The following is a 274498-nucleotide window of genomic DNA, read 5'->3' on the forward strand; positions in this document are numbered from 1 at the left end:
CTTGGGGACCCAGATGTGCCAACACGTGTGGGCACATTCCACTTGCTGCTGTGCATGCAGATGTGAGGACCCTTCTCTCTCCCAATATCCCAGATGTGCATACCCAGATGCATGTCCCCCCAGTCCTCTCCCATCTCCTCCCCACCTCCTCTTTTTCCCCGAGTCCCTTCCAGGTTCCCCACACTCCTGACTTCCCCTTTCCCCCCACTTTTCCCCTATCCCAAGTGCCACCGTAACAAAGTCCCGTAACGACCCCTCCCCACCAGCCCCCCATAATGAACCCCCCTAAGGAATTCCCGAATTCCCCCAAACCCCCCTGCCCTCCCCGGGAGCTCACCGAAGGAGACTCATCGCTTTCCACATCAGCCCCAGCACAATAATTAAGCGGCCAGTTGCTACTTAACTGATTCACCGGCACCGTGCGCTGATCCCTTCGTGTTTCCCAACATCCCCCTCCCCCAAATTCAAGGCCGCTGGTGGTCCCGGCACCCCCAGAGCGTCCCGACCCCTACCAGCACACCGCGGCGTTGGGGTGTGTTACAGTCCCCGTGGGGTGCGGGGTGATGCTGCCTTTCAGGGTTTACTGAGGGGGGATTTCCGCCTGGGGGAATGACAGCAGCCCCATACGGTGTCGCGTAATTTGAGGGGAAGCCAGGGAGCTTCTGCGTCTCTTCCTTCTCCTCCCTCCAGCTCTCGGACCCCCCTTTTCCTCTGCGCCCTCAAAAAGTCATCCCAGTTCCACTCCACCACCAAGCCCCCATCCCATACGGGACACCCCCCGCCTTGGTCCCCATCCCGTTTCTTAGGGACGGGGAGGGAACACGGGGACGCCCCCCCTACCCCGCCCCAGCACCGCCCCGGCCCGTCCCCCACCCGGGGGGCGGTGCCGCAGGCTGAGCCGAGCCGAGCCGAGCCGAGCTGAGCCGGGCTGAGTCGGGCTGCGCTGAGCCGCGCTGGATTGAGCCGAGTCGAGCCGGGCTGAGCCGGACTGGGCTGAACCGGGACGGACTGGGCTGAACTGAGCCGAGTCCAGCCGAGCAGAACCGAAGTGAGCTGAGCCGGACCGGGCTGAGCCGGATCGGGCTGAGTCTGTCCAGGCTGAGCTTGACTGGGCTGAACTGAGCCGAGCCCAGCCGAGCCGAACTGACCTGACCCGGATCGAGCTGAGCCGGATCGGGCTGAGTCTGTCCAGGCTGAGCTTGACTGGGCTGAACTGAGCCGAGCCCAGCCGAGCCGAACTGACCTGAGCCGGATCGGGCTGAGTCTTTGCCGTGCCGGGTAGTGTCGTGCAGAGCCGAGCCGATCTCAGCCGAGCCGAGCCGAGCCGGGGCAGGATGCTGCGGTACCTGCTGAAGACGCTGCTGCAGATGAACCTGTTCGCCGACTCGCTGGGAGCCGAAGGCTCTAACTCCTCCTCGCTCCTGCTCGGCATCAACCGTTCCATCGCCGCGCTCCACCTGCCCGAGCTCGTCCCCGGTAACGGTACGTGGTCCCCGGGCTTCCTGTCCCCCTGCCCCGGAGCTCCTGCTCCTGGTCCAGCCGGGATGCCGGATGCAGCCCGCACACCCCAGCCCCAGCTGGGATGCCACCAGCACCGCCGCTGGATTCCCAGCCTGTTCCCTTGTCCCCAAACCGGGACCTGCCCCGTGTCCCAACTCCGGAACTGTCCCCACACCAGCTCCGTGTCCCCGTTCTGGGACCAGCTCCCTGTCTGTCCCCAGACCAACTCCCGGGGGTGATGTGGTGTCCTTAGATCGTCTCCATGACCCCGAACCGAGACCAGCCCACTGTCTCCAAGTCAGGACTGTCCCGGTGTTCCCAAACCGGTCCTGTGTTCCCAAATCCTGAACTGCAAGCAGCTAGCTCCCTGTTTCCAAACTGTCCCGTGTTCCTACATCAACTGCCGAATCATGAGCTGGGACAGACACAGCATCCTCAAATTGTCCCCTTGTGCCCAGACCAGACCCCAGATCCCAAACCAGGAGCAACCCAGTGTCCTCAAACAACCTTCATGTCCCCACATCCGTCCCCAGTGTCCAAACCAGGACCAGCCCCGTGTCCCAAAACTGTCCCTGTGTTCCCAAACTCCCAGACACAACCAGGAGAGACTCCATGTCTCCAAACCAGTCCTGTGTCCCCAAGCCAATCCCCAGACTGCAAACTGGAACCGGCTCCTTGCTCCCAAACTATCTCTACATTCCTAAACCATCCCAGTGTCTCCAACCAGCCCTAATCCTCCCCATGTCCCCAAACCAGCCCCACGACCCCTAGCTGGGACAGAATGGGGGTGAAGGAGGGGTCAGGGAGAGGGTGTCTGCCTGAATTTTGACTTCATTTTGAGCTTCTCCCCTTTTTTAAAGTCTGTCCCCCTCCAGCTGGCCCTGGGTGGCTGGCGGGGGGTGGGGTGGGGGTGTTCCCAGACCTCACGGGACCCCCTGCCCCTGCACAGCCAGCCGGGCACAGGAAGGGGCCTGCCCTGACCCCCTGCTTGTCCCAATTAGTCACCGGGCCCAGCTGCGGCCCCCTCAGTCCCTGCTGTGCCCCCCGGGGGTACCCAGTACCCTGCAGCATTGCTGCCGTCCCCATGGCAACCCCATGGGCACCCCAAATTGCAGCCCCCTGATGCCTGCATCCCGCCCCGGGCTGTGGGGGAACAGGGGAAAGGCGTGTGCGAGTGGGAGACACGCGTGTGGTGTGCATGCACCTGTGTTCAGCGTGCACGTGTGTGCATGCGTACATTTACGGGGATGTGTGCATGTGTGCATGCATGTGCAGTGTGCATGTGTGCATGCATGTGTGCATTTATGGGGATGTGTGCATGCATGTGCAGTGTGCATGTGTGCATGTGTGCATGTGTGCATGTGTGCGTGCATTTATGGGGATGCGTGCATGTGTGCATGCATGTGCAGTGTGCATGTGTGCATGCATGCGTGCATTTATATGGATGTGTGCATGCATGTGCAGTGTGCATGTGTGCATGCATGCGTGCATTTATGGGGCTGTGTGCATGTGTGCATTTGTGTGCAGTGCGCATGTGTGCATGCATGCGTGCATTTATGGGCAGTGTGCATGTGTGCATTTGTGTGCAGTGCGCATGTGTGCATGCATGCGTGCATTTATGGGGCGGTGTGCATGTGTGCATTTGTGTGCAGTGTGCATGTGTGCAGGCATGTGTGCATTTATGGGGATGTGTGCATGCATGTGCAGTGTGCATGTGTGCATGCATGAGTGCATTTATGGGGCGGTGTGCATGTGTGCATTTGTGTGCAGTGCGCATGTGTGCATGAATGCGTGCATTTATGGGCAGTGTGCATGTGTGCATGAATGCGTGCATTTATGGGCAGTGTGCATGTGTGTATTTGTGTGCAGTGTGCATGTGTGCATGCATGCATGCATTTATGGGCAGTGTGCATGTGTGCATGCATGTGCAGTGCGCATGTGTGCATGCATGCGTGCATTTATGGGCAGTGTGCATGTGTGCATTTGTGTGCAGTGCGCATGTGTGCATGCATGCGTGCATTTGTGGGGCTGTGTACATGTGTGCATGCATGCATTTATGGGCAGTGTGCATGTGTGCATGCATGAGTGCATTTATGGGGCAGTGTGCATGTGTGCATTTGTGTGCAGTGTGCACGCATGCATTTATGGGCAGTGTGCATGTGTGCGTTTGTGTGCAGTGCGCATGTGTGCATGCATGCGTGCATTTATGGGGCTGTGTGCATGTGTGCATGCATGTGTGCATTTATGGGGCTGTGTGCATGTGTGCATTTGTGTGCAGTGCGCATGTGCGCATGCATGTGCACGCCCATACGTTGTGCAGGTGTTTGCGTGTCTGTACAGCGTGCACGTGTGTGCATGCGTGTGCGTGCGGCAATGTGGGTAAGCGTGGGGCTCAGGCCCCACCTGAGCATGTGTGGATGTGCATGGATGTGCACGGATGTGCATGGATGTGCCTGTCCCTGTGCGTGTGCATCTGTGTGTGCAGCCTGCGTGTGCATGCGCACCCCTGTGTGAATGTGTGCGCATGCACGTGTGAACACGTGTGTGTGTCTAAGGACACCCCCCCGAACACATGCATGTGTGCAGGTGTGTGTGTGTGCATGCATGCCCTGCATGAACGCACACATACGAATGCATCTGTGCGTGTCAGGGCGTGCACCCCCCCTGCCCGAATGCACACACGTGCGTGTGTGTGTGTAAGTGCAGGCACACGCGTGCGGCTGCATGTGTGCGCACACACTCTCCTGCATGACTGCCCACACGTGTACACGCACCTACATGTGCAATGCATGTGTGCACACAGCCCCCTGCACTTGTAATGCACATGTGCGTGCATGCATGCGCATTGTGCAGGTGTGTGCCCGTGCCACTGGGGACTGAGCTACCAAGCCACCCCAGGCAGTGCTGGGGACACATGCAGTTCAGCCCTGCCGGCCCCAGCATTAATGAGCATTAATGAGCATTAATTATGCCACCATTGATGACCAGCCGTTAATTCCCGTGCCCTAGCAGGGTGTTTTTGGTGTTTTTTTTTCCTGGAACAGACCCACAAACCCAATATGGGGCTTTTTTAAAGCTTCAAATTAAGCATTTTCTGCAGCCCAGAATGAGCAGATCTGCTACAGAGAGCACTTGCAGCTCATGGAAAAATCCCTGTTTGGGGAGAATTTACCCCAACCCCATTTCAGCAGGGATGCTCAGGTAGACACTGGGTGGAAAGGGCTGGGAACTAAGCTGCTGACACCCTCCCAATCCGATCTTAAGCTGTGCCGAGGGAAATTTAGGCTGGATGTTAGGAGAAAGTTTTTTACTGAAAGAGCGATAAAGTACTGGAATGATCTGCCCGGAGAGGTGGTGGAGTCACAATCCCTGGATGTGTTTAAACAAAGACTGGATGTGGCACTCAGTGCCGTGGTTTAGTTGAGGTGGTGTTAGGCTGGGTTGGACTCAATGATCTTAAAAGTCTATTCCAACCTTGTGATTTTGGGATTCTGGGATCCTGCTCCATCCCCACGGTGCCCACCCCGGGATATACCGTGATGGCACCTGGCCACACTTCATCTCTCACCTCGTACCTTCCAAGCAAAGCAGGGTTTGGAGCCAGGAAAGCACCACACGAGCCAAGGATGCTCAGCCTCTCACACCGCCCCCATCCCTACCCCTCCCGATTTTCCTGCAGGGTCCAACAGCCAGCTGGAGGACACGGCTCCCCGCATCGTGGAGCACCCCACGGACGTCCTGGTCTCCAAGGGGGAACCGGCCACGCTGAGCTGCAAGGCCGAGGGCCGCCCGCCCCCGGTGGTGGAGTGGTACAAGGACGGGGAGCGGGTGGAGACGGACCGGGAGGATCCCCGCTCCCACCGCACCCTCCTCCCGGGAGGATCCCTCTTCTTCCTCCGGATCCTGCACGGGAGGCGGGGAAAGCCCGACGAGGGGGTTTATGTCTGCGTGGCCAGGAATTACCTGGGGGAGGCCACCAGCAGGAATGCTTCCCTGGAGGTGGCCGGTGAGGATTTGAAGGAGGGGAAATTTGGGGTTCTGGTGTCATCCCTGAGCCCAGCCTGGTGTCATCCCTGAGCCTGCCTGTGGGACGAGGGGCTCTCACATTCCCAGGCCTCTGCTGGCAAGGGAAGAGGGGAAAAGAAATGAAAATAGGGGGGGAATAATTAGAAATAAATAAAGGAGAAGAAATTGAAAAGAAATGAAAAATGAAATTCAAAGTAGTGAGAAATGTTGGAAATAAGCGAAACCAACTGAAAGCAAATGAAAAAAAAAAAAGAAAACAAGAGAAAATAAATGGAAATAAAAGCAAGGGGCTAGGTGAAAATGAATGTTAAGTAACAGAAAAGAAATTAAAACACGGGAAAAGAGAAATTAAATAAATAAAGTGAAGGGAAGTGAAAATAAATTTTAAAAGTGCCAGTTAATGAAGAGAAATATTGAAAAAATCTGAAAATAATTGGAAATAAATGAAAATAAATGAAAATTACTGAAGAGGGGTGAAAACAAATGAAAACACGGTAAAAGAAATTAAAAGAGGTGAATACAATCGTAAATACATGGAAATAAATGGGAACAAATGGAAACATCTGAAAATCGAGTCAAATCCATGAAGCTAAATTAAAATCTGTTGAAGCCGATTCAGGCGATGCCCCTGGTGCTGTCCCCAGCCCGGGGGCGCAGAGCTGAGGCCGCTGTGTCCCCGCAGTGCTGCGGGACGATTTCCGACAGCCCCCAGGGGACGTGGTGGTGGCAGCGGGAGAACCGGCCGTGCTGGAGTGCGTCCCGCCCCGCGGCCACCCCGAGCCCAGCGTCTCTTGGAAGAAAAACGGAGTCCGGGTCAGCGACAAGGACGAGCGCCTGACGGTGAGGGGGAGGTCCAGAAGTAGGCTGAAGGTGATGCAGGGGAGATGGGGAGTGTTGTAGGGATGCAGGATGCGATGGGGATGTAGGGTGTGACGTGGATGTGGGTGCAGTGAGGGTCTGGAATGCGATGGGGACGTGGGATGCAGCAGAGAGCTGTGCGGCGTGATGGATATGGGATGAGATGGGGACGTAGGATGGGATGCATCAGAGATTTGGGATGTAATGGAAACATGGGACGTGATGACAGTGTGGGTGCAATGGGAATGTGAGATGCAGCGAGGATACAGGCTGTGATGGGGACGCAGAATGGAGTCAGGGTGAGAGATGCAGTGAGGATTTGGGACGCGGTGGGGATATGAGATGCAACGGGGGGCAGGATGCAGTGGGGATGCGGGATGTGATGAGGATGCAGGATACAGTGTGGATGTGGAATGTGATGGGGATGTGGGATGAGCTCTACTTCCTGCAGATCCGTGGTGGGAAGCTGATGGTGGCCAGCACTCACAAGAGCGATGCTGGCGTCTATGTCTGCGTGGCCACCAACGTGGTGGGGGAGAGAGACAGCGAGCCGGCCGAGCTGGTCGTCTTTGGTGAGTGGGGATCTCATTTTTGGGGTGTCAGGGAGGTGGGTGCTATCCTGGTGGGACTGACAGCCACCCCACAGAGCGCCCAGCATTTGGCAAGAGGCCCCACAACCAGGTGGTGCTGGTGGAGGGGACGGCGGAGTTTGCCTGTGAGGCGGTGGGGGATCCGCAGCCGGCGGCGCGCTGGCGCAAGGAGGAGGGTGAAATGCCACTGGGAAGGTGAGTAGGGGACGAGCAGGGTGGCTCAGGGACACCAAGGCCAGCCAGGGTTCTGTGGTGCAGCTGGGCGGCATCAGCGTGTGCCAGCCTGGTGTGCTTGGAGCACCTGGCATCCTCGTGGCATCAAGTAACTGCATCCCATAACCCTGGCGCACCCTTCATCCTCAGCACACCCTGCACCCCTATCGCATTCCTTATTCTCATTGTGCCACATCTCCATCGCATCCCACATCCCCCTTTGCATCTCAAATCCTCATTGCATCCCGCGTCTTCTTTGCATCCCACATTCTTAAATCCCAACTACATCCCATATCCTCACCTCAACCCACATCCCCATCACATTCCACATCTCCACCACATTCCACATCCCAGATTTCCACTGTACCCACCATACCCCACATTCCCATCACGTCCTGCACCCTCACTACATCCCAGCCCCACGGCACCTTACGCCCTGCTGGTGCCCCAGCGCGCTGCCGGTGCCACAGCCTGGCGGGGTTCCCCCAGGTGGGAGGTGCTGCCAGACAACACCCTGCGGATCAGCCGGCTGCAGGTGGAGGATGAGGGCACCTACACCTGCGTGGCTGATAACAGCGTGGGCAGGTCAGAGGCATCGGGCACCCTGACTGTGCACGGTAAGGGGGGCCCTAGGGAGCACCCTTGGGTGCTGGTGGAGTGCCCGGACAAGCCCTTGTCTCTCCCCACACCGCTGCAGTGCCCCCCCAGCTTGTCACTGGGCCTCATGACCAAGCTGTCACCCCTGGCCAGAGCGTGACTTTCCAGTGCCAGAGCAAGGGAAACCCACCACCCGCTGTCTTTTGGCAGAAGGAGGGGAGCCAGGTCTGTCTCCTTCCCTCATCTTTCACCCCCCACACCCCATCACAGCCCCATCCTCATCCCAATCCCATCACCATTTCCATTCAATTTTATCCCAATTATCACTAGAATCTCCATCCCAATTCCCACCCCATCCCCATCTCATCTCCATCCCAATCTCATCCCATCTCAGTCTCACACCAGTACCAATCCTCATCCCTACGTGTCCTCATCACCATTCCATCACAGTTTCTATTACATCCCTGTCCCCATTCCCATTCCCATTCCCATCCCACCCCAATCCCCAATTCATTCCCATTCCCACCCCAACCCTGTCTTCATCTCATCCCCTGCTTCTCATCCTCCTCCTCCCTCATCCCCTCACTAATCCCACTCCCTCGCAGACCCTGCTGTTCCCGGGCCAGTCCCCAGTCCCTTCCAGCCGAGTTTGGGTGAGCCCCAGCGGTGCTTTGACCATCGTCAGCGTCCAGCCCAGTGATGCCGGTCACTACCTGTGCCAGGCTATCAGCGTGGCCGGCAGTGTCCTGGCCAGGGCAGGCCTGGAGGTGACAGGGGGTAAGTCCAGTGCCAGTGGAGAACTGGCACATTCAGTGTATGAGTGACACCCACCCCACGACCCAGCAATTCCCAATTTTCTCCCTGTAGCACCCACTGAACCCCACCCATCTCTGATCACCCTGCTTCCCACTAACCGGACCGTGCTGCCAGTGGGGGCCACAGTGCGGCTGCCCTGTGGAGCAGGGGCCCCTGACCCCACAGGCAGCGCGGGGTGGCTGAAGGATGGCAGTGCCCTGGTAGGTGTCCAGCCCCGTGCCAGCCTGCTGGAGAACGGCACCCTGCAGATCACCGGCCTCCGGGTGAGCCGGCCCCGGCAGGGGCACCCGTGGGGGTACTGCAGGGCAGTGGCTGTGAGGGGTGGAGCAAAGGGAGATGGATGTTCATGGTGGTGGGTACAAGCACTGCTGGGGCTCAGGGTGATGGGTACAAAGCGTGGTGGGTGCTCAGGGTGGTGGGTACAAAGTGTGGTGGGTGCTCAGGGTGATGGGTACAAAGCGTGGTGGGTGCTCAGGGTGGTGGGTACAAAGTGTGGTGGGTGCTCAGGGTGATGGGTACAAAGCGTGGTGGGTGCTCAGGGTGGTGGGTACAAAGCATGGTGGGTGCTCAGGGTGATGGGTACAAAGCGTGGTGGGTGCTCAGGGTGGTGGGTACAAAGCATGGTGGGTGCTCAGGGTGATGGGTACAAAGCGTGGTGGGTGCTCAGGGTGATGGGTACAAAGCATGGTGGGTGCTCAGGGTGATGGGTACAAAGCGTGGTGGGTGCTCAGGGTGATGGGTACAAAGCATGGTGGGTGCTCAGGGTGATGGGTACAAAGCGTGGTGGGTGCTCAGGGTGGTGGGTACAAAGCATGGTGGGTGCTCAGGGTGATGGGTACAAAGCGTGATGGGTGCTCAGGGCAGTGGGTACAAAGCGTGGTGGGTGCTCAGGGTGATGGGTACAAAGCGTGGTGGGTGCTCAGGGTGGTGGGTACAAAGCGTGGTGGGTGCTCAGGGCGGTGGGTACAAAGCCTGGTGGGTGCTCAGGGCGGTGGGTGCCGAGGTGATGGGTGCTCAGGGTGATGGGGCAGGAGCTGTTCCCCCTGCAGATGAGAGACTCCGGGCTCTATGAGTGCGTGGCCACCAGCTCAGCGGGCGAGACACGCTGGGGCATCTCCTTGGAGGTACAAGGTGGGTCATGGAAATGTCTCTGCAGCGGGGACACCGTGGCGCTGGGAACAAAACCACCCCAGACCTCCATGCATCTCCCTGCAGGTGATGAATCTGACCTCTCCCTGCCTTCCTCTGCACCCGGTCTCCTCCCTGGGCCACCCTCTACCCCTGTGGTCACCAACGTTACCAAGAGCAGCGTCACCCTGAGCTGGAAAGGGAACGAGGACACTGGTGCCAGCGATGTCACCTCTTACATAGTGGAGGCTTTCAGGTATCACACAAGCCTCTTCTCTGGCTGCAGGGATGATGCGGTGGCCCGATACCACCCTGTCACGAGTCACCCCTGTCCCCCGGCAGCCAGGTGGCGGGTGGCCCGTGGCAGACAGTGGCAGCCGATGTGGAGGGTGAGATCCACACAGTGACCGGCCTTGTCCCTGACACTGTCTACCTGTTCTTGGTGCGGGCGGTCAATGCCTACGGGCTCAGTGACCCCAGCGGCATCTCGGAGCCTGTGCGCACCCGAGGTGAGATCCAGCACTGGCATCACGGGAGGTGTCCACAAACCCCCCACCCTTGGGTCCATCTCCACTTGGTGACACCAGTGGAGGTGCCCGTGCACCCACAATTTTTTAAGTCTATCCTTGCCCAGTGGTGCTGATGGAGTTTCCCATGGAGCTGCCATGGGTATGAGCTGTCACCATGGCTCCTCCACTTGGTGCCACCAGTGGAGATATGCATAGACCCTCCACCCTCTCATGCTTCCAGCAGACACCAACCCCACGCAGCAAGAGCTGGATCCTGAGCAGGTGCAGCAAGAGCTGGCGCAAGTGGCTGTGCACCTGAAGGAACCTGTGGTGCTGCCACTGGGCGCCGTCCACCTCTCCTGGACCGTGAGTGCTGAGCCTCCCTACTGGTACAGGGCTCCCAGCGTCGATCGTCCCCCCATCCCACCCTTCCCTCGGGTCCTCAGGTGGAGCACCAGGCACCCTTCCTTCAGGGCTACCGGGTGCTGTACCGGCAGCGCGGCGGGCGCTGGGAGGAGGCACAGATGGTGTGGGCGCCAGGGGAGCGGGGGGCTCTGCTCACCGAGCTGCGCCGGGGCCAGGACTACGAGGTCAAGGTCCGACCCTATTTTCATCACCTCCATGGTCCCGACAGCGCTGTGCGAGCTCTGCGTACCCCTGAAGCGGGTGAGTGTAGGGATGGAGGGGATACTGTGGGTCCCTGGGGACAACCTGGAGGTGATAGCCCATGTGTGCCTCCACCGGCAGCCCCCAGCGCTCCGCCACGAGCTGTCAGTGTGGCTGGGAACGGTACCAGTGTCCGCATCTCGTGGCAGCCACCACCTCTGGCAGAGCAGAATGGTGTCATCCGTGATTACCGGGTAAGCGTGGTCAGCAGCAGGGATGTGGCAGGTCCACTCTGTCCCCTCGTGACACCGTGTCACGGCGTCCCTATGGATGTTCTCCGTCTTCTCCTCCTTGTCCCCACCAGATTTGGTGCTTGGGCAATGAGAGCCGCTTCCACATCAACCAGAGCGTGGAGGGGACGGTGCTGGCCACAGTGTTGCAGGGATTAGTGCCCGGGGTCCCTTACCGTGCTGAAGTTGCTGCTGCCACCAGTGCTGGCGTGGGTGCCCGCAGTGCCCCTGTCCCCATCCACATCGGTGAGTCTCTCATTGTCACCGCTTGCACCCGTGGGTGGGGCAGGATGGGGTCACCCGCTGCAGTGCTGGGGATGGCTCCTTGGCACCCCGCCCGTGTGTCCCTCTTTCCCGTGTCTCTTGCAGCCCCCCTGGTGGAGCGAGACGCGGGGCCGGCAGGCGGGAGCAGCTTGGCCGAGCACTTAGCAGAGGTAGCCAGGCAGCCAGCCTTCATTGCCGGCGTTGGTGGTGCTTGCTGGGTCATTCTCGCTGCCTTTGCTGCTTGGCTCTACAGCCGCCGCCGGAGGAAGAAGGAGCTCAGCCACTTCACCGGTACAGGGGGTGCTGCCCCTGGGACCCCTCACCCTTCACCCCTCACCCCTCAGCCACCCACCGTCCCTCTCTTTACAGCATCCTTTGCCTACACACCCACCGGTAAGCCCCTAAGTGCTGCGGGGTCCCAGTACGGCCTCTCGCTGCCCTCACCCCCATCTCTTTCCACAGTCGCCTTCCCAGCCCCAGTGCGCAGCAACCCCAGGTAACGCCCCCGGCATTCCCTGCTCTCCTGGGAGCTCCAGGGCTGACCACCAGCATTCCTTCAGCCCATCCCCTTGCAGGGCAGCTGCCGGCGGTGGTTACCCGTGGCTGGTGGATGCGTGGCGTGGTGGCAGCACAGCCAGCGCTGCCGGTTGCTTGGGGTCCGCGGAGAGATACTACAACGGTGAGGGGTCAGCATGGGGCTGGGTGGCTCTGATTGAGGGGGTCGTGGGCAGCCCTGACGATGCTGGTCACCCCCTGCAGATGCCGGCATCACCCGTTACATCGCCCAGACGGAACAGTTTGGAGCAGGGGCTGGCGAGGGGCCGGTTTACAGCACCATCGAGGTTGACAGCGAGGAGCTCTGCACGTTCCCCCGGCCCTTCTCACAGTATGGGACCTCCTACCCTGGGGGCGGTTCCCAGCCAATGGATGCTGCAGCCTCCCAGGTGCCCCGTGGCCGGGCTGAGCACGGTAGGGTGGTCGGATGGGTGGGGGCACACGTGGGTGCTCGTGGTGCGGTGCCCTCCCCACAGCCCCCCCCAGCATCCCTCCTTGGCACAGGGGCCAAAGCAAAGCTGGGGCAAGCAGTGAAACCGCCGGTGGTGAGCTGGACAGAGCTGCTGCCCCCACCACCCTCAGCCAGTGAGCTCAGCCAGTGTACCCAGGAGGAGGAGAAGGAGGAGGAAGAGGAGGATGAAGAGGAAGAGGCAGCTGGAGGGTGAGTGTGGGGGCTTGTGGACTTGGCATGCTGCCCCCAGCACCTACCCTGTGGTCTCCACCCTGCAGGTTGGGGATGGAGGTGTGGTACCCTGGTGAGGACATGCCCTGTGCCACTGCTGCATCCTCCCCCACCACCTCCTCCGGCTGCCGTTCCACCGCCACGCTGACGCCATCCCCTCGCACCACGGAGGACATCCCTCGCCTCCGCGACTTCGATAGCTCCCTCCTGCCCCGGTAGGAGATGGGCCTTGCTTGGTGTGGCCGTGCCATTGGGGTCTGGATGTCCCACTGGGGCCCAGATGTCCCATCGAGGTCCAGATGTCCCACCATGGCCTGGGTGTTCCATCGCGATTCAGCCGTGTTGTCACTACCCAGCCCTGCCATGCCATCATGGTCCAACTGTGTCATTAGGGTCCAGGTGTCTCATTGGGGTTCGGATGTTCTCTTGGGGTTAAGATGCCTCACCGTGGTCCAGAGGTTCCATCACAACCCAGCCATTTTGTCACCATTTGGCTCTGCGGTGCTCTCACGGTCCAGATGTGTCATCCGTGCTGTCACGGTCCAGCCATGCCACTGAGGTCCAGATGTGTCATCTGAGGTCCAGGTGTCCCATTGAGGGCTGGAGGTCGTGCCCAGTCATGTTTTCATGATCCAGTTCCACTGTTTCACCATAGTCTGGCCTTGGCACTGGACTCTGGATCAGGCTCTCGATGTGGCACCGTGTCCCGTCACAATCCAGCCATGCTCTCATGATTTGGTCCTGCTGTGCCACCACGGTCTGGCCATAGCACTGGGATCTGGATGCCCCAATGGAGTCTGGATGTCCTACCATGGTCCAGGCCTCTCTTTGTGATCCATCCACGGTGTCACCATCCACCCCTGCTCTCCAGCTGTGCTCTGGCCACGCTGCCATGATACATCCATGACACTGTGGGCTGACTGGGGCACTGCAATACAGCTGCACCATCATGAGACAGGTGGGCCACCATCACCCAGCTGTGCTGTCGTGACCCTGCTCTGCCACGCTCCAGCTGTGCCATCACAATGCTGGCAATGTCACTGCACTCCAGCTGTGCAGCTGCAATCAGGCGCCATGGTTGCAATCCAGCTGTGCTATGATCCAGCTGGACAGCTGCAATCAAGCTGCGTGCTTGCAAGTCAGTTGTGCTATGACCTTGCTGTGTCATGATTCGCAGCTGTGCAGCTGCAACCTGCCATTGCGCTTGCAGCCCAGCTGCGTGGTGATCCAGCTGTGTGGCTGTAATCCAGCTGCGCTCCAGCTGTGCCGTTGCAGGCCATGCTATCCCAACCTTGCCAGGCTGTGTTCCTCCACCCTATCTGTGCCACTGTGCTCATCCAGCTCCCCTCTGCCACCCCAGCTGTGTGGCTGAGATCCAGCTGTGTGGCTGTGATCCAGCTGTGGCAGCCCACCTACACCAGTGCCATCCAGCTGTGACAATACCACGTGGCTTCTTCCGGCTCTGGCACAGCTCTGGAGGGCTCTGGGGGCCGCTGAGCCCCCATCCCACTCCCCCCACCCCGGCTTCACTCCACCCCCTCTTTGCCAGGAGACCCCCCCATGGCGTCAGCACCCCCCCGCAGGCACCCAGTCCCTCGGTGACTCCGGATGCCGGCGAGGGCCACCCGCCCCGAGCCCGCTGCCCCCCAGGCACAGGTGAGCCCCTGTGGTCCGTTTGGGTGGGTGGGGGCCTCACTGGCTACCGGGGGTGGGGCTGACGCTGCCATCCCCACCTCCGCAGGGAAAACCCGCGGGGTGACCTCCAAAAGTCGCCTGAAGCCCAAATGCAGCCGCTACCGCCGGGAAAAGCAGATGGGAGGTGAGCGGGAGGGAAAAAGTAGGGAGCTCAAGGAGGCTCAGGGGAGCTCAGCCCTCTCCCTCTCTGCCGCAGACCTGCCGCCGCCGCCGCTGCCGCCGCCAGGCGAGAGCCCCGGCCCCTGTGCGGAGCGGGAGCCGAGCGGGGCTGAGCGCAGGGTCACCCACCGCCCGCCCCGCGGTAAGCCAGAGCCACCCGCGGCGCGACAAAAGGGCTGGGCGGCGTCACTGCCGAGCCCCGACATTGTCCCCTCCCCTGCAGATGAGCTCATCCCCTACAGCAAACCCTCCTGCCTGCCCCGCGGGCAGGTGTCCGGCGGCTGCTCCACCGCGGGCAGCGCCTCGTCCCGCGGCTCCACCGGCTCCCGCGGCCACGGCTCGGGGCGCAGCCGGACGCCGGGGGACCGCGGCGAAGGGAGCGGCCGCTGCCGCCGCACAGGGGCCACGTTCACCTGCCCGCCGCAGGAGAAGCGATAAAAGGGAGGGCGAGTCGGTGACGGAGTCGGGGACGCGGGGATGGGAACGCAGGGGACACGGAGGGATGTTCTTTAATTTCTGAGCGGCTCCATGCAAATAGGGTTGCACGGAGGTGGCGGACAGTGGGCGTCGGCGTGAGGGGGGACGGGGGTTCTTGGGGTGGGGCAAGGAATTCACAAGAAATGACGACCCTCAGGAGGGACAAGGAAGATGGCCGGGGAAGGACGTGAACCCTGGGGGCAGAAGTAGTTGGGACAGATGGGCAGAAGAGGGGTGAGGGAAGGGATGAGGAGGGTGCTTAAGCTGGGCAAGGATCCTGAAGACGAGGACAGTTGGGAGGAACAAGGATGCTGGGAAAGGACGAGGACGTCTGGGAGGGATGAGGTGATTGAAAGGGAAGGGGACAGCTGGCGGGGGACAAGGTTACATGGGGGGGAGCAGGATACAGCAGGTGGATGAGGGTGCTAGTGAGGGACAAGGAAAGCTGAGGGCAAGGATGCCTGGAGGGAAAGAGGGCATGGAGGAAGGACAAGGATTTCCAGGGCATTGAGGATCGCTGGGGGGAAGGGGACACTTGGGAAAAACAAGATTGCTTGGGAGGGACAAGGACAGTAGTAAGGGACAAGGAGGATGGTTGCGGGGGGATGAGGACAGTGGGGAAGGAAAAGGACACTTGGCATGGAGGGCAAAACAACTGATGAAGGATGAGGACACCCAGGAGGGCTGAGAAGCCTGGGAACGAGGATGATTACGAGGAACAAGGACATTTAGAGGGAGCCCAAGCCACAAGGCCACTCAGGTGGCTTGGGAAGGATGAGAACACTTGGGAGGGACAAGGATGGACAAGGTGGGACAAGGATTGAGGAAGGGCACGAACTATCAGAAAGCACAAGGACAGTGGGAAGGAATGGGAATAGTCAGCAGGAATGGGGATGGTTGGGGGTCAACAGCCCTAGGGAAAGACAGGGACACAGGGTGGACAACAGTGCTTGGGCTGGAGAAGGGTAGTTAGGTGGGATGAGGATGCTGGGGAAGGAGAAGGACTCTGAGGAAGGACAAGGACATTAGAGTGATGCAGACACTTGCAGATGCTGGGGAGGAATGAGGAATTTGGGAAGGGGTGGGGATGCTGAGGAGGGATGGGGACGCTGTGGAAGAAGGAGGACACAAGAATGCTGAATAAGGAGGGACACCCCACCACCTTGGTGTCCCCCACCCTTGTGGGTGGCTTTTCCTACTAAAAAGCCCCTGTTTGGGGAACTGCCTAATAAAGCTGGATTTTAGCTCAGCCAAGGGGACTCTGGCCTTGCTGTGTCCTGCGCCCTGGGGACTGCCACGCTCCTGTCCTCAGCTCACCACCTTCCCTGGCCCAGGGGCTGCCAGTCCCTGACCCCTGGCCACCTGGAAAGAAAAGGAAACATTTTCCAACACCCTGCAACACCTCACCACCCCCATTGCCCACCACCCTGGCATTGGCTCGCTACGCACCGTTGTGTGAGCTGCTGTTCGTGGCTGCCTCTGTCCTGGTTCTCTGTGGGACCTCCAGCACTGACCACCAGTCCCAGGTGGTAGTGTGGGCTCTGGGTGGGAAGACCTGCTCCAAGGGCGATGGTGGTGGTGAGGGACCTGCAGGGAAGAAGGCAAGAGATGGTGGCATCACCGTGGCGTCACGATGGAGCCATGTTCCTTGAGGAGGTGACAGTGCTCAGGGTCGGAGAGGGGGTCCAGGGACCCTTCACTCACCCCCGTAGGCCCCGCTGGTGTCTTCAAGGCTGTAGCAGAGGCCATCGACAGCCACGGCCAGTGCCCTGGCGAAGCTGGCATCCAGGAGGAAGGAGCCGTCACAGGAGCTCACCAAGCTGCAGCGGGTGCTGGCAAAGTTGTCCTCCGAGACAGACCCCCAGCCGTTCAACAGCGACCCTCCTGGCGAACCCCTCGTTGTGGTACCCTCTTCCTCCTCCTCCTCTTCTTCCTCCTCCTCCTCTCCTAGCTCAGAGGCTGGTGGCCCATAGATGTAGCCGTAGGTGTGCAGTGGTGAGAAGGACCGTGGTGTGGTTGGTGCTGGGGCTCTGTGGGAACACAGTGGGGGTACTGCTGGCACCAGGGGATGCTGCAGTCATGGGAGTGTCCCAGGGGGACGGGGAATACCTGCAGCAGGTAGTGTCCTGCTCCATCTCCAGCACCTCAGCCACCTGCTCTTGTGTGAGGACCCCGTCACTGAATGCTGGCGAGAGGCGCCCGGTGGCCAGGGACGTGTCCTTGGGGTACCTGGTGGCCAGGAATATGTCCCTTGGGTGCCTGCTCTCCAGTGACGTGTTCCTGGTGTGGCTGGTGGCTGGGGACATGTCCTTGGCATACCTGGTGCTCAAGAACCTGTCCTTCTGGTGACCAGTGAGTGCAGACACCTCTTCGGGATGCCTGGTGGCTGGAGATGTGTCCCTGGGGTGTCTGGTGGCTGGAGATGTGTCCTTGGGATGCCTCAAGGCTGGGGACATGTTTTCAGGGTACCTGCTGCATAGAGACATGTCCCTTGTGTGCATGGTCACCAGTGATGGCTCCCTGGGCTTCCTGGTGGACTGAGACGTGTCCTTAGAGTACCTGGTGTCCAAGAAGTTGTCCCTGTGGTGCTCGGACACCGGTGACATCTCCTCAGGGTGCCTGGTGAGTGGGGATGTGTCCCTGGGGTGCCCAGCGGCTGGCAGTGTGTCATTGGGATGCCTCAAGGCTGGTGACGTGTTTTCAGGGTACCTGTGGCACAGAGACACGTCCCCTGCTTGCACGGTCACCAGTGATGGCTCCCCTGGGGTACTTGTTGGCTGGGGACGTGTCCTTGGCATACCTGGAGGCCAGGAACTTGTCCCTGCAGTGCCTAGTGGCTGGGGACATCTCCTCGAGGAGCCTCGTGTCTGAGGACATCTCCTTGGGGAGCCTCATGCCTGGGGATGCGTCCTTTGGGCGCCTGCTGGCTGGGGACATGTCCTTGGGGTGTCTGGTGGACAGCGAGATGTCCCTCTGGCACTCAGCCGCTGGTAATGGGTCTCTGGGGCACCTGGTGACCAGGGAGGTGCCCTCAGGGTGCCTGGTGGCCAGCACTGAGTCCCTCTGGTGCTTGGTTGCCGGTGACAGATCCTTGCGGTGCCTGGTGACTGGTGACATGTCCCTGGGGGTCCTAGTGACTGAGGGCACATCCTTAGGATGCCTGCTGTCCAGGAATATGTCCTTGGGGTGCTCAGTGACCAAGGACAGATCCCTAGGGCTCCTGGTGGCTGGCGACACACCCCTGGGGCTCTCAGTGATCGGGGATGTGTCCCTGGGGATCCCAGTGACTGGGGACATGTCCTTGGGCTGCCTGGTGACCAGAGACGTGTCCCTGGGGCACACGGAGGCTGGGGACCTGCAGGTGCAAGGGACACGTCGGGTTTTGCAGCGAAGGGTTGGGTTGCAGGGCACCCATCTGGATGGGGACAGCCAGACTCACCGTGTCACCGGTGGGTGCCAGGCATGGGGTGGCCTCGGGGGTGTCACCGGTGACCAGGTTACACCAGAGGCCAGTGAAGCGCTGCCCCGACGCGGCTTTGGAGAGCTGAAGGCCGGTAGCCGCGGGTCCCTGCTGTCCATCCCGGCAGCGGCGGTGTCACCCTCGTGTCCCCTTTGCTGAGGCTGCCTGGCTGCCAGCCCAAAATCTGCCCCCCACTCCCCTCCACTTCCAGTGGCAGGGCTGTGGCTGGGGCCAGCTACGAGCACCGGGGTGCTGTGCACTTGATGCAGCTCTGCGAGGGGAATGAGGGACGCAGAGCCATGGGCCACTACCCTGGGGTCCCCCAAGTCCCCCCTGTGTGCCCACACACTCACCTCTCTTGCGAACACGCTCCCAGGGCGCTGGGTTTGGGGTGCTGGGTGAGGAATGCACCCCGGGGTGCCCCCCACCGCAGCACCCCACGTCCCCAAGGGGCGGTGGGTGTCCCCCACGGAAGCTGCTGTGGAAGGGGGGTGTGGGGGGGCCGAGGCTCGGCGGCTCCAAGGATAGGGCTGGAAGGGTAAGAGAGGTTAGGGCACCCATGGGGCCATGTGTCCCTGTCCCCTCTGTCCTCGGGTCTGTGTGTCCTCAAGCCCTTGCTGCCAGCAGACAGACAGTGGGGGACACCAAGGTGAGGGTCCTATAGCACTCATGGGGTCTCAGGTGTAGGGTGGGGGTCTTGGGTACACTCTGCTGGTCCCATGGCACCCTGTGAGGGTCTTTGGCCTGGGCTGGGGGTCCTGTTAAAGCAGGTCAGGGTGCCGTGGAACATGGTGGGGATCCAATGGCATCACATGGGATGGATGGGGGGGTCCCATAGTACTGGTGGGGGTTCCATGGCAGAGAGTGGGGGCTCTATGGCACTAGGTGGGGGTCCCAACCCTAGTGTTCACAGGAGGGGTGTGGGTCCCGTGGCAGTGGGTGGGGATTTCAGTCCCCATGGGGCTCACTGGACGGGTGGGGGTCCTTGCCGTCACTGCCCAGGAGCCGGCTGCTGAGGCTGCTGCTGCTGCTGAGGTTTCGGGGGGCACAGCTGGGCTTCCAGGGACCACCAAGCCATGGCGAGTCACCAGCCACCAGCCTGAAGGGCAAGAGGTGCTGTCAGTGCACCAATCCCCACCACAGCAGGGATCTGCCGTGTCCCCCACCCATGGCCCCTCACCTGTGGCGAGCTGCAGCCTCCTGGCTGGCACGGCGCTGGCAGAGGAGGAGGAGGAGGGCGAGTAAGGCCAACCAGAGCATGGAACCAGCGGCTGCGATGACAGCAGGCTGCCGCAGTGCCTGGACCACCCTGCTGCTCCTCTCTGTCAGCCCTACAAGGGTCCCATCAGTGTCACTTCATGTCACCACCTTGACCCCCACCCGCACCCCACCTTGCTCTCCATCTCCTACCCAGGACTCCACACGTGGCATTGCTGGGAACCCCCAGCCCTGCGCTGTTGAAAGCTGCCACCTGGACACAGAATTCGACCCCAGGGTGTGGGAGGAGGGTTTCCAGGCGGCGTGTGGCTCCGTCCACTGTCCTGTTGGTGGGACGCTGCCAGCCCTCACCCATTGACCAGACCTGGCAGGCACCAAGAGAATGTGTCCCCTTAGATGATTTGCCTTGATGGCCCCCCTGTGGTGGGGGACACCCCGGACCCCTTCAGCTGAACATCCCTTGATAGCCAGCCTCCCATTGATGGATCCCCCATGGATAGATTCACTTGGATGGGTCCCCTTAGATGAATCTCCTTGAGGGACTCCCCTTGGAAGGGCCCCTTTGGATGGGCTTGCTTGCATGCCCCTAGGATGGACCTCCTTGGGTGAATAATTCTTGGATGGACCCCCCCATTGATGGAGCCCCCTTTGGATGGACCCCCTTGGCTGAATCCCCCTAAGCTGAATCCCCTTGGATGCCACTAGACAGATGCCCTGGGATGTTGGATGAACCCCCACGCTGAGATACCTCCTGGACAGACTCCTCTGATGGTTCCCCCCATAGATAGACCCCCACCCTTGACAGGCTCCATTTTTGGATGGATCCCCTTGGATTGACCCTCCTAAGCCAGAAGACCCCAGCCCCGCCCCTTGTCCCATTGCCCCGAACCTGGTATCCCCGGATGACGCCGTTGTGAGCTTCAGGAGGAGGTGGCTCCCAGCTCACGACCACGGTGCCGTTCCCGGTCTCAGCCTGACTGATGGTGACACGCTGGGGTGCTGCGCTAGGCACTGCCGGGACAGGGATGCTGAGACCCCTTGGGACCCCAACCAACCTCCCTGTCCTCCACCCAGACATCCTGAGGGACACATACCTTCCTCAGGTATCCAGAGATGTCTGCTGTTGCTGTCAGAGCCCTGGGCCCCTCCAGTGTAGGGCCGGACCTTGAACTCATACTTGTAGCCCCTGCGGAGCGCAGGGATGACGGCGCTGAGCTCCCCGCCTGCATCGTGTTGGAACCAGGAGGTGGTGACGGGCAGCACGCTGCGGTACAGCACCACGTAGCCCACAGGCACTGGCACCGGCATCAACATCTGAGGAGCATGGGAAGGATTGCAAGTCAAGGCGGGACATGGGGATGTGTCCCATCCCCGCCTCCCCTGGGGGCAGCTGAGCATCACACCAACCTGCCAGCGGAGCTGGACAGCAGCGGTGGGCAGTGCAGTGCCGTTGTCCAGGTGCAGCCGCACGGCCAGCAGGTCCCGTGGTGCAGTGTCCTGATGCCGGTCTGTGAGGCAGAAGAAGGCGAATGGCAGCACCAGGCAGGACCAAGGTCGCCTGGCACCTGCCCAGACACCCACCTCAGACACCTGCACATGGAGATCCTGATGTCTAGCTGGATGCACCCTTTTGGACAGACACTCTTTGATGGGTCTGTCTCGCCCCCTTTGATAGGTTGCCCCTGGGGACATGGGATCCCATGATACACCCCTGTGGATATGGACCTTAGATGGACCCTCTGGATGGATATTTCTTGCTCTATCCCCCTTTAATGTATTTCCACTTTGCATAGATCCCCTTAAATGGATCCTTCTGGAGGAACCAGGTTGGCTGGATCCCCTTTAGGTGGGCAATCTTGGATGAATCCGCTTGGATGGACTCCCACCTGGATGCATTTCCTTAGATGGATCCCCTCACATGGACCTTCTTGGATGGAATCCTTGGATGGATGTGTTCAGATGCACCTACCTTTGGAAGTGCCCCCTCTGATGGATCCCCTCAAATGACTCAGCTGGATGGACTTTATCTGATGGACGATGGATGGCCTTGGATGGACCCTGATGGACAGACTGCCCTTGGATGCCCCCCTTGGATGCACCCCTTTAGATGGACCCTGTCAGATGAATCCCCTTGCATGAACCCCAAGATGGCCCTGGGTGCCTGTGATGGTGGAGGCCACGGAGGTCCCACCACTGACCCTCCACACGGAGGAAGGTGGTGGCAGCGGCGCTGCCCAGCTGGCTCTGTGCTGTACACACGTACGCGCCGGCATCGGCGGACGTCACGGCGTAGAGGCGCAGAGTGTGCTCCCGGTCCACCTCGTGCCTGCGGGTCACCAGTTCTCCGTCAGCCTCGTCCCCACGCCGGGGATGGGACACACCTCCCCGCTGCCACCACCTACCTGCCCCAGGGCAGGTCCCCATGCTCCTTGTGCCACTGCACCTGTGGTGCTGGGTCACCTCGGGCGCTGCAGCCCAGCTCCACGGTGCTGCCGGCCACCGCCACGGCGTCGCTTGGGTGCCGCACAATGCTCGGCTTCTCTGCAGGGGGACATCAGGGACGTAGCACCACGGCTGGGTGTGATGCGCCCACCAGCTGCGGGAGACCCTTGGCTTACCCAGCACGGAGACGCGGGCACCCCGGCTCTCCCTCTTGCCTGCCGCGTTGGCCGCCACACAGATGTAGAGACCCGAGTCGCTCCTTTGCGCCGATGCCACCTGCAACTTCCCCCTGGTGACCGCGTACCTGCCACCTCCCAAGTCCAGGGTCACCCCGTCCTTCTTCCAGGTAATGTAGGGTTCGGGGTACCCCAAAGGGGGGACGCAATCCAGCTCCAGCACTTGCCCCGCTGTGGTCACCAAATCACCCGGCTGCAGGCGGAAATTGTCCCGCAGCACTGCGGTGGGGAGGGCACGTTGTGGGTGGGGGGAACAGGATTTTCTGGTGTCTCCCCACCTGCATCACCCACCCACCAGGTGTCCTTACCAGCTGGGGTTTGGGGTGCCGTGGCCACGCTGGGGAGGCGGCAGCCTGTGGGGTGACAAGGAGGCGGGGGAATGCCCCGAGTGGGCATGGTCTCAGATCCGGGGTGGGGCAGGGGACAGAGCTCAGCTGATTTTGGCCCCCATGGGCTGCACTCACCTCCGCGGTGCAGGGCAGCCAGGCAGAGCCCCAGGCCCAGCGCTGTCTCCCAGCCGCCCGCCATGCCGGCCCTGGCCAGCCTTCCCGTTTCCTCCCGAAATCCCGGTTCCTCCCTGCCAGCACCGGGGCTGGATCCGGCTCCGGATGGGGGGGTACAATAGGCGGATGCGGGGGCCGGGAAATGCCGAAATGGGGGGGAAGGTGACGCTCAACACAAACAGCTCAGCCATCCTGTGGCAGTGGGAGCGCCCGGCCACGGGTGGCATCGGCAGCACCCGGAGACAGCAGAGTGGGGGACACCAGCGGTTAATGAATTTAATTAGTCAGAATAAATTCCCCTTCTTCGCCACGTTCAGAGGAGGACAAATTAAGAAGAAGTGGGCTCTCAGCTGAGGACACTGTCAGTAGGTACCAGAGGGAGCAATCCGAGTTCTCCCTAGCAATTCAAGTGCCAGTTTGAGCACCAGCCAGGAGCAGCAGGTTTGTGTGGTCTTACCTGTCAGCCACTTCTCATGAGTCCCCCCACCCTGAGGAACCCCTGTCACCCAAGACACCCAAGGGTGCCACCACCAGACGGGTAGTACGTTTAGTTTATTGGTTAGTAGTGCACCCCGAGCACTCCAGGGTGCCCCGGCACCCACCCCAGGTGCCCCAGGGCCCGGCTCGCTTGGCCGGCCGCTCTCTGCTTTTCATCCTAAACCTATTTCCCACGAAGTCTTGGGGAGAGACAGCGTTGCGTGCCCCCAAACCGGGGGATTTTCACAGAAAATCCTACCGTGGCAAAGGGGCAATGCTTGGGCCAGGGCTTCCAGCCCACGTTTAGGGGACGTTGCAGCCGGGGAGCCGGGGGGCAGGAGGGAGCCCCCTGTTTAGGCCACCTGATGCGTGTTGCGCCCTTGGGCGAGCTCGTGTGCCAGTGCATGTCCTGCTCCACGCACGGGGGGCGTGCCACGGCACGCGGGCACCGCGCTCTCACACACACGTGCGCACGCGGGGTCGCTGGGCGTGCAGTGTGCGCGCTCCCCGTGTGCATGCGCGCGCCCCAAGCACGCTCAGCCGCTTTGTGCTCGCTCTCTCCACGTGCACCACACGCTCCCTGTGCAAGCACAGCGCACGCGCCCTTTGCACGCTCACTGCAGGCTCCGCGCGTGCCCTGTGCCAGCGCTGCAGGTTCACTCTGAGGCACTCTGAGCACACCCAGCTGCTCGCTTCGTGCACGCTCTTTCCACACACACCGTGCACGCCCTGTGTGTGATTCGCGCAAGCACTGCACGCACCCTCTTTGCTCACGCTCTCTGCACGCTCGCCACAGGCTGCGTGCGTGTCCCACACAAACGCAGCGTGCGTGTTCGCTCCGCATGCTCCATGCACACACTGCACAGGTGCTCTCTGCGTGGACTGTCCCCGCACGCTCCGCGCACACTCGGAACACACCCCCAAGTGCTGCCAAGCTCACAAAGGCCACGCAGGTTCAGTGGGCACTCTGCACGCTCCACACACGGTCTTAGCTGCACGCCGCGTGTGTGTTCTCTCCGTGGGCTCCACACGTTCTCTTGCACGCCCTGTGCATCCTCTTTGCGCACTGTGCGCACCCTTGCTGCACGCCCTCGCGCCTGCCCCCGTGCCCCCCATGTGCACAGTCCAAGCGCCCTCCTGCGCGCCCCACGCACGCTTTCTCTGTGCAGCGCTCCAACGCTCTCTCCGCATGCTCCATGCACACCCTCTGACACCCTCCGTGCAACGATTGCATGTTCCCTCTGCACACGCGTGTGCTTCCTGCGCGCTCCCTGCACGCTCGTCCCGGCGAGAAAGCCATTAAAGCGATGCCCCAGGAAGATGAGGGACGGAAGAGGGGAGCTCTGGGTGGGATCAATAGGAAATTAGTGACTTTACGCCGAGCAGAATGACACCCAGCGGTGGGAGCAGGGCCGTGCCGGTGTCCCCGCTCGCTCGGTGGCGGAAGAGTGGCCGTGCTGGTGTCCCTGCTCTCTTGCACGCCGCCACCAAAGCGCGCACAGTCCCCCCCCGCTCAGGCACTGATCTCCACGGCGTTGGCCTCCTCCTGCTCCCGAATGACGTGCACGCCGGCAGTCCGCAGCAGCCGCGGAGCGCCGCGGGAGCGCGCCGGGGAGCCCGGTGGTGACCTGTGGGTCCGCGTCGAGGCGGGGGAGCGAGCTGGCGAGCGATGGTAACGGCGAGTGGAACGCCCCACTGGGCCCGGCGAGCGCCCGGCTGCCGGTACCGGCGAGCTGGTGTAGCCTGGTTCGACTGTGCCGCGGGGCTCGGGCAGCGAATCCTCCTCCGCCTCCGGAGAGTCCTGCCAAAAGCCGAGAGCAGAAGAACGTGGGACGTGTGCGAGACGCTGTGCTGGGACGCTGCCAGCGTGCTACCGGTGCTGCTGGCGCCGCTGGCGCCGCTGGCTCTCACCTTATCTTTAAGGATGTACAAAGCCACTGGGTTCTTGCGCTCGTGCTCGCCGCTCCGTGGGATGCCTTCGGCTGTGGGGAGGCAAGGTGCTGCTCACCGTGCCCAGGAGCACTGGTGTTGTCCCAACCCGCCGCCGCCAGGCTGAGCCTGGCACTCACCCTCGTGCTTCAGGCGCTCCTCGTCCTGCTCTGCGTAGTCAGAGGTTGGTTGTGTCTCCGCTTGTCGCTTCTCCCTGGAAAGGGAGAGGGGATGGGGCAGCACTGGCGTCGTGCATGGGGCAATGGGGGAACGGCCTGTGGCAGGGAAGGGTCAGGTACTGCAGGGAGGGAGAGATGGATGGGATGGGATGGGATGGGATGGGATGGGATGGGATGGGATGGGATGGGATGGGATGGGATGGGATGGGATGGGATGGGATGGGATGGGATGGGATGGGATGGGATGGGATGGGATGATTTGTTAGAATAGAATAGAATGGAATAGAATGGGATAGACTGGAATAGACTAGGATAGAATAGAATAGAATAGACTAGAATAGAATAGAATAGAATAGAACAGAATAGAATAGAACGGAATAGAATAGAATAGAATAGAATAGAATAGAATAGAATAGAATAGAATAGAATAGATGGATTGGGATGGGATGGGATGGGATGGGATGGGATGGGATGATTTGTTAGAATAGAATAGAATGGAATAGAATGGGATAGACTGGAATAGACTAGGATAGAATAGAATAGAATAGACTAGACTAGAATAGAATAGAATAGAATAGAATAGAATAGAATAGAATAGAATAGAATAGAATAGAATAGAATAGAATAGAACGGAATAGAATAGAATAGAATAGAATAGAATAGAATAGAATAGAATAGAATAGAATAGATGGATTGGGATGGGATGGGATGGGATGGGATGGGATGGGATGGGATGGGATGATGTGTTAGAATAGAATGGAATGGAATGGAATGGAATGGAATGGAATGGAATGGAATGGAACGGAACGGAATAGAATAGAATAGAATAGAATAGAATAGAATAGAATAGAATAGAATAGAATAGAATAGAATAGATGGATTGGGATGTGATGGGAATGGCATGGCATGGCATGGCATAGGGTGGGATGTGTCAAGATGAGATGAGATAGGATGGTATGGGACAGAACAAGATAGGATGGGAAGAGATGAAATGGGACAAAATGTGATGGGACAAGACAGGATGGGACAAGATGGGACAACCCCCTTTGTCTCCCATGTTGTCCCCACACGTACTTCTTGGAGGGTTTCCAGCAGGCACAAACTGTCACCAGGGTGACAAGAAGGAAGATGCCGCCCGTGGACAGGATGATGTAGAGAGAGCTCCGACCTGCAGGAGAGGAATGAGCGGGGACAACCCCCCAGGAATTTTAGCTGAAAGCATCTGCAAGGGATGGCCAAACCTGGGAGTGAAGGAGGGAAGAAGGGGTGGCTTACGGTAAACAGTGAGCTTCACAGGGATACTGCGGCCATGGCTGATGGGGTTCTCCACCAGGCAACTGTAGACGTCATCGTCAGCCATGAGAACACGGGTGATGGTGAGGATCTTCTGGTCAGGGGAGAGGAGCAGGCGGGAGTCGTTGCTCAGTGGCCGCCCATCCTTCAGCCAGGTGTAGGTGGGCTTGGTGCCATTCTCATGGGAGCAGTTGAGGGTGAAGAACTCACTGAGCTCCAGCACCGTTGAGGAGGCCACCAGCACTTGTGGCTTTGAGATGGGAACTGTGGGCAAGCAGAGGAACCACAGTGACGCCATGTCTCAGGGGACAGGAAGAGAGACATCAAAGCCACCCCAATTTGGCTACATAAGGTGGTTAAAACCCCCAAAACCACCTCCCACTCCCAGAAAGCCCTCCCAATAAGCGGTCAGGGAAGACATCCCATGGATGACCCAGTCTCCACTGGATGTCCTCCTTGCCCTTACTGTCCACGGTGAGGTTGATGGTCTTCTCGCCGGTGAAAGTGTCGTCGGTGATGGACACCTCCACCTCGTAAGCGCCTTCGTCAGCCAGCTGCAAGGGGCTGATGAGCAGCGAGCCGTTCTCCAGCACCCGGATGCGGTCGCGGTAGTCGGGCCGGAGGTTGCCGATGATCTCGGTGCCGATGGACTGGACGACGGTGACGGGTTTGTCCCGCTTCAGCTGCCACTTGACCACCGGCTTGTCAGCGCTGGCGCTGGCGTAGCGCACCGACAGCAGCGCCGCTTTGCCCGCCGTGCCACGGACCAGCGGCGTGGGGCTGGTGATGTTCACCCCTGCCAGCAGACCTTGGGGTGTGGGGAGAGACAGCGGGGTGCCGGGCATGGAGAAAACACGGAAACCCCAAGCTGGAGCTGTGCTGGGCACCCCCAAGGTGCCCCAGCTTGGTTCCATAACCTTTGCAAAGATGCACGCATGACCCCAAAAGTGCATGACCCACCTTCCTGCGCTCAGATCAATGCAGCACGTGGTAAAGATCAAGGAATCACCCCCAAAATTGCTTTGGGCGTGGGAGGTGGGTCAATGCAACCCCCTATGAAGATGCATTATCACCCCCCCGAAGCTGCATTGGGGGTGGGAGTGTGCTCCTGCAGCCAGGTCAGTGTAACCAGCCCTGTGCAAAAATGCCTGCATCACCCCAAAAATGCAAGGAGGAGGTGTGGACAGCATACCTCCTCCTCTTGCTGGGTTCTGCAAAAGTGCATGTGGCAGCCCCAAAATGTGCAGGGGTTGGGCAGGAGCCCTCCTGCACCTGGGTCAACGCAACCCTTTGCAGAAATGCATCAATCACCCCCCAAAAATGCAGGGGGAGTGCTCCTGCAGGCAGGTCGATGCAATCCTTTGCAAAAATGCACACATCACTCGTAAAAATGCAGGGGGTGGGAGGCAACCCTTGGCAATGCTGTGTCATTGCTCTGCAAAAGCTGCCTGGGGAGTGAGAGATGCCAGCGCTCAGATCAGTGCAACGCTTTGCAAAGATGCCTTAATTCCCCCAAAAATGGTGTGGGGAAAGGATTTTGTATCCCACCTCCATCTCCATCAGATGCTCCTGTCCAGACAAAGCCCCCTCAGATGCAAAACTGCATCACGAGAGTCTGTGCACGTGCATCGCTCCTCATCGCTGGTTTTAAGCCAAAAAAGGCAGGGGAAAATGTAAAAACACGATTTTCTGGGGGAGGGGACTCCCTAAAACATTCTCCCTCCCCAAAATACCTTAACATCCCCCTCTGGACATCCCAGAGGTCCCATCTATGAGCCCCTCATACGGATACCGTCATCGACAGCAAACAAACCCCATATTGAAGAGGAGGGGAGAGTGGGAAAACCAGCTGGGCAGAGCGAAAGCAGGAGCAAGAAAGGCCTTAAACAAGCCCGAAAAGTCATGGGACTTATTGGTATGCAGCATCCGTCCGTCCGTCCTCCCCGGCAGCGCGGCGCTCGGCCCCACAAACATGCCCCGACTCGCCAAATTTAGGGGAACCCTCGCTCCACAGGGAAGGCCAAGGCATGGGATGGGGATGTGGCCTTCGATGCATCCTTGCCCCCTCCCCGTGCGCTGCCGAATCGCTGCTCTTTAACTGTTTCTTCCCTTTCTTTAACCCTATTCCTAATTTTTTTTCCCCCCCCCCCCACTCTGGATAAAAAAAATTGGGGAGTTCATTAATAAATCAGGAAACGTTCCGTTTTCCTACAGCGTCCTTGGATGGAGATCTCCCAGCCCTTTTCAACGGCTTTTGTCGAAAAAAAGCCCACCAAAAATCCTCATTTTCACGCTGTTTCGTGGCACAAATCCCTGTTTGTTTTTTCTTTAAAAAGCCCTGCAGTATTTTTTGGGGTGTCCTTTCCGTAGCCCTGGCTGGTTTGGGGGTCTAAATCAAAGCCAGTTGGTTTTGTTTTTCATCCATCCTCCTCATCTGAAGGGAAATGGGGCCTCCCCAGGGCTGCTTTTGGGTGAAAACTTTGGTAAAATGGAACAAAATTGTTGAAGGTGATTTTCTGTGTTGTCAGACCGGGGATGGGGCAGTTTGGGGCTCATCGAATTCCAAAATGTGAGAATTTAGAGAATAAATGATGGAGAAAACCAGGGTTGCAGTGGGATGAGGCAAGCCTAGAAATGGGGTGAAAAATGGCTTTTTAAGGAAAGCTGAAGACTGGTTAAGAGAAAATACTTGGAGATGCTAAAAAATTAGGAAAAAATGGGGTTCATGGAAGAAAAAAAACTGGGGAGAAGCTCAGGATGGGGGCGGTGCCAAATCCTCCCCCACATCAGGAGCTGCTTGGCTCCAGAAAAGTGTTTCCCCCAGTTTTCGTTTCCAATTTTCCCCCCTTTTTCCCAGCTCCCAAGCAGAGCAGCGCCAACAACCCTCCCTCCAACCCCCCCATAGGGTATCACCACCCTCATCACCCCCACCCCGGCCCTCATCCTCCATCTGGATACCCCCAAGACCCATGGAAAAAAACCGGGAAAACCGTGGAAAAATGGGAAAACTCCCTACCTGCGTGCAGCGCCAGAAGCCAGGTCACCGGCAGCAAGCAGGGGGGAGCGGGGTGGCCCCGCGGGGCAGCCGGCGCTCCCCACATTTCGGGCAGGCTCGCCCCCCGAATTGCTCCGCTTCCCCACTCTGGGCACGTCCCTCGGAGCTCCCGGCTTGGCGCTTCGCCCGGCTAATTTATTTTTTTCCCTTTTTTTTTTTTTTTTTTTTTTTTTTTTTTTTTTGTTCTTTCCTTTCTCAATGGAGCCCTGTGTCCTGGTGGCTTTCGCCTCCTCGGCGGCCTCGAGCTGACATTTGTTTGAGGAGAAATCACTCAGATTTGCAATTTTTCCCCGGTTACAGACCCCCAGCTCCATGTTTTCCCAGTCCCCGGGACACGCTTGGGGTGGGGCGCGTCACCCCATCGAGCCCAACCAAGGTTTGCCATCCCCTTCGAGGACAATCCAATGGGATTTTAGGCTCTAAAACCCCATTAAACTAAGCTGGGGTTTTTTTTAGACGGGAGATTTTGCAAAGCTGAACCCCCCACCCCAAAGGAGCTCCCCCCGCATTTTTATTTTATTTATTTTTTTTTTTTTTTCTTTTTCTCTCCTCTTCCCAGGCTCTAAATCGAAGCCCGGTGGCATCCAGGCTTCATTCCAACTTCGTGCCAATTAGCGCTAGTTCCCCGGGCATCGCTGAATAGGGCAGCGGGATGTGAGGCAGGATGCCCGGAGCCATTTCCCACCCCCCTCCCGAGACCTGCCAAGCTCATCATCCCAGTGAACCACCACCCACCCCCCGGGAGGGTTCCTGGCCCCCAAAAGGGGTCCATGCCTCCAAGCACCCTGTCCCAGAGGGACGGAGATGCTTTTGGGGAGACGCGTTATGGGGCGATGGTCCAGGGGAAGTGTTTGGGGGACTTATGGGGAGGACGCTATAGGAAGATGCTACTGGGAGGGGTGTGGGGGACGCTAGAGAAAGAGGCTTTGAGGGAGTTTTGGGGCGACATTAAGAGGGGCAGACTCGTGAGGCAGATGCTTTGGGGTCACGCTACGGGGAGGTGCTTCGGGAGGATGCTGTGTGGAGATGTTGTACGGGGATGCTCGGGATACAGGGATGCTGTGGGGGGGTCCCTGTAAGGATAGTTGGGAGCGACTAGCACGGGGATGCTCTGTGCGGGGTGTTCCTGGGATGCTCAGGGGGCAGTGTCGGGGATACTCTGAGGCGGACACGGCTCCCCCAACCCCGTTCTGCCGGAGGCGGGATTCGAACCGTGGACCTCAGAACCTTGAGGCGCGGGAGCTGGGGGCGGCCTGGAGTTGGCTATGGCGGAGGGGGCGGGGCTTGAGCGAGGCGGGGCAAGGGTGGGAGAGACCAGGACTTTGGGGCGTGGCCGGGGCGTGGCCGGGGCGCTGGGGTCGTGGCCGGGGGGTGGCCGGGACTCCGTGGGCGTGACCAGGGCGTGGCCGGGACTCCGTGGGCGTGGCCGGGGCGCGGCCGTGCGGCGGAAGTGGCGCCAGGATTCAAAGCGCCCATGGCGGCGGAAGGGGCGGTTGGTGCGGCCTGAGGGGGCTCCGCGGGGCCCGGGGCTTGGCGAGGGCGGGGAGTGAAGGTGCAGAGGCCTATAGAGGAGGCTGTGGGGAGGGGGGATACGGGAGGATGGGCCCGAGGCCGTGGAGCAGTGCCCAGGGGTGGATGAGAAGATGGAGGGTACGCGGGCACACGGGAGTCCCCAGGGGATGAGGTGCTTGGCGAGGGGCTGGTTGGGATCGGGGAGCTGTGGAGTGGGAGGTGCAGGGAGATCGGAGCACGAAGGGTTGAGGGCCCTCGGGGGAAGGGGACAGCTGAAGGTGGGGTTGGATAAGGGGGGCAGTGAGGAGAGAGGGTGCAGTGATGGGGATGGAGGAGGCATTCCTCCGGTCAGAGCGGGGCTGCGCGGGGCCGGAGAACTGGGAGGGCACTGCGGAGCCCCTTGGCTGAGGGCAGGAGCTGGGGCAGGGTGCGGGTCGGGGTGCCCGGGGAGACACCCTCACCTCCGCTCCGCCTCCCCAGGCCGGGCCCGCGGCGGTGCCGGGATGATGGTGCTCCCCTCGAAGGAGCAGCGCCGGGGGGCCGGGCAGCCCCCGGGGAGGCTCCAGGCGAGACCCCTGCGGTGCAGCTGGCGAGTCCTGGCCGAGAGGAACCAGAGCGTGGTCCCCGTGGGCGTCTGGGTGGAGAGTGCGCCAGGCCAGCAGAGCCCGGCCTTTGTGAGTGCACCGAGGGCACCATCTGCCGGGGCATCTCCAAACCTTCAATGTGCCAGTGAAACCCACAGGGGAGGGTCAGAGCCAAAAGTGATCGTTTTCACAGCCTGAGGGCAGCCAGGAGCATGGCTCCTAAAAATAATGATTTGGTTTAATGTGATTTAGCAGGGTCAGGAGCCGCTGTGATCTAGGTAGTCTGAGTTGAGCCCCCTCCAATAAACTGTGTTTTTGAGGAGAAATGCATCCATTTTAAACATAGATCAGGTTGGGAACCCAGCCAGCACTGCTTCTCGCTTTCCCACTCATCCCTAAAGGATGTCAGGGAGTCGAGATTTTATTCTGTGTTGCTTATTAAAAAAAAATTAAGCTGAGTGTTTCAGGGTCTGGAGCCAATCTCCACTGTCCCCCTTTAGAAACACTTAAGGAAATCTTCATGGATGCTAATCTCAGGGATTTCTGTTTTGAGGGTTATTCTGAGAGGACTCAAAGTTCATTAAATGTTGGATGATGAGTTCAGTCCCCTGTAATTAATGTCTGAACATTATAGAAGCTCCTGCCCTTCTGAGATGATTTATTTCTATATTGTAATTTAAATCCTGAAAGGTTGAGATAATTTATGGAAATCAATCATCTCCACATTTCACAGGACTTCCATCTTGGCACCATGAAACTTCTGGGGGAGCTGAACTTTTCCTGGCAGCTTCAGGGGGCCTGGATGCTCCTGGGGCCCCCATGTGAGGCTTCCAGAGGCGAATGAAGCTGCCCAGGGTTATCTCAGCTTATTTAATACACTTTTAATTAATCCATAGTAATGCCTCCTGCAGAGCTGCTGCTGAGGTGGGCAGTGGGTGAGCTGGCACTGTGCTGTTCCCTGGTGCACTGTCTTGGTTTCATCCCTAACAGTGTGGATTTCTCCCCAGTTCGGAGCTTTGTTGGGCTGTGCTGACCCTGCTGTTCCAAGCTCACCCCTCTCTTCCGTCCATCCCTTCAGTCTCTGGTTTCTCTTGCTGTGTTGGCAGCCAGGAGAGCAGTGCTGGTTTAATTTGAGCCATGGTGGGGTTGCAGAGTTGCTTGGCAGAATTGCAAGGAGAATAAAATGGGATTTTTGGGTTTTTCAGGTCATTGCTCTTAATCTTTCTCTTGAGATGGCAGAAGACATTCCTGAGCAGTGCTGTGCTCTGTGAACTGCTTCCCTGATGTGCTTCCAGCCTTGCAGAACATTAACAGCACGAGGGGCTGGCCTGTTCCTTTTGGATCCAGGCTTTGGATATTTGAGCATCCTTTCATGGGAGCTGCTCCGTGGGTCTCCTTTCCCTTCCCTGCGTGTTGCAGAGAAGCAAAGGCAGAAGTGTGCATGCTCTGTATCTCAATCCAGCCCATAATAACCCACTAAATATCGTCCAAGCCGTTATTCCACATATTTTGGAACAAAACATGAAGTTTGCTCTGGGTGCTGCTTGTCTGCCGGGTCCCTGGGGATGGGGGAGACGGGAATACAGGGATACAGGCTGCTCTGATGCTGCAGTGTAGCAAAACCCCGGTGAAAAATCTGCTTCCACCTCTCCCAGGCTTCGGCATCGCGGGTGGAGGAGGAGCTGAAGGAGCAGCAGAGGAAGAAGGCAGCCAGCCTGAGGAGATTCCAGGCCGAGGTGAGGCAGAGGGTGAACCGGCAGGTCAGGCTGCGCCGGAGGCAGGAGCTGCAGAAGGCCTACGAAACAGTAAGCGAGGCTCTGTCCGGAGAAACTCCTCCAAACCCAACGTAAAGTGGGAAAAATCCAAACGCTGGAGCATAAGCCAGCACCTGAAGTCAAGGTGTTAATGAGAAAAATGTGAGGTTCCAGACCCCTGTGGTGGCAAACAGTGTCCAGGCAGGCTGGGTCAGCACAACACTTTGGCTGCTGCTGGAGGTGCTTTGAAGCCTCCCCAGGGAAGGGTTACTGGCTCCCTCAGGCAACAGCAGAACAGAGTTCTGAAGCTCTCTCTGGAATTGTCTGGAGTTAAAAAAAAAAACAGGCAGGAGTTGGGAATGATGTGGATGTGTCCTGGCTGCATTTGAAGCAAAGCAGTTTTTCTGTCTCTTTTCTGATCCCTTTTCCAGGGCAGCCAAGTAGTTTTCGAACAACACTTTCCCTCTGTCTCCACATTCCCTTTTCCCCCATGGGCTTGTTTTGGATTATCCTGTGAGTGTATTTAATTCTTTCTATTCTCAAACAAGCGCTGCGGAGACTTGCCAGGATCTGACTGTGGCAGAAAAGAGAATGCACTGACATGTCACCAGCTTTGGCCACCGTTGGCGTGTTTGGGCTGTTTCCATGGCTGACTAGGGATGTCCTCATGTAGCTCTGCCAGCTCCAAGCGGGAAGCCCGCAAATGCCCTCAGCCCCAAAGAGCCTGATGGTTCTTTGTATTCCCTCAGCGTGGAGAGCCAAAACCTCCCTCCCAAGAAATTTCACCCAAGGGTGGTGGAATGTCACCACGGTTGACGTCTTGCCGGGTCACGGAGATCCCACTGGCTCTTTCCTGGCAGGCGGAGAGGGAGAGCTGCGTTGCTGTGCCGTACTCGAGCCGCTGGAAGAACACGTGCCTGTTCCAGAGTCTCCCTGCTCCCATCATCTGTGGGCCCGCTGCTGGCTCCAGCCCAGCCCAGCCAGAAGAGGAGCATGGGGAGCCATTCCAGCAATGAGCCGCCGAGGTGAGCCCTGCCCCTCCTGCGCTTCCACCGCCGCTTCGGCGTTTTGGATCCTCGCTGTCTGAAGTGGGGAACGGGCCACGTTTTCTTTTTTCCTGCTCCAGCACATCCCCTAATATTTGGGTTTGGATATTGAATGAAACGCTGCGCTCCTGAGAGCGTCCCAGGTGCTGTGGCCGAGCCGCCTGGCTGCTGCAGGCGCAGCGTTTTCCCAGCCGTGTCCTGGCGCAGAGGTGGCACTAGGTGGTGCCAGCTCATTGCAGCATGTCTCGTGTGGAGCAAAATCTGGGAAAACCGACCTTCGGGATTGTTTAAACTTTTTTTTTTTTTTTTTTTTTTTTTTGGCCTTAATAGCGATGTTTATGGTGCATTTGGTGGTTTAGAAAGCTTGTGTGCTCGCCCAGGAGCTGGAGTTACTCCAGTTGAAGCACCAGGGGATGCATTCCAGTTGAGGTACCTTGGGGTGGAAAATCACTTCTGGCTGGATACCAAGCAAGAAAATTTGGGATCTGGCATTTCAACAGCATGTTTGGGGAGCAGATGAGTTGCCTGGATCAGGATTTCCCAAGTACCTTGGGGCAGCTCTGAAAGACCTTTGGCTGATTGTGTGTTGGGTCGTGCTGCCTTGATGGAGCTCCTTGGCTGGAGCAGACGGACTGGGAGATGTCCTGAACTTGTCCTGTGTTTTCTTTGGCTCTTCTCTGGGCGCAGCTCAGCAGGGCTGTGCAGCAGGTGCGGCGCAGGCTGGCGTCCTGCAGGACCGTGTTCCCCGGCGCCTGGAGGCAGGAGGTGAGCAGAGGGCTGTCTGGGCTGAGGGCAGAGAAATCACCTCGAAAAGTGCTGAAGGCTTGGCTCTAATTAGCAAATCTCAAAGCATAATTCAGGAAGTTTCTCCGGGGCGAGAATGAAATAAACTGTGCTTTCCTGACATGCCTCGTGGGTAACCCATTTCAGAGAAGGCAGCAGGATAAAGTGTGTGAAAACATCTCTGAGATGAACTCAAGAATGCAAAAAAGACTTTTAAAGGTTGAGATTGTGATCTGGGTGTCTGGGAGGAATGTGATGACTGGCCCTCCCTTCAGGTGCCTTCATTTCTTCAAACCTCAACAACTCTTTCCATTGCATCAATCTCTTGTTTTGTGTGGGTGGCAAAGATCTGGAGGGTTTTTCCTTACCCGGGGCTGGCTTCTGCTAGAGAATGATTGGCATGCAGCTGCTTTCCTCAAAGCAGTGCATGGAAGGTCAGTCCCACCTTTTGTTCTGCTGCATTTCATCCTGCTTTTGCTCCTTCAGTTCTCAAGAACACTTTGGTGTTGTAGCTATTTTCCTGGTGTCTATGCCAACACTTTTCTAAAACGGATGCACTTTGGAGAGCACCAGGAGCAACCCAGCCTGGTTCTTTGTGTTATTGGCTTTGGAGCCAGTTTCCTGCCCATCCTGTAAATCTTCATTCCCTTCTCTTCCTCAGGTTCACCAAAGGTGAAGTAGAGCTTTGCTGATTATCTAGAAACTACCATTTATAGAAGGGCTGGTCTGGCTCTTCCTCTTCTTTGTACTCCTGGGTTTCTGATGAAGTCGTTCAGCTCTGCAGATAGGACTCAGAGAAACACAGTGTGGTCTCAAAAACCTTGTTACCTTTCAGCAAACATCCTTGCGTGAGCCATTAGTGCATTGAGTGCGATGAGTTGATCCATGACCTCAGATAATAAAGCCACTGCCCAGATGAGCCAGAGAGTTACAGGAGATCCATAGGAGTCCTGGGCAAGTCATCCACAGCAGGGAGAAGCACTGGGAGGGGTTTGGGGCCATCCTCCCATCCCAGTCTCACTGCAGCTGCAGTTAATCTACATAAGGAAGTTTAACAGGTTCCCTGATTTATTCTGGGAGGAATATATTGATTTATTGCATTGCTCTGTTTTATTACTCCATGATATACGAGGAGAGAAAAGCTCCCGTATTAATCTGAATGTCTCCCTGTGTGAAGGTTTGGCATGTTCCCAACCTGGCAGGACAGCAGCGTGTTCCTTCTTCAGGTGCAAAAGGCTGCTACAGACATAACCATGGACTTAACCCCCTTGGTAGTGCTGCCTCTGCTTTTTTGCTCCCTGGATTTCCTTGTGCTTTGTATTCCAGCCCATTTCTTAGGTTTGAACCCAAAGGTTTTACACCCAGTACTTCTACAATGCAAGTGGGGTCAGTAGCTTAATCAAGATGCTTCTTTCTTCCTTCATCCAGGCTGATAATGAAATCAAGGAGCGGACCCCACCTAGTTCTTACCCTATTTCTGTGCAGTGAGCTCCTGAGACCAAATCTGGGCCATGTTTTTAATCAGTTTTGCGCGTCCCACATCAGACTTCCATCTAACAGGTTTTGCTTTACCCCAGTGTTGAATTAGGCCACTGCAAAAGCTCAGCTGAACCCCAGAGTCTTCTGCTGCTCTTTGCCTGAGGCCTTTTCCTTCTGTTGTAGGAGACATTCAGCTTAGCCTGACCTGACTCGCTCTTGACAAATTTATGCTGGTTGCTGCTTATCTTGTTTTCTCCTGGCTTACAGGCAGTTTGCAAGGTGATTTCCTCTTGTCTTTTCAAAAGTCACAGTTAAACTCTTGAGGCTAAAGTCTTCTATTTGGTGTTTCCCTTTTCTCTCCTTTAAATAAAGAAAGGCTCTCCTTGTGCCCTTTACTGATAATCTAGACCTCTTTAGATTTCAGGGAGCTTTTTGCACCTTAGCTGCTGCTCCTGGCAGCAGCCCGGGGCAGGTCCATCCTCCTTAAAGACTTCAGCTTTAGTAATAACCCGACTTTTCCTTCCCAATAATAGATCTTCCCAGCATTTCTCTCCCTGCTGCTGCTAACTCAAAGCAAGTCTTCAGCGGAAATGTTTTATTTTTTTCCTTCAGTCCAGTTTCCTGCATTTTTCTTCTCCTTTTTTCCTTTCTCTCTATAAAGTGCTGCATTCCCTGTGATCAATAATCCATGTTCCAAAAATGGTTGCTCTTTCCCCCCAGAATTTCTTCTCAGGTTAAAAGCATCCAAAGAGTTAATTGCCTGCTTTCCCGAGCAGACACTGGGATGGTAATTGCCTGGAAATGACCTGTCCAGTGTTTCAGCTCATTCTGTTAGAGTCTTTGCCTTCAGGCTTTGGTGGACGTCTGTAACTCCCCAGCATGGCAGCACCCAAATTCTTCTCCCCAGTGTCTCATTTCACCAAGTTGGTGGTGTTTTTCCACTTTCATGTCTTTCTACCTTCAGTGCTCCAGAGCAGCTTCCCAAAGCAATAACCCTTCCCCTCTCTTCCCTTATCCTTACCAAAGCAGCTCTTCTGTCGTGTTTCTGTCATAATGGGGTTAATGGAGTAATTCCTGTGCCTGTCAAATCATTCCATGTTCAGACTGACCCCAGGCTATTCTCTGTCCTTCCCAAACAGTGGCAGTCGCATCAAGGGATTCTTGGCATCACCTGTTCTCCTGTTGATCCATCCTTTCCCTCTGTCAGCAGTCCTGCACTTCCTTTCCCACTGCGCTGAAGGAAAAAAAGAAAGCAAGGGAAAAAAAAAAAAATATCCTGGCTTCGAGCTTGGTTCTGGCATTTTGATTCTGTAGTTTGTAGGAAACAATCTGTTGCCTCTCAAAATATTGTGGATTGCCTCTGGGGAGCCTGCCCACTTCCCATCTGAAGGAGTGTACTCCGTACTTGGGTGTCTCTGCGATCCCAGCTCCTTGCCACTGTGAAATAGAGCCTGGAGAGGTTTTTGCCTTGCTTCCCTTCACCCCACACGTCTGTCCCACTGCTTCTGCAGTTGGGGAGGGCACAGCCACGGTCACCCTGCTGCTTTGCTGTCTCCCAGCTCTGGTGGCCCACGGTGCTGCCAGATCACATCCAAGTGACAGCACACACAGCCTCCTGCGTGTTAAAGCTGCTCCAAGGGGGTTCCGTTTTCCCTTGGCACCAAAGCAGCCAGATCTCAATTCCATGTTTACACCCATGTCCTCCCTTCTCCAGAATCCAGCCCCTTGCTTGGCAGCTGCAGTGCCCGTGGAGGAGAGCGAGGAGCTGCTGCTGGCAGGACACCACGATCTGCCTGCTGAGCTGCTGGAGCGGGGCGCAGCCGCAAATGGCGCTGGGCAGGATGACGACTTCTACATCAAAATTGAATTTAGAAAAGTAAGACTCGTGCAAAGTTGGTCTTAAGAGGTTCGGATCATTAGATTTCTGTTAGTGTCTGGAAGAGGCTGCTCTTGGAGTAGAGCAGTTCTTCCCTCAGGCCTGCTTTACTCTTGAGCCTGCTGTCCTCAGAGCGGGCTCGGGAGCGGTGCTGGAGCTCAGTGAGGTCGGCACTGCCGTTCCCTGCTTTCAGGTGCACTTGTGGCCTTGGATTCCTGCCTGCTTGTGATGCCACTTGGCAGCTGCCCAGGCACAAGCTGAAACCGAGGGCGTGCAGTTACATCATACCCAGAGCCATGCTCGAAGACCCCAGGGTGGAAGAGATCAAATCAGTCAGAAACCTCCTTAAAAAGGAAAAAAAAAAAAACCCACCAAACCAAAAAGTATCAGGCGAAGGAGGTGGCTGTGGCAATCCTGGTGCCTGTGGGTGGCAGGCCCTGCCCTAGGAGGGGTTGAGGAGGGCTTGATGTACTTATCCTTCCTCTTTTGTTTTCAGGCAGCTTTTTTTTTTTTTTTTTTTTGAGCACCTTGGAGGTGGAAATGGTTCATCCTGTTTACCTGGGGGTGGTTGGCAAAGGATTTATGGCTGTGGCAGTGTGTGCCCAACCTCGGCTGGGGATTAGTCCATCTTGGAGCAGAAATACTGGCTGGGCAGATAAGGACACAGCGGAAATTTATGCTGAGGTTTACTCTGAGGTTTTGGGAGATGTTTGCTGTGGAATTCCCCTTACATTTAGTTTTTTTTCCTCACACTTCAAAAAGTTCAGAATGGAAGTTTGGGATGGGGAGATGTGCATCCATATTTAAACTAAACCAGAACCCTCCTCCAAGGGTATCTTCAGAGGTGTTCAGACTCCTCTGTTGAGATTGGAGTTCATGGCCAGCCTGTACCTGAGATAAAGCCCATTTCCAGGGTGAATCATCCCACTGAGGTCTGGAGGGATCACACAGAGGCCCAGCCTCCAGTGACGAGCATTTTGCTGGGGGAAGATGAGGAAGAGCTGTGGTGATGCTGATGCTGCTCCCTTCCCTTGTCTCTCAGGTCTGTGATGGGTCAGTGGAGGACTCGAGCCTGCCTGGGCCTCCTGGGAGGCCACACAGTGAATACCAACCTCCCCCCAAACTCTGGGCTGGTGTTGACCAAGAGGAAACCAGGAAGCAGGTCTGTCCAGGGGAGCCAAGCCCTTGTGGTTTTGTTTCAAAAGGATTGGGTGTTGGGAATGCTGCTGGCTCAAAGAAGAAGCCTCAGAGGAGCTTTGATATATGAAACCACTGTTGGGTTTAGTTTATCAGCTTCCATGGTGTCCCAGGTTCTTGGGCAAAGCTACCGGGTTATTTTTTAAAATCTGTTGTGACTAAGTGCAACTCCTTTTACTCCTTCTGCATCTGGGGTCTCAATAACCCCAGAAATTTGAAGGGGAAACAGGCTCCTTTCATTCTGCCTGGCAAAACCAAGGGGTGCTGGCTGTAGTTGCAGGGAGCCCAAGAAGCTGCCAAAAATCCCAAAAAAAACAAAAAAAAAAAAAAAAAAAAAAGAGAGAACAAAGCCAACTTTATCTTGTTTAAATGCAAGGCTGGAATATAAAGGTTTCTCTGATTTTGGGAATGGTCTCAAGCCCAGCCTGCAGGCCAAGTGGATGATTTCACAGTGAGGGCTTACAGCCTGTGTCCTAATCTGGGTGATACAGAGGGATGATGTTTGTCTTGGATGCCTAAAGCCAATGACTTTTATTTTCCTGCTTCCTCCTGCCATGAAGAGGAACATTTCTCTCTCCTTCTGTCACCTTTCTTGCAGCTCACAGCGTAAAACTCTGAACAATTTCCATATTTTTTTATTTCTTCAAGTGTTTTCCAACCAACTGATCCCAAACATGGTTGTGGTTTCTCCCAGTGTGACAACAGCTGGGGCTTCTCAGGTTGCTCCTTCTAACCCTGCTGTTCCCTTTCCCCTTGCTTTTAATCTCCTTGGCTCTGATCCATCCAAGATAACTGGTTTTGCAGCACTCTGCCTGGGTTTTTTCCATCCGGTTTTCTTCACTGGCAGCCTGGTGATCTCTTCTCCTCCTCCTTTATCTCCAGCTGTGCTGGGCTCTCTCCACTGAGTGAGGTGGACAAATTCAGCCCAAAGGTTTTGGCATTCAGGAAGAAAAACCTATGCATTAAAATTTGGGAGTTGTGGAGCTCAAACTATCTCTGTACTCCACAGTAGGAGGGCTTTTGATGTGAGCTTTAGCCAGGAGATTTCCCTGCCCTTGCTGCATCCGTGGGGTCAGCCAAAGCCCAGACACTAAACCCCCAGTATCCATATGGGAGTTCTTCCCAGTAGGGCCCCTGGCTTTGTCTCAGCAGTGGTTCTGCCACCTCTGTGGTTCTCCTGCATGTAGAGAATCCAGCTTGGTGTCATACATTCATCTTCTGGTGGAGCTACAGGGTTGCAGGGCGTGCAGGGGAGCACCAGTGTCCAGGTGGATCCAAATTCAAGTGGTCTGAAGCTGGAATTGGCTCTTTTCCCCTCAGCAGAGTGAGAGTTTAGGAATTTGCCAGGTGGCAAAGCAGATTCAGTGGAGGGACTCCGGTACAAAGCTCTCAATGCTTGGTTTTTCCTACCTCGGTGCCATCTCTCCAACTTCCCAATCCTGGAGCACGTGCACTCAGAGATGTTTTGGGGGAACAGCGAGGTTCCACCCTCCAGAAATTAAGCTGAGCACTGATATCACTCGATATTTATCCCAGACATCCTTCCCAAATGTGCTTTTCCTCTTCCCCGAAGCGGCAGAGAGAGTTCCTGCGGTGCCGGCGCCTGTTCATGGCCATGGAGCGGGAGCGGGTGAGGGAGCAGCAGCGGCAGCGAGAGAGGCAGCAGAGAGTTGCCCAGTGAGTCCGTGCACGTGGTGGGGTCACCTCCTCCATCAGGGTCCTTCAGAAGGTTGGAAAAGTCTTGTGGGCTTGTCTGGTGTAAACCAGGCACTGATGAGGGGGTGGGATTCACACAGCCAACACCCCAGCAAGGACCCTTGGGCCATGATGAGCCCTTTAGCACTTCTCTATCTAGTTTTGAACTCCCCGTGCAGCTTGTTTAGGAGTTGGGAGACAAATCATGGGGCTGGGAGAGGTGCAGCTTCCCAAACCATGACTGTGGGAACCTCTGGGAACCGAAACACCTTCTGTGTTTAGAAACTTTGGGGTGAGGTCACGTCCTTGTCCTAAGCTGTGACTATCCTTGGCATTTTTAGTATTGGACCCTTCGCCCTCACAGCCATAAAAACTTATACAGTGTAATAAAATGATTTCCAGGCTTTTGTTCCAGAGTTGAACACTTGGTACCTGTGTAAAAGTATCAGCTGTACTGGAGTTTTCTCACCTTCTCCCATGAATGGGTTCACAGAGGAGAATCTCTGCAAATTCAGAGCAAAAATAGGAAAGATCCTCTAATTTTTGGTTGTTTATTTTCCCTGGCTTGCCTTTGAATGAACTGAGCTAAAGCTGACCATCCTGGCTCTTCTGTGATCCAGCTTTGGGGGAGTGGGAGGCACCACAGGGCTTTTCATGAGTATTTTTTGGGAAAAGCTACCAGTCTAAAGCAGTACTCCTTGAGCCACATCCTGACACTCCAATGGCACTTGAGAACTTGGGAGGGCTTGTGTGAATCCTGTCTGGTGAATCACCTCTCCTGTGAATGCTGGCAAGGCCCCAGGGGTTTTCTAGTTAGTGTGATATCTTTTTATTATTAGTTTTTTCCTTGGAGTGTGTGTAGAGAGGAGCAGGGTTTGTAATTATGGGGTGTGAAGCCCCGAGCTGGCCTTTGCCTCAGTTTCTGGAGCAGATTTATGGTGCTGTACTTAAAGTTCTACAATTCATTTAAAAAAACGTTTCTGAGTTTATAACTCAACCAGAGAAGTTCAACTTCAGCACTTTCCTTCTGTATGTAAAGATTTGGCCCCCTACATGAAGTGAGGTCCGAAATGCCTTGTCCTGGCTTCTTCCCAGCCTTGGTTTTGGTTTTAATGCCCCCTGGTACACATTGTTGCATTTGGGAATAAGATGTCAGGTATTTTGGTGCAAAGTCTTTGTGCTTTGCAATCGCTGCTTGTCAGGGGCATGTGTGTTGTGTTTGGTGGGAATTACACAACCCAGGTCCCACAGAGGGCTGGAGGGCCGTGTAGGTGCAAGGGAGACTGAGGAAATAGTGGAAAACTTGATTAAAAGTACATCTTAAAGCCTGTTTTGGAGTAAAGAATGGGATCCTTGGAATGTGTCTGTTGTACCCAGCCCTGTCCTGGAAGGTGCTTACAGAAGGATCCGAGCTGCCTCATAATCAGAAGCAGTGGGAACCAAAGGTGTTGGTCCTTTTTGGGGGGGTGTTAAAGATCCCAGCCTACATGCTTTGCTTAAGAACAGAAGTGAAGCTTTGGGGAGCTGTGGGTGGCAGGAGCACGTGTGGATGTGATGCAGGAAGGAACTGGAAGAGGAAGTCCATGATGGTGGGAAAACAGGCAGGCAGAGTTTGAGGGCAGGAGAGCATTCACAGGCTGGTGTTGCCATACGGGGGGAAGAATGGAGGCTCGGGATGCTTCTTTGACCATTCTCTGCTTAAAGCCAATATATTTGTTTATACTTATTTATATTTAATGCCGTGATTAGTGCAGAATTAACTTTTGCCTGGTTTAAAAACCCAGATTCCTGTGCCCTGACCTCACAGCCCAGGAATGGAGGTTGGGATGGGGAAGCTCCTTCTCTGGTCATGTGTATTCCTGCAGGATCAAGAGGAGGAAGGAGAATCAGCGCTGCGCAGAGGAGCAGAGGATGCGAGACATGGCTGAGCAGCGAGAGCCCTCCCTGGGAGAGGGAGCCTGGGAAGCTCTGGCCCAGCTCCAGCTGGAGGAGAGGAGAGTGAGGGACAGACAGCAGCGGGATAAGGAGCACGTGAGGTACAGCCAGCCTGCACTCCTCGTGCAGAGCCAGGTGTCAGTGGCAGAGGTGAATGTTTGATCCCTTGCAGGTATGTTGAAGCTCTGAGAGCCCAGATGAGAGAGAAAGTCAAATTCTCTAACATCGACTTGCCCCCGCTGTGTTCCTGTGGGTCTGATTTCTGGGATTCCCACCCGGATACCTGTGCCAATAACTGCGTCTTCTACAAAAACCACAAAGGTAGGAGCTTCTGCTTTCAGAGAGGAGACGTCTGGGCCTGATTATACAGGGGAAAATTAACACAGCATAGGTGTTTCCATGCTCCTGGGCTGCTGTGCAGAGATGCTCCTCAAACATGCTCTGGAGAGGGCAAGGCTGGGGCTTTGCTGCTTGACCCAACCTCTGTCCCTTAGGGAGTGTAGTGATAAGGCACCAGCCCCTAAAATGTGTTAAATAACACAGCTGGGACACAGCCACGTGTGGCTATGGACACAACCATGGGGAAAATGCTGCAAAGCATCTCATTAGGGACACAGAGCCCTCTGCCTTAAATGCTGAATCCTCTGCTGGGAGGATGCACAAAGGTGTGGTAAGGACCTTCCTTAGGTGGTGGAGTGCTCTGACCTTGAGCACAGCTAGGAAAAAATACCTGGCTGGGCAACTGGGAGTCATCTGGGAGGAAAACCAGGGAAATTTGGGTTCATAAAATAATCTTTGGCTTGTGTGCTGCTTTCTGTTCGGGAGCGTGCAGAGCGTGTAAACAAGCGTGTGGAAAACTACAGGCCTGTCGATTTACCTTAAACCCCGATCACTGTCTCTCTGCTCTGGTGAAAGGCTAAAGCCAAGCCCAGTTTCGGGCCATAAGTGCAATTCCCGTGCCCTGACAGCGTTTCTGTGTCCCCATCCCTCTCAGCCTACAGCCAGGCGCTGCACTCGGTGATCTCCTCCCATGCCCACGCGGCCACGGGGCCTCTCCAGCGCTCGGCTGCTCTCGGCGCTCGTGCAGGGAAGCGTCTGTGACCGAGGCAGCTCCGTGTCCCAGCCACTGGTGTGAGCAGGGAGTGGGGCTGTGCCGTGTCCTGCCTGCCCCTCCACGCCAGCTGCCAGGACGGTGTCACCTTTGCCCCCCTGGTTTGCGCGCTCCGGTCTGCGCTGTGCCTCTCCCAGGTGGCAGTTGGTCGAGGTGAAGGAGGCAATTGCTCTCTGGGGTTGGTTTATGGCAGGCACTTGCATTCCAGCATTTGGCCGTGGAATAAACTGTTTTCAAGGATTGTTTGTCTCATTTGAAGTGTGGAAGGAGGAGAAATGAGGTGCCAGGGGTCAGTATCTCTTAGGCGAGGATTTCCAACTTTTCCCTGCTCCCTTCTCTCCCTTTTCCTAGGGCTTCTGCCAGCCCCTGCCACTTAGATCATCATCCAGAGCCAAGTATTAATTGTTCCCTCCTCCTTTTCTGTGTGAGGGCCTCTCTTCCAATAACACCTACACAGCTTTGTACCTGACCCATGCTCCCACAGCCTCTACTTTGCTCCTGAAAGTAAGGATCACTTTTGTAGTAAAAAAATCTGCCGGCCTTTGCAGGAGTGACTGGAGCAAGATGGGTTTTCCAAGAACAGCCTGTGATGAGATAACGTGGTCCTGGGCAGAGGTTACTCCATTAATATTTACTGTCATTAATATTTACTCCTTGCCGGCCGCCCTCTCCAATATTAACCATGGCAGGAAGGATGGGTGGCCGAGCGTGCTGGATCATTTCTTTCCCCTGTTTCCATCCCATTGGGCGCAAAGCAAACCCGCCCCTGGTCCAGAGGTAGCACAGAGGCACAGAGCCAGGGGCTGCTCCTCGGTTCTCCCTGGAGAATCATTCACCGAGGGATCCGTGGTGGCTGATGCTGTTGATTAACAGCCGCCTGCGTCAGGGGAAGGTGCTGCAGCCCTGATTCAGGGTGTTGGAGTGGGTTCGGAAAGGGCAGGATCTGCCACGTGAGGGGGCAAGGAAGCAAAGGGCTAAAGCTGCGAATGGGTTTTTTTTGTAACTGATTTCAGCCCTAGGGCAGCCGAGGACAAGCAGTTCCTTGGCAAGTCCCCAAGGAAATTGCTCAGGCCCTGGGGACCGCTGTTCCAACCTCTCTGGAGTGATCCCCAAATTGGCTGTGGGCTGAATCGGGGCTTAGTCAAAGGAATAAATAAAGCTGTTGCTGCTCCTCAACCTCAGTCTGCCCCTAGCAGGAAAAATGGGATACTTTGAAAGGGGGTGGGGGGAGAGGAGGATTTCCAAAATCCAAAATTTGGCAATAACCCCAAAGCGCGTCTGGGGTAGCTCGGTCACCATCAGGGCAGTGAAGCCTGTTTCGGGGGTTGCGGGGAATGGGAGTGGAAAAGTTAAATCCGTTTTTTTTTTTTTTTTTTTTCTGCTGGCAAATACAGCATCTGGGGAAGCTCACAGAGCCCCGAGGGGATACGAAAAGGACTGATCGGTCTCTTCGGGGCTCTGCCGCCTCCCACTGCCCAGCGCGGCTGCTCCCTCGCTCCAGCCGGATTCGAAGTGGATTTTCGCTTCAGACGGAGCCAGGACGGCCCGGTTCACCCCCGCGGCCGAGGAAGCGGGGCTGTGCCCGGGCAGGGCCGGGGCGGGACCGGGGCCGGCGGGGCGGGAGCGGCGGCCCCGGGGGCGGTGAAAAGGAGCCGGGGGTGCCCGAGCGCCGCCGCCGCCCGCCATGAGGGCAGCGCTCGCCCCCGGGGTTCGCCTGCTCCGCGCCCTCCCCCGGGAAAGCCGGTGAGCGGGATCGGGCGGCGGGATGGGGGGAACGGCACCGGCATCGGGACCGGCTCTGGGCATAGGGACCGGGAGCGGAACCGGACGTAGGGAGCGGGATCGGGAATGGACATAGGGACCGGCATCCGGACTGGATCTGGACATAGGGAGCGGGATCGGGAATGGAGCTGGACATGGGCACCGGGATCGGGACTGGTCACAGGGACCGGCACCGGGATCGGAACTGGCCACAGGGACTGTCACCGGGATCGGGACTGGAATTGGACATAGGGACCGGCACCGGGATCGAGACTGGATCAGGGATAGGGACTGACATCGGTCAGGGAGGGTGTCGGCACCGGGATAGGGACGGTCTCTGGAACGGGGCTCACTCTTTCGTGGACCAGCGCTGGAATGGAGACTGGTCCCGGACTTAGGAGCCGACGCCGGGACGGGGACCAGAACCGGCGCAGGGATGAGCCCTGGGTTAGGGAGGAGGGGGTATCATTCCACTGGGGACTGGCAACCGCTGGAAGTGGCCCCGGGAGAGAGACTGGCTCTGGGCACAGGGACTGACCCTGGGATGGAGACTGGCCCCGGCACCAACACTGGGACCAGCGCCGGGCTGGAGACCGCTTGACTTTATCTGGGGCCTGGCGCTGGGACAGGGACAAGAGCTGGGGACATGGATGAGGGGTCACTCCCCCAGGGCCCAGCATCGCCCTCAGGCCGCTGGGGCGATGGGAGATGGGATCAGCCCACACCGGCTGCAGCCCAGGGCTTTGGACCGGGCCTGGGGAGGGGGAAACCTCGAGATGGGCAGCAGCACCCGCCAGGCTCCAGATGTCTCAGGCCCTCACACTCAAAATTCAGTGGGATGGATGTGGCCAACACAGAGACCTCTCCTGCTGCCTTCTCTTTTAACGAGGTGATGGGACGGCTGCCCGTTTAATTTCAATTAATATCTGGGTTTTTTGGAAGCCCATTGCCAGACACACCCCCTGCTTTTCCATCTGCTGGAATTTTCCCTGCCAGAACACATAGGGTAAAAGGAAAGAGCCTGACACCCAAGCGTCTGGCCCAGGGGGGCGCTGCATATGAAGTTTATCTTTACCTTCCCTACTGTGGCCTCTCTTGGATCAGCCCTGCAGTCACTAGCAGTGATTTGAGGTGGTTCATTCATATTTTGGGGTGGGGAGCAGCGGTCTCTCAGCCACAGTGCAGCCTTGGAGCCGGCACCTCAGCAAAGGAAGTTGCCCTGGATTTGCAGGGCACCCGTCATTGCTGCAGCTCCAGGGAGAAGTGAAACTGCGAAGAGGAGCAGGATGGGCCAAAACCACAAAAAAAAAAAAAAGGGTTGTTGTTTTTTTTCTAAACTTGGAGAGCAACCCTGTGACATGTCTGTGTGCTGCAGCTGCCCCTGACCACTTACATCCTCTGTCTGCCATAAACCCCTCCCTGAGGGCAGGATAGCCCATTCAGAGATACTCATCTTGCTCTGAGAGTGCTAGGTCCTGCTTGGGATTCTCCAGGCTCAATCTGTCACCTTTGATGCGTGCAGCATCCCCATTTCCTGAGCCCAGACTCCCCCGTTTCCCTGCATTTAATCCAAGCAAAGAGGATGAAATGGCTTTTTGGTGGAGGAAGGGGAGCTGGTATTGCCTAGGACATCCTGCCCCCTGCATTTTTTTTTCCAGCTTATCTTTGATTAACCCTGGGACTGATGATGAATCAGCACAGTTTCCACTCGTGACACCAGGAAGGCACTTGCTCACCCCGTTTCGGTGGGATGCAACTGCTTGAGGAGGTGGAAACACTGCTTGATGCTCCCCACAAAACTCAGCTGATCTTTTTAAGCCACATCCTGAGCTTTTTGGGGTGGTCTCCTCACTTCCTGACCAGCTCAGCTGAGCTGGTTCAGGTCACCAATCCAGTAGCTGAGTCCCATTTTGGGTGCTGAGGCGACCCATCTCAGCCCCACAAACCCTGACCTCTCTGCTTCCTTCCTCCCACAGCTATCGGGGCCTGACTCTGGTACTGACCTTCCTCTCCTACACCAGCTACCACCTCTCCCGAAAACCCATCAGCATCGTCAAGGTGAGCTCCAGCCTCACCACTGCTCTGGGGATGGAACCTGGAGAGGGGAGGGGGGTGCTGACAGCGCCTCGATTTCACCCCCTCTCTCTCTCCCTGCAGAGCCAGCTGCACCCCAACTGCTCGGCCTTGGGGCCAAACCCCCACAATGACTCCAACAGCACCACATGGTGCTGCTGGGCCCCCTTTGGTAAGGCTGAGCCCCCCCAGGCACCCCAAACCCCACACTCGTGGCAGCCGAGCTGGGATCCCCCTGTTCCCTAAAAGCAGGTGGTGGCCAGGGTTTGGCAGGGGGCCGGCTGCTCCTTAGGCACCGGAGGTAATTAAGTGATAAACTTCTGTCCCATGCCCCTGGGCCGAAGGGCAGCTGTGGGTGGTGAAATCCAGGACAGGACCAGGTCCCAGTGCCGGTGGCACCCAGCCATGTCCCCAGAGGCCACCATGGAGACCAGGCTTTTGGGAATGGGGGACGAGACTGAGCCGGCCGCCACAGGCAGGGGACACAAGATGGGGACCAGGCTGAGGTGGCACTGATATTTGTTTTCCAGATGGGGACAACTACAAGGAACTTTTTGGGGCGCTGGATAATGCCTTCCTGGTGGCCTACGCCATCGGGATGTTTATCAGGTACCCAGGGCCTTTCCCTCCTCTCACCAGTTTGCACCAGTCTGGCGGAAGCTGGTTTCCATTGGGATGGGGTTGTGCTAACAGGGAAGCAGCCAGGGATCCGCTCAGGATTCGGGTGCTGGCTCGGTGTGATGATGCCCAGTTGCTGGCATCACCAGCAGTGTCGTGCTCTTCCCTCTCTCTGCAGCGGCATTTTTGGGGAGCGCCTCCCTCTGCGCTACTACCTGTCGGGGGGAATGGTGCTGAGCGGGCTCTTCACCGCCCTTTTTGGCCTCGGCTACTTCTGGAACATCCACGTCCTCTGGTACTTCATCGTTGTGCAGGTGTGTTGTGCTGGAGGCTGCCCGGGCTTTATCACCGCGGCCTCATCCTGGTTTTTCAGTGGCCTTCGGGGGTTGGGGTGGCCCAGTTTCTGAGCACCGAGCATTTCCACTCCCCGCAAAACCTGGCTGCGCGTGGCGTGGGCGTCGAAACCGCCGGGCGTGCCCGTCTCCAAGCAGCGCGGGCAGCTGGTTTGGCAACACCGGCCACTCCCAGTTTAGCCGTGGAAGCGATGCAAACCGCTCCAGGATTGCCCCAGCAGGGAAAAAAACCAAACCAACCAAGTGTTTTCTTAACAGCTTTGGAATAGGGGTGGCTATTTTTGAGGCCCAGTTGCCCGAAACAGTGCAGGGGGTGCGTGGCTGTGGTCGGTGCTTGCTGGGTGATGCTCCCCGTCTCTTGCCAGGTCTGCAATGGGTTGGTGCAGACGACTGGCTGGCCTGCTGTCGTGGCTTGTGTTGGAAACTGGTTTGGCAAAGGAAAGTGAGTTTTTCTCCAGCGTGTCCCGTGCCAGTCCTGATCCCTGTTGACCCTGGTAGCCACCCCGGTGCCACTGACCCGGCCGTGTCCCCACCAGGAGAGGTTTGATCATGGGCATCTGGAACTCGCACACCTCCGTCGGCAACATCTTAGGGTCGCTCATCGCCGGTGCCTGGGTTTCCTCTGCCTGGGGCCTGTCCTTTGTTGTGCCTGGCATCATCATCGCCGTCGTGGGCATCATCTGCTTCTTCTTCCTCGTGGAGTGTGAGTGTTGTCATCTGGGCCACAGCTGACAGCCAGTGTAATATATACAATTTTCCACCTTGCCCATCTCTAAGCATTTTTGGCAATCCCTAATACTAATTTCTGACCTGTGGCTGGCAGGGATGTGGATCTGACCACCGTGGGGATACTCAGCATCATTGGGGTTGTCCAGGCAGGCTCATCCCCCGTACCAGACACTCCTCTGAGCCTGTCTTGCTAGGAAATATCATGGAAGTCCTTTGGGTTTTGGGGAAGAGGGTACCCAGAGGTGCAGCCTAGACCTGGGGGTTCCCAGCCACTGTGAGATGCTGGAGGGAGAGCAGGTGGGGTGGGGTTGGTCCAGGCTCTCCTCACAGGGTATTTATTCTTTCTCCCTGCAGATCCTGAGGACGTTGACTGCAGTCCACCTCTGCATCATGTGAGTCGCGCCAATTCCCAATGAGCCTGTCCTGGGCTGGGCGTCGCTCAGGGCGGAGTGAAATAAACTGGGTCATCAGGTTGTAAGGGCAGGAATTAGAGCAATGTTCAGTTGTCATTGGGGATGATTATTCCTCTGCCACTGGGAGCATCCTCTGGGTCATGCCCCGGCAGCAGAGCCAATGTTTGAGCCTCCTCCAGCCATGAGAGCCACATCTGCTGCTTTCGGCTTGATTTTAGATGGCCTCTGATGAGGATCCTGGAGGAGTGACCACCAGTGAGAAGGATCCTGAAGCAGTCATCTCCAATGAGGGCCCACTCAGCCTCCCAGACCAGAGCAGTGTGAATCGCTCCAACAGCCCCAAGGAGCCCGCTGAGGAGCCTGAAGCCATCAGCTTCCTTGGGGCACTTCGGATACCTGTGAGTGCTGGGATGGAGGAAAGAGCAAAGCCAGAGCAGCTCAGAGGATCCACAGGGCAGAAAATGGGAAAAACCTACCATCCAGAGGAGTTTGGGGGAAGGAAGCTCCTCTGATGTCCCCTCCTCTCCTCCCAGGGTGTGGTGGAGTTCTCCCTGTGCCTGCTCTTTGCCAAGCTGGTGAGCTACACCTTCCTGTACTGGCTGCCCCTCTACATTGTCAATGTTGGTGAGTTTTGGGGACAGCGAGGCGGGAGCGAGCCTGGCAAGGGAAGCATCTCCTCACCCCTGTCCTCTCCCCACAGCTCATTTCGGTGCCAAGGAAGCCGGGGACCTGTCGACCCTCTTTGATGTTGGGGGTATTTTAGGTTCGTCAACATCCCAGGGTGCAGGGGGTGGATCAGGGATGATTTAGGGACAATTCTGGCCTTGACCAACCTTGGCTGGTCCCCCCTACAGGCAACACCACCTCTTTCCCCCGAGAGGTTTATTCAGTGTTCCCAGCACTCAGCAGGCAGCAAACGCCCCTCTGTTTCATTTTGGCATCCATTTGTTTTGATGACCGTCACAGCCTCTTTCCTCGGGTCTCGCTTGCTCAGGCACTCCTTTTCCTACAGTCTGCAAGCGTGGAAGAGACCAGAGAGGCATGGAAGTGCTGAGAAACCATCTGCAGGGAGGGTGTGGAAGGGATAAATCAAAGCTCTTCACTCTGATATTATTATGTTTAACCTCGGGGGCATCCCTGCTCAGAAGACGGGGGCTGAGAGAGCATCACGGTGGGCTTGAGGCTGAGGCAGGGCGAAGCTCTGCCTTTGGGGTGGTGTGACTGACACCTGCCACTCTTGTAGGGGGGATCTTCGCCGGCCTCATCTCTGACTACACCGGCGGCAGAGCCACCACGTGCTGCGTGATGCTGGTGGTCGCCGCTCCCATGGTGAGCTGTCACGCGGGCCCAGAACCCCGTCACGAGGCTTTCCTCTGCGCCGGCTCCTTTGAGTCACAGCTGCCTTCCTCTTCCCAAGCGCCCGGGATAAGCTGGTCACACGCTCGGCTGAGATGAGAGCTGGGGTTGATTCACGTGCCCAGATGTTCCCGGGAAGGATGTCCAGCTCTAAGGGTTGGGAAGGGATTGCCGAGACTTTGACAACTAAAAAAAAAAATCTCTGTAGGTTTTTCCATCCTGCCATAACTCTGCTCAAAGCCTTGGGGGTCCCACCGAGCTGGTCTGGCTTTTGTCTCTTTGGTTTTCATCCCAAAATCCCCCATGCCAACAGCCTCACGCTCTGCTGGAGCTTGGCTTGGACATCCTTCCCAAGCACCTGCACGGAGCTCATTTGGCTTTGCTTCCACAGCATGGCTAATTAGCTGTAATCCAATCCCGGCTGCTCTGGGCTGGGAGCCTCTCCCGCCCAAGGAGCTGGCGCACGCTGGGAAGCAGAGGGGCTGCGTCACGTCCACGGCCCCGAGAGCGCCGTTGGGACAAATTATGTCTGGCTGCAGCCGTGGGAGGCGGCAGAGCCTCACTGGCCATAAATCGTGGCAGCACCTCTGTTTGCCAGCTGCCAGGTATTTCATCATGCCAGTGGGATGCAGAGGTCAGGGGTGCACTCAGCCCCCCATCTCAGCTGGAGCTTGGCACGAGCAGTAATTCAGGGCCCCACATTCTCCATCCAGTCCCAGGGTACTGCTGCAAGGAGAACGCTTGGTGAAACAGCTGGGGTAGCCAAAACTGGTTCACCTCGTGTCTCTTTTCCAGCTGTTCCTGTATAACCACGTGGGTCAGAACGGCATTGGCACATCAATAGGTAAGGAGCTCCGTGGTGCAGCCTGGTCCTGTCGCTGAAGTGATGGAAAACACTGTGGATTCACCTCCCTTTGTTCCTCCTCTTGAGCCAGGCTCCCAGGCTGAATTTGGGGGAGGGTGGTGTTGGATGAGTGTTCACTGCCTGCTGGGTGGGATCTCCGTGGGAGAATGGAGATGGATGTGTGGGACAGCAATGTCCACACGCAGGCTGGGGATGATGGATCCAATGTCCTGCTGCTCCCTGCACCTAACGATTTAATCTCTTCCCGGGTACCTCTGCAGCGATGCTGATCATCTGCGGTGCTCTGGTTAACGGGCCCTACGCGCTCATCACGACAGCGGTGTCGGCAGATTTGGTAAGAGGTGCACCTCAGACCCCGCCACGCTGCCCTTGCACACCCAGAGGCTGTTCCCTCTTTCCCAGAGGGATGTTTTGCTGGGATTTTCGCCCTTTACCTTTGTTTTCCAACGCCTCCGAAGCCCAGTGGAGGAGGGCAGAGCTGTCACACCTGGTGCTGCGCTCTGCACCCTCCCTTAAACACAGGGGGTTTTCCTGTTGCTTTTTCACCTTGGCCACATCACTGTTTTGGCTTTGCTGCATCTCCCTCTGAGCACAAGCAGAGTGGAAATAAATACTTGATGGCAAATCCCCTGGGAATTCCTGCCCACTCTTGGCCATCCAGGTTTTGCCATGGTTTGGCTGCAGGCAGCATTTGAGTTTGGTCTTCCTGTCCGTGGCTGGGTCTGACACCGGGAAATTGCAGCCTTGGACATCGGCCTCACTCTGGGATATGCCGGCCGTGCACCCCAGAGCTGCTTTTGCTCCTTATGCTTTATTCCTCCATCCTTACAGGGAACCCACGAATCTCTCAAAGGAAATGCCAAAGCCCTTTCGACTGTCACGGCCATCATCGACGGCACGGGATCCGTTGGTGCGTGTGGCTGGGGCGTGAGGGGTGTCCTGGGCCCCTCTCCTGGGAGAAGGGGCTGATGTTCCTCGTGTGCCCCCGCAGGTGCTGCGCTGGGGCCGCTGCTCGCGGGGCTCATCTCTCCCACGGGCTGGAATAATGTCTTTTACATGCTGATAGCAGCCGACGTCCTGGCTTGTCTGGTAGGTCTCTCCTTGGCAGGACTCCTTTCTCTACCCTGGGCTCCCTTTTAGCTGTCTGCTCACTGGTGGAGGGCACAGATGGTTCTCAGACATCCAGGCACGGGGCAGACTGCAAAGGCCTGTGTTCACTCCAAGGCTCTACTTTCACTTGGCTTTTCCCAACGACCTCCTCCTCGCAGAGGTTCAGTTCGTACCATCTCTGCTAGGAAGAGCTGTAGAATTGATCTCCTGCTGATGGCAATACTCGTGCCAAGGCTGGAGGCTGCAGTGCCACCAGCCTTGCCGCCACCCTCCGCCCTTCCTCTTGCAGCTCCTTGCCCGTGTGGTGGTCAAAGAGGCGCGTGGCTGGTGCGGCCCCATGGCGAGGCAGAGAGGGTACGTAGTTACCACTCCGGGGCGGCCTCCGGTCCCGCAGTGCCCGAACACGGTGTCGGTGCTGCTGCAGAAAGATGTTTGTTATCCCTTGCTGTCGCTGCTGCATCTTCGCGTGCCTGCCCCGTGTCTCGTTCCTGTGGCCTCAGAGACATTTCCACCTCGAGCCAAGGCAGCGCCTGGGGGATTTTAGCCGTCTGCACCTCAAAAAAAAACCCCACACTTGGGGTGCTAAACACAGCGTCCTTGTGTCTTTGTAGCTCTAGTGTGCAGCTAACAGAGTCAGTGATGGATGGGAAGTAGCTCGGTGTAAGTATCTTCACTTGAGCCCTGAGGATTAAACACAAACGCAAGCCTGATTCGTTCTGATTCTGAGTTTCGCTTTGCAGGCTCAGCCTAGAAGTAGCCACTCCCCCAATCATTTAGGGCCGAGATCAAGATTTGGGAATCAAAAGATCAAATTGCAGTGGCTGGGGAAGAGTGCGGGAGGGGATGGGAGGAAGCGGGGAGAGGGGGATGTGGCTGGACAGTTCATCCTTGTCTCCAGCTGACTTAGGAGACACTGGCCCAGATGCCCAATCGATTGGGATTGATTAATGCACTTGAAACAACGGAATTTATAGGCTTTGCCCACCTGTGCTACTGAGCTTGATTATACACAGCCAGGGCTCTCTAATCAAATCTGTAGCGAAATCAAATCGAATCGCTGCAGCGAGCGTATAAATAATCTCCAAATCAGCACCGGCCTGGCTCTGATTGCCACCAACAACCCCGTGTGACACCTAGAGGAAGGGGCCACAGCCCGTCCTTGGCAGTGGGGCTGCCAGACCCCGACCCCCTGCGAACATTTCGTCCCTTATGTCTTGTGTTTGCAGGTGAAAGACCAATAGTCTGGGCCTCGTGCTGCGGTAAGTGCGGCCCAAATCTCCTTCTCCGGCTGCCGGTGGAGGGCTGCCAGGTTCTGCTCTCCTGTGCTGGTTAGGGTGACGGCTGTCCTAGGGCTGACAGCATCCGTGTTTGCACCAAATACTGGCTGCTTTCTGCTGGGGGAAGCAGCTGCCTCAGTTTGCGGCAATGTCCCGAGGGCTTTGGGGAGCGTCTCTGGTGCGGCTTGCAGAGAAGAGCCAGCAAACGCTGTAGGATTTTTGGGGACATTTCAGGCTTGGCCGGAGACAAAACAGTGCCTGGATCTCCTCCTTGCGCCTGCTTCTCCTGCTCGTGGTGCGGACGGGGCTGGGCTTTCCTGGCAGAGCTGTCTTCCCTTTCCATCGCAGCGTCCACCATCGATCCCAACAGCTGCGGGACCATGCCCTGAGCCGCTGGCTTCTCTCCCCGCAGGTTTAAGGAGTTTTGACGCGTCCCCTGCGAGCAGCCCCAAGGCCAGAGGGAGGAGAGAGGCTGGGGCACACCGGGAGCGCGGGCGTCTGGGCAAAGCTGCGGCCCGGCCTCGGGCACGGCCCCGCGGGATCACTGCCACCATGGCTTTGCTTCCAACGGAGGCAGGGGCGAGGAGTAGTCAAAGGGCCCTGGCCAAACGGTTTTCTGGGGTCAATTCTTCACCATCGGCCGTTTTATTAATAAAAACATGCAAAAATCTGTGTGGCCACTCCATGCCGTGTCCTGGCGGGGCTCAGCCGAGCCTGTGACTACTTGGGAGCAGTGATCACACCCCTCTTCTTGCTTTGCTCCGTGTGCAGTCTCTGGTTTGTGAGCCTGCCCCCATCCAGATGCTCGGTGTTCCAGGGTCTGGGTCAAGAGGACGATGCCAAATCACTTTAGGCACTGCCTCCCCAACAAAGCGCTGCTTATTCTACACAGGAAACATCCCTGGGCTGAGCCCAGATTAAGCTGGGTTTACTCCTTGACTCATCCCCCCCACAAAAAAAAAAGACTAAACCCAACATTTTCCCTGATTATTAATATTTCGCTCCCAAAGCAGGGCATGCATCCACCCCCCGCACCGCGATGAACTGCTCACACACTCCGGCCGCTCTCGGTGAGGTGGTGCGAGCAGCTGATGATCTTCGAAGCTTCCTAATTAGGAGGGGCCCCAGGAGGTTCAGGCGGTGCCGCTGGCTGCCAGCCCTGCCGGCTCCGCGGGCAGGGATGGGGCTCAGAAACCCCCACGGTGTCGATTGACTGAAGCCAGGGCCAGCTGTGCAGCCAGCTGTGTGCTCCGAGGGGGGAACACCGACTTTGATGTGCGCGGAGCAGGGGCGCTGGGAAGCCACGGGATTGTGACTGCATCCCCCGGGATGTGTTTGCATCCCCTGGGGTGGCTGCACTCCCCTGGCATGTGTCTGCATCCCCTGGGATGTGGCTGCAGTCCCTTGGGATGTGTCTGCAGTCCCCTGGGATGTGTTTGCATCCCCTGAGATGTGGCTGTATCCCCTGGGATGTGTCTGCAGTCCCCTGAGATGTGTTTGCATCCCCTGGGATATGTCTACATCCCCTGGGATGTGTTTGCGTCCCCTCAGATGTGTCTGCATCCTGTGGGATGTGTTTGCATCCCCTGAGATGTGTTTGCATCCCCTGAGTTATGACTGCATCCCTTGAGATGTGACTGCATCCCCTGGGATGTGTCTGCATCCTGTGGGATGTGTTTGCATCCCCTGAGATGTGTCTGCATCCCCTCAGATGTGACTGCATCCCCTGGGAGGTGGCTGCATCCCCTGGGATGTGTTTTTGCATCCCCTGGGATGTGGTTTTGCATCCCCTGGGATGTGTTTGCATCCCCCAGGATGTGTTTGCATCCCCTGGGATGTGTTTGCATCCCCCAGGATGTGTCTGTATCCCCTCACCACCCGGGGATCACGCCTGGGCAGGCTGCAGATCACTGCCCAGAGCAGTGCCCGGTGCCGGGGGCTCTGTGTGTGCAACTCCAATTGACTTCACCTCCTTGGATCTTGACCCGAGGAGAGAACATCTGGGCCTGATGTGATTTTATTAAGTGCTGATTTCATCAGCGAAAGGGAAAAAAGGAGGGAGCTTGCCAGCCCGTCGGACCAGGTCCCTGTAAACCTCTGAAGGCGATGGAGTGGCACAGGGCATCAGGCAGCTTGGAGAGTGCCAGCTGCAGGTTTGAGGTGGCCAAACAACGATGGCCTTTGATCCCCTCCACTCTGACCGGCGATGCTCAGTGGGCTTTGGTGGGAAAAAAAAAAAGCAGGAAAAATGACGGGGCAGGCAGAGAAAAGCAAAGTTCCCAACTGCCCTTTTTCCCAGGAAAACATCAATCCCACTGGGCTAAGCCCTGATAGAGCCATAGGGAGAGGTGTCACTGCAGGGGCTGTCTCAGCACAGGGCTGACCCTGCGGTGTCCCCAGGCACTGCCTGGTGGCACATGTGGCCTCTGTGGCCACAAGGACCTCGCTGCCAGCAGAGATCCCTGAGCTGGGCTGAGAACGGCCCTGTCAGTGCACGTGTGATGCTTCATGACCATTCCCTTTTGGAGAGAGGAGAGGGGCTCAAAATACCTTTTTAAGCAAAAAATTCCTTAAGTCCTGACACACACGGGAGCTTTATTGCAACAGCAAGTCGGTTTGGGGATTTTTTCCCCCCATCCTTCCTCTTTTTTTTTTTTTTTTTTTCCTTTGCCTTTCCCCCCTCCTGCTTGTTCTTTCAGCTGCTTACAATTTTTCCGGGACAAATTTAGGCCTGGGCTGTGTCCCACTTATGTTTGGAAAGTCTGAACAGCCTTGGCTCCACTGCCAGGAGTGAGGAGAAAGGGCACACAGCCCATGGCAGTTTTAAACTTAAAAAGAGCCAAATGCCAAAGAAAACTCCAGATCTCACTCACTGAGCTCTGGAATTGAAGGGTGAGAGGGAAGGCAGAGAGGGGATCTCCTGGGTTTGCCTTAGCCAAAAAAAACCCAAACCCTGTTTAAATGGAGCTGAGCTTGTCTGGGAGGAGTCTGGGCGACAACTTGCCTTGTTCCTTCTCTGCTGGATAAAGGGCTGCTGCTTTTCCTCTGCCACGAGCCCTGAGAGCAGGGACATGCATCCACCTCTGTGCTGCCATGGGACAGATCCCACCTCAAATGGTCTCTTTGGGATCGGCAGGTGCAGCTTTTGTGCTCTTCTGCAGGTGACCCCTCAGTGCCGCACCGCAGCGATGCCATTCACCAGGAGCGGCTTGGGAGGAGGCTGCACGGATTTTGGGGTCTGCTGGGAAGGTGGAGAGGTGGCTGGGGCTGTGATTACCTATGCAAGGAGCAGCTGGCAAAGGCTGAAGGGCTTTTTAATTAGCAGCCAAAGGCAAATCAAGATCCAACAGCGGGGAAGCTGAAGTCAGCAAAGTCAAGGTGGAAATCTGAGGGCAGTTTTTCCAGCGAGGGTAATTAAGTGCCAGCAGAGAGCAGCGTGAGACATGAGGAATTGCCGTCATTCAAGGACCTTAAATCAAGGAGAGGAGTTTCCCCCGCAGACACTCCTGCTCCTTCCATCTCTGCTTTGGCACTGCTCTCTGCCCTCAGGCTGCTCAGCCTGGCACTACCCGGGCACGAATCCTGGTGCAGGGGCGTCCCTGCTCATTTCTAACCGGCCAGGCAGAGAATTTAGGGAGGGAAAAGGGCTGCTTTTCCAGCTGACCTGAAAGCAGCCAGCCTGCCTTCATCCTGGACCTGGGGTCTTTTACCACGACAGATTTCTTGCGCCGAGGTTCAGCCCGAGGTTTTTTTTGCTTGCACCTCGGGACTCAGCAGATCTGGTTCTCTCATCCTGCCGGAGGAAGGCTTGGATCAGTTTGGGCTGGTGTTGGTTTTCTTATCTTCTTTTATTCTTCGTGTTGGAGCCGGGATTAGTGCACAGGAGTCATGGTTTGGTGTTTGGACTCGGTGTTTATCAATTCTTATCTATATTACAGCTTCACGAGTTGTCAGCTCGAACCAGCAGGTTAGAAAACGGAGGTAAAACGGACTCAGACAACGCCCCAAATCCTCCATATTGCTTCACATACATTTTACTATATTCTAAAAATCTTAAAATCTAAATTTCCAGTATTCCAACAGGCTGGGGCAAGGCTCCTTGTCTATAACATCCTCCAAAGTCCCCAAATCCCCACCAGCAGCTGAGAGGTTGGGGTTTAAACAAACCTGCCCTCCTGTGGCACATTTATTCCAAAATAAAGGATCAGGCTGCTAGATGGAGGCAGATGTGCTAGCAAGAGTTTATCCTCTAGGAGCTGGAGCTTTGGGATGGGGATGGAAGCAAAAAATCATCATTTGGGGCTGGTTGGGAGGCAGCTCTGGCTCATACCAATTCCTTGACGTGGTCTTTCCTTTTCAAAAAATAAACAGGAACCATTTGGAAAGCCCCTATGTGGGGAGGAGCAGAACTCCCCAGAATAAATAAATACGCAGAGAGCCCGGGGCTGAGTTCATCCAGCTGGTTGTTCCCCACTGCCAGGGATTGTGAAGGAGGAGGATGAAGCTCAAAATGTCTCAGTGGGGGTGAGAGCACGTGAGGCTCTTTCCCCATTTAATGGGATTTTTGGGAAAATGCAGAAATGGCCTCCTTTAGCAGGATCTACTGTGTCCCTCTTGCAGCAACAGCTTTCTGCTCTCCCCAAAAGAACTGCCGCACTATCAGCCTTTCGACTCATTTTAGTCACAAACAGTTTAAGGGGACAGAAAAAGCACTTATTTTGGGTTGAATTACAGCAAAAAATGGGGAGAAGTTTCACATTCCTGCTTTCAGGGCCGGGTTTTTAGTGCCCCAGCTGCTTTTGCCGTGGTTTCCCTCCCATTTGCTGGCCTGAAGCCCTGGTGAAACGCTGCTGTGGCTTCACTGAGGCTCCCCAAATCATCCCACAAACACAGGGATAACAACACAGCAGGCACAGGGCTGGAGCCGCCAGACAAACGCCGTGCTCATAAACGTTATCAAGATGCTGAATTAAATATGAATTTTGTTTCAGGCGTGGAATCAAAATCACCAAGAGACCCCAATGTGCTTGTGTTGCACAAACACTCAGCATTTCCTCAACACACTCCTTCGGCTCCCTCGGACACGGGCAGCAGGACAGAAAGGGATTGAGCATGGCTGCAGTTTGGAAAGTGGAGATGCCTCTTCTCTGCTTTTTTTGGGGACTGTACTTCTATTTTTTAGCTGATTGAGTCAGTGCTCTGGGGTGCTGGGGCATTTTCTGCCGGGGAAGCATCACCTCCACGCCCACTGGCTCTGCCTTATCAATCTTTCATGTCCTGAAAGCCCTGCTTGGTGACTGGCAGCTGTCAGGACAGGGCTGGAAAAAAGCCAGTCGGTTCTTTAATTTACTGTCTTCAGTTCAAAATGAAAAATAATAGTAATAAAAAAAATCTCTAAAAAAATTAAAAATCTGAGTTTCTGCCCTCAAGTTTTTGGCTGTGTTGACCCTGACCACTGCTCAGGGTTGGCTCACTGGTTCTGACCTCTCTGCCTGCTCAGCCATGGAAGGCTGAGCAGCTCCATCCCCATGGGGCTGGAGAACACGAGCCATAACAGAACCCACCTCACCCTGTGACCTGGGCACTGGTGCAGCAGGGAGGGTAAAGGCTCCTTCCCTGCTACAAAACAGCCACAGGATGCTCCAGAGACCACCAAAAAAAAGCTTTTCTTCTGCAATTTAAAAGCCTTTTGAGATTTCGTGCAAGAAAACAAACTGCTGCCACTGAGAGCACAGAGCAGCAGTGGCTGTGCAGACCGCTCGTGCCACCGCTGCTCAGGTTCCTCTCAGCACAGGCCGATGGCTGGGCTCTGCTTCAGGACTGTTCCAAAGGCTTCCACCCAAAAACAGGGACAAAACTGGGATTCAACCCCATTGCTGCTCCTGCAAAACACAGAGAGTGTTTTCTCCTGCAAGAGGGGGAAATAGGGACAGGGAAGGTGTTGGAATTGACCAGCAGCTTCAGCAGGATCTATGCTAGAATTGAGCGATGCTTTGAAGTTTTAGGGAAGCAGCAGCTCCGAGCCTTTGGCAGCAGCCAGGGTGACACCTCAGGGCCTCCACAGGCGTTCAACACACAGGTACAACACTTTTCCATGGCTGGCAGGACTGCCCAGCACAAGGGAGGGCAGACACAGCTCTTCCCCCACTGCTGGGGAGGGCAGAGTTCCATTCGCTGTTCTGGCATCACTCTGCGTGTTATTCACTCCCCACTCCAAAGCCCCTGATTTCCAGTCCAAGGGACCATCCCAAATAATCCATGGCCACACACTGATGGTCGTTTGGTTTCTTTTTCTCAACCCCCCACATCTGCCCCAGAAAAAGGCAGTTCTCATGGGCACTGTCACCACAGTGTGGCCAAATGTGACATCCCTGTGGAATAAATAAAGCCTGAGTCGGGGATTTCTCAAAGAGTTTTATTCAACCACAGTGAAAAAGGAGCAGTAACAAACATCTCTTGTGGGTAACAGTAACAAACCATCTCGGTTCAGGTCAATGCACTGAACCAGGAGCAGCACCAAGTTCCTGGATCTCAGCTCTCCTGTAAACGAGAGCAGGATCCAGAGGTTCACACACCTTTGCAGGTGCAGAGCCTTGAACCCCCAGGGGAAGAAGGGGCTCGTGCTCAGACCAAACTTTGCTTTTTAAGATGAAGCAAAGACTTCACTTTCTTCGCTGGCTCTTCCTGAGCTCAGAAAGAACACCGTGGTCACCTCCAGAACAGTCTCCTGGGGTCTCTCTCTGGTTTATTCCCATGAAATCGGGATTTGCTCTTTGCAGAGATTGCTGTCTCTAGCTGCTGTGGAGCGGCTTGGCATACAAAGGCTCCATGAGGTGATAAATCAGGAACAGGAAGAGGCACCCGAGGAAGACCAGGCTCATCACAGCCAGGAGGATGAAGCGGCCAATGAGGAAGGTGTCCACAATCTGCAGGGAGGAGAAACACAAAGAACCCAGCACGTCACAGCCCCAGCCTGCTCCAGGAGCCTGGAGGGAGCACGCTATGTCCTGGAAATAGGAACCACTGGGGCTCCCCCAGATTTCCCTCCTTGCTTTTCATCCCTGGCCATGGGCACTCTCTGGGATGCACAGTGTGCAACGAACGAGAACAAGAATCCCTGCAAAAAGCTGTTGGGAATGTTAATGTGGAGCAGCACAGTCCTGAGCAGAGGGAAGAGACAGCAGTCAAGCCCTGAAGCAGTTCTCCCCATCACAAACCTCCAGCCCTGCTTCCCTTTCAGAAGGGAGACAGTGAGAAAAGAAAAAAAAAAAAAGCTATGGTAGCTAGGCAAGACACAAAGAGAAGCCCAGAGCGAGGAGGCTGTTTATGAAATCCCCTCTCTGCTCCCCAGACCCCCCAGAGCTCTGCTCAGCCCCGGCTCAGCTTTATCCATCGCATTAGCTCAGCCCTGGTGCTCCTGCAGAGAGTCTCTGGTGAGCCAAGCGCCGGCTCCTTCTGCACGTTTCACTTTTTAATTAGCCAATTAGCAGAGTTTTGGTGCAGAAAGCCCAGGTCATGTATTATTGATAGGCAGGGCAGGTCCAGTCCAATTGAAGATCCGTAAAGAAGAAATAAGCTTTCCAATTCCATTTGCCTCCCGGGCAACAAACACGCACTGGGCTGCCCTTCATCTCACTCCTAACCTTCAGACGAGCAGGTCAGATGTGACACGGGCAGGAGAAAAGAACGTTACAAGTATCTTTTAGTAGGGATTTACGCAGAACAAGAACCAGAAGAGCAATAATTAACATGAGTTAATAATAGAACAGAGGAAGCGGCGCCTGAAAGGCCCCAAAACTTTGTGTATTCAAAGCCCAAAGAGCTCTGGGAGAGCTCAAGGCGGCAGATCCAAAAACGGGGGCAGATCCCTGTGCCTGACAACGCAGACGGCATCATGCTGAAGCACGGCAAGAGCCGACAAGAGAGCTAAAGAGCTGTAGCTGGGCTTTAATCAGAAAAGAGAGCTGAGGGGAAAGCGAAAGGCTGCAGAATTGGAAGGGAAACGATAAGGAAAGGGAAAGGCAGAGAGGGAGCAGAGGCTGCTGGAGCTGGGAGGGACCAGAGCAGGAGGGCACAGAGCCCCAGGGGACGGGAGGAGGGGAGCCAAACCCCACGGGTCAGGCGGACTAGTGTGTAAATCAGCAATTTAGTTAGAGAAATTAATAGTTACCTGCTCCAAAGCCTGTGCCAGCGGAAGAAGGAGCCGCAGGGGACCAAAAAGGCAGCACGGGGCAATCCCCTTGGGCACCGGGGATGGTGCCGGGGCTGTCGCTGAGGTCAAAGCCCATTCCCGGGGCTCAGGGCATCCTTGCGGCCCATCCCCGGGGAAAAGACGCATCCGAGGCCATCCCCAAGGAAAAGGCTCATCCCCGGGACTGCAGGGCAAGAGCCGGGGCCGTGCCTCGCTCTCCGGGCCCATCCCGGGGCCTCGGGGCACGGCCGGGGCACCGCCCCTCCCTCCCGGCCCCTCATGCCCGGGCTCACCTCCTCAGCGCCGGCTGGGGCCGGGCTCTCGCCCTCCCGGGGGAAGAGCACCAGCGCGGCCGTGAGCGCGGCGGCTCCGAGCGCCACGGGCACCGCGGCGACCCTGCGGCGACAGCGGGGCGAGCTCAGCACCGGCGGCACCGAACCCCCGCGCCCACCGGGCCGGGCCCGAACCCCCGCGCCCACCGGGCCCGATCCTGCCCGGTCCCCGTCCCCGCGCCCACCGGGACGGGCCCGAACCCCCGCGCTCACCGGGACGGGCCCGAACCCCCGCGCTCATCGGGGCGGGCCCCAATCCCCGCGTCCACCGGGACGGGCCCCAATCCCCGCGCCCATCGGGGCGGGCCCGAAACCCCGTGTCCACCGGGCCCGATCCCGCCCCGTCCCCGCGCCCACCGGGCCCGATCCCGACCCCTTCCCCGCGCTCACCGGGCCCGATCCCGCCCGGTCCCGCGCTCACCGGGCCCGATCCCGCCCCGTCCCCGCGCTCACCGGGCCCGATCCCGCCCCGTCCCCGCGCTCACCGGGCCCGATCCCGCCCGGTCCCGCGCTCACCGGGTCCGATCCCGCCCCGTCCCCGCGCTCACCGGGCCCGATCCCGCCCCGTCCCCGCGCTCACCGGGCCCGATCCCGCCCGGTCCCGCGCTCACCGGGCCCGATCCCGCCCCGTCCCCGCGCTCACCGGGCGCGGCCGGCGCGGGCCAGCGCCAGCACGAGCAGCAGCGCCATGGCCCAGAGCAGCAGCAGCGCCAGCACCCCCGGCCCCACGCCCAGCGCGCCCGCCATGCCGCCCCGCGCCGCCGCTTCTGCCTAGCAACCGCGCGGCGCCGGCCAATCAGCGCTGCCCGCGGGGCGCCCCGCACTGTCTATTGGCTGAGGGGCGGAGGGCGGGGGCGCGGCCGCCGCTGTCCCGGCGTTTCCCATTGGCTGAGGGTGGAGGGTGGGCGGGGCTTTAGGAGCGTCGCAGTAGGCGGGGGCGCGCCGGGGAAACCAAACCCGATCGCGGCTCCGATCCCGATCCTGGTTCCTATCCCGATCCCAGCCCCGATCCCGGTCCTCATCGCGGCCCCCACCCCGGTCCCAGTCCTATTGAACCCCTGCCCTCGTGGCCTGATGGAATCCGCGGGATTCCGCTCCAGCCTCTCCCCGTCCCGCGGCACAGCCCCCGTCCCAGAGCTCGCAGATGCTCCCGGTGGAACGGGAATTTCCCTCCCCTCCCCTCCCGGTGCAGACGGATCGGTGCCTCATTACCTCGCGCTGGCCGGTGCCACCCAGCTCCTGCGCACCCTGCTGCAGGGAGCGCCGCTGAACACGCTTTCACCCAAAAACCCTAAAAACGGAGTTGTCCACACCCTTAATTATATTTCGGGCCAAAATCAGGCAGATTTCGTTAATACAGTAACGCTGACGTGGGGTCTACAACAGGGTTTTGGAACAGCCATGCTGGGGGTCTGGGGCAGCCAAGCCAAACTAGGGAGGTTTGTCCATGCTACAAGCATCTTTTGGTATCAAGACAAGAGGAATTCCCATTTAAAATAAATATTTCAGCCTGTTTATAAATCCTGTCTCTTCGCCATCACATCTTGCCGATCACACCCAGGCCAGTGTGGTTTGATGAGTGACTTTATCATAGGATCTCAGAATTACAAATTAGTTTGGGTTGGAAAGGACTTTAAAGACGATCTAGTTCCAACCCCAGGCACTCCAGGCTCACCTACCATTTAACCCGAAAAAACCTGAACACCGATATTTTCCGTCTCAACCCCTTGAAGTCTGCAACACCTCGGCTGCATAAAATGTCACCTGAGCGGGCATTTTTTCTGTCGCTTCTTTCAAGGGGAGGAATAAACCAGCGGTTAATTATTCTGTGCAGCACCAACCTGCCTTTCCCTGTGATGGAATCAGTGTCGCCAGCATGACACCAAATGCTCCAGCGAGCAGAACGCAAACCGTCTCCCACACCTGCCTTGACTTGGCATAGAGTGGCAACCGGCTGCCAACATATTAAAAACGTATGTTTGATAGCAAATTCCTTCCTGCTCCGCTTCCTGTTGTTAATTTCACCAGGCAGGGCTTTTTCCCCTCTGCAATCCCTGCCCTGTTGATGTCCATCTCTGCCCTTCTTTTCCCAGTCTTTCTCTTCTGTTGTTCCCTGTGCTTCCTGCTGGCAATGAGCAGTGGAACGTTTGCTCCCGTTGTTTGGGAATCTCCCTTTGCTTTTCTCTGTTTTCTCATTTCTTTCTTTCTTTTTTTTTTTTTTTTTTTTTTTTTTAAACCAGGTAGTTTCTAAGCCCCCAAATTTCTTTTTCAAAGTGCTGTTTTCAACTGGAGCTTTCTCCTTCTGCCATTCCTTTTGCATCCTTTGCCTTTTCATCCAGAAGCGACAAGTTTTATTCATCAGCCAATAAGGCTTTTCCTTGGCCTATTTTTCTCTTGTACCTCTTACCCACAGCTTTTCTAATGGCCTCGTTAACATCTTCCCATATTGATTGGGTTTTTATTCCTCATCTCCATGTCTTGGTGCTGCCTTGGTAGTTTCTTGATACTAGCAACAGCAATGTTAAGCCAGTTTAAGAGTTTGAAGCAGAGAGCTTGAATCGTCCAGCTGTTGATCCTGCTGGTGGACCACACCACAGCCCAGATATTTGGTCAGAAGTTGAAGAATAAATGCAATGTACAGCCCAGCAAACTGTATATTGCATACATGGCATTCATATATACACCCAATGGCCAGCTCTGAGCCATTGTTGGTTTTAACCCCATCATGGCAGTAGGGCTGAGGGTAACTCAAGCACAGCTTTGGAGTTTAAACAATGTCCAGCAGCCCAACCCCCTCCAAAACACTTATATATTTATCCCTTTAATATTAAATGTTTTCACTATTTAATAATATATAGATACATAATGTATTACATATGATACATAGTATTTAATAATATACATTTGCACAGCCCGTATGGTATCACAGCAAGGTTTCTCTGAGCACAATGAAGGCAAATGGGAAACCCACAGACAAGGAAAACTGGGAAAACCAACCCCATTGGTGCGATATTTCCACGCACGACCTTCGCCAGAAATTTCTTCAACTCATCTGCAACAAAGCTCGTCATCCTGAACACGTCCCTCTTCTGCATCTCAGCCTCCTCCCAGCATCAGAAATGCCTTGCTGAGGATTTGCCTTGCAGACTGCTCCATCAGCCCATCAGCTGAACGCAAAAATCTGAGTTTATTGCCCAAGAATCAGTTATTGCTGGCCTAAAATGACTTTTCCTTCCAGCGTTTACCTGCTGGCGTTTGGTCCCTTTTATTGCTCGTGTCAGTGTTGCATGGCACCTGGAAAAACGGAGTAACAGAAAGTGTGAGAAAGGCAATGCTGGATATAACAGGTGAATAAAAACATGGGAGAGCAGCAAATATTGAGGATTTTTGTGTTGTTCGCGTGACTCTGGGAGAAGTCTCATATTTGTGGTGTTTTTTTCCAGGATAACTGTTGATGTAGGGAAGTTTGCTGGTGTCACACATTCAGGTTCCTCCGAGAATTTGGATTTGCACCATGTGGCATCTGCACTCAAACCCTTGTGCTGGGGACAGGACACATCAAAGTGATGACAAATGACGCGGGGATGATTAATTCCAGCTCCAACGTGTTGGATATCCATAATATAGGTACCATAAAGCCTTTCCTGGCAAGGTTCTCAAGCAATAATCTGCTTTAAATAAGGAAAAGCGGAGTCATACAGATGCTGTTGGAGGCTCATGGCCCAGAAAACCCAGTTCAAAGGATTTATTTGAGCACAAATAATTCAGTGTTGTCCCGTGGATGGGTGCTGCTGTCCTGCCAAAGAAAAGGGGTGGTTTGAAGGCTGCCTCATCACTGTGGATAGTTTTTCCCAAGGAAGAGATCAGGGAATTGGGGCATTTCTTAGCAAAGGCGTGACAAAGATCCTGAGGCTGGCATTGGATGAAATGGGCTTGGCAGAGAGATGCAATTAGTGCTGAGGCTAATTAAAGAGGACGGAGAGCTCACCTTCCTTCAAATCCTGCAAGATAGGATCACGTGGATCAAAGCTCTTTTGTGAGAGGAGCAGCCCCTAGAAACAGAGCGGGTTTGGGTCAGGATGGCTTCTTTTGGGTTAAAACCTGCAAATCCACCATGCCCAGCTCATCCTGGTGGCCAAAATAACCAACATGGCCTAAGTGTCCAACGATAATAAATGATCAAACTCTTGGTGGAGGAGTTGGAAGCGCTGAGGGGACTGATTTAAAACTGCTCGCGCCGTCGTGAGACTTCCAGTTTTACGGCTGGAGCTCCCCGGTGCTCCAATATTAGAATTAAAAAGAAACAGGCGTTGATGCAAGAAAGAAAATATTCTGCTCCTGATTTAAAGACTAGCGAATTGCTAAATATTTTTATTAGTGGCAAATTTGCAGCTTGCTGGAACTAATTTCACGCCCGGTAGATATGGAGCTTAAGCTGGGAATGGCGTTAAATTACTCTCTCGTAAGGGTGTTTAAGCCTTGTGATGGGGATCTGTTGGATGGTGGGGACCTGTCTGGGGACCCCTTTTTTGGGGGGGATTCCTTGTGGTTTGGGAGTCTGGAGATGGTGGTTGGGGAAAAGAGTGCGAGTACACACTTAACGTTTCATCCTTGGTGTGAAAGGAATCATCATGCAACCCTCATTTGCATAAATTTGCTTACGGGGTTTTGCTGCAAACCAGTGTGGTCATGAGGCCCCAAGGTTCTTTCAGCCTGGGAAGGCGTTATTTATGCTTTAGGGGTATTTTGGAGATTACTCAGGATACCCAGCATTTAGCTGATTTTGTTAATTTTAACATTTGTTTAATCAATTATAAAAATGTACTGAATTGATTTAGAAAAAAATTATTCATTTTAATTGATTTTTTTAAAAAATTCAGAATATTCCATATTTAGTGGATTTAAGAGATGGGTACTTGCCTTCTGCACTAATTTTTTCCATGTTTTCTTTGTTGGCCAGATGTTTTACAGCTTGCCAATGGTTTTCCAGCCCAAATCCCTCCCTCGTCCTCCTGCAAAGTTTCAGAGTGCACTGGGAACCACCCAGCTTAATGCTGGGGAAAAAAACCCATCCCGTTTCAGCTTGGCCAGATACAAACTGGGACAGGTGCAGGTGTGGGGTCAGGGGATGTGGAGTCCAGAAAGCAAAGAGGAGGCGTCAGGAGGATCCAATTACTTCTCTAAAAATACTGCCAGGAGGGTAGCAGTGGTAAACAAGAGCTATTTAAATCCTTCAGTCCACTTTCTCTGATGGGAAATACGAGGTTAAATAGTTCTTTCCGACTTACCTGGAGGACACTTCTGGCTGAGAAGCACTGAGTTGTCCTTTCCCAAAGAGAAAACCCCTCAAAAAAGAAAGTTAAAATAATAGGAGAGGGTTAGTAATGTCTCCAGTGGGGATAGAGCTCTCCCTCACAGGAACCCACTTCAGATTATCTTTTTCTAGCTGATGGCGGAAATCAATTTTAATCATCCTGACGGGAAATGAGGATGTAAGACTTCAAACAGCATAAATCCTGCAACATTCAAAAATAATAAAATGGAATATGAAGTCACTTTTCAAATGGGAAAAAAAAAAAAAATTCTCATCCCAGCAAGTGGAAATGCCTCTAAAAGGCCCTGGTTGGTGATGGGAGAGAAAATATTTCCCACTGTGGGACAAGACTGGAACAACCCTGGAGAAGGTGGATGGAGGAAGAGAGGGTGTCTCTGTCATCACACCTTATGATTCCTCTTATGGTTCACATCACTCCCAAGTGGGAGGAAGCTGGTAATTATTTGGGTTTGGTGACTTGCTATAGTAAATGCAACTTTAGTTCAGTCCAGTAAATTTATAGATTGGTGCAAATAAAGTTTCGGATACTTGGTTCTCTGAAGTTCAAGCAACTGCTGCAGTTTCCCTAAATACCCTTTTAAAAGAAAGTTCCTGTAGTTGTCTCCTGGGAAGGTTTTAATGTCATCACCACACGAGGTGAGGTGTCCCCATGGATATGTCATATCGACAATATCACATGGGTTGATACTGTGGCAAAATCTGTTCCAGCCAAAGAGAGGAAGGAGGAGAGAAACTTCCTGAGAGATTGGAATTTGGCTGTAGAGACCTCCATTAGTGCTGCAAGGGACAGAGAAGACGCTAAGCTAAAGGAAGGAGGTAAAGAATCCATGGAAAATGAGTATAAGAAGATCGAGGGGAAAAAGAAAGACAAGAACAAGGTCTGGGGAGATGGTAACAATTAAAATTCGCTTTTCTAACGGCGTTCCCAAAGCCCACAGTCAAATGTTTTTCTGTGAAACTCCTATTTCCCACACATTTCCCCCAGAAATGCTATTTCCCACCAATCTTACCCTTAAAGAGTACCTGTATGGGTCCTCCACACATCATCACTTTGGAATCCTTTACCTGTGTAAACCTCCACTTCCTTTTCACCCCAGAGCTTTCAGGTGAGAAACCAAGAACATAATAGATAACGAAACCCACAGCGCCTCATTTTAAGCGGCTCACCCTCATCAGTTCTTTTGGTATTCTTCACAATGGCATTAATCACCGGCCCCTCATTAGACTTTAATGCGCCCATAATAATCATCTGTCATAATTCCATTGCAATTGAGCAGTCAATAATGTCTCAAAACTGGAAAGGCTTGAGCGATGGCAACATGGGATGTTGGGTGACTGAAAGCAACCAACAACTGCTGAAATGGCCCAGATTTATTGCTGAGACCCGCAGGACTTTCAGGCAGGTGGATTTTTTTGGCAGTCAGGCCTGTTTGCAGTTTTCAGTCTGGTTTTATTCTTGGCTCCTCGCAACACCTTTGTTCTCCCCCTTTTTTCATTTGACACGTATCGATTTTTTTTCCCTCTGTTTCCTGGGCTGCAGCTTAGAAATTATGTGGTTTTTTTGTTGTTGTTGTGTTTTTTTTTTCTTTTAAATTTAATTTCCTTCCCATTTGTGTATGTGATGGTAGGGAAATCAGTCGTGACGGGACCTGGCTGGGCCCAGCTCTGCTAGGTCAAAGGAGTTAACTTCAAAAGTCCCGGTGTTATCCTTAAGTTCACCTCTCCCTGACTCCTGAGCACATGGGATGTGATTTTTACACCTCCAGATTCAATTTCAAATTTTCACACGCCTCGGGGTTGTCAGTAAAAAGGATGTTCTCGTGTATCTGACCATCATGGTATTCAAACAACTCATGGCTTCATCCAACCACCTGTGGACAACAGAAGGATGGAGACCACCCTCCTCCCAGAGGCTCCTCTGGGCTGCACCGACCTCTCAGTTGTTTCTCCTCATTTCCAACCTAATTTTTTAAATTGCTGGTGGATGGGAAAAAAAAAAAAAAAAAAAAAAAGGAGATGAATCCTTCCTGCTGCATTATGACTTTGAGGTCCTTCCAAAACCCCACCCCAGTCGCCCTGTGTTCTGCAAGGGCACCGTTTTATTTCAGCCCAGGGGTTTTGGTCTCAGATCTCAGAGGTTTTCCATCCCAAGAGATGCATAAAACTAATTTTGCTTTTCTTCGCCCGCGGAGAAGATCTTGTGTAGTGCTTTGGTTTTCTCAGGTCCACTGGCAGCTCCCTGAGACAACTCTGGCAGCCAAGGATATGAATCACTGAGATGGTATTTAAGATCCTTCAGGTAACCTGCACAAGAACAAAAAAAAATAAAAGGGGCTAATCAAATGGCTTTGAGGGCTGTAAAAAAGCAGAATTCAATCCCTGCGAACTTTCCAAGATGTAATTTCAGAAGACATCAAAGATGGCATGAACCTAAGAAAGTAAAACTACTCAAAATTCAAAGTTTATAGTCCATCTGTCTCTTTGCTTCAGGGACCTGGTATTAAATTTATTGCTAAATAAAACAAATAAGCCTAGGAAAAGTCAGCGTTGAAATCTGCATACTCGTAAGAGAATTAGCAGAGCTCTCTTGTTATGATGGCTGCTTCTCAATTTGCATCTTTAAAGAGTTGTGACCATCTCTCCGCTTCTCCCTTCACCAGCTCCTGGGAAGCCAGGCTGGTGCTGGCATAGCTCAGTGAGGAGATGCTGCAGGTGAAGGTTGAGCTCCCATCATGGGCTGAACCCGAACGAGGATGGGGAACGAGCGCCAAAGCCCAGCCAAGGTGAAGAAACATCTCAGGTGGAGTCAAAAATTTAAAAGGGCAGGATCAGCATCTCCAGGTGCTGCAGGTACCCAAGGGAAACATTAACTGGAGGGGGGCTCAGCCTGTTGGCCAAGCCTGGTTTTGTTTTTGCAGTGTTTGCACAAGGTGTGGTTTTACAATTATTTATAATTTTTGTCTCTCCCCCTATGGGTGTCCCTCCAGCCCATCTCTATCACAGTCAGCTGACATTGCCTCTGGAAAACAGACTCCAAAGCTCGTCCAAGTGCTGGAGGTAAGTCACTTTAAACATCCAGAGCCTTCCTTTTATTTTTTATTTATCCCTGGAAATGCTTGGGAAAGGATCAGTCAGTCAGATGCCTTCAGTAACTTTGCACGGGAGAGCCCGAAGGAGCAGCAAAAACCAGCCGAGGACTTATTATGCCTTGAAATTAAACATTTAAGAGGAGTAAGTTGGCAGCAGGGATTTTCTAATCAAAATATATATAACCTGCCATTTATTCATCACTTGCCCTCTGGAAGGACCCCAAAACGCTTCCCTGGCTCAACAAGCCATCATTAACCCCACTCAGCCGGTGTGAGGAAGGGTGAAATCCCATTTTTTAGATCTTTTCCCACTCAGTCCCAGCTGCTTGGTGGATTTTTGCCCATCAGTTGGGAAAAATCCTTTGTTTTGGCTTTAGCTATTTTTATTATCAATCCATCAACCTCTCGCAAGACGCAAACCTAATCTTATTTAATCTTGCATAGGAAAACCTCTGGGAGTATAGAGCCATCCTGGCATTGATCATTTATTCTTAATATATCCTCCTTGTCCCCGTGGATTATTGATAAACCCTTTAATTATATTCTCCCATGTATTTATCTATTAGTTCTTGTGAAATTACATGCTCGTTTGTGCGTCTGAGATTGTTTTAAATGCGCGGTGGCTTCAAAAATAACGTTGTTGTCTCGGTGTTTTAAATCTTTTGGGGCTGACACTCTTATTATTCCCAGGAAAACCATGTGCACAGGTAAAATGAGGGGTTGTCCTGTGAGTAAGTGAAGGACCAAAAGTGGAGGGAAAATCGGGTTATATAGAAATCTTCCTTGAGCTAAACAGTTAAAATTTGAGAAATCCTTTGATTTCACCCCAAGCATTGTTGGGTTTGGACAGATGACTTGCTGTGTGCATGGTCCCTACACTGCTTTTAAGGCTGCATTGGTTGATGCTGAATTTTCTTCTCACTTCTTGAAAACCATTACTGGATAGTGTTTGGAAAAGTGTAAGAAAATATCAGTGTCCTTAAATAGCTCCCAAAAATCCAGCACAAATTTTAATGAGTGATTTGGATACAGATCCGAATGTAGCGCCCGAGCCAGAGGGATGAAGGTTTGGTGGGTACCACTGGGACAGTTTGGAGAAACACCCTGCCTGAAACACGTCCTAAATTGTCTTTAGGGATTTCTTTGTAGCATCTTTTATCTCCTGAGGACACCCTCCCTGGAATTTGGGAGGGACATTTTACCCCTCCAACCTGCTGCAGTGCTTAAGCCGGGCTCAGCCTCAAGGAAATGTCCCCAAACCCTGTCTTGTTTTTAATATCTATCATTGAATAATTTACCGGGTTTTGCTCTTATGCATCTTGCGGAGAATCCCGTCACAGTTTTTCTTCGAGAAATCTGACACGAGCAATAATACAATCTTGGAAAGAGAATTGAATTATTTATGGAGGAGCAGTGAAATGATGGAGACTAAACCTCTATATTTTATGTAATTTGTTTTCTCCTGAAGCCCGTTATGTAAAAATGTAAATATTGCTGGTTATGTATGTCGCTGCTCCTGCCAAATGTTTAATATTTCATCAAACCTGCTCCGAGTACTCGTCTCTTTTGGAAAGGACCCGTCCATGTCCTCTGGAATAAGTGCCAGTGAGTTTGTGGCAATTATATATTTACACCACTGACTTCACCTGTGCAAAAAAATCTCCCTGAGGTGCCCGTGCTCCAGCGTGGGGCATGGAAATGGCACAACCTCCAAGATCTGGGGGAATTTTGAGTGGAGGGGGTTTAATTTCAGGGAGGTTTTCCAGCAATCCGGATTGGGATAGGGATGGATAAAAGTGTCCGAAGGAGGGTTTCCTGGTTTGGGGGTTTGGACATGCTGTCCAGGGTGGGAAGAAGTGTGTTGGTACCCAAATTCTTCTCAGAAGAGATGCAGCCAGGCATCTCTGGTCCTGGAGATCTGGAGGCTCAGGGTTTGGAGGACGAGACCTGACCAAAAATAAAATCACTCAGTAATGACCTGCAGAAAGATGCTTTTTTGGGGGGGAAAAAGAAGTATGAGATTGAGAGTGAGAGAATTTTAATTTATCACAAAAAACCCCTCTCCAACAAGCTCCCATGGCTGAGTGATGAAGTGGCCAATCCAACTGGGAGATGTATTTTTTTAACCAGGGATGATAATTGATGATAATTAACCTCTGGAAGAAAACTCTCGGGGGAAGAAGCAGCTTTTGCCTTTGTGAAGGAATAATCTGGGCCTGGATACTTTCCCTGTAGTTTAAAAGTGAGATTCCAAAACCAGCGGAGGAATTGCTTTGGCGATTGGTAACAAATTGGGGAGGATAAATGAGGGATGCCCAAGGAGTGAACGTGGGATATTCAAGGATCAGATGTGGGATGCTTGAGGAACGAATGTGAGGAGCTTGTTGCTGCTGGCTCCATATGAAATATCCCTGTACCACGAGAACCCTAAAATTTTGAGCTCTTGGATGTTTTTGGCAATGATGCAGCTTAAAATATGCCCCGCATGTGCTTGCTCTTTTACATCCCTGCTTTCCGAGACGAGATGCGAGGAAGATGAGATGCCAAGTGTGGATGATCCAGTGGTCCTTTGATATCACGGTGATGGCTTTTCCATCTGCCTCCCCTTCTCTCTTCCTTTCCATTCCTCCAGCTTCTGCAAAACCCGAAATATTTTCTGTCTGGCATCCCCAGCTGGTTGAAACAACCGGCGACAGCTTTATGGCTCCTCATCTTTGCTCGCTTCTGTGGAATAGTAATAAGGGAGGGGAAAAACGTCCCACTGGCTGATTTACAAGGCAAGAAATTCCTATAAATCATTCCAACATCTCCAAAGGACTGGGAGGATGCTCTGAGTTCCCGCTGGTTTTCTCAGTGATGCAATGCAGTGATTTTTTTTTTTTAATTTTTTTTTTTTTTTTTTTTGAGGGGGGTGGGATTCATCCCAACCACTCACTGCATCTCTCTGTTATTTTATTGATGGATTCCAAGGGGGAGCCATCTATTTTCCCCTTGCTCCTCACTGGCCAACCCAAAGGACATGAGTGAGTGTTAGAGCCTGCTCCCAAGGAGGAAGCACAAACAGCGGAGCGAATATTTTCTGGATGGACTTCTTTTCGGGAGAAACTAGAAGGAGGGATTTAGGAATGCTGAGTTTTCAAGAGGCCACTTGTTCTGGAAAACTGAAGAGGAAAAATTAAAGTGTTTTTGGCTTCCTGGCCTTAAATTTAATTTGTTTGTCCACTTTCCCATTGCATCCCTGACCCTGTGGCCATCCCTTACACACCATTTAGTGCCCCAGGCTTGTACACCCCTCTGAAACTCTCTGGAGTCAGTTTTAACCTATTCCTTAACGTATTCCAAAGGAATTCTGGGACTCTTTTGAGTGACTCACTCCCCCACCCAATATCTTTAGGAAATGGGAAGAAATTCAGTGCTTATCATTAAAGCCATTCTTGATGGCATTTTTCATTAGGGAAGGTGATGGAAAATTGGGAGAAAAAAACCCCCCATGGCCAGACTGATCCAGAAAAATCTGTCCCCGTGGATTTTGCAACAAAATGTGGGAAAATTTGGCTGTAGGATTCAATGCTCCCAATGAACGTGATTCCAGGAAAACCTCATCTTCGGGTCTTTGGGAGAAAGAAGGGCAGCTGATGTCTCATCCCCAAAATTTGGGTAGGGGGAGCTAGGTCAGTAGCCCCCCCCCCAAAAAAGTAGCAATAATGGATATTTCCAAAATAAGAGTGTTTTGCCAGGGATAATGCCACAGGAGGGGTTTGGGGTGGGATTTCTCCGGGTACCCTAAATTTCACGGTTGTGCTGGGGGTGGACAGGTTTGGTAAGGCATCCCCGGGGGGGCTGGATGGAGGGGGGACCCCGAGGGAGTCCGGGGTTGGAGTCAGGGGAGCCCAAGGCTGCCTCTGAATCTGGGATGGCAAAATCATTCATGGGGGGAAAGGGGTGCGCGGAAATTCGGAGGGAAGCACATGCTGCTGGAAGGGCAATATATTTTGGGGGGTTAATAACGCGTGCGGGGCAGTGTATTTGGGAAACAGAGGCGGGGGGCGGATGCCGCTGGGGTGGCAGATGTGCTGTGGGGAGTGTGGCTGAGGGGATCAGGGGTGGCCGGGGGGGGTCTGAGCGCTGTCCTGGGGGGTGCGCAGGGGGCGGCTCGGTTTGGGGGCGGGGGGGCGTGAGCGGCGGCGGCCAGCAGGGGGCGCTGCGGGGCGCGGCGAGGGGGGGCGTGTCCGGGGGGCGTGTCCCGGCGGCGGGCAGGGCCCGGAGGAGGCGTGTCCCGGCGTGGGGGGCGTGGCGCGGCGGCCGGGGGGCGGGGCCTGTCGGCGGCGGCGCGGCGGGGCCGGGCGGGCGGGCGGGCGGCGAGCGGCGGCCGCGCTGTCAGGCCGGTGTCGGTGTGATGAAGATTGGCGGGCAGGTAGGGCTGTCACTCACGGCGGGGCCGCCGCGCGGGGGCGGGCGGAGCCGCGGAGCCCGGCGGACAAAGCGGCGCGGGCGGCGGGGCACGTGCGGCGACGGCGGGGACATCCCCCCCCCCTCCCCATCCCCACCCCCCCCCAGCCCCCATCCCCTCCGGTGCGGGAAGTAACTTGCCGTTCCCGCCGTCTCCCCGGCGGTGCGGGGCCGGGGCGGCGCGGGTGTCGGTCCCCGGTGTCCGGTTCCCCGCTGCGGGCTGACCTGCGGCCGGCCGTGCCGCTGCGGTTCTCCGCCGTGACCCCCTCGGCCGGGCGCGATCATTTTGGGGGGATGCGGCCGTGGGGGCGGGGTGCACCCCCTCCTCCCCATCCGCCGACCGGCTGCGGCGATCCCGGGGGGGCTGTCCCGGCGATTGCGGGTTGCGCGCCCCACAACCGCTCACAGAGCCCCCCCCCCCAAAAAAGGTCGCGGTCCCCCCCCCCCTCCCCCACCCGACAAGTTGCGGAACCCCCGGGAGGGTCGCGGGGCTCTTCGGGGGGTCGCACCCCACGGCTGCTTGCAGCCTCCTCCCGCCGCTTGCTGTGCTTTCAGAGGGGCCGCGACCCCCGGCCGGTTCCGGATCCGCGCTCCGCTCCCCTTGCGGTGCCCCCCCGGGGGTCGCGGTCCCCCGTGCTCGCTGCGGTGACCGCGGGCCGGCCGCGGAGCCCCGAGCGCTTGCAGTGCTCCCACCCGGAGCTGCTCCAGCCCCCTCCGGCCGCTGGCGGTGCCCTCCCTGGGGGCTGCAGCCCCCCTCGCCCCGTCCATTTGCGATCCCCCTTGGCTGCTTGCAGGGATGCCAGCGCCCCCTCCGCTGGCCGCGGCTCCCCCGAGGAGCGGTGGCAGTCGCGACCCCCGGGGAGGGCCGGAGCCCCCCCCCCCGGCTGATGGCATTTGGTGGCCGGGATGTTGCCCCCCCGGTGCAGCCTGGCTGGGGGCTTTGCCCGCAGCTTCGCCAAGCGCCCGGTGAGCTCGGGGCACCCACGGCGGGCGGGGGCACGGCGGTGCCACCCCGCGGGGCCTCGTGCGGGCCGGCCGCCAGCGCCCGAGCGTGGCCCTGGCGGGAATGCCGCACCCCTGGGACAAACCCGCGGGGCACCCCGGGGTGTCCCCCCCGTGTGCCGCCTTCTGCTGGCGCCCCTCATTTCCCCCGGGGCACCCCCTTCCCCCTGGAACACTCCACGGGACCCCTCGGCAGCTCCCCCTGCCATCCCGCAGCGTTGGATGAACGCTCCAGAAATCCCTTTTGGTGGCTCTGCGGCAATGCAGGGAGGGCTTCTTCTTCTTCTTAATAATAATAATAACAACAACAATAATAATAATCATTTGAAATCTATCCTCGAATTTTTTTTTTTGTTGCGTCTCCGTCTGCGGGAAGAGTGGCTCCGCCGGTGGCATTGTGCAACTCGGGAAGTTTTGCCGGGGCTTTGGGGGTGTCCCTCTGCTTCATCCCAGTCCTTCGCTAGGTGTCCAAGCTCAACTTGGGCTCCGGCTCTTTGTTCGGGCTCTTCCCGGTTTTTTTTCCTCCCTCCCAAGGATCTTTTTTTTTTTTTTTTTCCCACTATCTCGCCGCCCACCGGGTAACGGGAAACCCTAAACCCGGCAGGATATTTTCAAACTCCCAGCCGGGGAGATTAGATTGAGGAAAGGAGCGGGGGGAGGATGGATTATTTTTGGCTGGGATGCGGGACAGCTGTCTGCCGGGGAGAAGCAGAAAATAGGAGAGGAAATGGCTTAATTTGGCTTTTTTCGACTTAGTTTTGCCTTTAAATCCTGCAAGGTTTCGGGGTTGGAGTGGGGAGAAGCAGTTTTGTGGCTCACTGGACTTGGCTTTGATGAAACTTTTGGACATCATGCCTCCAAAAGTGCTGACTCGGTGTGGCTGGCATCATCCCCGTGTGGAAAAACGGGCGCTTCCTAAAAAAAAAATACACCCCAAAACCTTTGGGGTCCGATGTTTTGGGGGCTCTTTCCAGCCTCGTGTGGATGGGGAGAGAGGGGTTTGGGTGAATCAATTGGATTTTAGGAGATTTAGGTGAAAAAGCAGCGCATTGTTTTGGGTTTGAGCTATATGGAGCAGGCAGATGATGGGTTCAGGATTCCCCCTGATTTTTTTTTTTTCCCCCCCCCCCCCCCCCCTCCTCCCTCCTGTTTTATTTAACTCCCTGCACTGAGATTCCTTCGTTAGGAGCAAAAGTTAATTGCTTGAGGCTAATTACAGGAGAGGTTAATAGGGGAGCTGGCGGTGTCAGGGAGAGAAGGGGATGCTGGGTTCCTCAGCATCCCAAAATTGGGCTTTTTAAGGCACTTTGCAGCCTTTGCTCCCAAATCCAGCCCATAAGCGCCTTTATTTTAACCTGAGATCTTTATAATATTAGATATTTATTTATAAATAACATTAAACACTCCTTGATGTCATGCAGCAAAGGAAAAAAAACAGGAGAAAAGTGATGCTGAGCTTCCCCACTGAGCTTGCAGGAACATATCCCATTTTCCCTCCATCTTTTTGGGGAGGGGGAAATAAAGGAAATCTCCTTTTTTTTTTAATGGAAATCTCACTTTCTTTAAGGAAATTGCCTTTTTTAAAAAGTTACTCCTTTTTTAAGTGAAACTTTTTTTTTTTTTTTTAGGATTTTTTTTTTTTTTTAAAGGAAGTCACTTCTTTTTTTTTTAAGGAAATCTCATCTTTTTTTCCCTAAGGGTTTTTTTTTTGTTTTTTTTTAAAGGAAATCTCCTCTTCTGGATTAAATGCATGAAGTTGCATTGGGAGAAGAGTGTTTTGACCCCTCTGGCACATCAGGAATAACTGCTTTTCCAACTCAATGATAAAACAAGACCCTCATGGGGCAGCTTTGGATTTTGGGTGGTTTTGGCTTTTCCAGTGAACTTCTGAATGACTTCTTGTATTTTTTCCCAGCTGATGGACAGCATCTATAAATCTCTGAGTGATAACAAGGTTGTTTTTTTTTTTTATCCTCCCACAAAACTTAAACATTGGCTTGTTGCTGCTGTGAAGAGCATCCTTCACCCATCCATCCTCATCCTCAGGGATGCACCTCTGGGTCCCATCCTCATCCTCCTTGGGTTTGTGCGATGGATCCTTGGGATATTTCCTGAAGACGTGGACAAAATGACCCCGGGATGCCCCAGTTTGGCACGATTCCTTTTCCTGGGAGCCGCTGTGGCTTGAAGGAATCGGTGCAGTGAGTCAGAGTGATGGGATGGGGCAGCTGAGGGATGCCAGGAGCAACAGCCCACGCTTCCTAAAGTCAGGAGGAAACTTTTGCCACGATCAGGGATAGATGAAGGGAGATTTGGCATCTGCAATGCTGCTGGGAAAGCCAGATGGAGCATCAGGATCATCTTTATTTTAGGTCATGGCTAATGCTGATGCATCCCAGATATTCCCCGTCCTTACTTCCCTCCAGCACGTGGAAATGTGCTTTTTTTGGGGGGTGTTAGTGGGATAATTTACTGGATCCAGACAATTCCCTGTTGCGTTTTATATCCCATGCACTGTCGAGTAACTCGATTCCCAAATAATTTTCGCCACCACCAAAGAGGGTGTTAACAAATGCCCTCTAATTAGCCCCCAAAATAAATTAATTCCCAGCATCATTAGTCAGATCATTAAGATGCCGGCTCCAAATAATAATCCGGAAGGATGGGAATTAATCCTCAATTAAATTTAAACTCGGGTTTATCTCTGCCTCCAGCCTTGAAAGGACTGAGGTGGTGCTCTAGGTAATCCCCGGGGGCAATCCCTGCTGGAATGGGACGGGATGGAAGCAGGATCCTGGTGGGATGGAGCCCTGGTCCCAGTGGGATGAGGTTGCCTTTGCCCAGCTGTGATTTGCAGCTGTATAAATAAGAGGGGAATTTGGCCTCGGCGCTTCCCAACTGCTTGATTACATCCTATTTTTTTGGCTTTTCCTCTTCCAAGCAGGAACGCGAACGCTGGGTACTCCCAGCTCTGGTTAAGTGGTGTTTGTTAAAAAGTTGAGTTGCAAAAGACCTTCAAGGTCCAGCCGTGAAATCCACCACAAAACCACTTCCCAAAGCAGCACGTCTGCAATTTTTAAGAATTGTTATTTATTACTTATTTTTATTTTATTTTAATTCCGTGCCGTTTCTTTTTTCTAATTATTATTTTTATTTCAGATTTTCTGGTTCAGTTTTGTTTTTATTCTTGTTTCATTTTTAATTTTTTTTAATTTTATTTTTTATTTCATTTTTTCTGCTTTACCAGTATTTGAATTTTTTTTTTTTTTTTTTTTTTTTTACCTTGACTTTCATTTTCCAGGCCATGCTTCCCCCACCTTTCAGCATCCTGTGCCACTTGTCCCATCCCTCCCATACAAAGCATAATCCCAAATATCCAGGTAACCTCACCAAAAGGCCATAAACCCTCAGGTTTAGGTGTGCACCACTGATGCTCCCCGAAAACCAGATTATTTTAGTGCAGGTGGGGAGGAGAAAGTGAAACTTGTGTCGAGGGGGGGGAAAAAAAAATTCCCCATGAATGTTCAATCCGGAGCTTTTGGCTTTAACAAGGTGTTACAAAAACTATGAAAAATGTTATTATTGAACCCACGGTTTCTGGCCAGGTTTTCCCTTCCCTGGCTGTGCTGGCAGCCTGGATCCCTGCCAGAAAGCTCAGCAAGCCAATTAAAAATAATCCCAATTTTGGACCAGTTAGGGGAAGCTTCTCTTTTATTTCTTCCCCCATTTTGTGTTTATTTTTGGAGATGTGTTTGGGAGTGGGGTTTTGATGGGGACAGCCTCATCCTTCACAGGACCTGGGAGCTCCTTCAGGCTTGAACCCCTTGGACTTCTTTCTGTGTCAGGAAAAGCTGATTATGTTTTCCTTTCCCCCCTAATTTTCCTCCTTTCCCCTTTTCCACCTTTCCTCCTTTTTATTTTTTTACTATTTTCCTTTGTCTTCCTTTCCCTGTCTTTTCTCTTTTTTCCTTTTTCTGTATTTCCTTTTTTGTTTCCTCTTTTATTTTCTTTCTTTTCCCCCCCCCCTTCTTTTTAAATCTTTTCCATTTTCTGTTTTATTTTCCCCTTGATTTCCCTTGTTTTCCTTTTAAAATTTTTTCTTCGTTTTCCTTTCTTTTTCCCCCCCGCTAAAAAAAAAGAATGTTTTTCCCCTTTTTCCCCCCGTCTTTTTCACTCCAATTTTTTTCCCTTTTTCTGCCCTTTTAAATTTTCTCTTTTGACTTTTCCTCTTTCCCTTTTCTTTTTTAATTTTTAAATTTCTATTCCTTTTCCTTTGCTATTTTGCCTTTTCCCCTTCTTTATTCCCCCTTTTTACCCATCGTTTTTGGCAGCCCAGCCCTGTCCAAGCAGCAAACCCAACATTCCCCAGCCCAGATTTTCTGATGTCCCTCCCCAATGCCACATCCTCAGCCCCCAGCCCAGCAGTGAGCCAAAACTTGGCCAAATTATTTTTAAAAAAATTGCAATATTGAATTGTAGCGGTTTCCTTTCAGCAGTGTGTTATTCCCAGGATTATCTGGTGGAGGCAGGACCAGCTCCCAGGTACATCGAGGGCACTTTATGGCTTTATAAAGCCCTTCAAATGTTGTGGTTTTTTGGTTTTTTTTTTTTGTTTTTCAAACACTACTTGAAGCTTCCAGGGCAAGTTTTGAGAATTGCAATTACCAGCTCCCTGATCCCTGGGCGAATTCCCACGGTGCTTGGTGGATGTAAACCACTTTAGACATTTTTAATGCTCCTGAGCAATAAATTTAAAAGGGAATTTATTGTTCCAAGCTGCTAATTTCTCCATCCGAGTGCCGCTGCCTGTTGCCGGTGCTGATGCCGAGCTGGGAGCCTGGATGGAGATTTTGATGCTGTCCCAGAAGGAAAAGGCTTTTTCCTGCTTGATTTTTCTCCCTTTTCCCCCCTATATTTTCTATTTTTACCCTATTCCCACTATCTTCCTGCCGCCTCTTTCCAGTGAGCTGAGCCCTCTCCAGGTCTTGTGTTTTATTATCCCCTTCATCAGCTCGTAATAAATAATTATTTATAATTAGCTCAGGTCTCCCCTCCAGACCATCCTGCATCCCGTGCTCTCCATCCCACCTCTTGCACCCTGAATCCCCTCCCTGACCCAATTTAGGTGGAATTATTCAAAAAAGCCCCCAAAATCTGGATTCTGAGGAGATGAACTTTGCTGGAGGAGTTAAAAAAAAAATAAAATAAATTCTTATTAATTTTTATCTCAATCCCAAGAAAATCCCATTTATATCAAATGCCTGCAAAGATCTTCTAATGCATTTACGTGCAGAAATTGGTTTCTTTATATCTTGCTGCCAGATCCGACGTCTCATAACTCTGGCAATTAATTAATTGCTCTAAAACAAAAATAATGAAGTGAGGCGCTTTGTCATCAGTGGGATGGTAAAGAACAAACTTAACTATCCTAAAAAAATGAACAATAAAACCCAAAACGGTAATACATACTCCATAACCAAAAAAAAAAAGAAACAGTAAATAATTAAAGATAATAACCTGAATTATATACTAAATGGTGTCAATGGGTTATTTTCCTGTAAGGTGATGCTGGTGTGATTTTTCAATTTAGATTTTTTGTTGTTGTTGTTTTGGATCCTTATCCAACTTCAGGGATGCTGGTGCCCGTTTTAGGAACGCCAGGGCAATTTTCATAGATGCAGTTTTAGTGACGCTCCTTCCGTTTTAGGGATGATGGTGCAACTCCAGGGATGCTCATCTACCTTTAGGGATGCTGATGTAATTTTAATGCTGCTGCTGCAGTTTTAGGGATGCTGGTCCAGCTTTAGGGATGCTGGTGCAGTTTTAGGGATGCTGGTGCAGTTTTAGGGATGCTGATGTAATTTTAATGCTGCTGCTGCAATTTTAGGGATGCTGGTGCAGTTTTAGGGTTGGTGCAGTTTTAGGGATGCTGGTGCAGTTTTAGGGATGCTGGTACGGTTTTAGGGATGCTCGTGCAGTTTTAGGGATGCTGGTGCAATTTTAGGGATGCTGCTGCTGCAATTTTAGGGATGCTGGTGCAATTTTAGGGTTGGTTGCTGGTGCAGTTTTAGGGATGCTGGTGCAATTTTAGGGATGCTGCTGCTGCAATTTTAGGGATGCTGGTGCAATTTTAGGGTTGATTGCTGGTGCAGTTTTAGGGATGCTGCTGCAATTTTAGGGATGCTGGTGCAGTTTTAGGGATGCTGGTGCAGTTTTAGGGATGCTGGTGCAGTTTTAGGGATGCTGGTGCAGTTTTAGGGATGCTGGTGCAATTTTAGGGATGCTGGTGCAGTTTTAGGGATGCTGGTGCAATTTTAGGGATGCTGGTGCAATTTTAGGGATGCTGGTGCAATTTTAGGGTTGGTTGCTGGTGCAGTTTTAGGGATGCTGGTGCAATTTTAGGGATGCTGCTGCTGCAATTTTAGGGATGCTGGTGCAGTTTTAGGGATACTGGTGCAATTTTAGGGATGCTGGTGCAGTTTTAGGGATGCTGGTGCAATTTTAGGGATGCTGCTGCAGTTTTAGGGATGCTGGTGCAGTTTTAGGGATGCTGGTGCAGTTTTAGGGATGCTGGTGCAATTTCAGGGATGCTGGTGCAGTTTTAGGGATGCTGATGTAATTTTAATGCTGCTGCTGCAATTTTAGGGATGCTGGTGCAGTTTTAGGGATGCTGGTGCAGTTTTAGGGATGCTGGTGCAGTTTTAGGGATGCTGGTGCAATTTTAGGGATGCTGCTGCAGTTTTAGGGATGCTGGTGCAATTTTAGGGATGCTGGTGCAGTTTTAGGGATGCTGGTGCAATTTTAGGGTTGGTTGCTGGTGCAATTTTAGGGATGCTGGTGCAGTTTTAGGGATGCTGGTGCAGTTTTAGGGATGCTGGTGCAATTTTAGGGTTGGTTGCTGGTGCAATTTTAGGGATGCTGGTGCAGTTTTAGGGATGCTGGTGCAATTTTAGGGATGCTGGTGCAATTTTAGGGTTGGTTGCTGGTGCAGTTTTAGGGATGCTGGTGCAGTTTTAGGGATGCTGGTGCAGTTTTAGGGATGCTGGTGCAGTTTTAGGGATGCTGGTGCAATTTTAGGGATGCTGGTGCAGTTTTAGGGATGCTGGTGCAATTTTAGGGATGCTGGTGCAGTTTTAGGGATGCTGGTGCAATTTTAGGGATGCTGGTGCAGTTTTAGGGATGCTGGTGCAATTTTAGGGATGCTGGTGCAGTTTTAGGGATGCTGGTGCAATTTTAGGGATGCTGCTGCAGTTTTAGGGATGCTGGTGCAATTTTAGGGATGCTGCTGCAGTTTTAGGGATGCTGGTGCAGTTTTAGGGATGCTGGTGCAATTTTAGGGATGCTGCTGCAGTTTTAGGGATGCTGGTGCAATTTTAGGGATGCTGGTGCAGTTTTACGGATGCTGGTGCAATTTTAGGGATGATGGTACGGTTTTAGGCATGCTGGTGCAGTTTTAGGGATGCTGGTGCAATTTTAGGGATGCTGCTGCAGTTTTAGGGATGCTGGTGCAATTTTAGGGATGATGGTACGGTTTTAGGCATGCTGGTGCAGTTTTAGGGATGCTGGTGCAATTTTAGGGATGATGGTACGGTTTTAGGCGTGCTGGTACGGTTTTAGGGGTGCTGGTACGGTTTTAGGCATGCTGGTCCAGCTTTAGGGATGCTGATGCAGTTTTAGGGATGCTTATCCATTTTTAGTGTAGCTCATCTGATTTGAGCAATGCTGCTACAACTTTGTGGGTGTTTATCCAAATCTGGGGCTACTTGTGCGATTTTAGGGATTCTGATGCATTTTTTATCAACACTTGTCCATTTCTAGTGATGCTTTTCCAGCTCCTGGCTGTGACTCCCCCGGACCAGGAACCCTCCTGGGCATATTCCCCACTCCCACTATTTTCCCCTATATAAACCTGATCCCCCCCCTTCAATCCCACTGTCTCACTCATCACTTTTTATCATCACTTTTCACTCTTTTTGAGCATTTCAGTGTTTTCTCCTCGCACCAGGAGCCACCTCTTGCTGTTGGGGAGCTTTTCCTTCTTTTCAACATGACCTTTGCCATCTTAATCCCACCCTGTACCGTGCTAAATCTTTCCTCCTTGCCTAAACAACCTCCAAAAGGTTGGTTTTTCCCCCCCCCACCCCCTTCCTTCTTCCTTCTCTTTTAAATTTAACGCCCCAAACAGTGGAGCTGAAGGTCCTGGTGAGAATACTTATGCTAAAACCACTAAATAAAGCGATTTAGTAGCATCTTTAATAGCTGAGCACCTGGCAAGTGGCCAAGGTTATCTCAAGGTAGCGCCATCGAGGTGGGGAGGGGGGGTGGTTTATTTTCCCTGCAACCATTTATACAGGGATTTGGCTCAACAGGGGAAAAGGCAGAGGAATTCCCAGCGCTGTTATCCCTGCAGGAATTCCTGGGAGCGTTTTCACCCCGAGTTAATCGTGCTTGGAGAGGGGCTGTGATAATTTGGGACGGGCTCGAGGATGGGGAAGCGGCTGAATCGTCGTTCACCAGCCCCTGCTTTGGGTACCCCGAGTGTAAATCCGGGGGAGTGATGGGGCTGAGAGCCGCCGCGAGGTGGGATTTGATTCCCTTAGCAAGATTCCCATCACCCAGCTGCTCCAGCCCAACCCATCCGTCCCACACCCCAGGGATGCTTGCTCCCCCCATCCCGTGGCACGGCTGCTGTGGGGTGGGGGGCACCCCATTGCCCCGCTGCAGCCCCCCCTGAGCCGAGCGGACAGAATCCCACCCTTTGTTTCCTGTTCTCCGGCTCCACTTCGGGAGGCTGGAGCGCTCAACAAGCCCCTCTTTGTGCTAATTTAATTAATGGCCGGGGCTGAGGGCAGTGGGGATGAGACACCCTGGCTATAAATACCTGCTGGGGGGGTGCCTGGGGGCCGCCAGCCCGGCGGCGACTCTACCGGCATCTCGTTAATTCCCATTGGATTCAAATTGACCCGGGATAAAACCCGATCGATCGATCCAAGGCCAAAGGTTGATTGGGTCCTGACAGAAAATTATCGATGGATCGACTTCTAATAGAAAGTCGGTTTGCTTGTAATTAAAAATTTGTCGGCTGCTTTGGGGGTAGAAAATCGCGTGTGGATTGATTTATAATGGGAAAATGTTGATGGGCTCGTAGTAGATAATAGTGGGTTGATTAACGGTAAAAAATGATGGATTGGTTTATACTAGAGAATTATTGATGGCTTTATAATGGAAAGTAATGGATTGATCAGGTTATAACAGAAAATTATCGATTTATAATGAAAAGATCGGTTGATTTATAATAGGAAGTTATCAATCGGTTGATTGATAAGTGGGAGTTATCATGCAGGAGAGCAGCGTGAGCGCTGGGCAGTTTTGGGGGAGGAAAACCTCGTCCCCCATAGCAAAGTGCAGCTGTTGATCAACCTGTTCATGTGTTCCTAAAGGAAAATAACTTTTCTGATGCAAACTAAACATTGCAGCGGTGATTTCCAGGGTAAAACACCGCTTGGATGCACGTGCACACGCTCCTGGCGTTCCTCCTGCCAGCGTTTGAGTGCCTGAGCTTGGTGGATTTTCGGTTTCCTGGAAAATTCCTTGTCCCTGTGCTGTTTTTTGTTTTGGTTACAACCTGAATTTCAAACTTTACATTCCATTTGCAAGCGAGGAGCGGGAATAACTCGGAGATGGGTTCTCTGAAGCTGCAGCAATGGAGTCTGAAAGAAATTTGAAACTTGCTGCTGAGTGACTTTTAGCTGCCAAAAGTGATGTTGATCTTCCACAGGAGATGCAGATGATTTTTCCAGCTGATAAATGATAATTTTCAGTGAAGATATTGGGATATGTTAGCAAACTTTTATAATGTAGCATAGTATAGTATATAATAGATAATAGGTAATAGATAATAGATAATATGCAATAGATAACATGCAATATATAGTATATATGATATATGCTATATAATATATCATATGCAATATAGCCTATAATATATAATATGAAATATATAGCACACACCATATGTAAGATACGTAATGTCTATAATGTATATAACATAGACAATATGTAATAATAAATACAATTAATGCAATGTATAAAAATATATATAATATGAAGTACTTTTAATGTACAGTGAAATTAAGCAGTGACATGATTAAGCATGATTAAGCGAGAATGGGGATAAATTTGAGATTTTTGGCCCCAAACAGCAAAAATCCCCATTTGACTCATTGCACAGTAGGGGAAAAAAAAAAAATAAAATCAGTGAATAACAATCTTCATCCAAATTTTTGCTATTTTGGCACCTGGGGCATCACATATTTCTGCTGCTCTGGGTAAGGAACCCTGAGCATGCCTCTGGCACGCACCAAGTGCAAAGTTTTTATTTATTTATTCTTAAAGTCCACGGGAAAACTCCTCAAACACAATGTAAACATCCACCAAATCCCTCTGTGATCCCAAGCTCCGGATCTCAGCTGCATCTTTGTGTCCACTGTACCATTAATTAACAAGATTCCCAAATATTTGCCGAAATCCAAAGTGCTTTTCGCCCCCGGCGTGCATTTATTCTCCTTCCTGGAAATAAAATAAGGCAAATCATTAACACCAATTATTTGTGTGCCTGTTAATAGCGTTTAACATTTCTATTTCCATTCCCTTTAAGACGGGGTGTAGTCCCCGTTTATTTTAGGGATGCTGGGCCCGTGTCACATGAAACGGAGGGGAATTGTTGGTGAAACGTTATCCCCATCCTAAAATAGCAGCGTTCCGGCCCTGCCATCCCTCGGAGGATCCTGCAACCTGAGCCCCGGCAGCCTCGGGCCAGCGCCTCCCTCGGTGACTTCCCGGCTTTATTTACATGAGCTCGCTCCTCCTTTTGCTGTCAGAGCATCCAAACAGCTCGTGCCTGCAACCCTGGCTCAGTTTTCCACATGAACAGCCCGAACCCTTGCGGGAAAAATCTGGGAATTGAGAGTGTTGGGTGCCTGATTTTCTCCCTGTGTGCAGGGAGCATCCCTGTCCCAGCCTGGGATGATCCCTGTATCCTTGCTGACAGGGAGCTGGAGCATCCCTGGTCCCAGATTGGGATGATCCCTGTATCCTTGCTCACAGGGAGCTGGAGCATCGCTGTCCCAGCCTGGGATGATCCCTGTATCCTTGCTGACAGGGAGCTGGAGCATCCCTGTCCCAGCCTGGGATGATCCCTGTATCCTTGCTGACAGGGAGCTGGAGCATCCCTGTCCCAGCCTGGGATGATCCCTGTATCCTTGCTCACATGGAGCTGGAGCATCCCTGTCCCAGCCTGGGATGATCCCTGTATCCTTGCTGACATGGAGCTGGAGCATCCCTGTCCCAGGTTGGGATAATCCTGTATCCTTGCTGACAGGGAGCTGGAGCATCCCTGGTCCCAGATTGGGATGATCCCTGTATCCTTGCTCACAGGGAGCTGGAGCATCCCTGTCCCAGGTTGGGATAATCCCTGTATCCTTGCTCACAGGGGGCTGGAGCATCCCTGTCCCAGGTTGGGATGATCCCTGTATCCTTGCTGACAGGGAGCTGGAGCATCCCATGTGCAGCCTGGGATGATCCCTGTATCCTTGCTGACATGGAGCTGGAGCATCCCTGTCCCAGGTTGGGATGATCCCTGTATCCTTGCTGACATGGAGCTGGAGCATCCCTGTCCCAGGTTGGGATAATCCCTGTATCCTTGCTGACATGGAGCTGGAGCATCCCTGTCCCAGCCTGGGATGATCCCTGTATCCTTGCTGACAGGGAGCTGGAGCATCCCTGGTCCAGTCTGGGATGATCCCTGTATCCTTGGTCATATAGGGTTGGAGCATCCCATGTCCAGCCTGGGACAATCCATCATTCTCATCCTCCCCAGCCCTGAGTGCTCCTCAACGACAGGAGTGTTTTTAACGTTATTATTCCCCCTTGGCATTTTCAGGATATTTAAGAAAAGGGGATTTTTCCCGTAGGAAAAAGCTCTCCAGCCTACTCCAGTGGGGTTTGGGGTTGCTGGAGGGAGCCATCCCGAACTGGAGCTGGGAGTGGAGCCTGGCTGTGGGGTGCTGGCGCAGCAGCTCCCCTCTCACTCCCAGTATGATTCGGGGCAGTAGTACAAACCACTGGGTTTCATTGGGATTTTACTGGATTTTTTTGGCTCCTGGGTGGGACAGTTTGATTGGAAAACACAGACAGTTTGAAGTTCTCCACGTGTTGGTGACATCCACTTGCATCTGTATTTGCACAGCTTCACAGAAATACTCCACATCCACTTGTGATCCCAGTTTTCCTGGAAGGAAGAACCTTTGCTCCTACCTGAATTTACGGGCAAAAGTTTTTTGTGTTGCTTTTAGTTTTGTTTTCTTTTTATTTTTAATCCAAAGGGAAAGTTTGGGATGAGTCTTACCTCCATCCCTTGATATTTGTGCGCTGGATTTTTGTTCCAGGGCAAGAAAAAAAATCACAAAATAATTAAATTTCTACTGGGATGAAGCAGGGCTGGGGAAAAAGTTGGATGGGAGAGAGTGAAAATAGGGATTGGGAATCCCTGGGTGGTGTCCCACACCAGCATCTCTGTTTTGCTGGGTTAGAGGTCTGGGTGGGTTTTCCCCCACTATGTGATGTGGAAATTGTTTTCCTTTTTCTATGGGAAAATAAAAAGGAAAAGGGAAAATGAAAAAATAACCAGTTAAAAAAAGTAAAGCAAGATCGGAAAAATAAAAGGATTATAAACAAAAGGGAAAATGGGGAAAAATAATAGAAAAAAAAGAAAACTGAAAGAAAAAGGAAGATCGGTAAAAGAAAATCAAATTGGAAAAATAAAATGGAAATTATTAAAGCAGAACATGGGGGAAAAAAAAAGAAAAAGAAAAATTGGGAAAAAAAAAAAATGAAGAGGGGACAAAAAGCGGCTATCCCTCCAGCTGAAGGCGGAGCCCCATCACGGGGTTTTCCAGCAGCATTCCTCTCCACCTCTGCCTTCTCCTGCTGCCTGCAGCGTTCCAGGGCGCTGGGAAGATGCTCCTGCTCCTTCCTCTCACCTCCCCACGCTGTCCTGCAGGTCCGGCTGCCCAGGAGTGACCTGGGCATCCAGCACCGCCCCCCCCGGCGTTCCAAGATTCTATTAGAGTTCCAAACCCGGCATTAAGTGGACATGATTTCTTCCCACAGCCCATTAATTTTGGTTTATTGCTGCCCTGATGGCCATTACCCTTTTTTTTCCACCCCCCCACCCCCCGCCAGCTCCTTCCCCCATTAGGTTTGCGCAATTAACAAAACACGAGCCATTAATGAGGCGTGGGGGTCGCAAGATGGGCTTTTGGGATGCTCCCATGCCGGAGGGATGCTCGTCGCCCGCTCCTGGCGGGATTTTGGGATGCAGAGCCGTTGCTGTAGCTGAGGGATGGATGCAGCTCTCAGAGTGAGGCAGCGCTGTCACCTCTGTCCTGTCCTTCTGTGTCACCTGCTACTCGTGACCTGCAGAGCGAAGGTGCCACGAGAGCTCTTGAGGGCACCTGGGGCAAGGACCAGCACAACACCCGAGGTGGCAGAGGGATGGGATGGCGCCCTGATTGGCACAGACCCTTACTGGCCGCCCTAATTAGCAAAGATGCTCGTAGGGCATCAAAATGAGACGCTGGCGTGGGACCCGAATTAGCCAAGGCGCTCCCAGGGCGTGCGCGCACGAGCCAAGGTCCGACCTCCTCAGAGTGCCCAAATCAGCAAAGCTCCTCTCAGAGCCCCCTAATTAGCAAGGATCCTGGCACCCTAATTAGCAAGGATCGCGGCACCCTAATTAGCAAAGGCTGAGTTGGCACCCCAGTCATCAAGGGTGCTCGCAGGGCACATGAATTAAAGCCTCCCAGCGATGCACCCACACATCGAAGGTCTGTGCGGAGCACCCAGATTCCAGACCTGTTCTCACTTTTAGCACGGAAATTCCCCAAAACTCATCCAGAAGGAAATTCCCCAAAACTCCCCGAGTGTCAAACATCCTGCGCTGCTGCCGGGCTGGTCACTCCCACCTCATCCCAAAATGGATTTTAGCACTTCTGATGTCCAAGGTCTGTAATTCCCGTCCAAGCTTGGTGCCCATTGATAGTTTTCCTTAAAAACAGAGCTTTTCAGTAAAATCTGACCTTCAGATGAGGCCAGATTTTAAATAAAACCACTTTTTTCAAATTTTTTTTTTTTTTTTCTTTTGTGTGTCCCAGGAGTGGGATCTGATAAGGATCTTTAAAGGATAAACTCCTTTTGCCCGACAAAAATCGCGTGGGTTTTGCTCAAGACTCAGCAGATTTGTGGCAGAAGTCGGACAACAGTAAGCTGAGCCCAAGATGTAGAAAAAACCTGATGGATTTTGCAAATAATTGCGTTAATTGCAGCCTCTGAATCAATTTTAAGGGCAGTGCAAATAATATGGTGTCTGTATGTATATGTATATATATTTGTTTATTTATTTATGTATTTATAGGGGGATATAAAATATCTGACGTTGGGGAATATATTTAGGAATAGAAAACATTGGGAAATATTGTATGTATTGAAGAAAATTAGATCATACTGCCTCTCTTTATGCAGGGAAATACAATGTTTTTTACATCTATATCTATATAAATACAGTATATTGGAGAACATGGTGGAAGAAGGTATTTGGGGATGTAATATATGGGGAATATATACATTATATAATATATATATATTCCCTGTTGATTACATACTATACTATACTATACTATACTATACTATACTATACTATAATATCACTCCCAGTATTTTTTTTAAAAAATATATATTTTAAAAAATAAACTATATATATATGTACATACACATGGGCCCTGCCAGCTGGGATTTAATTGGTATTTGTCAATTACCTGCTAATCTGTGTGACATCAGGTGGATCATTCCTTCAGTATCCATCATCACCCTGCTCCATCATCTCACCCCTTTTCAGTGATCTCATCTTCACCCTGCATCTAAAAAACTCCCAAATTTCCCACTTTTTTAGGTGGTGGTGCCAATATTGCATCCTTCCTCCAAATCTGGGAACCAGTGGGGGTGGGAATCCTCATTTTAGGGATGCTCAAACTTGGAGCTGGAGGCTGCTCCTGGGGTGAGGTCCTTCGGGATTCCTCTTGAACAAGTGATATTTATATATAATTACAGATATAAAATCCAAGAATGTTCTCTGGGCACCAATTTTATGAGGATTTTTCGGGGGTTTTCTCCTCCCATTTTTTAAGGGACGTTCTGGACTCAGGGAAGGTTTCTCTTGCCTTGAGTTGATGATTTTTACTGGGGGCTCTGTGATATCCTACTGAGGAGAGAGGTTAGAAGAAGAACGGGTCCCTTCCCACTCCTCTGGCCGTGTCATCACCCTCAGGTTCAGTCCTGGTGAGTTCTGGAGTAGCCCAGCTTGTGCTCTCTGCTCTTTTTTAGGATTCCCTGCAGTTCTGAGCTGCCTGAGCAATGCCCTTGGTGTTCTGGCCTCCACGGCGCTCCCAAAGCGTCCTTAGGGACCAGCGTGAAAACACCCCCAGCTTCAGGGTAAAAAAACCCCTCCTGTAAGAGCTGGAAACAATAACAAAATATCCCGAAATAACTTTTAAAATGGCATTTGCATCACTCAGTGCTCAGTGGTGGGATGCAGGCACATCATCCCGTGGGTACCACTCCGATCCCTCTCAAATTTTGGGGCTTGCTGCGCCCGCACCTCCAAAATATGGTGTGGGTTTTTTTTGTTTTTTTTTTTTTCCTCTTTTCTGGGGTGATGAAACGAAAAGCTAATTGCAATTTGCATGATGCAATCAAGGTGAGCTGATGAGATGCTCAAGGGCTTTTCGGCAGGCTCAGAGGGGGTGGGGGGGTGGTGTTCTCCCACAGCTCTCCCCCATCCTGGAGCAGAGCTGCCTGTTGGAGCACCGCTCTCTCGATTAATGGCTCTGGTTAATCACCCCCCTGTCCAGAGCAGGATTGTCTTACGGATAATTTCGTTTGCCTAACGAGATTTTCGCTAATTAAATCTCCTTTCGGTTGGTGAGGTTCTCCCTGCTGGATAAGGGGAAATGTTTGTGAAGCCAGCGCCGCTCCCGGCTAAATAAACCTTTCCACTTGGCTACTGAAAATTTCCCACTGGGAATGTGGGATGCAAACACTGCTTTGGCAAATTAATTAATTCTTGCAACCCTCAAAATGCTTTTTCATCCCCCCCCCCCCAAAAATTTTAGAGGAGTTGCTCCCTGCAACCGCTTTGGGGTCACACTTTGGGATAGTCGTGCATCAAAAAGCAGATGGATTTCTGGTGCAGAGTGCCAAATTCCAGAGGGTTTTGGACTGCCTGGGATTGGTTGATGAGGAAAAGGCAGAGTGGGGTTTTGAGGGTCGAAAGTATCCCCAAAATCATCATTGGTGTTTTGTGGTGTTGCAGCAAAAGTGGGTTTGTTGAAGAATAAATCGGATTTTCTCCGAGAGCCACCGTGCCAGGATAAGCAGAATTCTGCAGAATCAGGAAATTCAGGAAAAATGAATTCAGGAAATTCAGGAAGGAAATTCCTGCCAGTCCTGGAAAGTCCTGTTCAGTCCCAACTTGTGCATCTCTGTGTCAAGGTGTTGCTTTTTCTCCTAAAGATTCCTATTCCTGCCAGCCTCCATGGGAATCTCTGAGCAAATTCACTTTGGATTAAATAGAATAGAATGGACTAGAATAGATCCTTGTAAATGAGATATTCCCAAATACCTCAAATCCTGTTATTTCTCAATATATCTCACTTGAGATCCAGAATGGAGATGTGTTCCATCTCAGGCGTTATATTCCACGTTTCTCTCCAATGGGAAGTGATCCTTCAGGTTTTGGATTTTTTTTTTGTTCAGGGTGTCTTTAAGGGGCTGAGCAGTGAGTTGGGACTCAAAATAAATGTAGTTTATATAAAATAGGGCCTGAACCATGGGTATTCCATACAGTACATATCATGAATGTACTTATATAATTATATGATATGATCTACAATATAGTATATCATATCTGGGATATATAATAAATGTATGAGATACTGTAGATTTTAATATATATAAAAGATCTAATATAGCTTGAGAATATAGCTAATATGTTTGGGAGTGACTGTAATAGATAATATAGACTATAAAAGATAAAATACAAGATATAATATAGACTATATAGAATATAGAATATGTCTATTAGATGCAATACGGTATTATTACATATAGGATAAGCTATGTTATCTCTGTATTTGTTTTATATAATAAATAATATAGATAACAATTATATAGTGTGTACATATAAAAATAAACTGTCTTAATTCCATATACTATTTATAATATATAGTTAAAATATGGGTAATATATAATGTGTACAACATATGATAAATACATGTATATGTAATATTTATAACAGTGTATTTAAATATAAGATAATATTATGTTATTTTTTATTATTGAGAGAAAAAAAGTGAATTTCAGGAAATCCAATGGGATTTTAACGAGTGGGGAGGTGGGGAATGCTCCCATGCACACTCCGTGCTCACTCCCAGCTCCCACACACTCCCTGCTCACTCCCTGCTCACTCCGTGCTCCCTCTCCGTACTCACTCCCTGCTCACTCTGTGCTCACTCCCTGCTCACTCCCTGCTCACTCTGTGCTCACTCCCTGCTCCCTCTCTGTACTCACTCTCTGCTCACTCTGTGCTCACTCCCTGCTCCCTCTCTGTACTCACTCCCTGCTCACTCCGTACTCACTCCCTGCTCACTCAGTACTCACTCCCTGCTCACTGTATGTGATGCCTTCGAGCGGCCACCTGGAACAGAGGCCAGACAGAGTCAGAGAATAAAGCAGGTTTTTATTAAATGCCTTTAACAGATCCACCTCGGGCAGTCAGAGCCTCCCAGGGGCTGCACCCAGGATGGGCGATGAGTTTTTCACACAGTTATCAGTTTGGTCCGTTTGCATATCAGGGGTTAATGCTCCAATTACAGCTTCAGGTAATGAAGTCATTCACCCCCAGTTTGCTCCTCCCCAGTTCGCTTTGGTTTATACTTTTCGGGGTGATGATGGCCTTGGGTCTCAGGCCTGGGAGGATTGTTTTGTCTGACCAAACTGCCATGATAACTCTGTCTGGAGTTCAGAGTTATGCACTAATGCAGCACAGGATCTGAAAAATACAGAAGTTAAAACTTAAATGCGTCACGTGCATGCTCCATGCTCGCTCCTTGCACGCTTCCTTCCGCAACTCCATCTCCCGCTTTTCCTCCCACACCCCTGCTTGCACACGCTCACCTCACTCCACAACTCCCTCTCACCCACCAGCAGTGGTCTAAAAAGCTCCAAAATATCCCAATTTTCCCCCAGTTTTCCCGAGCTTTGCCCATTGTCTTCCCAACAGGACTCAGCCTGCTGGTACCCACTGGAGCATCCCAGCTCGGTGGTGGAGGCATTTCACAGCTCCTAAATATTTGTGTGCATGGCTTTGCAGAATATTTATTAAGACCTGGTAATATTTTATGCTATTCAATAACATTTAATGTACTTTAAATGATTTTGCATAATTTTAGATAATTCCGTATTACTTAATAACGCATTATTGTGGCGTGAGCATCACCTGTGGCTTATGGGAAGCACCAAGGCTAAAAAAAAAGTCACGGGGAGAATTGTAATAATCCCTTTGGGAGCCAAATAATTGGTGACTGAGGAGAAATATGGAAAAGTAAAATAAAGTGAAATAAATTAACAAAGAACCTATGTATTAACGAAACATTAACTCCCAACATGAGCTGACTTCCATGAGAGCTGGGAGTGGGGGATGCTCTGCTAAAAAATCCCACTAGAAGGAAAAGAAAAGAAAATAAAAATGTTTTATCTCCGCTCCCATTCTGTGATAATGATCTTAACGGAGTTGGGAACTGGCAAGGAAAAAAACGTGTGTGGTTTTTAAATGAAAGTCGCCTTTGCACCAGAGGGCTGGGACAGAGATTTGGGCTATCTGATCATTTCGGGGGATATTTCATTGATTATTCCATATATTTTATTATTTTTGAGATGTAGTTTGTTATTTATTTGGGGTTTTTGTTATTTACCTTGGCTTATTTTATCATTTAATTCGGGTATTTTATTATTTTGGGGGTATTTTGATGTTATTTATTTGGAGCATTTTATTAGTTTGGGGGTATTTTGTTACTTATTTGGAGCATTTTCTTTTTTCTGCATTTTATAATTTATGTGGGGTATATTTTAATTTTAATTTTAATTTTAATTTTCATTTTCATTTTCATTTTCATTTTCATTTTCATTTTCATTTTCATTTTCATTTTCATTTTCATTTATTTTAATTTAAATTTAAAAAATTATTTGGAGGTATTCTATTTTGGGATATTTTTGTCCTTGGGGAGGATATTTTATGAATTTTGGGGCCTGTTGTATTATTTTTTGGTGGGTATTTTATATTTGGGGCGATCCCAGTCAGGGTTTGGGATTGCTCCCAGCACTGTTGGCTTTTCTCAGCTGCCCCAGCAGGATTGCAGAGACTCTGAGCAGAACAGGAATTATAAAGAGAAATAGAATTCCCCTTGCAGTATTTTTTCTGGATTTGGGAAAGCCCTTGCTGTGATTGGACAGGGATCTACTCCAACCCTTCGGAATGCTGCCAGGAGCTGGATTTTGTAGCAGATCTTGCGGAGGGGAGAGATCCTGGGGAAGTTTTTTGTGTGAAGCCCCCTGATCTGAGTCCTTCTTTCGGTGCAAACACCTGACTGAGAAAGTCCTTTTTGTCTAGGAACCCTTGTTTAAAGTGGTTTTTGGTGCAAAGCTGCTGTTTGAGAGACTTTTTTTTTTTTTTTGGTGCACACCCATTGAAAGGATTGTTTTTGATTCAAACCCTTCATTTTAAGGGTGCTTTTCTGGTGCAACCCCTTTTTTCAGGGCGTTTTTTTTTAGGTACAAACCCCTTTTGGACAACCTTTAGTTCAAACTCCTGTGTGAAGGACTTTATTTCTGTCGAGCTCTGCTTTAAGGACTTTTTTTTTTGCCTAAAACCCCTGCTAAAAGTACATTTTTGGCCACAAGCTTCTATTTTTTGGACTTTTTGGGGTACAATTCCCTGCTTGAAGGACCCTTTTTTCTGCAAAGCTTTGCTTCAATGGCATTTTTGGGTGCAAACCCCCATTTTTAGGGCTTTTTCCCCTCCAAACTGTGTTGGAGGAGCTGCTAAAGTAGCATTGGGTTGGGATGAGGATGGGAACAGAATGTGAATGGTTTTGCAGGGAACAGGGATTATTTGGTGGAAAGAGAAAGGATTTTAGGGGCAAAGAAGGAGCCCACCCAACAGCTGCTTGTGTTGGGATTTGGGTATGGGTTAACCCTTTTCCCCCAAATCCACGTCCTTAATGCTTTCTGGTCTTAATGTAAACAACTCATATTTTGCAAAAATAATTGCATTTTCCATGTTAAACCTCCCTCCCCTCCTCACAACGAAGAGAAATTCCTGTTACCCAATGATGCTCCTCGATGACGTCCTGTGAGCGAAACAACCTCACTTTTGGCTTTTTTTTTTTTTTTGGCTTCGACTCCAGCCTGGAACAGGTGATGGAGGAGCATCAAAAGCATCCCTGTGGACAACATCTCCCATTCCTACCACGTTTTTGCTCCTGCTAGCTGCGTACAGGTGGGGGAAAGTCTTTTCCCTGCTGGTTTTTGAGTAAAAACCCAAAGTTTCCTCCACTTTTCCCCCCACTCCTCCATGCCGAGCGCTCGCCACCCCGCTGTCTGTTTTTCCTCACCGAGGTTCAGTTCTAATTATGTTGATTTTCTCCAGCCCACCCCCCTCCTGGCAAGCTTATTAGGGGGAATATTTTTATTTATTATCATTTCGCCCAACTCCTGCCAGCATTTCCAATTACTCTCGCCGCTTCCTTGTAATTGTCTTTCCGTAATGGCTGCGAAACAATTGCGCTAAATGAGGTGGCTCCGGCAAGATGAGGGTTTCACTTCATTAAAGGCTAATGGATTCCCAGCTCCAGCTCTGTGGGCAAAAGGAGGGGAAAAAAAAAAAAAAAAAAAAAAGATTAAAAAAAGAAGAGATTTAAACAACTTCTTTTATCTTACTGGGATTGCTCGTCCTGGTGTGCTGGGGTTTGAGTGGGGTTTGGGTGACCTGGATGTTGGCAGCGTTGCTCAGGTGTTAAGTGGGTTTCCCCCAAAATCTTTTGGGTGTATGGGGGATTTTTTAATTTTTTTTTTTCTCTAATTTGCTGCTAATTTGCAAAAACTGCCTTCCTTTTTTTTTTTTTTTTTTTTGCTATGCATATACTGATAAATTATATTTATTGCCATAAATCTTATTATAGAAATAGATGATACATAGCAGTATAATAACACTGATATATATAATCTGTAGTGAGTGAATATGATCCACAAATATTTATAAATAATGAAATAGCTACATATCATAATCCAATATTAAAGGAATTGATTAGGATCCATTCACGTTGATATATTTATTTATGGTGCTTGATATATAGTGATATATTGATTATAGAATATGTATTAAATTGCTCTATAATGCTTGATATAATAAGGAATTATTATCTTGCTATATATTATGGTGTATATATTACTTATAATAGCATTAAGTAGAAATACTATATATCTAGCTACATATATTTCTCAATATCATCTATTTATTGCTATAAAATATCCATCTCTACTAACAGAAATTGGCCCCACAGGCAGGGGTAGAGACAAAGCTTTTGGGGGTTTTGGTGGAATTTTGGAGTCTCACTGGGTATTAGTTTTTCTTCTCAAGCAGATATTATTTCAGTGTTATTTTTATTTCTAAAACCTTTTGATTTTGAAATTTCTCCCATTTTTTTTCCCCCATCCTTCCTCTTCCTCTTCCCTTCTTTTGCTGGATGTGGATGTGCTTCAGGTGCTGGGATCCATCGTGGTACCTTGTGGAGCTGGGGGGGGTCACAGCTCAGGGAATTGCTTTTCCTTTAATATTAAACAAAAATCAATCCCCCAAGACCTTTAATTTTGGGGTTTATTATTTTTGATTTTTTATTTTGAAAAGCCAAAATCAACCCCCTGGCCATTGGGTGGTGCTCAGGGCCGAAGCATCCTGGCACAGCTACGGGAGTGGAGCTTCATGGCAAAGGAAAATTCATCTGGTAACTCAGGGAAAAACCCTTCAAACGAGCAGAATTCGCAGTGGGGTGAAATATTCAGAGCCAGAGCCACCCCCACGATTAGCAGGTGCTGGTGTAGATGTCGGGAAATTGGGAAAAGCTGGTCAGAGCGGCCAGTTTGTTGTCTGCGGTGTCACACCCGCTGCATTTCCAGAAGCGGCGATTTTTGGCAGCAAGGTGCACCCCAAAACGGAGAGGAAAGGCTTTAATGTGGGAATTGCTCTTCAGAGGAAAATGCTGATTTTCCTCCCAGTGTGTGGGAGAAAGCCAAAATCTTGAGAAATGTTGGGTTTTTTGGTGGAAGTTTGACAAAGTGATGGAAAACAGCAGCAGCAGGGGTTAATGCTTATGGAAATCAGATATATATAAAATAAATCTACAGGTTATAGTACCTCTATTTCATTATATCCAGCCACTGGGTCTGTTATATTGGATATTATATATAAATATATATGTTGGATGCAGACTGAGTGTGTTGGATATATTAAATTTTATCCATCTATTGGATTATGTTGGATGGTTATGTCAAATAATATATAATAATGATATTATTTTGAATTTGTCATACATAATATCTATAGATAAAATATATATGGGATATTATATAGATACACATATACATACATACATGTATATAGGCATTGAATATCTTGGATACATTACATTATATCCAGCCACTGGAAATATATTAATATACTGCATAAATTATATCCTTATAGCCACGCTATTATATCAATTTAATATTATATCCATTGGAAATATAGAGTATAATATATCCAATATATTAATCCAATATGTACATATATTTTTTCTAAATATCCTCCTTCTCTCTCCTTTCCCCCATAATATCCTCTCTGTATGTATGGGATGGGTGTATAAATGTTCTTTTAAAGTGTGTATATAAATATATATATAGAATGATCCAATTATCTTTCCTTGGGATGCTGCTCTTCGCATATTCATCATGCCAGAGAACTCCAACTCTTCTGGGTGTTAAACCTCTGGAATATGGATTTGCCCACCAAACCAGGGGAGAAAATCTTGTATTATCTCAGGAAAAGCCCTTTTTAAAAAATTTAAAAATGCCTCTGAACACCTCTTGACTGGCACTGCATCCTTCACTGATCGTTGTGTCCCGTGCTTTCCCGTAGCTCTGCCTTGCACACGTCTGGTGTCTCCCCCCAAAAACTGCCTGTGCCCCGTGAGAGAAAAAAATCTTTAAAAAAAAAGAAAAAAATAATAATTTCGGACATAGGAACAAGGATGTCTCAATGTAAATATATTGTTTTCCTGATAGTGACAGAAATATTGAGCTACACATCCTTCTAGGAGCCATGGGGAATTCCCTTGTGCCACTCCCACCCACAAGCTGCTCACCCTTACTGCTCCTAAGAGGTAAAAGGAAAAATAAAAAAATTAAAAACGTGCAAAATGTATCTTTTTGAGCCACTACCTGACCTCCAAGCCTTACCTTCCAGCACAGTGTGTGTGTGTGTGTGTTTTTTTCCTAGAAAAATGGCATTTTTAGGCGCTTTCTGAAGCTGTCTAAAGGTAGTGACATCCTTTGCCAAACCGGGGTGATGAGGAGACCTCATGTTTGATTTAATTAACTGGAGCTGCCACCTGAGGTTTAGAAAGCAGAAAACCACCTAAAACTGAGATGGCAAAACTGGGGGCCAGGCTTGGGCTGAACAATGCTTGAAGCTGTGTGTTTCAGCGTCTCATTTGGGGCAAAATCGTGGATTTTTTTTGTCAAAGCAGCCGCCAGCTGCTGCTGCAGAGCTCCATTAACCCAGCGCCGGGTGCCACCAGGTCTCCGTCTCGGTGGCTTGATTGCTCTTGCTAATTTTCACCCTGTCCTTTTGGGGCTCCTCGTCACCTGGCACCCAGCCAGGGTGGATGTGCGCCGTTGCCTTCATCTTTATTTTTCCTAGCATCCTCCTCCTCCTCATTGTATTTAAAAGCTGGGGTTTGGGGGTTGCATCCCTCCGGGCTTTCAACCTTCCGTATTTCCAAAGGTTTGAAGAGCATCCGTATCCTCCCACGTGCCTTCCTTTCTCTGGGAATGCAAGCACCATCTTAATCACCAGAATAATTCAGGGTATTATTTTATTATTAATTGGGATTATTTCGGTGGAGGGCCTTGATGGAGCCAGGCTGGTGCAACCCAATGAGCCAAAAGCCTTAATTATTGCAGGCGTGACCTTGCTGGGATGAGTGAGTGACCAGACGGCCAGGGATGCTCACTTCCCAAAAAAATCTTAGGACAGGCTTGATGCAGGGTCTCCTGACGAAGTCAGCGCTTCCCAACTTTAATTAGGCGCCCCTCATTAAGCAGGAAGCTCGTAGAGCTGTGGCCCAAACTTCCCCAGTGCTGGTCTGTGACATTAGAGCACTTAAACGCGTGGAAAAAGAGGCTGGAGGGGTTGCAGAGCATCACATCTCACCCTGTCAGAGCTGCATCCTTGTTAAAGTAATTAGAAAACCATTTTGCAATTAATACTTTTCTAGGATGCAGCATCGAATGGGGCCATAGCAACACTTGGGTCTTAATTTGTCTTCATCCCAGGTCAGAAAAATGTTGTGATGTGGTTTCCTTGTATTGAAAACTGAACAGATGAATAATTGCTGTCCAGTTTGGAAACTGGGTGTAATTGGGGTGGGTTTTTCCTCCAGCTGTTGCATTGCTATAGGGTGTGCAGCAAAATGCACAATTTTTTGCAGCTCTCTCTTTCCCAGTGTTACTTCTGAGGCTTAACTCTAGCTCAGGTGTGCCAAGGGAGTGGTGAAAAATTTTATATTTTTGCGAAAAATCACCTATTTTTTAAAATATAAAATTTAAAAAAAAAAAAAAAAAAAAAAAGTGAACTGAATTTCAAAGCATAAGGCTTTTTTAAAAAAATTATTTTTGAAGTTGGGTAAACACTGGATCACTCTCCACTTCAGACATCTGATTTGCCAATGCAGACAGGTGTCAAAATAACCTCAAAAACACCCAGATCTTGAGGTTTTGTGATGAGCTCAAGAACTAAATACAGCATTTTGGGAAGGTTCTGGTTGGTTTGGGGTTGCTGGAAACTTTAGTTGAAAGCTGAGTATCTCTTGAAAAGGAGCATCACCATTTAAAAACCAAACCCTGTGCTGGGTGCAGGACTTACTTGCAGCGTGTTTTGCAAGAAATTTTCAATGAAAAGCACTTTTTGACCAAAACTACCGCTGAAATCATGTGTTTGAGCCGTGTCACGAGTTAAATGGCAGCAACAAATGATTTTTGCAGGAAAAAACCCACTCCATGGGTAGAAATAGCCCCTGGGCTTTGGGGGAGTTGAGCTGACTTCCAGGCATGCCTGCACCACACAGAGAGCCCCAGGCTGCCCTTGGCTCTGCAGCCAGGAGCCGGCTGGACCTTTTGTGATCCAAACTGTGCCAGAAAATGTCTCTGTTTTTCCCAGCTAGTTCAGTCAGGTTAATAAAAAATCCCATTGCTGCCTCGCTGGAGGGGCTGTGGAGCGGTACAGGACCTTGCCAGGCTGTTGGCAGCATGGGAGACGTCAAAATTAGCATTTTTGAAAAATTTGGATGAAAATGGAGAGTTGCTGAGCTTTGCTTTAGGCCAGTGCCTTTGCTTTGGTCCTGGCTGCATCTTCAGTTTGCTCTGTGAGTGGCCTTGGCTGGTTCCAGGCCAGCATCCCTGGATGGATCCCAGCTGACATCCCTGGATTGGGCCCAGAGAGGATTTGGGTTTAATTTTAACTGTCACAGAATCCCAGAATGGTTTGGGTTGGAAGGGGCTTTAAAGATCATCCAGTTCCACCCCCCTGCCATGGGCAGGGACACCTCCCACTGTCCCAGGCTGCTCCAAGCCCTGTCCAGCCTGGCCTTGGACACTTCCAGGGATCCAGGGGCAGCCACAGCTGCTCTGGGCACCCTGTTCCAGGCCCTGCCCACCCTCACAGGGAACAATTCCTGCCCAATCTCCCATCCATCCCTGCCCTCTGGCAGTGGAAGCCATTCCCTTTGTCCTGTCCCTCCAGCCCTTGTCCCCAGTCCCTCTCCAGCTCTCCTGGGCCCCTTCAGGCCCTGGCAGGGGCTCTGAGCTCTCCCTGGAGCCTTCTCCTCTCCAGGTGAGCACCCCCAGCTCTCCCAGCCTTTCCTCCCAGCAGAGCTGTGACCATCCTGGTGCCTCCTCTGGACTGGCTCCAGCAGCTCCAGCTCCTTCCTGTGCTGGGACCCCCGAACTGGAGGCAGCTCTGCAGGTGGGGTCTCACCTGAGCGGGGCAGAGGGGCAGAATCCCCCCTCCCCTGCTGCCCACGCTGGGGATCAGCCCAGCACAGGGGGGTTCTGGGCCAGGGCCTGGCCAGCTCTCACCCACCAGCACCCCCAAGTTCTTTTCCTCTGATTTTATTTCCCCTTTTCCGTTCCTTGCAGACTGCCACTTCTCAGTTATGATGGATAGTGGCCTGATGACTTTCTCTGCCATTTCCCTCGGGAAATACATCCAGTGGGTGCATCTTGCCAGGTTCCATGGATTTATGCACCTTCAGGCTGCGTAATGGATGCATTGAATGTTCTTGAACCTGATCTGCAAGTGTGGTCTTAGCTTTGGCACTTTTGGGCATCCTCATTTTGTGTTTTGCTGGAAGTTTTCGTTTGATAAGAGCCAACATCCATGGATTGATTCTTGTACCTTTGAGCTAATCCTACCCAGCATCCTTGACGTGGTCCCTTCCAGCATCCCTGGCTTGATACCATTCCCACACTTTGATTTTAAACATCGCTTCTCTCCTTATCAGCGTCCTCAAGTTTAAATTAACACAATTTCTAGTTTATATAGGTAAATATATATATATATATATAAAAAATATCTATAAATAGGTATTTTTTTCTGCCCATTCCCATTTTTTGCAGCAGTTTTTCATGGGAGAGCATCCCAGTGAGAGAGGGGTGGCAGTTCCCCAGCTGGTGTTAATGCAGGGGGCACGGTGGTCGTGCTTGCAGTGAGACCTGACCCGGTCATGCCAAGAGTTTGTTTTTCCTAAAAAAATGAGCGCAAAATTACCAACAAGTTGTGTTTCACCGAGCTGAATTACGAGTCAGGATGAGCATCCCCAGTCCCACCTCAGCTCTGCTGTTTTCAGTTCTTGACTGAAAAATTCAAGCAAAACTTTGCAAGAAGAGCCTTTTTTCCTGGCTTTTTGGGGAGGCTGCAGCCTCGGCGTGTGGATGCCGGCACCTCTCTGCTCCCACATCCGTGGAAAACTGCGGCAGCCGGTTGCATACTCGCGTTGTAAAGATAATTAAGTTGCATTTCTGTGCGTTGTTTACTGTTCCTCTGATCCAACTGTTCCCCTGAGACTTCAGCTCGGGGCTCGTTTTTGTTTTGCAAACCTCCTCGCGAGTGTGCCCTTCACTCTGCTTCGGGAACGATTTTAATTTTACTATTATTAAACCATCCCAGACGTTGCCTTATTATGTGCCTCGGAGCTGAAATTCCTGAAGGAGGGGGGCGAACACCGCTCGCATCTGGGCTTGTTCTGCAGATGTTTGCTCCGCTCTAGAAAGGAGCAGACTTTAAAGCCTGACGTTTGGAGCGATTTTTGCCCCGGGATGGGTTTGCACAGGTCGGCGCAGGATGGAAATGGCTTTGGCACAAAGAAGAGCCCCAAAACTTAATTCGTCCTGGGCGGGAGATGGGTGTGAAAAGATCTTGTCTTGGCTTCCTCAGAAAGAAATTAATCTTTTTTTTTTTAATCCTGGGGAAAAAAAAAAAAAATCAAAAGAGAACGAGAATTAAAAATTAATTAAATAAATAGAATGAATAGCAAGGATCTGCAGCAATCACCTGGGGAGCCAAAACCTGAAATTCTGGCACGGTTTCACCATCAAACCCTACTTTGCGCTTTTTAAACTCTGAATGGGGATCCCAAGACCCCCACAGCCGCCCATGGTGGCAGTGCAAGGTCTGCACACCCCGGGGTGCATCAAGGGGGGACTTTGCCGTGTGGCCGCGGGCGCGTTGCGCGTTTGCGGATTTGCGCGTGTGCTTGCGCGCGCGCGTCCCGTGCGCGTTTGCGTTTGCCTGCGCGTGCTCCTCGGGCGTTTCTGCATTTGGGTGCGTGCTGCCACGTGCATTGGCCTGCTTACAGATGTGCAGCTGTGTCTGCACGTGTGTGTGCGTGTGCCCGCTTCCACCTGCCTTTCCAGGTGCGCGTTTGCACGCCGCGCGCATCTCCCAGCTTCCCCCGTGCCGTTGCACGTTTGCAATGCGCACGGATATTTGCATATATGCAAACACACACAGGCATGTAAATCTGCATAGCGAAATCGTCCATTTTTTCGCCTGCCAAGACCTGGTGAGGCAGAGCCGTGAGCACTGAGCTGTCCGCGCGCGTGGCCGTTCCCACATCCAGCTCTCCTGATTTACGCACCCTCAGTAACTTTCTTCCCATTATCCCTAACCCATAGACTCTGGGAAGTTTAATTTCTTCTCTCTAGTAATCACCATTAAATAGAAATTGTCTTTTTCTGTGTAAACACGTCATTAGTGAAGCTGCTTTCTGCGGGGTCCAGATTTCATTTTTATTAAAATGAAACATTTCTTCGGCTCCTCACTGTGTCCGGAGATGAAGAGGATAATTTTAACCCGTTGGGTTGGCCACAGATAATTGCACCAGCATTTGATTGGGGCGATTAGGGAAATATCTTCTTTTCATGCAGAATTTGCATTTTTCCTTCTTCCTTCTCTGGAGCAGAATCGTGCTTTCCTACCCAGCCTGTTTTAATGATCGTTATCAATCCTAATAAATAGCTTTTCATCTTCCATTTATTGACTTAGCTGGGATGGGTTAAAACCTGGTCCAGGTAAGAACTTGGGGTGGGGAAAGGCACCAAATTTCATCTCCTTTTTGTGAGATTGATGCTCAATAAGGGGATTTTTTTCCCCTTTTTTTTGGCAGTGAAAGCATCCCCGAAATGATGCAATGGAGTTTTGCAGGGGGAGAGAGGCGGGTTCAGTGCCAGGGGTTGTTAACAGCTGTCAGCATCTTCCCTTGCCAGGCGTGCAAGGGCCTCATCCCTCCCAAATCCGTGCTCTGCAGTGCTTTTCCAGTGGTCCCAGGTCCAGCAGGGACCTCTGGGAAAAGATCTTTTCCCCACTAAATACCCAAGAAAATCCTGAAGCTCACACATAAAAGAAATCCATATATTTGATACATCTCACATCAGACAAATAATAGATGGGAATGATAGATAATATACATTCAAATAATACCTAATATATGTTATTCCCATCACATAATAAATATATAACCGTGTAAGGAACTATCAAAGACCAAATAATTTACTGATCCCATATTTTGTAAGAGGTATCCTATGATATAAAACAGATTAATTTATAATCTATTATTGGAATATAACTAATACATATTACTCTAATATATTATGTAATATATATAACATTTATAACAAGTAATGCTAAGGAATGTCTGAACTTCTGTAAATGTAATCTATAACATGAAACATATATAACGTGGGATGTGCTATAAAATGTGTAAGATATATAATGGCATTAGGTGGTATGGTGACTTCTCCTCTCTCCCTCTGCCATAATCATACCTCAAATTTCTGCCTGGATTCCTAAAAAAACCCAATTTAATTCTGAATATACACATATATACCATATACAACCCATTCACTCCCTTTGCCTTTGAAAACCAAGTTTACCCTTCCTGCGCTACCTGGAAAAAATCGTATTTTCAGACACGCGGGAGAAACAGATTCCCCCAAATCCACCTTCCAGCATCCCCCAAACGCAGATTCCCTGCCGGGACGGGGGTCCAGCCTCTCCCCCTGCCCCTGGCTGCTGCTGTTTCCCGTATTTATTTAAAATCCCAGCCCGAGGAGCGTGGCCAGCGCCGGCCGCTCCGATGGTGTTTGCACAAGCCCACTGGGGGCCAGCGAGGGATTCTGGGGCGATGGGAAAGCTGCTCTGCGAGCCTGATTCCAACCTCTTTTTTTCCCAAACTGCACCAACGAGCTTGCCTTTTGCTTTTTTTTTCCCGCCTTTCCCTGCTTTTCCTTGCTCTGCCCCCACACCTTTTCTTCGCCTTTTTTTTTTTTTTTTGGCTTTTCCTCCCCTTTTTCTTGCTTTTCTTTCCTTTTGCTTTTTCTTGCCTTTTTTTTTTTTCCCTTTTTTTTTTTCCTTTTAATGTGGAGGCATGCGAGCAGCCAGGCCTCTTCTCCCAGCTAGGAATTCGAAGTGAAAAAACCCTTTTTTGGGCCTGCAGGCTTGTTTTTCCCCCAGTTTTTGGGGTTTGGGGGGATATTGCTGCCAAAGGAAAGCGTCGCCTGGGTAAGTAAATTCCCGCGGTTGCTTCTACACCCGGCGGAGTGTCCCACTAACATCCACAACGCCCCAAAAACGGAGATTTTCTCAAAATGCAGCAGGGTCGTGGCTTGGTCCTCTAGAGGAATGAAACTATGCAGCATCCCCCCTGTTCTGGGAGAAAAGACAGTGGAAATTGTGTTTTGTGACAGCGCCAGGGTGCCACGTTGTCTCTGTCACCTGAAGTTTTGCGGCTGAGTCTGGGGGGGAGACCAAAGCATCAGCCTGAATTGGGTTTTAAGGAAACTTAACCCTTGTTACGGAGGTGGTTGGAGTGATTCAGCTCTTCCAAAGCTCCAGACACTTGGGATCGTGTCGGAAAAACATCCAACAATCCCATAGCACCCCGTGGCAAATCCTTCCAACCCTCAGCACTCCTCTGATGCTGGTATTTTATCGTTGTTGCCAAAAAATTAGTTGCAGTAACTCTGTGTTTTTCTGATACTGGGAGTGGATTCCCATTTTTCCTTTGGAAAGTCAGGTTTAGTGATTGGAATCTTCCTTTGTGATGAGGAATATTGACGTCCCCTTCTCACTCATGATCCTTTTATTATCACTCCGCTTCCCCCAGCTGACCAATCCCTGCGCTTGCGATCCCAAATTTACTCCTTAATAATGAGTAAAACCGGATTTATTTTGCTTTTTATGTGGCTTTTCCCTATTTGGGTTGAGCAGTTTCACTCAACACCAACTCCAAAAGTTGCATTAAACCCGTTGGAAGCTCTTGCTGCCACTGAACAGGGGATTCTCTGCCTGAGCACCATTAGCACTGGGGCCTGATTATTATTATTATTTAATACTTCTTAACTGATTGCAGTGTATTCTGAGTGAATAAAATTAATCTCAGAAGCTTTTTCTTTTTAAAAAAAGATGCAGAAATGGATTTTGTGTCTATTGGCCCTGGATGACCAACTCCTTGCCCCAATTCCAGGAATTATCCATGGGGCAGATTCCGAGGCTGGATGGCGAGAGGTGATTCTGCAAGCTGGGCCTAATCCTTGTTTTTAATTTAAAAGTCACCATAGATTATTGAATTATGGAGCAATGTATCTTATTTAATTATTAAATTGTCATTACATTAGAAAATAATTTATATTTTAAATTTAACTCTGAATTTAAATTTTTCAAATGTATAGATTTATTCCTGGCTTGAGGATGCATCCAGCTGGGGAAAAATATCTGTAAGGATGTTAAACCCTGGCAGAGGTCTTGGAATTTAGGTTTTTTCCTCCAAACGCCTCAAACCCACCAGAACACAAATGCGAAAACAGGGATTTAAGGATCGAAATTAGTGTAAGGTTTAATTCTGGTATTTTCAAACTCCAGAGTTTATGTTCCCATGGCAACCGGTATTTTTATCCTCTTGGTTCAGCGCTTGTGAGATGGATCTGTTGGGAAATATTTTCCCTCCTGGGACCCATGAAGATGTTGGGGTTGGGTCAGAAGAAAAAACAGAAATAAATCCCTGCCAGCCAATCAGAGGAATATGCAGGAATCTGGGGGTTGTCGCTCTCTCTCAACAAGCCAGACAAAGACAATTTTGGGGATGCTACAACCCAACAGTCAATGGGTCCTTGTGCCACTTTCCAAAATACACCAAAAAACCAAAACATGTGCTGGAGAAATCTCATTTTTCTTTCTCTGTATCGTTAGATTCTCTGCTTTGGGCTGAGCTTCATGGGCTGAGTTGGCCAGGAATTGAAAAAAGTGAGGGAAGATATCCCAAATTTTAAGTGCAGTAACTATCTAGACCCCAAAGAGTCTTTTTCTCCAGAAAGTTATTTATATTGAGCTGCTTTTGCTCAGTCAAATCTCATGAACACTTATTACCTGACATTGTTCGCTGGCTTGGTGCATGTTATAACAATTTCTCAAGCTTTTCAGATCTGTTATGCATTGTAATTTTATTTTTTTTTCCCCGCTGGAGATGAGCTACTTGGTGGAATTCCTCAAAAAACAGTAAAAATAGAAAAAAAATTGAGGTTTCCTGACTTCTCCATAATTGGACTTGTTGGTAGGAACTGATACCTGTGGATTGTGTTGGCAAGATGAGATGGAGCTGGAGACAGAAATGCAGATTTTGAGATGGAAAGGACCTTAAAACTGTAGGATTTTGCTCCTAAACCCCCAAATGAGGGGAATTACACTGAAAAAAACAATTCCAGAAAATTAGTCAAAATCTAAATTGGGTCAAGGTTACTGCCCTCTTCCCTTCATAATCAAATCCTAGATAATAATTAATTTTTAATATGATTTTTTTTCCCTGTGTCCGGGGTGTATCTAATATCAACTGGCTCTTAACTGTGGGTGAAAACACTGAATTAAGGAAAAATTACAGATTATTGTGCCGTATTTTTTCTCTTGCCTGACTCAAACAATGCTGTTGGCATAGAAACAGCCTTTTGTGGAAAGGTCACCTGTGAGGAGGGTGGTTGAGGTGTAATTCAAGGAGATTACAGGGGATTAGGCTACACTTATATATATATTTTTTATAGAGACAGAGTGCATGTGTTTCCTACTGTCCATATATTCATGGACACCTGCATAGCTACATGTATAGATATTTATATATATATATACATTTAAAGCAAATGTGATAAAGGAGCAATATCCAGGAAGGTTTGCTAAATTAAAAAGTCGGCGATGAAGGGGGTGGGTTTTATTTTTCCTATTTTTTTTCCCTCTATGTGTTTTTCTCCCCCCCCCCCCCCCCCCCCCCATTTTTTCCCTCGTCTCCCTGCCACATGTGGTGGGGCGATATCAGAACCCAGTGCTGCTCCTCTGTGTTTTTCTCTTGGCTTTAATTAAACCTCAGGCAGAGCTGGAAAAATGTGGCGAGACGAGATAATTGCGCTTATTCCCCGCGCGGGGCTGTAGCCTGGGCTCGGGGAAAAAAGAAAAAAAAAGAGAAAAATAGAAATTTGGAGGAGATGTAAAGGTGATGGAGGGTGGCCGAGCTGTGCCGTCGAGGATGGTGGAGCTGTGAGATTTGGAACGAGAAACTTGGCTGATTAAAACTACCAAAACTACCAGTTTGCAGCCCATTTTCCAATGCTGCATGTTTACACCCTGCCCCTGGAACCAGAAAATGAAGCACAATTCTATTTTTCTTTCTACCGTAACTGCCCTGGATTGCTTGTCTTCTATTTGCTTTCTTTTCCTAATTTTTTTTTTTTTCCCATTTGTTTTTTTGGCAATGCTTGGGCAAGGTAGGAATTTAAAAGGTTAGGTCACTGGATAATTGCATTTACATTGGATAAAACCCCCACACCCTGTGCACATGTTCCCTGCAGCCGGCATGAGTGTGGTAAAAACCTCCCAGTTCCATTTCCTCCCCAGTTCCCCCAGACTGGTGGCGGTAAGGTGTCATCAGTGCAAAACACTGGGAAAATCCCCCCCAAATTAAAATCTTCCCCAAATTCTCCTTTTTTTAGAGGAGAAAACCATAATTTTCTGAGGCTATTTTCCCCACTATTTAGGAAAATCAGTGCATTGGAAATGGTTCTGTGTGGTGGAAGGAGCTTCCTGCGCCCTGGAAATAATTGGAAAAAAAAGGGTTCAGAGAGGCTACAGTATCAAAACTCTCTTTCTCTTCTCTTGCCACCGAGCTATAACAGACCGTGGTAGCAAACATTTGGCTCAGATTGCTTTTTGGTGATTACAGCTTGTCAGAAAATACTGTTTGCATACTAGAGGAAATATTATATTTTAACGTTGTTTTCATTCCAAGAAGTCAAAATATTTATATATATATGTATGTATGTGTGTGTATATATATATTAATTTTTTTTTTTTTTTTTCCTTTCTGTGGTAAAATTCCAAAAGCATTTTCTGTTTGGACACATGGAAGCAAAAAACTATCGGCACCGTCTGCAAACGTGAAATGTTTTGACATTTTAAAATGTTAGTTTCCAATTGACATTTCAGCATAAAATAGCATTAAAATGGCACTGAGTGAAGCTGTTGATTCAAACCAAAAATTAAATTTCATTGAGGCATTTCAAAACTGAATGTTTTTCTCCATTCTGAACTAGCACTTTGGGAAAAGGAGCATTTATTGCTGAAGAAATAAAATATTTCTCCACAGTTTTTGGTATTAAATAGTCCTGACCCACTTGGCTGTAGGATGGTGGTCACCGCACTGGACCACCCTCAGCTGCCCAATTAGGTTAAGGGATGAGACAGCAAAGAGGGGATTTTCCATCTAAATGCGGTTTTGGAAAATCACTACATATTCTTTAGCCAAAAAAAAAAAAAAAAAAAAAAAAAAAAAAAAATCCCCAAATAATTCACATCAGCTGAAAAAAAAACCCCCACCCCAAAACTTGCATTTCTTCCCACACTGGTCGATAGCCAACGGCATTGGAGGTGGGACGTGTCTATTCAGCGGGGAGCAGCTGTGTAGGAGATCAGCCAATAGAATCTCATCAGAGAGCTGAAAAGCTGCAGCAACCCTCAAAATCACTTTTGTTTCTCTCACTCCTTTCAGCTCCCATTTCACGGGAAACCAACGGGGGCAAGCTTGGAGCGCTGATAAACCAGCCATGTCTGGTATGGCGAGTTGACTTCAGTAGCTCCCAATGTATCAATTAACTCCACTTCTTGTTGGGTTTCGGTTATTTGTTTGGCAGGTCATGATTTTGAGCAGGTTTTGGACTTCTTGGAGGATCCTCTGGGGAAAGCAGACACTGGGGAGGGGAGGGCAGGGAGGGGTTTGCAAGGTGCGGTGATTTTGGTGTTTTCTCTGGCGCTGATGGAAAGGTTGGAGGAAGGCGCTTTCCTTTCACTCCTCTGTCTTGGAAGTGGTGGGGAAGAGTTTTCCAGTGAGGGTTGGAGAAGCAGCATTTCTGAATGCCCTAAAGGTGGTGACCATCTGCAACTGGAGAAGGTGGAATAAGGTGTTACTCCTTCTCATGGTTCTTCTTTCATCACCCCAGCAAAGAAAAACAAACCCCTCCTGTTTCAGGGTTTGGGACCTTCAGTGGTGCCAGTCAGCATCTCGAGCGGAAATCCTCACTTTTTTTTCCCTGAGTCGTTTTTACCCTCTGACATTTTCTCACGGACTACTCCTCCTGGAATAGACCTCGCAGCCTCTTTTCACAAGTTAGAACTAAGAAATATTTAATAAAGAGGCGATTTAAGCTTTGGGAAAAATTCCATATGAAAAATTGCCATTTCCACTGGGTCACACAATGGCTCTTTAGAAAGATCTCGAGTTTGACCAGAATTGATGGCCAAGGCTACAACTGCAGAGTGCGCTTTCCACCCAAATTGCCAAACGAGGTTATAATTAATCTCTGGAGATTTCTTGCAATATCTGAAATCACTTAATAGTAGCATTTGATTTTTATGGCAGTCTTTAGGCAGTTGGCTTGAGTCCTGCTTCTACACAGCGTAGCCATCAATGCAGGGCTGGGTCTTCTCTGCAGGATCAACAGTTTACTCATTGCCTTTGTGGCCATTAACTCAGGGCTGGGTCTTCGAAGGGTTAATTAATGTGTTACCTGCTGCTGTTGCAGTCATCAATGCAGAGCTGGGTCTTCTATGAAGGATCAATGTTACTCTTTGATGTTCTTTAATAACAGCTCAAATGTGTCAGCAAAGGCTTCATAGCCACAGTTTCTGGGGGAAGCAGAGCATCTATTTTAAAATTCTTTCCACAATTTGCCCTTTTCTTGCTTGGAATTTGACTAAAAATGAGGAAATTCTCAAACTGCGTTGGAAAGAAGGCATGGCAAAATGATGATCCAGGAATTCCTTAATGTTGAATTATTGGGCATGAACTTTATGGCTTCCCTTTGTTTTCTTTCAGTATTAATCAACATGAATTAGCGTGCCAGTGGCGTGGGTTGATACCGCACCTGACGCTCCACAGAGTAAATGCCACATCCATGCTTGCTCTTAAACTGCCAGCTTTCATTTTGATGGGAAAAAAAAATCCCCGAAACATGCGTCTTTCTGCGAGACACATCTGATTTCCTGGAACTGCATTTTTCATGGGAGACCTCTGATTTTTTTCCGATGTGCACGGAGCACGGGCATTGGCAGTAACACCTTGTACCGAGGGGTACTGATCACATGCAGCACAAATCTATCACAGCCTTACTGCAGGCTATTAATACTTTATTAACTCCATTTAAACTCTGCCTTAATGCTCCTGGTGTGACAAGTGTCTCTGCGTAGAAATTATTAAGAAAAGACGGTTTTTAATCGAATTATGGAGTGGTGCTGGGACACACACACAACCCACACTGTGCCCTGCGTAGCCACATTTCTGCAAATATTCTGTGTACATTTGCATGCAATATGATATTGGGTCTGGGGGAGATATGCTCCCAAACTATCACTGGAAAAGAAGTGCTTCTCAGGAGGTTGTTTCCAGATGAGCCAACCCAAAGCCTGGGGTTTTGCGTGAGCGACCAAAAGAGGAGGAAATTTTGCAGGGGTGAATATTTGAAGCCGATTGTCTCAGAGTAACTCTGGTAAGGGGAAGGCCCTGAGTTTTAGAAATCTATTCCCACAGGAAGTGAAGAGGCTTTTTTGGCCTCTTCCTACCTGTGGGGGGAAACTCAAAGTTTGAGGAAGGGCGTACGGGTGGTGAAAAATTTTGCTCTGCTGGATGATTTATGCCTGAGAGATGGAAACTTACATTTGCTCTTATTGCTGCTCCCCTCATTTAATCTAAAGCACTCCCTTCCTGCCCAAACACAGAAAAATACTTTTAAAATTCATTTTCTGCTCTTCTTTTCACTTTACTGTAATTTTTTTTTTTTTTTTTTTTTTGTCTCTCGTTGGTCCCTGCGTATGGAGAGTCAAGCCGGGACATTAATATTGATGCTGACCTCGGTTATTAGGAGCTGCATTTCCGAGTGTGCCGGCAGCATATAAATACTATTACCGGGTAATTAGTGAGCCTCAAGCTGAGGCTGGATTGAGCAGGGCTCGGTGTCCTACTTTTGGGATTGAGCTTTGGGGTTTTTTTGTATTGGGCTGTTGGGGTTTTGCCCCAAGAAGAAGCCAGAGAAATGGAAATCCCAGCTCAGGAGCACCTGGATGCTCAATGAAAGAGAAAGAAGCAAAACAGAGAGGAAAAAAATGGAAGAAAAAATATCTTCCAGGGATTTTCCTTTTTTGAAAACCTCCTGTATTTTAAATACAAAATAACAATTTTTGAGTTTCCTATTAATTTTCCTTTTTTTTTTTTTTTTTTTTTCCCCTTCCTAGTTCTTCCTGTCCTTTCTTGCTGAATTTCTTTGTTTGCAATTTCTCTTCCCATGCCCTGCTTCAATTTTACTCCTCCGGTGCTGTCAAAGTTTGGAGAAGCTTCAGTGTTGCCAAAGGGCAAATGCTACCAGGATTCTCTGGTCGGATGCACCTGAAAAATGGATACTCCTTACATTCCTCACTCTCCAGCCCTTTCTGGGTACAGAACCCCCCCCTTTTTTTATGATTTCCCCCCATTCACTTCTCCCCAATAAATACAAGAAGGGTTTTTCCATCCAGACAGAGATGGGGAGACATCCCCAGGGTCACCAGATCCTTCCCTTTACTCCATAGTGCGGCTTTGATTGAAACACATGTGAATAATTTAGGGGTGTTTTGCATCTTTTATACCTCTGAACTTCCACTAAAAGGGGTTTTGAGTTGCGGCTGCCGGCGAAATAGCGTCTGAAGGTGAACAGCCCCTCAATTTTGCATGAGCTAAAAGGGCTGTGAATGGGGAGTTGGGCTTTGCCTCTGAAGTCAGGTAGGTTTAACGCATGAATTTAATGAATTAACAGGAGGAAAGCAGTGGCTCCCTGCTTTGGGGGATAAATCACTGCAGCTCACTGGGCCTCGGGAGATCGCTGCAGGTTTTGGCGTTACTGCACCTCACTGCGCTCAGGGCTGCAGCCCCAACTTCTTGCCCCGTGCTACTTTTCCCCCCATTCATTTTTAATTGCAGCTCAGTTGCTGGCTTTCCCCCTGTATGGAGATGTTTTGGGTCAAATCATCCCATTTTCAGACCTCCTCAATGGCTGAGACTTTTAACAGTTTTGCTGGGAGGAGGTACAGCCTTGTTAGTGCCCGCCAGCGGGAGCACGCCTGTATCCCCCTGCTTTTGGAGGCTCGCAGAGCACTTTAATGGCACTGAAATGAAAGAGAGGAGCTTTAAAAACGAAATTGTTCCCTGTGAGGGTGAGGAGGCCCTGGCACAGGGTGCCCAGAGAAGCTGTGGCTGCTCCTGGATCCCTGGAATGTCCAAGGCCAGGCTGGACGGGGCTTGGAGCAGTCTGGGATGGTGGAAGGTGTCTTTGCCAATTGCAGGGAATTGGAAGAATCTTGAAGATCCCTTCCAACCCAAACTATTCTGGGATTCTCTGATTTTCTGACTTCTCCTTTCAGGGCTGACTTCCTCCCAGGGCCGTGTGAGCATCAGCATGTGGGCTTGACAGGGTGCCTGTGTCAAGCTGCTGGAAAGATTTTAAATTCCCGAATAATTTCTTTTCAGCAAAAGAAATGAATCTTCAGAAGGGCCTTTCCTCACAGTTGCTAAGCCATTTAATTTATCTGAGTCATTTACAATTTGTGATGGGCCTGTTAATAGCCTGATGTGGGGATCAACATCACTTTGATTTGGGGGTCATTTCCCTTATTTTTTTCATTTTCTTTCTTTTATTTTTTTGGCCTTTGGGGTTTTAATTTCTCGCTGTATTTGCCCCCAGAGGCACAAAGCTGTGTTTGGAAAACGTCAGCTCTGTCTCCCCAGCCCCTTTGTCATGCTGGTGCAGCTCGGGCTGAAAGCGCAAACCGCAGCCCACCCATGGGGACGTGCTGCCCTGCTACTACTTAACTGCTTCAAAGTACCTGTCTGTGATATGAAACATGCCATAAAACGAATATATTCCAGATGTCCCAGCAAATTCCCCTCAGCTCCGCAATCCACCTGAAGGCAGTCCACACAGCGAGGTTCCTTGGTCCATGCTGCCTCGCTCACTGCCAAAAAACGTGCAGTGGTGGCTCATTTGGGGTTGCAGTTCGGGAGGTGGCCATTGCCGGCCCAGGGTGATGACCCCAGGTTCTGCTCTGTGCAGCCTGGGGTGAAGAATTCAGCCACTGATGTCCCAGGGGTGGTTGTCCACCGTGGGACTGGGGGAGATGGGGTTTGTGTCCTTAGCTTTGGGGGGGGGGGGGGTCGGTCTTTGTCCTGAAGGGGATTTCTCTCTCCATTTTTGGGTTGTGGGATCTCCATCCTCGGAGTCTGCAGAATCTCTGTCCTCAGGGTTGTGAGGGTACTTGGGTTCTGAGGATCAAAACTCTGACATCGTCAGGGTTGGTGGATCCCTGTACTCAGGTTTAGGAGCTCTGTCCTTGAAGTTTGTGAGTCTGCATCCTTGGGCTTTGGAGATCTCCATCTGCAGGGCTGGGAGAGCCCCTTCCTTGTGATTGGGGGAATTCCCATCTTTGGGGTTACGTGGATTCTTCCTCATATTTTGTGGAGCTCCATCCCTGAGGCTTGAGCATCTTCACCTTTAGACTTGGGAGTGTATCTCCATTTTTGGGATATGGGGATCTTCCGTGGGTTTGGAGGAAAATCTTCATCCTTGGGGCTGGCAGATACATCTGGGGTTGGGCAGATCCTTGAAGGTTCTCCATGTTTGGGCAATCTCCACCCATGTCTGTCCATGGAGGGAGGACCTCTCTCCTCCACGAGCCATGATCCACAACCTCCTCCATGCCGCGACACCCACACTGCTCAGGGACTACCCTTGGACAGGCTCATGCCCTTGGACAGCTGCTATTTTGGGATGATGGGCATCTCTGTGGGCAGGGCAGGTTCCCAACCTTCCAGCCAGCTCATCAAATATGACCTTTACTTATTTAAAAACTTCAGATGGAGCATGTTGGGGTGTGCGTGTTTACTGCTGAATTGGGTATTTCCAGGAGGCACAGCCAATAATTTCCTTGGTATGCTCTGTGTAGGTCCTGGTTGGCTGGGAGGACCATGGAAAAGCTGGAATAACAACCATGTAGAAGGCAACGAAGTAGGTACAAAAGCTAAAATTACTACTCATCGCTAATACGTTGCATGGCACTAATTAATTTTTAAACAGCCTCGCTGGGGACCTCATTGCTAAAACATGATGTTTTCTTCTCCGGAACTATAACTGTTAACTCCAAACAAATCAGAAGAAAGTCGGGAAGGATGAGGAACCGCAGGTCTATTAGACTGCATCTGAGTTGCCTGCTCTGATGGCCACATCTGATGGCCACTGTGCCTGGGGGGATGCTCTGTTAACACCTCTCCGAAGGGATTTTTTTGGGGCTGGGGAGTCGAATCCAGCTCCCTGGGAGTGCAGAAGTGTTGTCCGAGCTGAAAGCATGCTGGGAGGGAAGGGAAAACTATTTTTGATTCTGCTCTCACCTGTCTCACTTTACCCAAGCGTGGCTTTCCCTGAATATTTTTAACGGTGTTTTATTACTGGTCTCACAAGCCTCGAACTGGGGGATTGCTGCCATTGCACTCACACACATGTAAGTTATTTAATTCAGTCTTTGTGAGTGTTGAGAAAAGGCTTTCCTCAGTGTTTTCATTGCTGCTGACATCTAGATCAACACCCAAATTTATTTATTTGACATTTCCCATTTCCAATTAATCTGTGAAGTATTCCTCCTAAAACGGTCTGAGCTGGTAATGCTTTATCTTCCATTTAATGATTAATAATTCTTTAATTGTTTGGACACTATTCTCATCACCACTTCAAGCCCACCTATTAATTCCATCATTTTAAGTTCCACCATCTCCAAAGGAAGGGAGATTCAGCAAGCTCCTGCTAAGTTTATTTTGAAAAATTTATCAGTTTCAGTAGTTTTACTTACATCTCTCTGTTTACTTCTTTATTTTAAAATTAGAAAATGTGGTGGCTTGGGGGCGATTTTTTTTTTATGTTCTCTGGGTCTGATGGTACCTGAGCCAGGCTGAGTGTAGAAAATGACAATTGCACCATTGAAATTTGGTTTTTTTTTTGCTGTTGGAGGGAGCCTTTGCTGTGTGCCAGTAGCAGCCCTGGGGTCACGGAGGGCTGCGACTGAGGGGAGCACACGGCCCCCCCAGACGGGGCGATTTCTGTTTCCATATGGAAAAGGGATGTGGCATCTGGTTTCACTCCCAGCAGCTGGCAGCTTGAAGCCTGTGTTTTGCATGGTGTGGAGTAAAGAGAAAATAAAGTGTCGAATTGTTTGGCATTATCAAGGATTTCTGCTCCCCAGGACTCCTGCATAAAGAGATGGAAATTTTAGCTGCTGGAGCCAAGAAACACACAGAAGTATATGAATTTATTACATTTTATCTCATTCCCTTGCAAACAGCGCTGGAAATGTCAAAAGATCATCTATTGTTTCATCATTTAGAAAGAATTTTTGTTTTCTAGTTGTAATTTCCTTGGTGCCTGGCTGTGGGGAAGGAAGAGAAATTGGAGCAGGAGCTGGCAGGGCTGCAGCAGGTTGAACATGCAGGTTTGTCTGGCCATGGAGCTACATGCATTTAAATTTCTCACATCCCAGGTTTTTAATTTAACAAATGTAATTAAGGCTGGGGTAGGTACTCGGATTATTCATTTACTCCAGATGGAAAAAATTAAATTGAATGCAAATTCCGTAATCAGACATGAAGTTGAGGATGTCGGACGTGATGGGGAAGTGTCAGCACATTAATCGGACTGCTTTCCCTAAACAGCACCCAAATCTAAGAGCCAGGGATTATTTGAATAATTGAGGTGGCATTTGATAAGATATCTGATTGCTGATATCTCCTTAAGACGGAGCCCTAATTGTAATTCTCCATCAAGAAGGATTAATCTGCGCAACAGAATGCACTGGGAATAGCGTGGTGTCAGACTCCCTCCCTCGAGGTTTGGTTTTTTATCAAAGGCTGCCATGCCCAGGGAAGGTGCCAAAGTGATTTATCGCTTCTCCTGTTACTTTATCCATGTGCCAGGAGGTCGTCAGGTAGCGCGGCTTGGCGCTGGGGATCTGGGCATCCGAGGCTGCCTGAGTCCCACAGCCCCAGAGTTGGGTCTGTGTTTTGGAGGTGCCTCCCAGTGTTGGAGAAGGATGCATCATTGCATCTTAATGTCCCTTCTTCGTGCCTTCGGGGCACAGTTAGACCTTTCTTTCTCTGAGAAAAGGAGACAAAATGGAGACAAACTGTCCCAACTTCAGCAGAAGGCCGTGTTGGAGGACCATGACCCCATCCACGACCCCACTCATCTGATAGGACCCGGTCCTGATGCTCTTGGCAAACTTTTGGGGGTTGAAGGACGTTGACTCCCAACTCAGTCTTGTCTGGGGTAGAGTCATGTTTTAGGAATGGTCCCCGCAGTTTACTGCTTCTACCGACACTGCTGCCGTTCACCGGATCCCCTTTCCCCTCCCCTTCTCCTCCTGGAGAAGAGAATTAGAGGCATGAAAGGCAAAGATCGGCTTCAAAAATACGGGTTGAGATAAGAACAATTTACTGGAAATTGGAATGAGAAAACAAACAGTAACAGCAACAATATTAATAACAAAAGGGTACAAAAAAAAGAGTGATTCACGTACAAAAACGCTCACCTTAAGCTGGAGCTGCTCCAGCTGGGAAGAGAGTCCCTTTCCTGCCCCTCCCCCCAAAAAATGATGTGAAGTGGTATAGAATAACCAGGTCCTGGCCGTGCCCCCTCCCAGCTCCTGCAGAAATTAACCCTCTCCTGGCTGGAACCAGGACAGCGAGAGGAGCTTCCACTCAGTCTGGCAACACACACTTGGTCATAATCATAGAAATCTTTTCTTGTGGAGTCTGTTTTGCTGCCAGCACCACTGGCTCCTCTTAAAACCAGGCATGGAAGGGAGAGGGGTGGACTTCCCTCCTCGAATCCCGCACCCTGAGTGAGATTAGAAAGGATTTAAATAGCTGAAATGACAATTTTAAAAACAATTGATACATCCATGTTGAAGAGCCAATCTTGTAAACAAATTATCATCATAGTCGTTCCTTCTCCCTTCCTCTATCTAGCAGCAAATGAAAAAAAGAAAAGGAAAAAAGATGAAAGAGGGCAAAGGGATAAAGCTTGAAAGAGTTTGCTGGGGTTTTTTTTTTTTGTGTGTTTTGTGTGTTTTTTTGGTTTTTTTTTTTTTTTTCTTTTTGAGAGCTTGAATATTTTGTAACAAACTGTAAATGGAAATTCTTCCCTGTGAGGGTGGTGAGGGGCTGGCACAGGTTGCCCCATCTCTGGAAATGTCCAAGGCCAGGCTGGATGGGGATTTAGACCAACCTGGGATAGTGGGAGGTGTCTCTGTCTGTGGCAGAGAGCTGGAACAAGGTGAGTTTTAAGGTCCCTTCCAACCCAAACCATTCTGGGATTCACTGATTCTATGTAATTAAAAAAAGAAAAAAGGGTGTTGGGGATCAAATAATCCTTAGCTCTTCTGCAGTCGGCGGTTTGCCCAGCAGTGATGAGGATATATTAGATTTTTCCTGTCTCTAAAGCAGAGTGAAATGCAGAGATTTTTCATTTTTTTTTCTCTTTCTCCTACAATCCCACCTCCTCCTGTGGCCATGTGCCAATGGCCACTCCTGATAGACTGGGTGCACTAAGTGATTTTAGCCAGGCTCTGGACAGTGCATTCACTACCAGAAAGGTGTCATATCCCCTCGAAAAAAACCCCAAACCCACGCCCCCACAAAAAACCCGCTAGCCCCCTCCCCCCAGCCAACCAACCAAAAAAAAAAAAAGCAAAACAAAACAAACCCAACTTAAATCACTTGAGATAAGTTGGGTGTTATCTTAAGGTTTCAAATTGCTTGTTTGCTTCTCCAGCTGGAGCTGTTAATTCAGAACAATTAACACACCGTTTAAAACCCAGACAAAGCATATGGAGGTAGTCCTTGGGAAAAGAGCCTGCTTGGGATGGAGTGCCGCAATGTGAAGTCGGAAGGATAACTCCAGTTTGTCTTTCCCCTTAGATCCTGGCAGGTGTTGTGGGAAATGACACAAATACCGGGGAGTTTAGCCCCGCAAAAGCCCTGTTGGATGCTGGGTTGAGTGATGCTCAAAGCAAGACCAATCTGGGTCTCTAGACCCAAAGTGAAATCAAGTCTTGACACTCATTGTTAGGACGAATTTTACCGCTGAGAGAATCCCCTCACCCTCCTGCTCCTCCTTCAAATATTTCTTCTTGATGAAGAAATAACAAATCCTAGAGTGGATCCTAAATTAATGCCTGAATTTTTTTATTGGCCCCTTTGCAATGCCGTGAAACATCTCCCTGACTCCGTGCTTTGGGCCTTTTGCAGCATCCTTTTGGACACCCGCCATTTATTTTCTCAGGCTCCCTTTTGATTTTTGATGCAGGTGAAGAACAAAAGCCTAAATCTGGAAAGAAACCCTGAAATACACCAGTTCAACCTTAAAATACTGATGTGAGCTCAACCTGCTTAAAATATCCCTGGGTCAAGGAGCAAGGAGGTGAGCTCATTGCTTTTCTGCAAGGACATAAACCACTGTTAGACTTTTATGGGATGCTGTAGGAAGTACTGCAGCAGTTGTTGCATTTTTGCAGCCCAGTGGTGGCTCATGGGATGATCCATCCTTTCTTCCTCCATGTATCCATGTGCCTTTTCACCGTGTATTGTTCGTCCATGCATCTGTGCGTCCTTGCATCCATGAACCCGTGCGTCCTTGCATCTGTCCATCCGTCATTTTTGGTCTTATACTTCCGACCAGAACTGCGCACAAATTTTATTAAGGGCACCCAATATTTTTTTTTTTTTTTTTTTTTTTTTTTTTTTTGGTGAGAAAAAAATCCCACAAATCCAAATGGTTTCCTCAGAAACTTTACAGGAACTGGCATAGCTGAATGTGCAGCATCTTTAAGCATCCCCTACAAATGATGGGAAAAGAAGCTTTCCATCTCAAAGCTGGCACTAGGATTTTGGGGTTGGGGACCCCTGTGACATGAACCCCCGAAACCTTCATCCCCCTGAGCTGTGAAAGCCAAGCAGGTCATCTTAAAGAGCTTTTTCTGCAAACCCTTTCCTGTTACTCCCCCATCCGAGGATGGATGTAGGCAGCATCGGCAAATCTGAATAACTAATCAGAGTCCTCATTAACCCCCCACCGAGATGCTCAAACATTCACTTTGCTGTTTGTGAAGCAGGGAGGAAAAAAAAAAAAGAAAAGAAAAAGGAAAAGGGGAAAAAAACCGCACAAGCCACCCTGCATTAAAATTGATGTGTTATTAATCCCACTGTTCCAGACCTCATGGGTACCGAATTTTCCTCCGTCTCGCCCGAGGCCGAACAGTATGGTGCTGCTTCTGCAGGGCACTTTGCCTTTCCATTATTTATCAGCGCCGTGGAGAGAGGCTGCTTTTGTTCCCTGGATCCAGATGTGTTCACATGCACATGTCTGGGGTGGGGATGTCCAGTATTTCTCTACATGCCCCGTTTGGATGAATGTCAGTCCCCTGCAGCAGGGCTGTGCCAAGAGATGTGTCTCTCCCAACCGTGTTTTGCCTCACCTTTTTGCATATACTTTTTGTATTTTTTGTTTTTGCAGAAATACAAAAATATTTGGGTGTATGGGCATGTCTCAAATCTTTTGCTCTCTCTGAGAAAGGATGGGATTTGTGCATAGCCAGTTTAACTTCTGAAATGAAAATACCTTATTCTTCTTTGCCCCTTTGAGCATCCCCAACACCTGGCCTCAGCCCTTATCCAGAGGCTGGAGATGCTACGGAAGTTGCACTGTAGTGGAGGGAAAAGCCCAACACTTTTTATCACAAAAGTCCTCCTGGCAGATGGCAGCAGGGGTTGCCAAGGTATTTGGAGAGTCACGATCATCCCTTGGAGCTCCTTAAAGGGTTAACTGAAACCTGAGCTTTGATTTCTGCATTTATGCTGTTTTTAACACGTACAGGGTTTCCTTGGTTGTCCCCATGGGTGTGGAGGTTGGGGCCAGTAGAGCTGGCTGCTGGGCATAGTGTGGGGTAGAAAAATAATTCAACAAAACCCAGCAGCAGTGGGGATTTCACCATTTGTGGCTTTCCCCCAAGTCAGAGGAGCTGGCATTAAATTTATTGAAATGTGATAGTCACAATTAAGCAGCATTGACATGGTGAGCTTCTGATGTGAGCATGGCCTGCTCACATCAGAAGACACAAAGTGACATGCCGGGGAAAGCCTTCTTTCTTTAAAATCCTACACTTTTTGCAAAAAACCCTGAATTCTGTTTTGCTAAGTGTCAGCTTTATTAGCATTCCCTTACACTTCATTAAAACTTGTTTAGGGGGATGCCCTTGGCTTTTTGCAGCGGGGGTAGAGGCTGCTGTCCCAGGATACTGGGCTCCCATCTCTGCTGTTGGATGCTATTCAGGTCAGCTAGATCAGGATTTAGGGCATTTGTGGGGATTGATGACTTGTCAGAAACGCTGTCTGGTTTATGACCCCCGGGCAGCTGCTGAGTACAACCACGAGCACCTGGGACACCATGGATCTTGCTGCCTTGCATTGCCTGTGGTGGAGCATCTTGAAGAAGGCATCTCCTCCATTCCCTTTCGCGTCGGGAGGACTTCAAAGGCCTTTGCTAAACTTCAAAGGTTGCCTTTTGAAGTTGCTAAAAGTGCGCGCCAGCTCGAAAAGGCTTCTCTCTGTCTGCAAGGGTGTTCAGGGAGGTGTCCCTGGTGGGGTTGGCTCTTCGTGTGCCTCGTGATGGGGACAAAACCGGCATCGTTTCTGCAAAAGTTGTGCAATGTTTTTGTCTTAAATGCATGCAGCACCCAAGGCCTCAGGCTTGACCACCTCCAAGGATGAAAATCAGTCTGCCAATCTATCAGAGCTCTTTTAACTCTGACAGAGCCTTATTTCTGCTCCTTTTCCTCCAGCCCTCATGTTTTGTTCACACAGCAAGCCCAGATAAGAAAAGTCTTTCCTGTGGGGTAGAAAAAAGTCTTTCTAGGGTTGAAGGCCTGGTGCAAAACATGAACTTTTCCATCATGATGTCAGGACAAATCCAAAGAAAATCAAGTCCCAGTTTGCAGTATGTATTTGGCATCAGCCCATTCATGCTCCTCCAAGGCATGAGCATTAATTCTTTACCATGAATAACCTTAACATTTCACCTGCCGTTGTGGTGGAAGAGTTTTGGACTCAGGCCTTTCTGAGCAGATTAGGTCTCTACGTCTTTTGGCAGGACCTACTGCTCTGAGAAGTCAAGAGGCACCTTGACCTTTCATCTCTTTCACCAGATTTTCCATGTTTGGAGTTTTCTGGTGTGTTTTGCCCTGAAATGACCCAGTTGTTCCTGTGTCTTTCTCTGGGCAATGACCTTAGGCCAGGTTTCCAGAAATGGCACTTCCTATGCAAGCTTCCCCATCAACTCCTTTGGACACGTGTTCCTGGGTGAGACGATGGACGCCTGCTGTGAAGGCACAAAACCACACGTGTTGTTATTGCCAGGGGCTTGGGATGGAATTAGAACCAGGGGGAACAGTTCTCATGGATCCCCTGTCTGCCTCACCACATCAGACACGGCTCTGTACTGGTGATGTACAGCGGAGATGCAGCCCTGGGCAGTGTCATGGACATCTGAGGGGTTCTGCAGAGGTTCTGTGCATGCTGGTCGGCATCTCAGGTGTGTAATGGACATCTGAGGAGTTCTGCAGAGGTTCTGTGCATGCTGGTCAGCATCTCAGGTGTATAATGGACATCTGAGGAGTTCTGCAGAGGTTCTGTGCATGCTGGTCAGCATCTCAGGTGTATAATGGGCATCTGAGGAGTTCTGCAGAGGTTCTGTGCATGCTGGTCGGCATCTCAGGTGTATAATGGACATCTGAGGGGTTCTGCAGAGGTTCTGTGCGTGCTGGTCAGCATCTCAGGTGTATAATGGACATCTGAGGAGTTCTGCAGGGGTTCTGTGCATGCTGGTCAATATCTCAGGTGTGTAATGGACATCTGAGGAGTTCTGCAGAGGTTCTGTGCATGCTGGTCGGCATCTCAGGTGTATGTTGGGCATCTGAGGAGTTCTGCAGAGGTTCTGTGCATGCTGGTCAGCATCTCAGGTGTATGTTGGGCATCTGAGGAGTTCTGCAGAGGTTCTGTGCATGCTGGTCAGCATCTCAGGTGTATGTTGGACATCTGAGGAGTTCTGCAGAGGTTCTGTGCATGCTGGTCAATATCTCAGGTGTATGTTGGACATCTGAGGAGTTCTGCAGAGGTTCTGTGCATGCTGGTCAATATCTCAGGTGTATGTTGGGCATCTGAGGAGCTCCAGAGGTGTTGTGCATGCTGGTCGGTATCTCAGATGTATATTGGGCAGCTGAGGAGTTCTCCAGGGGTTCTGTGCGTGTTCTCAGGTGTACGTTGGGCATCTGAGGAGCTCTTTGGAGGTGATGGTGGCGTATATCAGCTGTACATTGAAATCAGCAGTTGGGCACATTGAGGTGTACATACATCTGTACGTGTTTGACTTTTGTCAGCAATCTGAGGAGCTCTATAACGGGTTGTGTGTACCAGGGTAGGTGTTTTGGATGTATTTTGAAATCTGAGGGGCTCTCTGGAGGTGAAACATTATCAAGGGACATCATCTATCAGGGCTCTGAGGAGCTCCCTGAAGATGATGTGGGCAGTGTTGGGTGCACCGGATGCGTAACAGAGATTTGAGGAGCTCCAGCCAGGTGCTGCTTATCAGAGATGTTTGTGTCAGCTGTGCATGGGTGAGGAGCTGTCCAGAGCTGGTTTGTGTCGAGGTGATACGTCAGGGGTAGACTGAGAGGAGCTTGGCAGAGGTTGTGTGTATCGAGGGATATATATTAGACTATAAATATGTATATATATATATAATATAAAGGATTTATGCTGGAGATCTGAGAAACTCTTTACCAGGACATATATATCAAGGTAGATGCATCATTGGAGATCTCAGGTGATGTTTGCAGACATAGAGGTCGTATCTGGAGATGGTGTATATTGAGGGACATTCATCAGATGGATGTTGGAGGTCTGAGGGGCTCACTGGAGGTGATATATATGCAGAGATCTGGTGAATTTTATCTCTACTATTCCTTTTTTTTTACAAACACAAAACATCCCTGTGTCGGTAGCTGTGCTGGTCCTTGCTCAGCCCATCTTTGTTTTTCCACTGAAGCTGCTGAGATGGGCCTAGAAATCCCAGTCCCATAAAGGACAGATTCCTGGCAGTTGCAAAATCCTCTCTAGCATGTGCATGGACTTTTCCTTCTGACGCAGTGTCTGGGAGCTCCCCCGTTTTGGAGGTAGTGGCTGTTCCCCAGTTCACTCTGTCTGAGCCCAAGTATAAAATCACGTTTACACTCAAGGAAATATTATAATTAACCAGGGAAATGGCAACTGCCAGCATGAAATGGGGGTACAGCCAACATCAGGGCAGTTTCATTCCTTTTTTTCTTTTTTTCTCCTTTTCAGACCTGGATTGCACCAGTGACCCTCAGTGTGATCCTGTGACGAGCTTTCACCACCCACCAGGAGTGGAAAAGGACGGGACAGGACGGCGTTGACCTCCCTCCTCTGTGGACAGACCAACAACGAGCACGCCTCTGATTTCTGGACATATCTCGGTTCGACCTCTAAAAATCTGATTTATTTCTTGCCTTCGTTTGGCGATGTTCAAACCTGCTGGGGAAAACCTGATCTAACTCAGGCATCAGTCCTGCCTTCAAGACTACATTTTCCCACCTACGTTTTCCTTCATTCCTCCTATTTTCCCCATCATCCTTCAGAAAAAATGCACTAAGAGCGACTTGCCATCCATGGCTTCACTGAGACTGCCAGGATGCCTTTCCTAGTGCAGACCTTCATCCTTTGCTTAATATTTCGCTTTCTTATTTCATCATTTTCTCTCAATATTCATATATTTATTTTTTGCTTTCCCAGGCTGTGATCCCTACCCAGTTTTCGGGGCAGTGGGAGGACGCTTCCAGGGCAGTGGCTCCCCGAGCACCCCTTAACAGTAAGGCTGCTTTGCTTTATATTAATTAGGCAATTATATATATTAATTGTGCAATTATGTACATTAATTGAGCAGGATGTGGTGGGTCACGACCTTGGTGTGGCTTTATTTGGAGGAATTTCTGCTGTTTTCTGTTGCATTTAAATTGTATCAACCCTTCCCTAAATACAGCGAGCATCTCAGAGCAGAATTAATGAATTAATTTTTTTTTTAAAGAAATCAGTCTGTGCAGGGAATCTTGTTTTAAAGCTCAAGTGTAGATAACATATTGTTAAGAGCCCTACGAGGCATAAGCAGTCTGGAGTAAAACACAGATACATTTTTGTGAAAATACTCTGAAATATAGGCTGTTATCACTGCAAAATTTTGGCACAGCCGGCAGTAGGGTGCAGAGAAATGGTCACCAACTAAAAATAAATGAAATGCAGAGCTTAAGATAAGATATAAATGAAACCAAAGGTTTCACAGTCCTTTAGTCAACCCCGGTCACTAAAATTAGGGCTTGACAGAGTGACAAATGTGCTTGATCTGTGCCAAAACCAGGGCACCCGGCAGGTGACACAGAAAATAAAACCCTGTTGGCTACAACTTCCCTCCTGTAGGAGCAAAGAGAAATCTTTGGTCCCTGGAAGTGGGAATGGCACTTTTAATTTGCGTAAATATTCTGCAAAAGCGCCTGATTTCTTCTTAAACTGGTTATATTTAGGTGGGGGCTTCTCAGGAAAAAAACCAAAACCTTCATTTGGTCCATGGTCCAGCAGAGCATCTTTGCTTTGAGTCTTTTCTTATGAGTCCTGCCTCCTCTGAAAGCCCTTTTTAGTAAGAAACAGCCAACAAGGGCAGGATTATTTCCCCCAGGCTGCCCTTTAAGCCCTGATTCTTGCTGGTGACCTCGCTTCAGCCAAAACAAAAAACACACAACGCAGGAAGTGATGAATATCTCCTTAGCCTGATTTTACCCCTTTCTGGAAAGGTACAGGTTGGATTCATGTTGAAATTACTTTTCTGGTGACTTTGGGATGGGACTGGGGTCACCACAGTGACTTTTCGGAGGGGATCCTCCCTGCTTGATGCCCTCTTCCCAATCTGTATTTCCAAGTGAGCTGTCCAGGAACTGCATGAAAGTGGTGCCTTGAGTGGCCACCTGGAACAGAGGCCAGACAGAGTTAAGAGAATAAAGTGGGTGTTTATTAAAGGCTTTAACAGATCCACCTCGGGCAGTCAGAGCCTCCCAGAGGCTGCACCCAGGATGGATGATTAGTTTTTCACACAGTTATAAGTTTGGTCCATTTGCATATCAGGGGTTAATCCCCCAATTACAGCTTCAGGTAATGAAGTCATTCACGCCCAGTTTGCTCCTCCCCAGTTCACTTTTGTTTATACTTTTGGGCCCTGAGGCTGTCGGGTGTCATTGGTTTCCAGCCCCAGAGGAATTGTTTTGTGCGACCAAAGGGTGAAGACAGTAGCTAACACTTTGTATGGAGTTCAGAGTTATGCACTAGTGCAGCACAGGGTCTGGAAAATATAAATATAAAATCTTAAGGCATGAAAGGACTTGGTACCTTGCCACGTATTTTGTGTGCATTGGGTTGTTGTCTTTGGAGGAGCTGTGTCTGTTCAGGACACAAAGCTCAACCTGGCCTGGAAGTATCTCCAGCAAGGAGACCAGACCCAGAATGCTCAGCAAATTGCGCCAACAAGGTCCGGACACCTTCCTTTAAAGGCACAGAAAGATGTGATGGTGGTGGAGGTCCACTTAATTACCTCCTGGAACACTGGGCTGGCATCCCTCTAAGTGATTAGTGATAGAAATTACCTGAAGGCTTCTGAGAAACAACTTGGTTTCCCTTGGCTTTCTCCACTGTGTGTTGGTCCCCCCAGTTTCCAGGCACAAAACTATTTCAGCTTTCCTCCTCCTGAAGCCCCTATGACCACAAGATGCACCTCCAAGGCCAGGCTGTACCTTTTGTCATTGTGCAAAAAATTTAGCATATCTGTCTCACACCATGAACACTTCCCAGTCCCTTTATGACCCAAATTTCCTCATTGTGTTGAGTTCAGACCAGGCTGAGATTTACTCCCATTTGGAGTAAATGGAGAAGACAGTCTTATTAAGCATCACTGCAGGAGTTTGAAACCCATTGTGACTCGCTATAAATCACCACATCATATCTCAGACTTCTCTTTTATCATTGAGGCTGGAAATATGGCCAAAAAATTGCTTTCAAATGGGCAAATGAGAGATGTTTCAATTGTGGTGATTAATCAAGTTGCTCCCATTCTCAATCTTTAGGGTTTTGGCTCAGGGTTTGGATAGGAGCAACTCTCTGTAGATGCCAGAAAGCCTCACATGCCTCAAGGTAAAACTTATTTTTGTTTTCTGGTCAGCAGAGTCATTTTTCATAGGGAATTTTATATTTTACATAGGAAATTCAGGGGGAAGGTAAGACAGGGAGGAGCCAGAGAGCTGCAAGAGAGGGATGTGAAGTGAAAGCTCAGCGAGTCAAGAACTCTAATTTATCTGCCTTACGGGGCTCCAGAGGGAGTTTTTCCCCCTCCCAAGGGGAAAATTTCCGAGCGTGATAGCAGGATGTAGCAAGAAATGAGGCAGATTTAAGGGAGGGTTTTATTTGGTGTACTGTGGTATTGCTGTTTTCCTGACTTTCCCAGTCAGGGGAGTGGGAAGCCTTTGCATGCTACCGCTCACACCTCACCTGTATTTCTGCAGTTGGGTTCACTCTGCTGTTTTTAGCAAATCCACCAAAGAGCAGGTATCTGTCTGTGTTTACCTGGTGCCACTCATGGAGGTTTTGGGAGATTTGCATAAAACCTGTGAGATTTCAGTTGCAAAACAAACACCGCAGGAAGGCATTAAATTGAAGCTGTATCTAAAAATACGGAAAATTGCAGTATTGATTATGGGGTGTTTATGGACTGCAGCAACATTTACGGAAAGTCCTTGGTTTGTGGTGGGGTCTGTGCCAGAATTGTTGGCAGTGTTGAGGTTGCAGGTGGGTCTTGCACTGGCATTGGTCTGTTTTGCACTTTGTGATATTTGCAGTGGCAGAGGAATTGGTTGTTGTTATTTAATAATGGTATACCCCAATTTAGTGCCTCCTCCCCGACTCTCCAAAACTTCACGCAGCTCACTGCTCTCTCCTGCCCTCCTGGAAAGAAAAGATTGGAGGCACAAAAGGCAAAGAGCATGGGTTGGGATAAGAACAATTTACTGGAAACAGCAATGGGTGAAGAAAACAAACTTGTAACAGGAGCAATATAAATAATGGAAATGTACAAAAGGTAGCAGGAGCTTTACCTGACCACAGCCATGCCACCCAAACAACTCCCTCTGGCCAGGACCAGCGTTACCCCACTGCTCTGTCTGCTGTGCTTGCTCCACGAGGATGAATTCCCTTCTTCTCAGAAGAGAGAGAGTCCCTTTCCCCTGGCCCTGGAAATGACATAATATGGTATCAAATAATTTTAGGGTCTGGTCAAGCCTCCCTCCCAGCTATTCTAAAAATTCATTCTGTCCTGGTTGAAACCAGGGCATTGTTGAAGGACTGCAGGTGTCAGTTTGGAATGGAAAAAACTTGAATGATGGTTTAATTTTTGCAGAGTAAGACAGTTTTTGAGCGTGTCTCTTCTCAGCTACCCATCCTCAAGCGACAGCGCTGATTCCACTTTTGGTCTTGGGAGAGAAGTTTTGTAGAATTCACAAATATTACAGTTTCCCATGACCTTGTTCACCTCAGACACACTTAAATCTCTTCTTCCAGCTCATGTCTCCAAAACTCATCCAACTTTTTGCCATCACCTCTTTTGTCCTCTGAGAAGCTCTGTTTTAACCTGGCAGGGACCTTGGGGATGGAGCCTTCAATGCCATCTGTCACAGTGTCCCCTGCACTAAGTGTCCACAGCTGGATAACTGTTGGAGCTGCTCGCTCATGGGTGGGACACAAGGGGTTGTGGTGAATGGGTGGCATCAGACTTGCAGCCTGTCACTAGTGGGGTTCTGCTGGTGCCTCAAGTTTCAGCTTTCGTGTTTTTCAGATTCCGTGCTGCCTAGATGTGCAGTTCTGAGCCTCATATTAAGTGTTAGTCAGCTCTCTTCAGAGGAGGGAGACAAAACAAATCCTTTTCCTGCTGGAGACCAAGGACAATTGTTAAAGTTTTCAGGCCCAAAAGCACAAACAATGGTGGCTGAAGAGAGAAAGCAAGAAGGATGGGACTTCATTACCTGGAGCTGTAATTGGACAATTCAACCCCAATATGCAAATGGACCAAAACTTATAAAAGTGTAAGACCCTGTGACTGGGGGTCCATTTTGTGACCATTTTGGTTCCACCTTGGGTGTAGCCCTGGCCAAGGTGTATCCTTAAAGGCCTTTTAATAAATATCTGCTTTATTCTCCAGCTCTGTCCAGTCTCGGTTCCAGCTTTTTAATAAATACCTGCTTTATTCTCCAGCTCTGTCCAGTCTCGGTTCCAGCTCAGCCTTCCCAAGGCATCACTGCAGGGCTCCATCCTCCACCCTCTGCGCTTCAACATCTTCGTAAATGACTTAGAGGCAGGGCTGGAAGGGATATTAAGCAAGTTTGCAGATGATAGAAAACTGGGATGAACTGTTGACTCCCTTGAAGGCAGGGAGGCCCTGCAGAGAGACCCTGACAAATCAGAGGACTGGGCCTTCACCATGGAGTTCAACAAGGGAAAGTGTTGGATTCTGGTCCTGGTGGATGGAAGGTTGAATTAGAGTCAGCAGTGCCCTGGCAGCCAGGAGGGAGATCCTTGTCCTGGGGGGTTTTAGGCCCAGCATCACCAGCCAGGTGAGGGAGGGGATTGTCCTTCCCTGCTCTGCGCTGGGGTGGCCTCACCTGGAGCCCTGCAGGCAGTTCTGGGCACCACGGTACTGGAGAACGATACTGGACTATCAGAGAGCATCCAAAGGAAGGCAACAAAGATGGTGAAGGGTCTTGAGGGAAAGCCCAAGGAGGAGCAGCTGAGGGCACTTGGTCTTGGAGGAGATTGAGGGGAGACTCATCGCAGTGTGCAACTTCCTTGTGAGGGGAAGAGGAGGGGCAAACACTGATCCCTGCTCGGTGGGGCTCAGTGGCAGGACCCAAAGGAATGTCCTGAAGTTGTGCCAGGGGAGGCTTAGGTTGGATATTAGAGAAAGGTTCCTCACCCAGAGGGTGCTTGGGCACAGGAGCAGGGCAGTGGGCACGGCCCCAAGGCTCCCAGAGCTCAGGAAGCGTTGGTGTGACTCTTGGGGATTGGGCTGTGCAGGGCCAGGAGCTGGACTCCGTGTTCCTTGTGGATCCTTCTCAGTTCATTCTGTGATTCTGTGACCTTCTCATTGCCAGTGTGGGTTTGAGATCTGGTGTTTGCAGGATGGAAATGAGGCTGCTCAGTGATTCCTGACTCATGGAATTAGCAGATTGCGATGGAGAATGAAGAGCACAAGCCAAGGTTGGAAAGCATAGGGGCAAGACTTTAGACTTTGGACATAAATTGTTCAGAGGTGATTGCTCTGAGACAAGAACTGTTCAAACATTCATCTGCTCCTTATTTTTTACAAGGCAACCAGAATTTTTTTTTGACATTTCCTACCCAGCAAGAGGAAGTTTCTGCATTTTTGGGGTTCCAGAGCTACACTTCACTTCAAAGCTTTTTGATTTGCTGAAAAAAAAATCACAACGTGCTCTTTTGGGAACTTTTCTTGGGCAGAGGGCTGGGTTGCACAAAATTCAAGTATTCACAGGTTACTTTGAAGAAGCTTCTTTGATGTTTCCCTGTGTCAGTTTGTTTTGGAAGGTGCTTTAATGGTCTTCCCCTATAAAAATAACACTTTAAAATGTACGTAGGTATCTCAGCTCTCCACTTAAAAAAATGAGCAAAGTTGTTTAATGCTGCCGTTCAAGGTACATTAACCTGGTCTACTAAAGCTCTGACTGGCTCTTGCAGGTTTTATTCTCATGTTTATGTTGCAGAGATATCCCTGGAGCCTTTCAGAGATGGGTATCTTTGGAGAGGAGAGAAATATTTAGCAGTAATTGTTGTTCTCATCAGAAATCCACTGAAGCAGCTCCATCCTTTCTGTGGAGCTGAAGCTGGGAGGAGGATTGGGAAATTTTAATTAAATAAACACAAATAACAAATAAACACACGTAAATATTAAACAGAAAATAAAATATTAAATACCTAGGTGAAAACATTAAATAAATAAATGCTACTTTTCCAGGTGCTCAGGGGCCCATCCACTGAGATTTCAAACCAGTGTTTGGCAAGGGTTTTTTTTTGGCATTGTCCAACACGGTGTTTCCCTCTCCCTTTTATCCCAGTGCTTATATATTGACCAACTGCTTTTTTAGGTGAAAAATAGAAAAGGGATTTGCTCTAGTCTAGACTTTGTCCTACAGAAATATCAAATCACTATCTGCTTTAACCCATGCTTGCAGCAGAAACACACTCAATTTCTCCTTTTTTTACTAGGCAATAACTAATGACAGGATGCTGGGAGGGTACACAGGTCAGATTTAGTAAAACCAGCATCTTGGCTGAGAGCAAAAGATGCTCCCAGTGCAAGAAAACCTCCTGGGATTGGACTGAGGAAATTTGGCCTTGATAAATTCTTTAAAAAAAAATTAAAACTATTTGATGGCACACTGGTATATTTGCACAAACGTTCCTGATCTCCCCAGGTGAGGTGTTACATGAGCCTGTTTGGAAGCAACCTTGAACATGCAAGATTGGCCAAGAATGGGTAATGTCTTAAAAAATAGGATTGTTTTCTGGTTTTGGCCATTTAATAGGTTTATTTGTTTTATTTTTAACAAGCCGGGGGTGGCACAAAGGGCTTCTCATAATGTCTTGAAAACCCGGTATTCATCTTTCAGGGTAATGCGTGAGTTTTGGTAAAAAAACAGGCAAAAAACGTGAAGATTTGTTGATGGAAACGAGACATTCAAGAGGAGAGGGTCACTCTTAATTCACTTTACGGCCAATTGAGAGTTGGCGTCACCCGCCGAGGGTGAGCTTGTCCTTGTGCTTCTGAGTGAGATCTATTGTCCTCTGGAGGACCCTCTCCATCCCTCCTCTGCTGTATTTCTTCATTTTAACTTAGCTGAATGCATATATCATAAACTTCAGCCTGCACAAGCCCTCTGTGAAGATGGTGACATAAAAAACTCGAGCCTGCTGTGGGGAGAGCGTGACTGACACGGCGTCGTTGTGAATCTCACAGCATTCCTTCTTCTTCTTCTTCTTCAAAAAAAATCCCCTTCAGAAAAGGCAATCTTCCTTTAGTACAGAAAAATATCTTCCATGGCTGGAAAAAAAACCATACTCAGGTATCAGGTATCTCTAATAATTTTGATGCTTCAGGTGGAGAAGAGGAAAAGCTTGAAAAGTTGATTTTCTGATTTTTCATGTTGAATCCTCCATTATCAGTTGCATGTGTTGCTGTGGGGCAGAAGCTTCTCAGTGAGCTGGAGAAAGTGATCCCCATTTTCCCATTGGTTCAGAAACAAGAGTTGTCCTTTACAGCTTGAATGTTAACATTTTGCTTTGAAAACAGTAACATAGAGTCCATAAAAGGGAATGTGTTTTTTTTTTTGTTATTCAGCCCCAATTCTGACCAGCCCTCACCATTCTAATATGGGCTTATGGCTGTTTTATTAATCAAGGAGAATGGTGGGTGACTGACAATACTTTGATTTTTTTAAAGTGTTTTAAGGCATTATTGAAAAAAAGAAACAGTAACTTTTCAACTTAGTCTTTAATTATTTTTACTTGAAAAGGGATGTAATGTATTGCTGGCAAAAAAACCCCCAGCCTATAAATCTGAGAGTCTTTTAGATAGGCACAAGCTCTTCGGGAAATACATTTCCAACGTAATGCCAACATTTCAGTGATAGCTGAAATAATTTTATTTCGTAAGGAAATTTAGGATACTTTGATCTCAAGTCACTGCCAAAATATGAAGTACTGCTGCTTCCGGAAATGAAGGAGCCTTTATGGGGTTTTATTGCTCACCATTTCTTTCTTCTGTGCAAATCTCCCAGGAGTTGGCAGCAGTTCCTGCCCTCCTTGTTCTCCAGAAGAATTCACTCTTCACCCAAGATCTGAACATTTCCTTGAGGTGGGCTGGGAGGAGTTGGCAGGGGTTTGGTGCTGCTCTGCTCCTTCCAATATCTGGATGCCCACAGTCAAGAGCTCACACAGACAAATTAATTTAAGAAGTGGGGAAAAGAAAGAAAAGAGAGGGGATTAATGTATAAAACCAAAAAATACATAAAATAAGAAAGCGTTAATGCAAGTAATGGCAGCTTTCAACCCTTCCCTGCGTTGGCTGCTGATAAATCCAGGGGGCTGACAGCTCTGCACTGTTATCCTGAGATTCATGGCTGGGGGCTCCCACGTGAGACACCTGTCCAGCTTTTCCTTTGGGCACCAGAGACTTTCCTGGATATTTACGGTGCCTGAGTGCATTTGTTTCCCCCAAGACAAATATGCTGCAATTGGCAACAGCTGTCTCCCACTTTTATCCTGTCTTCCCCCCCGCCACCTCCCACGTTTAGCTGTCAGTCCTATTCTCCAAACAAACCAGCACCCATAAACCTCAATGAACAGCTTGATTTCAGCAGCTTTGATATTATTCAGCAATTAAATTGGGCTCTGGCCTGCCACCTTCTGGGAATAGACTCGCCCAAAAAGCTCACACCCCACTGTAAATGGCCACGTGCTGGTTGTAGGATCGCTCTTGGCAGGAACAATAGATGCCAAGCAGGGTATTTTTCCCAAAATAGCAACGCCTTTTTATTTTAGCTTCCCACCCAGATGTCCACACTGTCACAGTGCTGAGTTCTGCTTTTCCCCAGCTGAAACGGTTTCTGGTGGGGAGGTTTTTCCCTTGGTGTTACCCCCCGAGGACACGGATATTTGTGTGCCTGCAGCTGCGAGCTGAGTTTTGACACTGGGCATCAAAGATTTTAAGCTGTGAGTTCACTCAGGAGCAGATAATTTTGCCTCCTGCTATTTTGCTGTTGGGAGGAAAAAGATGAAAAGCACCGCTTTAATCCCATAAATGCAATATCCTCGCTGCTAGAGGTCTGTGTCATGCAAGAACCCTGATCCACCTTCACAAGGATTTCGGGTGTGATTTCTTAGTATTCAATTCATAGGTTATCCATATTTGTGCAAAGTATAAGAGAGAATAACCTCATTTATTCATGCAAAATAAAAAAAGGGTTGTTGACGCTCATCCCATGCCCTCAGCCCTTGGCTTTCCATTTGGATGTGGTGGATTTGTGAACTTGATGCCTGGCAAAGCCTGAAGCCTCGAGAAGATCAGAATATTGCACCTCTTCCCCCCAAACAACCATGGACCTCATAGAGAGGGCTAAATTTTTAGCAAAGATTCCCAAATGTTCCTCGTTTTTGACTGAGCTCATCAGTGCCTCTACTCCTCTTCCTTGCACCTTCCTGCCTGTCACCGTTTCGTGGTGAAAGCTGTGCCCACACTGGTTTTTGGTCATGTTCCCTCACAGTATCAGGGGACTTCACGTAACTTTCTGCATTTCCTCGTGGGATGGTGCCATGGCTCTTCTCCAGATGGGGACCCAACAGGAAAGCCAGAGCATCACAATGGGGAGATCCCTTGGGGTGATGTCATCTCTTACAAAAAGGAGGCATTTCGAGAAGAAATGCACCTTTGGAGAACCCAGGAGGATTTGCTTGGGAGCGTTGTGAGTTGGCCCAAAAGAGAGCTCTGAGCACAGAGAGGACAGGACAGAGTTTTTTAAAGAATTTAGGCAAGATTATTGGCTTTTCTTTCTAAAGCGGCCACACAGCTGCAGTGAAACATTGGGAGAAGAGGCATTTTCAGGGCCAAGAATTGCTTTTGGGCCACAGCTACCACCAGTCTATTTGTCAGGGACTTTTCCCAGCCAAGTGCTCCACTACAAATTTATCCCTTTCTGGTGCCCTTCTTTTTTCTCCATCTCCTTTGGACCCGAATTTAAAAAAAAAATTAGTCTGTTTTCCTCCCAGATAGCTGCATTTTGGAGAAAGCAGCCACTTCCAGAGAGGTTGGAGGTGGTGTGAGGACCATCTCCTCAGTTTATGGCGTGGGCAAAATCCAGGTTTGCTCCCTGGTTCAAATCAAACAGGAGCTTCCACATTTCAATCACCATGGGGTCGGTCACCTCGACATAGGAGGCAGCTGGGCTGGGCAGCACAACATAGGAATATGTTAAATAAATTAATAAATTAATGTGTTTATCATGTTGGTGAATCTCCACATTGGATTCTCAATGTCCCTTCTGAACTGAGCGTGTGGATGCGACTCCGTGGTGGCCGAAGGCAAAGAGACACACAGTTTTGGGAAGGTTTAGTGCATAACTTTAAAAATGGCAAGTTTTGTATTTATGGTTTGTCTTTCTGCTTCCAGAAAAGGGGAACAGCTGGAAAGGGGATGGAAATCCCCATTTAGGCACTGTGGTTAGGCATGAGGGGTGGAAAGAAAATGCCCTGGGTGTGCCAGGGGTCACAGGGGAGAAAATATCACGAGTTCCACTGATGGCACCATCATCTCCAAGAGCTCTCCAGGGAAGATCTCCCTGCCAGTGACCTGCTTCTCTTCCCCCACAATGCATTCCTCATCCAAAATCGCAAATCTCAAAATATCGTCAAATCACAATAAGGGTCATCAAACCATCTTGAGTTTCTTCCGGGGGGCTGCGCGGCAGAGCGCAGTGCTTGTGTGAGGAATGTCACGCCCCTCCTTCCTGTCTTTCATTTTTCCTTCCCTTTCTGTGGGATTTTTCCCGGGGGGAGAGATCCCTGGTAATCCAGCAGTTCCGTTCTCCTGCCCGCAGGTTCTCGATGTGACTCCCAAGCAGGATGCACCATGTCTCCCCGGCACCAGCTCTGACCATGATGGCCACCCAGACAGTGCCTCCTCCTCCCTACCAAGACACCCCACAGGTGAGTGTCCTCCAGGCCCCCCAGGACCCCCAACTCCTGCATTACTTACCTTGATTTCCTAAATAATGCCCATTGCGAAGTATTTCACCCCGGGGCGTTCGTCTCAGAGACTGGCAGATATAAAACCCTTTCTTGTCAGTCTCCAAGATCAAAAGATTTTGGGTAAAACTATGGGTTTTTTTCACTTTTTTTGTCTTAGGTCTTAAGGTGTGCCAAGGGCAATTTAGGTTGGATGTTAGGAAAAAGTTTTTTACTGAGAGAAAGTACTAGAATTGCCTGCCTGGGGAGGTGGTGGAGTCACCATCCCTGGATGTGTTTAAAAAAAATTGGATGTGACCCTCAGTGCCATGGTTTAGTTGGGGTGTTAGGATTTGACTCAATGATTTTAAAGGTCTCTTCCAAACCTGGTGATTCTGTGATTTTGGGATTCTGGGATTCTGTGATTTTGGGGTCTTCGGTTCTTCTTGGAAAGCTGACATGGCATGATTGTAACCAGCAGGTTAATTAGCTGGAAAGATGAAACATTTGACTAAACCAGGACAGGTTTAATCATAGGAATGGCCTTTGATTTATTTCAATGGCATTTTTTAATAACCTGTGGCAGGGGAGAAAAAAAGATTTCTTCTTCAGTGGTGCTGTTAAGTGGTCAAATAACTTTTCCAAGAATCGGTATGGAATCAAATTATTATAAGAAGAGGAGTTTGTCCCAGAGAAACTCTTCTGAAGCACTGCAGTGGGCTGGACTTGGGAATTGAGGATGGATTTTGGAGATGGTTTTGCACCTTGAAGCCCATCCTGAGATTTTTTTAGGGGTAGATTTCTGTCACATTTTTGCTTTTCCAGCGACAATGACTGAACAGGGGTGATCTGTGTTGTGCACTGAGCCAGCCCCACGTTCAAAGCAGCTTTTTATTTTTTGGTTTCTTCATATGGAAGATTTCAAGGTTTTCCGCATTTGCTGTGTTTCTCATCTGCAAAAGCAGAAAAATCTCCCCTCCCAACAAAAAAAACCCCCAAAACCCAAAAAACAAAAATACCCCTCAAACTAAACAAACAAACAAAAATTCCAAACAAACAAACAAACAAAAAAACCCCACCAAAAACCCCAAACCCCCAAACCTGTCCTCTGCAAGCTAAAATAAATAAATTGACTTTTCCACCCCCCCCCTTGAAGCCACCCGTGTCTCCTTTCTCTTCATTTCCTTTGGTGGGAAAAGGTCACTTCTCACAAACGACACCTCGGTGGGGTTTTATGGCTCCTCCAACTTCTGTGTCATCATTTACTCGCTTCGCTGCTCTGCCTTGAGCAGGGCTTTTTTTTTTTTTTTTTTTTTTTTTTTTTTTTTTTTTTTTTTTTTTCCAAATTTTTTTTTATTTTTTTTTCCCCTTTCTCGCTTACGCAGCGGGGAGCCACGGCGCCGTTTGAGTCCTAATGGGCAATTTAAGGGACTTTTAAAATAGCCGACATTTTCCGTAGCATCCTTTGGAGACGTCCCCTCTCCCTTCCCCATCCCTGTCCCCTATCTGCCCCCTGGTTTAATACATTGAATTTTGGGGACCCTCAGGAGCATTGCTGACCAAATCCTTCCTTTTTTACCTTATCAAGGGGGTTGCTCAAGCGTTTCTCTTTCTGTTTAGTGGCTTTGGAGAAAAAGCTGCAGCCAAGAATTGATTTTTTTCTTTTTTTTTTTTTTTTTTTTTGACTCGTCTGCGACTGCTGTGAACTTTTCACCTGAAAATTCGGGATTTCTAGGGATTGGAAAAGCAAATTACACAAATTTCCTCGCCCCGAAAGTGGGGAAGAAGTGGGGAGAACTGGTGATAAATGGAAAAATTATTGATTATCGGAGCTCCAGTGAGCTCCTCCTCATCAAGGGAACCACTGTGGGGAGAAGAGTGCTGAAAAAAGGGATTTGGGGAGCTTTGCGTTCGGGTTTTACAGCACAGGCTGTGGAAGCTGTCACCCTCACTGTCAGAAACAGGCAAAAAGGAAGCAGAAATGATGGGAAAAGCTGTCTTTTGGGAGGAAAAAAATGCTTCCTTGATCACTGGAATCTGTTAGAGGAGTGGAACATGGAGCACCTTTCACACCGAGCACGGCCGCACTCCTTGAGTTCTCTACCTGTCGAAAATTAATTCTGCGGTAAAATCAGTTTTCTGTGAGTAATGGAAGCAAAAAGCTGGAGGAAGTCTTCAGCCATTTCATCGGAAAAAAAAAAAAAAAAAAAAGTTGTTCTACAAATAGGGGTTTTTAGCATCAGAAGTGGTGAAAGCAGCTTTGCCCTACAAAAAAACCCGCTTCTTAGGTGATCACAAGAGGAACAAAAAAAAAAGGAGGAAGGGGGATTTATTAATGAATTATTTAGCCTGTTTATTTACTCTAAAAATGTATTTAAAGAAAAAGTGCTATTTAAAATTGGGTTAATTTTTCGTACTTTTCAGCACAGAAGGTGATAAAAAGCATCTTCGCCCTCCCCCACAAGTGGTTACAATAGGGACAAAAATGACAAACAAATAAATAAAAAGGTTATTCTATATTTTTTTAAAAAAAGTTTAAAATTGGACGGAGAAGTTAAGTTTTTCATTATTTTCAACCCAGAAAGTGATAAAAGTATCTTTCCTTCTCCGTCCTCCCCCTAAAACATGCTTTTTATGTGGTTACAACGGGAACAAAAATTTAAAAATTATGAATATAGTTCTATCTTTTTAATTACAAAAATACTTTTTAAAAAGTCACGGGTTAAAATTCGGGTGGAGATCATGATTTTTCAGTAGGAGCCACAAAACCCACCAATTCCTGGTGTCCTCAGCAGGATTTTGGGCTGAGAACTCTGGTTTTCTGCATCCCACTAAGGAATAGGGTAAATGATCATTTGGGGAATTTTAATTTTTTTTTCAACATTTTAGCATCTTTTAATGTATTTTCTAGATTTTAAAGCATTTCAGATTTTTTGTATAATTCCCAACATACTTTTTACATTTTTCTATTCTTGAAATGAAATTTTAACATATTATTGAACATTTTCTGATTTTCACATCTTTGAACATATTTGTGACATTTCAAAATGTTACTTTTCCCATATATTTGTAAACACAGTTTGAACATACTTGAAATGTATTTTAAGAAATTTTTGACAGTTTACATAATTATTGTCATCATTATAATCTTTTCTTCACTTTTTTCCCCTGCTTTTTAAACATAACTTTTTGTGCTTTTTATTTTCCTTTTTTTGTTGTTGTTTATCTTTTTTTCCCCACTCCTGCAACTATTTTTGGCCATTTTCAAGGGGAAAAAAAAAACCAACCCAAACCCAAATCCCACCTGCATTTTTTAAATCAAAATTTACATCTTTTACACCCAAATTCTTCCTTTTATTTCCCATTTTTCCACTACCAGGAACCTGCTGCCTTTTCCCTCCTCACCTGCTCCCCCAAAATGCCATTTTTGGTTCCATTTTTTGCCTTCCTGCCTCATCAGCTGCAAATCCCCCCCATCCCAGCATCCTCTCACCTCTTTTTCCATAGACTTGGAATTATTTTTTACTCATTTTTGATTTTTTGTTCTTTTCTTTAGCCCAAGGTGAGGTAATGGCTTCGGAGCAGCCCCAAAGGAGGTTTTTTATTTTTTGGGTAATAGCTCAATTAGTTTCAGACTTGGCTGGAAATAGTCAACTTGGCAGGATGCAAAAAGGGCTTTGGAATCCTGGTAAATAAGTGTGATGAGGGGGGAAAAAAAAGGGAAAAGGTTGGAGGGAAAAAAAGCCATTTTTCCCTGCGTAAGTGAAATTTTCCACGGAGATAATAGAGAGAAAAAAGGGGGAAAAGGGAAAGAGGGTGAGGAGATATTCAGTGATGTGGCTGGAGCATCCCAAAATCTGCTCCATTTTGGTTTTAAATGGAAACTGGGGCGGGGGGAAAGCTGCTGGGATCAGGGGGGAAGTGAAGCCCAAATTTTACTCATTCCTTTTAGCACCAGGGAAAGGAAGAGGGACAGAAATTGAACCTGTTGGGAGAGTCGGAAATTAAATAGAGCCAAGTGAATTTGCAGGTGCTGGAGCCCAACTTTGGAGTTATGAACAATAAAGGAGATTGAAAAGGGGAAAAAAAAAAAAAAGTGGAAAAAAAGCGACAGCAAAAGGTCAGGCAGGAGATATTAAAGGCAAACATTTTAAAAGCAAAAGGTATCATGGTTTTGGGTTTATAAAGTTTTACATATTTGTGTATAAATAAACATATATATACATTTACACGAATTAATGACATGGTAATTTATGTATATGAATATTTTTATGTATTAACAGTCACAAATAAATTTAAAGGCATATTAGACCAATAAATAAAAAATATGTATAAGCCCATTTCTGTATAAACACAGAAATATGAAAGTGTGTCGGACAAATAGTATGTATTATTTACATCAAAACAAAGGAAGAAACATTGTATAGACACAGATAATATAGAATTATATATAGCTACAGGAATAAGTGTATTAGACAAATAAATAAATTATATATATAACATTTAGCAAGAACCAGAGCTTCCTTTTGCTCTGTGCCTCGAGGGATGACTGAACATTTACAGGTAAAAATAGGCAAATACTAATTTTTTCACAAATTTCAGCAGAGAGGCAGGCAAGCCAACCACTTTGCAATAATTTTCCACTGAGATTTTAGGCTGAAACCTCTGGGTTTGGGGTGCTGCTGATCCATTTGAACCTCAATTGTTTCAAATTCTCCCTGAATTTTTCTTTTTATAATGGAATCTGGTGACGATAACACAGTGACCATGTTGGTCTGAAGTCTGACAGCACGTCTGAAGTCTGACAGCAAGTAATTCAGATTATTTTTATTTTTTTTTTTTTAAGATTTGATAGTTTTAAGTGAAAACTGCCCCTAAAAAGGTGTTACCCTTGTCCAGAGGGTGGCAGTTTTGGGATGATGCTGGAAGGATGCTCAGGGATTTGCAGGAGCAATGGCACGAGCACATCTCCCATCTTCAAGATTCCTATTTACCTGAAATCATTGCTGTTTTTAAAATAAGCCCAATGTTTGTTGTCTGGGTGATTTATTGCACATCACGTTCCCACGATGGCAGCATCGGGGTTAGAGTTGGGTGACTTGGGCATGGGCACCAAAAAAAAGTTTGATTTTTTTTTTGGCGGTCTTCTCACATCTCCGAGGTGACTCATTGCTGGGCTTGGCAAGCTGGAGGAGGCTCACTTAATTTTGGGATAAAATTGAAAATGACTGTGTCTAGACAGTAATACCTGCTTTGAAAGAACTCTTGGCAAACCACCGTGCTGCAGCTGATTTAATCTGGGACTCGTGTGAAACATCCCTTCCTAAATTACCCCACGCAATACTGATGGTGGGGCTTTTTCCTGTAGTTTCCCCTGGTGAAAAGTGGAAAAAAAACGGGGGGAAAAAACCCCCTAAACCTCCTGTTTCCAGGCAGAGATAAAACACAAGTGCGTTTTACCCGCACGGAGCTCTGCGCGCCCAACTCCCAAAACTCGGCGCAGAACTCTGTAAAACCCGCCGGGAGAGCACAACAAACCATGTTTTAATTTGATTTTACGTTCTTTTTTCCTTCTCTCCTTTATTCCCTGCCCTCCCCAGATGACAGCCACAGCCCAGCAGCCCACCAAAGCCCAGCCCGTGCATCTCACCACGCCGGCGGCCGCTGCCAACGCGCCGGTGCCGGCGGCGGGCGGCGACCCCCAGGCGCAGCTGGAGGCCGACAAGAGGGCTGTCTACAGGTGAGGCGAGATAATTGCGTTCATTAATGCCTCTTAATTAATGGTTTCGTCCTTATAACGCGGGGTTACTGCAGCAATTCGGCGGTGCATTAATTAACGCATCGGTTGCCGGATCGCTTCGTTGATGCATTCGTTATTATTATGCATTATTAATCGGCTGTTCTTCTGATGCATTAATTAACACACGGGAAGGGGGGAATTAGCAATTAGCTCCTTTTTAGCGATAATAAGCATTGATTATAACGCGTGGTGATGGAGCTCCTTCGTGGACTTTGCTCTGCGGCGTCTCTGCCTCTTCAAAATATTCAGAAACTCCCCCCAAATTAACCTTTTTTGGAGGCAAAGCCATGTGATTTGGGGCTGAACAAGGAGTGGAGCCACACATTAACCTGGAATGTGCGGTTCCTGCATCTGTGCAGGATGTGGGCAGCGATGGCCAAGGGATGAGCGGCTCCTCCAGTCCCTTTTTTGTCATTTTGGGCATAATAATATATTATATTTTAATATATGCGGTAATGTTATTGTGTAACTGCTGTAAGTAATATTCTAATTATGTAAATTGTATAATTATATAAGTAATATGTAATTATACGAGTGATATGTGATAATTTACAATATTAGAACGTAGAGCAATGATGTAAGAGTAACAATATTCTAATATAATTAGGATTAAAGTTTAAGGTTTAGGATTAACCTGTCAGTGACTGGGGCTGTAGGGGCCTGTGAACCAAAAACTGCAGCTCGGACTTGAAGGAATTAAAATGTTTTTCCTCCAAATATTCAAATATTACAAGGCTGAAAGATCTGAAAAGGTGGATGAAAGTATGGAATAAACTCACTCTTTCCCAGGAAAACACAAAGGATTATTGGCTGCAGATCTCCCAGTGATGGAAATCATTTCCTCAAAGCAAAGGAAGCCATTTGAGGACAAAACCACCTTCTTTTTGCCCTTCCATGAGGAGTTCTGCAGCATTTGTGGCATAAAGGGAAAAAAACCAACCCCCACCCCATCTTGGAGTTTTCACAGCCTTAATTGGAAGGTCAAAAAGTGGAAAAAGCACCTTATGGAAGGTATTCCCCCTAGAAACGTGGGGGGAAATTTGTTGTCCAGTTCTGTGTGTGCACTTACTTCCCAAACCTGGATGCTCAGCCGAAACAACCCCACAAATATATTTTCATATAAAACAAATACATACTACTATATATTTATGGAATACATTATATATTTACATCGAATTAACCTTTTTATCGCTGAATGTCCCCCTATCCAGTGGTTAAAATGGATGGTGGACACGTCATTAGGTATCAAATGCGCACAAGGATTTTTCTTAGCCCTCCGAGGTCCACTTCCCTCCACCCAAAACAATGGATTTTTGTTAATTTTCAATAATTGCACCGAGGCAGAAGGCATCGGCCGTAAGCGTCGGTCGATCAAGCTGGAGGGAAATTGCTGGGAAAATGTGATGGGAAATATAAAAACGGATGGACAAGTCACCCCGCCGGGTTTTATGCCCTAGCAGGAGGTTTATCGCCCATTTAAAAAATAGGAAAAAAAAAGGGAAAAAAAAGAAAATAAATCCTTCCCCACCCTTCTTGGTGTGGGAGCAGCCTGGCAGGGACTGGTCCAGCAGTGTCACTTCTCCAGCTGCAATTTTCTCCCAGCTAAAGTGTTTTCTTGACTTCATGCAACAGCGGGGCTGGGACTTCCCGATGGATTTTGGACCGGCAAAGATGATGCTCCTGAAGGGAAATGATGCTTAAACCACCCGAGCACCACAAATTGGATTTTTCCAAGTGGGAAATGACTGGATTTCTTTGCATTGAGTTTGGTGGGGGGCTTTTTGTGTGTGGTTTTTTTTGTTGTTGTTGGCTGGGTTTTTTTGTTATGTGTTACTTGGGGGTTTTTTAGGGGAAAAGGGGCGGAAAAAAAAAAAAAAGAAATTCCTGTTGTGACGTGCCCGCTGTGCTGCTGGCTCGGCTGAAGGTGGGAAATTAGGCCATTAGAGGAATTCATTCCTCTTTATTAGCCCGTGTCGAATCCTTTTTATTAGTGGCTGCCAACGACCTCTCTCCTGCAGGAAAATGTCAGGGCTGGTTCAGTCCTTTCATTTGGAGGATTCCCTAGCAAAAAAAAAAAACCAAAAAACCCCCAAGTAAACAAAACAGGTTTTTCTGCAAAACCATAATCAACAAAAGGAGGTTTTTCTACCACAGAACTCTCCTTCATGCTGTAGGGGTGATTTTCACCTCCGTAACACCCACAGTGGGGAAAATCCTTCTGATTTCCCTGTGCATCCTGGATATCCATCCATTCCCCCCACTGCAAATTTCATAGCAAAGAAGGGGCTCCAGCTCTCAATTTTTATGCCACAACCTCTATCTGCCATGGTGGGCCGTCCTTTCCTTTGAGTGGTGTGGCCACGGAAAGGATGGAAATGGAGAAAAGGGTGGTTTGGGTTGGGATTTTTTCCCGTGCAGAAGTGAAAAAAAACCCCACAAATTCCACAACAATTCAGCATAAAGCTAATGGCAAACTCCCAAATCCCAGCACTCCTCGAGACTGCGCTCGAGGGTGCCCTTGGTGCTCTCCTTTAACCTATACCTGAGGGTCTTGGCCCCCTGATTTACCTTTGTGGGGTTTTTTTTAATATATCTATTTTTAAAATTTTGATAATTTTGTTTTGTTTGTTTAATGTTATTTTATTTTGTTTGGTTTTTAAGAAAAAAAATTATTATTTTGTTTCATTTAGTTTTATTTTTTATTGATGGACTATATCGGATTGGATTCCACGTTGGGGTCTTTTTTCATTTTATCTCAGACTTTAAATTTTTTATTCCATTTTATTTTCAGCTGAAAAGCAAACCGTTCTCCCCTCAGCCATATTCCTTCCTCCTCCTACTCCCTGCCATCCCCAAAACCGTCCTGGGGGCCCAGAGCAGCGGTGCCCCCATTATCAATTCTGGGGAACACGGGGTGATGCTGGCAGCGGCCTTAATCCCCCTTGGCCGATGCAACCCCTCAAAGAAAAGGGGCCACAAATTGCTCAGGGGCTGCAACCCCGTTCCGCCCTCCCCAAACCCCCATCCTTGGGGTCATTCCATGCCTCTGCTCCTAATTGATGGAGTGGCCCTGGAAATGGCAGCAGGCACCTGCTGCCGTGCCACCGCTTCTTAAGTCCCAATAATTCAACCTTCCGCCTGGAATTTGCCTTTCATATCCCTTGGCTAAGCTCCGGCGGGGCTCCTGAAATTATGAAATGATTTTCCCCCCTCGCTACTCTCTGCTCCAGCCTCGGTGAATCTTGCATTAAACCAGGATCAGGACAGATTAAACTATAATATGCTGTGGTATTAGCGGCTGCAAATGAAGACTTAGCCAAGGGGTTTAACCCCTTCGCCTGGCTCCGACTCAAAAAGGCTGTGAGGAAGGGATTCATAACCATCTTTTGGGCCATCTTTTGGAGGCAGGATGGTGGAGCCAATCCCGTTGTGTTTGGATAACTGGAGTGCTGTGGGAGAGCATTCCTGCAGGAGCATTTTGCATTTCTGCCCGGAAAGACTCCATAAAGCATTTTTGATCTGAGTTTGCGCAGCTGGAGAGGCTCATGGAGGCTTGGTCTAAGCCGTGGTCTTCCCCCCGGTATTGCCCACGTGCTTCGGCGCTGTTTGTCTGTTTGCATTCTACATTGCATCAACTTAGCATCAGCGTTGGAGAGATTTGAATTTCAGGAAGAACTATAAATCTTTGTTTTCAAGATCATCTCATGGTAAGAAAGAAGTGGGATTTGACCCATCTTTGTGGACTTGTCAGAGGTGCAAAGAGACCTCTTGGTGGAGGAGCGGCCCATAACAAGGTTGGTCCATAAGATGCTGCAGGCAGATAGAAGTCCCCATCCATCATCTCCAACCAATAGAGACATTTTGAGGTAAAATATTACCATTGATGAGCAGGTGCTGATGTCTGTCCATGAAAGGAAAAGCCACTTGGACAGCAGAAAGCTCCAGGGCATCTTGTCCAAGACACAGCTTTTTTGCCTGTTTAGGAAATGCTGACTTTGGTGAAGTGATGGAAAACACAAAGACTTTGGAACAAATCATTGCCCGATGGAGGAGAGTGTGAATTTTACAATTTTTCAGCTTTTTTTTCGTTGTTGTTGCTGAAAGAGATCTAGAGGGAGCACTTCCAGTGTGACTTGGGGGTGAGGTTTGCACCGCCAGGTTCTTACAGGCTGGGAGGGAATGGATGGATGGATGGATGGATGGATGGATGGATGGATGGATGGATGGATGGATGGATGGACGAATGGATGGATGGATGGATGGATGGATGGATGGATGGATGGATGGGTGGATGGACGGATGGATGGATGGATAAATGATGTGGGGAAAAGATGGACATGGAGCCTAAAGCCATGGGTGTAAAGGGTGATCTCCTTTGTCCTCTGCAGGCACCCGCTGTTCCCACTGCTGACGTTGCTCTTTGAGAAGTGTGAGCAGGCGACGCAGGGCTCCGAGTGCATCACCTCGGCCAGCTTCGATGTCGACATTGAGAACTTTGTCCACCAGCAGGAGCAGGAACACAAGCCCTTCTTCAGTGACGACCCCGAGCTGGACAACCTGGTATAGGCAGCTGGGGCTTGGCAGATGATTTTTGGGGGGTGTTGAAAAGGTAGGGGGTGAGGAGCAAACCAAGATCTACCACCGTGTCTTTGAGCTCTGTAGTGTTGGTCATCTTGGCAATGTTTTCCACAGATCTTGTGAGACCTTCCCCAAGACATTTCCCAGAAGATCCCCTGTAAGAACAACCCCTCTGCCCGCTTTTGTCCCACACAACCTCCATGGGGTCAGCGGGGTTCCTGGAAACAGCTGGGATCGCTGGCTGGTTTGTGCCCCAAAACTTGGAATCTCTGTAGGAATTACTGCTCCTCAGCGCCACGTGCAGTAGTGCCAGCATTCTCATGTGGCACCATCTGGTTTGAAGTAATAATAAGGCAAAATAATCACTTTTTCCATCATGTAATGGATATCAACAGTTTGGATCACTTGGTCTGGTATTGGTGGATTCCCTGCCACATCAATTTAAATTTCCTCCTGCATCCACTGCTGCTGGAAGGTGCCTCAGAAGACTCTGCTTGGGATTTCTCTCGTGTTGACCTCAGGAAATATTCCCAAATCCTGTTATTTTGTCCAGAAAGCATCCAGACATGGTCTCCAGGGCAAATGTGGGTAGACAAGTTTGTGGCACTGTCCTGATGCTCTACAAACAAATTTTCAAGGTCTGAAGAGGCAATTCTGTGCACTTCTCATGATGCAAACAGCAAAATGCCTTCCCTGGGTGGTTATGTGTGCCCTGGGACTTGTAGCAGTGGGATTTCTATCCCAGAAAAGAAGCAAAATCAGACGATTCAGAGGCTCCTTTTTCTAAGTATTACAGATGTCAAGGAGGTGATTTTGAATGATGACGTACCACAAAGGAAAGAACTAGCAAAACTCATCCAGGTGCAAGAACTAGTTTTTTTAAAAGAAAGCAAGAGAAGATTTCAAGGTGAAGTAAAATCTCCCATGTTTGTGTCCAGTTTCAGCTTGTGAAGGAGAGTTTTTTAACATCCCTAAACCAAGAGTCTGCAGAATGCCCTCCAAGAAAATTGCAGGCCAGGTGAAGCCCCTTTTGCATATTGCTAAACCCATTTTGCAATGACCTTCAGTCAAGAACAGAAATTGCTCTGGGAAAAGCTATGAAAAAAAAAAACAAAAAAAAACCCCAAACCAAAGAAAAAAAACCCAAAAAACAACCAACTAAAAAAAAAAACAAATCCCAAAAAAACCCCCCAAAACCCAAACACACAAACAACCCAAAAAACCAAAAAAACCCCAAACAAACAAAAAAAACCCCCAAACAAACAATCAAAAAACAAACACAAAAAAACCCAACTCAACCAACGTTTTGGATTATTTCAGTTTTTCGACTAAACAAATGCTGAGATGCACCACCAAACACCCATTTCATTAAATTGCATAAAAGTGGGTGTAATGGTTTAGCAGGAGGAGAGAAATGGAGCCAGGTGAGAAAAAAAAAAAAAAAAATCTCAAATTTTGGTAAAGGAAAACCTATTTCTGTCTGATGAAACATCACCAGCAAATAGTGCAGGAATTGTATCCACACTGGCTGTTTTCGGGGTTTTTTTATTGTTTATAAACACACGAGTTGTGGTTTTTAGGCATATTCTGAAGCAACTCTTGCTGCCAAGGTGAAATTTGGCCATGAGCAGTTGGATTGATCCCATGTATAATCTTGCAGCACTTGATACATTCATATTAATATCTTTCTATATCTATTGCTGTGTCTTTCTATATATCTGTATCTCTGTTTGTGTGGGCTTGCCCTAGTTCTGGTAAATAGCTGGAGGTATATTTTCTATCCAATGCCCAGAACTCCTCCACAAAAGGAGGAGCCATCCACCTCAGTGTGGGTAACCTGCATCAAGATAGAGGAGATGATTGATACGATGCTGGAGAAGAATTCCTGTTGATGAGAGGCACTAGTTGAAGGGAATTTTGGGTTATAAATTGTAGTGCTCGAAACTCAATATTTCAACCTGTTCTTGAGCTGACACTTTTCCTCTATTTACACTGTCCTTTTTTTGGTTGTTGTTATTTTTTGAGTGGTTTTTTTTTTTTTTTTTTTTTTTTTTTTTTTTAACACCACTCGTTTGCCAGAAATTGGTGATGGCACAGCAGGGCTGGAAAGGCCAGTGGCATTAGCTATCATTAGAATAAGAGTCATGTATTCCTCGCTGCCAAGATGCACATAATTACAAATTAGAAAAAGGTCAGATCTCACCATTATCAACTCAATCAGCTGCCGAGTGCCACACAGTCAATTAATTCAGCATCTGTATTTTTTACAACCCCGCGCACGTACGCCATCGGACTGTAACTCTTTTTCCGGACAGATATACGACGCAGCGGAGCAGGGACATAAAATGAGACCCTAAGCAAATGAGCTGAGATAATTGAGAGATTTATTTTTTTACATATATGTGTCAGGTCTTCTTGCCTTTGCCCTTGAATATTGACTTTCATGGCCGGTGAGCCCTGGGAGGATGCGGAAATCCTGGGCACGACACCTCCACCTTGTGCTTTGCCTGTGTCAGCTGCCAAGGAGGAAAAAAAAAACCAAAAACCAACCAGGACAAAAAAAAAAAAAACCTCTCAATAAAAGATTTTTCCAGCCTCAACACATCATCCCTGTTGTTCACCAACCAAAAATTCGCTTTCTCCGTCACGGAGCTGCCACTGGAGTTTGGCCCCCGGATTTTTCAGGTTGTTTCCCAACCATGGCAACTTGCAGTTTGTAAAGATGACCACTAAAATTTGCAAGTTAAAAACACTCTTTGAAATGCAAAGACGCTTTGTTACATAAAACCGGATTTATTGCCCCGGAGTGAATAGCTGAAATTTTATATATTATGCAAGATTTCAAACAGCGGCTGTAAAACTTAAGGTTTCAGCTCGGTGAGAGGAATGTTTTATGTGTAAATTTTTTAAGGTTTATGGGGTACGTTTTAATGAGGCCCAGGCTTTGCACCAGCAACAGCTCACGGCTGAGTTGCAGCCCTGTAATCTTGTTAGAAGAAGTGGCCTCCAGAGAATAACCAAACACTTTTCAACAACGAGGGGTTTGGCTTGTACTTTTTTTGGGGCATGGGGAGCAATTCCCATGAAGGCAGTGGTGAGTTTGGTGAATTTTTTCCCCTTGGATCTCAGGGTTGTGATTGATGGGCAAGGAAAACGAATATGCAGAGGGATGGGCTCTGGGATAGGTTTTGGGCAAGAATATTCATTTTTTTTTTGCGTGTGTTGGGAAAGGAAATGAATTTCATTCTGCTGTGGGGGATGAGTTCTACATTAGACTTTGGGGGAGAACATTGATTTTAACTTTGTGCCCCTGCGTAGATGGTGAAGGCGATCCAGGTGCTGCGCATCCACCTCCTGGAGCTGGAGAAGGTCAATGAGTTGTGCAAGGACTTTTGCAACCGATACATCACCTGCCTCAAAACCAAGATGCACAGCGACAACCTACTCAGGAATGACCTGGGGGGGCCCTACTCCCCCAACCCCTCCTCCATCAGCCTCCACCCCCAGGTAATGCCTTAAAATTCCTCTCTAATAACCATTGGTGCGCTTTGGTCGGCAGGGAGTTGGGCCAAGCAAGGTTTCAGACTTGCTCTGCAAGAGTTGCGGCCCGCTGAAAAGCCATCGGAGTCCATCCCCAAGAATTAAAACAAACAAAACAAATCCTGTACCTTGCTCACAGAGTGCAATAAATGATGTTGCGGTGACTTTTTCTTCTTTATTTTAAATTTCGTTATTTTCGTCCTTTTTTTTTCATGGGTTGGCCGAGCTGTAACCCCAATGTTTGTGGCTGTGCAAGAGAGGGAGTGAAGGACTCCTAAACTCTAATGCTGCAGCAATTAAATGTGAGGGCAAGGGAGCCGTGCAAAGTGTTTGGGAATATAAGCATTTTTTAGTTGCCTTTTTTAAATGAAAAAGTGCTGTTTATTGGCAGGAAGGACAGAAACATCAGGATCTTCTTCATTGCTCTTAAATTTTTGTTTCAAGGCAGCTCAAAGGATTTTTGGGTTTCAGATAACCCTTTCTGGCTTCACTGCTCCTTTTCGTGTCTCAGCAGATCTTGCAGTTCTCCCCCAGCATGATCAACATTTCCCTTGACTTTTTTTTGCATAATTTGGATTTTTAGATGGGAGAAGAAGACATTTGGTGCCTCAGGCATAGAGGAACAGTTCAAGGAAATTCCTGAGAACTGCAGAAATACCAACTGAAGTAGATCAACCAAGTTGAACCTTGGTGGCTTTCGGGGCAAGATAAGGAATATTCAGAAAAGAAGTTGTCCATGGGTTGGGGTTTTCCTGTGCATCTGCAGTGCAGGGAATAAATCTTGGCTGGTTGCATCTCAAAAAGCTTGATGTTGTATTGTGTTCCCCTAGGGCATTTGTCTCTATCAGACACTTGGTTTTTGGGGTAGAAAAACAGAATTTAGGATTGCGCAATCCCACCAGAAATAACTGCAGTGAACCCAGAATAACCCAGGCAGCTCCTGAGGCTCTCCCTAAAAAAAGAGGCAGATGGTGGGACCTTCTTGGGGCTTTGGGGGCATTTTTAAGGTGGTGGAAAGGAAAAAAAACCAGAATTTTTAGCAGCTCAGCTCCAGGTGCTGCAGAGTTTGAAGCTCCCAACATGATTAGGGAAAAACCCCCCAGAAAAGTTCCGTTTCTTATTTGGGTTCCCTGAAAGCACCAAACCACTTAATCATTGATCTAAGAAACCCCATCCTCACTCTATATTCTAATAATCTCTAGAAATAGACTTATTATCCCTTCACTGCTTTATGGAAGCATTCCTTATGATCAAAATTAGCAAGACACATGCATAAAAGAGAACAATAATTGCTCAACGAGCATCTCGTTTGTAATTTATTAGTTTCTATTATTGTGCATTGCCATGGCAACAGCTCACATCCCGGGTGATGAGAGAGATGTTAGATATGAGCCGACAAAGCTCCCGGTCCCAGCAAATGGAGATGCACGTTTTTTATCAGTAATTTTCATGAAAATAATAAGTGAGGGAGTTAATGAGATGGAAAGCCGTCCTGTGGCTATTGTGAATTTTTTTTCCCTCCTTCCTTTTTTTTTTTTTTCCCCCTTTTTTTTTTTTTTTTTTTTAAAGTGTTGATCTAATTAGAATGCATCGGTCAGGAAAAGTAATGAGGATTTAGTGTCTCACAAAGAGGTGGGGATCATATCAGAAAATTAGCACAAGTCTTTGGAAAATAATCAGGCCCATGGAGAGGTACCAAGTGCTTCTGGATCCTGGAAACCCGGAGCTGCTGACATTTCCCTTCTGGGCCAGATTTGAAAGTTGAGGAATTCAAGCGAGGATTTGAAGGCAGTTGTGAAAATAAATGGGAACACACCCAGGAAAGACCCAGCTGGAGGGAAAATGTTGGCTCAGCCACTGAGGGATTTTCAGCAGGTGGAGCTGAAATATTCACGGTAATGGACCTCGAAAGAGCCACCATCTCATCTGCTCCTGGGATAAGGATGACAGACCGGTGACAATACAATGGCAAATATTTTCTGTGTCCAACTATGCCCTGTCAAGTGTCTGAGTACTTCAACTCATGGAGTGTACTTGAGTTTGCATGGATAAAAAGGGGTGGAAATACTCCATACCCATCAGTTGAGCTTTAGAGGCTAAGGATGCTCCAGAGAGATGAAAAATCATGGGACTGTTGTTTAAAAAATGGGAAGTGGGGTGATTTCTCTAATTATCGGCCTGTTGGCTTCATGCTGATGGGAGGTGCAAGGGCAAATGGGCTGTTAATTTAGGATTTCAAAAAAATCTACATCATGAAATGCAATTAGTATCAATGAAGGAGGTTTCTTAGCAAATAAGTTTTCTTAGGGTTTGGAAGGAGTGTCAATCATTTTGTGAAGAGATAAACCAAATTTGTCATGAAAGTGAAATATTTCAGGTTTTGGCTAAGATTTTTACCACAGGATATGTTTAAAAAAATTATGGACACACAACAACAAGGATATCAACCGAAACTGGGGAAACAATGTCTGGGCCTATCAAAATGTCACCATAGGACAATCTGTTGGATTTCCCTGGTGTATGGTCCTTGGCCTGCTGCTATTTCTACCTTCTAAGATGGAAAATGCAGGAAATTTTGGAGATGCCAAGTGCCTGAGATGATGGGAAGATGAGAGAACACTCAGACAAGGTGTTTTGACTGTTGCTGAGGTCTTCTCATGTCGCCAGGTCCAGAGATGATTCCTGGTGTTGGCCGAGTTTGGGTGACAAGCATGGGGTTCTCCCATGTGATGGGTATTCCCTGAACTTTAATTACTTCACAAAGATTTTTGCACCCTCTTTTCTCCATTGCTTCCTCATTTTGTGCTTTGTCTTGTGATTGAGTCAACCCCTCTTTGTCCTGCAGGTCCGCCAAGCGATTCCTCTTCTGTTTTTGTTGGTTGCTTTTCACTTGGCTTCATTCCTCTACCTCAAGTCCTCACTGGGCCCTTTGTAGCCCCCTCCCTTTACTTAATGAGGATTTTTTTTAGCTTTTTCTGACCAGGGTGGGAGAGGGGAGGTCCTTCTTTCATGGAAGAGGGAGGAAACCAATTTAAATCAATGCTGAACTTCAGCTCTCCTTCAACATCAAAGGGGATCTCATTGCTCTCCACTTGCAAGAAAAAAAAAAACCAGTTGCAACCCCGATCACACTGGGAACCACAGCGCTGCCAGGCACATTTAAATGGGATCAAATTTTGTATTTTTCAGCTCTTGTTTCAGAATCCCAGAATCACAGAATCACAGAATCACAGAATCACAGAATCGCAGAATTTTTAGGTTGGAAGAGACCTTCAAGGTCATCGAGTCCAACCCATCTCTAATACCTCAATTAGACCATGACACCAAGTGCGACATCCAGTCTTTTTTTTAACACTTCTAGGGATGGTGACTCCACCACCTCCCCAGGCAAGCCATTCCAGTACTTTATCACTCTTCCAGTGAAAAACTTTTTCCTAATATCCAGCCTACATCTCCCTTGTCGCAGCTTGAGACTGTGTCCTCTTGTTCTGTCCGTTGTTGCCTGAAGAAAGAGGCCAACCCCCAGCTGACCACAGCCACCCTTCAGGAAGTTGTAGAGAGTGATAAGGACACCTCTGAGTCTCCTCAGAATGGCAGTGCTTGAATGGGCATTTTCAGCATGGCATTTCTTCTTCTCAGGTTACTTCTCCACAGAATCACAGTCTGGTGTGGGTTGGAAGGGACCTTAAAGCCCATCTTGTTCCAACACCCTGCCATGGGCAGGGACACCCTCCACTGCCGGTGGCTGGAGGTGGACAGCTGGTTTGGTGGAACTCGATGAAGTGCTCCTCTGTACAGATCCTAATTTATCCAAGTTTGCCCTGTGATCAGCCCTGGGATTTCTCTTGATTTAAAGCCAACTTTTTTCTCGTCCCCGTCCACCCATCCATTCACAAAGGAGACTTATGCATGATCTTACATGGCTCTGAGTTTGGCCACCTCTTTCTTGGCAAACCATGGGTCTCTTTTTTTTTCTTCAGCTGATCCTGATTTCTGCCAGCACAAGTAATTTTCAGAGTTAGGATGACACAGACATTTTCACACATTTTGTACCACCCCAAAATGAATGTCTGTGTCATAAAGCACAAGGGCAAGGACAAGCAGCTCAAGTAGCACTGCATTTTAGCACTTTCTTACAATTTGGTACTTGGACATTTTCCTTATTGTAAGAAAGAGGGGTTTTTGTGTCATGTCCCAGATCTTTTTCTTCATTGAAGTGACTTTTAATTCAGGGAAATCATGTTTTGCTGTTGGTCAGTGCCGAGATGTGGGTCTGCAGAGACACCTAGTGATGCATTTCTTTTTTCACACTTGGATTTCAAAAATGCCAAAAGCATTTCAGCTTGAGGGGGATGCAGCACCAGCACAGGGTGCCCAGAGAAGCTGTGGCTGCCCCTGGATCCCTGGAAATTTCCAAGGCCAGGTTGGACAGGGCTTGGAACAACCTGGGATGGTGGAAGTTGTCCCTGCCCATGGCAGGGGGTGATGCAAGACAAGCTTTAAGGTCCCTTCCAACCCAAACCATTCTGTGATTCTATGAACTTCCTTGAGTCTCAAAATATCAAATATAAAAAATATAAAATATTTTCCACTGCGGCGAAACTGCCAAGCCTAACAGAATTTGGCTGACATTTGCAATCTGAGGTAATTTGTATGCAATATATATATATTTTTAAATCTTCTTGGAGATATCTCTATATTTATTTGAAGGAGGATCCTCCACTTCCATTGGGTCATATTGGTTTCACAGTTCTGTTGCAGAAGGACCATGAATTCCTTTAATAGCTCTTTCTAATTACCAATCTTCTGTTTTTTTGGACACCAGTGAGATGGTTTTTTGGGAGAGTTTTCCTCTACACCACAAAAACAAAGGCAATTTTTTTTCATGGCAAAATACTGTTGAAAATGGCTTTGACCACTGTATCTGGAAACAGCAGTTTCTTGTTCCCATTTTCTGATATTCCAAATTGCTTCTTCCCAACGCTCTTCCAAAAACAGTATTCTGGATGCCCTTCTTTAGGAAGAATCATGGAAAAACAAGGCAGGGAAGGAAAGCTAGAGATCTTCAAGCTGCTCCGAACTTCTGCTTGCGTTTGGCCGTGTCCAGCTGCTTTTTTGTGTTCTCCTGGACCACATTTGGTTTTTTATGAATATTTCCACCATTTTTACCAGCCAGATCCTTTGCCAAGGCCAAATCCAAGAGTGTGCAAAAGAGACTGATTTTTGCTCTCTATATCCTGAGAAATACTCATTTCCCACACTGAAAACTACATCCCCCAGAAGACTGGAGGTGGGGAAGGAATGCTAAAAAAAAAAAAAAAAAAAAAAAAAAGTACAAGTATTTTACAGTCACATTTGCATTTTTAAAATTAATTCAGCTGCGGAAAGGAATGTCTGGGAAGTGAATGAAAAATTCACAGCAATTGCAGCAAAAATTCCGGATAAGCAAAATAACAAATGTAACTTGTGGCAGAGGCATTGAGTCCAACCTTTTGGAAATGGGATCACAGGAGGTGAAAGTGCCATAAGGGGGTTTTAACAGCAAAAGCATGAAATTTATTGAGAATGATGGCACAGGCGAGGCAGTGGTGGTCGATGGGGGAAAAGTTGCGTGGGCGCTATGGGGAGAAGGGGAAAAAAGGAACAGACCTCAGGTTTCCCCCAGCAGCAATAGGGAAATGCATCAGTGGGGACACGGAGCACCCCAGCTCCCCGTGGAACAGCGCAGCCAGGCCTTGATGTGACAGGAGTGGGTTGGGTGCGTTCCCATTCCGTCTCTGGGGTTCCGTCAGCTGCAGCTCGTCCCACCCTGATCCCATTTGCATGGTCGCCTTTTCCGGTGTCATGGCGCGTCACTAATGCGGGGAAGTCCCCTTTTTTTCACCCAAGTAATAGGGTTCTTGAAGAAATGCGTCAAAATCTAGGAAAAATGAATTAAAAGGTGGAAAAAACATCCCCTTTGTTGACGTTATGTGCAACACTTGAGAACCAGCTGGACACCAGGGAAATGATGCAGAATGGGAAAGTCAGTAGAAAAGGGACAAAAAAACTAAGTGCCGTTTTATTTCCATTCCAGCTGGGTGAATTAGAGAGATGTAGTTATCTTGGGTTTATTTTAAAATGATAATTTTATTGATATTACCAATATTATTTGCAAGATCCTGCCCATGTGGAAGCTTGGGGTCCATTGCGCTGTATTCCCCCCGTACCCTCAGTTGTGGCACTCTTCCCTTCCCAAAATGTCACATTAAATACTCAAATTGACATTTAAATATTATTATTTAGTCATTTAAATATTAAACATTAAATTTAAATATTAAAATAAATAATCAAATAATCATCCCGTTTGGGGTCTTTCGGTGGTTGCTCCAGAGATGGGTGTTAAAGTGAAATTACAGCTTTTGGCTCACAAATTTGCCCATTTTTGCAAGAAATTAGCTTAAGGCTGCAAGGAATGATATCAATGGGGTTATATAATTATTAACTTCATTATTTTACTCTAAGGTGCTCACCCTGCATTTCAGCAAAGGCTGCATCATCCAGTCCCAGTCAGGGCACCAAAAAAATAGAAATGTCTGGAAAGGAAAAGATAAAAGGAATTCCTTTTGGTCCCTCGTGATCTTTTGTTTCTTCCCCCTTTCATTTTTTTTTTAAATGGGAAAGAGTGACTGCTCAAAGAAAACAAGTTTGGGAAAGACACTAAATGTGGGCTTTTCAGATTATTATATTATATTATATTATATTATATTATATTATATTATATTATATATGAGATATGACATGATATGAAGTGATATGATATGAAGTGATATGATATAATGTAATATAATGTAATAAAATATAATGTAATATAATATAACATAATATAATATAATATAATATAATATAATATAATATAATATAACATAATTCTATTCTATTCTATTCTGTTCTATTCTATTCTATTCTATTCTATTCTATTCTATTCTATTCTGTTCTGTTCTGTTCTATTCGATTCTATTCTGTTCTGTTCTGTTCTATTCTATTCTATTCTATTCTATTCTATTCTATTCTATTCTGTTCTATTCTATTCGATTCTATTCTGTTCTGTTCTGTTCTATTCTATTCTATTCTATTCTATTCTATTCTATTCTATTCTCCTTACATTTCCATCTTTTTTTTTTTTGCAATTGCAACAAACCGGACAAATCACATTTTCTGTGATTTTCCCCGTCAAACCGCCAAAATAAAAACAAAACCGTAGAGAGAGGGGGGGAAAAAGAGAAAACTCATGCTAAAATTCACGTGACGTTTTTTTGATTGCATTTTTTTTTTTTTTTCCTTTTGACATTTTTGCCATTTTCTTCCGCGCAGGAGATGCTGCAGAGCTCTCCGGCAGCGCTGCCGCCGGCGTCCAACCCCCCTCCGGGCATCGTGGTGCCCGCGGCCACTCTGCCCCCAGGCAACCTGGCCATGGGCACCGGCAGCAGCTCGCCCGCCGTGCCAGGTAGGCACCGCAGGGGAGGCGGTGGGCAGCTGGAAATTTGGGGGTTTTGCTGCCCCCACGTTTGGGTCTTTTTTCTCCATAGGTGGAGCCTTGTACCAGCCCGTGACGATGGTGACGTCGCAGGGCCAGGTGCTCGCCCAAGCCATCACCCCTGGTGCCCTGCAGATCCCCAATGCCCAGGTAAGGCCTTCCCACCTTGAGGTTTAGCCAAAACTTTGCGCTGCAGCGGGCAGAATCCCCCCTCATTTCTCCGTAAATTCCGTCCTTGGGGTATCCTGAATTTTTAATTAGCAAGAAACGTCGATTAAACCCGTCTGCCAGGCGCCTTTGGGGTACCTAACAAATTATAGCAGTGACCTCAGAAGTTGTAACAATGCTTTTGTTATCGTTATAAAATATTACGGCATATAATAGTAATGTATTTTAATAACATGATTTCGTCCAATATACAGCGTGTCACAGTATCTGTTGTTTGTAATGTGTGATAGAACATTCTGTTTTCTATTTTATTCTGTATGTTTTATTATATACTGTGTATTGTACATATTGCATATTCTAAACTCTATATTAATTATTGGAGAGGAGAGGAGAGGAGAGGAGAGGAGAGGAGAGGAGAGGAGAGGAGAGGAGAGGAGAGGAGAGGAGAGGAGAGGAGAGGAGAGGAGAGGAGAGGAGAGGAGAGGAGAGGAGAGGAGAGGAGAGGAGAGGAGAGGAGAGGAGAGGAGAGGAGAGGAGAGGAGAGGAGAGGAGAGTTATTATTGCTGATATATTATAGATCTGGGATCACTGGCATTGCCTTTCCAGCACAACAATCATGGCACTTGTGGGAAAGGCTCATTTTTAGGTCTTCCTTTCTGAATTTGGAGATATTTTTCAGCCATTTGCTCTGGTTTTATTCCTTTTTTTTTTTTTTCCTTGACACTGCAATGAGTTATGCAATGATCCCTGCATTCTTGCAGTGAGACAATGATTTGGAGCAGAGCTGGATTTGTTAGCACAACTTGTCCATGAGCTCTTCCCAACCCCTATTCCCCAGGAACCTGGAAAGAAAAAAACCCCATCAATTTCTGCAACACAGCTTCCTGGGGGCAGAGCAGCAGAAATTCACCCCCATTATTTCTGAAATGCCCCATTTTAATTGCAGGAGCCTCTTTCAAAGCAATCAATAAACAGCATTTTGGAAAGGGGTGGCATCTCCCTGGCAGGTTTTTCTGCCCGTGCAGTGCTTCGAAATTTTCTTTCTATAATACCTCTCCATCGCAGGTTTAAATCTTGCAGCAAACCCCTCTGTGGTGGGGAAAACATGTGCACAGGGAATATTGGGGCAGGGAGAGAGCCTGGACAAGCACCTTCGGATGCTCTTCCTGTGCCACTGGCATGATTTATTCAGCTGGAGCCCCGGGGAATCACAGGGACCTGCTGGCCTGATGTTTAATTCATCCAGGAGAAGTGTTTTGATGAAGACTTGGGGAAGAAAAAAAAAAAAAAAAAAAAAATCCCTTTTTAACTCAAGTGCTTAGATTTCAGTTCAGTTCCTGAATCCTCATTAAAACTTCTCTTGCAGCAAGATGCTTCTTTTTAATTTCTGGGGGGCAAAAAGCAAATTTTGGCTCAATGAGCCAATCTCCCTCCTTGTGGTGGAAATCAGCTGGGTGAGGAGCATGGGTTTGCAAGGGGTTGGGGAGTGGCAGGGTTTTTTTAATTTTCTGTTGATAAAATCGTCTTTTTGTGAGGTTTAGGTTTGGTGGTTTGTTTTTTTTTTACTTTATTTTTTCAGTGCTTTCCTCTTAAAGCACACACTGAAATATTGAAATTGGTCATGGCATCATCACCACACCCCCCAACAGTACCACTACCCCTTGCAAAGTATTGACAGAAAAAAAAAAATTGAGATAAAAGATGCAGATCCTGGAAGAAAATCTGCATTTATGCAGATTTGGTGGAGCAGGAAACGGGTTTTGGAAGCTCCTATAAGTTCCAGTTCTTTTTCACACATCCCACTCCCATTTTGGGTTGGCTTTGCTCATTTTTTTGGGCTGCCCGTCACCATTTTCAACCAATTCTCTCCCCGTTCCTTTTTCCCCTGACAGGTGAACCTGGATCTCACCTCCCTCCTTGACGGTGAGGACAAGAAGTCCAAGAACAAACGGGGCGTCCTGCCCAAACACGCCACCAACATCATGCGCTCATGGCTCTTCCAGCATCTCATGGTGAGCGCCGCAGCCGCCAAAACGCCCTGCAGGATGGGGGGAGGAGGACAAAAAGGTCCAGAAATTCTCAAACCCAGGTGGTGGTTTGTCTGAATTTGTGTTTGGGAGTGCAAAGTGGTTTGTATTTTGGGGGAGCATTTTGGGACTGAGCATTGTCACTGCAGGTGGGAAGAAATATTCCCTGGAGGCAGGAAGAAGCGCCCAAATCTAGAAGGGGACTCCCGTGACTTTTGAAGATGGCAAAATACTGTTGAAAAAACTGCATTTCTTTTTCAGTTTGCAGCTCCAAATTATCCTTTTCCAGCAAGCTGGAATGTGAGAGCTGCTCACAGGTAGGGCTGTAGCACATCAGCCATCAGTCAAAACACAGAATTGCAAAATCACCTCGTTTTGGGGGAGACTGGAGGTGGAAGGCAGAGGGAGCTTAGATGCAAACTGGATATTTAGGTGCATGAAGAGTTCTCTCTCGGCAGCAGGGCTGGGAGAAGGGCAAAAAGCCCCAAAATCCCACATTTTCCCTGCATAATTCAGGCAAGGAATCACTTGGAAACCGGTTGCAAAGACTGGCTCTCCAGGAAGACGGAGTGGTGGGAGATCCCCAAGGCGTCAGTAAAGCAGAAGGTAAAAGCTCCAAGGAGCAACTTGTGGAAAAATCAGCCAGGACATGAAGCAGCAGCAGGTTGGGAACTTCCCGGCCTCTTTTTTTTTTTTTTTTTTTTTTAAATGGAAAATTCTGGATTTACTGCAATGAGGAGAAGAGCGCTGCTGTGTCGTGCATCTCCTGTGTTTCTGGAGGACCCAACTGTGGATTTGCAGGCCCAAAAAGGACTCAGAAGACCAGAAACTGCAAAGCAATTTTCTGCCAGGTGCCAGGAGAACCGCATAGCTCAAGATTTCCAAACCTGAATTGAAAAACCAAAAGAAATTCTTCTGCTGGATGGTTGGACCTTTGATCTCAGCCTGGTCCTCGTGGTCAGAAGAAATTTTGGCTTCCCCATGAGACTTCTCCATCTGGCGTCGGAGATGATGCGGTTTTTTAACCAAAACTGCTCATCATTTTACTGGAAGTTCTGGAGCAGCAGGAAGAAAAGGTGTTGGAAATAATATACCAAAAGAGGGATATTTCTGCCCCCAAAAAAGTGCCATTTTTAACCACTGAGGCCCCAGTGGGAAGCGAGTCCTTAGTGTGCGTTGACTTTGGGTGGTTTTGTCACGGAAGTCACAGTTTTGGGGACTAGCAGCTGAAAAACAAGTCATGGTGATTGTCACTGGCTTGGGGCTCCAAAACACGGCGCGTGGGGCTGGCTTGATACTAATTTCATTTCTGGAGTGGGAAAAGAGCATTTCAGCACAGTTGGAAGGAGGCTGCCGAAGCTTTCGGTGCCGGCGGTTCCCAGTGCAGATGTTTCAGGGTGCTTTATTGGTGCCTCTGACAATAAGCATTGTGGGTTTTGAAGCCCAAATCTCATGTTTACCAACAACCATCACTGGAAAACCCCAAGGATATTTTCCTTCAAGGAGAGCATTTGATGGAAAGCCTTGGAAAAGCCCTAAGTGCACCCGAGGAAGTCTTGGTGATCTCGGATGCCACCCTACGATCTTGCGTTCAGCAAATGCAGGAAGCCACCAAATTTAGGGTGAGAAAATGAAAAAAAAAAAAAAGAAAAAAATGGAAAAAAAAGGAAAGAAAGGAAAAAAAGGAATAAAAAAGGAGGCAGGTTTCATTCTTGTTCACTCAGGGGTGACATCTTGCATGCAGGGATGTAGTCTTGGTGATCTCGGATGCCACCCTGCAATCTTGCGTTCAGCAAATGCAGGAAGCCACCAAATTTAGGGTGAGAAAATGAAAAAAAAAAAAAAAAAGAAAAAAATGGAAAAAAAAGGAAAGAAAGGAAAAAAAGGAATAAAAAAGGAGGCAGGTTTCATTCTTGTTCACTCAGGGGTGACATCTTGCATGCAGGGATGTAGTCTTGCTACCTCATCTCTCTTTTTTCCCAGCACCCCTACCCCACAGAGGATGAGAAGAGGCAAATTGCTGCCCAAACCAACCTGACCCTCTTGCAAGTCAACAACTGGTGAGCAGATGGCCCACGCAGACATTTTGCTGGCTTTAGGATCTTTTCCACCCTGTTTTGGTGCTGTATAGTGCTTTTTTGGGGAGGTAACTTGGGTGGTTAAGGCTGATCCTTGGGGCGTCCTGCACAGGGCCAGGAGCTGGGCACAATGATCCTGGTTGAGTCCTTCCAACTCAGCACATTCTGTGATTTTGTGACCCTGGGATTTCTGGGGGAGAAGCTCGGTTGTGTTGAGTGTCAGCACTGGTTTGCGAGGTCTCAGTGCCCTCTCCTGGCAAATCCAATGTGCAGCACTCTCCCGACTCTGCAGGAAAAATCAATGCAGAGCTATAATGTGCCACGGGCAAATTAAAAAACAAAAAACAAAAGCAAAACCAGCTTTTTGAACCATGAAGCTGCTTTCTTAAAGTATTATTATTAATATATTGCAACTCATTGATTCGCTGTAATGTTGTTTTAACTGGGTGCTGGTGTAACAGCTCTTGCTTATCCCAGTGTTCTCTCTTGTCCGTGGAAAGGTTCATAAACGCCCGGCGGCGCATCCTGCAGCCAATGCTCGATGCCAGCAACCCGGACCCAGCCCCCAAAGCCAAGAAAATCAAATCCCAGCACCGGCCCACGCAGCGGTTCTGGCCCAACTCCATCGCCGCCGGCGTCCTGCAGCAGCAGGGTGGCAATTCAGGGACAAATCCTGACGGTAAGGACGGGCCCCAGTGGCCCCTGCTCTTCCAGGAAGGAGTGGCCAGGCATTAAATGATGGCCTCAGTTTGGTGATTTCTTTCTGGAGCTGTGGGGGAGCACACGAGGTGGGCGACGCAAGGAGGTGCTTCCAGTTGGTCACCCGCCGTGGGGCACGGCTTGGGCCATCTCCTGAGGAGCTGGGGAAGGGAGGGAGGGGAGACGTGGAGAGATGGAGATGAGGAGACAGATTGAGACAAGATGGGGAGAGGGGAGATGAAGAGAGGAAAGAGATTGTCACCGAGCCACACAAAACAGTCACACGTAGACAAGAGATTTCGCAAGGCAGAGGTCCTTCCGATCCAGCTCCCAGCTGAGAGAGCCGAGAGAAGAGAGCCCCTTTGTTTATTTTTTACTTTTTATACATTTCTGGGTCTAGCAGTAGATTGGCTTTTTGGGGTTTCCACCCCTCAGCCTCAGTGGCCAGACCAATTGTCAGTTACAATTGTTTTCAGGTTAGAAATACGCAAACAAAGGACAGAGAATGAAAAACAAAGGATCTGTTTATGTTACATCTGTGAGAAAGGTAGAAAACTGCTCTTAATATTGTACAATAACTAAAAAGATCTGACTCCATTTAAGAAAATCAAAAGGCTCAGAAAAAACAGGGTAACAATAGATGATGGAAATGAAGAGAAGAATAGAGAAGATGATGATGATGAAGAGAGATGATGAACAAAGAACAGATGAGGAAGGTGAGGAGAGAAGATGAAGAGAAGGTGAAGAGAGCAGAAATTAATATAGACCAGACGAGATGAAAGGTAGGACTTGAGAGAAGATGAAGAGAAGATCTGCCCAACCAATCTGGGCATCTACTTGCTCAGAGCTAAGGTTTCTTGTTATTTAATGTGGCATTAGCTAAAAAAATTAAGGGTTGAACCTCGGGGAGTGACTGGGGGAGTTGGGACACCCTATGGGTGAAGCTCTCCAGGCTTTTCCCTTTATTCTTGGTTTATGCATTTCTTTTGTCCTTTCTGTATTAGCTGAGGAGTCTCCTTATTTCTGTACTTTGAATTCCAGGCTCGCTCAGCATGGACAACCTCCAACCCCTCTCATCAGCCACTGCCACCATGGCCATGCAGCAGGCGATGCTGGCAGCCCACGAGGACTCCCTGGATGGCACCGAGGAAGAGGAGGAGGATGAGGAGGACGAGGACGAGATGGAGGAGGAGGAGGAAGAGGAGGAAGAGCTGGAGGAAGAGCCTGGTGGCCTCCCAGCAGCGCCTGGCGCTGACCTTGGTTTGGACCACAGTGACTCACTGGAATAGCTCCTCCTGCACCCTCCCAAATCATCGACAGCACCGGATACAAAATTCCCCCCCGAAATGCAAAAAACAAACAAACAAACAAACAAACAAAAAAACAGGCGAGAAGAAGAAATTAGTGAGGAAAAAAAAAAGCAAACTGGCGGCGCCGGCAGAGGCCCTGGCTTCCCGCAGGAGCGCGGGGACCACCCACGGCAGCGCACGGAAGCGAAGGACGCACGTTTACAAGGCACATATTGTGGCCAGATTAATCCTTTATTTCAGGTTTTATTTTTCTTTTTCCCTTCAGTTTTTGGTAAGCAAAAAGCGTTTTTTAGGGGAGGTGCTTTCCCCGCGGATGCTGTTGGGCGGTGGCGGGTGCGCCACGGCGCCCATCCCTCGGATCTCTTGGTGCGAAGAAAAGCCAAACCCACCCCGGGACTCGACGCTTTTTGGATTTTTCCCCCAGAAAGGTCATTCACAGGCATAAATACTGGCGTGGAGGGGGAAGGAAAATAATCAGCGAGTGCAAATTCTGCTATCACCGAGGAGGGTTTGGTGCTCGACTCGTGGGATTGCCCAAACCTCCCAACTTTGGCCCCAATGCTGCGGCTGTTTGGTGACTCTGGACACAACTCTCTGGAAAGGGGAGGAAATTCCTCCAAATCCTTTTATTTATGTGCTAAAACCTCTGCTGAATCTGGAAAAAAAAACCAAACCAACTCACCCCGTTCTCGTCCTTAAGGGCCGAGATTGGACGCAGAGTTGGGGCAAAGGCTGCCGAAAGTAAAACTTTTCCAAGGCATTTTGGCACAGAGCTAGCTAAAAATGGGGAATAAAAATTGGTTTAAGGAAATGCAAGATTTCACCCCAAACTGAATGGCGATCCCCAAGACTCGCCTGGGTGGAAGGAAACTCAGTATTGTTGCTTAAAAGATGATTTCTCCCTGGTATTGCCCCTCCACATGGGAAGATGGTGGAGCTTTAGCCCCGTGGCGGAGGGCAGCTGCCAAAAACCCTGTATTTTGGGTTGTTTTTTTTTTTATTTTAAAATGCTAGCAAAAGGGTGTATTCGCCTTAAAATGTGGCATGGGAGGAAACGCAAAAGCAAACCAGGGCAAAAATAAAGGAATTGTCTTCTGCAGGTTCCTGCTCTAAATGTGAGATTCTAGGAGAAGGATCATTTTCTTGGTGGCTTTTTGCCCATATTGTCCTTTTTTTTTTCTTTTTTTTCCCCCCCTCCCTGGCTCTTGAAGAGTTGATAAAAGAACCTGAACAAGAGCTGGGATAAAAAACCCACAAGTGATGCAATGGGCAGAAATGCCTATTTTTGGATACCGATCTGGCGTGAATGTAATCTGTAATTTCATAAAGGATTCATTGTAATTTAGTATTAATTCCTGGCCATTTATTATAAAGTGCTACAAGATGAGGGGTCGCACCTGTATTTTCATGGCAGCTTCTTCCTTTGAGTGGAGAAGACCCAAAATGCAGGAATAACCCCCCGAAATGGGCAAAACTCCCCTCATGAAACTAATTTACCCCCAAAGTGGGTGGAGGGACCCAAATTGGTAATTGATTGATGTGGAGAAAATTAGATTTACACTTCCAAAAGTAATGGTCCACTAAAAATGAAAGTTTTCCCCCTCAAAGAAGCTTCAATGGGATTTTAACCACTAATGAATGATAGACCCCCAAAACAGTGATGCATACCCCAAAATGAGCTGTGTTCTCCGAAAATGAGTTATTCTCCCCCAAAATGTTACAGACAACCCCAAAATGGGCGATGCTCACCCCAAAAGGAGTGATGGTCTCCAAAAATGCTCCTCAGAATCAAATGATGACACAAAAGGGGCCGATCTCTCCCTGAAATGAGTGATGCTCTCCCAAAACGGGTGCTCACCCCAAAAGGAGCTGCACTCCCCAAAAATTCTCCCCCAAAATGAGTGAAATGCCCCCAAAGGATGCTGTCCCAAACTGGTCCTTCTGGAAATGAGTGACTCTCCTCAAAAGAAGTGACTTCCTCCAAAATGACTGAATTTGCCCCAAAATGGACAACACTCCCCAAAAACAACCCCCGAATTAGGCACTCTTCCCCGAAATGAGTGCCCCAAACCAGAGAAATTCTCCCCCCTGTCCCTTAATGAGCCATTCCTTAACAATGCATTTTCTGGGGTCAGTTTTCTGGGGGGAAAAAAGGTGATTTCTGCACAATTTTTGGCAGAAAATCAGGCCGCAGAAAAGTGAAAAAATGGGGAAAATCTCCGAGAACGGAATTTAATCTGAATTTTGCCCCTCAGGTGGTGGCAGCTGCAGCTGCCTCTGAGCACCCAGCAGCTCTTGAGCCAGAAGTCTGTGTTTTTCACAGATCCCAGAATATTCCTGAGCACTAAGTCTGTGCTGGGATTTTTTGCTTAAAAACGTCATTTTCCTATCATGAAGTCGCAAAGCACCGCCGCGAGCAAGGGGGAGGATGACAGACACTGGACACCAGTTGCTTAATTAATGTAAGGAATTCTTTATTTCCAGCTGTGCAAAGGGGGAAGTGCGGGGTGGGGCAGCCACGGGCAGGTGACCCTTTTTCCTGGGGTTTGGCCCCGTTTTGGAGGCCACGGGGTGGGAGTGTGGGGACAGCACCGCGTCAGGTTGGGCAGAGCACTGCAGAGAGAGAGAGAGAGAGAGAGAGACAGGCGGTGGGGGCATTGTAGGAGGGTGCAGTGAGGCAGGAGCATGCACAGGGGTGTGTGGGGAGGCATGAGGGTGCACTGGAATGCGTGAGGAGGCACAGGGATGCACAAGGATGCAGGAGGATGCACTGGAGTGCAGGAGGAGGCACAGGAATGCATGAGGATGCACAGGGATGCAGGAGGGTGCACTGTGATCCATGAGCATGCACAGGGATGCAGGAGGATGCAGGAGGATTCATTGGAATGCAGGAGGATGCACAGGGATGCAGGAGGGTGCAGGAGGATTCATTGGAATGCAGGAGGGTGCACTGTGATCCATTAGCATGCATAGGGATGCAGAAGGATGCAGGAGGGTGCACTGTGATCCATTAGCATGCATAGGGATGCAGAAGGATGCAGGAGGGTGCACTGTGATCCATAATGATGCACAGGGATGCACAAGGATGCGCTGGAATGCAGGAGGATGCACAGGGATGTGGAAGGATGCAAGAGGATGCACGGTGATCCATGAGGATGCACAGGGATAGTCAAGGATGCAGGAGGATGCATTGGAGTGCAGGAGGATGCACAGGGATGCACAAGGAGGCAGGAGGATGCACTGGGATGCAGGAGGATGCACAGTGATCCATCAGGATGCACAGGGATAGTCAAGGATGCAGGAAGATGAATTGGAGTGCCGGAGGATGCACAGGGATGCACAAGGATGCAGGAGGATGCAGGAGGATGCACTGGAGTGCAGGAGGATGCACAGGGATGCACAAGGATGCAGGAGGATGCACTGGAATGCAGGAGGATGCACAGGGATGTAGAAGGATGCAAGGGGATGCACGGTGATCCATGAGGATGCACAGGGATAGTCAAGGATGCAGGAGGATGCATTGGAGCGCAGGAGGATGCACAGGGATGCACAAGGATGCAGGAGGATGCATTGGAGCGCAGGAGGATGCACGGGGATGCACAAGGATGCAGGAGGATGCACTGGAATGAACAATGCAACGCTGCACGAGGGCGCATAGTGACCCACAGGCCTGCACTGGGCTGCACGTGGACGGACAGGGGCAGCACAAGGACACACGAGTGTGCACAGGGACAGCCAGGCATGCACAGGGGTGCAGGGGTGTGCTCCACATGCACAGGGGTGCAGGGGTGTGCTCCACATGCACAGGGGTGCAGGGGTGTGCTCCACATGCACGGGGGTGCAGGGGTGTGCTCCACATGCACAGGGGTGCAGGGGTGTGCTCCACATGCACAGGAGTGCAGGGGTGGGCTCCACATGCACAGGGGTGCAGGGGTGTGCTCCACATGCACAGGGGTGCAGGGGTGTGCTCCACATGCACAGGAGTGCAGGGGTGTGCTCCACATGCACAGGAGTGCAGGGGTGTGCTCCACATGCAGGGGGGTGCAGGGGTGTGCTCCACATGCACAGGAGTGCAGGGGTGTGCTCCACATGCACAGGGGTGCAGGGGTGTGCTCCACATGCACGGGGGTGCAGGAGCAGAAAGGCTGCACCAGTGTGAACGCAGCACCTGGGCACACGAGGATGCACAAGTGCTGCACAAGGCTGCACACGGGATGCAGGAGGAACATGAGAGGGATGCACAAGGAATGCACAGAAAGAGCACGAAGGGCACACGAGGACTCAGGAGGACGCACAAGAGGGCTGTGGGAGATGCACAGGGATGCACGGGAGCTGCAATAAGATGGGTGGGGATGCCCAAGGGAGGCAGAGGAGGGTGAGAGAGGACACAGAGGGTGGTGAGGCTGTGTGGATGAAGCAGGGATGGGGCAGGATGCTGCACAGGGACCTCCGGACGTGTGGCAGGACAGAAGAGCTGTACAAAGAACACCTGAGGGATGTGCAGGAGATGCACCCGGGATTCCTGAAGGATGTGCGGGGGATGCACAAAGGATGCCCCTGAGATGCACGAAAGAGGCAGGAGGAATGACAGGAGTGACACAGGATGTGTCCAGGGTTCTCTGAGGATGCACAGGAGAAGCGAAAGGGATGAACGCAGTTTGCAAGAGGGATGGGCAAGAGATGCACAAAGGATGCAGTGGAGAGGCAGGAGGATGCAGAAGGGATTGCAGGGAAGCTGCGTGAAGGATGCACGAGGGGTGCCTGGGGCAGGCAGGAGGGGAGCAGGTACCTTTGAGGATGTAATCCGTGAGCAGAGTGGGAACCTTCTCATTCCCCTCCTTCATGGCAAACAGGACTGTGAGGGGGAACAGAGCTGTGAGCCTGGCCCTGCTGCCCCACAGATGTCCCTTTTCCCCCCAAACCAGCCCCACAGTTGCCAATTTCCCCAAACAGTTTATGCAGCAGGCCTGGGAACATAAAACAAAAAGGACTTTCATCCCCAATTAGCCCTAGCCTGTGGCAGTGCAGAATGGGGTGATTTACCCCCAAATCAAGCCTGGTAAAAGAACCATAAACTGGGGGGAGGTGTTGGCTGCCAACCAGCTGTGCTGCAGTGGTGCAAACCAGGCATTTCCCCCCACCAGCGGGGTTTGTTGCAATGATGATGCAACGTGGGCGGTAGCACCTAAAATTGCAATGATGAAAAAAAAAAAACACCCCCCCCCTCAAACCAGCTGTGCTGCAATGATACCCCAAGCTGCAGCCACTGAAGCAAAGCAAAATGTGCCTTTGTGTCCCCAAGACGTGTGATGCTGACCCAAAACCAGCAGCTTGAATGAACACTCACTGTTGGTGAGCATCTGCAGGTCCTCAACGGAGGGTGGTGAGCCCTTCTTCTCGTAGGGAATCACCGTGTTCAGGTACTGCAAAAACAAAAGCCACCCCCCCCAAAAACCACCCAGATGGCACAAAACCACCTGGGTTTGGCACTGCCTTGAGACAAGTCGCCTCAAAGTTGTGCTAAAGTAGAGTATTTCTGCAGAATTCCTGCAGCTGCATTTAAATTGCAGGTATTTTGGGGAGTACTGAACTAATTGGGTGCTGTAAAGTCCACCCAAATCCATCCCTCCTCAGGGAGGACTTTTTGGGGTGAAAACAGGTAAATTTTCCAAGAGGGATTGGATTAGCAGGGTGTAGGGGATAGAGCTGTGTTGTAAAATGAAGAAACATTTTAACAGGGGAAATGGGAGATGCAGGGAGGAGGAGTGAAAACAAACAGATCTGGCAACATTTTTGAGGGGGAGAAAGGGCACCTGCTTCTCATTGGTGGTAGGACCAAAAGTCTGGCGCAGGCCGGAGTGCAGGATGCTGGAGATGCCCTCCATGCTGAAGCGCTGGGGGGACAACGCATCACCCTGTCACCTCCCAGGGACAGCGACATCCCCCGTGGCACCAGCACCGCCCACAACTCCCCGACTCCCACATCCACACCCTGCTCCATACCCCCATCCCATATCCAAGTCCCGCTGTCCCACATTCCCCATCCCTGCTCCATCACCCTGTCCTGCATCCTTACCGTGCTCCCCCATCCTGTCACTATTCCCATCCCATCCCATCCCATCCCATCCCATCCCATCCCATCCCATCCCATCCCATCCCATCCCATCCCATCCTGTCTCCAAACCATCCCATCCCCATCCCCATCCCATCCCCATCCCATCCCATCTCCATCCCCATCCCCATCCCATCCCCATCCCATCCCCATCCCCATCCCATCCCATCCCCATCCCCATCCCCATCCCCATCCCATCCCATCCCATCCCATCCCATCCCCATCCCATCCCAACCCATCCCATCCCATCCCCATCCCCATCCCCATCCCATCCCAACCCATCCCCATCCCCTCACCCCCACGTCCCTCTGCCCCACCCTGTCACCATTCCCACCCCGTCCCCAGCTGCCCTCCTCCCTGTCCCCCGTGCCCGCTGTCCCCCGTGCCCGCTGTCCCCGTGTCCCCACCTTTCGGGGCATGTTGCTGCCGCGCTCGGAGCGCGCCCCTTGCAGGCTCAGCCCCTTGTCCCTGCGGCGGCGCCGGGCCGCCTCTCGCTGCTCCCGCTGCTCGCCCTGCACGGCCAGCAGCGCCCCGATGAACGCCGTCTTCACCTCCTTCTCGAAGGCCAGCTCGTCCCTCCGGGCCAGCTGCGCCACCAGCTCCGCCGACAGCGCCCGGCTCGCCGCCTCCGCCCGGCCCGCGGCCGCCAGCAGCTCCCGAGCCGACAGCTGCCCCAGCCCTGCGGCCGCGGAGAGAGCGGCTCGTACCGCGGGACACCCGCACAGCGGCCGGAGGGGCTCACAGCCCACCGCCTTCCACCTCCCTGCCAAGGGAGACCACCCCTTCCACTGCCCCAGGGGGCTCCGAGCCCCGTCCAGCCGGGCCTTGGGCACTGCCAGGGATGAGACAGCCACAGCTGCTCTGGGCACTCTGTGCCAGGGCCTGCCCACCCTCCCAGGGAACAATTCCTGCCCAATCTCCCATCCAGCCCTGCCCTCTGGCAGTGGGAGCCATTCCCTGTGTCCTGTCCCTCTGGCCCTTGTCCCCAGTCCCTCTCCAGCTCTCCTGGAGCCCCTTTAGGCCCTGCCAGGGGCTCTGAGCTCTCCCCAGAACCTTCCCCCAGCTCTCCCAGCCTGGCTCCAGAGCAGAGGGGCTCCAGCCCTTGGAGCAGCTCCGTGACCTCCTCTGGACTCTCTGCAGCCAGTGCCATGCATGGGGAAACGAGGGAAATGCCTGGTGCAACCAGTGACACCCCCCAGTGCAGTCAGTGAAACACACGCTGCAACCATTAAAATGCATCTCGTGCTGAGCGAGATGTGCTCTGCATTTTCTGAGACACCGAGAGATAAAACCCGTTGTGCAATTACTGATACGCTCAGCGCCACAAACAAGTGCCCGGAGCAATTAAGGAACCTCCTGGCACGATTAGTGGCATGCAAGGTGCGCTCAGTGATGCTCACAGTGCAATTAGTGAGGGGCAGGGTGTGATTAGTGACAGGTATGGTGCAATTATTGACATGCATGGAGCGATCCGTGACACGCGTGGTGTGACTGCTGACATGCATCGTGCAATCGGCGACGTGCACAGTGCAATTAGTGACGCGGAGTGATTAGTAACCTGTGCAGTGTGATAGAGAGCAGAGCAATTAGTGAAGAGCCTGGGCTCGTCGGTGACACAGCCCCAAGTGACAAATCTCACGTGCATGAACACCCCATGCAGAACACAAAGGCTCCTGGAGAACCCCACGTGCCTTTCCACACCAAAAGCCAGATCCCTGCGTTCTTCAGAGTTTTTGCCAAGAGCCCTTCTGGCCAAGTCCTAGAGCAAGCCAGCACTGAGGGCCGGAGAGACTCAGTTGTCCAATTTGGTTGGAATTGTCCCCAAAAAGTGACTGGCCTGGGCTCTGCTGGCCATACCTTCGTGGGAGCAGTTGTTGTTGAAGGCAGGGGAGAAAGCATGCAGCTCCCGCAGCAGGATGGGCTCCGTGCCCCTGCCACCACCTTTGCCTTCAGCATCAGCCTTGGTTTCTTCTTCCTCCTCCTCTTCCTCCTCCTCTTCCTCTTCCTCCTCCCCCTCAGGGTCAGCCTCGGGGTCAGGTGAACTCTGCATGAGCTCCTCCAGCTCCTCGATGACCTGCGTGGCATCAGTGACCTCCATGTGCACCTGCATCCTACTGCACATCCTGCACCCACACCTGCAACGTGCACTCCTGCCCTGCACCCACACCTGCAACTGCTCCCTTCGTCCTGCATCTTCTATCTCCATCCTGCTCCCTTCCATGCTCCATCCTCATCAGCATTCTGCATCCTGCACCTGCATCCTCCCCTTCTCCCTGCATCTGCATTCTGCTCCCTTCATCCTGCATCAGCACCTGCACTGACATCCCTCTGTACCCCGGGTCCCCTCTTTGCATCCTGCATCTGCACCCCACATTCCCACCTACATCCAAACCCCGCATTCCACGGACACTGGGGACCTGCATCCACATCTAAACCTGCATCCTGCACCTGTCTGCATCTTGCTCTCTGCACCCACCTCCTCCTGCATCCTGCTCTCTGCACCCACCTCCTCCTCCTGCATCCTGCTCTCTGCACCCACCTCCTCCTCCTGCATCCTGCTCTCGCACCTGCATTCTCTCTCCTGCAGCTGCCCCCACATCCCCCTCCCCACACCTGCAGTCCTGCATCCCACATCTGCACCCTGCATCTGGCACCTTCATCCTGCACCCCACAACTGCATCCTGCAGCTGCATCCCACCTCTGCCCCCCACACTTTGACCCTTCCCACACCCCACCCCATTCTGCAGAGCAGCATCTGCACCCACAGCCTACACTTCTGTCTACATCCACACTCCAGGTCCTGCACGCCACATCCCAAGGCGACGGGATTTTTGGCTTTTTCTTGTGCTTTCAGCTCGCGGTCACGGGGCCAGGGTCGGCTTTTGGAGGACATGCAGGGCTCCAGATGCCCATGGGGTACCTGCTCAGCTGTCAGCAGCGGCTCCTCGTTGATCCCAGAGTCCTGCTCACTCCTCTCAGTGAGCTCCTCCTCCTCTTCCTCCTCCTCCTCCTCCTCCTTCCCGAGCTGCAGGAGACACAGGCAGGGCAGCCTCGGTGGGCACGGCCCCAGCACGGACACGGCCCTGGCACCGAGGAGAGCCACCAGGGTGGCTCAGGGGGACACCGGATGGGGACAGGTTGGATGGAGGGCATGGCATGGAGATGCTGGATGGGGCTCCAGGGACACTGGAGACAACGACCAGGGAAGCGCTGGAAGGGGAGGTGTTGCCAGAAGATGGATGGAGATGTTGGACAGGAGATGCTGGATGGAGAGCTGTAGAACGGAGCCATGGACTAGGAAGAAGACAGGGAGGAGTCCAGGTGTGTTGGACGGAGGTGTTGGATGGAGGTGTTGGAGATACAGGGAATGCTGGATGGGGAGACCAGGGCTGGTGGAGCTGAATGGGAGAGGTCTGATGGAGACACGGGGTGGGGACACCACCAGGGAACTGACGGATGGAGACGTTGGGTGAGGAGGCATCTTCTTTCTTCCCACCTTCCACTATCTTTTTCACCTTTTTTGGCAGAAAACAACCCAAGGAAGCTATCTTCTCTTCCCCCTTTAGCAACAGGCCCTTACATCCAAACGGGCTCAATTCCGTGGATATTGGGACATTTTTACAACCCCAAAAGCAGCTGCTGACAGCACGAACTGGCTACAAACGAAAACACATTTTCTACCCCCAAAAACACCCACCCCACCCGTGCCACGGGGCAAACTGGCCAAGGCCAGATGCTGAAAGGACCATTTTGGGGTGGCTTGCAGTGCCATGATTGCTGCTGAGGCAGGGGAAGGGGATCATGTGGGGACAGGGAGGGTCACAGCCATACCTGGGGCTCGGTGCCATCGAGGGCCTCAGTCCCAGGGAGCTGCCACGGCCGGGGGGAGCTCCGGGGGGCAAAGCCATCGGTCAGAGCATCCCAGACCCTGCACGGAAGCGGGTGGTGAGTGCTGATCCCAAAATGTTCCCAAAATGATCCCAAAATCTCACGGGGACATCCCGAAAATGGGCATGCCGAGACGCCCCAAAACATCCCAAAACGCAGCCCAGAAACATCCTGAAATGACCTCCAAAAGTCCCAAAACATTGAGACGCCTGAAACATCCCCAAACACCCCCAGTGATATCCTAGAAACCCCCAAACGCTGCCCTAGAAGACCCCAAAGCTTCGCAAAATAGCACCATGAAATACTGCCCTGAAATACCCCAAAGTGTCCAAAAATCCTGCCCCAGCGCCTGAGATGCCCCCTAAATGTAATTTGTCCCAAAATGTCTCTAGATGTCCCCAAATGCCACTCAAAACCATCACCATGATGCCCTGAAGTGGCCCAAAACATCTTAAAGCAGGCCCAAAGCCCCAAAACTCTCTGAAAAGCCCCTAAAACACCTCAAAATGCTGCCCTGGAAAACTCCAAATTGTCCCCAAATGTTCTTCTGGAACACCCCCAAAATGCCCCCAAATGTCCAAAATGTCACCCTGTCATGTTCCAGCCACAAAACCCCCTCACTGAAATACCCCAGAGATCCCAAAATGGCACTTTCAACACACAGAAATACCCTAAAATGATTTCCCGAAATACTGACCGAAAGTGGAGAAAATAGAGAAGGAAAAGAGGGGAAAGAGGGGAAAAAAAAGGAAAAGGGGGAAAACAGAATAAAAGAGAAAAAAGGGGTAAAGAAGAAGATGGAAAAAAGGGCAAAAAGGGGGGAAAGGGGGAGAAGTGGGGGAAGGAAAATCTGGGTAAAAGGGGGGAGATGGATGAAAAAATGAGAAAAAGGTAAAAGAAGGAAAATGGTGGGAAATGGAGAAAGAGGAAAAAAAGGGGAAGAAAGGGAAAGGGGAGAAAATAGGGAATAGGAAAAAGAGGAAAAGGGCCAAAGGAAGGAAAAAGGAAAAATCAGGGGAAAAGGGGAATGGGGAAAAAGAGAAAATGTAAGAAAAACAGGAGAATGAGGGGAGAGAGGGAGAAAAGGGCAGGGAAAGTGGAAAAAAAGAGAAGAAACGGAGGAGAAAGAGGAAATGGGAAAAAAGAGCTGAAAAGTGGTGACATTGAGAAAAAGGCCAAAGATGGAAGAAAAGGTCAAAAACGGGGGGAAAGGCACAGAAAGAGATGAGAATTTTTCTCCCCATCTCAGGCAAAACCACCCCATTTCCCACCAGAAATTCTGGGTTCAGTCCAAATCCTGTAAATCACCCCCAAACCATTTGTGTCCTTTCCAACCCCCAAACTGCCAATTTTTGGGATTTATTCTATTTCCCTCCTCACCAGGGCTGAACCCCCCTGAGAATTACGGATTTCGCAAATTAACATACAAAAATGCGGGCGCCGAATCTGGAATACTTATTTCTTTTTAACAAAGCGCAGCAAGTTAGCAATTTCTAATAAATTAAATGATTTATAAATGAAATATAAATTAGTAATTATCCCCCCCCAAATTTGCCTTTTTTTTTTTTTCTTTTTTCTTTTCCCTCTGCTCTTAAAGGACCCAAAGGGGCAAGCCAAGACCAGCGGCGATTTCTGAGTTAATTTTGGCAAGAAATGGTTAAAAACGCTGGCAATCCAATGCCTGTGAGGCCATGGCCCCTCCCCCGGCCTGCACACAGGGCTCATTCAAAGAAGACTGGGAAGAAAAAAAAAAAAGCCCTGTTTTGCCCAAAGTGACCCAAAAAAAGACACAATAAAGTGGCACAAAGCGGCGACAGCGCGGCAGCCCCGGCGCGCGGCCAAGCTGCGTTTTGCTCTCAAAAACCGTGAATTCGACCAATTGCAAAAAAAAAATAAAAAAAAATAAAAAAAAAATCAATTCAGCCTCAGTGGGTTTTGGGGGAAAGAAACCCAAACACAAGCTGACAAAAGCAGCAGATCCGGGGCTTTTTGGGTTGAGAGCGACCAAAGGAGGGTTAGGAATTTCGGAATGATCCCAATTAAACACACACACACACACACAAAGAAAAATCCCACTAGAAATGTGATAGCGCGTAATCATCGCGAGGAAAAAGCCCAAGGACGTGCAGGAAAAAATGGCATTTTGTAACCAAACAAGGATTTTAATGGAACCAGAATTTGACACAAAAGGCTCAATGACAACTGGGGGAGCCTAAGGGGGAAGCTGACCCTGGGGAATTTGGCCGGCTCCTAGCATGGTACAGAGGGGGTGGCTGAACTCTACTCACACCTTACTCGAGGTTTATGCTCAGCCTCTGGGGCTTTCCTTGCACAGACCGAGCTGCAGCGTGGCATGAGACACAGCCGGCTACTCCAGGGAGCTCACACAGCTACTCCAAGGATGCTACACAGCTACTCCAAGGTGCTGTATGATCACAGCACAGTCCAGGTGCTGACTTGCACGTGATGGGCTCATAGAGGAGTGCACGGAGGTGCATTCGACCCCAGAGGGGCGTTACTCATAAGATACTACACCACTACTCTGAAGTGCTCGGCAGTCATGCCGTGAGCAAGACTGCACACTCTGGGGTGTGACCGTGACAGGATGCTTGCAAGTGGCCTACTTAAAGGATGCTACACAGCTCCTCAGGAGATACTACACAGCTCTGGCACGCCGCTGCACGACTGCGCCGTGACGCAAGGGGCCGAGCTGCACGGGGGCTGCACCCTGCTGGCACGCAGAAGCCTTCCTCACAGGATACTACAGCGCTGCTCCCGACACGGAGCGCGGCCCTGCCGCAGCGCTGGGAGTCAGCCTGCACCGAGGGGGGGGTCAGGGGTGTGAAGAGGCCCCAGGAGCAGCGGGGTTTTACTCACTCCTCATCCTGCAGGCGCTCCTCCTCCTCCTGCGCCTGCAGCCGCCCCCGCACGGGGGCCAGGCCCTCGGTGGCAGCGTCGTAGTTGCGGAAGCACACGGTGAGCTTCTCGTCGAACTCCTGCACCAGGTCCTCCATGGACTTGAAGCTCATCATCTCGGCCGAGAAGCTCTCCAGCTCGGCCAGCGCCGGGTCCGCGGGGTGCTGCGGGGACCCCCCATCGTCCCCGGGCCCCTCCTCGAACTCCTCCTCCAGACTGACCAGGGGTGCCTCCATCCTCCTCGACGCCCACGTGCTGCCTTAGCTGCAGGGACGGCGTGCCCGTGAGGCGCCGGGCTGCTCGCAGGTTACAACACCCAGCTCCCCGTTCCCGCCGCTGAAACCCCGCTGTTCCACAACCAACAGGATCTCTGGAGTATCCTGGCAGTATCCCCACAGGATGTACTCCCTTCAGAAGAAATACTCGGATATCGTGGCACTGTTCCAGTGGCAATTTACTGCTTGCAACAAAGCGCCGATAGTGGTCTGAGCAGCTTCACGCTACCACGATGGTACGTAAAGGATGTCAGACCACCGAGTATTTCCCTAAAGTGGTAGTATCTTAGTTGTATCCTTATGCTATATCACTACCAAGCAAGTGGCCTGAAAGTAGCAGCAGTGTGCTGACAGTATCCCAAAAATGTGAGCGTTGCCCTGATGGCATCCCGGAAGAATCCTACCACGATATGTTCCCTTGCAGCACCTTGGAAGCACCCTACAGATAACTGCACTTTTATCCTGCGCAGCCTGCTGCAAACTGACTCCTGCCCTGACAGCGCCTCGGCAGCTTTGTGATAATATCCTGCTACTACCAGTAGTACACTAATGTTGTACCCTAGTAATGACCCCGTAGCATCTTAGTAGCACCACATTAGCGATGTGACACTTTGGAGTGTCCTGGATGTTATCCTGGTAACATCTTAGCAGCATCCTGATAGTATCTTTGTGCTACACTGAGAGCATCCCAGCAGCAGCCATTGAACAGCTCAGCATTGTCCTGATGTTGCAGCAGCACAGGCAGGAATATCCTGATCCTGCATCAGGAGCATCCCAACAGCATCCTGGTGCCCTGATAGTATCACAGTAGTAGGTAATGAGTGCCCTGATAGGATCCTAATAGCAGTGAAATGGGATAGAGCTGTTACCCTCATAGTGTTGGTGGCACTTTGGCAGTGCAAAGAATTATCCAGACATTCTCTTAGTGTCACGCTGCTACACTGAAAGTAACCCTGAACATATCCTGAGAGGAACCTTGTGTGAGCTGCTCCAGTGGCTCCTTCATACGAGAACCTCAGTATCAGCTCTGCAAGTATCCCAGCAGCATCCACACAGTATCCTGGGAGTACCTTAGTGCCACTCTGGAAGTGCCTTACTGCTGCCTGCAGAGTAGCCTGTCCACATCCTAGTAAACTCAGAGCATCCCAGGAGCAGCCCAGCAGCATCCTGAGAGCATCTCAGCTGCGTCTTGACAGTATTTCACTACTCCCACAGGAGAGTACTGAGAATATCCCAGGAGCATCCTAGCAGCAGCCTCAGAGGAAGCAAAGAGTAGCTCAGTAGTAAGCCAGGAGCAGCCCAGTACAGGTGTCAGTAGCCCAGCTCATTCCCCCAGCCCTGGTGATGCTTCCCTGGGGAGGGGAGCACAAACATCCCCGGTCTGGGGGGTTTGAGCAGCACCCACACCCGCCTGCAGCACGGCTGCACCCCCATGCACGTGTGCCCCACCGGGTGCCCCGAACCTGCAGCGCGCACCTGCAGCGCACACCTGCAGCGGGGTATGTGGGTGCACACACACACACACACACACACACGGGACAGTGCCCGCGCCTGCTCTGTGCCCAGTGCTCCCTGTGAGCCTGCATGCCATGCACAGAGAGATGCAACGCGCACACACGGAGCAGTGCAAGTGTGCGCAGAGTGTCTGCAGACAGATGCAGGCGTGCTGCAGCGGTGCACATGTGCTGGGCTGCACACACATTCACCCCCACGTGCCCTGGGGGGTGCACAGCCTGTCCCATGCAAGCGTGCATGCATGCACAGCTCTGCACTCCTGCCTCCCCGCACTGCGTGCGCATGCACACCTTAGCAAGCATGCATCCCCACAGAGTGTGTGCACACCCATGCACTCATGCGTCCCCGCGTGCAATGCCGTGCACACACACAGAGTGCACCCCTGCATCCCCTCACACACTTGTGCATTCCCACCCATGCACCCCACCCCACCCATACCCACAGCACCTAGCTCCAAGCCCCACAAACACCAGCACCACGCTGCGTGCACACACCTGCACAGGCATCTGCACAGGCACCTGCACACAGCCCTGCACACAGCCCTGCACACAGCCCTGCACATGCACCTGCACACACACCTGCACACAGCCCTGCACACAGCCCTGCACATGCACCTGCACACACCTGCACACAGCCCTGCACACAGCCCTGCACATGCACCTGCACACACACCTGCACACACACCTGCACACAGCCCTGCACATGCACCTGCACACAGCCCTGCACACAGCCCTGCACAGGCACCTGCACACGCACCTGCACACAGCCCTGCACATGCACCTGCACACACACCTGCACACACACCTGCACACAGCCCTGCACACGCACCTGCACACAGCCCTGCACATGCACCTGCACACACACCTGCACACAGCCCTGCACACAGCCCTGCACACACACCTGCACACAGCCCTGCACACACACCTGCACACAGCCCTGCACACGCACCTGCACACAGCCCTGCACATGCACCTGCACACACACCTGCACACAGCCCTGCACACGCACCTGCACACAGCCCTGCACATGCACCTGCACACACACCTGCACACAGCCCTGCACACAGCCCTGCACGTGTGCCCCTGCAGCTGCACATGCTCACCTTCACATGCACGCACAGAGATCTCTTGCACACACACATCCCTTGCACCGCACACACACACGCATCCCCTACATACACACACGCCCCTTGCACACATGCATCCCTTGCAGGAACATACATCTCTTGTGCACGCACATCCCTTGCACACACACAGGCATCCCTTGCACACACACACGCATCCCTTGCACACACACACGCATCCCTTGCGCGCACACATCCCTTGCGCACACGCGCATCCCTGGCACGCACGCACACAAACACACGCGCGCACACACACGGACGCGCCCTCGCCGCCCCTCCCTCCGCCGCTCCCCGCACACCCCGCGTCCCCAGGGCCCCCCAAACGCCCCCGCAGCGCGCTCGCACCGCACCTCCCCCGCTCCCGCACGGCCCCGCTCCCGCGCGGCGCCGGCCCGCCATGCGCCCCCGATCCCCGCAGCCGCCCCGCACCCAGGGGTGCCCGTGCGACCCCCGCCCGCAAGGACGGCCTCGCCCCTCGCTCCCCCCAAACCCCGCATCCTTCGTCGCCCCCCCCAGCCCCGCACCCACCTGCAGCCCCGCACCCCTCGCTAACCCCCCCACCCCCATAGCCCCGCACCCCTCACCGCGCCCCCAGCCCCCCCTGCACCCCCCCGGCCCTGCACCCACCTGCAGCCCCGCACCCCTCGCTAACCCCCCCACCCCCATAGCCCCGCACCCCTCACCGCGCCCCCAGCCCCCCCTGCACCCCCCCGGCCCCGCACCCACCTGCAGCCCCGCACCCCTCGCTATCCCCCCCATAGCCCCGCACCCCTCACTGCGCCCCCAGCCCCCCCCTGCACCCCCCCCGGCCCCGCACCCACCTGCATCCCCGCACCCTTCACCGCCCCCCCCGAGCCCCCAGCCCCTCACCCACCTGCATCCCCGCACCCTTCCCCGGCCCCCAGCCCCACCCGCGGCCCCCCCAAACCCCCCATCCCCGCACCCACCTGCAGCCCCGCATCCTCCGCGCCGCGCCGGGGGTGCTGCGCGCGCACTGCGCAGGCGCGGGGGAGGCCTGGTGACGTCACCGGGAAGGGGGATGCGGGCGGTGGTCAAGGGAGCCGTGACGTCATCCCTCACCCCGGGAGCGAGCTCCATCCTTTTTTTTCCGGTCCCTAAAAAAATCTCTTTGAACCCCCCCCGGCCGCCGTGTCCGTCCGTTCGTTCGTATTCGCGGGTCTGCACGCCTCGGTGACGCTGAGGGAGGGAGGAAAAACAATAATTGAAAGCATGGAAATGACAAGAGAAATTTATAGATAGGAAATATACAAAAAAAAAAAAAAAAAGACATAAAAGTCAAGTCATATATCCAATAATTCTCTCTTTTCTAAAATAAAGCGGTTTTCTTTTTTTTTTTTTTCTAAAAGAAAAGAAATTCCATGTACTCTTTCTCAAATAAAGCAATTCAAAAATTCATAATAAAAAAATAAAGGGAATTACAAAATTAAAAAAAAAAAAAAAGAAGTCCTTTTCCTCTCAAAAATAAAACAGTGTTCACAAGAAATGAGCAGTTTCTAAAATACTTTTTCTTTTTTTTTTTTTTTTTTAATTTATTAACAACTTAAACAATTGCTTTGGATGCAGATTTTTTTTTAATATTCTTTTTGAAATCTGGGTTTAATTCACAGCCCAGTGGAATATCTGGGCTTAAGCCCAGTTTCCTAGACCTTGGTAGGCTCTGCTGCCTGCAGCTGCCTGCTCCCTCTCCGTGCTGCTTTTCCACGCAGTAGGACAGGAGCAGGGTTTCTCCTCTGGCAAATGGCTTCAAGTTCCTCATATTAAGGAGAAAAAACCCTCAAAAGAGGTTGTGAAATGGCTGTTGTTAAGTTTAATGAAATTTTGCCAAGTCCTTGCTGGAGCATCGCGTGCTTTGGCACGGTGCCGAAGGAATCCTCGAATCCCGGAACGGTTTGGGCTGGAAAGGACCCTAAAGCTCCTTTTGTTCTCAGGGCTTGGACCAAGTTGCTCCAAGCCCCATCAAACCTGGATTCGGACGCTTCAAGGGATGGAGAAACCACTTTGGGATCGGTGTGCCGGGGCCCCACCACCCTCCCAGGGAAGGATTTCTTCCCAATATCCCATCTAACCCTTCCCTCTGTCGTTCCTCTCGGCCATCCCCTCTCCCAGCACAGCCTTGCCCGTCTCCTGCTGCTCCGATGCTGGGATGCAAATCCCTCTGAGCCCCATCCACTCGGGCCCAGGAGTGCTCAGAAACGCGAGGGATGAATTTAAACCTCCAGAGAAACTGCAATGCGTAAATCCACGCGGACGTGAGGTAGAAATGTAAGTTTAGTTTAAAGTAAATAGAGAATATATTAAATGCCTTAAGCAAATAGACTGTATTAGTAAGAGAAAGCCCTAAAGCCGAGTTTAAAGTTTAGTAGCTCCGCCTTTTATAAAGTTAACGGAGTTCTAGACATAAGGAAAACACAATGTGTCCTTGCCAGCATTCCTAGATGGAACAGAGTTATGTAAGTAGAATATGTGTAAGAAATTCCCACCGCTTTCGCACATCAATGTCAGGTTTGGATAGGACCAGTGAGATGATGGTAGGGTCGAGTTTGTACCTGATTGGCTAAAAATAGAGTAAAAATGCACTGCTTTGAGAATGCTAGAGATCTCTGAGGGAGCACATGCACAGATCATGGAAGGATGCTGCTGCTGCTGCTGCTGCTGCTGCTGCTGCTGCTGCTGCTGCTGCTGCTGCTTCTGTTTGGGACCTGGGGACTCTGTGCTAGAAGGTTTTCTGCATGATGGCACGAACTGTAACAGCTCTGCCTTCATGAGACTGATTTAGCCATGCAATAAATAGATTTTACAGTTACCCAGCTTCTTTAATCCTCTATGAATACCCCCACACTCTTGACACTCCCCACGTTACTTCAGCTCCTGATTAATGTCCTGCAGCAGGGACTTGGACAGCAAGGTGGGAGCACGGGCAGGCTGAGCATCCAGGCTCAGAAGGTGTCCCTCACCCCAAAAACTTTGCAGCCCCTCAGGGCCTGAGGGCTTGCAGGTGACAGCTGGGGACCGTGTGGAGGGCTCTGCTGCAGCTGCCAGCCCGGGGGAGCCGGTCAGAGATCTCCATCTCCAGGATCATCAGCCCCCAGCCTTTCACCCCAAGGTAGGGTTCCAATCACCCGTGTGTCCTCTGAGACAGCAGCACAGCGGGCTGGGAGCAATCCAGGAGATCCCAGAGCGTGTCAAGGACATCTGCCAGGTCCAGGGGTCGGATGAACCAGCCAGAGAAGTGTTCTTGGACCTGGAGCTCCCCGGTGCAGATGAGCTCCTCAGAGAGGTGAAGAGTGGAGGCATTCGGGCTGCACCATCGCTGTACTCCATGTGCTGAGTCCTGGGAGCACCTCCCAGCCCTGCAGGGAGATCCTGAGGGTGACAAAAATGCCCCAAAATGCCTGAAACTTCACGGGGGAAGTGTTTAAAAAAACCCCCAAATCGAAGCTCTGTAAATATGCGTGTGAGGAGCTGAAATCAAGAAAAAAAAACCCAAACAACAACTCCTTTTTACATATATTACATCTATAGTACATCTAGATTACATTTATATTACACATATATTACATATATTACATCTACATTACATTTATATTACACATATATTACATATATATTACATATATAATAACATACGTATTATTATACACATATCATATATATATGGATATAAATTTATTTCAAACTAAAAAGTTGTATATAACATAACACAAAGGATTTTATAGGGATTTTATAAGAAGCTGAATGGAGAGATAGAAGGTGTCTAACTAGAGATGGTATGCAAGCAGATAACAAAATAAATGTAGATTTTTATGTAAAAATGGAGAAATCTAAAATGATCTCAGAGGGCCACAATACATAAGTCTTAACAGACAGCCTGTGTAGATGTGCTGTATAAGTGCTAATATAAATGTAAATAGATTTAATAGTCAATAGATGTGTAAATATAAATATGTATTCTATATAATAAGAGTGTAAATATATAAAACGGGGGAGAGGAGGGTGGGGGAGATAACAAAACTGTTTTGGGGAGTAAAACTCCCATTTTGAGGCTTCTGGGAAAGCCAAATCCTTTCCTAGCTTTTCACGGCCAGAAAGCAAAAATCACTTTAAGTTGTGGAAAAGCCCTGGAAAGGCTCCGAGGTGAGTGTGCTGGAAAAAGAACCCCTCACCATTTTTATATTATGGGAAAAGCACAACCAGCACCCAGCGCTGCCCTTTGGGTGACACACTGACAGCCCGGGTGGGGCAGCGACCCGGAGCACGCTGCTGCACGTGGGGGCCCCGATGTGCGGTCCTGGGGGAACCCCCTGTGTCCCCCTGTGTCCCTTCTGTGTCCGTGTCTCCTCTGTGTCCCCCTGTGTCCCCTCGTGTCCGTGTCCCCTCTGTGTCCCCCTGTGTCCCCTCGTGTCCCTCTCTGTCCTCCCGTGTCCCCCTATCTCTCCGTGTCCCTCCCATGTCCCCCCTGTCCCTCTGTGTCCCAGCCTTGTCCCTCTGTCCCTCTGTCCCCACTCTGTCCCTCTGTCCCCCCTGTCCCTCTGTGTCCCCTCTGTCCCCGCTGTCTCCCTGTTTCCCCGCCTCTCTATCTCCCCGTCCCTCTGTCCCCCTCTGTCCCTCTGTTCCCCCTGTCCCTGTGTCCCTTTGTCCCTCCTGTCCCCCCTGTCTCCCCTGTCCCCCTGTCCCCCTGTCCCCCCTGTCCCCCCTGTCCCCCTGTCCCCCCTGTCCCTATGTCCCTCTGTGCCCTCTGTCCCTCTGTCCCTTCTGTCCCTCTGTCCCTCTGTCCCCTCTGTCCCTACTCTGTCCCTCTTTCCCCCCGTCCCTCTGTCCCTGTGTCCCTCTGTCCCCCCTGTCCCTGAGTCTCCCTGTCCCTCTGTCCCTGTGTCCCCGTGTCCCCTTGTCCCTCTGTCCCTGTGTCCCTCTGTCCCTGTGTCCCTGTGTCCCTCTGTCCCTCTGTCCCCCTGTCCCTCTGTCCCTGTGTCCCCGTGTCCCCCTGTCCCTCTGTCCCCCCTGTCCCCTCCTGTCCCTCTGTCCCCCTGTCCCTCTGTCCCTGTGTCCCTCTGTCCCCCTGTCCCTCTGTCCTTCTGTCCCTCTGTCCCCCCTGTCCCTGTGTCCCTGTGTCCCTGTGTCCCTGTGTCCCTCTGTCCCCCGTGTCCCCCTGTCCTTCTGTCTCTCTGTCCTTCTGTCCCCCTGTCCCCCGTGTCCCTCTGTCCTTCTGTCTCTCTGTCCTTCTGTCCCCCTGTCCCTCTGTCCCTCTGTCCCCCTGTCCTTCTGTCCCCCCTGTCCTTCTGTCCCCCTGTCCCCCCTGTCCCCCTGTCCCTCTGTCCCCTCTGTCCCCCCTGTCCCTCTGTCCCCCTGTCCTTCTGTCTCTCTGTCCCTCTCTCCCCTCCCCCGCCGCGTTCCCCCGAGCTCCGGGCAGTTCCCACGCTCACGGCTGCCACCGAGCGGCCAAAGGGCGGAACTGCAGCTCGGTGCCCCCGCGGTGCTCCCGCGGCACCGGCGGTACCGGCAGCACGGCCGAGCACCGGGAACGGCCTGAGTGAGCACCGGGAACGGCCTGGCTGAGGGGCACCGGGAACGGCCTGAGTGAGCACCGGGAACGGCCTGGCTGAGGGGCACCGGGAACGGCCTGAGTGAGCACCGGGAACGGCCTGGCTGAGCACCGGGAACGGCCTGAGTGAGCACCGGGAACGGCCTGGCTGAGGGGCACCGGGAACGGCCTGGCTGAGCACCGGGAACGGCCTGAGTGAGCACCGGGAACAGCCTGAGTGAGCACCGGGAACGGCCTGGCAGCGGCAGCAGGTGCCGGTGGCGATCCTGGCTCTGGAGGGACGAGCGGCCCCTCGGCGCTGCGGCGGCGTCTCCGCGGGGCCGCCCGGGGCTGGCGGGGCGGCGGCCGCGGCACACGCACCGTGGCACAGCGGGGGCTGGAGGAGCCGGACTCTCCCCGGGGCTGGAGGAGCCTGACACTCCCCGGGGCTGGAGGAGCCGGACACTCCCCGGGGCTGGCGGTGGGCGCTTCCCCATCTTGCCAGAGCTGCCCTGAGCTGTGGTGGCCGCGCCGGCGAGCGAGGCTCCGTGCCGAGAGGCTTTTTCCGCCCGGCTGTGGGGCAGCCGCGTGTCCTCGGGGCACCGGGACCGCCGAGCGCTGCGGGGAGAGAAAGGAGCGCCTGGACTCGTTAAGGCAGCGCCGAAACCAAGAGCCGCGGGCCGTGACGGCGTCCTGGGACGTCCCTTTCCCCCTTCCCACGCCGCTGCGTTTTCTCTTTTCTCCCCTGTGTCTGCTTTTTCCATTTCCCCCTGACCAGCTCCTGGTCCCCATCTTTTAGGTCCTCAATCGCTCTGCCCGTGGCTGTTTTCTCATCTGCCACGTTTCGCTGTCCAGCTCTCAGACACCATTTTTTGCATTTTCCCCTGTCTGTCCTGTAGCCTCTTGGTATTTCTGTTGTCTCTCTCAGTCGCTGTTGATCCAAGTCTTCCTTCTGGACCCCTGTTACCAGGGTATTTCTGTTACCATCTTTATCCCGTACCCTGTCTCTCACTTTGAGTTCCTCCTCCTCTGCTCTGTCACCCGTAGTGGTTGGCTGTGCAGAGAAGTTTCAGCATTTCTCCTGGGTTTTCATATGGAAAAAAACCCTTGAAAATCAAGGGAAAAAGAGTGAGAAATGCAGGGGAAAATCTTGGAAAGATTTGGAAAGAAAATCTTGGAAAGAAAGCTGAGAGACGAAGTGGAGGAATGAAGGGGGAAACTTGAAAAAGAACTGAAATAAAAGGAACCTTGGAAATAAAAAGTGGAAAATCTTGGAAATAAAGCAGAGGACTTGGAAATAAAAAAGGGAAAGCTAAGAAAGTGGAACACTAGAAAATAAAGGGTAAAGCTGGGAAAGAAGGTGTAAAATTTGGAAATAAGGGGGGAAATGGGAATTAGAGGGGGAAAAAAAAATGGAAAATGAAGGGCAAAACTGGGATGGAGGAGAAAATTGGACAAAAAACTTTATAGGGAAAATAAAGTAGAAAACCTTGGAAACAAAGTGGGAAAACTTGGAAACAAAGAGCACTGCCAGGAAAGCCAGCTCCTCACCTGAAGGGGCAGCTGGATGGCACAAGGACCCCCCGAGTTCCCAGCAGAAATGGGGACAGAAACACTGGAGAACATTTTCCTCTCCTCAGGGACCAGGGTGATGATATCTTGCAAACATGAAACAAGACCGGGGACGTGCCTAAACTCAAGCCTTAACTCCAAACAATCTCACTTTGGATTCTCACGGCAGCTTTCCATCAAGAGTTTATTAAAAATAAGAAACAAAGGAGTCCAGTTCCCCCCATTTCGGCTCCAGGCCCCAGCAGCTTTCCCCGTTCCACAGCTCAGCTCCCACAGCCCTGGGGGTGCCGCTGTGCTGGGGTGCTGCTGCTCCGGGGTGCTGGTGGCCGCAGGGTGATGGGGTGGCCACTGGGTTTGTGGGCTGGTGGCCCCGGTCCCTGGCCGCTCCCCGGGACACAGGAGGCTGGGCTGGGGAGAAGGGCGAGTGTGGTGGGGCCCGGCTGCTTCACCTGCAGGATGATCCTCTGCGGCACCTGCAGAGGGTGAGAAACAACGCAAAAAAAATGAAAACAGGCCCCAAATCACACGGTGCTTTTTAACACGCAAACTGCTTGAGGCTGGTGTGAGTGCGTGAGGAGGAAGGGATTCTTTGGTGCGAGGGTATGAGCAAGGACAAGAAGGGTCAGATTTGAGGATCTTCGAGGGTTTTCCAAACTTAAGGAGTCCGAGATTTGAAAAAAGGTGCCGCAGAGCTGCCCCTGTCAGGGTCTGAACCCCAGAAATGGGGGTGTGTGCCCCAAACCCACAAATAGGGCATCTACAGCGGGTGGTGAGGACTGAATAAAAGCTCAGGTACTGGGATCACTGTGCCCGTTCCTCTTTCCCCCTTCCCAGATGAAAGGACTAAAGAAACAGGACTAAAAGAATAGAGCGAAACGGAATGAACCGAAAAGAAGGCAGAATTAAAGGAATTAGCGAAACTATAATCCGTCGGGATTTAAGGGAACGGAAACGCCACTAAAAGAACTAAAAACAAAACAAAAGAAAAGAAAAAAAAAAAGAAAAAAAAAAAAAGAAAAAAGGAACACAACAAAACTAAACCGCAGAACTTCACAGAAGTACAGAAGCGTGTCCGGAGAGGACGGACGTGGCCCCGCCGAGGGCCGCACTCGCCTGCTGCAGGATCACGACCTGAGGCGCCGGCAGCGCAGCGGCCGCCGCCCGCTGTCCCCCGCCCAGCCGCAGGCCGGCGAAGGGCCCGAGGTGCTGCACGAAAGGCTGGAGGAGCAGCCGCTGGCCCCAGGCTCCGCCGGGGAACACCTGCGGGGCGCTGAGGGAAGGCACGGAGGGCTGGAAGCCGCTCGGGTCCCGCCTGGCCTCGGCCTCCAGCAGCTGCTGCGTGATGCCCGCTGCCCACAGGCACTGCTGCAGCAGGTCCCGGGCCGGCCCCGCCGCCGCCCCGCCGCCGCCCCGGCTGCCCTCAGGCACGGCCACCGCCGGCTGCCTCAGCTCGGAGCTCGGGGAGGGCTCCCAGACCTGCGAAAGGGATGAGAAACGCACCGAGGGAGCTGGAGGGGATGAGAGAGAAAGGCTTTCCAAAGGGCGATTTAGAAAAGGCCTGCCCCAGCACCTTCAATGGAAAGGGCGCTGCTGTGGTGCCTCTTCAGGGTCTGCCTGAAAACAGAGGCCAGACAAACTTAAGGGAATAAAAAGTACTTATATTTCTATATTTCTATATTTATTGAAGGGCCTTCAGGTCCAGTTCTGGAGAAAAGGAGACTCAGAGGTGATCTTGGCACTCTCTGCAATCTCCTGAAAGGTGTTTGTAGTCTGGTCTCTTTCGCCAGGCGGAAACTGACAGAAGGGGAGGGCACGGTCTCAGGCTGCGCCAAGGGAAATGTAGGATGGATATTAGGAAAAAGCTTTTCATGGGAAGAATATTAAAGTATGGAATGATCTGGTGGAGTCATCATCCCTGGATGTGTTTAAAAAAAGACTGGATGTGGCACTTGGGGCCGTGGTTTAGCTGGGTTGGACTCAATGATATTGGAGGTCTATTCCAGCTTGGTAATTCTGGGATTCTGGGATTCTGGGATTTGGGCAAATGAAGCTCCCTGAGGCTACACCCAAAATGGACAATGGTCACGGGTTTGCACACTTTGATCACTTTGGGCCATTTGCACATTGGGGTTCATCTCCCAATTACAGCTGCAGCTAATGAAGTCATTGACCCCAAGTTTGCTGCCCCCAGCTCACTTTTGTTTCCATCTCTCAGGCCTGAGGCAGTGAGGTGTCCTTGATGGCCAGGCCTGGAGAGGAATTGTTGTGTGTGAGCAAAATGGGGGAGAGCAGCTCCCACTGTGTGTGGAGTTTGGAGTTCTGCACTAAAGAGCTGCAGGGTTACAAACAGATGAAAAACAGAAAAACTAAAATCCTAAGGCATCAGCTGCATTCTCTGAGCAGAGAGAGCTGTGCAGTCAGTCTGGAATTACAAACATTTATTTGGTGCAGGATTTTAAAAAAGGGGGGAATAAAAAGAGGGTGCAGCAGTGAGGGGCAGCCCCAGAAAGCACCAGGCTCTCCACAGCGATTGGGCAGAAGCTCTGCCTGCTCCCAGTTTTGGCTCCAAAGACCCCAAAATCCCTGCTGGCTGTACCTCATGAACAGTGGCAGGAACTCAGACCTAAAAAGATCGTGACCTTTGGGGAGGTTTGATGTAAAAATCCAGTTTTTCTTTAGAGAAAATGTCCATGTTATGGAAGTTGTGTGGGTTTGGGGAGGGAGCTGAGTTGTCACTCACCTTTATGGATCCAGGCAAAAAATAGTTCAAGGTCTGAGGATCGCTGCAAAAAACAGAGAAAGGTTTAAGGAGGCGATGCCAACACCTAATTAACAAATTATTGTTAATAAATGCTACAACAAATGATGAACACACATTTATGGTTCAAGAGTTATGTTTTATGACCAATTTAAATTATGAAGTGGGTTCTCAGAGGCCAGTTTTTTGCCTCCTATATCACTCACACCCCTTATTCTCCCTTCCCCCATAATGGTACAAATCAACAATCATCAACAATTTCATGGTCAGAACAAGAAATGAACCATTTGGCAAAATATTGTTTGGGCAGCAAACGGAGCCCTAAATGCCATAGCTCTGGGTAAAATAACTGAAAAATGGGGTTTATTCCCATTCCATCATTGTTCTCTGTACTATTGGGATGTTCCCAGACCTTTGGAGGATGTTTTCCATCCATTTCAGCCCTTTTGGAGAACACCTCAGGTGGGTTTTGCCTCTGGGAGACCGATCCCAGCCCAAGAGAAGCCCTGATGGAGATTGAGGGTTTGGGGTGGAGTCTCCTTTCTCACCCCAAACTTGTGGCACTTACTAAAGTACATTTGGCACGCCCCAGCTGTTGTTGGCACCTCTGTCAACTGCAAAGAACAGAGAGAGAGAGAATGTTATGTCAGGAGAGCAGGGGATGATGATGATGATGATGATGATGATGATGATGATGATGATGATGATGATGATGGTGACCAGACCAGTGGACACCTCAAGTGAAGGCTCCACTGCTCCGAGGGGCATCAACCAGGAACCTGGAGGAGTTCCAGGGTGGCTCCTTGTCTGTCCGCTGGATGGATTTCACTCCGAGTTCTCCCAGCAGGAGCTCATGTTTCACTCTGAAACCCAAACCAGCAGGTTTTTGGCTCATTTTCAGCTGGTGCCTGGTGTGGGATGGTCCTGGGGATTCTAAACACCGGGAGCACCTGGAGCCAGGTGCTGGCAAAGCTTGAGGAGAACTCACCTTTAACATCACTAATTTAGGCACTTTTATCCCTAAAATTCCACTGTGGCAAAATGGATTTGGAAGGATTTGAGGATTTTCTGATGATAACATGGAATCAGCACCAGGCCTCCTCCTCCTAAACCCCTTTTGATGAGCAGATCTGGGGAACTCTGGTTTTGGGGTTTTCCCTCTTTTCCTCAGGCCTGAGCTGGATTCGGAGGTGCGGCACTACGAAACTACTAATAAAAATTAAGAAAAACAGGAAAGAAAACATCCACTACATCAGCAAACTGTAAAGATAAAAATACCTTTCGCTGTCGACCCCCCAAAATGACATTTATGAAGATTTTCCCCCTTTTCATCCCCCAGTGGGGATGTGCATTAAGATGTTTTGCAGCCCCCTGGATCCCTGTGATAGGGCTTGACTGAATTAAAGCCAGTGATCACAGCCGTGAGGGATGGCAGCCCCTGACCTCGGGGGTGCTCCATGGGGGCTCAGGAATCACACTGAGCAGCACAAGGGCGAAATACCCTTAAATTAGGCCCCAAAATATTCCGTGTTATTTTCACTGATTCCAAAGGAGCGCAGTTCTCAGTAATTAAGGTGCAGGAGTGAATGCCAGGGCCTGAAAATAACCTTGGAAATAACCAGTGAATGAGCCCGTGCAGGGGGTCGGAGTTCTCCCTGCAAATACAAATATCTGATATTCCTTAGATAAAAGCGCTTACTTCGGTCTGGGGGGTTCAGGGAAAAGAGGATGCTACCTGGGCGACACCTGGCCATGGCTGAGGGCAAAAATTCCCTCTCTGGCAGGCGGTGATTTCCAAGGGCCACCTGGTTATGTCATAGGGCTGATCCCCAGAAGGTCTGAGGCCAAGTTCTGTTGTTGGCAACCGCTCCCAGGACTGAGGGCAACATTCCCTGGGGGCCACCCCGTCGTGTCTGGGGGCCGTGTTCCGTTGCCACGGGAGAGGAGCGGGAGTGATGCCCCGTGCCCCAGCTGTCAGCAGGGGAATGGCGAATAAAACGGCTTCAAAGTCCATCAGGATCTGAAGAATAAGAGATTTGATGGCGTTTTCCCTGTTGTCAAGGCAGGACAGAACCAAAAGGCAACAATAACACCCCACTGGAGTGATGAAATGCTGCCCCAAATGGCCCCTTCTTGCCCTTTTCTAAGCCAAAGAACATTTTGGATCAGTTTCAGTCCAAACAGCAATTCCCTGGAGCCACAGTGAGTGTCCCTCATCCTGCAGCTTCCCTGCGGGGAGGCTCCATCCACCTCCAGCACTCAGAATTTAGTGGCTTTTAATTAAAATTTTCCCTAAAAACCACACTTTGCGGCGTGACAAGGGTTTGAAGATTAAATTATTGGGAGAGTTAAAACTCTTCCTGAGATGGGAAGTGGAGGGAAAATGTTTCTAACTTCATGGTGCATGACAAGGTGATGAAAAAATGGACATTTTTATGATTGTACTTCAGAAGATCTGGATGAAATTGCTTTTTTAATAAAAATGTGGCTTGTCCTGTGCCTCTGCAGAGGACTTTATGTTTCTGAAGCACTTTAATCCTCATGTTGCTCTATGAGCAGAGTCATGAAGCTGAAAACCTGTGTGCTGAGAGACACTTGGGGGTATAAAATAACTTGAAAAAATGAAATAAAAGTCAAATGAAGCCCTTCCAACTGACTTCCATGGCCAAACTGCACTCATAAGATGATTTCCACCCTGGAGCCCTGTCCAAGGGGGATATTTTGGAGAATTTGGTTGTGAGATGAGGAAACAATGGGATCCAGCAAAGGGGTCATGTGAGGATGATGCCAAAATCCTGGATTTATTGCCACAACTGGCCTTCCGTGGCACTTCACACCTTGTTAAATAAAACATGGTCACTGGAGCACTTGGGAAACACATTGGGATCCACAGGGAAACATCCTTGGAGAAACCATCTTAACGCAGCTTGTTAATTACCTTAAATCCATATCCATACATATAAAGCATTACAGTGTTGTTTAATTATTTAATTGCAGTAAATATTTGGAAGTTTTGAGCCTGCTGGGGTGTTTTGAACAAACCCTGCCCCGATTCTTGTCCCCAGATTTATTTGTAGTCTTTGATGCCATGATTTGAGGGATTTGGGGCCCATCTCAACACATCTGAGGTGACCCCAGGTAGATTTGGGATATTTCACAGTTCTGAACGCAGGAAAGGAAAGACAGGAAAAAACCTCCAAGTAAGGAGGGAGAAAAGGGAATGGGTGGAGCAAAAGGGAAATGAGGAAGGGAGTGGGAAGGAGGAAAAAGGCAAGGGGGGAAAATGGAAGGGGAAGAAAAGCAAAGGGGGGGGTCAGTGCAGATGTTTATATTGACGATGTTTCTTTTTGCTTGTTATTTTTGTTCTATTTTGCTGTTTTGGGAACAACGTTGAAGAACTGTGGAGGCACTTGCGCAGTTTTACCTTTTTCATGCGAAGGATGTTGACAAATTACAAAAAAAGAAAAGAAAGAAAGAAAAACAACAACAACAACAAACCCTTGTCCCTGAAGAGATTCCCTTCACCCCTGCCCCAGCAATGACGAGAGGTGGTATAGAATAACCTCTGGGTCCTGGCCATGCATGCTCCCAGCTGCAACAAAAATTATCCCCTGTCCTGGCCAGAACCAGGGCGGGCTGGCACAGCTGTAGCCAGTGAGGCAAACCAAGACTCCTGGAACAGGATGGATCCCACCTTCATGGTGCCCAGCATCACCCCAGGAGACACAGGGGCACCCACAGCCACCAGAGGAGCGTTGCCAGGACCATGGAGGGGCCGGGACTCAGCCCTGCAGCGTTTTCTGGGTGTGTCCATCCAGGGCTGGGGACAGCGAGCACACACCTGCCAACGTCCCACAGTCCAGGGGGTGTGGAGCACTGAGAGCTGGCAGACACAAAGTGCAGCCTGGCTCTCCTTTGCTTTCTAGAGTGAACAACCATCTGGGGCACGGAGGGTGGCCACATCCAACACCAGCTCTTGCTGCCAAGGTGGGACAGCACCTGCATCCTCCTCGGCTGGAGGAGGATCCCTCAGAGAAGTGGGGAGTGCCCCTGGCCCTGGGGCAGAGCCTGCAGCCCTTGCCCTCCTCAGGAAGAAGGAAACCACCCAAAAAACGCTCCAAAACTGAGTATGTGCAGGGATTGGTGCCACACCAAAAGGTGCCAGGACAGAAGGCTGTTGCTGGCCTTCAGCTGTGCTGGGCTAAGCTTTATTTAGTGGGGCTGGAGAGGAACCAGTAGGTTCACTTTTTTTCCAGGGTCCAAAGAGTCACTGGTAGTATCTCACCCTTTTAAGGGTCCACAGTGTAATTTCTATGGTCCTTGTTTGGGCACAAACCCTCACTTCTAAGTCACAAGCCCTGCTCCCTGCTCTTAAGGTCTCAAGGCCCATCAGAAGCACCCAGAGTGTAATTTTGAAAGCCTCAAGTTTTATTTGGAAGATCCAAAGTTCCATTTATAGAGTCCAAAGCCTGAGATTTGACCCCAAAGTCTGTTTTTAGCTCCCAAAGCCCATCTATGAAGGATCAAACCCTCCTCTTTATGATTCAGTCTGCAATTTGGCAGGCTCAACACCTCCTTTTGAGAATTTAATCTATTTTTGTTACCAAAACACCTTTTGAGGGTCCAAAACTTTCCTTTGGGGTTCAAACCCTCCTTTTCCCTTCCAAAGGTCCATTTTTAGAGCTTAATGCTTGGTTTAACACCTAAGTCCTCCTTTGGAGGGCCCAAATCCATCTTTTACTGCTTGAAGCTTCCATTGCAGTGGCCAAAGCCCTCTTAGTCGGGACCAAAGATTTATTTCTTGGGGCAGAGAGGAACCAGGACTGAGCACAGTGGGCAGCAGGCATTTCCTGAGAGCAGCCAGACTGACCCAGGTGGTTTTGGTCGGACACAGAAAAACGCCTTTTGGTTCTTCTCTGCCGCTATGCACAAGACTTTGAAAAAGAACATTGCTTATAAAAACGAGCGTGCACAAACATGGATGGTTTGGATTCAGACAAGGAGGCTTCGGATCTTTAAAATGAAACTGTTGGTCTTAAGAAAAAAAAAAGGCTGTGGGTACTAAAAGACAGGCTTGGACCTTACAAATGAGTCTTCTGGCCTTCAAAATGGGACTTTATGCCCTGGAAATCAGTTTTTGCACCTTAAAAAGGAGGTTTCAGACGTGAAGAACACGAGGCTTTGAGCTCTCTGTGAGGAGCTTGCAGCCTAAAAGGAAGGTTTGGAGCCTAATGTGTTCTCCTGAGACGTGGATTCCAGAGTATCCGAGTGCTAAAAAGCCATCCACGATCACTTTTGGGAGGTCCAGGGTGAAAGCACCTGGGTGGGAGCCTGGTGGGCAGCTAAAGTCTGCCCTGCGCCATCACTGAAGGTGTTTCCTTGGTAGTGCCAGTTCAGGGTCAGCCCGAGGCTTACACTGAGGGCAGGGAAAATTCCTTGAAAATGAACCATGAATCCCAATGGTCACAGTCCAACACCTGGAAAGAATGGGACAGAAATCCCCAGCTCCCCAAGTGTGCCAGCCAGAGATGTGGCCAGGCTCCACCACAGCCCTGAGCAGCCTTTGCTCTGGCTGCTGCAGGTCCTGGAAGCAGCAGGAGCTCTGCTGGCCCACGAACAGCTCTTCAGCACCAGCACCGGGGTGGTGCCAGGATGTGGTGGCCACACGGCTGCCCTGTGTCACAAAAGTGGCAGAGATGTGGAACCCGTGACTGGCGATTGTGAGCTCACCTGCCCAAAGCTTGGCATCCTGAGGAGTGGGCCAGCAAAAGCTCTCTTGGGCTGAGCTGGCCATTGGGATAACTCGACTCTTTCCCCCGCTACTTGCATGCCTGCCTTTTCCCAAGTATTCTTTGGCAGCAGCCACAAGCACCAACAAAACGCTTCTGACAGCTGAAGGTGCTTTTTGGGTAACATTTGGGGTTTTAAAATCATTTCATTGAGTTACAAGTAATTCCTTTCCCAACAGGTGATCTTTCTGGAGGAGGTCCTGTTATCCTTTGTCATCCAAAGCTTTTCACTCTGTACCCGAGAGGAGCAATGGCTACAGCAAGGAATGACTTCTTTGAGTAACATTTTCACCAGCCGGCTTGGACTTTGCGAATGCCCACGGACCACGGACATGGCCACTGCTGCACCCCTAAGTGCTGATGTGCTGACAGCCCGGAGTGAATTCTGGGGCATTCCCTGAGAACAGCCAGACCCAGGTGTTTCTCGTTTTCATCACATTTACAATCAGGAAAAGTGAAGATCTGATAATCCGAGGCTCTAGAGGGAAAGGAAGGCAGCCTGAGGCCCAGAAATCATTTGGACTTGTTGGACTTTTGGCGGATTAAGCAGGGGAACAGCCTGATTTCCAGAAGTGTTTCCCTATCAGTAGGTGTTTACAGAGTGTTAGGCTTCCCCCTGATGTTTCTGGGTTGAGGGTTTGTGCTGTCATCCTTGGTGTCATATAGTGAACTCAGCATTTAAAAATTCCCATACAGAATCACAGAGCCAATTATTAGGTTGGAAAAGAGCTCTAAGGCCATCGAGTCCAACCTTTGACCAAACATCACCATGTCAACCAGACTGTGGCACTAAACACCACGTCCAGTTTTTTCTTAAACACCTCAGGGATGGTGATTCCATCACCTTCCATATCTAATCACTATTTCTGTGAAGAAATTCCTCCTGATGTCCAAGCTGAACCTCCCCTGGGAGAGCTCCAGAATCTATGTCCTCTTGTCCTATTGGTTGTCGCCTGGGAAAAGAGGCCAACCTTCACCTGGCTACAACCTCCTTTTGCGTAGTTTAGAGAGTGATAAATTCACCCCTGAGCCTCCTTTCCTTCAGGATAAAACATCCCAGTTCCTTTAGCTGCTCCTCATAGGATTTACCCTCTAGAGCTTTCCCCAGCTTCACTGCCCTTTCCTGGGGATGCTCCAACACTTCCCTGGGCTGAGGAGCCCTGAGCTGGACACAGCACTCAAGGTGTGGCCTCACCAGTGCCAAGGGCAGAGGGACACTCACTTCCTTAGTCCTGCTGGCCACACCATTCCTGATACAAGCCAGGGTGCCCTTCTTGGCCACCTGGGCACACTGCTGGCTCATGTTCCACCACTGTTGACCAGCACCCCCAGGTCTTTCCCGCCTGGGCCACTTTCCAACCACTCTGCCCCAGCCTGGAGCGCTGTGTGGGGTTGTTGAGACTGAAGTGTAGGACCTGGCTCCTGGCCTTGTTGAGCCTCATACTGTTGGCCTTGTTCCATTGATCCAGCCTGTCCAGAGCCCTCTGCAGAGCCCTCCAGCAGATCCACACACCGAATCTGGTGTGATCTGTGAATTTACTGAGGGTGCGCTTGATCAACTCATCCAAATCATGAGTAAAGATATTAAACAGGAACTGTGTCCAGCGCTAATCCCTGCGGGACACTCCTAGTGACCAGATGCCAGCTGGATGCAGCACCATTCACCACCACTCTCTGGGCCCTGCCTGGCCAGGGAAAAGTGCACCAATTGTCCCCCATTGTCCCTCATTTTCCCCTGCTGCCCCTGACCCCAGCTCTCTGTCTCCCCCACCCATTGTCTCATCTCTTTTCAAATGTTGTTTGCCTGCAGTCATTGGCAAGGGAATGACTCCACCACAAAAGATCCTTTTTCCCCCAGAGAAGATTTGCATGGACTGGCGCCAAAAACGGAGACCCGGGGCAGGACTTTACAACCTTGGTAGTACTTGCTACCTCAACGTTGTCCTGCAATGCCTGACATACACACCCCCTCTGGCTAATTACCTGCTTTCTCGTCAGCACAGCCGGTTCTGTGAGTACTTTTAGAAACATCTCCTTTTAAATCTCTTGGGCACGTCCCAAGGATTCCCAGAACCTGCAGTTGGATTTCGGAGGACAGCAGCTCCTCTTTGTTAGCCCCAGGAGATTGCGTTCCTCGAACACTCAAACTAAAAGCCACTTGTCCTATCGAGGTGCATTCATCTTCAGAAAGGCAGCTCTTCCTAGCCCTGGGTCTCTGTCCCTTCGAGTTGAACCCTCTTGGTTTATTGCCCAGGAGACTTGTGCCAGTTTAGCCTTCCTGTGAAGAACATTTTCTATGCACTAAAATGTCCCGGGCTTGTCAGGACGTTGGCACCTCAGGAGGACAGGCGTAGAGAGTCTTTACAACTCCAAGACCTCCATTAGGTTTTCCACTTGGGGATTGTTTTGCTGACCTGAGAAGCTCCTCTCCTTCCTCAGGTCATCAGCAAGGTTTCTGCATGATGTGCATCATGGAAGATCATGTTCGGAAGGTCCTGTATTCCTCAGCCAGTGCCATCCGGCCTAGGGCTGTCATCAGGGACCTCAAATGTAAGCAATTTCGGGTGCTTCAACAGGTTTTCTTTCCTTCTTTGAGGGGACAACTACTAACTTCTCTCTTAGTCATAGGAGAATTTAAGCCTGACATCCCGGGAGATGCCTACGAGTTCTTACGCTGTACGCTCAATGCCATGCACACAGCTTGTCTGAGTGGAAGCAGCGAGTAAGCACAAGAAAATTCCCTTTTCAATGTTCCTGAATCTGCTGGGCTCCTTGAAGTGCTCCCATCACCCAGGGCTTTCAATGCTAAACTCTTAGAGGAGGTAACTCTCTGCCTTGCCATTTATTTCCAGCTTGGACGGCTCTTCCGAAGAAGCGACCATCATCCATCAAATATTTGGGGGCTTTCTGAGATCCAGAGGTATGCTTCCACAACTACAAAATGCCCTTCTTGGCATTTTCTGTGCCCTCATGTGCCTGTGACACACAGCTGGTCCTGTGATGACTGGCCTAGGAGGACCCACGAGCATAAACTGACACCATCAATTAACTTCCTCAGCATTTTGATTTTCCTTCCAGTCACGTGCCTGAGCTGCAAAACAGTTTCTGATTTCTACAAGGTCTTCCTGGATATCCTTCTGAAAATCAAGGTAAGAGGTTTGTAATTGTGCTTCAAGAGGTCCCAAGGCACTTGTAGCTTTCCAGAACAAAAACATCTGTCTTAAAAACCTCTTCTGCGAGCTCAGGACACCTTGGTGGTGAGTGGGAAGTGGAATGGACAGTGTCCTTCTGCAGAGGCTGTGGCACTGGTCTGTCCGTGGTGCTGGGTTTAAATGGCATTATCACCTCTGCACCCTCCTCCCTCTTCCCTTTGCCCTCCCTCCAAACCCCTCTGGCCCCCAGGCTGATGGGTTGGGTCAGTTTTCACTCCTGCTGCCCTTGCACACCATCAGTAGCTGAACTGAGCAGTGGCTCTGAGAGGGAGCTCTAGACGGCCCCAGGAACGCCTGGAACACAGGGAAATGTTTGGTATCACACCCTCTTTCTGTCTCCTTACAAGCACAGACTGCGGTGTCATGGTGGGTCTCCTCAGCATCTCCTCAGCCTGGGTCTTCCTGTCAGCTCCTGGGAAATGTTTGGGTGAGGGCATTTCCCACAGCTCAGCAGCTCCTTTCTCACTCCTCCAGGGAGCTTTGTCCCTCACCACAGCTCTGGAGAACTTTGTGACACCCAAGCAGTTGGATGGGAGAAAGTCCTTCAAATGCAGCAAGTAAGGTGATTTCTTACACTATATCAACAACAGATTCTGCATGAGGGGCTGTGTGAAATCAAGCAGAACCCATTCCTCAGTTTTAACGTGCAATAATGGGATGCAGATTTTTTTAACTGTGGCCTCACAGCCTGGAACAGCCTTAAAGTTAGTGCCGGGGTGTGAGAAAGGAAAGGTTTTCCGGCACTCTTGAGGTAAGGCCGGCGTCATTTCAGCGCTCAGCTCTGTGCTTGGGTTCAAGGTGTAAGAAGAAGGTTGCAGCCTCCAAGATGGTCACAGTCCATCATGCGCCCAGGGTCCTCACGGTGTGTCTGGGAAGGGCCGATGATGAGACCAGCAGGAAGCTCAGCCAGGTGTGTATGCAGCCGGAGAGCAGCTTCCTCTTTGCAGCAGAAGATTCCCCAAGGCTCTGACACAAACTGCTCCTGTTGGGCTTCTCCTGTTCCCTCCTGGGGAGAGGAGACTTCCCGTGGGAAGAGCGGCCTGGACTCTGCTCTGGCAGGGAGCAGTTTCCTCCCACCCAAACCATCACATGTCAAAGGCTGTTTCACGTGGTAGCTCAGGAACATTTCTGAGCCATCTCGGTTTCTCTGTAGGTTGTGGTGTACCCTGAGTACTTGAATCTTCGGCCATATATGTCTGACCCAGCTGGAGAGCCCCTCCTCTACTCCCTGTATGCTGTTGTGGTGCACAGCGGTCACACCTGTCTTGGTGGACACTTCTTCTGCTACACAAAGGTGAAGAGCGACTTCCCTGCTGACAAGGAAAGATGTGTGCTGGGAAGTCAAACGATGCTGGCAGTGCTACTGGCAGCCAAGGCTTTGGGGGAGTTGGATCGGGCTTGTTCTGGGGTGCTCTTGGCTTGGCAGCTTTCTGTGCACAAACACTGCCCTTGCCCTCCAGAGATGGGTGCCTCCCTTTGCAGGCCAGCGATGGGCAGTGGTACAAGATGAATGATGTGTCTGTGGAAAGCTGTGACATCCAGACAGTTCTGGAGCAGCAGGCCTATTTGCTGTTCTATGCCAGGTAATACCTGTTCAGAATTTGTTTCCTTTTCCTGGCTTTGCTGTTTGTCTTCTCATCCTCCTGAGTGTTTTTGCCACAGGAGACAATTCCTCCCTGCATCCTTCAGTGCTGTCAGTTCTGAACTCTCCCACATCAGTTCTTCTCTTCTCTTGCTGGGCTTTAGGCTGCTGTCCTGTCTAAGCTGCTCCTTGTCTGCTCTTTGAAGCTGGTCAGTGCAGAGAAGGGGACTGAAAGGGGCCTCCAGGAAAGATGGGGAGAGGCTCTTTACCAGGGGGTGTCTGACAGGACAAGGGGGAACAATTTTAAAGTGAAAGAGAGAAGATTTAGATTCCATAAAAGGAAGAAATTCTTCGCTGTGAGGGTGGTGAAGCCCTGGCTCAGGGTGCCCAGAGCAGCTGTGGCTGCCCCATCCCTGGGAGTGTCCAAGGCCAGGCTGGACAGAGTTTGAAGCAACCTGGGAGTGTGAAAGGTGTCCCTGCCCATGGCAGGGGAATGAGATGAGCTTTGAGGTCCCTTCCATCCCAACCCATTCTGTGATTCTGTGAGACGGAGGCTGTAGGGGCTATAAAGACAAGGACTTCTTGTGGCAGGGACAAACCTGGAAGAATACCCCAGGTGCCTGAATTTCCCATTGGTGACCTTGGTTCTCTTAGAAATCACTCCAAAAAAAATGACTGAATCCCAGATAAGTCTGCATGAAATGCCCTAAACAGAGATCCCTCTTTTTTTCTTCAGGTGCTCTGATTCACAGGTGGAAGAAATGCCAGCTTCTACATCGTCCCATTCCTTCCTCAGTCAGGGGGAGGCCAGCAGCCAGGCAGCTCCTGCAGAACCACAGGGTCTGCCTGGTAGGATTAGGGTCCCAAACAGCCAGAGGAACGATGCCAGGGAGAGGGAGAGGAGCAGATCCCCGCTGAGGGGCAATGAACGCCGCAGCTGGTTCATGAACACCACCACCACCAACACAGCAGGGAGGAGGAGGATGAGAACGAGTCCTCCAGGTCACAACAGCACTCACAGGGATGCCACAGCTCCAGGGCCCTCCAACAGGAGCTTCCAGCATGTTCCAGCACACAGGGCTGCTTGGGAACCACCCCAGCCAAGAGAGGCACAGCAGAGCAGAACCTCACGGCCCGGCTATGACCTCCGCAGAGGGTTCATGAAGCTCAGGGACTGAACCAGTCACAAAGGAAAAGGAGGAAACGCTCATTTGGAACCTACAAGCCAAAGCCGTAATTAAAACCCCTTCTTGGCCTTTCATGGATGTTTTATAGGGTGTTTCTTTCTCTTTGGGGCAACTGGTGGAAGCACTCAGTGAGGGATGTTGGTGTGATGGGATTTTGAAAGCTGTCGACTTGCATGTGACCACTTGGAAATTTAATTTTTTAAAATATGAAGATCAATTTGTATTTAAACTCAAGGGAACATGGGCTGCATGAGCCAGCAATGACCAGGGCTGAAAAGGGCTGGACAGCTGGGCCCCAGGGATGCTGCTCAGTGGCACCAAGGCTGGTGTGGAGCCAGGAACAAGCAATATCTCCCAGGAATCAGCACTGGGGCTTATCCTGATTAATATTTTCCTTAACTAATGGTCTGCAAGCTGGGGCAGAGAGCACCCTCAGCAAGCAGACAGATAACACCAAAATGATGGTGCTTAGGCCAGGTGCTGTATGCACCTTTACATTTGTGCTCTCTCTGAACCCAGCTCTGTAATTTTAATCTGGAAACAAAAGAAGAGAAAGCAGTTGCTGGGTTTCACATGGACATTGAAGGATAGCAACAACATCACGCAAACCAAGGCTGTGAGCTTCCCATTTGAACTCAATGTCCTGTCACATTCTTTCAATCTAACTGAATTAACTGTATCAAATGTAAATATTGGTCACCAAAGGGTCCAGCTCAGCAAGCTGTTGCTGTCTCCACATTTAACTTGCATCCTGGGAAAAGCAACAGACCACCTGGAGTTTGGCACTTCCCTGCTCAGCTGCAGGTCCCATCACATTCTTCCACTCTTGCAGAGCTCAGCTTCAAAATTTAGTAGGTCCAGCACCTGCTCCCATGCCAGGGATCCTAGAACAAAACGTAAATACTGGCCTTCACTTTCCCCTTGTAGCTCCTAAAGTGCAGCACACACAGCTCTGTGTGCACGGCTCAATGGACCCTCACACGCTTTCAGAGTCCAGTTCCAAAACTGAGAACATTCAGCAGCTGAAAATGCGCAGCACAGAAAAGGTTCTGGAAGAAAGAGGCAGTGCTGGAATTCACTTTTTTTTTTGCAGCCTATGAACTGCACAGTCAGCGATGAGACGATTCGCCCTCCTTCCCAGGAATATGCAGCATCACTTTCTGTCAGTCTCGAAGAGCCAGGATCCACAGGGAACCCCGGCATCACTCTCACTGTTCCCAGGGTACAAAAGCTCTTGGCTTTCACCTGACGAAGGGTCAGCGCTCATAAAACCACCACGCAATGGCGCTGTGGACTTGCAAAAGCAGCCGACGCTCCTTGCCCATCTCTAAACCTCCGAAGGGCAGATCCGAGTTGGAAACGTCGCTGCTCTCAGATAAACTCTGTCAGGACAAAAAGATCTCAGGAACCTCCCCCTTCCAAGTATAAAATCTTATATGCACCACACTCAAACGGCAACACGAAATCCTTTCTGCTAATAGCTGTTGTCACTGTCACAGAGTGCAGCTACAAACTCGAAAACATCCAGCAAGAGCAGAGCTCGCAAAAATGCCAGCTGAGAAAACTCTTGTGGCCATAACCCGAACTGCACCACAGCCCCTGGTACCTGCACTTTCCCTCTCAGCTCTAGGCACCATCATAATCCTCACAGAGCTAGGAGCCAAACTGAGCAGCACAGGGACTCCTCACATGCTAAAGGTACCAGGACGAAACACTCACCAGAATTCCCCCTGTAACAGCTCTGACAGACAGAACTGTGGACTAGGAAAAGCAATTAAATTCACCAAGGCCACCCAATGTGTGGATCCAAGACCGGTTTCTTTGCCAAGGAGAGGAACTGTGACCCCCATCTCAGAAGAAATGGGATCCCCTCCTCCAAAACAGCAAAACAACTGGGGATTGATCCCATAAAAAGGTACCAGAGCACTGTTACTGAGTGTTACCTGCCCTGGGCACTGTTCCAGCTGCACACCAAGACCGAGCTGCTTACCTTGCTGAAAATAAAGGTGCTGCCAGAAATTTCAGATCACCACCTCGGAAAGGGGGAAATGATTTGCCAAACGGAACCTTTCGGGACGCTGCCTTCAAAACATGGATCCCAAGCCCATAATTGTAACAAACTGGGGGAATGCTCCCGCACCCAATATGCCAGGACAGAAAGTTGCTGCTGCCCTCGACCTCTGCCAGGCAGCTTCACCTCGAGCACTGGGGCTGCGTGTTCCCATGGAAAAGCACTCCCACCCTCACTCAGGAACTCGCCAGCTGCCGGTTGTTTGCCATCTCCAGTACTGAATGCATCAAGAGCTGCTCTTGCACGAGAGGTGTCAGGGCAGAAACGTCCCCCGGGAATTTAACTCCTCGTGGTGCCTTAGAGTGTGATCTACCCACACTGGGGCTACATCCTTTGCTTCCCAGGACTGTGAGTCCCTCGGGCTTGCCTCGCCCTCAGTCCCATTGCCCAGCTTTGCCTAGGCTACCATTGCTTTGTCTTTCCCTCTTTGCCTTCCATGCAGGCAAAGCAAGGCAATCCAAATGCAGACAGCTCTAGGCAAGCGCAGGCAGACGTAGGGAAGGCAAGGCAAGAGCTGTGAGGGGAAAGCAGAGCAAGGCAAGGCAGGGGAATGCCAAGACATTGTAGGCAAGGCCGAGGCAGAGGAAGGCCAGGCAAGGAAATTCCAGGCAGGAAAGGGGCAGCGAGGCAAGGGAGGGAAAGGTTGTACAAGGCAGGAACACAGAGGGGTTGGACAGGGAGGGGAAGGCAAAGGAGAGGAAGGCAAGGCAATGCCGGGCAGTTAAAGGTGGGGAATGGGTATGAAGGGCAATGAAAAGAAAGACATGGGCAGGCAAAGTAAGACAGGGAAAGGAATAAACAGGGATGGCAAGTAAAATAAAGGTTTGGTAGGGATGGCAAGGCCATAGAGCGGTGGGCAAGAGCAGGCCCAGAAGCTGTAGGCAAGGCAGGGCAGGGGAAGGCAAGGCAAGGAAAAAAAGGGGCAGGCAAGGAGGGGGTTGAGGGGGAAGGGAAGGGAAGGGAAGGGAAGGGAAGGGAAGGGAAGGGAAGGGAAGGGAAGGGAAGGGAAGGGAAGGGAAGGGAAGGGAAGGGAAGGGAAGGGAAGGGAAGGGAAGGGAAGGCAAGGCAAGGCAAGGCAAGGCAAGGCAAGGCAAGGCAAGGCAAGGCAAGGCAAGGCAAGACAAGACAAGACAAGACAAGGGAAAGCAAGTCAAACGAGAGGCCTGCAAGGCAAAGCAAGGCCAGGGAACAAAAGTAGGAAAGTCAAGGTGGAGGATGAGTGGACATGGCAAAGCAAGGCAATGGAGTGGTGGAAAGGGCAAGGGAGGGACACGGAGGTGTCTGAAAGGCAATGTGAGTTTGGGGCTGGCAAGGCAGGGCAGGTCAAAGCAGGAGCAGGCAAGGCAAGGCAAGGGTTAAGGTTTGGGATTAGGAGGTTAGGGCAAGGGTTATATTTAGAGTTATGGTTAGGGTGTTAGAGTTAGGGTTCAGCTTAGGGCTAGGAGTTAGGGTTAGTTAGGATCAGAGTTTGGGTTTGAGGTAGGGTTATGTAAGGGTTAGGTTAAGTTTGTTATGGTATGATTTAATGTTTAGATTTTGGTTTTGGCTGTAGGGGTAATGGTAGGGTCGATGCTGGTGGCTGATAGTGCTCCTTAAGGTAGGGTTTATTTTTGGAGTTTTTGCAGTTCTAGGGCCAAGTTTTGTGGCTGTTTGGGCTTCCTAGTGTTAGTGTTAGCATTTTGTGTTTTTGGTTAAGCTTAGTGTTTGTGGTTAGGTTACATTCAGGGTGGGAGGTTGGTTATAATTAGTGTTAGTGCTCGAGCTAGGGTTAACCTAATGTTTAGGCTAAGGATTAGTTTTAGGGATAGGGTTATTGTTAAGTTTAGGATTAAACATTAAGTTTGGATTTTGTTTTAACCCCGATATCCTGGAGTGCCCTGCCCAGTGCAGAACAAGGGACAGTAACAAGTTTCTCACAAGAGACTCAGGCTGGCTGAAGTTTCATCTCACATCACACCCAAGCATATCAGAATATTCCCTGTATTCCATATCAGGCCTGGCAGTGCTCAGGACAACACCAACTACCCAGAAACTCCTCTAACCTGTTTAGTATCTCCTCTTTCTCAAACTTCCAGAGGTTCCAGATTCTTCCCAAAGCTCCCCACGAGATCCTCTTTCTGCTCACAGGCGTTGCAGAGAAGGATTGTCCAGCAGACGCAGTTTGAGCAGGATCCATCCAGGAGAGGTTATTTCCTGAATGGAAACGAAACTCCTTTATATAGGCTGGATTAGGGAGTCAGTGGCCAAACTGTTCCCTTCAGACCTTATTTTCTTTGGACTTCAAGCATACCCCACATGAGACATCTGGCACAGAGTTTACAGGATACAGTTTGCTTTGGCGCTGGCCAGGTTTTGGAGCTCACAGTGTTTGAAAAGGATTTTATGAATTGAAGATCTCACTCTCTTCTGTAACGTTTCAAACTGAGGTTTCCACATATGCCTTTAATAGAGATTCATTAAGACACTTATTGTATGTTAAATAAACATCACTCCGTGAAATAGAACTCCCTCACTGAGGATTAACAAACATACAGTTCAGTCAGGGTCCTGCAGCAGCTAAACCTCAAATACAACCCCAGTGTCGCTATCGGTCTTTTAATTAAGACAATATTTGCCCTGTTAATGCTAATTAAAAGACTAATGCCTTCCCACTCCTGTGGTCACCCTGAGGCACAGAGCACCAATTCCCTGCCCATCCCCAGGTCAGTTCACAGGACAGAGCTGCTCCGGATAAACTCCCTGTGTTAGGGAAGTGTGATGTGGATTTCAGGAGACTGAAGGCGTGGTGTGCAAAAACCCTGATGTGTTCCTGGAGAATGCTGGGCAGGTTAGTTAATCCAAAGATTTTCCCAGGTAAGCAGGGCAGAGCAGCAAGTCCTGGCCACTTCCCAGCTACAGAGCCACCAGAGTAGGAAGGGATTGCCGCCCTAACCACAGCACCTCCTTCCGCTCACACCTCGTGCCAAGAACACCTCACCAGGACCCTGCTGGGAGGGCTGGGGAAGCCCAGAACTCTGCTGGGAGGCGTTCCAGCCCTCCAGGAGCCAGAAGGGAATGGAGGAGCCTGGATCACTGCCTACACGACCTCACAAGCTGATGTGCTTCCCCAGGAGCACCTCAAGCACGCAGACTCCCAGCTCCAGACGCAGCTGTCCAGCCTGAGAGCCCAGGCCCTCGTGCGGCAGTCAGGACCAGATTCCTCTGCCTGGCTGTTCAGGATGACCTTCCAGCAGGAGATGGACCAGATGTTCCAGCCCAGGCTCCAAGGGGGCTCAGCAGCCCGAGCCAGAGCTGTGTTGTAACACTTGGCAGTCTACGCACAGAGATTCCCCTGCCCCTCATTCCTGGGGTTTTGGTAATGATTATTACTATAAACGTTGAACAGAAAGAAAGCAACAGTGGATTCCTTGCACCCTCACAATTTTAATTGGATTTATCTTCCTTAAATGGTGAATATGATTGGCCTCATTTCGCAAGAGGCCCAGAGGAGGAAGTTATCCTTCCCCTTGGGATGGGGAGCTGTTGACATGGCTCCCTATAAAATAACCCATCACCAAGCCCTACAACAGACCGCACATTTAGATATTGATCAATTGTTAAGGCATCTCTGAAATGTACTCTGTTGAAAGGGAAATGACCTTATGTTTCCTTTGAGACTCGTCACCTTCCTCCTCCAAGAATTCCTACAGCATGACTCGCTGCATTCCCTGCCATCCCCTTGCTGCATGGGACTCTTGCATGGCTTGCATGGGCCCTTTCTCAGAGCCCAGTCTCCTCTCCAAAGCAATGCCAACCAAAGGCAGCACAAAAACCCCTTGAAGAGACTCTTTTTTAATCTCCTCCCCTCTCACTCAAGCTTCCTCTTCTGGCAAAGAGGGAGAAAAGGCACTAAAAGGTGGGAAAAAAGTTCAGTCCAACAGGTTTGTGGGGACTGACCTCTGTGGTTCAGGTCACTTTAGAACTTGCCAGACTAGTTTGATATTAAAAAACAAGACTGAGAGAAAAGACAGAGCTGGGCTGAGCCCTGGGAGATTTTCTGTGGGAGGCACTGTCTGTACTGAGCCCCTGAGCCTGGGCTGGTGAAGAGAGAACCCACCCAGACACCCACACCACTGCAAACTCAGGGCTGCTCCCTGAAGAAGCCCAGAGATGCCTCATTTCAATCACTTCTTTCCTGTTCTGAAGGACCAGTAAGGATTCAGGAGCACCAAAGGCTCCCGAGGCATCCGAGCACACAAATGTCACCCCAGAGCAGCACGTTCGAAATTGAAGGTGCTTGGATCAGAGCATGATCTCAGCAGGAGGGAAATGCTGAGTCCTGCTCCAAGCCCAAGGCTCCAGAGAAGACATCTGGCAAGATCAGGGAAGGGAGGCAGGTAACCATGACAACCACTCATTTCCTAGGATCAGACAACAAAAATGACTCCTGAAGCCACAGGCTCCATGACCACCACCTCTGTTTCCACCTGGCTGGGGAGGACAGAGCGACACTGGGAATGTCCCACAGGCTCCCCCCTAATTCAGAGACCCCCAAAATCAACTCCTGTGCTCAGCACAGACAGAAATGGGACACCTGCCCAATTCCATGCTCCTAGGTCCCAATCCTCCCTCTTTGACCACTGACACAGAGGCCAGGCAGGCACCTCCAAGCACTTTGTTTCCAAAAACCCGAGATAAACAAAAGGAAAAGCCGGATGAGAATTGACACGGGTGCTAAGGAGCAGCCAAAGCTCAGGGAAATCCACCGTTTCATGGCAGAAATTCCTTCTTGAATAGCAGGAGCAATGCTAAAATGTGCAACAGAGCTCTCGTTGTTATTCCCCTGCACATCAGGTGGGAAGCTTTCATCTCCACTGGGCACCCGCATCACTGTTTTTATGAGCTGTGCACGCACATAGAGTTAGGGATAAAATTCAAATGGTTCAGACCTTGGCACGAACACGTTAATGCTGCGGGAAAAGGCACCGAGCTGAGCAGCCCCCTCACCCTCTCAGCATCTGGAAGAGAATCACAGAATATTCTGGGTTGGAAGGGACCCACACACGAGTTCTCATGCCCACCTTTCACTGCCTTCCTGCTGCATCTTCCCAGCACTTGGAGCACCCTCAGGTTGTGCTCATCCGGACACAAACCAGAGCTGGTTCCGTAAAAGCTTCAGTTCTTCAAGACAGACATTTGTGGTTGTTTTCTGCCCCTGCTATAGGTGAGAAAAAGGCTTCTAGATCCCTGGCCAAGGATGGGATCTAGCAGCCAGGTGTGCTGAAAATGGAAACTGAGGAGTAGGGTGAGACCCTGCATTACTTTTGCAAGTTTCTTAGAGCTTGGTATCAATGTTTTTGTTTTTATTTGTGGACGACTTTTGCTGTTTCAATGAGTTTTATTAAAAAAAGCTAAACCACCTTGCCTGCCCTCCCAGCAACATTCCCAGTCTCTCTACTCCCCAGAGACAGAAACACAATCACTGCACAGTTTTATTCCCCACCCCAATTCACACAGCATTTGTGCTCAAGCATTTGTACCCCTAACATCCCACCTTGCTTTTCCAGCGTGCTGGATCCTCACAGCTGCCCAGCTTTGTCTCCTGAATCTGAGGAGGATTTTCATTCAGGCTCTCCAGCATCATCTCTTGCACAACCACATTTTCCAGCATAAGATATTTACATTTCCCTTCACGTTTTCCAGTATAAGATCCTTGTTTTTTCCATCACATCCCCCAGTATAAGATCCTTGCCTTTTCCTTTAACTTTTTGCCTTCCCAGGAAGGGCTGGAGAAGCTCCTGGAGCAGAAGGCAGGGTTAGCCAGCTCTCCTCCCGCAGGAGCAGGATTAAAGCTCAGCCACGTTCTTGTGTTTAGCTTAACTGGAAGATTTGGGTCGAGCTGGCCCTAACCCAAGCCTGACCTTAAGCAAACCCACCCCAGCCAACATCCTCCCAACAGAGCTGCTCCATGCCAATAAAAGGACCCCATGGAGCTGCTCCCAGTTAGGTGGCCAAACTGGGAGTCACAAAACCAGCCCATGAACCTGTATTTTCAGAGCCAAGGATATTTTTTTTTTGGCTAAGGCTTCACTGTCCTTGAGCACCTGCTTTTCTGTGCACTCCCCCCAGCCCAAAGAGGAGCTCTGTGCTGTGAAGGGAGCCAGGAGTGTTTCTGATATCAGCATCTCCAGCTGCTGTGTTGATTTTGAGAGAACCAATGTGCCCAGTTGTTTCTGCCCACCCAGGGACGCCAGTTGTCGGGGACTCCTTTTCAGGAGTTTAAATTCCCCGGCATTCAGGTGGTTTTAGAGTTCTGGCCCTCTGCAAAGCTCTGTGCCAAATGCAGGAAAAGACGGAGTCTTCAAGGTTACATGCTTTGTTTATTAGTTCTTGTCTTACAATTTTCTCAGTGTCCAAAAGATGTTTGCTGCAGCTCGGACATCTGGTGACTCCTCCTGTCTCTGGGCTGTCCTTATCTTTTATACTAATTGCTACGTATTCTTTATTTACTATTTATTACTAATGTCTATCACTATTACTAAAAAGGTCATCTTTACTCTGACCCAATCCTCACTAACTACTTTGTGCCAACGTCACTGCAGAAATGGAGTGAGGGAACAAGAAGGAAGAAGAAGGAGACAACGCCCCAAATTCTCCATCTTGCCCCATTCACTTCAATGCCAAGAATCCCAGACTCACTGTTTTTTCACCCTGTGATATACTAAACTACTATTTTTCACACCCTTGTGGCCTGCAATGCTTCCTGCAGTGCAAGAAGCCTCTCCCATGGACTGAAATCAAATCCAGTGTCTCTCTGAGCTCTGGGCTCTGGGCTGGGGCCCCAGACCCCCCTGCCCAGGTCCCTGACCCTCCAGGGCAACCAAAGGAATGCCCTGGACTCCAACACCCAGTGAAGGAGAGAGTTTGACATGGCTCAGTCACTGCTCAGCGCCACGCAAAGCGTCGAGGTTCAAGGAGCGAGCGCACAGAAACCCTGGCTGAAAAGTGTTAAACACACAAAAGAGGAGGGATGGAAACAAAACGCACAGAATCTCAAAGCTGACATCAAGTGAGCCCTGCAGAATGAGCTTTTAATGAAACAATATCAGAGGCTCCTTTTCCAGGAAAAGCAAAAAAAGAAAAAAAGTGAAGGGCTTAAAGCTGTTATTTTCTTGAAAGTGGTTCTTCTCAGGAGATGGAAGTTGCTGAGGGAAGAGTTTTGGTTTGGGGAACACAGGTACCACCCTGCCTTTGGCAAGAGCAGCTGGAAAGAGGGGAAAAAGATGCTTCTGACTTGGGACATAATCTGAATGATCCATTTCAACCCCTTCCTTTCACTTCCTTTCCCTTTGAGTGTGAAACACTCAAAAACAGTGACTGGGGAGGGCTCAGGGCCGTGTTTTGGACAGGAGAGTCAAAAACCCCAAAACTCTAAAGCAAAGGTTTGCTTTAACCACAGCACAGGGGTCTCGTGGGAGCCTCTGTCTGGAGACAGATGCACTTGTGGATTGGGAAATGAAAAAGGGAGAAGATATGGCAGAGACAGGAAAGGGGAAAGGCCGATTTGGTCTACAGCTGTATTGTATTTTGAGCCAAAAAATTCAAAATGCAGTGCAATACTTGCTCGCAAGGTTCTCCTCCTCCACTTCCAAAATGCTTCTTAGCCAGGTGCTCTGCAGCAGGGAGGGGGGTGCTGTGAGAACACAGGGTCTTGGTATTCTGAGAGAGCTTTTCAGTTCTTAAAAAAATGCAGAAAATGAAATTTTAATGGATTCCCCCCCAAAAAAAACCCACAAAACCCCCCAAAACAAACAAACAAAAATTAAAAAAAGCCCCAAAACAACAAACAAATGAGGAAAAACAACAACAACAACAACAAAACCCAACAAAAAACCCCAAACCAAACAAAAAAAAAACCCCAAACCCCAAAACCCAAAGGGGAAACAAACAAACAAACAAAAAAAACCCCAAAACCCCAAAACAAAACAGGAAAAAACCCTGCTGCTGGACTAAATAATGAAATTAATTCCCCTAATTACCACAAGATGCTCCCCAAGTCTGACAGTATCTCTTGGAGCAGATGTGTTCAAATAATATTTCCTCATCCTCCAGCCTGCATGGGCAGATTCCAGCACCAAGCACTAACGTTAAAAAGTGCCTAATGAGCACCGACATTTAAGAGCCTGCCTTGGCTTTTGCTGTCTGCATTTTTCCCATCTTCCAGGCCAAGTTACAAAAGTTTTGCTGGTATTATTCACATCAGAAAGCGCTTGATTTAAATCAAACCCAAACCACTGAAATCTGGATTCGTGAAGGCAGTTGCTAGAAAGGAAGGACTGGAGCCCTTGCAGTTTTTTGCAGACAGAGTGAGTGCAAAGGGGCAGGCCTGAGCTTTTTCCAGCAGTGACAGCAAACGCTGCCTCCCTTGCCCAGAAAGCCCTGCAGATGTTATTTAGGGATGAAGGATTATACACACTCACACACAGATCCCAAGCAGGTTTTTCCCATGGGTTCCCCTTGTGATGTGCTGGTCCCAGCCTGCAGAGCCATGGAGGTTCTTTGGAGCGATGTCTTCACGAAACAACAGGCAAGCTGGCAGCTGCAAAAAGGCAGAAGATAAAATTATGCCAATTTTTTTTTTTTTCTCCACGGTCCTTCCCTTGCTGCTTGGGCATGGACTGTCCAGAGAGCTCAGAGATTTTGAAGCAGACCCAAGAACAAATGTTCTGAATTCTGCCATCTGTTGCCTCCCCTCTATCATTCCATAGCTGCGTGGAGAGCATTGTGAGAGTTTGTAAAGAATGTCTTCATAGTCTCTTTTCCATTTCCCTCTCCCTTTTCCTTCTTCCCATGTTCAGAGCAACTCCTCTCCTCTCCTCTCCTCTCCTCTCCTCTCCTGAGCAAGAGACTTCTCGAGAAGAGAAGACTCGAGAAGAGCAAGCTCCTCTCCTCCCTCCCTCTCTCTCCTCTCCTCGAACGAGATCAGCCCTCCTCTCACTCGCTCCAGGCCTCGCCCTCATCTCCTCAGAGAATCTCCTCTCCTCGCCCTCCCTCGGTCCTCGATCTCTCATCCTCTACTCTCTCATGCTCCTCTCCTCTCCTCTCCTCTCCTCTCCTCTCCTCTCCTCTCCTCTATTAGCAATGATTGCTTTGAACAGAAAAAAGCAGATTGGAATGAGGGAGCTCTGGGAAAATCCTGTGGTGGCACCTGACCCCTTATGAGAGCGGTGCCCTGCGTGTCCTTCACAGCAATCTGTGGGGACAGAGATGGGAGAGCTGCTGGAAGAGCTGGAAATTAAGAAATGTTACTTGAAACAGCGCCAGTTAATCCTTCCAAGGGTCAGGGAAGGGTTCCTGACAGCAGGTACCTTCTCTCTGAGCTTGGTTGCAGAATCCAGGCTCTTGTCCTCCTCAGGGCCCCTCTCTCTACCCCCTCTCTCTCTCCTCATTTCTGAACGAGCTCCAGGGTTGATTTCCTGCATGTTTGAATAGGACCAGCTTGACACAGCCTGCCTTCGGATGAAATCACCAACTTGGCTTGCCTTCTGTCTGAAAAACAAATCCTTCTGCAGGGCTTTCATCTAGAAAAAAGGAGAAGGATTCTGAAACGCAGGCAGGCCTCTGCCAAGTTCCTGTGAACTGCTGCCTGAGTAAAGCTGATGTTTTCTGTGTACTTAGCTTATCTTTAATAGAGGTAACCTACCTGAGGTTTTACCCTAAAAATCATCAACGGATCTCTTCCTCTTCACTCCCTTAGTGGCTCAAAATAAGGAAGTAGAAACAGAGGGAGGTGAGGTATGGGTGCTTGCAGGAACTCGCTGTTTCCACAGAGGAATGGAAATCTCACCCCCCGTGGGAGCAAAGACCAGGGCGAGCAGAGAAAGGGAAACTAAGACACCAAGCTCAGAGTGAGAGTGCCTTCTTCCATGTCCCTAACTTCCCACGGTTTTGGGTTGTTACAGGAATATCATCTTCTGGATTCCTGGGCTTTGGCTTTCCTCTCACTCTGCAGAAAATGATGATGATGATGGTGGTGGTAACTTTGGGGGAGCTGAGAGCTCTGCAGACATTTTGTGTGTGTGTGTAAGCAGCACCGTGCAAGGGCAAAGGGGTCTGACATGCCCCAGGGGCCTGCTGCACTGCTTTTGGGACAGAGCTGCTTCTGTGACACTCCTCAAATCTGCCAAGCAATTGATGGGCTGTTCCAGCAACAGATGGCTGGCAGTATTTGCATCCCTAAATGAGTAAGATGCCAAAATGAAAAGGTACCAGTTGAGTCTGGTTTGCCCCAAACCCTGAAATCATCCCAAGGCCCATCTCTGCCGTTGTCTAGCCCCTCTGATTTCCTCTTCCAGAGCAGAAAATGTGCTCAGGTGAAGAGGATGGAGATGAGCAGCACAGCAAGGTGCTGGAGAGATGCAATGGGAGTTTGGGCTCAGTGATGAGTTTTTACAGGGGGTTCCTGCACTCCACCTGCTCAGCTCAGGCGATGCTGAGCCACAAACCAAGGTCCTGCAGCCCTACCCCTCCTGTGGGAAGGTGTTTGCTGGGCACAGGCAAGGCTGGGCCGTGCATTTCCTCTGCCCTGACTCCTGCTAACCCTTCTCCTTGCTGGAGAGCCGGGATCTGAAAGCCACCATCTGGTTATCATTGGTACCGGAGCAGCATGTGGCCAGGACACGTGTAACTCACATTTTCCTCTGGACCACACTCAGCCTGCACTCACTTATTGTGGGGGAGGGACTGGAAAAACCATTGACTCACTGGCAGGAACAAAACATTCAAAATCCTGAAAATGATTCTTTTTTAGCCAAGCTCTTCTGCTGGTGCAGAGGAAAGGGAACAAGTGTTGACTAGGAAAGTTTGGGGGCTGCACGGAGTTTTCCTTCCGTGAGAGGTGGGAGGGATACACTGAAGGGACAGTTCTTTCTGGCACTGCTTTGATCAGTGTCACATTTCCACTCTGGCCTTGCTCTGGTTGAACCCATACAGAAAAACTGAGAGCCACAGGACCTCGGTTCCTCAAATCCTGCCTGGTTTAGAAGTGGCTCCATCAGAAATGGAAGCCAGGTGGGGACCCTGGAGCTCAAAGCTGTCAGCTTGGGCACAGTAACTCAGAGCAAAAGGCACTCTGCAAATGGCTGAAGTGCAGTGAGCTGGGAGAGGAAGGGATCAAAGGTTTCACCTGGAATTCAGGTACAACACGGCCCTGCTGAACACCCCCTGGCATCTTGGCACGTGCTGTTGTGCCAGATTAGTGCCTCAGGTTTCCCACACCAATGGGTCAAAGCCTGCAGTGCATCAGTCGTTCTAAAAGCTGATCTGCAGAGAAGGAAGAAAATAAATCTGGAGAAAAACCAGACATAAAATGCCCGTGGGCAAAAAGGCCTCAAACGTGGGCAACCTCCCCTGTGCCCTGTGCCACAGCCCAGCTCAACAGCTGCACCTGTGTCTGGTTCAGCGAGGCTGAAACGCCTTCAGCTCCTGACAAAGCTCCTGCAGATCTAAGGAGGCTCTGCTGGGCTTCAGATCTGAGCCAAGCTTAAGCCTGGATTGTGTTGCATCCAGCTCCATTTGCCACAATGGATTCTGCCAAGCTCTCCTGAGCACGGGAAAGACGTCCAGTTCTACTTCTCAGCCCTGCTCTCCTGCCTCTGCGCTCTTCCTCCCTCCTTCTGCCGCTGAGAACACACGGATAATGGAGATTAGCCAGAGCTCAAAGGCCTCTCAAGTATTTTCCACAGAGCACGAAACCCCCGTCTCTGCTCCTTGCTGGCGTCACACAAAGACATTTCTCCCCCCACCACACACACTCTCCCAGACATCTGAGAACAGTGAGGAGGGTTCCCGTCCTGGGATGGAGCAAACAATGAGATGACTGAACATCTGCAAGGAACAGATGCTTCTCATATCCCCGGCTGGCACAATTCAGGGTGTCCTTGGTGCCACCCAGGGCTGTCTATCCCTGGAGAAGGGGGATCTGGGCTCCTTGGCAGAGCAGAGAGCTGCTGGTGCCCCGTGCTGTCGCTGGGGCCTCACTGCAGAGAACAACTGGACAGCCCCCAACACCTGATGGGCTCAAAACACACGTAAACAGGGAGGTATTCATGGCACATGTGGGTAGGAAAGACCAGGAATAACTGGAAGGGAGGCACGGGTGGAGATTGTGCCCACGGTGAGCTGAGCCCAGCTGCCCCATGGCTCTTCTCAGAAAACACAGCAGAGCGTGCAGCAGAACTGACCTGCTGGTTCAGCCTGGGGAGATTCCAGCCAGAAAAACTGACACCTTCTGCAGGTAAATGACAGGGCCTAACCCCAGGACCATCAGCTGACAAGAACGACCTCTTTTTGCAGACATCGCTGAAGCAGAAGCCTCTTGTGTCCTGTAGCAGATCAAAAATGGACAGGAACAGAATACACCCAGAGGAACAGAATTCACCCAGAGGAACAGAATACACCTGCAGGAACAGAATACACCTACAGGAACAGAATACGTCTACAGGAACAGAATACATCTACAGGAACAGAATACACCTACAGGAGCAGGATACACCTAGAGGAACAGAATACACCTAGAGGAACAGAATACACCTACAGGAGCAGGATACACCTACAGGAGTAGAATACACCTACAGGAACAGAATACCTCTACAGGAACAGAATACACCCAGAGGAACAGAATACATCTACAGGAGCAGAATACACCTACAGGAGTAGAATACATCTACAGGAACAGAACACACCTACAGGAGCAGGATACACGTAGAGGAACTCAATACATCTACAGGAACAGAATACATCTATAGGAACAGAATACACCTACAGGAGCAGAATACGCCTGCAGAAACAGAATACACCTACAGGAGCAGAATACACCTGTCCTTGTCTGCCTTGATCAGGGTCCTGTTTCTCTGCTCAGCACCCAAGGGAACAGCGGCAGGTGGCTTTGTTTCGGCTCTGTGTGAAGGACACTTTGAAGACAGATCCTGTGCTATTTTCACAGCCCAGCCTTTCATGGTGTGACTCTTGGAGATGGATGAGTGAGATCATACCTGCCAGGTGAGAAAGGGAAGAGCTGTGCTGACAAGTCCCACCTACAGCACCCCGAAAGGGAGACGAGGATGTTGCAAGCTGCCACAGCTTTAGTCTGTGCTCAGCTAAGCTGAGCCCTCCAGCTCCAAAGCCATGCAAGTTTATAGTTGAAATCCACGAGGTATTAATCTAGTTCTGCCCCTTCCAACACCGTCACTGAGCTGCCAAGCAGCAGCACTGGGTGTTACACAGAAATAATCCCAGCCTGAGCTTCTCATGGCATCATAAATTGCCTGAGTCGTCAGCCAGCAGAAACCTGAGATGAAATTCTTTCATTTGCAGTTAATTATTTCCAAGCCTTCTCAGCCTGAGCAGAACCGGTGGAAGGTGCTGAACTGACGGCCCTCAAGAATCAGGCTTCCCATGTGTCCACGGGCTGGGCAGAGGGGAGCTGGCAGCAGGAGCTGCAGCCTGCTCGGCGAGGCTCGGACCGCTCCTCCCTCCTCCTGCTCCACACCGAGCAGCTCTGCATGCACGGCCCTGGAAAACCACAGCCCCAGACTGACGGAGCTTCTTCCCGGGGCCAAACCCAAGATGACTTTTAGCCTGTGTGTCTGGCAGCCTGGGAGGGTGAGGCAGCCTCCTCCAGCCCCACTGCTGACGTTTATCGTGGCCAGGTGCAAATCTTCTTGCGCTGGCCCGGCGCCACGAGACCAGCATGTTTTTCAGAGTTTCACCCTCCTACCAGACAGTGTTTTTCAATATTTTGCATTAAATCTTCTGCTGTATTTGATTAGCCCGCAGCAGCTGTTTTCCACTCTCGCAACAAATCATAAATCTATAAGCTTATGTGTGAGAGACTGTCTGTGCCTGAGAATGCTGGTGTCTGAGAGAGCGCGTGGCTGCGCAGCTGTGTGTGAGCCTGCACCTGAGCACGGCCTTGGGAGAGACAGCAAAGGCAGAAACCCGGCCACGATCCACTTTGGATCTCCATCAGGGGCCGTTTGATGACACGAGGTGGTTTGTGTACGTGTGTGGATGAATGCGAGAACCCCTACAGGGGAATTTGTGTGGTTCCTCAGATGAGTGTTCCACGCTGAAGGCATGAGAATAATGCTAATAAACACTTGATCGCGCCAGCGTGGGCTCAGGTGTGTGCTCCCTTTCTATGAAGGGAGGCGAGTTTTAGCACAAACACGTGAGCCTGGAGGTGTCAGAACACGGGTAAAAACAGGTAACAAACCTCTGACACGCCCACCCAGTCCACAAAAACACAGCTCCATGCGCAATCTGCTGTGTGATTGTGCGTGCTCAGCCAGGAGCTGCTTGTTGTGAAGCCAAGATCTCCTGTCCCGTGGCCAATTCAGATAAGGAGAGCAAATGGCTGAAAGGGAAGGGAGGGAAGCTGCTGCATGTATTTTAAAAAAAGGTGTTATTCAAAGACTATAAAAGGCAAAAGTTTGGATGAAGGAGAAGACAGAGGGTTGCCAAGTCATTACAATTAAAAAAAAAAAGAAAAAAAAAAAAAAGGAGGAAGCTGTTGCCAGGTCTTGGCACGTGTGCTCTTACTTGTATAAATCAGTCACTCCAGACCTGTGGTAGTTCCTGCTGACAAGCTGTCAAGCTCCTTGGCTGGGAGAACGGGGCATGTGCTTTACATGCACTTACAGAATAGTAAACTGTTATTAAAAACGGGGGAAAAAAAAAAAAACCCAGGCTGATTTGCTTGTGGTTTTGCCTGCTCAGCTGTATTATCACAGAACAAATCCACTCATGCATGGAGCAGTCTGGATCCATGGAAAACTACAGGCTGACCTCCCCGTGGAAGCACTTGACCCCTTAAGGGGAAGGGCACAAACAAAACGTCTCCAAGAACAGAAGAGCGTAAGACGAAGAAAGAGGCCAAAGCCGCAGCAGTGCTGGGTGGATTTCAGACAGCCCAGAGCTCCCGGGGCTGTGACACCTGGGAACGTCCCGGCCTGGCTGGGGAAATGGGGAAAGCACCTCTGGGCAGGCTGAGATCAGCCCTGGGAGCGGGGCTGGCGCTGTGGTGAACCCAGACGGGTCGGATGGGCTCGGAGCGGAGAAACTGTCCGAAATGCGCTGGCAGCCGAGGGTCCTGAGCTGCCCGGGGCCAGGGCAGCAGCAGCAGCAGGAGGAGGCTGGAGTTTGTGCTGATGACGGGAGACAGGAGCTTTGTCTGAGCCGCTGGGAGCGCTGGCAAGGATGGGCTGCAGCCAGCAGAAGACAGGAAGGATGGATGTTCTGCTCCGGGGAGGAAAGGAGAATTAAAAGCAGAAAACCCAGCAAAGGATTTAGAGGGATGTCATCCGAGGAGAATAAATAGATAATTGTCTGAGGAAAACCTGACCAGACTGGTTCTCTGCCTGTGGCGGCGCGGCAGCTCAGGGGCAGCCCCACGGAACCAGCCCCCACCTGTCCATGTCCCTGTCCCGGGTGGCTGCGGCAGACCTGCACACATCACTGGGACACTGTGGCATGTGTGGCCACCAACACATCCCATGCCATCCCCATCCCATCCCATCCCATCCCATCCCATCCCATCCCACCCATCCCATCCCAATCCCATCCCATCCCATCCCATCCCCATCCCATCCCCATCCATCCCCATTCCCATCCCCATCCCCATCCCATCCGCAGCCATCCCATCCCATTCCCATCCATCACGCCCATCCCATCCCATCCGCCATCCCCATTACCCATCCCATCCCCAGCCATACCATCCCATACCCATCCCATCCCCCATCCCATCCCTCCTCATCCATCCACCCATCCCATCCCATCCAATCCCATCACCACCCCATCCCATCCCATCCTCATCGCCATCCCCTCCTCATCCGCATCCATCCGCATCCCTCCCATCCCTCCATCCCCATCCCACATCTCCCCGATCCCCATCCCCATTCCCCATCCCATCCCATCCCTTCATCGCTCATCCTTTCCTCATCCCATCGGCAATCCCATCCATCCCATCCCCCCCATCCACCATCTCCCCATCCCCAATCCCAGCCCCATCCGCATCCCATCCCATCCCCGTCCCATCCTCATCCCATCCCATCCCATCCCATCCCATCCCCATCCCTTCCATCCCATCCCATCCCATCCCATCCCATCCCATCCCATCCCATCCCATCCCATCGGCTTTCCCCAGACAGGCTCTGCTGCCCCAGAACACACTGACTCATCTTGGACATCACTGCAGCGTTCCTGGGCTCAGCTCATGAGCCAGATTTATTTTTATTATTATTATTATTATTTTTAATTTGAAACGTCCTTGTCAGGAGGTTCAAACCTGTAAGAATTAAAAGTGAAACCCAACACAGATACGAAATTTTATGGTGCCGTTTGTAGCAATGCTTCCGAAAGTGACAGAGAGCTGGATTGTGCTGGTCCAGGACTCACAAGACACACAAAACTTCGGTATTGGAAGAGATGGCGTTTTTCTGTGTTTTCTGCTGTATTCCTCCGTTTGCACCCCACAGCTCTGCTGTAACGTGTTCTGAGCACTCCCAAGGGCTGGTTCCTCCTCAACAGCACATTTTTTTGCCCCTCTGAGTTTTACTGCTTATTTGTTGTAGTTATATTTGGAGGAAATTATTTGTAAGACAAAAACTGTTTTAAAAAATAACTGCCTGCTAACAAAACCAAGCACAACAACTGCAAGAGCCTAAATCTCCAGTCAGGACCTTCTTTGAGCCTGCAAGCAGAGGAAATTCCAGTAATAATCCTGCCACTAATTCACAGGGAGTACAAGTTCATCGGGGCACAGACCACGGATGGGACGGCGAAAAAAAAAAAAGGAGAAGATGCGATGTTTGTATTTGCAAAGCGAATTTGCAGCAACGCCCAGCACCTTGACGTGCTCACAACACGCAGCCAGGAGCTGGAGGGCACCAGCACAGCACAGCCCTGGCCCAGAGGGAGCTCTGCAGGCGCACAGGGCTCAGCACCCAGCTGAGGGAGGGGATCCTGCCCCTCTGCCCCGCTCAGGTGAGACCACACCCGCAGAGCCGCCTCCAGCTCGGAGGTCACAGCACAGGAAAGAGCTGGAGCTGCTGGAGCCAGTCCAGAGGAGGCAGCAAATTGATCAGAGGGATGTGGAATTCCTGCTGGAATGGCTGAGGAAACTGGGGAGCCCGGAGAAGAGAATCTTCAGCTTGACCCAGCTGTGGCCTTTCAGTGCCTAACGGGGCTGACAAGAAAGATGGGGAGAGACTTTTCACAAGCACCTGGGGTGACAGGGCAAGGGAGAATGTCTTCAAACTGATAGAGAGTAGATTTAGGTTGGATATATGGAAGAAATTCTTCCCTATGAGGGTGGGGAGGCCCTGGAATGGATTTCCCAGAGCAGCTGGGGCTGCCCCTGGATCCCTGGAAATGTCCAAGGCCAGGCTGGACAGGGCTTGGAGCACCCTGGGGTAGTGTAAGGTGTCCCTGCCCATGGGGAACTGGGGCAGCTTTTGGGCCCCTTTCACCCAAACCATTCTGGGATTCTCTCCGTGTCACACAGGGCCACCTGCCAGTGGTGGTGACAGCAGAGAACTGTCACTGGACACCATCACAAAACTCACAGGCTCCGACTTTTGGGACAGTCACTGCACACCCCAACCCAACAAAGCCAAGAGAAACACCTCAGCCCTTCAGCCCGTAGTTATCTCGGGGAGTTCCCTTTGGTCTGCTTTAAAAGGTGTGGCTGTGAACGAGTCAGGAGGCTCGGGGGATTAAAGGAAGGGGGAGTAAGAGGTTAATTGGATTCTATTTGGAGAGGGATTTAGGTTGGCTGAGTTTTTTTCAGTCAGCGGCACATAGTGGAACATGTCACTTGTAATTGAGCTAATGAAACACCTCTGGAGATAAAAACCCACGAGCTAAATTCAGACTTGGCTTTAGAGTCTTGACGTTCATTCACCACGAGGTTATGCAGGGATGGAACTGCTTTGTTTGAGCACGGGGGGCTGGAGAGGTGAGAGCAGGACTGGGTTTACTTTGCAAAATCTGCTTTTTGTCACTCAGGCTGCTGGACCTTGGGGTAATTGAGCAGACTGTTGTGTTATGGCCAGGAACCCACACTCTGCCAATATGCTAATGCAATTTTCTGGGTCCAGCCTCTCTCCTGCTCTAATGCTATTATATTTGTTTTCTAGAAATGGGCATTTTGCTCCGTGGTTATTGCTGAAAGAGGGCTGCCAATACCCGCCCTTTTCCACGCACCTTTTGGTGACTCTCAGCCCAGTTCTTTCTGATTTTCTCAAGGATAATTAAGGGTTTGTTTTTCAGCCCTCAAAACCGTGACAAAAGCACTCTGTCCCAAAGCCAAAGTATCAAAAATGACTTGAATGCAAGCAGGGGAGTGTTGCCTTCCTGAGCCTGCCCAAAGGCCAAGCCAGAGTCCTCTCTGTGAGAGATTTTAGTGATCTGAAATTACCTTGTCTTCCAAGTCAAGAAGAAAACCTTTCAGAGCAAGGTATATCATGTTAAAAAATAAAAGGGAGGCATTTTCTGGAGGCTGTTTCAAAATCACAGAGGTATTTTGTACAAAACCACCACCTCCATCTTTTCAGAAAGAACCGACCCTGAATGAAAGTCACTTTCTAAATTAAAAAGTTGCAGTGAAAATTAGTTTCCAATTTGGCAGGTTTTATATTCTTGCTTTGGGGATAATTACAATAATCCAGTAATTTCCTTTCCAAGACACTTTCAGAAAACTAAAACTCCACTTCCTCATTCCCTCCGTCTCCCCTTTAGGAATTTAAAAATAAAGTTAGTTTTAATGAGTAGAGTGATTGTGCTCGGCACCCCTGATAAAAGAAACGAAAACCAACACAGCAATGAATTTTATGCAGTTGCATAAAAAGTACCACGGGCACGAGGAGCTCAGTTCCTGCAGTTCTGTGCCAGTTTCAGAACACAGGAAACCCTGGAACGATGTGGCTGCGCTGTGTCAGAGGAAACCATAACAGCACCAAGAGGAAGTGCAGACTCACCCACGGCCCTGCACAGATCCTGAGGGCAAGGAGGAGGCTGGGTTTTATGTCCTAGTGACACTTGTTCAGCAGGAATGGCCTCTGTCTCTTTGGTTTCTCCCGCTGTGCTTCGATTCTTCCCTCTTCCTGCAGGGGTTTGATTCCTTCCTCTCTGGCTTTAGGCGAGAGGAGAGGAAAGCAGCTGCCTGAGCTGCCAGCAGGTACCTGGAAAATGGAATGTCTCAGGTTAATTAAGGGATTGAAACCTCCAAGGTGCTGCAGGGGAGGAGAATGTGCCCTGGTCAGCGCTGTCACAGCCTGTGTCCCTCCCAACACCCATCTCAGAGCTCTGTGCTGGCCAGCACACACAGGAGAGGCTTTCCCAGGACACGGGTCCTGCAATTCCACTCTGAGGTGGGAATTCAGGCTGCAGGCTCTCTGGCACCATCACCAGCAACAAGGACAAACCCACTTCGTGCCCAGTTAGAGCTCTGCAGGTGATTCAGGGAATTTGCCTCAATGGCAACTGATGGGGAAAATGCCCCGTTGCCACCCGAGTTCAGCTTCCAGCTCCCCAAAGAAAGGGATCCCATTCCCTCCCCCAAAGCTGCACAGTGCTGCTCAGTGCTGAGACAAAGAGGGCCAAAGCCAGTAGCCAAAAGCCACTTGAGACATGGCAGACAGCGAGGAGGATCATCTCCATGGCATGGTTTTATTGCAGCGGGGCTCTCCAGCCTCCCTTGATGAGAGCCGTACTTCAAAGGCAATCTGGCCTGGATTATAAACTCTGTAATATCTGAGGAGCCAGGAGCTTGCAGCTTCCCATTACGTGGTATTAATTGCCCTGGTTATCGTGTTCTGCAGTTTGACCTAACCTACTGATTCCCCTTCCTCTCCTGCTGCAGAGCATCCGTCACTTTTTAAAGGGTTCCATAAAGCTACAGGGAAGGCTCTGGTTTGTGTTAGCTTGATTGCTCTGGACTGTAACAAAGCACCCATCACAGCTGCCCAGCCACGCTACAGATCAAGCTCCTCTAATCTTTCCACGTCTCCAGAGGGGAAGGCAAACCATTGGATTGAGCCCCCCCGGGGCTTTATTTCTGGCGTGGAGGACGTCAGAGGCCAGGCGAGCTTTGGCTTTTGCCTTGTTCCCTTAGAACCCACGGCAGCAGACAGGAGGAAGGCAGGAAAGGCGAGGGAGAGCAACACAAACCGGACTTTTCATGCCACTGATCATGCAGTGCTCAGTTCCTGGCCCAAGAAACACGGGTGTGAACGAGTGGCCTTTGGGAACTCAACAGCCAAGGCTTTTGTGGAGATCAGCTTTTCTCCTGAGCAACGAGGCTGCTGGGGATGAAGCCACACGTCCAACACCTGCTTGTGGCAAAGCTGGTGGGGAATCCAGCCCAGCAGCTCATGGCATGTATGGATAGTCAGTGTTTCCCATCCTGCAGGTTTCCTCCAGCTCTGTTCTGCCTGAACGTGTTCTGTGCAGGGCAGTGGATCCCCAGGGCGACCCACAGCAACCCTGTGGGATGTGTAGTGAACTCATCTCGTGTAGGGTTCCTCCAAAATCTGCTCCTCCTCTCCCGCTGGAAGCAAAAAGCTCAGGGCTCTCCTGCTTCCTGCTACTCAGGGTGAAAAAGTGAGGAGGAGCAAAGAAACAATGGGTTTAATTCCTATCCCCTGTCTCTCCCTCGGTGCTTCATTCCCTGAATCAACAGGAGAAATTCCTAGAATCAGAGTGGTTTGGGTTGGAAGAGACCTTTAAGATCATCTGGTTCCAACCCCCTGCACTGGACCAGCTGAGGAGAAACAGAAAATCTCCAATAAGAGACCCGCCCTGGCACGGTTTGATACACCTACCTCGGAATGGCAAATGAATTCCAGGAGTTTGGCTCATGTCTGCACAAACCCATTGCTGTGTGCACAGTGATTGCATCCTGCCCCATCAGAGACGTCCCAGGGAACGAGCCAGGAACACCTCCTGTCAATGCAGGCAGGGCTGTGACTCAGGATTTTCCAGTTAGACTCAGGATTTCCCCAGGTTTTCTCGCCACGAATCCAAGCATTCACCCTAAGGAAGCATTCCTGGCCAGGATGCCAGATGCTGCCTCCAGCTCCACTCACAAACACGCAGATGGAGAGAGGAGGGGACGACGTGGGTGCACGCATGAACGTGGGCTTCTCCTCGGTGGTGTGAATCAGCCACGCTGCAATCACAACAACCAGTGAGACTCTGTTAAACGGTTTTTAAAAAGGACACTTAAAGGAATTTGAGAAAAATTAAAATATTGAACTAGCTAGTCAGATTTAAAAAAAAACCCAAAAAAACCCGAGCTGTAAGCCTTAGAAGAGAAAGACAATTTTGCCTCTAACACAAAGGGAATTTTTAAGAGCAATTCACACTGTCTGTTCTTCAAGGAGATATTTCAGCCTGGGCTTATGCTCACTTTTTCAAGGGGCTGACCTGAGCAGTTTTTTATTCCTTTCAAGCATAACAAACCAACCCAAAGCCATTTCTTTTTTGTCTGGCTCCTTCCCTTCTCTGTATTAATTTCAATTCAATCAACGAGGCAGTTGCATAACTGTTGTTTGTAATTGCTGTCACGTCAACCCTGAAACTGATCACTGCAACACTGAAGTTATATAAAAGGTCTTGTTAGGATTTTTGTTATTTTTCTCGTTTAAATTGTGGGAAGATGAAGTCCTACCCTGGAGAGATGTTTTGGTTTTCTGAGCTCTGTTGTCTATTAGTCTTGTGCTTTGGTGTCTTTTCTCCCCAGTTCTGTTTTACACAGTGCAAGGGTCTGTTTATGCACAGAAACTCTTCAAAAACAGTTCTGTGCACCCCATTAATACACAGGCTATAAAATAAACTCTGCTGAGTCAGAGGAGCTACTGGCAAAAGTAAAGTTCACAAAATGGGTAAGCTCTTAAGGAGCAATTTAAATTTCTGGCAAGGCAGACTATTTAAATGCTTCAGCGGCTGGGATTGTAATTTACCTTGTTCTTCCAAATCCAGTGGACTGTTTCCCTGCAGTGATGGAGTATCACACCCCATGGGATCATTTCTCCTTGTGTGTGTCTCTTCAAACACACAGAAATGCTCCTGGAGTTGAGAGTCAGCTCCTGCAAACTCCCCACGGTGTCCTTGCTCCTCTTGCGCACTCCTGATCATCCCCCTTGACCCAGGGGTGTGCTCACCTGGGAGGGAGGATTTTCCCTGCCCCCTGAGACTGGGAATTATCCATTTTACCATTTGTTTTATGTCTTTCTAGAGGCACTAATGCCAGGGCCATGCTCACAGATCACTTGGGCCCAAGGCAGTCTGAAAACCACTCTGCACTGCAGACAGAAATGCTTCAAGCCAACAAATAATGAAGGACTTTATTTTGACATAAGTGAATTGTACCCAATACTTACTCGTTCCTTCATACTTAAAACCACTCTGCTTGTAGCCGACACTGCTTCTTCAAAAAAGTCTAGGCAACGTCAGACTCTACAAACAGAAAAATTGAAATCTATACTGAAGTACCATCAATGCTCCTTTCTTCCTAAAAAAAAAAAAAAAAAAAAAAAAAAAAAAGGAAAACCCTTCAGGGCTAAAAGAGAGCGAAGCAAGGTTCTTGCTGGAGGTTTAAGTTTGTAGCCCATTTCAGCTGAGCACGAACCAGGAGACAGCAGCACCAGCTCTTCCTGTGGGGAAGCAGCAAGGTTGAGTCGGTGAACTGATGTTTTCACGTGGTCATTGTCCAAAATTCCTTCTGAACAAGCACAGGTGGATTGTGTGTGCACCTTCAGGGGAACAGGCAGTACTGCGTGAGGGAAAATCTGTGACCTGCTGAGCGACAGGAGCTTGGCAAAACACAGATTTTCAAGCACTTGGGGAGGCATAGGGGAGACTGGGAATGCAGTTTACCCAGATGCAGTGCATGCATTCCTCAAGACACTCCCACAGGAATCCTGTAGTGTTTGAAATGAGAGGGATGTGTGTGTCTAAGAGTCAGGGCACAGCCACTCAAATTAACACACGGGTATGTTGAATTAACTTTGGATAATTTGGATAGAAGAGTTCAAACTTCAACAGCGAGGTACAGGTTCAGGTGAGACACATAAATAGATGCCCTGTGAGTTGCTCTCTTATCCTCACCTGAGACCTTGTGACTGGGAGAAAGGCAACTCATGCTCAAAGGCAATTAACTCAAGCCCTTAGAGTGGTTTTCAAACACACAGATCTCACTCTGGGTGTTTGTGGCCTATTTCTCAAGGATTTGTGAAAGGCAGCTAAGGAAATCAGGGCTTCTACCAGTAAATCTGCTCTTCAAGCACGCTCGTGTGCTCTGAAGCAGTTATCAGAGCCCAGACTCCACCAGGACTGCACCCCGACCTCTGGGCTGTAAGAAAGGCTCTGCCATGGACACCTCCCCTGCTCTGCACGCTCACAGCAGCCTCAGCTCTCACAGTGGTGATGTCACCTCACTGCTCTGGAGATGCAGCTTGTGGAGAGCACTTTGTGCAGAACCTGAGGCAGGTTTCTCTCAGCAGCGTTTTCCTGGGGATATCACCTGGGTAGGAATGGTGCAATCAGCCCTGGGAGAACTCTTGTCCCTGCTCTGCCACATTCTCGGTAGCTGAGTTTGGTCTTAGCTCAGACACTCCCCTCTAAGCAAAATAAATAATCCTTCATTACTGCCAGGAATAAAATGGTTAACGCTCTAAGGAAGCCACACAAAAAGCTTCAATAGTGTGCACTTGCTTTGTTAAGGGTGGCTAAAAGATGTTGCACACCAAACATAGGGTCATGCTTTGGAAAAACCTGCTCCAGTCAGCAGCCCAGGCCTCAGCACCCACCCAGGGGTGCCCTGCCCAGCTCTGGGGTGCTCTATGAATTCACAGCTTCCCCATCACCCAGGGGTGCCCTGCCCAGCTCTGGGTGCTCTGTGAATTTACAGCTTCCCCATCACCCAGGGGTGCCCTGCCCAGCTCTGGGGTGTTCTGTGTCAGCTTCACCATCACCCAGGGGTGCCCTGCCCAGCTCTGGGTGCTCTGTGCATTCACAGCTTCCCCATCACCCAGGGGTGCCCTGCCCAGCTCTGGGGTGCTCTGAATTTACAGCTTCCCCATCACCCAGGGGTGCCCTGCCCAGCTCTGGGTGCTCTGTGTCAGCTTCCCCATCACCCAGGGGTGCCCTGCCCAGCTCTGGCAGCTGGTGTATGAACCACTCCAGCCTGCTGGTTACTGAGCTGGTGCAGGGCAGAGTTACCTCTTCAGCCAAGCACTTCCCAACCTCCCGTTTTCCCAAGTTCTGTGTTGATCCAGCGGGGATTCCAGCTCACTCTGACACATGGGTCTGTAGGAGGAAAGTGATTTTAATTGCAAGGGTTGTAGAAACAGCAGAGATGGATTTTATGTCTCATCACTCTGGGCTGTTTCAGGACTACTTTGAAGCTCAGAGCTGCCACTGCAGTGACTGCCTCCTCTTCTTTTTAAACACCTTCTGCTTCGGCTAATTTGATTAGGCTCCCCCTTGGCTTCCCATCAACATCACCCTGTGGAAAGCTGGCCCCACCACTTCTGCAGAACCAGAACATGAACAGAAGGCAATCTAATATACAGTGGAAAATGAAACAGAAATGTGTACTTTATTCTCAATACTCTTTACTCAAGTAACTTCTCCAAGCATCTATTAATGTTCATTTTGTTTTAAACTACTTTCTCCCAGTGGCAGCTTCAGCACCAGCGAATTCTCCTCACATCACCTATTTTGGGCCTCATTATGAGCAAAACTCTAAGAGGATGCAGCTCAAGAGACAGAGCTGCAACTCCTCCCTGAAGGCCCAAGTGACTCTGCTGTACAGCAAGGCAAACTCTGCCAGAGTTAAATAACGACACGAAGCAAAGATATACTCCATAAAACATTAATATTTTAATGAAAAATCTTAGCTTCATGTTTCTATCCAAAGACACTCAAAACTAGTTTTTCTCCCCCCTTAATTTTGACCTATAATGGGACCAGTTTGGAGATTTTTTTTTTTATTTTTTTTTTTGTATTTTGGAACTTTTTTTTTTAAAGATTAAACAACCAGGCTAGCAAAAAGGTACCCAATACATACTTTTCTTATATCAAACAAGCTAGTATTTCAATACAATGTAACTATACAGAATATATACATTACACGTATGATCACAAAGCAAACACTACAGGCTCAGAACAGATTTGAAAAAACATGATATTCACATTGATTACAATAACTCTAAAAATGATTGTAACGTTGAAACGGCACTTAGTTTACAAAAAAAGTCACAAAAATATATATAGCCACCAAGAACTATGGTTCCTGAAAAATACTAATAGCCAGATAGTATTATATAAAATGTGAAGTGTATTTAAACATCGTATACATTAAAAAACAAAACCAAAACCGATTCTGTTAGGTCAATAAACATGCCAAGTAATCTAGCTGTGGCCAGCATCAACAAGAGAAGCTGTACTGTGGATGAGATGATGACTGGATATACGGCTGGTGACTGGAGACTGGCACAGTTAAGGGGGTTTCACTGTTACTAAAATGCACAAAGAAGCCCAACAATAATTTAATTCACATTTTTTCTTTTTTTCCCCCCACCTCCAGCTTCCGCTTATCCCTCTTCAGGGTTTCACCGTGGGGCAGCACCTCGAGTGAAGGCACTGCAGGAACAGAGCAAGGAAGCTGTCCAAGGACTCGGTGTAGCCAGGGTTACAGGTCAGAATATCAAAAGCATGCATCAGCTAAATGAATGGTGAAACAAAATCACTCTTCTGGGGACTTCAGCAACCCTCAGGAAGACTGCAGGTACAGTTGCCACACAGGCTGGCAGCACCAGATTCCGCTGTTTTTTGTTTTGTTGTTTTTTTTTTTAGTGCAACCAGATTTGCAGCCGAGACCTGTGGGACACGGAGTTCCCGTGCTAGCACACACGGAGTGAACAAAAACCCAGAGCAGTAAGTACTGTCGCACTAAAAAAAATTCACATTTTCACATTTGTTTCTTTTATGGTACATTTCCTCAAATACTTGGAACCCACTCTATTTACCAGGTACCTCTGATGTGGCTGAGGTACTGTCTGCCCTTGAACCCTCTTACCTGCCATCACGATGCTATGGGATTTATTATGTCTACGGTTGGAGATGAGAACCCTCCAAAACAGGATTTCACCTTGTGAGCAAAACTCGAACGTAAGCGGCCTGAGTGAAGATCAGCTATTCTCCATATTCTGATGGTGTGGAAGTTGCAATGGATGTAGGAGCAGCGGGTGCTCCTCCATCTGAATTCCCTCATCCCTGCAGGGTGCACAAAGCTCCCGCTGGATTTGCATATAAAATGCTTCCTGATTTGTCTCTGGGAGAGACCAGAATTCATCTCAGTGCTCCCACAGCCCGGGCTGCAGGCTGGAACCAGCGACCAAGAAGCGCCCGAAGCCCTCGTATAAAAACCTCAAACCATAGCTTAAAAACAATAAAATCTCATCCCGCAGGGGACATATAGGGATCATAGTCTTATAAAATATATTTGACTGCATTGGCAGCTATTACTTTTTTAAAAAGTTTAAATTCACACCTTTTCGACTCAGAATCCATGTGAACCCAGAACCATTTTCAATAACCGAGTCTACTGATCTCTCAGTATGAGAGACTTGACCGTGGTCTCTGTGAGCCTGACAACTGAACTCCAGCTGTGGGAAACACCACTTGTGGCTGACTCTGCTTGGAGCACGAGGGTTGAGCCACATCAAGCCTGACCCTTGCCAAGCAGACATAGAAATGCACACTAAATGATGGATTTTTTGGGGGGAGGAAAAATAAACGAAGAAGAAATAAGAAAATGCATCTCAGAATTCAAAACCCTCTGATAATGTAACTGAAAGAAATTTATGTTTTAGGTTTAATCCCGAGTGTAGTTTAAGGCAAGTTTTTTCTGTTGTAGTTCTCTCTCCGTCTGTTTGGAATCCAAGTACATTAGCAACATAAATTGTTTTAAGATGTCCTGTGTTTTTACATCTCTCTTGTGAAGAACACCAACATTTCAAAGAACTGAACACTTCCAACAAGTTAGAGAGGAGAAATAAAATGGTGTTTGCATTTAAACTGTATTCATTTCTATGGAGAAGAGATATTAACCAGAAACAATTACAGACAGGAAAATTAACAAGTAAACCCAACCCTAAACCAACCAAACAAAATCCTCCAAGAACTCTATTGTTCCGCCAGCTGAACCAGACTGAAAAGTGAGAACTAAATTAAGATGTTACCCAGAGATAGGGAGGTTGAAAAGATAATGTGTAACACACAATGCAATGAATAATGAACCCCAGGCCTTGCCTTGTACCTCGGTGTTAATGATCTTATTTCTTTTCAAGGAAGAACAGATCAGAGCTATGAAGTCTTTGTAACTTCCCCCCTTCTCTTTGGTATTCTGAAAGCAATTTGCCTTCTGACTCAAAATTTTAAGTCTTAAAAATCCAATATCCAGATATGTCTACGGTGCGTTTGTACCTTCTCACCAATGAACTCTTTAGCAGAATACTTCAGGGATGAAAATGCTCAGATTCTAATGATCAGATTATGTCCTCCACCTCATACCTGACCACCTTTGATTATTACATCTCTGCAGTCAGGAAATGTGGTTTGGGTGAAGCTGTTTACAGAACACGAATCTCAAAGGACTCTCATTTACCTGCATAATGCGTCAGGAAAAAAGAGCAAATGCTGTATTTGAGTTCAGTGTCGCAGCCCTCTAGTTCAGAATAAAGCTCAGCAAAAGGCATTGTCTTGTCTCAGTGGCTCCTCAGAGAAATCAGAAGTAGAAGAGAAATGGTCTCTAAATTCAGCTCGTCAACAGGCACTGGGCTATTTCACAGCACAGCAGCCCAGAAAAAGCATTTCTCCTTCAAGCCCTTCTAAGAAACCTCACAAAGGTGGATAGAATCAAGACTGAATTGCAGCACAGAACTTCTTTGCAGCATGTTTCTAAAACACCCTTTGGATCTGGTGGAGAAACCTCATTCCAGCAATTTGGGAAGTACTTAAATCCCAACTGTTTTCGCTCTGTTCCACTAAAATATGTGGGTTTTACCTAAAAAGAAAAATTGCTGAAGTCACTGAAACCCTTTAAACTCTTTCCAAAGGTCAATAAACTTTTTTCCTTACAAAAGCTGGCTATTAGTAGAAAGAACTCAGACCCAGAGAGTATCAGAGCTGCTTAGGCTGACTGAATACAAATTGATGTGCAATATAATACAACTTTTGTGCCTTCTGTTTCTTCAGGAGCAGCCCTTCTCCATTGGTTTCATTTCCTCCTCATGTTTGCATAAAGCAAATCCGGCCAGAAAACAACAATTTACAAAAAACAACGCTCAAAACTAAGGCAGTATATCATGCCTTTGGAATACTGAGATCAAGCAAAACCTACTCACTCAGCACATCATCTGTAGGCCGTGGGCATTTGGCATCAAACACTGAGTTAACTTCAGAAGCCGTAAGAAAAATCACAAACCTCCTAAATGTACTTCCTAATTTAGGTTTCAAAGCAGTACTTGAGCCCAAACAGCCTCGACCAAACAAGACTCACTGCTCTGAAAATCCCACACCCTCCATTTGTAGCCTTTTTCTAAATATGGAAAAATGAAATTGCAAGTGTTTTCAGTTTATTGCTTCCTTGAGCTGTGTGTGTAGCTGGAGTAATGGCCTTTAATAAACCGAGCTGGCAAAGATTTAAAGTGTTTTGAAACAGGAACAATTCATCATTGCTCTATAGGCTTTTTGTAAACAACCCCCTGTTGGTTAGAAAGTTGTCCTTAGAGAGAATAAATTGCTTGTTTTGTCCAAAACAGGCTAATAAAAATCTCTGGAACTATACATATGTATCTATAAACAAAAAAATGCGTAATAATACACAATAGAGCTGATTTTTTCTGGTCTATAAACTCCCTCTAGCTAGCTCTCAGATTAGTAAAAATACAGCGTGCATGTGAAGGGGTAGTGATCAGAACTGCAAATAATCTGGCTGTGGTCTAAGAATTTCAGTTTGGGAAAGCTTTCATTTTCCTTTGTGGTTCCCCATCTAGAGACAGGTACGGTCAGGAGAGATTTGTCAGGCTTGCATGGCTAAACGCTTTTCCATCATTCCCAATTCCTGGTGCACCTCTGGACTTTCCACGCCTAACCTCAGCTGGGCAGATCTGTTTTGGCTATTTGATCAAGCAGTTTCTAAAAGGACTGGAACAGGAGAAGTAGGAATACCTGGCATTCATCTGGGCTGGACAGGGATCGTGTGTGTTTTGAAGAAGTGTGTGACTGTTCCTTTCAAAGCTGCTCACCATTTCCAAGCACAGGGCACAGTAAGGGCTTTGAGAAACAGCAGGCACATATAGGAAGTGTCACTTCTTTATGCAGAACATTAAAGCATCCACTCAAAACTAGTCAAAACTGTTCAATCACGGTTTCCAATGCATCCTTTTGTTTATCATTTGAAAAAGCTTTCCTCTGATTTCTTTCCCTTTACCAGAGGGCCTGCAGAAGCAAGAGAAACTTAATGAGCTGCTCTAACTGTGGAAGAAGGAATAGTTAAAGTGATCTGAATCAGTTGCTCTTCTTTAGAAGTGTATCACAGCTTCCATGATGTTCTGACAAGATCTTTTTTTGTGCAATCAGTCTTAAATATTTTCACAGACGTGATCATTCAGTCATGAAAAATAATGTAACATCTGTCGCAGTTTTCCGTTTAAAGCGAAGCTTACAAAGTAAAAAGGGGAAAATCTCCCCACCTTTCGTTTTAAAAAAATTAAATTAAAATGTACAGGACCAAACACAGGCACTTTCCAAAGAACAAAAATGAAACCAAACCATGAATTATTCGATAGTAATGGATGACAGCTCCGGTTTTGGAGGGTCACCCGCGGCTGCCTCAGCAGTGGCGTTAGTCTTTGGCTGCTCTGGCACATCTTCTTCCTTCTCTGCCAACCCACCCAGAGACCCCAAGGGGAAAGTGCTTTCACAATTCTGAGTTGACGACACCTGTGAAATGACAGGCATTTGGACAGAAGAGTTGCTCTCAAAGCCATGCTCCCCTAGCTCATACTGCCCGAGGGTCTCCTCTTGTTCCTGGTTTAAGTAGTCCGGTACTAGGAAGTCACTGGAAGAGGAGTAAAGGACAGAAGAGAAATGTCATTTCTCACACCGTGGTATCAGCTCCATCACACAAGCTACACACCGCATAGACAGAGAACAAAGGTACTCATTTCACATTGGCCACGATCGTGGCACTGACATTCTCCACTGGTTCTCATTTCCACATACACACAGAATTTATCCAACGGCATCTATTTCACATCCGTATTTCCTACACAGCAACTTCTTCTTATTAGATTGTATCACCTTGATGAGAATGCAGGTTAATGTCTGGAACACATTTAGGCACTGAAAACCTCATTGAAAAAAAGGGAGCACTCGGGCTTTAAAAATAGAAACAAAAACGAGTTCAGCACTGGCAAAATGTGGCCCTTTCCGTGTCTGAGGTACAACACCCCCAGAGCTGCAGCAGGACTCCCCTCTGAGAGGGCAGGCTGGAACCAGAGGCACAAGGTGAGGCAGCTGAAGGCACAGGAAGCTGCCAGCTGCAGCAGGGATTGTGATCCTGACACGTATCACACTCCTGAGAAAAGAATGGAATTGCATTTCCTTCCCCTTTTAATCCTTTCTGCTCCTGCCCTGCACTCTTAACAGCTGAGGGCTGAGAAAGAAAACCTATCCAACACTCCAGTTGTATTTTCAGTGCACAAGGACAGAATGGAAATAAATTTCTTTGCAAGTTTTCAGCACCAGACAGGAAGTTTGTACTTGAGACAAGTATATCACATATAAGCACATTTTAATGCTTTGGTTCACCTGGCAATGCCTCAGTTAAAAGAAATCCTTAAATGACAGCAGCATTCACTGCTCCAACCCGAACTCACAGCCAGCTCTGCTAAACCTCGTGTTTGTCAAATCAGACTGAAGGAAGGGCTATAGGCAACTGAAATCACACCCTTTAACATGACTTTAATTTGCTGACAACAATGCAGTGCTTACCACAGCCAGGGCATCACCCTGCAGAGTTTTCACTCTGGTTTTGGCACAAGAGCCAAGAACAAGAACGGCGTAAGCCCACAGATATGAAGCACTTGTACTTTTAAACAATATTCTGCTGAAAGAACAGCAACTGGCTTTCCTGCTTTGTTTTTCATTTTTTTTATCCTATGTCACTTCTGAGTTAATCAAATAGAACAAAATACTCCAATGTTTTTTATGAGAAAAAGAATAATGCCTGGAAATCAGGAGGGGTGGGATTGTGATGCTGTAACACTCAGAACACGTCTTTTGCATTGCTGAAGGCAGATGACTGACACACACCAAGCTGTACTCTCTCTGTAGATTTAAGAGCTGGAAGACCTTCCTGTCTTCAATTTCTCTGATCCAACTTTCATATTTTCTATCTCATATTCCAACAATTATATTTATATCAATGAGAGAATACAGTGCTCCTCTGATACCTCAAAACTCTTTTAACAGTCTTTAGCAGTGCATTTGTGAGATATGCCAAGTCTTTTGCGCCCTGATAAAAAATGTCCAAGTGGCCCTTACTATTTCCAAACCTATTAGGCTAATCATTTAGTAATGTTATCTAGAAAATGAGAAAGGAGAAGGTCTGGAGTCATGCAATCTTTCCACAGTGTTAAACAAGCACTTAAAATGAAGTAGGAAGTCTGTGCCCTATGAAAGGGATCAGGCTACGTACAAGATTTTGAAAAGCAAATCAATATCAAATCACAGATACTGCAGGACAGAACACTATGGCTTCACACCATTGGCCTGGCCATAGCTACCACTGAAAAGAGAAATTAAATAACCCAGAACCAGCCTCTGCATATCACTGGATTCTTCAGTAGCCTCCTATGCTGTAAGACAGATCAGATACAATAGAGAGTGGAGCAGGAATCAATCTGACTGAAATTAGCTGGCAACCTGATGAGAGGCACAGCAGGCTGCCCTGAAAGCAGGAAATTATGATCTAAGTAAAAAAAAAAAAAAAAAAAAAAAAAAGAAAAAGGAAGAAAAAAAAGGCAAAAAAAAAGGCAAAAAAAGAAAAGAGCAAGTTTCCCTGTTAGGTTTTTGCTGTGCACCTCACCTGCTCTGGAAGTAGTTTGCTAGCTCTGACGCTTCATGGTTCAAGCTCCTCAGGTGAACGATTAAATTTCCAGAGTTGGTGAACATGGCGCCGCATGTTTTGCACTCGTAAATCCGAGGCTTGCGGATAATGTGCCGGGAAACCCGCATGTGGTGTTTATATTCCCCGAAGGAAGTGAAAGTGGCACTACATATCTGGCACCGGAAACAGCGTTTACCTTCGTGCTTCAGGCGATGCATCTTGAGCGAGTAAGCTCGGGTGAACTTTTTCCCACAGCGGTCGCACTGAAAGGGTTTAATGCCTGCGGAAGAGAGAGCGCAAAACACGTTCACCTCGTGCGACCACGCAAGGGTCAGGGGCAAAATCCTCCCACAGTGCTACAGCACGGGGACGGCAGCTGTAGGCAGTCACAGCAAAGCCCTGTTTGAGGAAGAGATTCTCTGTGAACTTTGAAAGGGCAGAAATAATTAGAGCAGTGCTGCACTCCCTCGGTAACAACCTCCAAGAAATCTCGTGGCTGTGACCTGTCCCGAGGCTCCTTCCCCACGCTCTGAACCAACACAAGCCCCTGTGGATTAAAGATCCCCAGGCACAGCCAGCAAGGACCTGATGCTGCAGTCGTCCCCAGCGCCTTTGAACTCCTTTGATCTCGGCAGATTCTTGTGCCAGACTGGTTCCCAACAATGCAATTATCAGCCTACCCTTAATTGCAATGGTTTTTTCTGGCTGCCTTTGGAGAAGTGTTCTGGCAGAGGGACTGTGTGCACACGGACGCCCCTGTAATGCAGCAGGAATGGTGATAAAAGGGGCAGGAGGAGCCTTTATATTGCGTGGGAACCTTGCTGTACAAGAATTTTCGGCAACTTTGCACGATGGACAGCTCTCTAAGACAGCTGAGCTTCACGCCCCTCTTTTATTTTCTTTTATTAATTTAGAAATTCAGTTCCTAGCTCATTTTCCGTTTTTTACCGTAAAACATGCGAGCTCTGCAACATGTTGCAGTGCTGAGTGCGTAATCACAAAACCAGAACCACTACAACATAAAAGTCTTAGTCACCAAAACCTTCGGATTTAATAAAAAACTCCAGAAAGTGGGAAAACCCAAACATAAGGCTAAGACTCTGGAATATGGAGCTCAATTCATAATAGGGCTGTCAAGGAATAAAAAAGATTTTGTCAGAAGGCTGAATGCGCATCAGCCCTGGCTGTTAATTCCCCCAGCCTTTCACTCTGCTTTCCTTACTTTCAAAGCAGGAGGTGAACTTTTAATTGAGGGCTTTTAGACAGAGAAAGCTGTAGTTAAGGTTACACTGAAATGCCCTGTTAAGCATGTGAAAACAAGTTAATAAACTGGAATATGGTCTGGTGGAGCTCAAACTTTTCAGGCTTTCCTACTGTCCAAGGGCACCCATTTCCTCTGGTAGTTTGAGGGAAATCTCTTTAGCCATTTTGCTCATGTGAAAACACTTTCAACATTTACAAGCTTTGAGAGTTCTTTTGCATGTTAATTTTTCCAAACCAGCTATTCAAATCTCTCCCAACTTTACCCAGGGGTTGTCAGTCGACTGGTTGGCCAGAGATGCTTTGCTGTCACATTTTAACAACAGGCTTGGGATCATTTTGCACCTGATGTGCCCACAGCTTTTTCAAGTTTTAAATGCATATCTGGTTATTTTGCTTGAAAGGATTCAACAAATAATCGTTGGCAGGGAAAAAAATTAGACCTTGTCAGCTGTGGTTGCTCTGCTCTAGAGTGGTTCAACCTCTGTGTGCAGGTAAGAGTCAGACTCAAACCAGGAGATGCTACACCATGAGGCTCAGTGCCCGAGTGCAATAACCCTTCAATATTCCCTTTATTCCTCAAATGTCAATGTTATTGCCACATAATGCTGACAAGTCTTGAAAACATCAAGAGCAAAGACATTGGGGAGTTCATACTTGGTTAGAAATCAAAATAAATTTGGTGACCAAGGCCCAGAGGAGGCATTCACATAAACCTCTGGCTGTCTGTACTACCTGCAGGAGCTAAATTGATGTTCACACCAATTCACTTGTCCTGCAATCCCTCCAAAAAGTCTGAGATCCAAAGGCGTGCAACATTCTTCAATGCAAGGACACAGACAGCTATTTGCTTATAGCTGCAAATCTCTAAAACACTGCAGAGAATTCCAACATGGCAGAGGAAGAATTTCAATCTACCTCTTCAGTGCAATAAAAGGGCCAAGTATACTTTATTTCATCTCAGATCTTTGTCAGGAAAATGACTTATCCTGATGAGTCCCAGGCAATCAGGTTTTTTTTCAGTCCACACAAATGCTAATCATCCATGAGCACAACTATCAGTCAGACTCCAGGGATCAAAACAAGCATTCAACGAGACAAACCTCTACCCAGCCTTTCTGAAATCAACTCTCAAGCACTTGGCAGGTGAGTGAAAAAGCTACATTATTACAATTGCTGCAGAGTGAGGCAGTGAGTCAGGAATTGTGGGGAGCAGGGGTGTTTCTTACCTGAGTGGATAAGCATGTGTTGTTTTAGGTTCTGGATGCGAGTGAAGCGCACCCCGCACGTGGGACACTGAAAGGGTCTGTCGGGGCCGTTTGGGCTGGGCCTCTCTGTGCTGCTGGTGGAAGGAGCAATGTAGAGTTGGTAGGGATACTGAACATTCTCCAGACTACAAAGAAAAAAGGCACTGATTTACAAACTAGCCAGAGAAATGATTATCCAAGAAGCCTCATCTGTGAAAACCTGAACCTTGAGCACTTTTGTGTGAGAAGGAAGAGACTGGCACGTCACATTTCTGCTGAAATCTTTATTTATTCTGGAAATCTCTGGGTCTGATCTGCACCTGAAGTCTTACAGTCACTGACTGTGCACATCTGAACACACCCAGGGAATAAGCTCGGAATTCTGTTTCTTTGGGCAACAGGCTTGAGCACAACTGCAAACTGAACGTTATTTTCCAGGCGTGGGCATCTTCTCCAGCACATCAATGACTTGCAATCATTAAACAGTCCCTGAGGAAGAGTTTAGAGAGCTGAGCAAATGAAAAGCAAAGGAGTATTTTGCAGCTTCAGTGATATTTACAAATGAAATTAAAGCCAATTAATTTTTCATCTCAATCCAAGTTCCATCAACAAATACTGGTATCTACAATTACATATTTCTAAGTTTAAAATATTAATCAAATGAAGCAAGACTTGCTCCTTGTCTGATTCAAAGAGCCCCATGAGCAGAGCTCCAGTGCTGTGTTTAAAAAACAGCACACAGACTGCAATAAGGAACAATTTAACTTTCAAAGTAATTTATTTAAAACTGCCTAATTGCTCCTCCATAGCCTCCAGCTGCAAACTGTTTAAGGGAACTACAGTGCTCTAATCCAAGTCCTCTGGCAAGGAACTTGCTAAAGGGCACAGTGAAACAAGAACAAATCTGCTGGTACAAACATGGGAACAACAGGGTTTGTACTTACCAGAGCTTTCCCTTCCCTGACATTAAGGTGAAAATTTTGGTGAAATTGCCATTTCAGCTGCTCCCAGCCTGCTGAAAGATCAGCCCTCACTGGCAGCAGGGAACTGCTCTGACCCTGGCTGTTCATTCCACGGCCAGCACATTGCAACTTCAGCTTTACTAAACTGTAAGGTCTGAAATGTCCTGAGAAAAGGTGCAATGATGTCTCCTCGCAGTCAGAAATGAGGAAATCCTTCTGCCGCTCTGCTTCCCCCTCAAGCCCAGAGGGCTGGCTTCAGGGTTATGCTGGATTTGGGGACTTCTAACACTCACACAAATGAAACATGCACTTTGCACAAGTACAGTTTCCTAGACGTCATCCAAAAATCCACAGAGCAGTTCAGCACAGGAGGGCAAGAACTAGGAGCGTCTCTTTAAAACCAACAGTTAAATTGTCTATACTCTGGAAAAGGATGTCACTACAACTGTGAGGACAGGGGGGATCTGAATTCTGAGTGCAGAATTCTCAGCAGCAAAAGTTCCAGTTGTAAAATTTATCTGGAGAGAGAGCACCACATATCTTTTGATACACACAAGGTTATAGAGTTTCCTGTGGGAGTTTAATACCATTCAGTCCGTAAAACCTATAAGGATTTCTGATCTCACATGGCACTGGAGGAAGATTTGCACTAAAGAAGAAATTTTATTGTCCTTGACTTTTTATACACAGTAGGGTCCCAGAGCTGTGGAAAACAGAGATGCTGACAGACTTGTTGATCTGTGATAAAGGGAATATTTGCAAGAGCAAAGTCACTAGCTCCTGTCCTGGGCCTGGCAGAACAGAGCTCTTTGCCATTTTGGGGTCTAAAAAAATTCAACTGAGGCCAAGTGAAGGTATTTTAAACATAGGTTCTGATTTTTCTAACCAAATTCCTGACCAACTCTGGCACTCCACTTCCTTTTTTATACATGTAGCGCGCTCAAATAAGAATAACATTTGGGTTTTGTGACAACAAAGAATTTCATCTACTGACATGTTCTTTAGGTCCTGCCTCCCTCATTCCGGCATTGTGCTCCTGGAGTTTTCTCAGGAGACACTCAAAGTAGGGCAGGAAGCAGGAGGCAGAGCTCTCCTTTTGTTTCCAGCTTTCTTGGGCTCACTCACCCTCCGCGCCTGTGCTGGTGCCATCCCCTCACTGAAGGAGAAGTGCTATGAGCACGACTCCACCGAAGAAATTGAAAATGAAGTTTGTTTTTTTTAATTCATACATGTTTCATGATGAGGAGGGCTGATTAAAGCAGATCCAGTGGGAATCATGAGGCTCCCCAGCTATCAGTGCCTGGTTGGTCTTTTCCCATGCTCACGCTGCCAGCAGGGTGAAATACCTATTTGGTGACATAACTTAGCACCATGGAGAGATTAGATTTGAAACACTACTAGATTTTCTCTCCTCTGCTTCTCTTCACCCCACGTTTACTTAATTTTTCACGACTTGCAATTTGTGATCAATATGGCATTTAACAGTTGACATTTGTTTGACATCTCCAAGAACCTCTGTACCAGCCACATAGAGTGAGGTTTCAAATGTTTTCACTGAAATATTCTACTTGCACTTTTTCTTCTTTTCACCCTGAGATTATTTACATATTTAACTATGTAGAACTAAACCCTGACAAACATGAATGCCAAAATACCAGTGAGTCAAGAAATGTTTGTTATTTGCAAATAACAATTATTTTGGATAAGTGGAGGTTTTCATTCTATTTGATCAGAGAGGCCTTTTATAACTGAGCAACTTCTTTTTAAGTGCAGCCATGAACTGATTGAGAGACCAACTGTAAAAGCAGGCAAGATTAGAAAAGTGTGTAACAATCCAAATGTGAAATATCAGAGAAAGAATAGATCAGACTTCAATGTGGAACAGTAATTTTAATACTTAACAGATTCCTGTGTGCCTATTAAGGCGACAACAATTACCTGTGACCTACTGTTTGTGAAACACTGATTATGCACGAGGCCAAATTAATGATGTTAATTATTCAAGGCAGAAACTCAAGAGATAAGACATCTTAGTTTTTGAAATTTTTATGATTCTTTCCACAGTGACAGGGATGTAATATTGAGAGACCTTTAGAGGGACTAGTCTTTTGCTTTGTTTTAGAAATAGAAATGTCATATATGCTTATTACAACATACATTTTTCAATATTAATTTGCATTGGGCACACACAACTGATTTTGACATTTTGAGAATTTCTGGTAATGAAGAAATGTACAACATGGAGCTACAGGTGCATGAAACATTCAAACCATTTGGGAGGGAAATTTTCTCCATCTGTACAATGTATTGATTGTTTTTTTTTTTTCCTGATTCAGCTAGAGAAACATGCTTTATTTTATTCAGAATTCTTATGCCCCCAAAACTGTGTGCCTAAATTGCTGCACAGTGAATGACAGGCCATATTTATTGGCTGCTGTGCCCAACCCATGCTTGAAATGGGAATTTAAGTCCTGCTTGATGGGCTGTCCCAGCGTATTTGAACATATTGATGAGACAAAGACACACACACACCCCTGAAAGGCAACTGCTTAGGTCATGGAAGCACCATTTTACATATTTAACTGGTTCTTAAAACAAGAACACTCTTGACACTTTCATTTGAATTTATAAAATAAATCCCTTGGTAGAAAGTTTTAGTTCTGGAGTCTAAAATCCCCCTGACTCTTAATTCACTGTAGCTATTGAAACAAAGAGCAAATTCTAGTTCATTTTGCTGATACTTCTGTCACTCTGAGACTAATTATTTTCAAACTGGGGCATAAACTAAGGTAAATAGTCTTTCCTTCTCTGCATGGAAGAGAACTTTTAGTGGGATTTTTCAGTTTGTTTAAAGAATTTTTTTATCCTTCTAATTTTCTATGCAGTTTGTGCTGAAGCTCCACAGTTTTATAGGAAATTTCTGAAATAATCCAGTGCTGAAAATATGCGTGCCACTTGACTTCAGAATTACAGGTTTAAAAGCCTGGATTAGTTCAAGTGCAATATGTGCTCCTACTATTAATTCAACACTTAAGTGCTGCGTGTTATTTTTATACTCAGGTTGGCTAGTAGATAAAATCTTCCACGTCATCCAAAAAGTCTTATCTAAGCAGTTATTTTCCCTTTTTAAGGGAAGTGGGACAGATTTTAGATGGAAATGACGGGAAAGATTTTCTGAGCTATGAAAATTCAGCTCTTGGTTATTAACTCTATAGGGAGCTTCTCTTGACACAGTTTTTGGAACAACTTCCAAAGGTTCACACTTCTTCCTCAGACCCACTTGTCTTACAAACCCCTGCAAAAACCAGTTTGGAAAAACGTGCTTGGAGAGGGAATAGCGAAGAACTGGAAGTCAGAGCAGTTGTGTGCAGCCCTTTGTGCCATGTGTGGGCACCTCGCTAACAGAACTCCGATGTCTCTTTGGCCAAACAGACTCGGTTTAGTTTGGTTTTCTCTGCCAGCCTTCCCTTATAAGGGATTCCTTTAATAAATCACTCAGCTCAGCACAGCAAAAGCCTGCTAAATATTTACAGCAAGTGCCACACGTGGTAAGAAGCTACAGGCAGAAAGTTTGGGAGAAGAGATTTAAGGCTGCTCTGCCTCTCCTGTGGCTTGCAGTAGTGAGGTCTAGTGCAATCAGGGCTAGGTCCTTGTTTTCAGTTTGTTGCTTTAGCAGGCATTTTTCACATAGAGGTTTAATTAAAATTGATTAATAAAGAGCAATGATGAAGAAACAACAAGAGCAGGACTCTCTTTCTTCACCAGTGCTGCATGGAAATAGACAGGAAACGAAAAGCAACGAGTAAGCAGATTCTGACTTTCATCACCTACATTCTTCTAAAGCATCTGTCCCTCCAGGCACTGATTGTACTTTGATCAACACAGAGAACCAAATGTAGGAACAACTAAACATTGTGGGATTAAGGCTGGTGAGGTTAATTAGAGCACAGCACTTGGTGCAGAACACTTTGCACACCAGGTTGGTACATACCGATCATCATCGTCTGCATGAGCGTTAGTGCCAGAGGTGCTTTGGAGTGTGGGCAGTCCCTCTGTAACCCCCTCATCTATTGAGCCTAGGCAAAGAAAAAAGGGCAATTTAATGCAAATAACTGTTCAAAAAGGGTTGGGGGGCAGGTAAATACACATCGAGCTTGCTTTCCCAAATCTCTGATAGACACCGCTTCCTGCATGATAAGATAATAAGAGCGCCTTGGGAAAATAATTTAGAACACCCAGAAGCAACTTGTTCCAAATCAGCTTCTCTCTGCACAGATTACCCCGTAAATTGACAACTCAAAAGGGCACATATTTGGTACACCTGGAAAATGGAAATGTTAAATACAGCCAGTTTTCAAAACACATCCAGTCCTAGCACTGTAAAGCAGAAACATTACATTCACCTAAAGGGACTATTTTGACAATTTTTCAAGACTTCCTGAGCAATAAGGAGTTCAAACCCGTTACACCAAATGGCTTTTGTGTTCAATAAATATATTAATTGATAATGTCTTCATTTACTGATAAGCAGCAGAGACAGGAAGAGCCCTCTGGGAAATCAGAAATGCAACACAAAAGAGACCAAACACCCGTTTGTTAGAGAAATGTATAAACAAAAACCACTCCAGAGCTCTGCTCAGTTCACCAACATCGGGGCAAATGTAGCTCAAAGGCTTTGGGGAGCAGAATCCAGTGGAAATGCAGCACTAAAACAACCCCACACCTGCATGCACTGATGGGGCTGTTGCTCATCTGGGCCTCTCTCATCACCACTGGATCTCTGGATAGTCCCCGCTGAATCCAAGGGACACGAGCACAGATGGAGGAGGAGATTTCTCTCCCTGCATCTCCACCTCGAGGACAAGCAAAGCACAGGGCAGTGCTGTGAGCTGCTCTTGCTGCTGGGGTAAAATGACTCTGCTTTCTAACAGAGGGGTGCGTGAGCAATCTGAATTTAGGAGCCCTAAAGCTCACCAGGTAAATCAAGCAGAATTAGGTGTACACTGGCAAGTGTCAGAGAAAATGGAAAACCAACGAGAAGGAACTAAGATGTGAAAGGTGAAGCAGAAAATGTGCGTACTCTGTCAAAAAGAATGAGAGATTCTTTTCTTAAATGTGAGGCCATATTTTGGGGCCAGTGACAAGAGGAAAACTGAATCTCTGGCAGATTCACAATTAGTAAAATCAAAATTTTTTATCTTGTTAAGAGGTGACAAACTTTGGAAATTCATCAACTAAGCAATCTATAGTGCTACAGAAGTTAATCCCATTTTGATTTATCCTTCTTTCTCATGAAATACTTAAATGACAGACTACTGAAACATAAGCCCAACTGCTCTTAGGTTTAATTTCATGCCTTCACCTCTCAGATGCCAAAAGTGCTAATGAGTTATGAGAGTATCTTCTCAGACACAGTGGTTTTGTAACCATAATGATTTATTTATCAAGTCCCTGCTCCACGTTTCCTTCCGTATTATAAAGCGTTTCCAAATATAATAAATTGCAAATCAACAATTCTTAAATTTCCCTAAGAGTGAATAACAGCTTTTTGCAATATCAGAGAGAGAGAGGCAAGAACACTTTTGTAAATGCACTGTAAAACACTGAGATAAATATATGCAATTACACGAGGAAAATATGGTCAGGGAAGAAAAAGCTGTACATAAACATATCTTGCTGCCTCCATTTACTATTCTTACATTACTGCATAAAGTAGTGCATTTTTGGGAAGTAAAAAGTACTTTCTAGCTACAAAGCGTGCTGTAGCATAACTGTGCTAAAAAGCAAGAACACTGTTTCCCTTTATAGCAAAACATGAATAAAACCCATTCTGAGGATGGTTATTAGGCCAAGACCACTAAATATTAATTCAAACATACTCAAAGACAAAAAGCAGATCTATATTTTTAAAGATTTTGCCCTATATTTTTAAAGATTTTGCCCTGGGACATTTTTCTTCTCTCTGCAGCTGTTTTGAGGCAGAATATGCTGTATTAACAGCAATGACAGATATTTAAGTTTAAGAATTATCATCACTAAAGTCTGAGGTTCTCTACCCCATGCACACAAAACTGCTCATCTGTGGCCAAGAGTTCACACCCAGTTTGTTCTTTAAGTTGCCTTGGTGTGATATTTATTTATATATTTATGATCTATATCACTTGATATGCTATTTTTAACTTTCCCTAATCATTATTGCCTCTTGTTCTATTTTGTCTGTGATGATATAATTACTTTGATGAAATAATTTGCATCTCTTATCACATGACCCTGGCAAAGTCTTTCAGTTCTGACTGCAATAAGTTAAAAACCGAATCAAACAAACCCTGCTTTTGAACAAGGACCACTTTTAGTTTTTAATTTATGCACTATTTTGGCAAACTACATTAAAAGATTTAAACTATAAGACATTGAGTCTGTTCCTCAGCAAAGGTAAACATCCTCGTCTCCAATAAAGAAAACATTTTCATTTGGAAAAAGCATTGCAATCTAAAATATCAACACGTGAGCTATACAAACTGGAGAACAATCCAAGAGCAAAGGATGGCATAAATGGGAGGTATTTTAATTTCTTTTTAGTATTACCTGAATAGTTTGGCATTGAATGTATGTCGCTGTTCTGGAGGGTCAGCCTGATCTCACTTTCTCCGGAGAAGTCACAGTGTTGCACTCATCAAAACAAACAAATAATGGAGACTACAAAGCTATAACTCTTTTACTTTGTTGTAGTTTGTTTATTTCATTACTGGGGGCACCCTTTCACATTCACATTATTTGAATGGAGCAGAGCAGTCCACTTGCCATCCTTACAGTCTTCAAAAGGAACAGGCGTTATTAAAAATCTTTTAGTAAACAAGCTCCGCTGAGCACAGGTTAAGCTACTTGAGAGTAAATAGCTGACTCGGGCAAAATTTTGTTAATTAAACTAGAAATATTGCAAAAGCTCCATCTTCTGATTTACTAAAAGCCATTCAATGCATTCTGTGCAGAGGCAAAAAGGGATTGTTCCAGTAACCTTTAGGTATTAGCTCTTAATAAAGAACAGCCTGCTATAAGAACCCAAAACTGGTTTCAAATTGTCTTTCATGGAAAAAAGATTTCTCTCAGCAACCAGCAGCATTTGAAGAAGTAACTTGAGAATCAAATCCCAAAGAAATGGAAAGATTCTCAATATTATGGCTGTGTGGTTTTATTTTTGTCTGGGGCATTAAGATGACAGTGTTTCACCACTTACTTTGCAAATCCTCTTACAAAGGCTCTCTGTCATGATTATACGAGATTTGATGTCTGATGCAAAGTACTATTCTAACCCTTTGTGGCTACAGGCACAAGCTTTTCAAATCTGATGCTGCAGCTCAGCTGACATCATGCGTTTCGGCACTAATGAAAGCAGAATTCGGTTTCCCCAGTCAGGCAACTAGAGGGAAAAAGCAGTTATCAACCTCTGCTGAATAAAGAGGGCTACCACAGGCTCACCATCCTCAGCTGCCTTCTGCAAAGTTATTTAAAAACTCTTAAGTTTATGTGTAACATTTCAAAAATCAGGGGGGAAAAAAGGGAGTTTCACAAAAGTAAAGCACGAAAACCCACGAGGCAGATTAAATCCCCAGTGCTCACGTTCCAGCTGGGACATGCAACTGCAGAAATGCTCATACCTATAGATGAAGACTGAGGGCTGATCAGGAGATCCTCCTGCACTTGCTCGCTCCCTGGGACCGTCTGCTGGTCACTCAGGGAGCTCTGGGATGCGCTCACAGGCTGCGACACCTCCTCGTGAACCTCCTCATCACTCAGCCTTTCCACCTTGACACGCACGTCCTCCTCGATCACCAGGGGAGAACTGGCTTTGGTGCTCTCACAAGTCACATAATCCGCCATCCTCCTGGTGGACTCGGAGGGCCCGGGCATTTCCAAAGTCCTAGAGTTCTCCGCCTGCTTCACCTTTTCTGACTGAAGTCTTCGATCAATTCCAAAAGGAAAAGTCCAGGGAAAAGCTAAGGACGAGTCCACGGGCTGATTTCTGGACTCTGGGTAGGAAGTTGAAGGATTGAGCACTTGGGGGGAGCTGGTTTGTGTGTTACACTTGAGGGGGCTCTCAGGAGACATAACGATGTAGCTTTTGCGCTTTCTCCGAGACTCCCGGCAAACGGGAATGGTTCTTTCCACCACGCTGCACTCGGAGGAGACGGGAGACAGGCTGCCGTCCCGCGAGGTGAAATTGCAGTTTGCACTGTTCTCCTGTCCTGCATCCAGCACCTTCTCCTGCTGGCTGTTGGGTGTATTCCACAGAATGCTGGACTTCATGAACTCGGAGCACGTGCTGGCCACGCTGAACATCTGCATGTAGCTGGCGGCAGCCAGCACGTCGATGATGTTCTCGGTGTTGATGGACAGCGTTGCAGTGTACGCGTACTCCAGGAGAGGGATGAAGCCTGTCACCGTCACGTGGTGCAGGTCTAACACGCTCTTGCTCTCGTCCTCGGCTTGGCCAACGAGTTTGGAGCGGAAGAAGTCGCTGCAGGCTGCCAGAACCACCTTGTGCGCCCTGAAGATCTTGTCCTGCACGCGGATGGTGATGTCGCAGAAGTGGCCGTCGTTCCGGAGCATGTTCAGCTTCCCCAGCATCTCCTGACTGTGAGCAGGGGAGTTATGAGTGAATGTTTTAACACCCATTTTTAGACGGTTCTCTTAGCGTTCTTCCCACATATGACAGATCAAAGGTATCCTGAAATAAAGAAGAAAATTCATTTTCATCTCCGAAAGCAAAAGTCAAGTGGATTCGTGACTGTAAGACTCTGTGTTAAGAAAATTCATCTGAATCCTCTAAGGCCAAGTTCCTCTCAGATCCAGACTGTGCCAGGGAGTAACACTACACAAATACAATTATTTGTAATCTTCATAATCATAGATTAAATTATTTGCAATCTATCCCTACCGTTTTTCATACATCTACATATCTGTATCTCCCTATACCTACAAGGGTATTTCTCTCTCTCTCTCTCCACATTCCTCCTATGCCCACTCGAAACTAAATTCCCAACACAGTTCAAAAAAAAGTTTGTAATACTAAAAGTAAAGCATTTTAAAAACTGTTATCTGTGTAGAAACCTGTATTTTTATTTTCTGGGCCCAGAAAACCATTGTTCACAGTTCTTAAACCTGACAGACTATCGAAGGTTTCTTTTAAGCAGAAAAGTCAGGTTGAGTCAACAACAAAGGTGCAGGAGCAAGCAAATCTCCCAGGGAAGGTATTTAATACCAGAAAAGCTTTAGAGAAACTACAGCATGAATTTTCAGAGGCCAGAGTTCAATCTAGTAAACATAAAACAACAGTTGCCAATAGGTCTGATTTCCTGCGGTAGTGCAGGTATTGATTACCTAAAGCTGCTTTTAATAGTTTTAAACTAGGATGAGAAGTTATTGAAAATTCCTTCACAAACACAATGCAATATAAACCTCAAAGGAAAGTTTAAATTTAAATCAAATACACATAAACTGATTTTATGTATGTGACAAATAAAACAAGGAGGGCAACTTCTTTCTTCTGAGAAACACGAACCTGCCTTCTTGGGGACCAGTTCTCTCCATGTGGGAGCAAATGCTTGTGTTTTGTGCTGATGAGAACAGGATGTTTTACCTGTGGATTTCCCCAAAAATTTCAGAAACATTTCACTGCAAAGGGAACATAAACCACAGTGTTTCACCTGCTTAAGCCCCTTCCAAGCCTCCATGGAAGTTTTCTGTGTTGTACATGCCGCATACAATTAACACGGAATAGAATTATCTCACTGGTTAAACATCAGCAACATCATTGTGTTTGATTCACTCCTGGAGTCAGCCAGCTTTTGCACATCATCCTTCTTTTCCTTCCACGTAAAAAAAAATTTCCATGCTTGCAAATGGCTCACGTGGAGCTTCACAGAGCAACCACAAGTGTGGAACAACTTACCCCAAACGTGACACATTGAAACAGCAGCTGTCACAGCCCACCTGGTTCTACAGGCGTTTACATTTGGCTGCTTCTTGTTCCTGGGTTTTCATTTTTGATACTCAAACCCTTGCAGACAGAGGAACACTAACTGTTCAAGAGAACAGATTAACTAACACCTGATAATATATATAAAGTCTGGTGGAAACTATAAGGGCCGTTTGGGTTTAAAATGAAATTTCACACCGGTGCAGAGGAAGAAGTTAAGCATAAGCAAAACATTCCCTTCACGGAAAGAAAACGGATCGATCTCAAGAGGCATCTGAATATCCAGACTCTTTGTTCTCCAGCATGAATCAAATGAAAAGCATATTTCATTGATCTCAGACCAACACACTACAGCAAAATCATGTAACAGCATATTCAAAAATGGCCTTTGGATACCCTTCCTACTGAAATCCTGGTCGCTGCAGCTGTTCCTTGGCACATCAGAAGACTACAAGTACTTCTGTTCAGCAGCTCGTGCAAGAACAATACATTCACAAGGACTGGCCACGGAATAATTTGGTATTTAGAAACAGTACCGATGCATCGTGATAAACAAGGAGAAAAATCTCAGTGCAATCCTCTTGGTTTGCCCATTTTCCTCCTGTTCTTCTGAACAGTCCCAAAGTGAGAGCTCGATTCTGCTGCCCTGCTCTAAGCCATTCCTCGTCCTGCTCCCCCCTTCCTGCCGCCTCTCCCCTCTTCTGGTTTCCTTTCCCCTTCTCCTTTCATCTTTTGCTTCCTTGACCTTGATCTGGTTACAGAATTTCAAATAAAATAGCGGAAGTCAGTGATGTGCAATAAATTGATTTAAATTTATTACAGGAGCAGCGTTCCTGCCACGAATGTGGGATATTGCTCTGTTAAATCACTTCTGTAAAATGACTTTCACCCTCACTGCACTGACACCTCCATTCAAACAAGTGGCTCCCACCCAGGCCTCAGTGTGAACAAGGAGCAGCACACACAGGCTACTTTCAGGAAAATCCAAAGGGTCAGGCTGAGGAGCGGGAACAATATCAGCTCCTTACAGTTAATGATGTAGTAAAAACATCAAATATTTTTAGAAGGTAATTTAAACGGTATGAAAGTATTTTCCACATGAAAAGATGAGCGTGCTAAAGCACGGCCATTATACAATGGTTTAACCCTGTTTCTAATCTTTCAGTGGCACAAGGCACTTTTATAGCTGCACTCAATTCAGTGACCTGAGAGGGTAAAGGACTGCAACATTCCAGCTTCTGCCCAAGTCCAGCATCTCTGTATTATCACTATTTCAAAATAACACTTTGTCAGGTCTTATTTCCCATTCTGAGGCAGTTCCTGACAGCAGCTCTTGGACCATGAGGTGCAGGATGGCACATCCAAGAACTAAATACACCCACGCACTTGGGAATGCTGGGGTAAGTGGGCTGGAGCTGGAGAAGTTGTTAATTTTGGAGCCACAAACCATTGGGGATTCTGTAGGCAGGGACCAGGGATGGTATCACCGAGAGTGGGATTCCTCCTCCCGTTCCCAGCCACACAAGCCCTGGCCAACAACACATTTCAAACCTCCAGAGAAACACGGCAAAATTCAAAAGACACTTTCACAAGTTTCAAAAATATTCACCGTGAGACACTTCAGTCCATATTTAATGGGCTGTATTTAACTTTGCCACAGACATTTACAGTTGGAGAGAATGTTTTTTCCAGCATGCATTCATTCCTGCCCTGGAAACGTGAGGAGTCCCCACCACAGCACTTATCCCTGAACAAGGTGAGAATTCAAATGTGAGCACTTCAGGGCTTACACAGCAAGGACAGTTTTGTCCATTATTAGCCAAAAGCAGTCTGAAGGGAAGTGCTACTGTACCAAAGGTTTTGTACAATTAATTTGAAAATTAGTTTTTTTGTGGTTTTTTTTTTTTTTTTTTTTTTTTTTTTTAACTCCTAGGAGCACAAATGAAGACCTGATCTTTAAGTAGTTTGGAGTAACTCAGCTCATTCTCACTGTTTCAAGGCTACTGAAATGCAAGTTTTAGCAGCAGCTACCATGGCAAATACATTGTTTTGGGATTAAGCAGGTGTCACGTTTCTGAGCTTAGAAACAGCAAAGATGAAACTGAACACTGTAAGTGTAATGTTATAATGTAATGAAACTGTGAATAGAAAACAAAACTATATTGGAATTGAAAAATATTGCTTATGCAACCAATCTACTTCCATGTACACAAAATTTAGCTGCTTATTCACCTGCTGCCTAACGTTATGGCTCACATCATTGGGTTTGAAACACGGTATCTATAATAATATTTTAGAGGAGTCAGTGAATCAAACTCAGGGAGCTGTTTGCATTCCGTTTCTCACTTAGTCACATAATTTCAAAACAAAAGTAATTTTTAGCACCACAAAACCACCACCCTACCTTTAACCTCTGTATCCTGACCTGCGGCAATTTACAGCATGAAAACACCAACTTTTTCTGAACACTGAAACCAACAGACTTTATGCCACTTTGTAGCCACATGAGTCCTCAAAATAATTGGGAAAATTCCCACCCTGGTGCTCACCAAGCCCTCAGACACATTCATCCAACTGTGAGCCCATGGTGTAAATCAGATCATTGGTTGTTTTCTAATATTATTATTTATTTTTAATGCAGATCACTCCTTGGGCACTGGTTAGAGCAGCATTCCATCAACAGCAGCAATCAAGACACAGACAAATCTTCCACAGGGATAAACATGTGACCTGGAGCATTTTATCTCTGCAATCTCGCTGCAGTACACAGGTACCAGCACCCCTGACGCCCTCAAATTAACTGGCTAGTATAATTAAGTATAATTAAGTTCATAATTGAATCAGAACAACTGCTTCAATCAGAGCAAAATTCAAGTCTGCTATTTGTATTTCTATTTCTATCTAAACACACATCTGTTTCCCAAACAGCAGCTGGCCTAATAAAAGTACTATCACCACTATGAATATTGCCCTGGTTCACTTCACAAAGCTGCTGGCCAGAGCTACCACCCCATTCTCGTTTCACACCCATCAACAGCACTTTCTAAACTTTATTTAAAATCATATTTTAACTCAGGTTAGTAAACCTAGCCAAGCCTGACAGTATTCATGTCAAAGAGGCAAACAGGAGATTTCTGTGCTCAAAATCACATCGGTGTGGAGCATTCACTTTGGAGCTCTGGAATCTCTGGAATGCAAACCTGTAACCTTTTGCTGCAGTGGGTGAATGGACCAGGGAAATGACCCATTCTGGGAAGCTGGGCTTGAGAACTTCAATTTCCTCCAGGACAGCAGATTCTAAACCCTGAGTGCACAAAGGAGCCAGTGTTAAGGAGCTACTGCAGAAACACCGCTACGTTAAACCTGAAAGAGATGCCAAGCTCCAGCCTGTACTGGGACTGAGGTGATGCCACAGCCTGCACACAGCTGGGAGCACTCAGTGCTGGGCCTGACTCAGTCCTAGGTCTCAGACTGACTCTGCAAACCATTTCACCGAAATATCCCAGGACACTGATACTGCCCCTGTGTCCCTTTCCTCCCAGCTTCTCAGAAGAGGACAGTTTTCAAGCATTTTCTGTTTTAAAGAGTTTGGAGAAGGTTTGTTCTTGGGCAGGGCTCAAGCTGCACATTGAGCAGTCCCCTGGGAGGATCTCTGCCCAGCCAAGAGTGGCTGATGACAGGTAAGTGAGTCCAGAGAACTCCACTTGGGAGCTGGAATGGAAGAGCAATTTCACCTGACAAATTGAAAGCTGAAATACTACAACCCACCTATTTATTGTTAGCAGTTACTACTCCCCTTCACAGCAGAAGGCATATAAAGAGTGTGTTGTGATTTCCCAATGTACTCCAAAAACGATGCACCTGACAAGATCATATATTTTGTACAGATTGGGGTTTTGGCACACCACTGTTGATAAGTTCATGTGCCAGAGCTTTTGAGGCCACTGACTTCATGACCATTAGTGTCACTCAGAGCATTTGTTGGGTGGTCTGTACTTACCACCCGCCTCTTCCTTTGCTCCACACTTAATTTCTAATTTATTTTTTTTTTTACAAAAGCATTTTCCAAAGATCCTACAGTGGTAAAATTGCTTCATGAGCAGCCACCTGCTCCTCTAAAAAACTTCTGGCACAGACACTTTCCAAATTCTAGAATTTTGGTCTTAAATTTTAGGTATAGCCCACCAGAAGCTGCTGCTGAAGGGTGGCAGGCAGTACTCCAGAACCAGACTTCAGCTCCATGGAGGGAGACTAAGGGAGACTAAAACACTAAAGCAGTCATGGTTCAAACTGATCCAGGTCAATGTAAACAACCTACATAATTATCAGAGGCTCTGAATGTTTATCACTCCCAGAAACTGCGTCCTGACAAAAAGCTACTCTCATTTTAAAATGAATTTGTAAACATTGAGGTAAGTTTCTCCTGAGGTTTACAGACTCAACGCACCGAAGCTGCAACTCTCCACCAAAAACTGCTGAAAAGATTTGCACATCTGGAAATCCTGAGCTGTGACAGGGCCCATCACCATTTTTGGTAGCAACCAAGGTAAATCTCCTCTTCAGGGCAGGAAAGAGACAAGGGCAAAAGCACACAATATTTCTTTACTGTAAGTCCTCCAACAGACCAGGAACAGTGTTTACCTGCAAAGGACAAGGTGAAAAGCATCCAACAGCTCCTCTTCCAAGATAATTACTCAGGAAAAAGGCAGGCCTAAAGTGTCCATGAAATACACGTTTCCTATTCCTAACAATCTCTTCAGTTTCCCCCAAATTAAACCCTGTAATAATAGAAAACAAAAGCTTCGACTGTACCATGACACAAGACCCAAGCAGATGTGTGCGGCCATGGCAAAGCCCCAGCTCGCAGTTACAGCTCTGACTCACACTGTCACCGCGATCGAAAACATTAATCTTTCACGGGGATAGGAAAAAAACTGACTCAGATCATGGAAAAATGCATTTGCATGATGCAAATCTAGTAGGTGCATTTTAATTCTCAGGGCTGGTGAAGGCATTGAGACAAGTAGTGGAGTGCCAAACCCATCAATTTGCTCTACAAAATGGTTTTATTGTAAGTGGAGATGGGATGTCAGCTGCAACAGAACACTTCTGAAAGGATAAAATTAGAAAACATTTACATACACATTTTAGGGGAACAGTACCAACAGACTTTCCCCAAGCAGAAGAGCACAAGATTATCTTAGACTGGTGGAACTTTCATATGAGTGGAACTTCAGCTGAGTGTTGAATCCAGGAGCTGACACCCCTCCTCCTGGAGGTGCCAAAGCTCCCAGCCACTTATCACCCCTGCAATTTATCACTCAAAACCAGCCCCCGCTTTTGGCAACAACGCCTTAATCACTGCTGGCTTTTTGAAAACTTTATCTAATTAACTTCTCAGTGCATATTCCCATACAAGAGAGAGTAAAAAATCCTCCTGTTTCGGCATTCTGTTTTAATTCTTGCCAGCAGCAATGTGTGAGATACGGTCAGACACTGCACCATCCTTGCAATCCACTTCTACACCTTCTTGGTACTTGATTTAACTTCCCTTGCCAAAAGATGGGTAACCAACACCTTAGCAGGTACTTCCTGTTCCTCTGTGGTTTTGCAGGATTTTTGTATTTTTACACCAAGGATATTAAGCACAATAGCTGCTGTTAAAGCAATAGTGACCAAGAACAAAACAGAAATATTTGCTTAATTCCAAATATCGCAGTTGTCCTCATTCAAAACTATAAAACTCCACGAAAAGGTTTACAGTTTCCAAACTCAGATGATCAAAGTCTTCCTCACGTCACAGGGCTGTCAGAGCATATAAAACTCAAAAAACCCCCACAAAACATCCACTGTGATGAAAAAGAGGTATATAGGTGTCTACTACTTTTATTTTAAAATATTAAAAGCAACACAATACATATCACAGAGCTGTTGCTCCTGTACTGTGAGGTCACAGCAAAGAAAAAGCTGAAAACCATTAGTTAAACCATCACTATTTTTAAGGAGTTGCTGTTTCTACGTTTAAGGCGAAGCACAATGTGTCTTAGGGATTTTTGTTTGTTTTCCCGACTAGTCATTTGCATGGGAATTAAGAAGTTGGATGTAAAAACCCAGCAGTTGTGCTCTGACAGTGTAAGAGAAGATATTAAAGAAAGAGTCTGTGCGGGCTGACAGGAGAAGAACAGCCTGCAGAGAGAGCCCAGCACACGGCACAGGATGGAAATGTGCGCGTCCAAACCAAGCCAAACGTGTCGATCACAGGGACTCCACAAACCCTCAAAAACTTCCCAGCGACGGAACAGAACAAGGCACAGGATTCACCTGTTTGGGCTGATGCATCTTCCAGAGTGTTTCTGCAGAGTGTATCTGTCTGAAACCCCCAGGCATGTCCTGGAACTCAGAGTGGAGCTCTCCCATCTGGCAGAATTAAGCACTCATCTGCCTGACTGTAATAATTACAGATTCCAAGGCCACATTCATTAACTTCACCAGCAGCCACATACTTGCAGCAGATTCTCCTGCAGCTCTGGCTTGTCATTTCCTCACAAAAGTGACACTTCTAGATTTATTCTTATCCCTTATCAACCCTTATATATGGCCTACAGGAAGAGGCCTGCAACACTTTCTCCTGCCTGATCTCAAATTGGCAAGAGAGTTTAATTCTACTCCAATCCTCTCTTTTTAATTTTTATGGCAGGAATTGCACATCAGTTATGTCTCAGGCAAATGAGAGTTGTGGTCTCTGCAGCTGATGGACTCACAGCTGCCATGGAGCAGGTCTAGAGTGGAAAACCAATCCAGAGATAAATGGGGACATTATCAACTGCAGAAATGTCACAGGGCTGAAATTGAAGCTGTCCATAGTGAAGCTGCAACTGCTAAATGCCCCCACTGGCTTCGGGGCAATGGAAATTCATCTGCACAGCTCTGTAAATGGCCGTGGCTGAGGACAGACCCTCCTGACTGATGGGAAAAGCTTCGAGTTGGCAACAGCTTGTAATCCAAAAAACGCTTGGGAATCACTGAGATCCAACCTGGAGCTCTGGACGCAGGCACTGAGTGTGCCGGATTAATGCAGCAAGATTAAAGCATAGCTACAACTCCTGGCCCAGATAAAACTTGCAGATTAAATGTCATGTTGTAGGTGTGTAAAACATGTCACCACTCCTTTCATTAGAAGCCAGTCTAAAAGTGTTTCCATTAGGCACTGCTGTGATTACACAGTGATACTTTTATTCTCAGGGAAAAGGTGTCAGTGTACCAGGAGAGGCGGGACTGTTCAAAGACTGTCTCATTTTATGGTGCACACCTGCAAATAAGCTTGGCAACATTAGCACTACGATATTTTTGTCTCTCAAATATTTAGTGTACAAGGTCTGTTTATTAAAAAATATAGAGATGTTTTCATCTCTCAAAGATACATGATTGCAGGTGTTTGTATACAAGTGCAGAAATCCAGCCAAAAGAAAACAAACTGAAGAAAAAAAGAATGAAGAATAAGAAAACAAACAGAAATTGGGATACCACCTGTGTTTACTGAAGTTAAAGTGCCTCAAACTGAATTGATAATGTATTTTTCAGAAAAAGAGGAAATGCCAGCTACGATGAGAACTTCATTAAATGTTTGACTAATGTGACAAATAGAGCTGCTAGTGAAAACAAGATGAACAGACAAACTGAAGGTAAAGAGACGTCTGAAAGAAATTCACATACTTGGATAACAGATTAAAGAATTCACCTATGAAGTGCCATAAGAACTTATTTCAGCAAAGATCTCCAAGACACTGGCTCAGAAATTGCTGATCAGAAGGTGAAGGTGTATCATCAGCACAACACACAAAACCAAATGACTGACAACTGGAGTCCCAGGAACAGACCAAAATTCATGGGAAATCCAACAGGATGAATGTAACATTTGATGTGATACATCAGGGAGCCAGAACGGACTTGAGCTGTGAACTGGACGCTAATGAGTTAAAAGTGATTTTGGAGTAAGATCTCCATACTGTTAAATTAATTTAACAGCTAAGTAAAAGGCACACGGAACACCAGCAATGCCTAATTTCCTACCAGCTATTTGCAATATCTATTTTAACCTCCTGAAAGAGTCTCCAGAAGGGGGTTTTGGTATATTTTCCTTCTCTGTGCAGCTGTCCCTCAATGTGTCTGTAAACTGTGCTTAGATCTTTTCAGAGCATCTTCCTTCACCATGCGACCAGAGCAGCCAAAACTGACAAGGAACAACAACACATCGAGGGCACCGAGCAGCACAACAGCTCTTAATCTCAGCATCTAATTAAAAGCAGAGATTACAATAATCAGGGCAGGACAGTAGTGCCTGCTGTATGTAAACTGATCTGACGCCACAGACTGCTTTTCTGCAACAGCGAGATGTTTCCTGAGATCATTTACAGATAGAGAAAGAAGATCTATGTCCTTTTTTAACTCTCTACCTTTTGACATAACTGAAACTTGCTGGCTCCAACAAAACTCATGTTTCATGCAACAGTGATACTCTGAAATAAGATTTATCTGGGGAGAATTGTCTTGTTTTCCTGAGCCACGACAGTTTTTTGAGTTGCAGTGTGATCATTTGAAGTCATGGCTTCTGGAGAACAGAATGTTACCATTCACTACTTCAAAGGACCCAGATTTAACTTGTTGCTTTTTTGAAGCTGCAGTGTAGTGCCGAAAGTTTATGTGCTTAATATAGCTTTCACATGGTTGAATAAGCAAACCAGATAAATGCCACCTTCCCCAGCCTCTGGTGCTTTAAACTTTGCATTGCAGGAATCTCGCTATAGCATTCCATATAACACATAAAAGCAAATTTTCTGACAGCACTTACAACTGAGGCTCGTTTAACAACGTGAGCAGCAACTGTGAAAAGGTCTTGCTCCACACTGAATTACCTTCGTTCTCATAATAAAAATTAACGTGTGAACTTCACTAGGCAGAGCGTTTTGGGATATTTCACAGCAGATTCACTACCACGTACATCTGGTATTCACCAATTCCCCAAAACACCCACATGCTCAAACTATTAACTGTGCCATCAACACATGAAACAGACCTCCACTTTTATGTTTTTTGGGTTTTTTTGGTAGAATAAAAGCAACAAGTGAATTGAGTCCTCCTCATATCCTTATGCAGGGAAGCACCTCAGAATGTAATCAGCTTATAGTGAACGAACTGATGTGTTACAGCCCTAAGGCACACATTCGAATCTAACCACGCTTTCCATGGCAGTGTTCATGCATAATTTTTATGTGATCTCAGTAACTTTTTTTCTACTTTTGCTCCATGCAAATTCAGGTTAAGTTTTCCCCAAATTTCTTAGCGTAGAAAAGCTGTTAGATGACCACTTCCCACTCTGCAGTAAAAAGCGAGGCTGCAGTTTGATAATCCTCGGTCTTTAACAACATTACAAAAACCCCTAATTGAATATTAAATACTTCTAAGTACTGCAAATTGCCAAAAAATGTCCATATATCACTTTCATTTGCACGTGGCAGCAACTACAGCAACCTGCTAATTTAAACTAATTCCAGAAAGCTATTTTTTCTTGTTTTACCATGGCTACCCACAGCACTTGAGCCTTCATTTTCAGAAGCTCTGCAAGTATTATCAACACAAAGTCGGGAAAAATATACATGAAGAAGACTACCCAAACCAGCCACCAAAATCAGTCACAAAATCAAAAATCTCCAAGCCCTTTCTGGTGATGGCATGTGGAAGAAATGTCAGGGAAAATGGCACAGCAAAGCTGCATGGCTCAAGATTTTCTTGGCAGCACTACTCCTCTGGATCCCTGAAAGAGTCAAAAAGACAAAAATAGCAGAACTCCCCTATCTGTGGGTCCACACACAATATTTTTTCCTTTCTACCAAGGTAAAATCAGGGGTGCATTACACCAAAAGCAACCAAAGTGCAGCGTCCCTCCTCTCCACTAATCCCCCAAACCATGCCTCCCACCTGGCTGTGTTCCCTCCTGTCCCTGGAAATTACTCCTTTGCCTCCTCATTTGACAGAAATAAGTGACTGGAAGGCATACCACAACCAGTAGGTTTGACACAAGCAAATTTGCCTAAGTGCTGGTTTTTATTAGTTCAGCACAAAGCTTACCTGTCAACTGACTGGTTGTTTGAAATATTCAGGTTTATTACACAAAATGACACCTTTTCCCTCTCACTTTTATTCCAGGAAGCATTACACCCTAATGAAACCCACAGTAACTATAAGAAATGATTTTTTTTCTGAAGGGCAATGCAAATCTGAACCCTCCCTGAAGCACAGCAGCCCCATTAACACCCCCAGCGTTGGAAGCAACACTGAAGAAAAACCTGGGTAAAGAGCAGAAGGGAGAGATCAAGGCAAAGTCTCACATCCCGTGCAACCCGAGGAGGAGAGCAGGCATTGCTAATCCAGACAGCATGGACTGCTGCCAGCCAGCCGAGGTGTCACAGACATCAACAACAGCCACCTTCCCAACGGAAGCAGCTAGAAAGAATCCTCAACAAGTTCAAGCAAGGCAGGAATGTGGTTGTGTCATCACCCTTTCAGCACTGCTCGTACCTTTATTTTCCTAATGACTCATTTATGCAGATAAATGCCTAAAAGGAGTTTTCTTGGCTCCAAAACCCCGAAGTCCTTGTGTTTATCCACAGATCATGTTATCAGGTGAGCAGCAACTCCACAGGCTGGAGCTGTCTGCCCCTGTATGGCCAAAGCTGGCCTGGCAGAACCATATCCATGGTTTGTGCTGGGCACAAGGAGAGTTTTGTGGGGCTTTTTTAAACCTCCAGCATCTTTACTAACATTTTACAGAAACTTCTCACAGCAGGTATTTCAAAAGAGGGGTATTTTTCCACTTAAAAACAAAACCAAAACAAGACATTGAAAGAAAACTGCAGGAACTGTCAGAGCACAGAGCTTCAATACTGTCAATATTCATCCCTAACACGGGAGCAATGTGTCCCTGAAGCCAGTTATTCCCAAATCCACCAGTAATTTCTGGGACTCTTAGGTCTCCACAGGACAAGGCACCTTCCATGCTTCTAACGCCTTCCAACAGACTTAACTCTGGCAAGTCTCCACCACAACTGTGTTTTTTTCCATAATGCTCTCTCGGTAATATCCAAATACAAAATGCCTTATCAACAGCCATCTGTAGCTGTATTTATAAACTAAGATCTTCAGTATCTGTATTTCCACTACAATATCTATGATTACTGTGTTCATTTGTACTTTGAATGTAAAACATTACACTTAGTAAATGTTTATAACGTTATCACACAGGAGCGACAAAGTACTCATTGATTAGAAAGCACATCTCCCTTTATTCAGTCTTGGGTAAAGCAAGCAAACAAATGTTGTGGTCAAATCATACCAAAACAATAGCAGAGCTCCAAGAAAAAAAAAACCCAGAGTGATAGAGCTGCCTCCACAGAAAGAGCTACTAAACAGGCTAGGACAATGCAACCTGGAAAAGGAGAAGAACCCAAAGAGAGAAAACTGAGAACACAGAATAAATAATCTTTTTTGCATCAGCACCTCATTTGTGATTTTATAGGTTTCTTTCTCATACTACAAAACGTAGGAGGGACTCAATGAGATTACGGTTTAAAAAGAAGCAAAAAAACCCCAGAAGCCAAGTGTTATTTTTGTACATAAAAGGATTCATCACAGGGTATTCTGTGGAAGCTCCAGGAATAAACTTTTTGAAATGTTTAGGCAATTCCCTCAAGGACAGGTCCAACAGGCACTGCCAGCTCAGACCACCTCAAATCCTTCACCGCCAGGAGCTGGGGATGATGACTGAGCTGCCTGGGGTTGCTGCTCTGCTCCCCCCTAATGATTTACTTCTGGCCACTGTCACAGACCACATGCTGAGCCCAACACACTTTCTGCAGCCTTTATTATCCCATCCTTCACGTACTCTGCTAAATCTGCTCATGTGAAATAATCATTTCCCCAGCTCCAAAGTGGAACACATTAAGAACAAACATCTACAAATAATGCACAGTTCAAGTCACTTCCTTAACTTGATTAAATGGGATGTAAGAATTGAACAAAATGCTGAGCATTTACGTTTCCTGTCATCCCATTTTATCAGGTTTGCAGCTCGTTTCCTACCACCACCATTTCACTTCAGCACCTTGCACAAAGCAGTCCTAGACCCTTGCTTTCATCCAGTGAAACCATTAGAAGAATCCATTCGCTCTCCAAGGCAAGGAGAGCGATGGACTCCTATGCTTACTTAGCAATAAGCACACAACTATTTAATTAGATCTAGATGCTGGAAACTGCATCTTTGAGGCAACAGCCACGGCCGCAGAGAATGAAGCATTTCAATTCGTTACATAAATCAATGCTTCCAGTAGGTTTTTTTTCTGCTTGTAACTGCTGACTTCCATATGGAAATACTGTCACAGGTAGAGGCACATCTCCCACCCCGTTTGGCTCCTGCACCCCCACACAACACTTCTTCGAAGAAACAAGCAATTAAGTTGCTGCCCCTTCTCAGCCACACGCGATTCCAAGACTGATGTCGTATTTCAAGTGACAGACTGTGAACACGCTCTGCAACCATGGCATTTAATTTAGAAGTCAGCACTTGACACATTGAAGTATTTGGAATTCCTGAAGTCTGGCTGTCTGCACAGTTGCATAATTTGAGCAGGGATAACCTACTTATAGCCGGGAGAGGGAAAAGAATGTCAACAGACAATCCCTTCTACGTCAGGGGACATCTCCTTCCTCGTCATACGCCAGCAAGAGCACCACTGCTTTGTCACAGGTTGATTTTCTTTTTCTTTAAGCTAGTGGATTACAATTCCTAAAAGAAGTGAAGCTACATTTATCACCAGATGTCTTCCTAGGAATATGCTCAGATGTTCTCAAAGCTCACTGAAAAACAAGTTTACCAGATGTAATAGACGAGGTCAGTGAAATACTGATGTGAAATACCCCACACAAGTGTGAGGGACCCAAGGCTCGATGCTGGTCACACAAACACCTCACCAGGCACAAGTACCACGCATCCATTCACAGAAAAGCCATAAAGATCCAAGATCTCCCTCCAGCAAGTCACAGGATACAACCAAAACCAATGTCTGGGTGGTTGTTCAGCCTCAGACAGGGGGAGGAAGCTGTTTTGCTTTCCATTCTCTGGGCAAACAGCTGAGCAGACCCTCCAAGCAGCACAGCTCTCTACTGACACTGCAGAATGAAACCATCCCTTTGGAAAGTGCCAGAGTTTATGATTAACCTCCTGTTGCAACAAACATGGCAAGGATTCAGTTTCGCTATCTGACTACTCCTCTTACTTACTGCAGAAAGAATATGTAAGGACAGTCTCTCCCCTCCAAACATCACAGTCACAGAGGCAGGAATTCTCTCACCCTGTAAACAAAACCAGGGCAAAACCTCCCAAGCACGATCCTCCCTCAGCATCCATGCATCATCCACCTGGGGAGACTACAGTGGGGCTGGAAATTCCCTTCCCATGGAAGAGACTGCTTGGAGTGTTAGCACCAATTAAAGCTTTGGATTAAAACCAGCTGTTTAAATAGAAGTAGTCCCAAGGGAGAGGCACTTAGAGCATTGTAACTGGTTCCTGGAATAAACAGTTGGACATTAGTGGAGGCATTTACACTGGGGGAGCTGTGTCTGAGCGCCCAGGTTCAGCTCCACCTCCTTAAATAGCTGCACTTCAACCCAGGCAAGGTCTCCAGGCTCATCACACCTTGGATCTGCATCACATGCAGACATCAAGCTGCAGCAGGAGACCTCAAGGGCAGAAGAAAAGCACATTGCCCTCCCAGCTCCCTGAAAGACTCCTGGTGCTGCTCTGTGACCTGCCTGCACCGGACTCATTCCCACTCAGCGTCACCTTGCAGGGACCACAGAGCAGTGCCACAGGTGTGTCCTGCATGTGACAAACAGCCATCACCTCATCTATGGAAACATCCAGCCCAGAGCCAGGGATCAGCTCAGCAGTCAACTGGGTGACCTCTGCCTAAGTAAGAGCTGCCATGTGGATACATCCCAAGAATAAATAAAATAAAAATTTTAAAAAGAGAAAGGAAAAGCCTCCTATCAGGCACATGCACAGAAAGAAAGCAGGGGCAAACGTGTAACTAGGAAAACTGAGAAACTCCCCATAGGGGTATGGTAAACCCAGAGTACCTGATAAGGACAATTATGGAAGCAGGAGACTTCTAGAAACATCACAGAATGGTTTGGGATGACTTTAAAGATCATGTCCAGCTCCCCTGCCACAGGCAGGGATACCTTCCACTAGCCCAGGCTGCTCCAAGCCCTGTTCAACCTAGCCTGGAATGTTCCCAGGGATGGGGCAGCCACAGCTTCCCTGTGCAGGGCCTCACCACCCTCACAGGGAAGAATTTCTTCTCAATATCCCATCTAATCCTTCCCTCTGCCATTTGAAGCCATTCCCCTTGTCCTGTCACTCCACAGCCTTGTCAAAAGTCTCTCTCCTGCTTTCCTGGAAACTCTTCAGGCACCAGAAGGGGCTCTAAGGTCTTAGAAAAAAACCAAAAAATTCTGGAGTGGACAAATTATGTATATGATCAGAAAGAGAGGAAGTGATGGTATTTTAGACCCATGGGATGTACTGATACCTAGGAGTACAGACTCCTTAATTTTACTCTGCTGGACTGCTCAGCAAAGGAAACCCCAAAGCAAAAAGCAAGATAGAGAGCCTCCCACTGCAAGATCAGCAATGCCCAGGAAGGAAAACGGTGGAAATTTCTGCCATGGAAGATGCAACAGGCAGCCTGAAGAGGGTACAGGGCTGACCTCGCTGGCACATGCAGCAGGGAGGTAACGGGAGCGAGCACAGGAGCAGCTGGCACTGGGCATCTGTGGGAACATCCAAGACGTGACAGGACCCACGGTGGAAACCTCCACACGCATGAGGAGCGCCTGTCTGCAGTAAGGCTGCTGGCCTGCACCTTCCCAGAGGGGTGCAAACACACACAGCGTGGGCTGCGCTGGCTTTTGGCAGGAAATCAGCGGGATAACCCTGGCAAGCGTGGAGGAGGAGCCACACATCCCTCATCAGTGGGCAGAACAGGCTCCACAGCACAGGAGATGGGCTGGAGGAGTCACCCCTTAGGCTTCGGAGGAGGACGTGTCTTTGTGGATGGGGAAAACCTCAGCAGCTTTTTGCAGACAGGCAGGAGCCCCCTGAGGTGTGGGATTTAACAGGCTGTGCTGGCCAAGCATGGACTCCATTCCACGTGTGCACAGAAACAGGTACAGCAGATTTTGGGAGGTGCCGGTACCCTGTGTGTGTTAAAGGAGACAACAGGCTTTTGGCAAGCAAGAAGCAGATGATACCCTCCCAGAATCTGCTGACTGTGTTTATACAGGAAAATGACTCTGGAGAGATGGAAGGAGAGCAGAAAAACACGAAGCAGCTCTTGGCAGATGAGCACTGTGACACCCTCATGGTGCGTGGACACAGAGGCAGCGCAGCAGACCCTGGCAGATGGGCACTAAGGAATATACAGAAGGGGCTGATGTAGGAAGAAAACAAACAACAACAAAGGGACAGCAAGCTTTGCCTTATAGCTAGCGGGAATCCCTCTATTTCCTCCCATAAGCCGGCACTGGAAGCAGCAGGTATCCCGTTGGGATGCAGGAAACAACACAACTTCCCCCCCACACCCCTTGGAACTCCAGGTTTGCGTGTGTACCCACAGGCATCGGCAGCCAACGCGGCTCCCGCGGGGCAGGGGACACCCCCGGAGGGGTTAACAGCGGCACAGGGGACACCCCCAAACACGGGGACACAAGGCAGGGGACACCCCTAGACAACGGAACACGGGGCAGGGGACATCCCAGAGGGAGTGACACCCCCAAGCACCGGCAAAAGAGACAGGGAACACCGCCGGAGAAAGGTGACACCCTCCAACACCGGCACAGGAGACACCCCCCGCCCCGGGAACCCTCGGTGAGGCGCGGGGGTGACACGGCCCCGCGGGAGGGGGACACACCGGCTGTGCACCGCGCAATGGGATCCCCCCGGGGGGTGAGCGCAGCCCCGGGGCCGCGGGGCGCGGACGGGAAACACGGGGGAAGGGACGGGACGGGTCTGAAAAGGGGCGAGAGGGGCCGAAGCCTGATCCCTCCCGCCCCCCGGCCCCTAAGGGACACGAACGACCGCCGCGCCACCGACCGGCCCCCTCCCGCGCCAGGCCCGGCCGCGCTCCCCGGTTACCTGCGGGCGGTCGGTGAGGCCGGGCCGCTATCTGGGGGCCATGACGGCGGGGCCGGGAGGCGGCGGGATGACCGGGATGACCGGGATATTGTCGGGGGAGGGGGGGGGGGCGGAGGCCGCCGCCTCCCCCTCAGGCGGCGCGCGGGAAACCCGGGGGAGGGGGGGGCGGGGGGGGGGGGGAGGGAAAGCGGGGGGCGCGCGACCCCCCCCGCGCGGAGGGGCGTGAGGGGCGCGCGCGCTGCGCGTGCACGCGGGGGGAAGGGGGGCGCGCGGGGGGGAGGCGGGGAGGGGGGGAGCGCGCGCGCCTCCGTCCGAGCTCCCGCGCGCGCCGCCCGGGCACTTTGTTTGTGTCCCACAATGCACCGCGAGCGGCGGCGGGGGCGGGGCCGCGCGCCTGCGCACTGAGCGCCCGGCGGCGCCGAGCGGAACCGGGCACCCCGCGGAGAGAGCGGCGAGCGGGCCCGGCACCGGGGAGAGCCGGCCCGCTGCTCCCTGAGGGGAAACGGGGTCCTGCTGCGCCCCAGCGGAGGGTAACGGGGCCCTAGTGCCCCGCCCCCGCCAAAGGGGTAGCGGGGTCTGAGTGCCGCCCGGCGGAGGCTGAGCGGGGTCGTGGTGCACCCCGCCAGAGAGGGGACGGAGGCCTGGTGTCACAGGACCCCGGCCAAGAACAGGGTCCTAGTGCTTCCCTTCCCCCATCCGGAGCGGGGCACTGCGGAACGAGGGGCACCGGGACAGGCAGCCGGCGGGGGCTGGGGAGTGATTCCGGCTGCGCATCCCATTCCCCGAGCACGGGCTGCGCCGGGGGACCGGGACACCCGTGCATCCCCCGGGCACTGAGATACCGCAGTGCTCGCGTTCTCCTCCTGCAGTGCTCCAGCCGTGCATCCCCCGGGCACCGGGCTGCTCCGGCCGTGCATCCCCCGGGCACTGGGATGCTCCGGCCGTGCATCCCCCGGGCACTGGGATGCTCCGGCCGTGCATCCCCCGGGCAGCGGGATGCTCCAGCCGTGCATCCCCCGGGCACCGGGATGCTCCAGCCGTGCATCCCCCGGGCACCGGCGTGCTGCAGCCGTGCGTCCATCGGGATGCTGCAGTGCTCGCGTCCTCCTCCACCCCCAGCCCGTGGTGTCCCGGTGCAGCGGGGTGCTCGGCTCCTGCATGCTCCAGCCGCGGGGTGTCAGGCCCTTGCATTTTCTGCCCTTCCCAAACGTGCAGTACCCCGGTGCGTGCACCAGCTCCCAAAACCTCACAAACCACCCACCAGTTTGCAACCAATCCCAATCAACTTTCACAAGTCTCTAATTAATCCACCCCGATAATTTGGTCCAAATTCGGGTAAACTCGGGTAGATTTGCACTAATTCGGGTAAACACAGCTTTAATCCAACAGGATTAACGCAACCCTTTCCTCCGTGGATTGTTTTATGGTTGTTTTTTTTTTGTTGTTGGTTTGGATTTGTTGTCTTTGTTGTCTTTGGTGATGAGTTCCTGGTGAATTGAAGCAGGAAACAGATTGAAGGGCCTTGGCCCAAAAGTGTTAATCATCAGTAAAAAATTTAAAACCATCCCTGGAAAAGCCACACTGCTCCATCAGCAAAAAGAAAAGGGGCCAAACTCCCCCTGTGCTGCTGTGACAACTCAGGGATCCTTTTAGATGCTTCCTTGAAAAACTGAGGGAAGAACCAGAGCAGAGAGTTGGACTCTGCTTAAATCTCATTTCACTTCCTCTTACATTGGTTTTGTATTCCCAGGGATCTCTCTTGCAATCCTGACACATGCAGCCTCCCATTGCAAACTACTCCAGTGTAAAGCAGGAGTAAAGTAGCTCCAATTTCAGCACATTACCCATCTGCAGGTGTTGTTTCCACTTTAATGAAATATAATTTTCAAGGAAGTCTGCTCCTGGCCACCCATGGTAACTCCTGAATCACAGAGGATTACGGAAAAAATCTCAGGCTGCCGTCCCTTACCTTCAAAAAGCTCTGACAAGTCTCCATCGGGGGCTGTTTGATGGTGAAATCGTAGAGTGAGTGATTTTAGTCAACCCAGAGCCAGTTCTGCTTCCTGTAGATGCAGAATCTGATATGACTTTTCCTGCTGACTTCCTAGATGCGTTGTTGCAACTTTAAAATTTGCTTTAAAATGCTGATTTGTAACGATTTCATGAATAAAGCCTCAGGTCAGCACAGCAGAGACACTCTGTGCTGTGGGTTGTCACACATGCTCTTACCAGGCTTGAAACCGGCTCTGAGCAGGTCGTGGGCTTTTGCACAGGAGGGAAAATGGGTCTAAATGGCACAAATTCATGGCAGGAAGACAGGAAAATTAAGCATGGTCTCTGTCCTCAATGTGCTTCAGAAATAAACCATCAGTCTTTAAATCTGCTCCGTGCGACCTGAAAATAAAGCATAAAACTCTAAAATAAAGAACTACCTTGACTTTCTTTCTTTCTTTCTTTCTTTCTTGTCGTTCTTTCGGGGTATGCTGGCGGTAGGGAGGTCGGGCTGGGTGTGATGGCGGGGGGTCTGGGGTTCGGTAGGGAGGGAGGGCAGTGGGTGGTTATTTTGTCTGTCATTCTGTAGGTCGTTTTGTCTTTCTTGCTGTATTTCTTCTTCTCTCTGTCTTTTTTCTTCTTGTTCTTTCTTCTTCCTTTCTTTTTCTTTCTTCTTGTTCTTTCTTCTTCCTTTCTTTTTCTTTCTTTCTTTCTTCTTTTTCTTTCTTCTTTCTTCTTTCTTTCTTTCTTTCCTTCTTTCTTCTTTCTCTTTCCTTCTCTTTCTTTCTTTCTTTCTTTCTTTCTTTCTTTCTTTCTTTCTCTTCTTTCTTTTCTTTCTTTTCTTTCTTTTTTCTTTTTTTAAAGAATGAATTAACTAGTCACTCCTTTGTGCAGGAAGCTGGCAGGTTTGGGATACAGAATGCTCCACACATCATCACCATGCAGGGGCACATCAGTCTGGCTCAGACCTCATTTTCTTCTCCCTGCATCAGAAATAGCTGTTTTATTAACAACATTTTATCAGCCCCGGATACCTGGAGAGGTTCTTCAGTGAGTCACAGAGCCAGGGAGAAGGAAAACCAGAGGAGGAGCTGCGTTGATTCACACCTGCTCAGGTTTCCTTTATTACTCTGCTTTTTCCACAGAGTTGCAGTTTCCCAGTGAGAGGCTGAGAAATGCCAAATGCTGGTTCCTGGTATTTGCCCAGTGCTGGGATTTGCTCTTACATACATTTTACAATATTCTGGGATTGATTTGTGGGCATAGACATGGAGCAACACCAACATAAACGCTGAGTGATTCAGTGGTAAAACTGCTCTGTGCATCTCCTGCTCATTTACAGGGACGTGGAGGGATCTCAGGAGTTCCTGGGCTGAACCTCCTGGAATTTGATGGGTATAAAACAGGAGAGAGCTTTCAATGGGATTCCTGTCTGCAGCATGAGGGGAGTGACTGGAGGTTGTGCCATGCCCTTAAAGCCTCCTATGTCTGGCTAAGCAGAAATTCTGTTCTGCTGCACATTTAGAAAACATCCAGGTCTATCTCCCATCCATCCCTTTTTATAATCCTTGACTCTCTCCCTTGCTTGGGTTGAAGCACCCAGGAGGTGCCATTTCTGCCTGGAAGCTGGTTCACCCTCTTTTTGCAGCCTGTGGGATGTGTTTTCCTGTGCTTCAGCAGCTCTTGGAGCAGACGCTGCTCTGCCAGGAGCCTGTTCCTGGCAGGATTCATCATTAACAACCAAAGCAAGTGACACCTTCTCTGCACAGCCCCGCTCTCACCTCCCTGACCCAGCAGCTCCTCAGGGAAAATATCTTTGCTCCCACACTCAAGGACTTGTTGCTTACTCCTGAATTTACCACTGGAGTGCAGGAGCTGTTTCCTCACCATCCTCCTGCCTGTTGTGGTCTCCAGGGCTCAGTTAATCTCCTTTAACTCAATCCTGATGACTTCTGTCTTTGGAAACTCCTCATTTTCTCCTGACATGGGGAGGATTTGGGGTTTATGTCCTCCCCAGACCTGGAAGTGCTTTTCCTTTTCCTCAGTGAATGTAGTGCTGAGGTTTAAAGCATCCTAGTTGGCAGGAGAGGAGGTTGAAGCAGGAATTTAGGAACCTTTCTAAAATGCTCTGAATTGCAACAGCCCCTCGGGAGATGCCATTGCCAAGGAACCAGAGAGTTGCTTGGGCACCTGAGGATGGATTTATCAGGTATCTGTGTGAAAAAAGAAGGATTAACAGATACCTGATAAATCCTGAGCAGAGGGTAACGGCAGAAAAGGGACATTATGGTTCTAGGACATGGCAGGAAGCATGATTCCATCAGGAATAAGGATGGATTTGTGGCTGAAGCACTGGGTGCTGGTGTGACCTTGCTGGGACACTATGGTCCCTTCTGTCCAGGGATAATAAATTCAGAGCTGGGGAGGGTGTTCTGTGAGGTGAGCCTTGCAAAGTTTAGCAAAGTAAGGGTGGAAGAGGTCTGACTCCTGTCCACAAACACATGGGGAGGGAGGGATGGACCCAGCAGAGAGGAAAACCACTGAAATAAAAAACAATTTTAGCACAAGGATAAGCAGGAGCAACTATCCAGCAATGGCTGGGGTTGGAGATCAGGAGAGCCCAGTCCTTGGAGGGAGAAGCTTGTGGGATCAAAGAGCAAACCACATTTCAACACATACCTGGTAATGTTCATGCCTGGGGGGAAGCCTGTGGCATCCTACGTCCTTTGGAAGTGCCCTTCAGGAGGAAATACGCCCATAAAATGGAATTACCCTGACTGGGGAGCAGCACTGTGTGCAGCACAGGCTGGGGAGGTTCAGCCATGGGTTGACCTCGATGATTTCCCCTGGTGGGACTGCAGAGATCCATCTCTGCCTGCTGGTCCCCATTGTCTTTTTGGTACCATCATGGATACAGTGTAAGAAATGTTCCCATAAGGCTTATTTCTTACCTCATGGTTTATTTTCTTATCCCACTTTTTATTTATTTTTTTTTTTTTAAGTTAAACTGACATCCTTAATTAAAGACTTTTCCCCTACCTGGCAATATCCCAAAGCCTTCGGCATTGTTTGAAATTATTCAACCCATACCCAGCGACGGCAACAAAACGAGGAAGTAAAAATGTGGGGGAAAAGCCAGGGCAGGCTGTCACGTCACTGAGCTGAAGCCAGGGCTTGTCCCAGTGCCAGGGGGAGGCATCTGGGATGAATGTCACACCTGGTTATAAATAGGGTGGCAGCAGCGGCTGCGCCCATTAACGCGGGGACACGGCCGGGTGAGCGCAGGCAGCCTCTGCTGCATCGTTCTCTGGCTGCACCAGTGCATGGAAATCCCCAGAAGATAGACAATAATCATACAATGTGGAGCGTTATAATGATAAAATTTTGTATATGTATGATAGATGGTAATGATGTGGTATAATGGTTATCATATAAATAACAGTGACAGTGAATATTCTATTCTATTCTATTCTATTCTATTCTATTCTATTCTATTCTATTCTATTCTATTCTATTCTATCCTATTCATTGTATTATATTATGTAATAGTAAAGATACTAAATATGCAAATACATAAAATTATTATGTTATGTTATATGTTAATGTTATACAAAATAAAATAAAATAAAATAAAATAAAATAAAATAAAATAAAGTAAAATAAAATAAAATAAAATAAAATAAAATAAAATAAAATAAAATAAACCAGAGCTGCTCTTTGATGCTTTCACTCAGGACAGCTGGCAGGTATCAGATTCCCCTGTGATGAGCCCAGGCTTATTCCAACGAGGTGGCTCCAAAATTCCCATTGGCATAAGGGAAATTCAGGCCTCTGGTGTTTCAGAGAATTACACATCCAGAGAGCACCAAATTCCACTGCCTGTGGTTATCACACAGATACGTGAAGGAGTCAGAATCCCCTCTGGTAAAGCCATGTTTAGGCTGTCTGTCCTAGTAAACAGACAGAAATAAATAAAATTATAAATAAATGAGTAAATAGAATTATCTATTTATACAAACAGATTTATAGTCTATATGTATATATTTACTGTATTATGTCTATATTGTGTGTATA

The 274498-nt window shown here is 49.2% G+C and overlaps 9 protein-coding genes across 19 annotated transcripts; 4 read left to right on the top strand and 5 right to left on the bottom strand.

Moving 5' to 3' along the window:
• Positions 1-1334: 1334 nt before the first annotated feature.
• ROBO3 (roundabout guidance receptor 3) lies at positions 1335-14926 on the top strand. Its single transcript, XM_040084911.1, has 25 exons — positions 1335-1482; positions 5180-5506; positions 6209-6366; positions 6836-6956; positions 7031-7169; positions 7677-7804; positions 7885-8009; positions 8390-8561; positions 8652-8863; positions 9650-9731; positions 9816-9984; positions 10071-10237; positions 10482-10603; positions 10684-10903; positions 10985-11097; positions 11208-11379; positions 11503-11688; positions 11767-11893; positions 11973-12076; positions 12157-12598; positions 12664-12849; positions 14184-14290; positions 14376-14453; positions 14526-14630; positions 14712-14926. Exons 1-25 carry the CDS (start codon positions 1335-1337, stop codon positions 14924-14926), a joined length of 4125 nt encoding a protein of 1374 aa, XP_039940845.1.
• A 55-nt stretch (positions 14927-14981) lies between these two features.
• On the bottom strand, positions 14982-23092 carry ROBO4 (roundabout guidance receptor 4). 2 transcript variants are annotated; one of them, XM_040085146.1, is made up of 19 exons: positions 22786-23092; positions 22630-22674; positions 22262-22540; positions 22046-22184; positions 21842-21969; positions 21051-21151; positions 20738-20957; positions 20533-20654; positions 19836-20007; positions 19606-19756; positions 19394-19524; positions 18779-18955; positions 18405-18696; positions 17766-18320; positions 17525-17674; positions 17075-17437; positions 16670-16995; positions 16415-16552; positions 14982-16327 (listed from the first exon to the last, which is right to left on the bottom strand). In XM_040085146.1, the coding sequence occupies exons 1-19, from the start codon at positions 22847-22849 to the stop codon at positions 16212-16214; spliced, it is 3669 nt and encodes a 1222-aa protein (XP_039941080.1). In that variant the 5' UTR covers positions 22850-23092; the 3' UTR covers positions 14982-16211. The 2 variants fall into 2 exon arrangements, with proteins under 2 accessions (XP_039941080.1, XP_039941079.1); XM_040085145.1 differs by having other exon boundaries at positions 22630-23092.
• Positions 23093-23357: 265 nt separating this feature from the next.
• Positions 23358-29853, bottom strand: HEPACAM (hepatic and glial cell adhesion molecule). Its single transcript, XM_040085147.2, has 7 exons — positions 29719-29853; positions 27169-27510; positions 26685-26966; positions 26484-26577; positions 25371-25444; positions 25213-25283; positions 23358-25102 (listed from the first exon to the last, which is right to left on the bottom strand). The coding sequence occupies exons 1-7, from the start codon at positions 29801-29803 to the stop codon at positions 24815-24817; spliced, it is 1236 nt and encodes a 411-aa protein (XP_039941081.1). The 5' UTR covers positions 29804-29853; the 3' UTR covers positions 23358-24814.
• A 1896-nt stretch (positions 29854-31749) lies between these two features.
• On the top strand, positions 31750-45226 carry CCDC15 (coiled-coil domain containing 15). The gene is made up of 10 exons (XM_058423408.1): positions 31750-31943; positions 33509-33658; positions 34468-34632; positions 35341-35418; positions 38630-38791; positions 39834-39953; positions 41562-41665; positions 43549-43719; positions 43791-43939; positions 44613-45226. The coding sequence occupies exons 7-10, from the start codon at positions 41598-41600 to the stop codon at positions 44717-44719; spliced, it is 495 nt and encodes a 164-aa protein (XP_058279391.1). The 5' UTR covers positions 31750-31943; positions 33509-33658; positions 34468-34632; positions 35341-35418; positions 38630-38791; positions 39834-39953; positions 41562-41597; the 3' UTR covers positions 44720-45226.
• Positions 45227-46367: 1141 nt separating this feature from the next.
• SLC37A2 (solute carrier family 37 member 2) lies at positions 46368-55956 on the top strand. 3 transcript variants are annotated; one of them, XM_040085034.1, is made up of 20 exons: positions 46368-46472; positions 48467-48548; positions 48648-48735; positions 49094-49172; positions 49360-49495; positions 49900-49976; positions 50071-50237; positions 50618-50655; positions 50895-51074; positions 51210-51300; positions 51377-51439; positions 51920-52005; positions 52828-52876; positions 53158-53231; positions 53729-53807; positions 53889-53986; positions 54297-54361; positions 54619-54667; positions 55234-55266; positions 55697-55956. In XM_040085034.1, the coding sequence occupies exons 1-18, from the start codon at positions 46414-46416 to the stop codon at positions 54659-54661; spliced, it is 1554 nt and encodes a 517-aa protein (XP_039940968.1). In that variant the 5' UTR covers positions 46368-46413; the 3' UTR covers positions 54662-54667; positions 55234-55266; positions 55697-55956. The 3 variants fall into 3 exon arrangements, with proteins under 3 accessions (XP_039940968.1, XP_039940969.1, XP_058279361.1); XM_040085035.1 differs by lacking the exons at positions 54619-54667; positions 55234-55266; XM_058423378.1 differs by lacking the exons at positions 55234-55266; positions 55697-55956 and having other exon boundaries at positions 54297-54848.
• A 5729-nt stretch (positions 55957-61685) lies between these two features.
• On the bottom strand, positions 61686-64554 carry TMEM218 (transmembrane protein 218). 2 transcript variants are annotated; one of them, XM_040085118.1, is made up of 3 exons: positions 64451-64554; positions 63769-63871; positions 61686-62210 (listed from the first exon to the last, which is right to left on the bottom strand). In XM_040085118.1, exons 1-3 carry the CDS (start codon positions 64552-64554, stop codon positions 62076-62078), a joined length of 342 nt encoding a protein of 113 aa, XP_039941052.1. In that variant the 3' UTR covers positions 61686-62075. The 2 variants fall into 2 exon arrangements, with proteins under 2 accessions (XP_039941052.1, XP_039941051.2); XM_040085117.2 differs by lacking the exons at positions 63769-63871; positions 64451-64554 and adding an exon at positions 63455-63680.
• A 12026-nt stretch (positions 64555-76580) lies between these two features.
• Positions 76581-168280, top strand: PKNOX2 (PBX/knotted 1 homeobox 2). Of its 5 annotated transcripts, none has more exons than XM_040085258.2 (14): positions 76581-76645; positions 118220-118285; positions 127713-127864; positions 128181-128256; positions 139136-139244; positions 144863-145002; positions 149451-149622; positions 152959-153147; positions 160534-160666; positions 160749-160846; positions 162757-162876; positions 164875-164951; positions 165470-165648; positions 166710-168280. In XM_040085258.2, the coding sequence occupies exons 5-14, from the start codon at positions 139161-139163 to the stop codon at positions 166955-166957; spliced, it is 1440 nt and encodes a 479-aa protein (XP_039941192.1). In that variant the 5' UTR covers positions 76581-76645; positions 118220-118285; positions 127713-127864; positions 128181-128256; positions 139136-139160; the 3' UTR covers positions 166958-168280. The 5 variants fall into 5 exon arrangements, with proteins under 5 accessions (XP_039941192.1, XP_039941190.1, XP_039941195.1 ...); XM_040085256.2 differs by having other exon boundaries at positions 118220-118281; XM_040085261.2 differs by lacking the exon at positions 118220-118285.
• Positions 168281-169427: 1147 nt separating this feature from the next.
• Positions 169428-183821, bottom strand: FEZ1 (fasciculation and elongation protein zeta 1). The gene is made up of 10 exons (XM_040085247.2): positions 183755-183821; positions 179856-180158; positions 176922-177018; positions 176011-176115; positions 174948-175164; positions 173498-173769; positions 172792-172872; positions 172326-172401; positions 171768-171833; positions 169428-169591 (listed from the first exon to the last, which is right to left on the bottom strand). The coding sequence occupies exons 2-10, from the start codon at positions 180128-180130 to the stop codon at positions 169575-169577; spliced, it is 1206 nt and encodes a 401-aa protein (XP_039941181.1). The 5' UTR covers positions 180131-180158; positions 183755-183821; the 3' UTR covers positions 169428-169574.
• A 47596-nt stretch (positions 183822-231417) lies between these two features.
• Positions 231418-268529, bottom strand: ZBTB44 (zinc finger and BTB domain containing 44). Of its 3 annotated transcripts, none has more exons than XM_058423377.1 (6): positions 268433-268529; positions 249863-250932; positions 246199-246283; positions 241228-241340; positions 238718-239018; positions 231418-236686 (listed from the first exon to the last, which is right to left on the bottom strand). In XM_058423377.1, the coding sequence occupies exons 2-6, from the start codon at positions 250878-250880 to the stop codon at positions 236404-236406; spliced, it is 1800 nt and encodes a 599-aa protein (XP_058279360.1). In that variant the 5' UTR covers positions 250881-250932; positions 268433-268529; the 3' UTR covers positions 231418-236403. The 3 variants fall into 3 exon arrangements, with proteins under 3 accessions (XP_058279360.1, XP_039940945.1, XP_039940946.1); XM_040085011.2 differs by having other exon boundaries at positions 241228-241391; XM_040085012.2 differs by having other exon boundaries at positions 236543-236686; positions 238935-239018; positions 241228-241391.
• Positions 268530-274498: the final 5969 nt, after the last annotated feature.

Source organism: Hirundo rustica, chromosome 23, assembly GCF_015227805.2.
Source record: "Hirundo rustica isolate bHirRus1 chromosome 23, bHirRus1.pri.v3, whole genome shotgun sequence".
Lineage (NCBI taxonomy): Eukaryota > Metazoa > Chordata > Aves > Passeriformes > Hirundinidae > Hirundo > Hirundo rustica.

Excerpts from the sequence above, each read along its gene's own strand:
- ROBO4 (XM_040085145.1), bottom strand. The coding sequence starts at position 22,849 with ATGGCGGGCGGCTGGGAGACAGCGCTGGGCCTGGGGCTCTGCCTGGCT. Across the intron at positions 20,008-20,532 it reads GCGTCATCCGGGGATACCAG|GTCTGGTCAATGGGTGAGGG; the intron begins GTTCGGGGCAAT and ends GGTGCCTGCCAG. Across the intron at positions 17,675-17,765 it reads GACAAGTTCCTGGCCTCCAG|GTACCCTGAAAACACGTCAC; the intron begins GTATGCCAAGGA and ends TCTGTGCCACAG.
- TMEM218 (XM_040085118.1), bottom strand. The coding sequence starts at position 64,554 with ATGGCGGGCGCGCTGGGCGTGGGGCCGGGGGTGCTGGCGCTGCTGCTG. Across the intron at positions 63,872-64,450 it reads GCCCGCGCCGGCCGCGCCCG|GGTCGCCGCGGTGCCCGTGG; the intron begins GTGAGCGCGGGG and ends CTGTCGCCGCAG. Across the intron at positions 62,211-63,768 it reads CCCCAGCCGGCGCTGAGGAG|ATTGTGGACACCTTCCTCAT; the intron begins GTGAGCCCGGGC and ends TCCTCCCTGCAG.
- CCDC15 (XM_058423408.1), top strand. The coding sequence starts at position 41,598 with ATGGCCATGGAGCGGGAGCGGGTGAGGGAGCAGCAGCGGCAGCGAGAG. Across the intron at positions 43,720-43,790 it reads CGGGATAAGGAGCACGTGAG|GTATGTTGAAGCTCTGAGAG; the intron begins GTACAGCCAGCC and ends GATCCCTTGCAG. Across the intron at positions 43,940-44,612 it reads CTTCTACAAAAACCACAAAG|CCTACAGCCAGGCGCTGCAC; the intron begins GTAGGAGCTTCT and ends CATCCCTCTCAG.
- ZBTB44 (XM_040085011.2), bottom strand. The coding sequence starts at position 250,880 with ATGGGTGTTAAAACATTCACTCATAACTCCCCTGCTCACAGTCAGGAG. Across the intron at positions 246,284-249,862 it reads CCCTCAGTCTTCATCTATAG|GCTCAATAGATGAGGGGGTT; the intron begins GTATGAGCATTT and ends TTCTTTGCCTAG. Across the intron at positions 236,687-238,717 it reads GCAAACTACTTCCAGAGCAG|TGACTTCCTAGTACCGGACT; the intron begins GTGAGGTGCACA and ends CTCCTCTTCCAG.
- PKNOX2 (XM_040085258.2), top strand. The coding sequence starts at position 139,161 with ATGCACCATGTCTCCCCGGCACCAGCTCTGACCATGATGGCCACCCAG. Across the intron at positions 149,623-152,958 it reads ACCCCGAGCTGGACAACCTG|ATGGTGAAGGCGATCCAGGT; the intron begins GTATAGGCAGCT and ends GCCCCTGCGTAG. Across the intron at positions 160,847-162,756 it reads TGCAGATCCCCAATGCCCAG|GTGAACCTGGATCTCACCTC; the intron begins GTAAGGCCTTCC and ends TTCCCCTGACAG.
- SLC37A2 (XM_058423378.1), top strand. The coding sequence starts at position 46,414 with ATGAGGGCAGCGCTCGCCCCCGGGGTTCGCCTGCTCCGCGCCCTCCCC. Across the intron at positions 50,656-50,894 it reads GCAGTCCACCTCTGCATCAT|ATGGCCTCTGATGAGGATCC; the intron begins GTGAGTCGCGCC and ends GCTTGATTTTAG. Across the intron at positions 53,808-53,888 it reads CGACGGCACGGGATCCGTTG|GTGCTGCGCTGGGGCCGCTG; the intron begins GTGCGTGTGGCT and ends GTGCCCCCGCAG.
- ROBO3 (XM_040084911.1), top strand. The coding sequence starts at position 1,335 with ATGCTGCGGTACCTGCTGAAGACGCTGCTGCAGATGAACCTGTTCGCC. Across the intron at positions 1,483-5,179 it reads CGAGCTCGTCCCCGGTAACG|GGTCCAACAGCCAGCTGGAG; the intron begins GTACGTGGTCCC and ends ATTTTCCTGCAG. Across the intron at positions 7,805-7,884 it reads GGGCACCCTGACTGTGCACG|TGCCCCCCCAGCTTGTCACT; the intron begins GTAAGGGGGGCC and ends ACACCGCTGCAG.
- HEPACAM (XM_040085147.2), bottom strand. The coding sequence starts at position 29,803 with ATGTGGGGAGCGCCGGCTGCCCCGCGGGGCCACCCCGCTCCCCCCTGC. Across the intron at positions 26,578-26,684 it reads TGTGAAGCTCACTGTTTACC|GTCGGAGCTCTCTCTACATC; the intron begins GTAAGCCACCCC and ends CCTCTCCTGCAG. Across the intron at positions 25,284-25,370 it reads GGAGCGCCTGAAGCACGAGG|CCGAAGGCATCCCACGGAGC; the intron begins GTGAGTGCCAGG and ends GCCTCCCCACAG.
- FEZ1 (XM_040085247.2), bottom strand. The coding sequence starts at position 180,130 with ATGGAGGCACCCCTGGTCAGTCTGGAGGAGGAGTTCGAGGAGGGGCCC. Across the intron at positions 172,873-173,497 it reads GCAGCAACATGCCCCGAAAG|CGCTTCAGCATGGAGGGCAT; the intron begins GTGGGGACACGG and ends TTGTCCCCCCAG. Across the intron at positions 172,402-172,791 it reads CTACCACCAATGAGAAGCAG|TACCTGAACACGGTGATTCC; the intron begins GTGCCCTTTCTC and ends TTGTTTTTGCAG.